General features: G+C 37.5%; 10 protein-coding genes and 1 long non-coding RNA gene across 24 annotated transcripts; 5 read left to right on the forward strand and 6 right to left on the reverse strand.

The window, feature by feature from the left end:
• Positions 1-22,900: 22,900 nt before the first annotated feature.
• On the reverse strand, positions 22,901-94,764 carry atp11a (ATPase phospholipid transporting 11A). Of its 9 annotated transcripts, none has more exons than XM_081361778.1 (32): positions 94,305-94,764; positions 64,815-64,937; positions 63,571-63,660; positions 63,386-63,466; positions 63,184-63,291; positions 60,725-60,853; positions 60,092-60,195; positions 59,789-59,839; positions 58,095-58,159; positions 57,421-57,502; positions 56,811-56,961; positions 56,031-56,228; positions 55,769-55,942; positions 54,099-54,265; positions 52,937-53,008; positions 51,801-51,874; positions 48,754-48,857; positions 45,358-45,539; positions 40,861-41,112; positions 40,604-40,784; positions 37,830-37,932; positions 37,565-37,710; positions 37,170-37,229; positions 35,461-35,588; positions 33,018-33,153; positions 32,410-32,433; positions 29,544-29,609; positions 29,339-29,442; positions 29,077-29,242; positions 25,106-25,227; positions 24,302-24,382; positions 22,901-23,011 (listed from the first exon to the last, which is right to left on the reverse strand). In XM_081361778.1, the coding sequence occupies exons 1-31, from the start codon at positions 94,341-94,343 to the stop codon at positions 24,331-24,333; spliced, it is 3,534 nt and encodes a 1,177-aa protein (XP_081217904.1). In that variant the 5' UTR covers positions 94,344-94,764; the 3' UTR covers positions 22,901-23,011; positions 24,302-24,330. The 9 variants fall into 9 exon arrangements, 8 of the variants coding, with proteins under 8 accessions (XP_081217904.1, XP_081217903.1, XP_081217901.1 ...); XR_014029917.1 differs by lacking the exons at positions 22,901-23,011; positions 24,302-24,382 and adding exons at positions 26,561-26,660; positions 27,038-27,127 and having other exon boundaries at positions 25,195-25,227; XM_081361777.1 differs by lacking the exon at positions 22,901-23,011 and having other exon boundaries at positions 24,184-24,382.
• Positions 94,765-96,515: 1,751 nt separating this feature from the next.
• On the forward strand, positions 96,516-123,027 carry tubgcp3 (tubulin gamma complex component 3). Its single transcript, XM_081362099.1, has 22 exons — positions 96,516-96,787; positions 97,410-97,517; positions 99,093-99,160; positions 99,271-99,354; positions 99,450-99,661; positions 102,803-102,975; positions 103,441-103,553; positions 106,425-106,550; positions 106,734-106,802; positions 109,085-109,217; positions 109,351-109,517; positions 111,027-111,137; positions 111,572-111,680; positions 114,301-114,490; positions 114,622-114,757; positions 114,861-114,929; positions 117,315-117,450; positions 117,558-117,646; positions 117,724-117,855; positions 117,973-118,113; positions 119,693-119,809; positions 121,773-123,027. Exons 1-22 carry the CDS (start codon positions 96,712-96,714, stop codon positions 121,932-121,934), a joined length of 2,721 nt encoding a protein of 906 aa, XP_081218225.1. The 5' UTR covers positions 96,516-96,711; the 3' UTR covers positions 121,935-123,027.
• Positions 123,028-129,487: 6,460 nt separating this feature from the next.
• On the forward strand, positions 129,488-197,152 carry mcf2la (mcf.2 cell line derived transforming sequence-like a). 5 transcript variants are annotated; one of them, XM_081360278.1, is made up of 32 exons: positions 129,488-129,738; positions 157,061-157,144; positions 164,983-165,097; positions 168,336-168,426; positions 177,914-178,033; positions 178,162-178,278; positions 179,680-179,829; positions 180,273-180,397; positions 181,456-181,570; positions 181,813-181,932; positions 183,062-183,253; positions 183,551-183,742; positions 183,880-184,039; positions 184,497-184,549; positions 184,922-185,001; positions 185,091-185,157; positions 185,585-185,700; positions 185,788-185,857; positions 185,943-186,035; positions 186,685-186,777; positions 186,865-186,990; positions 187,079-187,300; positions 187,541-187,633; positions 187,765-187,843; positions 188,321-188,494; positions 189,130-189,222; positions 190,372-190,449; positions 190,761-190,835; positions 193,661-193,770; positions 193,855-193,967; positions 195,612-195,715; positions 195,806-196,017. In XM_081360278.1, exons 1-32 carry the CDS (start codon positions 129,576-129,578, stop codon positions 195,883-195,885), a joined length of 3,663 nt encoding a protein of 1,220 aa, XP_081216404.1. In that variant the 5' UTR covers positions 129,488-129,575; the 3' UTR covers positions 195,886-196,017. The 5 variants fall into 5 exon arrangements, with proteins under 5 accessions (XP_081216404.1, XP_081216405.1, XP_081216408.1 ...); XM_081360280.1 differs by lacking the exon at positions 129,488-129,738 and adding an exon at positions 143,985-144,455; XM_081360279.1 differs by lacking the exon at positions 190,372-190,449 and having other exon boundaries at positions 195,806-197,152.
• Positions 197,153-198,788: 1,636 nt separating this feature from the next.
• Positions 198,789-207,991, forward strand: cab39l (calcium binding protein 39-like). Its single transcript, XM_081360284.1, has 9 exons — positions 198,789-199,133; positions 202,004-202,138; positions 203,775-203,939; positions 204,190-204,308; positions 204,564-204,732; positions 205,335-205,394; positions 205,481-205,546; positions 205,624-205,767; positions 206,413-207,991. Exons 2-9 carry the CDS (start codon positions 202,037-202,039, stop codon positions 206,590-206,592), a joined length of 1,005 nt encoding a protein of 334 aa, XP_081216410.1. The 5' UTR covers positions 198,789-199,133; positions 202,004-202,036; the 3' UTR covers positions 206,593-207,991.
• Positions 207,992-208,118: 127 nt separating this feature from the next.
• On the reverse strand, positions 208,119-221,555 carry cdadc1 (cytidine and dCMP deaminase domain containing 1). The gene is made up of 9 exons (XM_081360283.1): positions 221,316-221,555; positions 217,840-217,940; positions 217,287-217,464; positions 215,829-216,410; positions 213,980-214,029; positions 213,739-213,908; positions 213,176-213,365; positions 212,967-213,021; positions 208,119-208,968 (listed from the first exon to the last, which is right to left on the reverse strand). Exons 1-9 carry the CDS (start codon positions 221,416-221,418, stop codon positions 208,904-208,906), a joined length of 1,494 nt encoding a protein of 497 aa, XP_081216409.1. The 5' UTR covers positions 221,419-221,555; the 3' UTR covers positions 208,119-208,903.
• Positions 221,556-223,790: 2,235 nt separating this feature from the next.
• On the reverse strand, positions 223,791-232,719 carry rcbtb1 (regulator of chromosome condensation (RCC1) and BTB (POZ) domain containing protein 1). Of its 2 annotated transcripts, none has more exons than XM_081362251.1 (12): positions 232,550-232,719; positions 231,356-231,556; positions 231,055-231,205; positions 230,695-230,861; positions 229,139-229,297; positions 228,868-228,975; positions 228,111-228,253; positions 226,777-226,967; positions 226,538-226,664; positions 226,286-226,437; positions 225,153-225,283; positions 223,791-224,919 (listed from the first exon to the last, which is right to left on the reverse strand). In XM_081362251.1, the coding sequence occupies exons 2-12, from the start codon at positions 231,479-231,481 to the stop codon at positions 224,779-224,781; spliced, it is 1,596 nt and encodes a 531-aa protein (XP_081218377.1). In that variant the 5' UTR covers positions 231,482-231,556; positions 232,550-232,719; the 3' UTR covers positions 223,791-224,778. The 2 variants fall into 2 exon arrangements, with proteins under 2 accessions (XP_081218377.1, XP_081218376.1); XM_081362250.1 differs by having other exon boundaries at positions 232,495-232,705.
• Positions 232,720-234,368: 1,649 nt separating this feature from the next.
• arl11 (ADP-ribosylation factor-like 11) lies at positions 234,369-234,890 on the forward strand (the record flags this gene model as incomplete). The annotated part of the gene is made up of 1 exon (XM_081360896.1): positions 234,369-234,890. The coding sequence occupies one exon, from the start codon at positions 234,369-234,371 to the stop codon at positions 234,888-234,890; it is 522 nt and encodes a 173-aa protein (XP_081217022.1).
• A 1,518-nt stretch (positions 234,891-236,408) lies between these two features.
• On the reverse strand, positions 236,409-240,905 carry ebpl (EBP like). The gene is made up of 4 exons (XM_081361350.1): positions 240,654-240,905; positions 240,491-240,560; positions 239,452-239,590; positions 236,409-239,283 (listed from the first exon to the last, which is right to left on the reverse strand). The coding sequence occupies exons 1-4, from the start codon at positions 240,822-240,824 to the stop codon at positions 239,052-239,054; spliced, it is 612 nt and encodes a 203-aa protein (XP_081217476.1). The 5' UTR covers positions 240,825-240,905; the 3' UTR covers positions 236,409-239,051.
• Positions 240,906-243,503: 2,598 nt separating this feature from the next.
• kpna3 (karyopherin alpha 3 (importin alpha 4)) lies at positions 243,504-262,726 on the reverse strand. Its single transcript, XM_081361764.1, has 17 exons — positions 262,283-262,726; positions 254,293-254,337; positions 250,728-250,817; positions 250,606-250,635; positions 250,409-250,461; positions 249,848-249,943; positions 248,488-248,573; positions 248,290-248,376; positions 247,580-247,749; positions 246,767-246,811; positions 246,216-246,347; positions 246,006-246,134; positions 245,728-245,832; positions 245,121-245,192; positions 244,878-245,040; positions 244,628-244,722; positions 243,504-244,313 (listed from the first exon to the last, which is right to left on the reverse strand). Exons 1-17 carry the CDS (start codon positions 262,466-262,468, stop codon positions 244,215-244,217), a joined length of 1,683 nt encoding a protein of 560 aa, XP_081217890.1. The 5' UTR covers positions 262,469-262,726; the 3' UTR covers positions 243,504-244,214.
• A 929-nt stretch (positions 262,727-263,655) lies between these two features.
• On the reverse strand, positions 263,656-267,286 carry spryd7a (SPRY domain containing 7a). Its single transcript, XM_081362026.1, has 5 exons — positions 267,014-267,286; positions 266,509-266,625; positions 266,259-266,425; positions 264,959-265,061; positions 263,656-264,437 (listed from the first exon to the last, which is right to left on the reverse strand). The coding sequence occupies exons 1-5, from the start codon at positions 267,117-267,119 to the stop codon at positions 264,340-264,342; spliced, it is 591 nt and encodes a 196-aa protein (XP_081218152.1). The 5' UTR covers positions 267,120-267,286; the 3' UTR covers positions 263,656-264,339.
• Positions 267,287-268,186: 900 nt separating this feature from the next.
• Positions 268,187-273,732, forward strand: LOC308688724. Its single transcript, XR_014029932.1, has 3 exons — positions 268,187-268,380; positions 271,857-272,032; positions 272,480-273,732. It is a non-coding gene; the product is annotated as an uncharacterized lncRNA (long non-coding RNA).
• Positions 273,733-288,358: the final 14,626 nt, after the last annotated feature.

Raw genomic sequence — 288,358 nt, forward strand, 5'->3', positions numbered from 1 at the left:
TATATTAGCGTCCACACCAGCGGACGATATCCTTCTGTTTATTCTAAGCACATGCTGCAGTTTTATCATCTGCCTCTTTAAATGCTCGAGCTCTTTAAAGCAGGGTGGATTCTGATTGGCTGTCATTGTTTTTGTTGTTTATCATCTGGAAAAAAAATTGTTCTGAAAGTGATTCCAACGATATCGTTTCTCGGTACCGTTATAGTTGTGGTGTGGACTCATTCTTTTATGTTGAGAAAGATTTTTAGAACTATATTTTTACATTTATCTTTATAGTTTTCGTTCTTGGTGTGAACAGTTCTTTATTAGAAGTGAACCTACACCTTGCGTGCGCTCGAGTCCACATTTGTTGCCCATTATCCACCCTTTTCCTACTGCGTTTTAGATAATGGCTGGCACTTCCGGTTTGGGGAAGTTCCACTCAAATGGACTCATAATCATTAGGTTGCGCTACAAATAATCCTTACCTGTCCGTTTGACTGAATGAGCTATATAAAATTTCATGCATGCTGTCATATTCAGACAAGAATAACGTAACTCTTAGTATTTTAATGTAACATGATATGACAAGAATATTTATATGGCAAAAGCACTTTTCATTCGCTGTATTCTTTTCCTCCTGATTATTTTCTTTTAGCTTTGTATTCCACAGTAACAGAATGAAAAAGGACAACATATAGCCTATTGCGCATTTGTAGTCTATTGTCCTGATTTAATTTACTATATATCCCATTATTAACCCTTAAATGCATACCTCGGGTCTTTAGTGACCCAGGACATCATTCACTACCCTCCTCCTCATTCATGTGCACCATGTGCCAGATGTGGCCCGGATCTGGGCCGACACTATGTTGCTGTCTGGGCTATTTTCCTACACATTTTTTGTAAAAATTGTATAGGGTCACAAACAGCCCGGGGTGTTTTACAGTGTAAGTATATTTTTTCTGTACAACAATAATTGAATCTTTGATGACTGAATAAGTGCAATTTTAAATACACTTTTATCCAAAGCGACTTACAAATGAGGAATACAGCAAGCAATTCACCGTGAAGAGGCAAACAAATGCAAGAAGTTCTCAAAATAAAAAGTTTCAGACATTGCTTAGAGTAGCATAAGCTAGAATAGGGAGGGATTAAAGGAAGGTGAAAGCATAGAATTTTTTTTTTATGTTGATGAGGTTAAGTGCCCGCGGAAGAGTGATGTTTCACTCATAGTTACTGCAGGCAGAAAACAAAACAATAGGAAGTATCATCAGCAAAACTTGAAATGGGCTCAGCGATTTACTGCCGAGCAAGTACTGAACACAATCAAATATTAGCGTTACTGTCACTTGATGGCGGATCTGGTGAAGAAGCTGTCAGCGAGCAAAATATAGATTTTTAAGATGCTGAAAATTATAGTTTTGAGAATATGTTTTAGATGGTGATGAATGTACTGGGAAATGAGCTCTGATACGGACAGTGATGATGGTATAAAAGATCTGTTCAAACTGAACCCTTCCAAGCACCAAAAGGAAACAAAATATGCTTTAATTTATACTTCTGTAATTGTCACTCTAATATGAGGAAACTGTTATATTATCGCGACAGGTAGAGATCCATCCATGTTAGATATAGATCCGGGTTGCTAAAGACCCAAATATGTAATAATGATTGGCGAAACATTCATGCATTTAAGGGTTTATAATTCACTGGAATGCACCAAGAATCTCTCGTTTTTCTCTCCAAATTCTTGCGTCTCTTTCCAGGTTTCTTTTCACTTGGATGCTTTAAAATTTAATTGTTTAACCCCAAGTCTAATAGCCTCTAAGCAATGTTAACGGTTTCTAAAACAGATGAAGTGTAGTGTTAGTTCTGGCAGGTCACGTTAGTCAAGCTCGCATCAGCTGACCCTCAGCTGATCCACATCTACCTATAGGAATACGACGCCTATCACCACATACATATATAAGCTCCTTCAGTATTATCAGCAGCTATCGCTTTTCTCAGGAGCGAATTACCCTCCTCCATCCCCAGCTCCTCCTCTCGCCCAGTCAGGATTTGACATTCTGATTCCCCTTGAATCAGAATAATTATCGAATAATGTTGTACTTTAAAATCTTGAATACAATATATTTGCAAATTTTCATGTTGGTTCTGTTCTGTTTACCCCAAGGGGATTATTGCTGCTCTCCCTGCTCTTATCCATGCTAGGCTGCATGGATGCGCAGGGAGTTCTTGCCCAGAATGGAACCATACCGCCAATCCAAACTGTATGCTAATTGTCAATCATATTTGACGGTAGTGGTCCTGACAGAAGTAAATATAGCCTAAAATTTATTGTCTGTAACACCGTGTCCTAACTACACGGGAGGCGACGCGCGATAAAAGGCTTCTTTTTTCGTTGTCCTAACCAGCCGAGACGGCGACACGCGACGATTCTATTTTAGAAACGGTTTCTATTTTTCTGCGACGTCGCGGCTGGAAAGTGTGGCAATGATAATCTCAGGTACTGTTTATGTGCTTTATTTAATGTTAAAAGCATGCAGTGTGACTTTGAATATCATTTAGTGCTCCCAGTTTTGTTGCTGTAAAAGCAACAATGGATAATTCACCACAGATCTTGAAATTAAACAAATGGAAAAGAGAACGTTCAAACTGTGAACAAATAAGTGTATTCTTTGACAAAGATTGTTTTAGTAACTCAGTAACCTATGTATTTTTAATAATGTTTAAATGGTGTAATATTTGTGAATTTGGTCATGTACTTATAGTACTCATAGTAATGGATTGTCGAGTTCACGCGCGTGATGATAGGTAACTAAACCTATGCGTGTGAACTCGATAATCGATTACTATGGACTTCAACCGAAAACACGATGTAAATACAGGTATGTGCGCTGGCTGAAATAACATAATTTTTATTCATATGTTTCACATCTACTGCAGTCAGATTCACCCGTGATCACTCTGAAGGAATCACTCACATTAGCTGGGCACTTGTAATGACACATCAAGGATGTTAAGAGGCTAAAAGCTGGTTTAAAACTTGCCCCATTGAAGTCAACAGGGTGCAAATTTTAAAAAGAGGATAACATGGTGTAGGCAACACCGATTTTTGTCGTTGTTTTCTGTATTAACAGCACTCCAAATTTACAAAAAAATGAGCTCAATGTTAAAATTGACCGGAGTTCTCCTTTAAATAAGGCAAGGTGTTACATAGCAGTGATTTTAGCAGGTTAGGTAGTCATTAATGTACACTTTTAAATGTCCTTTTAATGTTCTATGTTTGAAGGCGAGTAGAATAATGTAATCTCATTGTACCCAGTGTTTGAAAATGCTTTTTTGCTAACTTCATAGAGCGAACATTTCGCTGATTGTTTACAGTTTCACGGTAGTGACTCGCGCAAAGCCTCATGGGGTGTAGGAAAAAGGTGATAAATGGCGTTGAACTCGCGCGCACCGCTGCACCGCGTGCGTCTCGAATCTAAACCATGGCCGCCACTTTAAGCCGCCGACTCCAGACCTCGATAATAACATCTGACTGCCCACCGAAGCCCCAGAAATCAAGCTGGCTAAGGACGCTATAGGGCTGTAACGGTGAGAGCTGTCGGTCACACAGAGGCGCGCTCCCGCCGCGCTCGGACCAGCGCTAATTGATTGACTAATTGAACTCTGCATGCGGCCGCCCTCCGTTCTCAGTAGCCTAATCAACATGTGTTTCAGCCAGTGGAAGATTTCTGAAACATTAGCTATTTTTTATATGGCAGTTTCATATTCTACCCCTTCCTCTTCACATTTAATGTTCCGACTCTAATAAGCTAGGCTATTACTGGCACACTATAAAAATGTCAATAAAATGGAAAGACTTTGACAGCTTGTTGTGTGTTCTTCCCTTGCTTAGTTATTTACTAGTCAGCTCTAATAGCAGCCTACATCAAAACAAAAAGTATCGACTACTGCAAATCCATCACCATCAGTTTTTAACCTGCATGTATGGGCCCTGCAGGACCCCCCAGTCTCTCAGCTAACCCAGGTATAAAAAAAAAGATGTATAGCAACTTTCATTATAAAGAAAAGTTATACCAAAGTCCCTTTAAGGCAAGTCATTTAACACGGCGGCCATCTTTGAAACGCCTCTCGTGCAGCTATTTCAGTCATGCAAACACAGCTCCTATCTCTCTGAATGGGGAAACATCAAATTCTCCATAGCTGTTCACCAAACATATGATGACATTTCATCTTTGAAATCATCAATGAAGTCTGACTGATAACTGATACATTTTGTTTCTAAATACTCAAATCATGACAAAAACCCTGCATTTTTCAGGCTGGACCTGCCAATGCACATGTGCAGTCATAAACATGCTTCTCATAACACTGACTGTTTCAATGGCTGGGTCTGAAAACTCAGGCAGCTGACTTGTTGCCTCAGCGTTTGCCTTTGAAAGTATCTTACGAAAGTATTTTACGGTTTCAGACAGACTTCTGAGGTAGCGTAGCGGTTTAATGACCTACAGCAAAAGAGAGCTTTGGTGATAACTAAGCGAATATTTAATAACTACAATAGTAATTTCTCGCTAGAAATGGCGTTGGTCAAAAATGTACATTTACACACAAACTGGCCACCAACCACAACTTTCAGACGCCATATTTTATTTCTAGCTCAACTGTCACTGAATGGAACACAGGATTGTGGGATATCAATGGCAGCGAAGGATACATCAGATGAAGGTATCTCTAGAGACATGAAATGAAGCTAACGTTGGATTCGGACGTGCCTTGATGCCTTCCTACCTTAAATGCATCCTCCGAAGGCAGCATTTTTAAGATTTTGGATGCAGCCTAGCAAACTATATGAGCCATAAAAAGCCTGATTTGAACACATATGCAAACTTAAAGTACAGGGTGGGCCATTTATATGGATACACCGTAATAACATGGGAATGGTTGGTGATATTAAAGTCCTGTTTGTGGCACATTAGTATATGTGAGGGGGCAAACTCCTCAAGATGGGTGGTGACCATGACATATACTAATGTGCCACAAACAGGACTTTAATATCACCAACCATTCCCATGTTATTACGGTGTATCCATATAAATGGCCCACCCTGTATAAAGGTTCAAAAAACTGCATTTAAAAGAACAGAATTTGTTCTTATATGTCAGGCTTTACAGGGTTAGATTATACAGAGCAAATGGAGACTGGCACCATCTGTCTTTCAGCAATCCCACTTGTCTCGTCTAAATTTTCAGAAGAGCTCTCAAAATCTTTTTTTACTATCTAAATTTAGACAAAAATAATATCTAAAAAGTATAACTGAGAACTCCATTAAGCTTCTTGAGCTTTGAAAGTGAAAAATACAGTAATACAATTTAGAGACCACACACACTCACTCTTCACTCCTCACCTGTCTCTATCTCTCTCTTTCAGCTCTCTCTGTCTCTCTCTCTTCTTCTTGGCTTCCCTTATTCTCTCTTCTGTGGTTTTGGCGTCTCTCCACAGAAGAGGATTCAGGGAGTTTGGCTGGCTGTGAAACCATTTCACATGGCTGTTTTACAGGGAAAGCAGTAGTTGTCTTTGTGTGAGATCCACCACACACATTCCTCTATCTCCATCCGCCCCTGACCTCTCTATCACCCGTATGATTCACCGGGTGCTGTACTGCGTGAGCTGGAGGAATCTAATGTTGTAGTTAGGCTATCATCAACACTTCTATTGCTCAGCTATGTTTAGAAAGGAACAACTTCACTATGTAACTCGTCCTGTACCGTTTGTGGTGTGAAAATGAATGACATCTCACATTGTGTGGCTTGCTGAGGAGAGATACGCTATTACTGTTCCAAGTGACCGGGCCTGGCAATGACTGAAACAAGAGAAAAACTGACTGTAGATTTGCTATGAAGGAAGGATCCATGCCATTTCGAGGGACCAGAGTATCAAACAGGGCTCCACTCCCAAACAACCCCATAGAAACACACAAAAACACTCCAGATACCATAGCAACTCCATAGAAACAGGACCACTTTCTTCAGTTCATGTACATCATTAGCAATGCCAAGGCATGCACCAACTGATTAAATGTATACGCAATGCAAGTCACTTGGGTTTAAAGTGTCTCCAAAATTGCATAGACGTAAAAACCTACAATATTCTCCAATTGAGTTCAGTTTTACTTTTGACATACCAATCAAAAGTTTGAGGTCATTTAAAAAAACAAAATGAATACTCTTATTCAGCAAGGAAACATTCAGTGGCTCAAAAGTAAAGATATTTATAATGATACAAAAGATTTCAATTTTGAAAATATGCAGTTCTTTTGAAAATGTCATCAAAAAATCCAGAACAATAGTTTCTAACATTCATGATAATAAGAAATGTTTCTTGAGCATCAAATCATCATATTAGAATGATTTCTGAAGGATCACGTGACACTGAAGACTGGAGTAATGATGCTGAAAATTCAGATTTAATCACAAGAATAAATTACATAAATGAGGGTACGTTTACACGACAATGATGTACTAAAAACAGAAAAGTTTTTGACATATTTGAGAAGTTTCACGTACAAACGACAACATTGTCAAAGCGATCCTCCTTCACATGGATCCATGGAAACTTAGTAGTTTGCATGGAGACGATAAAAGCATCGTTTTAAAAAACTTGCCCTTTTGTTTTCCAAAGTTTGCATTTTCAGGCCCCCAAAACGCTGTTGTCGTGTAAATGAACAGCCAAAACTCATAAATTGTTTTCCGGTTTTAGTTTTCCGAGTCATGTAAACGCCATTTGCCTTGAAGAATGCTCACCTAAAAACATTTTTGGTCTTAGGTGTGAATGTCCATTAGTATAAAGAAAGCAGGACATTTCCCTATACATTTATTTCTTTCTCTCTCTCTCTTACACACACACACACACACAATGGGTTTTCATGTTATATGGGGACTTTCCAAAAATGTTAAATGGTACAAACTGTATATGCTATCCCCTAACCCTATACCCATCACAGAAAACTTTCTGCAGTTTTACATTTAAAAAAAAAACATCACTATAACTATTTATAACATCACTTTTCCTCATGGGGACCAAAAAATGTCCCTACAAGGACAAGGATTTTGGATATTGCCATCTTAGTGGGGGCATTTTGTCCCCATAACGTAGGGCATACCTGAACCACACACACAAGGTTTTAGACATTGATGGGCTTCTTCTTTTTCCCTTTACTTGTAAGCAGTCAGGTACACTGTAGGACGTAATTACCTCCATAACAATAGAAAACATCTAAATGGACTCATAATGACTTACATTCAAAGTAAAGACAATGGCCTGACCCTCATCATCCAGTCCAACCATATATACTGTACAGTGAGATGAGAGATACCTCAATTCAACCACCCGCCCAATCAGATCAGAGCAATCAGCTTCCTAAATCACCTGCTCTTTACGGCTGAGGCTCATTTCGTACCTTTTAACCTCTTCTTGCTCCCCAGGCTTGGCTTTTAGTATGACAGACAAAGTGTGTATAGGGAGTATCTAATGGAGTGAACCCAGCAGGGTGCAGGCAGCTTTTGGGACTGAGCCGGGGCCTAATGTCAGGTGAACAGGAATATGCAGGAAAGCGCTGATATGCAGGGTGCGGCGACCCAGGATGCACTGCAAGAAACATCAGGAGGAGACTAACAATTGTGCTATAAAGCTGGTTTCTTGGCAGCTTTTTTCCTTTCTCTCTTTCTTATCCCTTTCTTTCATCTTCGTTCATTTCTTCTGTCTGCTCTTGATTGAACATACTGTAAAAACAGTAATATTGTGAAATACACAATAACTTACTGTTTCCTATTGTAATTTATTTTATATGATACAAATCTGAATTTTCAGCATCATTACTCCAGTCTTCAGCGTCACATGATCCTTCAGAAATCATTGTAATATGCTGATTTGCAGGTCAAGAAACATTTCGATGTTGAAAACTGCTGCATAATATTTTTATTTTGACTGTTTAATGAACAGAAAATGACCAAAACAGAATTACTAACAAAATTACAGATTTACTGTCACTTTTAATCAATTCAATGTGTCCTTGCTGAATATAAGTAATCATTTATTTCCAAATAATGCAAAAATTGTTTAATAAATCAAAACTATTTGGTCCAACTCACCAACTGAAAATATCAGTTCTGCTAAGGAAAACATGTGATTTTAAACATTTTCAGTATATAAGCAGCACTATATATTTTAAAGCCAACTTTCATTATGTACTTTTCATTTGTTTTCAGGAGTAGCTTTTATATTCACTTTTTTTTTGTACACTAGCATAGTGCACAGCCTACCTGAGAAGTGCTAAATGAAATATTACTCTCTTCACTTTGTATTTTTCAGCATGGCTAAAATAATAACAGTCTAAAATGGGACTAGCAGCCCTAATGGCTACTGTGGAATCATATTTCATTGGCTAGAGTGATTGGCCTGGTATTAAAAAACATTTGTATTACATGAAAGTGTATAGTAGTGCTGTTCATTTGTGATCTGTAATGCAGTAACAGTGCCCCCTTTTGAGTGGAGAGGCCCTTGATCTGGAACCTAAAAATACACCATGAGTCTGTGTGTGCTCCTATATTTTCTAGAAGGCTTTTTATGAATATCAACCAGCTCAGAAATACTTATTTTCTTGTTTATTTCTAGTAACATAATCGGACCGGTAAGATTTTCAATGTTTTTAAAAGAAGTCTCTTCTGCTCACCAAGGCTTCATTCATTTGATAACCTAATGAATTAAATAAATCAATACAAAAAATCGTACCGATCCAAAACTTTTGACTGGTAGTGTATATATGTGTGTGTGTGTGTATATATATATATATATATATATATATATATATATATATATATATAAATAATCAAGTCAATTGCAATAAAAGTCTTGATTCAAATCCTACAACACATCTGTACTGTAGGACAAGCGCACATTAAAAGCTATACTTTGCAAAACCTGTTAGTCAACTTCCTCGTAATCTATTGTGTTCAGCGGAGCAGCTGAGCGGACCGCAGCTCCACAGGGACAGGTGATACTAACTGTTGGTACAAACAAATAAAAACATCACATATACCAGGGATGTGCGACAAGTCACTAGCCAAAGCATCCCAGAATCCCCAAGATCTTGGGAGCCTGCCAAAAGATGTCAATCATCTGGAAACCAATCCAACATGAGAACAGGAGGGGTTCCAGGGATCATGTTCTGGTTGGTTTGGGATCTACGGATCTGCACGGCACCAAGCGTCCTTCAGCATTTACTGAAGTCAAACATCAACCGTCTCACGTTAACCTGCCTTCTGATGAAACCGATAAAACCTCTACGGGAGGCAATAATGAGAAAATGCAACCAAGAGAGCCACTGTTTTACACTTCTACTGGGTTGACAAATTTAAAATGCTGGATGATTTTTTTGGAGTCTCTAAACGTGTATTTCTTTTTATGAATCCTCAAAAATCACAAAAAATGTAATGATGTTTTACAATGTCACCGACGTCCTGTAATACTCCATAAATCACATAACCACCAGTTTCAATTACGACAGCAATGGGAATGTTCAGTCTGCAGGTCACCTGATTGAAGTCTCTTGAGTCGATGTGTATGATGCGATATGATGTACCTCAGGGAGGGTACTTGACGAGAGAGAGTGTCTCACAGATCAGAGATATCACTGATCCCATAATAATCCCATGATAATCCTACTGTGAGACAGCACTTAATCATCCTGTTTGTAATGTGATATGGATTAGGCCATTAGCAATCAGCATGGGCCCTAGCCTGACACGCCATAGGCAATGACACAACCCAAACAGCCATTTAGACACAAAAATGGGCTCACTTAGGCCACTGGTAACATGTCTCTCAAAAAACAATTCTCCAAATGTTCATACAAATTAAGTAACTAGTGATCAACATCAGAGGAGGTGATCACTGTACCGTACACTATTCAAAAGTTTGGTCGTTAGTTATTGCCACCAAAGTTGCATTTATTTGATCACAAATACGGTAAAATAGTAATATTGTGAAATATTTGTACTACTGTAACTGTTTTCTATTTTAATATATTTTACAATTATTCCTGTGATGGCAAAGATGAGTTTTCAGCATCATTACTCCAGTCTTCAGTGTCACATGATCCTTCAGAAATCATTCTAATATGATGATTTGCTGCTCAAGACACATTTCGGTAATGCTTTAGTTCGGGGACCAATTCTCACTATTAACTAGTTGCTTATTAGCTTCCATATTACTAGCATATTGGCTGTTATTAGTACTTATAAAGCACATATTAATGCCTTATTCTGTATGACCATATTCTATAACTTCTATATTCATAACTTAACAACTTCCTTACTAACTATTAATAGTTAGTAAATTATGAGTTAGTTGAGGCAAAAGTCATAATTAATAGTGAATGTGTTCCCCAAACTAAAGTGGGAGCAATATTTCTTATCATTATCAATGTTGAAAACAGTTGTGCTGCTTATAGTTTATGCAGAAACTGATTTCTGCCAAAGTATTAAGATTTCTGTAATTTTTCAAGGATTCTTTGATGAATAGAATGTTCAAACACTCAGTTTTTATTTGAAATGGAAACCTTTTGTAACATTATAAATGTCTTTAAAGTAATTTCGGATCTATTTAATGCATCCTTGCTGAATAAAAGTATTAACGTACTTAAAAAAAAAAAAACAGTGTCAGGGAACTACACTAACCTTTTCCACTGGTGGCACTTGCGCTACTAACTTTTTCAGTTACTGGCGCAAAACATGATTTGGTCGCACAAATTATTTATAGTAAGCCGCTCTGCATAATAATGAACAATAATGAAACTGTATTGCATACAGATGTGCTTTTTATTTTACTTGCCTACTTTTAAACCACATGCCTTCTTGTTTTTGTTTTCTTTAACATTGGTTGGGATAAATTTTCTCCTAAATGGATTTCAACATGCTATGGTTGGCACAGGGCAGACTCCTGAACTCTTAAGTAGTGATGCACCGATGTGAAATTTGTGGTCGATAACGATAATAACCAATATTAATATTGCTGTTATGGCATAAAACAGTAAAAAAACAAACAAACAAAAAAAAAAACAGGAACATTGTGTACAATTAAGATAGGCTACTTAATTTATTATTCCAATGGCAAAAATATTGTATCATGATTTTTTTTCAGGAAAATCACGCTTTCACGATTTTATCACGATTCTTTATGTTGGTTTTACTATTTTGCGACTGAGCATTACAGCCAAAACGTATGTCCATATTTTAAAAACAAAGCCTTGGGTAACAAAACATATATATAAAAAAATGGCAGACGAAGATAACAAATATTTGTCATTATTTTCTTTGTTATTAAATATTAAGATCAAAGATGCACATTACACATACACAACTTAATACACAAATTAAATAAACAGTGTTTTATGTTTTCAGCTTCAGTATTTAACAGTAGCATTGAAGAAAGTAATTAAATTAACAAATATGAAAATAAAACAAAATAGACTTCACTGTATAAATTATACATTGATACTTATTAAAGCTACTTCAGTCAAGAGCAGTGTGTGATTTTCTCTTTGCATTTTGTTGTTTTATTAACATTAAAGGAATAGTTCTCCTAAAAATTCAAATTGTCATAATTTACTCTCTGAAGTTGTTTTAAACTCGAATGAGTTTCTTTCTTCTGTTGAAAATAAAAGTTATTTGGAAGAATGTGGGTAACCAAACAGTTGATGTACCCCAGTGACTTCCATAGTATATTTTTCTCCTTTGGAAGTCAATGGGGACCAGCTACTGGATAGCCACATTCTTCAAAATATTAATATTAGAAAAATATTAGAAAATATTAGAAGGAAATTAATACAGGTTTGGAACAACATTAGAGTGCGTAAATTATTTTTGGGTGAACTATCCCTTTAAGGACAAGCGGCAGCGTGTTTACTATTGCTACTGTCTCTTTAAGAGTTGCGCGCGACGCGTCTATACACGTATTTGACAAGCAGATTTACTCAATTTTCTCAAGTTTGCTTTCACTTTAGACATAACCGACTTTGTTTATCTAAACCTTGTGTGTATTTAACAGTATAAGCACAATAAGACTCGAAAGATAACTAGTATCCAGGCGCTGGTAGACAGGCTTTTAGTGCATGTGAGCTTCACATGTACGCGCTGAGGAAGGAACGCACACGTTAGAACACGTTAAAATATAAAACGTTAAATATCCGTGTTTGTGTGTGTGAGAGAGAGAGAGAGAGAGAGAGAGAGAGAGAGAGAGAGAGAGAGAGCCGCTCGCGCAGCACTGATACAATGGTAGGCTACGTTTTAATCTAAGTAACGGTCGCGGGGCTGAAGTTAACTTGATGTTTTGAATGCTCGAGGCAGAGCACGTTATAAAACGTATTCTTAAAATACACATTTCAGTTTTAATAAATGCTCATAGTAAATCATAGCATATTGCCTAAAACATAGGTACAAAAATAATCAGTGATACATTTGCGACCCATTAAAAATTAGGGTCGCAATGGCATTTCAAAAGGTCGCATATGCGACCATTTTGGTCGCAGTGTAGTTCCCTGAGTGTACATAATACAATTTAATCCCAGCAAATGGGTCTCAAAAAATCTTTTAAAATTGAAATTACTTAAAATTCAAAGGGAATTATGTATTCACAAGACATAATTTAAATTTAATTGAATGATTTCTTCCAAATCTGTTAATCAAGTGGGTGATAATCTAAAAAAATAATGTCTTATTAATCGGTCTTTCCAATATATCAGTCCATCATTAGTACTCTACTGTATATGATGTAGAAGAAATGCATGCATGCTTTCCCTGTATGTGAACTGATGCAGGTTTGTGTGTATCAGTGACTCCATGCAGTAAAAGCCTTTAATTTGACCTCTATTGTTCAGTTAATTCACTATACCGTAAGACTAGCGTGAGTGTCCCTTTCTTCTTGTCTGTCACACAGCCAAAGGGCAACTTTCATCCCGGATCAGGTGACTGAGTAAAGCTTCATCACGTACGATCGCTGCAGCAGAGGGACTCACAAGATGATCCTGCACACACAAACACACAGTTATACTCAATAACACATGAACTATTTTCCCCTCTTGCACCTATAGAGAAAACGCATGTTACAATCACAATATAATGCAATATAATGAAAATCCTCCAATGTCCCTCATACATTCTTCTCTTGTATTCACTGGACTGCAATACAAAAGACTCTCTCAGGTCCTTCAGAACAGTTCTTATTATGTGGGACAGTGAGATCAGAGAGACGTCGATGAGAAAAGGAGAGGCTTTGACCTATGTGAGATCTCAGGCAGCAGAGCTCAAATACATTAATTCTGCAAATTCTGTTGATAAATTGAGTTTATCTTTGATGAGCGTTTGCTAATTGTATCAGGTCGATACCCAGACAGCAACATAGTGTCAGCCCAGATCCGGACCACATCTGGTACATGCTGTCTGTGTATTGTACCATACCGTACCTTAGTCTGAATGGCGCTCAAGGCTATGCTCCCGCTCTAAATGAGAACAAGAAGTTGATGGGGTCAATACACACACACACACACACTCACATTTCTTTATGTATGTCGTATTAGATATGCGAATGACGGTGTGAGACGGTACAGCCTTGTGCAATCTTCGCTCTTTTGATTCAAAAGCAAGATATTCCTGAACAAAAAAACTGTCACCCATTTTCTCTATTAGAAACTTGCTATGAAAACAAGTCTTTTACTGAGAAGACATCCTTGTGTCATTCAAACAAAAAACAAACGGCAGAATTTGCAAGGTTAACAGACCTGGAAAGGAATAGAGCCGCTTTAAAGCAAAAATCTCAATTTCCTTGGATTGTGCTCATGGCTGTCTTTTTTTCTGAAAAGTTTGCAAGCACCAGTTTGCTTTTCAGTGCAATGACACTAACAATAAGCTCTAGGACAGTAAACAAAAATGAAAAGAACCAAAGGGGTCACGGCCTAAAATGGAACTTTACAGTCCTTATAAATGGGAATTTGTCTCTCAAGTCAACACACACACACACACACACACACACACACACACACACACACACACACACAGCAATGGATGGTCATGTGGGATGTTCAAGGAGCTGTGAGTGCTATCCTGTTTACACTCTCTCAGACGGGACCCCGAGCACCTGGTAATTAAAATTGCTAATCATGGACAATTACCCATCCAAGCTCCCCACTCTGAAAGTGGCCTCTCACGCTCTCTGGAAGTGTGGGGTAAAGGGGGAAGAATGTTAGTCATCTTTTGATTAGCGTTCTGTGGCAGGAGCACCTCTCACCGCAGTTTTGTCTTGTGGAGCAGCCACCGTGAAGTCAGCGACAAAAGAGAGACGAACATCTGCTAGAGGTTGACCGATGTTGCCAAGACCACCAGGCCAGGTGCGGATTTTACCGAGAGGGCTGGTTCCAGGGAAAAGCAGCACGTGGCGGCACCCTCGCAGGGCAAACATCTCTACCCCGTCACCTGTTTCTTTGTGCAGCACCAGCTGAGCGTGCAGGATCCACAGCTGCCTCCAACACAAATCCCCCTCTTGTGTTTGTTTTCCTCGCAAAAACGAGTCACCTGTTTTTAGTTGGTCACCTCAGGGCCTGTTTGTAATGGAAACCTTTATTTGATCAGAAAACAGAAGTAAACATCGCTTCTGCTCATCATATTTTAGTTGATAAAATCAGTCAATACATTTTAATTGAGGAAAAACAGCTAATAAAATTGACTAATCATTGGATAAGAGACATATAATGACAGTGCTTGTGTATTATCATTGTACATCCCTGCATCTATTTTGCAGATCTGAAATTTATGGTTATGTTTTTGCGAATTTACAGATGTGAGATAAAAACACATTGAAAAATAAAGAAAAATACACACACACTTTATTTTTTTTTACAGTTTTTATAAATTAGGACATCCCCAAAAGGAGGATTTCCACAAAATATGGTGGTATTTGCACACACACACACACACACACACACACACACACACACACTTGGGATTCCATGTTTTAAGGGGACTTTCCACAGACATAATGATTTTTATACTGTACAAACTGTATATTCTCCCCTTACACTAACCCTACTCCTAAACCCACCCATCACACAAAACTTTCTGCATTTTTACATTTTCAATACAAACATGATTCTATTTGATTTAAAAAGCTGTTTTTCTCATGATATAATATACCCAAAACACCCACAAGGTAAAAAATTATTAGTATTACTATTTGTGGGGACATTTGGTCCCTATAATGTAGGGTTTACTAGGACCACACACAAACAAACAAAAGATGGCTTATACTATAGGCCTAACTGTAATGTGAAAACAATATAGTTTTAAGACCCCACCAACCTTTCGTTTGAACTTCTTTTAGAGAGGTTGAGGTTATAATTAGGTGGTCAGACCCCTCCTGTGTCCTGGTTAGGTGCAGTCCAGGAGTAATTAGCCAGGCTAGCTGGGGAGGGCTGCGGAAAACAATCGCCCCTGCTGTTTGCTCAAGTTCGAGCCCGTTGAACTGGCTTAATTGGCCGTGTAATAATGTCGACCTGAGGAGGGCTTGCGTGAAAGGGCTGTCCCGGTTCCCACAAACCCCGGGGCCAGCGCCAATCTAGCCCCTCGCTGAAAGACTGACGGGAAGAAAAGCGACACCGTACAATGGCTCGCTCGGGCGGGTGAAGGATTTCTTCTCCGTGTAATTAGGCTCGCCGTGTTTCCCCAGACACACACGGCCCAGCGGGCCTGCTGCGCGCGGACCATGCGGAGCTCCGTGGGTAGTCACATTCAGACCGGTCGCTGATTAGGGTATTGTTCCCGTGTTTATCATCGGGGATGTTAATTAGCCGCTACTTCACCGAATGATCGTTATTAATGAATTTCAATTGGACGTTGTTTCACTCATATTAGGCGTAAATGCTAAAATCGAAGGTGCAACATTTCGGAAGCCCTTTCTATCAGTAATTAGAGGACTGGTTTATGCTCACAACAAACACAACTGTTAATTTGGATGATCTAACAAATTTTTTTGCATTCAATTATTGGTAACACTTACAATAAGGTTCATTAACATTAGTTCATGTATCTACATGAACTAATAATGAGCAATATATTTAGGCCTATAATAGCCTAATCTTTGTTAATAATGTTAGTTTATAAAAATACAGCTGCTCATTGTTTGTTCATGTCAGTTCACAGTGCATTAATGTTAACAAATACAACCTTTGATTTTAATAACATATTAGGAAATGTTGAAATGAATATGAACTATGATTAATAAATGCTGATGAAGTACTGTTCATTCTTAGTTAACTAAGGTAGTTAGTTAACTAAGGTAGTTAACTAATGTTAACTAACAAACCTTATTGTAAAGTGTTGTTACCCAATTATTTTATTACAAGGAATAGGTAAATATCTAGCCTAGAAATCTAGACGCACCCTAGCGGCAGCAAAATGTATTTTGCAGCCAGGGCAGTCTAGCAACTCTCCATAGACTTTCGAGCTGCAAAAACCTAAATTGGGTCAGGCCAATCACGTCGTGTATAGAGTAGGCGGGGCGGGCTTAACATAATGAGGACAGAGTTGCGATGGTTCCCTGCCACTTGAAAACAAAGAATGGCGGCTTCTGCTGGCGAACAGTCTTTCGAATCGGCTTTGTCCGCGACTCTGGAGGACTTGGAGTTAGGTTTTTCTTTGAGAAAAGAGCATAGATTGGCACTTAAGTCATTCTTAAAAAAAGGAAGATGTGTTCGTAGTTTTGCCGGCCAGATATGGCAAAAGTTGAATCTATCAACTAATGTAAGCTCCGCTGTTGGGAAAACGCTGTCCTATTGCGTGCAGAGGGAATTTGAAAGACAGCCGTTTATCCCTCCCCTCGGATTGAGCCGTGTCTATGGTGAGTTGCCAGACCCAACATCTTGATGTAGGTCTGGCTTGCCAGGCTAGTAAATATCCTCTATGCAAGAGAAATGTGTCCATCATCTTCTATGTAATCAATTAAAAAACACACTATAGGCTATTCAGACGTGATGACAGTTAGATAAAAGATTAAAGAGAGAAAAAAACTATAGGCCTGATATTAGTTTCAACAACAGCCTGTCCCTGTGTGCTTGCATTCTAAAAGTGGCAAGCAATACTATGAACAATCAGCATTTATCTTCATTGCAAAATAATCATTTCAAAATCACAACAAACAAAGGTCTCTCATTTTTTGGTTCATATCTAACACATTACATGTCTTACGCTGGTTGTCAGTAGCAGAGCGTCCTCCACTGGCAATGCTTGAAAAGAAATGTTTTGACTGAAAGAGAAACCGCCTGTTAGTTCAATCATTTGTAAGATCAATAATAGGTAATTATGTGTTATAATGCACATATAGCTCATATGTCTCTCACAGGTGCATATTTAGAGACTGTCAGCACAGACTGTTATTGATAAAACCAACTGCTTTAAATTATGCATCTGTCAAAAACAAATCTATTTTATTAATAAAAATTCAATCATATAGTTTGAAAATGTCATACAGCGTCTGTGCCAATTAAAAGAGCCAGAAACCTCCTGTTTTAGCACAGAGACTTGTTCTTTTATTTGTAATATCCTCCGCTGGATGGATTTCATTTTCTATATTGGTCTTTTAAAAACACTTGTTTTGGCCCTTTAATATGATCAATATAATAAAGCATATTCTTCTTTTGATTTTCAATCTTATAAAGTCTGCTTAGGCAAATAGTGGCTTTCAAATCAAGATGGCTTTCAACTTGATCCATCCTTGCTTTTGAAAGTGATGTCTGTAATCCTCTGATATAATTTAGAGCAAAACCTGCATGCCTCTCTTCATCAGAGCAGAACCTCACGGACACTCTTTAGACCAAGGCTCTATAGAGGCCAAGACACACCAAATGATGCTGTATTTAGCATAAATAAATATTGCATGTGATTTCTTTTTCATGTCTTTAGATGACCGAGGTGCAGTTCTAACTGCTTGTCTTTAGAATGACATAGGCTGGATTTAATCATGAATGATCAACATTAAATATATACTGAAAAAAATATCACAAACTTTCCAAAAAATTTTTTTATTACATTTATAAATCATCATGTTTGTACACCCAAAAATTTAGGGAATAAACAATGGCCATTTTCTTGAGCATTAGCATAAATTAGCATAAATATTTACATGTATATGAAATTTAGATGTAGGTCAGAACAGGGTTGGGGAAAGTTACTTTTAAAAGTAATGTGATACAATATTGCATTATACACCCTTAAAAGTAACTAATTGCATTACTTAGTTACTTTTTATGGAAATGTATTGTGATACAATACTTTTGCATTGCTTTTTCTTACCTGGGATGTTTGTTTAATTGTTTTTTCATAACAAAACAATTATATATATATATATTAAGCAAATGTAAAGGCCCTTTCACACCAAAAGTGAAAAGAAAAGGCCTCATGCTGATGGAAGTGCAAATGCATGCCTGTACAGTAGAGGGCGCAGCTCAAACAAACCTTCAGCAGTGCTGCATTTCTGGATTGCAGAAGAATAGGAAAAACAAAAAATTTAACACAAAAAAGTCATACATATTTGTATGGTTGTATTGGATCATTGAATGTCAGCTGCCAACACAATGGTTAAAGTGAGATTAAATACATAAAGTATATTTGTGTTATTTAACATATTTAATTATAATGTTAGGCTATATGTAATAGTCAATGATTAAATGCCTGCTCGCATTTAGTCTAGAACTACAATAAGCATCATGCACTTTTCAAAGTGCCCACAACACTAACTCCCGATTTCTCTCAACATGGGGTTAGGAGAGGTTTCAGTCAATAAATAGGAAAACAAAGCAACTTGCGTTACGTATTTGGAAAAATTAACGCAGATATTTTATTGTAAAAGTAACGCACTACTTTATTAGTTACTTGAAAAAGTAATCTGTTTACGTAACACGTTACTTGTCGTTATTCGTCTCGCAGTGGATTAAAAAAAAAACATTTTTCTCAGTGGGATTTATGTTTTAAACATAATGGGATTTATGTTTTAAACAAAAAAATATGTCAACAACCATCATAAAATAACCCCAAGCATGCAAAATGAAATAGATTTTGTTTTTGTCGAAACTTACTGAACCTTCAAAGTTATCAGCCGTTTCTGTAGATTGCAGAGTTGTGGTTCATGCCATGATTTGTCTCGGTACACTATCAAATGAAATTCCAGCGCAATTTGTTCTTTTATAATAAGAGGTTAAGAGGGGACAGTTTGACGACTCGCTCGCCCTTCCTCTTATTTTTCCTCGCTTTGGCTTCTGCATTCATTGCTCAAGGTCAGTGCTGGAGGCAGTCGTGAGGTTGCGGCGGCGACGGCAAGGTCAGAATCTTCACCGCCGTTTGACATGCGTTCTGCCGTGGAGGTGAAGATGGGGTGAGAGGAACGGGCTTGTAACCTGACATTTTTAATGGGTATGAAGAATAGGCTACACAGTTCTTGGCTTCCTTTGCATTTAAAACATTCTTAGTGTGTAAATTATAACGGCCTTATTCCGCATATGCCACATATTTTGCATATACACACAGTATAAATATGAGGGTGGTTTTGTCCACTCAATGGGGATTGTAAATCAGCCGGGAAAGAGCTTTGTTTAAAATCCATTCACCGATAAAATGGATTTAAAAAGTTTGTAAACGTACCGTGAATCCCTTCCAGGAGCCACAGCGATCCCCACACAAATCAAACAGAAGTGTGTGTCATCCAACTCAAATCAAGTAAGAGGTCTTCAGCAGCACCTCAGTGTGTTCTGGACCATTGAAAGACATTTTAAATCAATAATGAACCAAACCATTGCCAGAGAGATCGCAAAAAGTTCAATGACTCATAAATAATATTAGCAAATAACAGCAATTTCACATCTAATAGAGCGATTTCACAAGTCAGTGAGCATGGCCACACACACACACACACACACACACACACACACACACACACACACACACACACACACACACACTCTTACACATATCTAAGAACACATAAACGTACACTCCAGTAAACATTTTAAATGAAGACTTCGAGGATTACAACTTCAAGACACCTCCAGCAGTGCATGTGCACCACAGTCCTTATTTATCCTGATTCATTTGAATTTAACGAAATGGTCAATTATAATATTTTAACACTGACCTGTTGAGTGTTGACTGGAAATATCAGCATAATACAACAGTTAAAGGGTTAGTTCACCCAAAAAATATTCATTTATTATTCATTAATTACTCACCCTCATGTCTTTCCAAACCTATAAGTCTTTTGTTCATCTTCAGAACACAAATGAAGAGATTTTGATGAAATCTGAGAGCCTTCTGTCCCTCCATTAACATACACAACTGACATTTTGACTCATAAAGAGAATTCATAAAGTCATAAAGACAGTAAGGCTATCATATTCATACTAAAAGCCAAAAGACTTTAAATAGGGCAATATGTGAGGGAACAGCCATTTGGGTGTCCGAAATATTAACATGCCTAAGACTTTTGCACAGCACTGTATATATTGTATATATCTTCAGAGGATTTGTTAGAATGTTACCTTGCCAACAGTAATACTGTCATTGTTTAAAATGCCTATGTAAAAGTTTGTCACGATTCTGCACACTTAATGTGAGGTCATGATTTTGGAAAACAGGCTCTTTATGGCAAAGTTATGTCAAATGATGAATGAAGGGTCTCTCTACAATTTTATTTTTTATTTTATTTTAAGACCTTATAGATTTATAAGACCTTATATAATTCTCTTGGATTTAATAATTACATTTTTTATGTAAACCACGCATCAATCACCGATTATTATAGTTTTCTATGTTATTTTTAGTTCTTATATTTAATAGTAATGTTCAGTAAGGTCCTGTTGTATTTAGAGCAGCAGAGGTGAATTGTTGAAGCAGCCTCAATATGTTATATGCATTTGCTGCCACCTCGTGGTCGTAATATATAACTACACATGGGGTGGGGTTTCACCAGAAGAAATGTGAGGTACAAAACCAGTGATATTTTATTAGCCAACAATCTCTTCTGTCTTAAGGAAATATAAAAGGCACAAGGCTTTCAAACATTTAAATCTCTTTCTTTATTACAAGCAAATGTACATGTTCTTGCTGTTAATAGCTAAAACTGGCAAAAATCCACATATCTACAGATATCAATCTTTTAAAAACTTTATACAAAATGAGCCCAAACTGTACATGAATATTACTACATACTGTATATGCTGTAAAGTGTACAGTAGTATACATATATATATATATATATATATAATAAATTTATGAGCAACATCACGCTTTGTGCAGATAAAACAAAAAGCAATAGATATTTTGTTAATCTGAATAGGCTGGCACAGATGAAGCCCCACTACAGGCAATAGAGCCTTTAGTTATATCATAGACATCTAATCAAATATTTGGTCACACCTGCTTTAAAAACAGTGAGTGTATTTCATCTTCCTATAGTCAGAGTGAGCAATGACCATGCACATAATCTTAAAAACTACCTCAAACAGATTTAAAATCATCTATAAAAAAAACAAGAAAAAAACAACAACGACAAACTGTTAAAGCTATTTTTTCAAACTTTCATCTTTACTGAAGTTGATTTCTCCCATGACCTTACACATTTGGTTTTTTTAAACGGAACAGTAACATTCTAACTCTTAGAACATTCCGAGAAGTTCTCTTCATCCTCTAGATACAAAAGTAGCAAAAGACTGTTTTTTTTTTTCTCACGATATACAAAATACCGATTTCATATAGCCTTTTTTAGACAGACAGAATACAGTGTTCGCCAGTGCCTGAACGCACCCCTGAGGCAGACAGCGTTCAGTGATCAAATTATTCTTATATTACAAGAAATCGTTCTGATTCAAAACAACAGTATGTCAGAAACAAGAAGAAAACACATTTGTGAAGGGACTTTTGTTCTGGAACCATCTGTGGTGGTTTGTAGTCGTCATTCGCGGCTATCGCGATTTTTGTTTAGCGCACGTTAGTGGCTTTTTTCTTACATTCAGGAAGCCAGATAAAGTGTAATAGCGAACAAAATAGGAAATACAGAGAAATGCGAAATAAAAATACAGTTAAAAAAAACATGAAATGCATTAATTTACCCCTATTATATTAGTCTTGGCTACTTCGAATCATAACACATTCTTGTTTAGTTTCAGATTCGCCAGCATTGATTAGCACTTGGTATCATAGATGTGCATCACTTGGACTGGACTGGAGGTTTGAACAGAAGTTATAAAAGTGGCTTATATAAATAAGAATACGACTCATAAATGCTTGATAAAGCTCAGTGGTTGGTCCATCACTTCGGCATGCAAAGTTCAGACTTCGAAGATCAATAAAATAGACAGTGTTTGACTTTAGACAGATTTTACATTCATACAAATTTGGACCAGAAACAAAGTTATTCAGTTGACAAATTATGCACTCATTCATCCACTCAGCCTTTGTAAACCTCGACATCAATATACTCATCAATATACTGTATATAGTCTATATTTAGATATAATGTGTGCGTGAAAAAGGACATTCTGTTACTATTCATCAACATTAACCCATAGAGTTTGTTCAAAAATAACCCTTTAACACACTAGCTATGCCCATAATGCAATTCTTCAATCTGACATTCTCTGTTGCAGGCCAACTGACGGGCAATTAAAACACACGTGTGTGCAACGCATGACTGTACATTGAGGTTAAAAAGCACCAGAAGGCACCTATACTCACAAGAGGCTTGGGGTAACCATCAAAACAGTGACCTTGATGGTCTTTGACATCACTTACTTTTTCTCTCTTTAATGGATGATGGTTAAAATGGTGAAATGGGCGACTGGCCTCATCATGAGAACAGAGCGACAGGGTGAGAGAAGGAAACTCGCGCCAGGAAAGAAGTCGAGATGAAGAGATGATGCTCCGGGAAAGCAAAACTACATTCGAGAATCAACGCAGGCAAAAAAAACAAAACAAGAAAAACAAGCATGGAATGTGAAGGACAGCAGGGAAAGAGGCTTTGATGACCAAATACGGTGATTTTTTAGTTCCATATCCATCTCATTCGTGTTACAATGTAACTGGAATTTAATCCAAATTGCATTCAAACTGAATTCAAATTCAATGTGAATGTGAATCTGAATTCCCCGACTCGACGGAGATGGAACTGAAAGCACTTCACAAGATTTGTATGATAATGTCAGGTGTGAGGCACATTTCCTGGGATTCATTTAAAACGGCTCGTCCTGCACACTAGAAAGGAGCCATTTCTCTGAATATAGTCCCCAAGGTAGGCCATCTGTCATGCTGACCTTGATTGGACTGTTAGTTTAATGAGCTGTTTGTGAACAGTAGCACATGCTAATTACATCTGACTTATTTATATCAGAGAATCATAAATCAGTAATGTGCAACAAAGAAAATGATAGCAACCCAGCACAGGGCTCCAACAGTTCCATTAATACAGACAAAAGGCTTAGGGAACAGTCAAAATGGAGGTTACAATCATAAAAATACAGACAAAAAAGGTCTTTCGCACTTTTTGTGAACGCACAAAGACGTCTACGTCAACAGAAACGTTACATTTCATTGGTTTTTCCCCCTCAGGAGCCCTGGGCTGTGTGTTGGTGGCACTGGAAGATGTCGAATACTACATTTATCGCTCTCCATCCTCAGCTGGTGCAGTGTCAACTTAAGGCAGTGTGGTGGGATTCTTGGGAATGCCATCAAACACCTTCCCTCCTTTTCTCTTTAAGCATAAGGCAACTAACACACATTTATATACTCCGTATTTCACAACCTTTGGTTCCAAACTGTGGTGTAAAAGATGGGAAACATTAACATTAAGGCAGAACAGTTAAGCTAAGATGCCTAGAGTAGCCTTTAGAGTTGTATATCTGGTTCTACTCAAAACAACAACAACGACTAAAGGACTGATTATACGGAACTAGTGAATTTTAAAGCAAATGGTCAAGCATCTAGGACAGAGTAACTGGTTGTCATGATGACACAACATCAATGGTTTTAAAAACTTTGGAAGAGTAGAATGCGAGTGGATTTCCACCTTTTTGAAAGGTAAAGGGTGAAACATAATGACAGTCCAGTTACAATTTGTCTTTTCATGGTTGTTCTAACAAAGGCCTACACACACACACACACACACACACACACACCTAGTTCACTCTAGTACAGTTCAGCAGCAGAAATGGCCAAATTCAGCCACTTACAATTCAATCGGACAAAGACAAATCGCAGCCTACGGAGTGTTCCTCGATAACAGGTTTGCACAAAAGCAACACCAGTTTGTTCTATAAAAAAGTAGGACAAGAAAAGAGAAGGAGCACGGGATAAAAAAAGGGAAGGGGAGACGACAGAGAACAAAGAAAAGAAGAAGAAACAGGACAGTCAGTTTTTAGAGCATCCGAGGCCATTTTAACTGTCATCCACAATCATATTCAGTGGTTGCGTTTTTGATGGAAAGATTTGTGCTACTACTGCCCAGTGTTGTTTTCAAGTAATTTTTCACATGAAGGATTACAAGGGTAGGTGAGCGAACACGTAAACCCACAGTGTAAAGGACACACGCTCTCACGTACACACACAAAAAAATCAAGGTAAATCGGTCCCAAGGCCACAGTGCGCAGTACGCGACACTTGCAGATGGTGCGGCCAATTCTGTTCGGCCTTCCTCCAGCTCCAAATCTAACTCACTTCCGCCCAATAGCGTTCACCGCAAGAGCCAATTTCAGTGCTTTTGCTTCAGATAAAGGGTGACAAGTCAAGGTTGGTCTCCCAATAGCGTCCCAATCTTGACCGTGGGATGAGCGAGGCCGAATTGGATTAGATAACCAGACTATTTCTTTTAGAGAGACTATCATACGGACGTCTCTGGACCCGGTGTGCTGTAGGCGTAAGCTGCCCCAGAGAATCTTGGGTTCTCTCCTATTCGGAGAAAGGAGCTGAAGGTGCGGTAGTCAGGCCTGCCGCCCCAGTAGGTACACATGAGTTTTTTGGGAGGGGAGGAGTCAGACCTGCGGTGGGCGTGGTTCTGGCTTTCGTTGCCCCGTCTGTCGTGTTTCCGCGCAGGTGGAGCATGGAGGGAGGACAGGGGGGTGAACTCGGACAGGTGGCCCTTATACAACTTATCAGCATCCTGGGAGAAAAGAACGAGGGAACAGAGAGAAAGAGAGTGAATTAGCAGATTGCATCATGTACATGCATGTAAATGCAGGCATTGGTCAACATCACAAGCTGAAACAACACAAATCCAAAGCCCCAGCAAGAAGCAGTGCAAAAAAAAGAACAAAATATCATATAAGATCACATTCCGATATGTTTACCACATGCACAAGTCCAGTCCTAGAACATGCAGAACTGATCAATTGAGGGGATGTTGTAAGATAAACTGTTGGGGAAAAAAAGCTAAGGCCAGTGAAAAATGTGTGTTTTTTCTTAAAAGGAGGGTGAAATGTTACAATTCACCCCCAAAATCAAAAGAAAAATAAGTTTTGTTTTAAAATGAAATATATTTAAAGTAACGTTCAAAAGTCTCTTTTGCTCACCGAAGCAGTTATTTGATCAAAAATACTGTAAAAACAGTAATACTATTACGTATTACAATTTAAAATAATTGTTTCTATTTTTTGATACATTTTTTTTTTATAATTACATGTTTTTTGAAGAACAAACCCCCCCAAAAAACAATATATTTAAAATTATTCATTACCGTAATGCATAATTACTGTAATTATTAATTACCGTAATGCATCATGACAGGTCACTTTTGAATTTTTTTTTTTTTTTTTTACCAAGGTCATTCATTACAATTCTCATTACTGTAATACTGTGAAAAATGTACTGTAATAGCTTTTATTTATTTATTTTTGATCATTACCGATTTTTCACAAAATGTTAAAAACCTCAACGGTCCCAAAACAGGCTTTATGTTCTTTAAGCAAAATATTGTTTCACTTAACAGTTTGTGTTTCTACAAAAAAAAAGAAAAAAAAGAAAAAAAAGTGATATTCGCTCAGTAACAGAAATGATCATAAGCATGTTCTAGGAATGGACATTTAGAAATATATGCAAATAATATTTTTAATAGACAAGTAAAAATACACATGCAAGCCAGAGTGTTAGATGTTAAACTGTATGTCAAGTCTGCTGTGTGTATTTGTGTACGTGTCAGAGCCCGTATTGTCCTGTTAGAGGCATATACAGTACCGCACACCCCAAACCACAACCCAATACCTTCACTCTGAAGCTTTAAAACCAAACCAAACCAGTCTGTAGGTTTCACACCAAACAACAGACCCACACAGGTGCAGCAAAGGCGTTTTAATCCGGAGAGCTTTCACCGGAGGATTCTAGAATTCTCAGATTGATTCTAGAACCGCACACTTCATCTGAGAACTCTAGAGCTCCGCTTGAGTCGAGTGTGGATTAGTTCTTTCTGGCTTTAGTCTTCAACTTCACATTCTCTTTACCATAGAGTTGCTAGGCCTCAGTGGTGTTCTGAACCCCATCTAGCAGTGAATCATGAATGTTTGTCTCAACCCTTTCAAAGATCCTGTCAGCCCTCATTCTCTGTGAAACATCACACACACACACACAAACAGACTCAAATGTGGCGTAACAGACCCATGTGCAGAATATTTGTTTTGACACTGAGGTATCTTGCTGGAACTGAAAGTACAGCAGCAGAAAATGCATTTCCATTAAACAACTTCAGATCTGCGACGTAAATTACACATACGCAAACATACACGTGCACGTTTCATGCATGCAAACATGTAGAGTGACGGAATATGAGGCTTGGAACATAAACGGAGACACCACAGGGAACTGCAACTATTGGCATGTTGGGTAGCTTGTGATCCTCAGTAATGTTCAGGAGGTCCTGTCATACTGGTCTTCACTCACTGATACACACACGCACATGCAGAGACGGTGTGTAGGTTCACCTCCGCCTCAGTTCAGAAACTGACACTGCTGGAGGTCTGGGAGAGCATAAAGATGGTGGACTGCTCAGCAGTGAGACACTGACGCTTGGTCTGCCGTTACCACAGGTCACAGGCCAAGGGTTAAACACACAGGGGAGGGGGGAAGGTCAAGCAATCAGAGAGAGAAAGAGAGATGGAAGAGGAATAAAAACAGAAAGGGTTTAGAGAGGTTAACAACCGGAACGATCCTCAGAGATTAATAAAGGAACTTCAGCAACAAGTGCATGTTTCACTTTTCTTTTCTTGCAGAATTATTAGTAAAACTTTACAATAAGGTTCAACTTATTAACCAGTTTTGATATTGTTAACTAAAACTATTAAAAATATATTTTTTTTAATTGAAATGATCCTACAGTCAACATGAAATCAAAATGGACCATATTTACTTTCTCAATACACATTCTTATCAGTGTCACCAACTCTTCTTATTTTTTATATAGCACCTACCTCTCCTGATCATTTCCCGAAGGATAAAATCTTGTTTATATATTATAATGCATTTAATTTTTTTGTTGATTATCCTATTGAACTTAGAAACGTGTCACATTATGAATGGTTCATGTTGACGCTAATGTGGCAGTAACATTAGCGCACTGGAAAATTCTAGAGTTTAATAGGGAAGGTGAGTGAGAGGAAAAACATCACATGGGTTAAACCAGTGGTAAGGCAGTTTATCACACACACACTAAATTTCCTTCTGAAATTTCTCAACATAGTATGCTGACATACTATGTGTGCCAACACAGAAAAATACACAGATAGACCCAATAACAGACCCAATAGCACCATTGAATGGCTTAAAGAGTCATCCAACGTAAAGAAGAGAAACGTGAACTGCATCCAGAATTCACTTACATCAAGCACACTGGGAAGCAGTCCGACGCAAGTGTACATCTGAAGACCAGTTATTAGCCATTATCACAAACTGTAGCACTATTGAGCTGGTTCAGGTCAACAATCATTTGGTTGAAAATAACAAACATTTTTCTTTAATAGCTGTATCATTGCAGAAGAAATGACTCTTAGTTGGGGTAGACATTGTTTTTGGTTGATTTTGAAGTTGATGTGAATGAAAACAAAGCTGTTATGGATAGTGAAATCAGCTTTTTTGAAAAAAGTTGCCAAGCCACCGCCAGCGTTTTTTAATCATTTTCCCAAAAATTTCATGGCCCCCGAAATATTTTGTTGTATGAATATCTGAACATGCAATATAGCAAAAAAGAAAAAGAAAAGAACAGACCCTCAGCTTTAAAAAAAAAAAAAAAAAAATCTATTATTCCATTTTCATACATTCTTTTTTTATTAACACTTGAATGTAAATTCCATAAAAAAGCAACATTTCGAGCAAAAAACTGAGAAAATCGTGTTTTTGACAAAGACTTCGTCTTGATCAGATTCAGAACGATGGAGTAAATCGAGTCCATCAACACCGCTAATGCTTGCACAGTTCTATAGCTATTCCTGGGTTGACATTTCATTCGCTAATTTTACATATGAATATGATTACATATGATATCGCTTGTTTTTGCGTCTTAACCTGTGTTTTGATCCGGAGATTCAGTACTCTTTCAGAAGATGCCTAATAGCGCCCCCTACCATATAACAGTACAAACACGAAAAACACGAACATTTCGTCAATGGCGGGGAAAGAGTTAAAAAAATTAATTCAGCGACAAACTACAAAATTGATTAACTGATGATAATTTCCTATTATCACTGTGAAGCTGCTTTGAAACAATCTGTATTGTATAAAAGCGCTATATAAATAAAGATGGCTTGACTTGACAAACTGGAAATTACAGGACTTTAAACAATAAACAAAAAAAATTATTTCCATCCTTCACAACTTTGTTTTCATTTGCATTCAATTAAACATGGCATCTACCCAAACTAATAATCATGGTATATAATATATATATATAACAGCTGTATATTACTGCAATGAAACAAACTAGCAGTATCCTTGCATCTCTACGCACATGTAGATACTGGTGTCGTACCTGTATTCTCTCTGTGGTGGTGGGCCATAGAGCTCTACACAGCACTTTCTTGACCACATCAGGCAGCAAACTGACAATAATCAGCAGAATTATACTGAGCCATGCAGGACCGCTGGACAACATCTGCATGAACACATAGTACATCCTCTGATAGTTCAGGAAAGGCCTATAAAGAACAGAAAGACAGCAGATGAATCACGTTAGATTGAAATATATTTGATTTTGTGATCGTAAGTGTACGGTATATTTAGGCAGGCCATACCAAATGATGCCTCCCCACAGGAGGGAGAAGATGACATAGAAAAGCAGTGACCCCCATATGACAAAGTGGTTGATCCACGTCCAGTAATGTGTGTCCAGGGCAAGCTAAAGCATGAAGATACAGTGAGAAATGGGAAGATAGAGATGGTTAAGTTGACGGCAATTGGCAACAGCTAAGATCATAACACATGCGTCAGATGCATTACCTTTAGCGTGACCGTGAACACGAGGATAGTGAACACAAGTGTTCCAAAGGTCCAGTTTCCAAACATCTGGAACAGAGAAATATTGAAAAAGGCAAAAAGAGATTGACACTGATGTATAAACGACCACTTGAATGGGTGTTAATGCAGCTCACCCTCTCATCGACACACAAACACACGGCATATGTTGCAGTTACGCATGTTAAAAGCTTATGTGCCTTTATTTGAACAATTAAGCACTCGGGAGAAAAAAAACTTGTTTGAATTATCCCGTATAAATATATTAATAATAAAAACGTTTCTTCAGTTTCTTAATAAGGACATTTTGAATGCAAGTATGCAAGAAATATATAAGAAATATTTTATATAGGAATAGCTGAATAGGGAATATTAGATTTTAATTAGGTTTTAAAATGGCACAAGATATAAAAAAAAAAAAAAAAAAAGAAAGATGCAACATAACAGGAAGAGGCGTTTACCTGAATCATGTTTACAAAGATGTACAATGTACAAAAATAAATATTTTTTTAATTACCAGATTTAATTATTTTATGTAGGAATTTATATTATTAATTGTATATATACTATATATTAGAAGTAGAAAATATTAGTAGTATAATACATATTTATAAATAGTATATATATATATATATATATATATATATATATATATATATATACACAATATATTAGAAGTAGAAAATCTGTAAACCCTATAGAAAGTAATAAATGTACCTAATAAATATATTTATAAATAGTATACATATATATATATATTTATATCAGTTTTTAGTATCTGCCTTTAGTCCATTTTAATTTGATGAATAATACGATACCTATCTGTGCATCTCTAGTTCACAGTTGCACTCAACTTCTGCATCAATACAGTATTCTCAGAAGCATAACATATCAAATCTCATCAAATGTTCCTTTTAAAAAAACCTCTGTGAATAATTTGCAAGAAATAGTAGCATTACATCATTATATTTTAATGGTGCTGTAAATTGAAAGCATTTCGGTGTCATCCTATATTGTTTTACAGAGATTATTAATGATGTCTGGAACTCGCTGAACTCAAATGAATTTTATATTTTAGCTATAAAAGCTTCATAAATAAATAGTGAGCTTAGATAGCCCCTTAAAATGTTATAATGGATTCAGCATTGGCACTTAGGCTCAATAAACATCTGCTCGGGTGCGGAAAGCTTTTCTGTGTGATTTGTGTTTTCTCTTTTTGGGAGGATTTGTTCCCTCATTGTTTACAGTCTTGGCAAATGGTTGAATTTAGACACAATGGATATCTCTTCTAGAACCTTCCCCTGTCTGCGGACCGGCCACGCTGTTGATGACACTATGCAAAGCAACATCGACACTATAATGAAAGCTCTTTATAAAATCACTCGCTGTTAATCACAATCAAAATCAACAAGCCATGGCAAAACACGAGCAGGTCAAAGACTGTACGGCACCAAATGGTTTTAGTGAACAATACAATGTTGATGAGTAACCAGTTAAAACAAAAAAACAAGTACAACGACACACAATAGATGTCGACAAGTTTGAAGAAAATGTATTAACTTACCTTGATGAGCAATCAAAATTAAATGTAGTGTTAAAAAACACTTGTCAAGGGCAAATGATATTTAAGGATGTTGCGAGGTTTTTCAAAAGGATTAATTTTTTTTTTTAAATCTGTTAATAATTCAATCTAATCATGTTAGAGTATCTGCCATTCTCCACGAATAGGGTCAAAAATAGGGCCTGAAGTTCTTTTATTTCTTTCATCTTATTCAACAAATGGTCAGTGAAACCAGGTTGAGCATCAACATCAGGAGGTTGAACTCATTTGTGTCAGAGCTATTTTATTATCTGTTCATTTTATACAAGGTGTGCAATTTTTACAACGCCGTAACCAAAATTTGGGAAGGATTGTAATTAAGTGACGTTTAAAAACACATTTTCTATCAATATATATATATATATATAAAAGATATTTAACTAGTATTATCTTAACAATGAGCAATACACGTCACAATATTGATTAATTTCTGTTAACTTCAGTGTTAGTTAAGTTAGCTCAGGTCAATTAAATAATATTAACAGATACAACTTTTAATAAAAAAAAAATGTATTAGTACAGATTAAGTGCTTTAGAAGTATTTTTTTATCATTAGTTTGTTCATTAATATAGTTATCTAATGTTAACAATTGGAACCTTGTAAAGTATTACCATTTTTTCTTACAGTAAAGACGTTATATGTCAAATGCTTTAAATCTAATAAAAAAAGGTCTTAAAAAGATATTTGAACCTCCGATGGATTTAAAAAAAGCTAACGAGACCCCGAAGCGTACCCTATTTGTGGAAAAACCTTCTGATTAAAAGTTTCTGAATGGTTTCTCTTCCATTCAACATGTGCCAAATGAAACGAAATGCTTAATCCACATTTCCTCTTGCTCATTCATTTGCCCTTGCAGTGAGGCATGAGAGGATGGACATGTATCCTACGGGCCGATGAGGATGAGTGTGACGGCACCCCTCCAACCCGGGTGTTTGCCAAAAAAAAAAAAAACACAGTCGCAACGTGACACACGGGGCGGACACAAACTCCTACTCCATCACACGATGATAGACAGAGGAAGATGGAAAGGAGGGGGGCTCGCTACTCTATACCTACGGTGGCTGGTCCTCGGTTCAGGGGACACTGGGATGTCGTACGGTACTGTTTGAAAGCTACGATGGCAGTGAACGGTTGGTGTTAGTAGACACTATGTGAGTGGGGGTGGCTTTAGGATGAGGGGAGGGGCTGAGGAGGGAAACAGTAAAACTAAAACTAAAAATAGGATGAGAAACAGATAGGGACAGGCTTACCATCTGTGTGTTGGTGGCCATTAGCTGAGGAAAGGAAGAGAAGCAGAAAAGAAAAGAAAGGCAAAAAGGGGGGTAGGTAAAAGGAGGAAAGAGAGAGGGGAGAGATATAGAAAGAGAGATAAAGAAGAAAACGAAAGAAAAGAAGGAGAGGGAGGGGACAGGGAGCAAGAAAGTAAAGAAAAAATTAGGATGTTATAACTTAAAGTAAATCAAACAGGTAAAAAAAAGCAATCCAAAAAGGTTACTATGATTTAACTTAATGGCACAGAGAAAGATGTCTGATCTGACTGATTAACCAGCATGCTTTGTGTCGCATAAATGAATGGAGAAGCACCTGTAATGACTTCAAACATACGCAGAGGAGGACAGACTAAAGTCTGCAAGCTGGATCATCAGTTAAACCACAAATATGTACTTTACAAGCACTGAGTCCACTTTAACTCGCTCGACAAGCATCGGCCACCCATAAAAATCTGTATGCGACTTTTATTTGACTGAGAAAAAAAACGAACTAAAGGAAAAAAAAAACAGCTGGTTAAGTCAATTAAACAAAACACACACAGAAAAACGTAGGCACAAAATCATGGTTTAGACGGTGACTGTGTTACCTGTCCGTTGCTGGTGAAGGTTGTGTTGTCGAAAAGGAAGAAAGCACCAAAAAAGAAGACCATGGCATCAAAAACCCCCAGAAATGTCCAGTAGATGAAGGTGGACCATCTCAGGAGGGAGTTCTTGGCAATATCTCTGTAAAAAGAAATACATATTCAAAGACTATATTAATCGTTAAAAGATCGATGAATCATTAAATGATATGAAACCTAGTATTGTTATTTCTGTTACAAACATTCATATTATTACAGACAAACTTGGATAAAAGTTGGATATAAACACTAATGTAGATGGAAGCGTAAATCACCTTTTGAAAGTAACTTGCGCTTTCGAGTAACGATTGTATCGATTACATCGTTACGCCAATGTGTTTCCATCGTAGTTTATGCGCATGTCTTCTTATCGGATCAAAATGCATCCAACTCAATTGTGCGCTGAAGTTTTATGTGCATTTTTAGAATTTATGTGCATCTTTGCATTTCCATCCAGCGTTTTTATGCGATATCCCAAAATGCACATAAAAATAAGTGGATGGAGACTCCAAATCCAAGATCAAATGATCTGTGCTCTGCTATCAGTTCATTTAATACTGTAAAATGAAATTTATACTAAATGAAGAGCCATTGAAACCAACACGAAGAGCATTTGACTGTTCGCAAAGACCCGCCCCCCATAGTTACTGTCGCTATGTCCGACAAGCTACGCCGTTCTCACGCCACACCATGTTCTCACGCAGTGAAAAATACATCGCGGAGCAGAGAGGAGACTGACAACATGCTGACAGACAGGACAGACCAGGTTACTTTTCGGTTACGTTTGATATTAAACATATTAAACAAAGTCTCACCTTTCAAATTTGGTCATTTTTAAAAAGAAATTTAAACAATAAATACCGTTTTGTGGCTCTTTAATGTGTCGTGACAGATCGCTGTAGAGCATCAGTTAAAGCTACTCGTGAACCGATCATCTCTTCCTTCTAGTTAATTTATAGCCTCAAATAAACATGAACAAACATAAGAAGGAATGTTGTTTTAACCACGGAAAGGCGTCAGTACACTCCGTTTTTCAAGTTCAAATGCTCCCATGTTAATCTACTAACTCTCCTGACTGCTTTGTCGGACAAAATGGCGGATGGCGAAGTATGATTGGTCAGATCACCTGTCAATCAAGCTCCGAGCAATCTAACATTTCACTGCAAGATCATATGTTTTTTTGGGAGCACTCAATAAAATATCAGTTTATATCAATCTCCAACCATACTTGAGATTGGATAGTACATTTCAAATGAAAGTGAAATATTGGTAAGAAAAAACAAACATGACCTCTGCTGCTTGTGTCCATTCTTATTTATTTTAGATTAATAGATCAGCTTTTTCCAATGAAAATGTCCTTGATGGCTACAAGTGCTGCACTGTGTGCCAGTAGCAAACACTGTGAATAATGTACATACTGAATAAGCAATGCAGAGGAATAAGAGGAAAAAAATTGCAGTGTCAGGACATTTGTTGATTAAACGTAGAGTGGTTCTTACAGTATTTCTGCCCAGTGCTGTGTGTAAATTGAGTTTAGTGCCAGCTTCTACGCAAATATGTTTTCCAAAAGCTGATTGAACGGTCCAATTATTGCAGACTTGTATTTGGTGGAAGTGTGTTCATGTGATTAAGTGAGAATACCTGGAGGCTCACAATCAGGAAAAACATTTTATTAAAGAGGAAAATATAGAGAGCGAGATTGAGCTACATCAGGCGGTTCATTAGATCCCGAATGGACCAGTGCTGTGCCGTCACTATGACTTGCATTTGTTTTTATGCCTTGCAAACAAAGTATTATACTTTGTTTAATACTAAGTATTATATATACTTTTTTAATAATAAAAAAGTCCCATGCCTTCATCATTTACTTTTTGCTAATTCAAATGAATGTACTATGTATATGTTCTATTTTATGATTTTGTTTTTTTTCTCTTGTCCTAGACCCAGACTTTGAAATACTGAAAAGCATATAACAATAATGATAATCATATAATTCTAAAACTGAAATAAAATACTGTAATAAAAAATAGTGCAAGTTTGTCGCTGGGGAAAAAGGTGGCAACAAATGTCAGGATATGAAACAGTGTGTGTTATGAGCCAACATTCATGCAAAAAGGAGGCCAAGGTTGATATAAATAGCCTGCATGTAGACAGGGATTTATCAGTAGGTCTCAAAGAGGGAACCAGAAATAGAAGATAGTGAACGCGCTGCTCCAAAATACCTCCCCGTACACGTGATGAGATGCATCACGTTACGGATCATATATCAGACTAAACCCCTGAAAATTCACCACATACTTCTTTTATGATTCTTCTTATTGTTAGAGTTAAATTATAATTATTGCCTGACATTCTGACCACAGGAGTGGGTAATAATGGGGGTTGTTGGGGCAACCAGGATATTCCTCACCTGTATAGAGAGGGGTCCCGTTTGAGGATGTCCATGTTGATGTGCTGCTCCATCAGACTGTAGAGGAGGATGGGTAACGAGGTGAAGCTGATATTGTACAGGGTCAGATATGCCGTGTCGTACAGTGGCTGCAGAGGGAAAAATAATTGTTACTGTAAATGTACAGTGTAAGTGCAAAAGAGAAATTTGTTTTTCTTTTAAAGGGATACTCCACTTTAAAAAAAAACAACAGACAGTTTCTGGTACCATTGACTTCCATAGTATATTTTTTTTCCTACTATGGAAGTCAATGGTACCAGAAACTGTCTGGTTACTGACATTCTTCTAAATATCTTCCTTTCTGTTCAGCAGAAGAAATAAATTCATACAGGTTTGAAACAACATGAGGGTGAGTAAATGATGACAGAATTTTCATTTTAAAGTGGAGTATCCCTTTAACTATATGTGCACTTTCATGTTGCAGGTGTTGATTTACAAACAGATTAATACTTTTCTCTTTTTGTTATATCAAGGTCATTACGTTTTTTCTAGGGCTGTCAAAAGATTAATCGCGATTAATCGCATCCAAAATAAAAGTTTGTGTTTACATAATATATGTGTGTGTACTGTGTATAATTATTTTGTATATATAAATACACACACATGCATGTATATATTTAAGAAATATTTGCATACATATACTGTATATATTTATATATAATTTATATTATATATAAATATAATTTTTGAATATAAAAATTACACATTTTTCTTAAATATATACAAGCATGTGTGTGTATTTATATATACAAATTTAATTATACACAGTACACACACATATATTATTTAAACACAAACTTTTATTTTGGATGCGATTAATCGCGATTAATCTTTTGACAGCCCTAGTTTTTTCCCATGCTTCCATCATTTATTGTTGCTATTTTAAATGCTTTTTACATTGAATATAGTTTTTATTTTATGATTATATTTTATAAAAGCATCATAATATTTTTTAAATTCAAGTTTTTAAATAGAACGTCTGTTCAAAAGTTTGGGGTCAGTAAGATTTTGTAATGTTTTTAAAAGTCTCTTATGTTTATGTTTACCAAGGCTGCATGTATTTGACCAAAAATACATAAAAACAGTAATATTGTAAAAAAGTTATATTTAAATATATCTTAAAATGTAATTTGTTCCTGTAATGCAAAGCTGAATTTTCAGCATCATTACTCCAGTCTTTAGTGTCACAATCCTTCAGAAATCATTCTAATTTGCTGCTCAAGAAACATATCTGATTATTATCAATGTTAAAAATGGTTGTGCTGCTTAATATTTTGTGGAAAATGTTGTACATTTTAGAAAGTTATTTGAAATCGATATTTTTTTATATAAAAGTCTTTACTGTAACTTTTGATCAAATTATTGTATCCTTCCTGAATAAAAGTACTAATTAATATAATAATAATAAAAGTTGTAATCGTTAAATTATAAAAAAGTGTGAAAATATTATTTAATTTTAAGAAATGCTACCTATGAAATAACTCTAAGCAAAACAAAAGATTCTTTTGAAACATTTCCATAAATGTTTCAAATATCATTCCCACCACCAAAATTTCCACCACAGAACGAGAAGTTAATTTTCTAAAGGCGCATAATTGAAGAAAATATAAAGACAGAATGTTTTTTTTTTTAAAAGTGGTCTAATAGTGACCTTTGAGATATGCGTTTACCTGCTGAGAGAAGCCACAGAAGAACTGATAGAGAAACTGAGGGAAGATGAAGCACACATTCTGTGGAGAGAAAACAGACCCTCAGTACCTGATGAACTAAACCCTTTAGGGTGTGTGTGTGTGTGTGTGTGTGTGTGTGTGTGTGTGTGTGTGCGTTTGCTATAAATAGGGCTGCATTGAGTTGCATTTTCAACAAGATTGTTCAGTGGGTTATTCAGAACTCCTGGGAAAAAAGTAGCATCCACACACATCAAGCAACTTTTTTCCGTGTTTACAACTGCAGGCGGTGTGGTTTGTGTTTGTGTTTTGTCAGCAAGTGATCATCAGCTATTTTGCTTGTGATGATCTTACTTCTTTATTTTGTGTGTCTACACATTTTGTTAGTTTGGGTTCACCTTGTAGAAGAAGTACTGGACCAGCTCAGCGATTCTGATGTAGTAGTAGTGCCCGTGAACCAGGAGCATCTTCTTCAGGTGTTTGAACTTGGTAATTGCATAGTCGCTGTTACGGGCCGCCTGACGCCCCTCTTTACCCATGATCCCTAGAGGGAGAACAACCAGTCAATAGGCATGTAACATACTGTTGTCATAGCTGTTGAACACAAGTCTATCAGAGAGGACTGGAGAAGTATTAATATCTAAAACGACTTGATTTTATCACCTATGCCCACGTGAGCTTCCAGAATCATGCTGACATCATTGGCTCCGTCCCCGATGGCCAGCGTAATGGGGTGTTCTTTTGATGCTTTAATCATTTTAACAATCTGAAAGAACAGATTTATTTCCACAGGTTAAATCAGAACAACTGAGAGATTAGATTATTAATCAGGGTTTTTGGCTGAGGAGACGGGATAATATTATACTCATCATCAGCTATCTACCCTTTCTCAGATGAAACGACTAAAATATCAGTCTGGCTTTTAGTACACATTGATTACACAGGATTTTATTGTGTGCTTGAGGTCAGTAATGGTCTTGTAATACTGTGAGTTCTCTCACTTCTTGGCTTTACAGTCTCTGGTTTTCCCAGCAGCCCCAGAGAGTGACTGACAGGTTTAGCGTGCAGTAAATTAGAAAGAGAAATAGACCAGAGTCTCTTTTGATTGCATCGTCTAACTCACAGACTGAGAGATTACAATAAGGGAACAAGGACAACCTTTCTCTGGCAGGTGGCTGTGTATGTGTGTGTGGGTCAGGTTTTATACTCATTGCAGGGACCAAATGTTCCCAAATTGATACCAAGGCCTAAAATCACCCAAAGTCACTGGAACCCATAAGGAAAATGGCTTAATAAACAAACTAAATAACGTTTTAATGAAACTGTCTTTATGAGGGAGTCATTATTCACTGAATCGTTTTGTTTAAAACACTGATTCATTCAGGATTTAATAAGTCGGGGGTTCTCACTCTCAACTTTCCCGCAGAGTTAAGCTCAAACACACATGAACAAGCTAATCAAGGTCTTCAGGATTACTAGAAAGTTGAAGGTGAGTGAGTTTAATCAGGGTTGGAGATAAACTCAGCAAGAAAGTAGATCTCAAGGGCCAGAGTTGACAAACCCTGAAATAGTCACTGGCTATGTTTCGCATTTTGAAGTATCGCATCAGAAACGAGTGATGGAAACGGCAAATTTATGAAAAAAATCCCGTAATTGCCAAGAAAGTTTTTACGCTGGCTTTGACTTGAGCCAAAAAGAGTTAATGCGAATAATGGGAGATGGAAACGTATTTGCCGTGTTTTACTTACTGTTGGTTACTGTGATGGTTCTGTGATGGATTTTTTAATTAATCATAACTAACATTTATTTTTCTTGCAGGAACAACACTCATATGCTTTTGAATCTTAAATGTTTCCCCTTTTAGTCGAAAACTTGTGATTTTGGTTGTGTGAGTGTAAAAATAACAACTAGGGGAAATGAAACTAGACAGATGATTAGGTTTCAAAACTTATGATTATGAAGTAATCATTAAAACAGAGTTTGCTTCTACCTAGTAACAGAAGGGTTTGTCTGTGAAGGACCAATCAAATTGTGGGGAAATTATGTAATGTTTCATGTCCTTTTCACCATGCCCCTATTCAACAAAAACGGTTGTATTCCTGTTTGCTGGTGGGATTCTCTCTGAAATTTGTCTAGAGATCCTCCGGCCGGATTAAAGCTTCTTGGGGGAGATTCTTTGAGAACTACTTGAGAACTCTCCTGGCCGTGATTAAAGGACATTTGCTGAAGTCTGTCTGTTTATTATTGCTGCGCAGCAAGTTAGTTAGGGGAACAAGTTAGGGTAAGGAACTCGAAGCCAGTTGACGACTGTAGACGCAAGAGCTATAAAGAGTATAAAGATTATTGAGTGTCGATTGTAGACGCCCCAGATAAATGTATTTATTAAGTGTCAACTGTAGATGCTTGGGTGTTGGAGACGCCCCAGGTAGTTAGGTTAATGATAAAAATCTACCAGTTCCCAATACCACCGTCATCTGCTCGAACATCTTGATGGAAACGCACCTAATTTGCATTTGTTTGTTTTTTTTGTTAGTTTTGTTTTTGCAAACTTTCGAAAATTCGTTTTACGTTTGGATGGAAACCAAGCTACTGATTCATTTGCTAAACCGATTTATTCAAAAACATGGATTCATTAAGGAACGGCACTACTGTTTGTTGCTTGGAAACGCTAAATCTTTGCATGGACCCGTTTTCATCAGCGAAGCAAAAATAGATAAAGTAACTTCCAATATGTATTGTGTCTAAAATGTAAGTTACTAAGTATTAACTGTTGTTCATGAATATATTCTTACAATTGAAAGACACATAAAAACATTAATTACAACGATTACAGTAATATTAGTAGTTTTTGAAACTACAAAATGGAGATATATATGACAAAGAGTTTCCTGTGATCCTTTACCTAAATTATACTGTGACTTATAAAATGATCTGATACACTACCTACACTACCATTTAAACATGTAGGGTCAGCAAGATTTTGTTTTCTTTTAAATAAACTACATTTTTTTTCCAGCAAGCATACATTAAATTGATCAAAAATGACAGTAAAAACATTTATAATGTTACAAAAGTTTTCCATTTCAAATACATGCTGAACTTTCTTTTGAACTTTCTATTCATCAAAAAATCCCATATCCCAGTTTCCACAAAAATATTAAGCAGCACAACTGTTTTCGACATTGATAATAATAAGAAATGTTTCTTGAACAGCAAATCATCATATTAGAATGATTTCTGAAGGATCATGCGACACTCAAGACTGGAGTAATGATGCTGAAAATTCAGCTCTGCATCACAGGAATAAATTACATTTTTAAATATATTAAGAGTTATTTTAAATTGTAATAATATTTTATAATATTAGTGTTTTTACTGTTTGTTTGATCAAATAAATGCAGCCTTTGTGAGACTTGCCGAACAGAGTGCTGCATTACCTGTGCTTTCTGTAAGGGTGCCATGCGGCAGCAGAGAACAGCACTGCAGTTCCTGCAGATTTCCAGGAAAATTTCCTTGTAGTTCCCTCCGTTGCTGTTTCCTTCCTGTGGTGGCTTCAGTACAGCTGACAGTGTTGCCCCATCGATTATCAGACCATAGTCTTGGCAATCACCTGAGAGCCTGTGTGGACGAAACATACGTGTGAAGGTGTCTGTGTGTAAACACGAGGGCATGTACACATTTCCACTGTACCCACCCTGAGAAAGTGTCCCTGGTCATGCTGCCATGGTGTCTCAGGACAGTCCTGCTCAGATCGAACAGGACGTCATGGAGACTCTGCTCTTCTGTCCGCTTGGTTGTCAGTTCCAGGATCTGTGTATTGCGATGGAACAACTTGCTAGCATAGCATGTGGCTGCTGCCGTCTCCATTTTGTCCCCTGTGAGAACCCAAACCTTCATACCAGCCTTGTGCAGGGACTCGATGGTGTCGGCCGCTTTATCCTGCAGCCTGAAACATAAAATAATAACTTTTTTTAAGCATTTCATGTAAATGATTAGCACATTGCAGGTATAATGAGCAAGTTGAGGTGCCTAAACCTTCGCTAGCTCTGCCTTAAACATGCTAATGACCCTCGCAACTGTTGAAATCCACCGTGTTTCCTTTCTAATGTACGTCTATCTAAGTCCTGAATTTTACAGACAGAATTCGACAGTGGTTCCTGTGTAATTTAATGATTTACACTACCATTCAAATGTTTGGGGGCAGGAAGATTTTATTTTTTTAAGGAAATAAATACTCTTATTTAGCAAGAATGAATTAAATTGATTAAAACAAAACAGTAAAGACTTTTAAACTGTTACAAAAGTATTTCAAATGAATGCTGTTCATTTGTTCTTTCTATTCTTCAAAGAATCCTAGAAAGAATGCATCACTGTTTCCACAGAAATATTAACCATTTTCAACATTGATAAAAACAAGAAATGTTTCTTGAGCAGCAATTCAGCATATTAGAATGATTTCTGAAGGATCATGTGACACTGAAGACTGGAGTAATGATGCTGAAAATTCAGCTTTGATATCACAGGAATTTTGTAACATTTTAAAACACAAAACAGCTATTTTAACAATATTACTTTACAATATTTACAGTTTTTACTGTATTTTAGGTCAAGTAAATGCAGCCTTGGTGAGCATAAGAGACTTCTTTCAAAAACATTACAAAAATCTTATTGATCCTAAACATTTGAACTGTATTGTAGAAACAACCAGCAGATCAAATTCTTCCCAATGTCACTATTACGTCAAGCTCACATAAGAATAATATTCATAAAAAAAATCTCCAATTTAGTTTAGTCAAATAAGTTCACTCTTTAAAAACAAATCTAGTGAACCTGTCACACATTGCCGTAACGTACTGCATAAAAACTGCGTAAAAGTGATAATTATGCAATTGTTGCTTTGACAGCCCAATTGTTTTAACTGTATAGTAGCAGCAGCAGCAACATTTTGGCACAGTATGTACTGTAGCAATCCTGTGTGCTTTATTCTTTGCGCAGTGCTGGAGTGAAAGTTAATGGACAGTGCTCTGCATGGCTCGGTGGCTCGGAGGTCTCATACGGCAGTGTGATGTCTCAGCCCACTTCACTCAGTAATTAAGCAGCCCAGCAGTCAGGATTCACAGTGCCACGCTGCTGCCAGATCATTAAGACTGCACCGCACTCACAGCCCAGCCATGCAGGGACGAGTGACATTCTCACAGAGACTCCCGGGAAGACATTCTATTACACTCCTTATTAAACATTCTAATAACATGAATTGCATTTCACTCAGCAGCATTCTACTGAAGTTAAACAAATTCCAACATTCTATTTTGGCTCCATAACATTCTAAGATTCTAAAACCTTGACTTAAAGTCTACATGAAATCAATTGTTTTTGAAAGAAGTCTTTTATGCTTACCTAGACTGCATTAATTGCAGTTCAGTTGTGCTGCTTTAATATTTTTGAGGAAACTATGATACATTTTTCAGGATTCTTTTATTAACAGAAAGTTCAAACTAACACCATTTATTTGAAATAGAATTCTTTTGTAACATTATTATCATTTTTGATCAATTTAATGGGTCCTTGCTGAATAAAAGTATTAATTTCTATCCCAAAAAAAAAAAAAAACGGGCCATAAACTTTTAAACAGGAGTGTATATTCTTAAACACATTCATGGCCTTAAGCTATGTGACACGCAGCGACATGATCCCATTCCATTGACCATTGGCGACAGGATCTAGGCGTGTCCAGAGAGTTGAGATATGTTTAATTTTATGGAAATGAAGCGCAACTTTTGGGAGTGACAACCAATATGAGTTATTGGGGAAAAGTTATTTACTTTCCTATAATTCATGAATCTGATGTATCTGTGTAAATATTTTGGTCCTCGCTGTGCTGACTGAATGGTTTTGTGAACCTATAGATAGACCAGCGGTTGTACTTTCGCTGCAAATAAAAAGCCATCTTGTTCATCTTTAAATATAATATGAAGTATTCTGTGCACCTATTTCATTTACATTTAGTATTTTCCCTCCAAAATCATTGTTTTTCTGCGGCAAGAAAACTGATTTGGTGGAAAAACATCGGTGAATGTCACGGTAGTGGAAACGCCCACTAGTGACCTCACCCCCAGCCATTGGAAACATACAGCGCCAAAGTCACAGACAGTGTGAAAGCAAAATTATTGAGCATGATCATGCACTTTATTGAAAAAACAAACAATTTGTCTTCAATAATAACCTGCTCCACTTCTGAAATGACTTTCCTTTTCAAATTATGTCACCTATAGGCCAAGTGGGAGGGGAAAATTAGCCATTTAAGACATTGTTTTAGGCCAAGACATTAACTTTTAGCTAATGCAGCCTTTTTTAAATCTTTGCTATAGTTAGCAGTAATTTAATGCTGGTTAAAACTTATGTAACATTAATTATATCCCCTCTACAATCCACTGCATTCTTACATTCAAATCAGGCTCTATTCTCATACTGAACACCCACTTTTCTCTATGAAATCCAATTCTCAACAGATAAAAAGTACCGTCCTTCAATTTTTTTCAATCTTAAATGAGGATTTTGCATGTGGGCGAAAGATTTCCTTGCACAGACTTTGCAACGGGTTCAAGTTGATCACATGTATCCGTTGCATTGAACAACAGAAAGCGACTTTCAGTTCGAAAGTGACTTCTGTGTCAGTTGTGCTTCATATATCGCTACACAATGGAAATTTGGAAAAGGAAAAGGCGTGGTCACTAATGTTTGCATTTGCCGTTTCATTCTGAGTAAGAATATTTCTGGCATATTGTTTTTTCAATCCTGTTACAAACAGTCAGTGATGACTTATCAAATTAGCTTTGTGAATTTTTGACTATAACACATCATCTTGAAGACACACTCGTGACCTCTTGAAGACACAAACAGGCTGGTGCCTACGGGGCAGTGATTGCATCTAATTAACACAGCCTGACAAAATAAGTTCCCGTCCAGTAATCAATATTTGTTTGCTCTGTCATATTCATTAAGGCGGTCGACATGGATTGATGTGTTTATTTATAACGTTGGGTTGGATGGCCTCCATAAGTGCACAAGCCAAAACAGTGGTTCATCAGATCCGCGTCTGCCGGCCCCCGATTGATTCAAGAGGGGGTCTAATTACGTTAGCTGCTCATTATCAGGACACTGGAGCCTAATGGATGGACTCTATTGATTGCCTGTGCAATTAACGTTAACTCACACTGGTTCTGCCAGGACCGCGGGTGCTCACGTGCGCTTCAACTGGACGCCGGACCTGTAACTCTCCCACCCAGTTATTGGGCCAATCGGAACCTTGGCATTCAGCCAGTTAAATTACTGCATTACTGCTAATGCACATCTATGATCAATTTCAGTTCGGGTAAATGTACGACGATTCTTGTTTGCTTAGAGAAATGCATGATGCACTTTATTGAAAACACAAGGTTATTATTAACATGCTGATGTTTTTACTTGGCAACATAAACACTGGAAAGCAATATCGGACTTGCTCAGAAATGCATCAGACGTCATGGTTCCATATACCCCGACACTATGGATTTTTTGATGGTGCAGTGGGTTGGAGCACGAGGGAATGGGAGAGTAATCTGCGTATTTAGATCATATAGATGAATGACTTAAAGCCTGATTCTCCATAGCGACTCCGGTGTAGTTACAAAGTGCTCTCAATTTCTGGGAATGTACACAAGGTTTAAAACTCTTAGACCACAGTGAAAATCTGGGATTCAAAAACTCATTTAAAACTTAAAATAAGTTTGACTATTTTTAGACTGAGATTTTTTTTCCTCCAATTTTCCCTCAAATTATAACGCACACTTGATAATTTGTTCATAAAAGCACATTTTGAAATGATGCTGGATAACAATACTAAGAATTGTTTCAATTAAACATTTCACTCAAACTGTTATGCAAATACCATCAACAAACAATCTATTTAACAACAAAATGCAAAATAAAACCAGTTCCACTGGTGGGTTGACATTTGGACCCCACTGTATCTTAGTGGCAGAGGTATTTGTATATGCATTTTGGATTTGACAAGCGAATACTGAACATGAAATGGTTTGGATTCCAGCCAGTCAGCTTTTGTTAATTTGTGAACTTTGAAATCGAAAGTTCGATTCACTTCAGTACAAGAATTTTTAAACAAGTCAATCAAATTTAGGAGGCAGTGATTCACCTATCTTCCACAGCAGTGGCTCCCAGCAGGATGAAATCCTTTTCGATGACATCATAAGCTTCAGCCAGTTTCTTGTCACGCTCCTGCAGAGCAAGTTTAGCGCTGTTGAGGAGACGGCACGTTTTCTCATACTCCTCATGAGTCAGCTTCTTATAAGCCACACAGAGAGTGCGTAAACCTTCCTACAAGGAAAAGATTTGAAACAAGTTGTCAGCTTAGCCTTCCAGGATTTGAAACAAGTTGTCAGCTTAGCCTACCAGGTCCATTCATTTACAAAAAGAGCCAAAATTCAACACCAGAATTCATTCTTTGTCCCAAAACAGCATTTATCTTAGATATAACTAAATATAGGTTTACACAACATAAAAGGAAAGAACAGTACCAATGCAAAGAGAACTTAAATGTTGACATTATTTATTCACACTTGTATTGTCCCAAATTTGTGACTTTCTTTCTTCTGTGGTAAAACAATATTTTGCTGAGTGCTCACGCTGCTCTTTTCCATAGAATCAATCATATGTTGACCACAAGCTGTCAAGCTCCAAATATTGTGCAATATTCAAAATCAAATTTTACTTTTTATGTTTTTTTTTTTTTTGTCTTTTTTGAAACTTTGTATGTAAAAGAGCAGCATGAACATTCTGAAAAACATTTAATTTTCCATGCAAGAAAGAAAGTCATAAGGGCTTTTCACACTGGACTTAACCCCGGCTTACCATCCATCCTTACACGTTTCACGCTTGTAATTTCGAAGCGGGGTTAGCACCGATTTTTACCCGGGGTTATCAAACCCTGTGGTGCAAAACGTACAGTGTGAAACAATGCGGTGTTAGAATGTTAGAATGTGTGCGTTGTATAAACAGTCGTTTCAGCATTTGATGGGGGAAAAACACATAAGACCGTTTCATTCTTACCTTTATAGGGCCCTATCTTGCACCCAGCGCAATTGACTTTGTACACCGACGCATGTATCATTCCTATTTTGCACTCGCGCAAAGCGGACTTTTCCCTCCACAGATGCACGTCGGTAAGTTAGGAAATACACTTGCGCTCCCCAGGGCGGTTCAGCGCAAAGAGGAGGCGTGTTCCGGCGCAAACGTTCCTTCATGCTATTTTGCAGGTTTAGAAAACAACTGCGGCACTAACCAGGAAAAAATATTTTAAAGTCAGTGGCGCGTTGCGCATGTTACGGTGCGTGTCCACTACAGCGGCAAAATTCCGCTCAGTGCCGCTGGAAACGCTATAACGCCTCCGCTTTGGGGTGTGTCTGTTGCGAGTGTGTTTAATCTCTGTTTTTTACAACACACACACAGTATAATTATTAGAGATGCACGCGATTACATTTAGAAATAGGCAAGCTTTGTTTCCAAATGCACCAAGCAAAGATATCCTTTCAATTTTATAAACTTTTATTAACCCAGCCAATATAATCATAATGAACACATCCAAAATAAAATCTTTAACATATATATGACAACTGCAAAGCGTCTAATTTGTAAACAAATGATTTACACACTAAATCCAGCATAAACTCCGGCACAATTTGCATATTTTTAAACTCTCAAAACAGACGTCACATCCCGAACCTCACAGCAATTGGCTGCCGACCGCGTTTTTCGCTTGATATTTGCATAAAGTCGAGAACTGCCCAACCTTTTGACGCTCTCGGTCGCTCTCAACGCTTTCTCCGGTCCGCTGGCAATCACAAAATGCACTGCGCGAGCGTGAAGCTCAACTTCCATAGGAATGAATTGAAAACGCTCGCTCCGCTCCGCTCGCACCGCGCCAGTGGACACGCACCGTTATTCATATGCTATTTTAAGGGCGCATGCTTGGCCATAATCAATGTAGCGTGTGCACAACGCGCATACACATTGATTCTCTCATCTACACAGAAGCAGCACTTTTCATTTTTGCAAATCATACATTATTACGATACCCAAATTATCATACGCCTGTTTAGCCGAAGTTAATTTGGGTGGGTTTCTCCATTTCAATGTAACTTCTCTCTTTTACGGCCTTGACGAGGCTGTGAACCGCTCCTGGCGTGCGCAATCCGCTATGGAAAAAGCGCGTCTGCTCTGCTCTGATTGGTTTATTTCACGTTACGTCCAAACCACACCTATGAGTAATGAAGCTACTTCAGACCAACCCCTTTTAGATTTGCGCCGGGCGCAAGAGTCATTTATCCCGCCGGGAAAATAGCAACAGCGCCAAGACCCGCCCACAAAGTTATTTGCGCTTTGCGCTTGACACTTGCGTTTCAGATGGTTAAAATAGGGCCCATAGTCCGAAAAGTCCATTCATGACAAACTTGATAGTACAGTCGGCAATGTATAACATGAGGATGTGCAATGCTAAAGCTTTTATATAAACAGGTCGCATGCTGCGTTCTTCCAATCAATGGCAATGACAATGCAAATATGCAAATAGGACGGGTTTAGAAATGTATGGTGTGAAACAGCATCTTATGAATACCCAAGATTAACCCCTGGTAAAGTATGAGCAGTGTGAAACATGAAGATAACTCAGGATAACCCAGGATTCTGTTTACCTACAGTTTAGAATAACCCAGGGTTGGCTATTTCAAGTGTGAAAAGCCCTATACAGGTTTAAAACTACATGATGGTGAGTAAATGACACAAATTTCAATTGTTGAACAAACCCTTTGAAATGTAGATTATTGAATGAAAACATGCTCTAGTTGAAAAGTTCCCATTATGAATGTTAATAAAACACTACTGATAGAACTGTCATGCTGAGCTCCTTCACTTTAGAACAAAGGTTGTGTTTTGTCTGCCTCTACAGAAACATTTTCACTACTGCTACCAAAGTCATGAATCAGCACGGATGCCAGTACAACCAAACCCTTTGTAAAGTGATGCAATTCCCGACACAGGTCTGAATGAAGTAACATAGAGCTGTGTCAATCTATGACATTAGATCCATTCCTTATGCCTGGGACCATAATTATATAATTTTTAATCTCTAAACAGTTTCATATATTTGACATGTTTAAGATAATTATACTCATTAGATTATAAACAGCAAAAAGTACAAATGACTTCTGGTGCTATAGGTACATACAGATATTAAACTAATAACAGTTGTAATAGGAAAGCTAACGAGAACAGAGTTGGGCTGCAGTTTGCACATACATAAACAGAAAGGCAATAAAGACTTTCTGGTTTCTTTCTCATTTTCTGTGATGCTTATACCGTAGGTACTTTTCTCTTTCAGCCTTTATTTTGAGGATGATGCTCATGCTAAACAAGCAAACACATCTGAGAGGAGCTTTTTTTACATCAAGATCTAAAAAGGTGCTTTTGTGGCCTATTAATAGCTCTGCTATTAATAATAAGAAAGAAGATGAAGATATTTCCGATTTCTGCTCACCACAGCGTTGTGCTCTACTCGCGCTCTGACCTGCTCCACCTTCCCAGAAACCACCCGTGGGAAAATAGAGGAATCTGCACCTTTACAGAACAAGTAGTACTCTCCTAGAACAAACAAACAATTATGAACACAAACAACAACTATGAAGAAGAAACTGTATAACCACAGGTATCGCATGCTTTCAATAAATTCATAATAGGTATTAAATGGATAGTTCTGAAAATTCTCTCATCATTTACTCACCCTCATGGCATCCCTTATGTATATGACTTTCCTTCAGATAAACACAAACAAAGATTTTTAAGAAAATAATCCATCTCTGTGAGTTCATATAATGCCATCGAATAGGTGCCGCTCGATTTCAAAAACCACACAAAACGCTTGTGATGGTAATCCATACGCCCCCAGTGGATGAACCAATGTCTTCTGAAGCGAAACAATAGGTGTGCGAAAAAAACAAACAAACTAATATTTAACACTTTTTAATCAATTAAAGCTACACTGTGTAGGATTTTCTCCCATCTAGCGGTGAAATTGTTTATGACTACCAACTGAATATTACTTTCTAGCCTCTGCCTTTCCGAGGGCGTTTTAACTCCTACGTTGACTGTATTATTTCAAATCTAATGGCAGTCGCGAGTAATCTCCCCCTCACATTCGTCACGGTGCCACTGAGTGTAAAAGCGTGAAAGGCGAAGCTTGAATTTCCAGGTATGTCCCTCTTTGTCTAATGTATTTTCAAGATGGAGGCGCAACATGGCTGCCGCCATTCGAGCGACTCGCTGGTATGTATTCTAAATTGCAGATTATACACTTACGACAATACTTAATTAGTTGGTTGAAGTTATTACACATTAATGAGAATGTATAATTTTGAAAGAAGAAAGTGTTTTTTGCTAAAAGTCAACTTAAAATATTACACAGTGTAGCTTTAATCATTGCTTCTGCTTATCATATGAGCGTTCATGAGAGGCTGTTGTGAAGTTAGCGCGAGAAGTGACGGTCCTCTGTGCTTCCATGTTACTTCTCGCGTAAACTTCACAACACATTTACATTTATGTCAAGTTGAACTTGTGAACGCACCAGGACAGTTGGCTGGAAGCGATAGTTAAAATATAGTTAAAAGAGTGTAATATATTAGCATTTTTCTTACACCTATGATTTTGCTTCAGAAGACATTAGCTACGTTTACCTGGACACCTTTTGTTTCAATCTGAATTAATTCATTCCGATTGATTAAACCAAACAAAGTGTTTACATGAACGTTAAATACAGTGATCAGGTTGACGTGCGTGTGAATTATTGTGCCGTTCTACTGCACCAAACAAGCGCCCAAAACAAGGCGTCTGTGGATGAGAGTCCGAAACAAGGGCTCAAGGTATGCACTTCACAAACGACGAGATAAGGAACATTTTAGAACGACACGACAGTCATTTATGATACAAAACTCTAGTTTCGTTTTTCAACCCGATTAAGTGTTTACATGTCCTTTCGATCAGATTAGAAAAGGTGTAAACCACGTCTTACAATTTTAATCGGATTTGGCCAATTGAATTGACATGGTTACATGTGACTTTTTTATTCCAACTGTGCTAGTAGTCCGATTACAATCGGATTATTAGGGTCCATGTAAACGCAGCTATTGATTCATCCACTGGGGTCGTATGGATAACCGTTATGAACACTTTTTGTGTGGTTTTCCAAGGGTCAAATGAACGGCACCCATTCAATGGCATTATATGGACTCGCAGAGATGGATTATTTTCCTAAAAATCTTTGTTAGTGTTTATCTGAAGACAGAAAGTCATTTACATTGGGGATGGCATGAAGGAAAGTAAATAAGAAAATTTACATTTTTCATAATTGTAGCAAAAATAAAGTATGTAATTAATGCTTAAAGTCAACATGAAATAAAAATGTATCCTATTTTATATCCTGTTTGTCTCTGAAAAACTATCATACATCACAATATGGTAGTAAAATTGGTCATGAGCATCATTTCATTGTTTTAAATGAGCACACTAGTTGTGCTGTCAGGTTCTCAGTGTATTCAAGATTATCTTCATTTTTTTAATTAAAAAGAATAGCTATCAGGTCAATTGTATGTGACTGAATGTATTCAGGAATCATACAGATGTTAAATCTAGCTCTCGTTTGTATGCTAGTAGCACACTGACCCACTTGCATTAACTGGCTCCTCAATTTGGGCACACATGGTGACTCAGACACTTTCACTGGAATGTGTAACAGTCACTTGCTGTTCCAGAATGAGTGTGTATGTGTGTGTGTGTGTGTGTGTGTGTGTGTGTGTGTGTGTGTGTGAGTGAGTGTTTACTCAGCAATGATTCGAGTACAAAATTATCCCCAGACGTTAGCTAAATCCCTTTGGGTATGTTCTCAGATGGGAAAATCATTCATAAATTAAGTGAATAATTAGGGCTGCCAATCTCTAAAAATTCTAATAAAATTAATTACATTATTTGCAGAAAAATGTATCAAATTATTCTAATATATACCAAATATATCAATATTTGTAGAGATAATTCAAGACATTACATTATTGTGGCAGAATAAAACATTGAATAGATATGACTAAGTTAATATATTGTTCGTTTTATTTATATTTCATTAAACATAACTGTATAAAAGTATGGGATTAGATTACTGGTCAGGAGGCATGATTAACTTTTCAATTCTGATCACTTTTTAAATAATAAATCACACTAACATTAACATGTTAAACTGACATTATATTTTTTTATATTAGAAAAAAGCATCAAGGTTTCCTATAGTTTATAATAATATATAATAATTACATTTAGCTTTATATAAAAACAACACAAGTGTACAACACGTCCTCATTTAGATTAGTAAATTTGTGTGTGTGTCTGTGTGTACCAACTTAATTTTGGGGACAAATTTGTACCCAGAAGTGAGCTAAATCTTCATGTGTAAAATGTGGTGTAAAAATAGTAAAAGTAAATAAAGTAAATTTATGTAATGTGATTGTGCGTGTGTGCGCGTGTGTGCGTGTGTTTTCATCATACCTGAGCTTGATCTTACGATTACACTCATTCTCCTCCTCACTGAATCAAAGTTCAGTACTTCCAACAGCTCAAATCTGTGAATGCATAAACACAACCAGATAGGAAGTATTTAGATTTAACAGGATACCTATGTACAGATAAATCAGAGGCGCTGACTGGGTCCTTTGGGATGCATCTTTATCACACACAGATAGAGTTTTTATGTGACTGTGCTGACCCTCATGTTCTCAGCAGTAGGACAGTGTGTAGCTGCACTAATTATGGCTGATCCTTGTCCTTCAAGGACATACACACACACACACACACACACACACACACACACACACTGAACAGAGAAACTTCACTGCTTCCCAAAACATACTGTATAACAGTGTTATTTTAATAAACACACAACTATATTAATATGACAACCTGCTGAGTAAATACACAGATGATTACAGATCAAACTGTTCCTTTGCTGAGGTTTCTTTCTCACACAACATGTGGGAAAATTACATAGCATGACTAGAAAATTAAAGCTGCAGTCACCACAGGGGGTGTCAGCAGCACTGCTAGTGCTAGTGGTATGAAGCTAAATGTTTGTTTTTTTAAATTATATGCAAAAATTATTTAAAATGCACAAGTGTGTGTGTGTGTGTGTGTATGTGTATATATATGTATACACACACACACACACACACACACACACACACACACACACAAAAAAGCTATTGTTTTCCTAATTATTAATTTTACTTTCATTTATTTCGTTTTTAAGAAGTATTAATTATGATATTCAAATTTATATTTAAAAAATATATAGATTTGCATGTGACAAATAAAGTATAGATTTGCAGTGTGTGATATGTTTAGAATATAGATTTGCTTAATGTCTGCATACTTATTATTATATTTATAAGTAATTATAAGTATTATATAATATAAGTATTAATATAACAAATTATCATATGCAAATCTATATTTAAACATATATTTTACTTTTATAGTCTTGTATCCATTTGACTATTATTTTAATAACACTATTACAAACTATTTAAAAAAGCCTTCCTCAGACTGGGCTAACTGTCCAAAAGACATCCAAATGCTGCTAGTTTCCTGTTGGTCATTGCGCTCATGCTGTTGTCCAGATGGCTCACCTTTCCATTTCATCATCTCTGTTTAGGATCTCCATGTGACTGTCCTTCAGACGGAGATAGGTGAAGCCCAACCTGAGCAGGAGAGAGAAAGAGAAAGTAAGCTTTGTTTCTTATTGTGATAAAGGGCTCATGTCATAATGAATCAACTTTTCTTTGAAAATCTAATGAAGACATTTACAAATATAACAAACATTTTACAGCATTTATTAATCTTAGTTAATGTCAATCTCAACATTTACTAACACATGTTTTAATATCAAAAGTTATGTCAGTTAACATTAGTTAATGCACTTTTGAACTAACCTACAATTTTTTTTTTTTTTTACATTAACAAAGGTTAAAGGTAGGGTAGGCAATTTTTTTTTTTTGTTCAACTTTATTTCAACTTTTTGTTATACGGGTTATAACTCTCTTCACATCATGATAGCAATTAATAATAGTAAAACATGTACATGTATCTTTGTGGATGTCTCAGGACCAAAAAAATGTCTGTCTGATATTTGCATTCGGTCCGAATGCAATGATAGGATGTCCCATCTGCCTGTCAACATATGTATTTCCATACCTCTGCGACACCCTGCCCACGGAGACATCACACATCATCAGCGGGTTCAGTAAGGATATGCAGAGTGGTAGACAGTCACCGAGCACCATGAACAAACAGCAACCGCATTTTACAGTTCCTCCTGAACCAAAACCACAAGCTTATGCTGGGTTCACCCCATGTCGTAACCGTAATTATGAGATGTCAACCCGTGACGTTCTACCCGGAGCTCTTCACGTCCTCAGACTCGGATTTATGAGTTTCTGTGTCAACACTATCAACGCCAAAATGAATCTGCAGCAGTCAATTGGTACAAATAAAAGCTTGGTGATTATTGTAATGTTACATGGTTTGAGACATGAGGTAATTTAACGCTGTTTCTCGTCTTGTGATGCTTTCAACGCTAGCTTGCTATTGCTAGCCTCTCTGAAATTGCCTACCCTACCTTTAATAAATGCTGTAAGAATGTATTGCTCATTGTTAGTTCATGTTAACTAATGAAGTTAACGTATGTTAACAAACGAGACCTTATTGTAAAGTGTTACCATATAGTTTTATAAAGTGCGTCCGTGTGAGTGCATGTTTATGAGTGTGAGTTTATGCATGCATGTGTCTTGCCTTTTCATGCCCTCCACCAGCGCAACCTCGTCTGGAGAGGAGGAGATGTAGAAGGAGGTGGATTTGCCCTGATGGATTCCTCTCTTAATGCCGTCCACCGTCTCCTCCTCCTTCACCTGGACTGTGTGACACAGGCACAATGCACGGAAAAACAGCTCCTCTCGCTCCTGATGAAACACACACACACACCAAGAGTCAGATATGACGCCACGCTACGAGAGATTAAAAAGACAGTTGGTTCTAAATCCCTGATCATTTCAAGAAGACATAAATGTACGGTGTACAAAACTTTTGCTACAAAGAGTTTCCAATTCCTAAAGCAAAAAGAGTGTTTAAAACAGTAACATACTGTATTAAATGTAATACTAGAAGAAATAAATCACTTCTGCTCACCAAGGCTACATTTATTTGATCAAAAATACAGTAAAAACTGTAAAATTGTGAATCATTGTTTCAATTTAAAATAACTTTTCTGTTTCAATATGTTTTAGAAAGTAATTTATTCCTGTGATGTAAAGCTGAATTTTCAGCATCATTACTCCAGGCCTCAGTGTCACATGATCCTTCAGAAATCATTCTGATATGCTGATTTGGTCAAAAATATAATATTTCACATTACTGTTGTGCTTTTGATCAAATAAATGCAGCCTTGGTGAGCATAATAGACTTCTTTCAAAAACATTAAATATTAATGTCTTTAAATATTACAAACTTTTGACCAGTAGTGTACAGTACACACAGGTTATGTGACACAAGGTCAGCTCAGAAGACCAGAGAGAGAGAGAGAGAGAGAGAGAGAGAGAGAGAGAGAGAGAGAGAGAGAGAGACTGTGTCTAACTCTGAACAAAATGCAGTCAATATACCCATGTATCCAGGACATATGTGGATACATTTGATACAAGCAGGCATTAAATATCTCAACAACACTGAACTCTGATATTTCACTTTATGCACATGCACACAATATTATCTACAGAATCTAATTTGAATGGGCAAACTGAGTTTATCTATTATTCACAAATCACAGTGAAAAATACAACTGACAAGAGATGTGAGGTGAAATTCGAGTTAACAAATTCTTTAATAAATGTTTTAGTTAATCTTCTGCATTAATGTGTCACATCGCTCAAGATAAAATTAGAATACATCCATCACTCCACCCATCCACAGCTAAAATATTCATGCAAAAAGCTTGCCTTGGTGATAACATGATTTATCTGTGCAATGACACATAACTAGCTATTGATAATAACATTCTCTCATCTTGTCCAAACGTTTTTTTAAAGCTTCTTTAGCTTCTTTCATCAAATGTATAAAAATCACATTAAAACCAGATTGCTAAAATGTTTGTAAAAAATAGAACAAATGTACAAATACTTTTTTGGACTACTGCAAGACTTGGTTCAAGTACAATGAAGTTTGGGGTCTTTTTTTTTTTGAAAGATGATTTTATGCTCAGCAAGGCTGCATTTATTCGATTAAACATATACAGTACAAACAGTTAAATTGGGAAATATTATTACGATTTTAACTGACTGTTTTCTATTTGAATCTATTTTAAAATATATTCTGTGATGCTAAGCTGCATTTTCAGCATCATTACTCCAGTCTTCAGTGTCACATGATCCTTCAGAAATCACTGTCCACATGCAAACAAACAACAAGCTCACCTTTCCATCTATCCCCGGAGAGGAGTCGATCATGTCCATTTCTGCAGCTCCAGGTAAGATCTGCCCGTTACAGATGGCATGCGGCACATACACATGCCCATCCACACAACATTCCCTCAACTCCATGTTATTTTCCGTCAAAGTGCCAGTCTTGTCTGTGAAGACATATTCCACCTGTAATGGAGAAGGAAAAAAAAAAGAGAGAGAAAGTGAACAAATATTGACCCGGACAGTTTTGAAATGTACTGAAATGGTTTCGCACCTGTCCAAGCTCCTCGTTAAGATCTGAGGTATTGACGAGCGGCCGCTCTCCGAGCTCCTCGTCAAACATGTCGTCGTCCCACAGGATGAAGTACGAACCCAAGAACTTCTGCATCTCCACGGTAACGTACATGGACACGGGAATGATGTAGTTGAACAGAACCATGTAGGCCAGGAAATCTGTGAATGCCCGGATTAACTGAGGAGACAAATGATGGGAATTAAATAGTTTGAGTTTCATTTCGAGCATTTGCTTTGTGTTAATGATATGAAAGTTTAAAATATAGTGAGTAGTGTATATATATATATATATATATATATATATATATATATATATATATATATATATATATATATATATAGTAGTATTGTTCAAAATTCATGTATAACTCTGATGAAAATTTTTGATCCACTTCAAAAGTTGACTACTGTATATACACACAGTATATATATTATTTATATATTTGTTATGTGTATTGTCTTATTTTAAATTAAAAATGGATATATATATATATATATATATATATATAAACATAGTACAAAATATTTTAAGCTATATTTTATTATAAAGTTCTATATAATATACAAATATTTTATAATAAAATAATATTTTATTTCGACATTTCTATATTAAATTATGAAATATATAACTTTATCTCCATTTTTAATTTGTAAATAAAATAAGACAATACACATTTAACAAATATATAAATAATAATAAAATAAACTATAATAAATTCTAATTAAAAGGAAAAATAATTATTATAATAATAGCACGTACTACATGCCGTTGCCTCTCGGTCTCAGTTTTCTGGTTGTACCAGGGCTCGTCTCGGTTCGGGTCGGCCTGCCAGACGTACTTGAGGAGCGTATTGATCAGAGCTTTACTGATCAGAATGCAGAGGTACACAATCAGGTAGGCATTCATTGACCTGTGAAACAGCGATGAGATGATCTCAGACACATATAGTATACGCATAATCATTTATGGACCTAATGGTACAAACATGTATCATACTACATCAGCGTGACTAAATCCATCCGCAATAACTTTCTCTGAGAGTTTCGTATCCTGTCCGAATGACATCTATAATATTAAATTAATCGACATTGATTTGATTGAAAAAGTCAATGATATCCAAACTTTTGCAAGAAGATCTCTGAAAGTACACCTGCTTATTCAATATAACAGATTTTATGCATTTTCTTAATGGCTGCATCTATCTGTCTGACAGAATAGTCAGCGAGACACATGTGAGCGCAACTTGATACAATTCGTGACAACAAATACAGTGGCTTGCAATTTGCTTTACAAAACGGACACTAAATGCATTACGCTGTACATGCTGACAGCAAGATAAACCGATCGAAAGCCTATCATCGTGTCTTACTTTTCAACAGCGGAGCGTTTCTGAGACTTGGACTGGTAGTTGAGGGCCATCTTGGTTTCCATGCCTGTGTAGATGGCCACAGCTAGAGAAACAAGAAAAGACGAAGAGCGTTTTGAGAACACAATTCTCTTATGAACATCTCAGTACAGCCTCTTTGATGTTCTGACAATGTGAAAGCCGTTGTTACATAACTGAGCTCTTTTTGTCTTACCGTACGCTAAGGCATAATGGCTCCGCTGCAACAAAGTTAAACATTTTTAGAGCTTGCCCTGCACTTAGAATCCTCACGTGTATAATGTGACATTCATCTCCCTCTCTCGCCCTTTCTCTCGCTCTCTCTCTCTAGCAATTAAGAACTTCTCTCTGATCTCACAAGCCTCAGTGACTCATTTAATTACAGTGGGAACAGAGTGACAAAATGACTCAATCAGCAACTCTCCTCTCATTCTCCTACCCTTCCTTTTGCCTAAAAAAACTGATCACGTATGCATTGTACCAGGTTATAGTGATAGATCTCGGCATCATTGACATCAGTAGGTTTAGACTAAATGCAGACAGCGCTCCTAAGGAACACAATGTATACCTTGAATGCGCCGCATGATGTTCAGGATAAAGCGTCTGCCAAATGCATTAATATAAATGAATATGTAAATGTATAGTGTGGATTTTGTTACCATGTATGTATTCAGTGTTTTTCAGCGTGGCTCCACGCAGCAGCAGGTTCTCAGAACCCAGGGGTCTAAAATAATCAAACAAGATCAAATTGAGCATTACAAAGATGAAAAAATTAAGCTCACATCTTTTGACAGTGAACACACTGTAGTGCAGGGCCATTTTAAATAAATATTAAGGTATAAAAAAAGTGAATTAAATGGTAATTGGAAATGGAAAAATATGTACATGTACATTACCTTATACATAGTCTATACATTTAACCTAAAACATTCATGTTATGTGTCAACTAACCTAATATTAATGAACTAAATGCACTAAATATGAAAATAAATATTTGTGAATCTGCCTTAATGCACTATGCTGATATCACTATTACTCTATTTTATTATATATATATTATATTATAATGCAGTCGTTGCAGTAGTATATAAAATGCAATATACAATAATAAATATTTATTTTATATTTTATTTTAAATACTATATATTTATTAACATATTTGCATATTTGAAGTGCACCAAGATACCAATATTTGCATTATTTACAGTACCAGTCAAAAGTTTGGAAACTTTACTATTTTTAATGTTTTTGAAAGAAGTCTCTTATGCTCATCAAGCCTGCAGTTATAAAAAAAAAAAAACAGTAATATTATGAAATATTATTACAATTTAAAATAATGGTCCTCTTTTTTAATATACTTTAAAATGTCATTTATTTTTGTGATGCAAAGCTGAATTTTCATCAGCAAGTACTTCAGTCTTTGGTGTCTTATGATCCTTCAGAAATCATTCTAATATGCTGATTTATGATCAATGTTGGAAACAGTTGTGCTGCTTAATAATTTTTTTATAACCTGAGATACTTTTTTCAGGATTATTTGATGAATAAAAAGAACTGTATTTATTTAGAATAGAAATCTTTTGTAACAATATACACTACCGTTCAAAAGTTTGGGAACAATAACTCTTTTTTTTAAGAAATTAGTACTTAAATTCAACAAGGATGCGTTAAATTGATAAAAGGTGATGGTAACGATTTATATTGTTAGAAATGTTTTTATTTTGAATAAATGTTGTTTTTATGAATAAATGCTGTTAACGTTTTTCTCATCAATGAATCCTGAAAAAAGTATTCCAAAAAAATATATTAAACAGCACAACTGTTTCCATCATTGATAATAACTGAGTATCAAATCATCATATTAGAATGATTTCTGGAGGATCATAAGACACCAAAGACTGGAGTACTTGCTGATGAAAATTCAGCTTTGCATCACAAAAATAAATTACATTTTAAAATATATTAAAAAAGAGGACCATTATTTTAAATTGTAATAATATTTCATAATTTTACTGTTTTTTTTTTAACTGCAGGCTTGATGAGCATAAGAGACTTCTTTCAAAAACATTAAAAATAGTAATGTTTCCAAACTTTTGACTGGTACTGTATATATTATATAACATGAAATATATAATATGACATTACATTTACTTACATATTTGTACCAAAATACAAAATTGTTTATTAAAGTTAGAGTGGACTGCAAGGAAATGTGAATGGGAGCATTTCTTTAGTAAGAATCAGAATTGGCAGAGAGAGCTGTTGTATGAAAATGATAAATTGTCCCTCCTGAATTCAATCTTTCACACACTGGCCCTTTAATTAAGAGTCAATTTCCTGAGTATAGATTTACCTCGCGATAGGTTCGTCCCGATCCAAATAAATATTGATGCGTCCCACAAATCTACAGCGGGAGAGGAAGAAAAGATAGAAATTAATGTCTAGCCTGGGCTTTGTGTTAATGTGTGTGTGTGTGTGTGTGTGTGTGTGTGTGGTTAAGACACCATGTGAGGATATTTGTATGGGGTATCTGGAGTGTGTGGCACGCTGTTGTGTCAGTCCAACAGTAGTCCTATGCATAGTGTGTGTTTGTAAGAGAAAGCAAGGGTTTGTTTATGTGTTTACTGCTGATACAGTATATGTGCGTATTACTCACTTGTAAAGGTCCGGCTGGGGTTGTTCGCATTCTATCGTGGCATGCAGTGTGTCCACCTCCTCTGCTGTGTTGAATGCCTTTGTGTCCTGAACTGCATAATAGGTCTTTGTGTAGAGAGGAGAGAACGAGAGAAACCAGTCGACATTCCAAGGTCAAAAAACTCTCACACATATAACTACAATCTCCTATCTAATGAGAGTAACTGGCAGTGTGCTGTATGGTGCGACCAACACATTTCAGTCACAGTGTAACATTTCAGTCACAATGTATGAGAACAAAACTTGAACTGAACTGAGCTGGAAGATGACACTACTGTTTTCTGCAGAGCTGCTTTATAATTAATGAATTTTGCAACATCTCAACAATGAATCAATTCTAAACTAGCTTGTGCTGAATAATGACACTATTGTCTTTTTTAGAGCTGCTTTCCAGCAGAACTTGAATATCGTCTCATATTTGACAAAGTTTGCATCACTGATTCTATTATTTTCCAGTTTATTACTGAGAAGCTGCTTTCAAACTATCTATATTGCTATATGAATAAATGTGACAGTATGTATATGTATATGTAAATGTAAATGCGAATAATGTTATAATGGAATAATGTTTCCATTCTATAAAATGACCAATCACCTTATGGCTGGACTCTCCATCTAAGCTGGCTGTTGTGACGAAACATGTCCCGTCTTCTCTACTGGTGGAGAGTAGTATGAGGTCACACGGAAACGTCTCATCCTCCTTCACCTGGACAATATCACCCACCTGAAAGGTCAAAGAGCAGGGAAGGGTTCAATTCAATATTTGTGTGGTACAGATAATGTCTACATACCCTTACTGCAGAGCTTTTGAATAAAGTAAGATATACTGTCACACCAATATCAACAAATCAACTATAGACAATGAGTTGCCTATAGTAATGAGTTATAGATAATGGGTTGCGTCACAGTGGAATGAATACAATATATACAGTCAAATTATTCAGACAACAGATTTAATTTTTGATGTTTTTTTTTACTAGTGGGTGCAGGACACTATAGTTTATTTATGTAAGTGAGGATAGCAAAATAAAATAAACTGACATATTATACCTAAACAATTCTTTATACAGTGGACTACAAGTAACATTTATAAAACATATGGGACCAAAACACATTGACCTGACCATGTTTTTCTGAAGTGTTTTTTCTTTAATTGCTAATGCGACCTTTTCACACCACAGACTGAACAAAATTAGGCATTGCCTGGTAATTGGTTGACCTAAATTGGTATTATCTAACTGTGTACTTAAATTTAACAGCTGACAGCTATTTAACCTAATTCATTTATGAGGCAGTCTAACAGAAGGATGGCCAAAACCATTTTCTAAACTATAGTGAATAAACGGTGATAATGTAAGAAATGTCTTAGGTTTGACTGTGTATTCATGAATCTACATAAATGAAAATCCTGATCCTGGTAATTGTTCCCGCTGGCATGTCTGCATGGGTTGCGTAACGGATTACAGATGCTGGCTGGATTATCAGTAGGAAAAGCTGTAATGGTTAGTATTCAAGCACATTCTTTCTTTATCGTCGCAGCTTTCAGTGTTTTTCAATGTGGGATTTTTTACTCACTGTATTGCATGAAATCATGCAGAATGAATTCTGCATAGCAAAAATACCATGGAAAAAATATTATGGGGGGGATTCTAAACTAATAAAAGAATGTTTTTTCTCTAACATTAAAATACTGATTTTTTCATATTGAAAGAGAGTGAGAGAGCAATAGTTTCACAATTAAATAACAAAAGATTCCCAGTGCATTGTGGGTAACGTGGGCACACTGTCATTCTGCTTGTTGGCATGCCAGCATTCTGTTTCCAAACAGCAAGCTGGCTGTGTAAGCAGAATGCTGGTTAGCAGAGCGAAACTTTGTTGATTTATTTCTCTGAGAATAAAACGAAAACTCATTGAGGTGTGTCACTTTTTCAGCATTAAAATATTTTCTCTTATGCCATCGTAATATGCATAGATAGTAAGCCATTTATAGGTTAGTTTTTCAGAAAAATGGAAACACTGCTGTTTATTTAAAGTCCCCATGTAGTCAATAATTGTATCCCTTAAAACTCCTCTTTGATCACCAAAATGACATATTTAAACGTTTTTTCCTTGAAAAAAAATTCTTCATGCCTTAAAGTAGCTTGAATGTAACTCTACACTCGTTCCTCATTTAGTATGCGTGGTTCTATGAATATGCAAATTAGCCCCGCCTCCACTCACTCGCACCAGCTCAGAGATCCACTCGTTGACGATCACACGTTGACGTGTTTGGTTACAAGCTAGTTTGTGACGTCAGAAACACCAGCGATTTTGGTGTTTTTGAGACTTTGTCTTTGGTTCTGTTGTGAACTTAGAATCGAAAGACCCGGAGACTTGGTTGTTTCTTCAGCAGGATTCTTTATTGAGAACACGAGCTGTCGGTAGCTGCAGTCACCAAGTCTCACGTGAATGTTCTCTTACAGTTTATATACATTTAGGGGCAGGAACCGAAAAAGACAGGTTTAGGAACCGGTTTTAGACTGAGAGCATTGCCCACCCTAATCCACTCAGCATATCTATTCAAACACTGAGACCCGAGTACAGGACTGGCTGGACTTTCTTGCTAAAACACAAACTCCAGGAGTTTCAGTAAAACAGGACTGACCAGAGTCTTTTGCTTAGAAAACTCTGATAATCATAATTTATACCTAACCTTAACATGCTAAATTCAATGTAAACCTAAATTAAACATTTTAACAAATTTGCATTCCCACAGTTCACTGCAGTTTTAAGGAGAAAATACTCAGCAATGGTGTTGACTGATGAATTAGCACATGGTTTGTCTTAAAGCATATTAAAAACACCACATATAAACAACATTAAAAACTTGATTTTCACCACAGGGGGACTTTAAATGTCTCAACCAGCCCAACACTGGCTCAACAAATGGGATGAGTTTGGGGCATATGTTTTCTTCACCAATGGAAAAACGAAGAGGACTGTTTGGGAAACCTGTTTGAAAACAGTATTTTTTAACAGTAACAGACAGATTTTACATGTGCTTAGCTTACGCACCCGTAGCTTTTGACTCTGTTTGCGTACGACTTTGCCATGCTGGATGACGTGGACTGGACATTGGTTTATAGCGTTGTCCGCTTTGTGCCTGATCCAGTCCTCATAGCCCTGCAGAGAAGAAGTGTGGCGAGAGAGACGAGTGAAGGAGTGACGTCACAATTCTAACACCAATTAGATAGGAAAGTCAGGGGTCTTTTCTCACCTGTTTAATGGCTGTAACAGTGATGACAAAGAAAAGAGGCAGACCGCTGGTCATAGGACTGGTGGGAGTGTCAATGATCAGCTACAGAGAGAGATGGTGAGAGGGGAAATATCACACATCACGCTGTCACAGAAAGGTCAACTCATGCTAATAGGACAATTTCCATGAGCGACACCATCACACACCTGCACTAGAAAGATGATCAGAAAATAGAAATTGGCGATTCTTCTGAACTGCTCAAAGAGATTCTTCGGTATAAAATTCCAGAAAGTATACTGTGGAGAGAGAGAGAGATGTTTGAAAGCAAAACAGACAGAATTTGAAAAAAAAGCCAAGAATTCACCGCGCCTTGTCCAAATGAGGTGCGTAGACCAAATACACCTATTACGGAAACACTTTAATGAACAAAGGCAAACGTTTCAGTTACACGTGACCTTTATCAATCCCAACCCTAGTGAAAAATAAATATATATTTGAAATACATTTATTTTATGCTAAGTATACTACAAACACATTTACATATTTGTGTACTTAATATGAATAGCCTGCAATTGTACTTTTGGCATACTAAATTCATACACTTAAAAGTCTGCTGTGAATTCATATACTAATTTTGTACTTAATGCACTTTAGTATCCAGAAATAGTGCTGAGGTGCAACTAAAGATATACTTAAGTGTATTTGATTGTGCTAAAGTGGAACTATTGCAAGTATACTTTAGGTGCACTTTAAATATATTGCATTTAAAGACTGATATTATACAGTGCTATGCTTCCTAATAGTGATATGTGATTATTTTAGGCTTAATATTAAGAAATGTGCATTGCGCAAAAAAGAAGTACTCCAAATAAAGTTTAATTATATTTATATCAGTAAGTCTCAAGCGATATGTCAGTAAATACGCTAATAGATTTGTACTATACTTAGTATGAAACAAAACTAAACTAAAAACTAAACTAAACAAAACAGAACAAAACAAGCATTCCAAGTGAAAAGGTCCTGACCTATAATTCAACACTCAAGAATCAAGAACCACTACATATATAAATCAGTATAAAAACAGCATATGACAACTTTATTTTATGTCATTTTTTGTTGTTTATGCTTAAAACAAGCAAAAAACGAGCCAATGTAAGAAAAATAAACTTAATTTAATATATATATTTATTTTCTAATGAAATTATTGTATTTTATATCATAGCAAATATTCAGATTTTATTTAATACATTTTTATACACATCTTGGAAGATAAAACAAAAATAATGATTAAGAAAATGTGTTTTTCCTTCGCCATACAAGACCACCTGATATGTCCTGATCATCCTTTCATTGTTTATTTTGCAATAATGACTGTCGGACCGTACAGTGCATCCTCCCTAACGTATTGTTTTTGGTTCAGATAGCTGTTTGGCCGTGGAGCACATCTGACCTTTGAGGAGACGATTCTGTTGTCAGGAAATCTCTGCGGAATGTACGCTTCTGTTCCTGGCGGAGGCTCTTTTTGTCCGATATAAACCGTCCTGCTGTCCACCCAGTTCTCCTCTCCTGTACACTGAAACAAAGAGACAGAGAGAGTGGACTATTCATTTAGTCATTCATAGATATTCATGCATCATCCATCCATCCATGTGACTACTTCCTGTAAAAGAGCACACTGTTTAATCTGTGTTGACACATTCGGCCGGCCTGACTCGAGTTCACAGGTCAGACGCAACCATTGGAAATAACAGATGCACGAAATGAGGAACCAGCTTTCAGCTAAAACTATAGAGTTTGCTCCGATGAGAAAGAGAACAGATACAGAACTTATGGTCCCTGTCATGCTTGATTTGACTCTCAAAGGCAGAGCGAACATAGTTTCATAACAAAGAGCGAGAGAGACAGAGAGAGAGAGAGACAGAGAGAGGGGGGGGGGTGTAACAGACAGGAGAAAGAACATTATGATACTAGATTTTTACATTTCGCCCTGAAGATGCTTTACAGTGGTTGCCAGTCCATTGCTTTGTGGTTGCTAAGGTGTTCTGAGTGGTTTTAAGTGCAAAGCTGTACATTTGCTAAGGTGTTCTGGTGGTTGCTGGTATTCTGTATTCAGTGTAACCCGTTTTATCATCCATTAGGCGAAAATTGCTAGTCTGATTGCGAACTGCGTGATTATGGTTAAGTAAAACTATTAAAACATTTTGGCTTATTGATATGAAGATAAAATAAAATAAAATAAAATAAAATAAAATAAAATAAAATAAAATAAAATAAAATAAAATAAAATAAAATAAAATAAAATAAAATAAAATTAAATTAAATTAAAGTAAATTAAAGTAAATTAAACTAAATAAAATTAAATAAAATTAAATCTTAAACTAAACAAAATGAGAAATGTTGCCTTGGCAAATAACAGAAATAAGTTTAAGGAAATAAATTAACTAAGACAACAAACTGAAATAAAAAAAAAAAATAAAAAAAATAAAAAGCACATAACAAAATTACTAAAAAATAAACAAAACTTAAACTTAAACATGAAAAGACCATTCTAATAATAATATTATTACTACAAATGAATAATACTAAAATAACACTGTTCAAAATACTAAAATAACACTGTTCGAAATGTATATATATATATATATATATATATATATATATATTTATATATATATATATATCACAGAAGTGTTTCACAGATGAAGGAAAGTGAACAGGTCTGGAACGACATGAGGCTGAGTAAATAAGATAATGTTCATTTTTCTGATAAACAGTAAGAAAGATGCCCACTGCTATGTCTTTTACATTAATTTCTTGTAGTACATTAACTAAAAGCAAAAAGCAGAAAACTATGTGGTAGTAAAACAAACAGCGTGTAATATTCATCCTAGCAGGTTTGCACACATCATAATTTCTCTCTTTTCCTCTTTCATTACTAATACTTCACTCAACATGTGCTATTCTGAAGCATCTGCTCTTGCATCACACTGCTGCTGACTTTGCATAGCTTTAATAGCAGGTTTGGATTATGCAAGGAAATCTGATCTTGGATCAGGGTGAAGGGAGTCACCTAACACCGTGTGTCTTTACATTCCAGCATCATACAACCTGTCTGCAACCGCAGCGAGTGTCAATGGCCGTGATGGGATTGGCTGGCGTGTGGCTCCGCCTTTCCCTGTCCGTCAGGGCGGGATTAAATCCAGTCGAGCCTCTTAAGCTCTTACGTAAGATGAGAAATATGAGCCATTACCACTTCAAACACTGCCTGTATCCGGCACTGCATGCAACAGGGCATGCATGCAGAAATCTGTCACATTACCATTGAGAACATGTCTGATGTTCTTGTGTTTGGCTTTACGTTTTAGGTTTTGGCAGGGATTTAAACACATCCGAGGTCAGCTGTTGACAACATCAATTATACAAATTAAATCCTAAACTACTCAGACTGACGTCATGAACCACAGCAAAGTCAAATTCCTCGCATCACCTTGATCATCATGGAAAATCCTAAGAGACCCACAGGAAGTCAGTCTGAAGTTTCTCTTTGTGACTCATGCATCTCTATGCCTCTGTGTATTTGTGTGTGTGTGTGTGTGTGTGTGTGTGTGTGTCTGGGTGATTTTGACCTTGCAGAGTGAGCTCAGACAGCATCCACACGAACACAAATTACTCAAAATGTCTTTCAGCTCCCCTAAAATGACAACGCACATTCAAAGAAAACCAATTCAAGGATACATGTTCACAATACAAAATCAGAAGAAAACAATATAGTATGCTTATTTTACCACAATTATTTTTATTTAATTGAGACCATTTTTTATAAATTATTAATTTATAAATTAATAAATAAGATAATTTCTTTTCATAGTAATGCAAAAAACTCATTCTTTCTCATTGCTGTATTGTGAAATAAATATTATTATTCATTTATTATTGATATATAATTAGTATAAATGTTCTAACACCATGGGCCCTATCTTGCACCCAGCGCAATTGACTTTGTACACCGACGCATGTATCATTCCTATTTTGCACCCGCGCAAAGCGGACTTTTCCCTCCACAGAAGCACGTCGCTAAACTAGGGAATGATCTTGCGCTCCCTGGGCGGTTCAGCGCAAAAAAAGGAGGCGTTTTCCGGCGCAAATGTTCCTTCATGCTATTTTGCAGGTTTAGAAAACAATTGCGCCACTAACCAGGAAAAAATAGTCTAAAGTCAGTGGCGCGTTGCGCATGTTAGCGTGTGCACAACGCGCATACACTTTGATTCTCTCGTCTACACAGAAGCAGCAGTTTTCATTTTTGCAAATCATACAATATTACGATAGATAGATAGATAGATAGATAGATAGATAGATAGATAGATAGATAGATAGATAGATAGATAGATAGATAGATAGATAGATAGATAGATAGATAGATAGATAGATAGATAGATAGATAGATAATTTATTATAAAAGCATACATCTAGCTTACACATTTACCAAAATTATCATACGCCTGTTTAACCGAAGTTAATTTGGGTGGGTTTCTCCATTTCAATGTAACTTCTCTCTCTTTTACGGCCGTGAAGAGAACGTTGGTCTCCTCGGCTGTGAACCGCTCCTGGCAAATCCGCCGTTACAATAGCAATCCGCTATGCAAAAAGCGCGTCTGCTCTTAAAGGGAATGTGAGATGACGCTCTGATTGGTTTATTTCACGTTACGCCCAAACCACACCTATGAATAATGAAGCTACTTCAGACCAACCCATTTTAGATTTGCGCCGGGCGCAAGAGTCATTTATCCCGCCGGGAAAATAGCAACAGCGCCAAGACCCGCCCACAAAGTTACTTGCGCTTTGCGCTTGACACTTGCGTTTCAGATCGTTAAAATAGGGCCCATATATATAATGAACTAGATTTTCACTATATATGGTATTAGAACATTTATGTAATTATTATTTGCTGTGAGCATGTAAGATACTGTATGCTGCTGCTAAACAAATAGACATCCATAAATCCCACATCAGATCTAGGCAGGTGGAGCTGGGGGAGGTGGAGGGTTTTAGAGGAGTCCGGATTCTGCAGGATCAGCAGAAGCCAATCAGCTTGTGCCAGGCGGTAATGATGTGATTGATTGCAGATTACATGTAAAGGGCCAATCAGCTTGCGCTCCCTCTAGAGTTCCATGACTGAACTAGATATCTATAAAAGATATCTTAAAGAAAACAACTAGAACTAGATTCTCATTACTCACTGACACTGGGAAAAATTGGACTCACAGAAATTGTCCAGATAACTAATCAGTAATGTGAAAACGTGCTGAAATGACATTAAAATAAATGTCACTACTGCAAAAAAAAAAAAAAAAAACTCACTACAACTGCTATATTTTCTTTTAATTGATTAAAAATAAAAAACAATCTAATAATGTATTCATATTTTAATTGAGGGGTAAAATGTGCCCTGGGCTGTTTTTCATGAGATTCACCCTCAAATATAAGGCTGCTTCACAGAATGTACTAGAAAATGATTAAAATGAGTTCCATTAATGTGACTCATTTAATGCGGCAAGAGATAAAATTCAAATACAGTATAAACAGACTGAAATCACATAAACAAGTCTTCTGATTACCTCTTACTCTCTCCATCTTTGTGATGGAGAGGTGGCTTTAAGCAGACGACACTGAGCAGCTGGTCAAAGGCTCAATGCCTACAGATCCCCCATAATCACACCTAATCCACTGCCCTAAAACACAATCACACCCACAACAGCCAGACCAACACTCAGACAACAATCCAGTCTTTCTGTGTTCTTCAAGTCACCTGATGGATCTGGGATGACCCATATAAACCCGACATCCTCAATGGATGGATCATGGTATATTATCTGTTACTTGTTATTTAGTCTTTATTTACTCACCCTCATTTTGTTCTAAGGGTGAGTAAATGATGAGTACATTTATTTTGGGGTGAACTATTAAGCTGAACTGAGACTGATTGAGACTGATTGAAGAAATCACACCAAAATCATTGCATAAGCTCCCGTGAAATCTAACTAAGTACACAACCTCATGAAAAGCAAACAATCACACAGGAATGAGAGGTGGCAGTAGTCTGGTCACTAGTCGAAGGGATTATCTCACAGCCGACTCGTGCCTGAGCTCCCGAGGAATAGCTGAAGTTATCCTACCACACACACACACACACACACGCACACACACACACCATTGCCAACTCTCTGAGCAAACAACGGGTGAAAATTCCTCCAGCCACCGCTGATCCGTGCTGATCCAGGAACAGCTATCCCTGCTAAAATAAACTATTTACTCCAGGATATGAGTGGTGAAAACTGATCATAGATCAGCAATTTCCATGTCACCACAGGTCACACAGACTGAAACATAATGCTCTCCATGACGACATTTTCCAGTCATGACCTTAACAAGCTAATGACAGTTTGATATTTTGCTATCAAACCAAAAACAGCAGGCAGTATGAGAATATGAGAGGAAAATAGATGCAAGTCCTGTATATGCGGTTCAGCGTTTGGTGTTGGAAGTAAATTATGTCATAAATGCGCATTTATATTATTTTTAATTTCTTACACAGACAAATCAGCTATTAAATATTTGCTTCACTTTCATAAAAACATTCTAGATCATCAGATGTGATGTTATGGTACATATAGGGAGTCTAACATTATACTTGGGAGAAAACTTCACAAAAACATCAGTTAAGTAGTGCAAAAAAGAAACTATTATTATTATTATTATTATTTATTATTTCATTTATTATTAAATGAAAAAACACAATATTTAATTTAATTTAATTTTTTTATTAATATATGCTGTCATTTATGCAGATTTAAAAAAAAACTATATTATTTTAATATTTTTATACTATTTATATTACTTGGCATATATTAACAAAGAAATATCAGAGTGAGTTAACTAGTACAAACAAATTCAGAAAAAATTAAATAAAAAATGCGTGTCAACTGGGCACATTTCCCCCAATCCTCATTACCGTAATGCATAATAAATAAAGATTATTTTATTAATAATGATATACATCATGTTATACTGGCTTTCACTTATAAAAAAAAAAATAAAAAAAGATTATTGATATTATTTTGCATATATAAACAAAAATATGCCAGAGGGAGTTACAACTCATTACAAGCTGATCCAGGTAAGAGTGTTTCTGTGAGTATAAATGTGTGAGGAAAAGGGCAGAAGAATAGGGTTTTCTGGAAAATGTGAACTATCATTACAACTACTTTACACACACTCTTAAAGTGCTTCAGGGCATCACTGAAGTTGCATGGGGTAAAAATAGCTCTACTGCATGATTCCTGTAACTTAATGCAGTAAGGCCTGACAGACTGTCGCTTGTGAAACATGATGCAAACAATTAAATACATGACAAGAACTCTTAAAACACTGATGGCTCTCACAAACTGACTTAGGAAATTATTATATTGGCAAAATGCATCTATAAGCAACTTGAGTGGTCATAATTGAATAGAGTCATATACAGTAATAACTCAAGCTGTCGTCAGCTTACATGAACTGTAAGCCAGCATCTAATGACTCTCGTTTAAGCGTGGGACAGTTGGGTCACATTCCTGTGAAGATGTGGAGATAAGATGGAAATGCAGAAATACAGATGGAGGAGTGTAACAAGAGCATGCGTGTACTTGTTTTACTATACGTACAAGGGCAAACTTCAAATTTGTCATCAGATATATTGAAACCTCTAAAAAAGTCAATGTCAAACTGTACACTGTCAGAGTGTCCATGATAAAGAAAGGGAAAAGGTTTTAAAAATTCAGTTTAAAACACACGTGCCAGGTTCTTATTAATGTATTATTTGTATCCATGTTGGTTTTTTATGGTTTTTCGAAAAACTTTTATACCTTTAAGAACAAATTAAATTTGACTTGAAAAAAGTTTTTTTTCTCTCCTTATATAATGAATATATATTTATCATTATTTCCAAATAAGTTTTTAAATGTATATTCTCCAAGGTAAAAAGTATTTTATAAAATATCATGCATTATTAATTTATTTTTAAAAAGGAGTTCAAATTCAATCAAATTTTGAGGAGTCTCAACATTTTACACCCAACCTGAACTAAATGTCATATAAAGGTCAAATTATATTTAACATTGCAAGTGATTTATTGACTTTTACATAGTAACAAAGGTCAGAGGGCTATGATATATTTCCTGTTATATGTAGTTGTTATATGTATTTTTTGCATGATAAAATGAATTTTAATTAAATTAATTTCAATATTAATGTAATTAATTTAATACATTATTTGATTAGGACAAAAAAGTCATGTTATTGACCCCTTATTTTAAGAACAACATTTTAATACTAAGTTTCTACCCATCTAACTGTGGCTAAAAAAGTGAAGTGGAGCTGAATCTGGATCAGTCTGTTCACATCTATCTAAATTGAATCTAAATTGTGTGCTAGAGTGTGAACTGGAACTGGAACTAGATAGTCCTTCTCTCGACCTCTCTCTGACCCCTGCTCAACCTGGCCTCCTGTCCAAGTATCTCTATCTGTGCTATTGTTTGGTCACATGGGTGTCGGTTTCCCATCCAAAAGTCCTGTTGCTCCAGTACAACTCACAAAGAAAAAAAAAAAAAAAAAAAAAGGGGAACAGAGAAGTGGGACTTCCTCCCCTGAGCCAACACAAACTTGAAAATAAACAATTGCTGTTCCCAAGAAGCAGATGTACAGAGAAACAGAGAAAACCATATGTTTTTAAGGACATTTCCTCTTTTTCAGAGATAATTGGAGCCTCGTTTTAAAAGGACAAACATCTACTGATTTTCAACCTCTAAACAAAGTGGGAGAACATTTGTTTGCATTTCAAATATTCTGTGGGAGGACTCTAATTTCGTATCCTTCTCTCTCTCACTTCCTTTCTTACTCATTTTACACGAAGGTAACCTGTTGTTTTAAGTGAATGCCAGAAATAAACACCCACACACACACACACACACACACACACACACACACACACACACACACACACACACACACACACACACACACACACACACACACATTGTGCCTGGTAGGCTGTTCACTCTACACTACACACACTCAGCAACTTTTATCACACAAACAATCTCACACATCCGCTCCACGGGGAAAACCATGGCCTTTCAAAAAAATAACAGCATAAAGACCTTTTCATGGATGTAACTGGCCATTGAGAAGGAGGGAATCGGGTTTAACTTTGAGTGGTAAATGACTATAATTGCATGTTTATTGCTGCGCTGACTTTGAATTCAAAACCTTTTTAATATTAACCAGGCTCAAATATTATGCAACACTACTGGGTTAGACTTGAAACTCTAGTTCATTTTGCATCGTTTTAGATCGCAAACTGACAGGAACGTTAAGTTTAAACGGCCAATAGCGCGACTAACCACAGTCTGTTTGGCTTAGGTGACGTTTAGGGGCGTGTAAATCTGAAATCGATGCCTACTATAAGAGACTTGTGTACCATAAAGTGCTAGCTGGTCCTCCTCAGACTGAAGGAAACACAATTTTTGTACAGTTTACAATATGTATTGGTGTGTGAATGAATGTTTTATGGGTGATCCATCTAGAGCCAAGAGCATTACTGACTTGATCAATAAAGAAAAGAAGGAGAAATGGGCCACCCGCCACTGAGCCTGTGGTACATGTCAAAAGTGTAAAGAACATACTGTGGTAGACATCTATTCTTAAAGTGAATGTATGAATATTCATATACAGGATGCTTCGAGGCCTTGAGAGAGGTGGTTCAGATGTTGTCTTAAGAGTGAAAGACAGCTGGTGAATCATCTTATCTATAACGGATTAACTGTAAAGCTAAGACACATGGCGATGCTAAGGGAGAGCCAATTATAGAAACTACTACAACGACAAAGCCAAGCAGGAAGGAAGGGTGAGACTGGGAAAATGCTTTCTCTGTGGGAAAGTGAAAGAATGAAAGTGCTGCAAAAACAACAAGGCTGAAATAGCAGCATGATTGAACGGTGCTGTTTTCAAGAGAAATCGCTCTGAGAATCAGAAATAGAAAAAATAAATCAGTGAAGAGAAAAGATATGACCATTACCAGAAAACTCTGAACAGTTAGGTTATAATCCTAAATTCAAGTCATTCAAGTTATCTGTTGTGTATTTATTCGATGATGCAACCTGACCATAAAGGGATACTTCACCGATTAGCTTTAAGCTTTGTATCAGTAGAAACTCGGTAGTATTTTCGAATGACCGTGCTTCCCTCCCTCATGTCCCCCTGAGACGAGAGATTTCTGTATTCTGTAAATCGCAATTTTGTGTCATCTGAGGCTTTTTTGGCCAGAGGCGAGAGACTACAGCCAGTAGTACGAGCTCGTTCTGCATGTTTTCAACCCGCCCATAGGGGGATCTCACGATAAAACGGCGTCTTTTCAGTTTCGAGTCGACTAGTAGCCTAGTTGTATCATTTCTTCCGATACTGCCCTCTGTAACAGGTAGGCGTGACTTGGGAGTGGCCTCGTAGGGCAGCGAAGCAAGTGCATTCTGGGAGTTGTTGTCTTTCATCCACATGAGCCAAAAATACATTTTCTGGCTTTTCTCAGTCTAGAAGGCACCAACTTCTAAAATAATTTCACATTTCTACTACATAAATGACCCAATATAAATACATATTCATCTTTCCAGCGGTGAAATGTCCCTTTAACATCAGCTATATTAAAACTAGAGACAAAACAAAATTTCTCCATGGTAAAATGTTACAAGTTAGAATCTCAAAAGCTGTACTTGTCATCAAACATCTCAAAAACCTTTGAAAGAAACCTCTTGTTCAGTCTGCATTTATTTGATTCAGCATCATTACTCCAGTCTTCAGTCACATGATCCTTCAGAACGTCTATTGATGGTCAAGAAACATTTCTTATTAATATCAATGTTGCAAACAGTTGTGCTGCTTAATACTTTCATTGTATGCACGTTAGCAACACATCTTTTCTTTGTGCTCCACAGAAGAACACGAGAACATTTGGGTGAACTGTCACTTTAAGTGGGAAAAGAATATTATTTGTCTACTCAGGCTATGAAACAAAAGAAAGAAAAAGAAAATCATAATACATAACTGCAATGTAAATTCAATCACGCTGATCTGTTGCAGCGCAGTAATGGTTAAAATGTAACTGCTTAAAAGAGAGCAGTTACTGTCATTTTATTTTATGTGGTATGGCAACAATATTTTATGACTGGAATAAAAGCAGACAGCAGGTATCCACAGTGCAGCATGAGTGTGTGGATTTTAATAACATGATTGAACAATCCATTATATGCTACACTGACCAATGGAGCGCACTGCAAGTTATATAACCTAGAAAATCTTTTAGATTACATTTCTACAAACTTTTCAATTAATCTGAAAGCCACTACTCTGATACAGTGTGTTTTATCAATGCTTAAAACACTAATAAAATACCGGAAAAATATGATTGCCTTCTATGTCTGATGAATGTGCATTCATGGATCTTTATTCAAGTAAATGCATGTGTATTAAAGACATTCTGCTATACAGAAAGCAAGTCAGCATGTGTTTCCATAAGCAACAATGCTGCAAAATATCCATACCTTATAAAATTAGCAAGGCAAGCCTTACGTGAGACTAAAAGCTCAATAATCCTCATGCATTTAAGGACAATAAAAGCACAGTAGTTAATTTCATAGCTGCTAATACTGCTAAAGTGGAGATCACTGAATGTGGTTTTGCTATTGATCTGGTTTTAGCTTTTAAATATGTCTGGGTTGAAGAGTGCATTACAGAGATGTCCGTCACATTAAAGCTGTTTCTAATTCTGATCGGTTTGATAAAAATCTGCTATTGGATTACACAACAAGGATGTGTGGCATAGTGGTAAAAGCTCAGGGTTAGGCTCCAGGGGGAGTTTGGATCGAATCCCGTAAGGATTGAACACTTAACCCCAGGTTGCAGTGGGACTGTCACTTAATACTGCTGTAAATTGCTTTGGAAAAAAGTGTGTCTTCTAAATTAAAGGTATAGCGGAGGATTTTTTACTTCCGGGTGGATCACCTATACTATTGGTCCTCCTAATTGTCAATCATTCTGGTGAATCAATCAAACATTTCAAAAAGTGGAGAGGGCGGGTCTTATCTAAAATTCAGAAAGATCCTCCGCTATACCTTTAATACTAACTGGAAAGTATTTCTAGATGAAAAGAAAAGCACAGAAAAGAAGGATCAATGGTATGTTTGTGCAGGGTTTTTGTTTTTCCTGTCCACTGGGATCATTATTAGTATGGTCTGATATTTATGCCTGAATTACTTTATTATTGGAAATGATTATATTGCTGTATATGTGGAAAAATCACACATCCATATAATAATTGTGTCCATACAAATATCTGTCCAATACATTGCATTTAATTTTGCTATTAATAAGACCTGTGTGACTACTGCCTATGTGAGTGGGGCAAGAAGTCAATATTTGTATCTTGTACAAGATATGAACTGAGAGAACCAGGAATATAGTGTGTTTGTATCCATCTGTCTACTTGTGTAAATTTCTCTGCATGCAAGAATGCACAGGGACTCAGATAGCTTTGGCAATTATATAATAAAGAGTAATAAATGCTTTTAGGCTCTCTAAAGTAAAGTAATACAAAGATAGAAGGAGGATAGATGACAAATACATTATTTAATAATTGATATGAGAGTCATTGGAAACATTGAATTGCATTATGGCAGACGTTCTCCACCTCTATCACCAGAGACAGAAGATTTCTATGAATTTTACCTTAGTTATGGCATTTGTTTTAATTGGTGACACATTCTGGCTAATATTGATAAGATAATATTGATAATTAGTTTCATATTATGACTGATAACTGATAAATGGCTGATATTTAAATTTTGTTCTATTTTGTCTAAATGAAACACTAAAAAATAAAATCCATAATTTGAAATGCTATCATCACAATATTATATGCATTATATGTTTGATAAAGATTACAATTAATCAACTTATTCATTATTAGTGTTTTTTTAACCATCAACTTCAAGTGAGCAAAAATGTAAAAACATAAAAAGGAGAAATACTTAATAAAAATGTGAATAAAATAAAAAATAAAGTAAAAATAAAATAAAAATCCAATTTCATCTGATAATTATATTGTGCATCCCTAGACCAAACAGAAAAATTTACAAGAAATCAACAACATTCAAATGAAAGTCTTTCGTTACATTCGGAGAATCACAAAGCCCTTCAAATAAGTGAATTTCAACATTTTCAGACATAAAATGAAATTGAAATGCTTTTGTTGTGGCTCTGTTGATGTCATATGTAAAACTCAGGCTGTTCTTGAGTCAGCTGTTGTACAAAACACAAAACAGCAGACCTTTATGTGTTTTATCTCACCCACTGATAAGCACAGCGTGGACGACAGAAATATAGCCGTTCTCACACAACCCACACACATCCTGGCCATTGATTCAGTGGTAGCTCTGGTAACGTTTGCTAAACACTTGTGTATAATTCATGGATTGTCCACAAAAGTAGCTAGCGATAAGAGCTATCATGCTTGTCCAGTCAGCTCATCTTTAAGGTTAACAACATTTTACCTCACAAAAGGCGTTTTAAATATAGTTTGTTGGGGGAGGCAGACAGGCCCGTACAGGACTGAGATTAATAGGGTTGTCAACAGGCCAAACAATCAGTCTTCAGGCAAAAACAGGCCAACAGAGAGCGAGAGAGAGAGAGAATGTGTGAGGTAAACAACTCCAGGACGCTAGTAAGATGCTAGCGAGAAATGCTAACCAAAGTATTACACCATCTGTTGCTGATGTATAAAGTACTATTCTGCTTTTCTTTTTTTAATCATTTTTTACATCAAGATCCACTGATTATATTAGTCAATGTTTCAGTCACCTAAAACATTAATTTAGTTTTATATGACCATTTTCTCTGACCCTTAAAATTAGACAGTTTAATGCTGTAATATAATTTTGACTGATTCATTAAAGAAAAGCTGACAAAAAAAAACCACTCACAAATCAAACATCACTAAAGAAACGTGCAAGTATACATAAAAGAAAGTACAAAATTTCATTTTTTTAGGAAATATAAAAGACAGGCTTGCAAGCAAATGTATAAAACTCTGCAAAACCAACAATACTGGCCATCTGTGGAGATCATGCTATGTTCGCTCGCTGACCGAGGTTCATGCTGTTGCTGGTGGAGGTGTATCTATGGTAAACGCTACACTTGCTCTCAAATGCGCTCCATCTGTTACTGTAGCTACTTCCGCCCCAGGAAGAGAGCAGAGAGGTCTGGAAGCTTCTAGATTTGAATGTCATAATGTTCTTCTCTCACCAAGCTTAATCTCAACGGTCTGTCTCTACCGAACCCCATTGCCATTTACACGGTAAGACTCTCTCACTGGTATGTGCTATCTCATGGGGAACGCCGAGCCAATGTGCTACATGTGCACATTAAATATTTAGGGGCCTGGAGTTAGTATCCATTAGCGTAAGTGTACCTGTCCTTGTGTATCAGCATATTAAGCAGTTAATGGAAAGGACAAAAATACATGAAGGGATAAATGAGGTTGGCAAGTTCAAGGTATAGCCTAGCCTATTATTATTTAAGCTAGAACATAAAGACAAATCATACATGGAATGTAATAATATACCATACATAATATCGCACCATCATAATAATTTTAGGTGGAAACTTTTGGCAGTTGTTGTAATTCCATGAACACTGTATTGTTCAGATACAAAAAGGAAGGTAGGTAAATGAATAAATAAATATTTTATTATTAATGAAAAAATAATATATGTATATATATTATTATTATTAATAATAATAATAATAAATTATTATCAAGAATTTCCCATCATTAAACATCCTTTCATCAATTATTCCTTACAAATGAACTAGATACAAGCCGTTGTACCCTAAAGGTACAATTTTTGCACATTATTTCTGGGAGTGTGTGTACGGATCAAACAGACGATTACAGCGACCGTCTGATCAGTCCAGATGTGCAACACACACGAGCAGTCAGCAATATAAGAGTCTGTGAAAGAATAAATGGCTAGTGCCTTCCAGAATGATAGAAGAATAATCACTCTCCCCACACAATAATCAATCTGTGCCAGCATGTGAACAGCCTCAGGACTTGAGCCACGTGGACTCAAACTCACTCCAATCTGTCCTGTCCAATGTGACCAGGAGAGGTGTGGCTGAAACACACACACACACATGTATATGCTCACATGATGGTTGTTGGTACTCAATAGAAGGACTGATGTAATAGTATACAGTAGTACCTTACAAAATAGTCCAAAATAAATAAATATATTATATAATATATATATATATTCCACTTCTCAACTTTTTGTTGAACCATTAAAATAGATATCGTAGCCTATATATATGTATGATTTTTCAGACATCTGACTGGACATTTAATGTAAAGGATACAGTCTCTCAGAGTATTCACCAGCTCTCAGTGGTCCTGACCTGCAGTAAGCACTTTTATCATTAACCTCATATTAAAACACATGTATGCTCCTCTTTAGTGGGTCACTCGAATTAACCTACTTACCAAATGAGTCATATAGAAGCTCTGCTAGGCTTCACTTGTCTGTAGTGCAATGTTTTGACATGAACAAATTCACATTAGTGGTGTGTGATATTGACAAAAAAAAATGTTTGGGGGCATTTTTGCAATAACGATAATTAGATAATGCTGAGTTTGTTTTTGTGCTGGTAACTTGGCTGGTCTAGACCTGTCATGGATACATATATGAAACTAAGGGGCCGCACACACGACACCATTTTCAACTAAAAACAGTAAACATTTTATGCATTTTGGCCATTCATTTGTACGACAATGGCATTTTGAGGGACTGAAAAAGAAAATATTTTTCACCTCGCATATCGTTAAAAAGACATTTTACGATATTATCGTAGACGACAAATACCGCACTCCCCTATAATCCATTCATATACATAAATGTGTGCAAGTTCTACAGACAGAGCCAAAGGAGTGCAATCACAGTGTGTATTTTATGTATACTGTATATCAGGACTTTAATGGACTCTGTTGGAAGAGTGATGACGGGAAATTAACAGAATATGACTATCCATTTTATAAGTTAGTTTCATGAAGTACAGTCATTCATACTGACTGCAACATACAACTGTCCTTGTTCTAGCCTCTTCACATTATAACATGAACCTAACACACAGCTGTAGGAAGAACTTCTCAAAAATTTCTAAATTCCCAACTAACTAACTAACTAACAAACTAACTAACATAGAGATATATAGAGATGAATAGATATATAGAGATATATAGAGTGGTGCAGGCATGACGTCAGAACCCGGAAGACTAATTCGTCACTGGTTCCTTCGAGATTCTCCTATGGGGTTTTATAATATAATTTCAATTTATTTGTAAAATGATGGATGGATGGATGGAATGGAGGATGGATGGATGGATGGATGGAATGGAGGATGGATGGATGGATGGATGGATGGATGGATGGATGGATGGATGGATGGATGGATGGATGGAATGGAGGATGGATGGATGGATGGATGGATGGATGGATGGATGGATGGATGGATGGATGGATGGATGGAGATGGATGGATGGATGGATGGATGGATGGATGGATGGATGGATGGAATGGAGGATGGATGGATGGAATGGATGGATGGATGGATGGATGGATGGATGGATGGATGGATGGATGGATGGAATGGAGGATGGATTGATGGATGGATGGATGGATGGATGGATGGATGGATGGATGGATGGATGGAATGGAGGATGGATGGATAGATGGATGGATGGATGGATGGATGGATGGATGGATGGATGGATGGATGGATGGAATGGAGGATGGATGGATGGATGGATGGAATGGAGGATGGATGGATGGAATGGAGGATGGATGGATGGATGGATGGATGGATGGATGGAATGGAGGATGGATGGCAAATGTGATTCAGACAAGGATCAAATGTTCAGCTCATCTCAGCCAGAGATCCTGCATTCCCGCTAATTGAAAAATGGAGCCATAGGTTAGTAATTGACAGCACACTGCAGTGGAATAATTCACTCTTGCCCCCGCTGTGAACCCAGAAGAAGAATAGATAAACTTAACATGAGAGAGTAAACCTGATTTGTCGATTTACTGGTGGAGAAATCTCTCAATGGATAGCAATGGATCCCGAAAACATTCTAAAGATTTAAATCGATCTATTTATAGCCCCTTTCACACAGCGCGTTAATCCCGGGAAATTACCGTAAAATTGTGTGCCTTCGAAGAGGAGTTGTCAGCAGAACTGACATCTGACAGGAGTTATCACACCCTGACGTCACGTGTCTTTACGGGATCTTTACAGGATGTGTGTGAACGCACTCACAGATTCCGGAAAATCACTGGCAGTGTGAATGAAACAAAATCAAACGATCCCGGGACACATTATCCGTGTATTTTCCGGGTCTGTCTGTCTGTCTATTTATCTATCTATCTATTAATATATGATAGTTGAGACAATGTATTATTAAAATGACTAAAAGTTGTGTAACAAGGTTGTGTACCTTTTTTTTATAATTAAATAAACAAAACAAATAAAAGTCCCCTTATCAAACTGGAAAAGGCACAATAATTACCCCCTTACATTATTCAGAACAGAACAGTATAAGATCTACGACCTCAACACAAATCTGGTCGTCCTTTCTTCGTGTTTATTCACACTTTCTGCACTTTAAGAGCGTTTCAAAAATGTGTGATGAAGATGCTCCCTAATGCCTCAGAAAGTGTATAAATATGAAACTGAGCTGTGGCATGAAGTTTCATCTTCACATCACTGGCTGTAAATTCTAAAACTCAGGCAACATCAAAAAATGGTGACGAACCTTAGAAGCTTAACCGAATTGATTCGAGCTTGCTCAGCCCCCATCCCATTCAATTCCCATGCAATCAGTGATATAGCTTCAGCTTTTATCTTTCAGCAAAAAATGGGTGTTACATAATCTGTCTGCTTCTTCCACCTGCCAGTGACATCCAGTAAGCCCAGGGTATGGCAGAAATCTACCATTAGCGATGTTTAGATGACATCTGACTTACAGAATGTGAGAATGTATCCGCACCAGACTCTTGAATAAAACATAAGATGTCCAATTTAAGACTCTGGAAAAATAAAACATTTCTGAAAGTCATCGGCAAACATTACATAAGCAGAACATGCACCTTCAAGAGAAGCAAGAAAAGAAAGTCTGAGAGGACTTTCAGTTATCGGTTATACAGCCTCAAGCCATCTGACTCCAAGTCAAAGCTCCATTAGAATCCCACTTTGACTGCCAAATGTCTACACATGCAAGGACATTTCAAAAAGAGAGTATTGCTATGGGTGGTATGGCCAAAGTCTTATATTGATAATAGTAATTTTAAGTGGAAGATTAATTAATTAGTTAGGCTAAATATTGTTTGTTGAAATTATAGTCAAATTTGGTAAATTAAAAACTCACGACTTGATCATTTATTAATTTAAATTGGATCTTTACAAAGACTAAATGTTATAATTCAATTCAAATGAATATCACTGAATCATTCACTCAACCAAATCAATTCAATCAAAACACTAATTCATTCAGGAACTAAATGTCACTGCTTTGTCATTTCTGCTGAGGGAGGAAAAATGCACCAAGAAACTGGCAATTGTGTATAAAATGTACGTTTATTCAATATTTAGCCTACTTATAGTTTGTATATTACAGTTCCATAAACAGGATCACGCTAGCAATCGTGCTGATGATCAGCAGTCTTGCTCATGAGATATTGCTTAATGGTTTTCATTGTGGATAAGTGTTCCAGTGGTTATTAATGAATATAAATATGTTAATGTGGAACTGTGAACAACTAAATGTCTTGATTATTTCAGGAACACATCCTGCCCTGTTTCCTATTTTCTGATCTTTTGCATCAATGCTTCTTTGTCACTCACATATGAATTATGTAAACCAGTTCTTCTCAATGACAGCTACACAAATACTGTAGGGGTATCGCAGAATCTTTAGCGTTATTATGTGGACTTTATACTGTTATATCCCATTATTGTCATTATACTATTGAGTCCTCTACAGAATACGCACTCTTACGGTGTAACACAAGGAAGGGCAATTTCTACTCCCAGACTAACATTACTAAAGTAGCTTAATCCTCCACTTCACAATGAAATCACTATGAACTCTCTCAACCTGTTCCTCGGTTCAAAGAAACGTCTTCATTCACACGCTTTATCATCCAGAGACTCAAAGGATTGTGGGGTCTTATGAGGTCCCTGGCTCTATGTTGTGCCCATTAACGGCTTTTCCCTGTGTGATTTTAATGTTACACAACGCTTGATCCGACTTTCGCTTCAACCAACCTCTTTGCTTGTCTTCAGCTCGCACAGTAAAGTAAGTGAAAGTGGAGACATTCCTGTGTGAGACATAAGAATGCTTGATTATCCACAAGAAGATACGCAAGCAAATATCCAAGAGTGTTAACCACACTATCTATCTTTGGGCCCTCATATTCCCCTGGAGAAGATAAAATAGGTCAATAGAACAAGATTCTGCAGAGCCTTAAACGTACAGGATACCCGTTCAAACGAATATTTTCAAAATAAAGGTGCAAAAAAGGGTTTTTAGAAGAACTAATATGGATCTGGATCCAGAATCTTTATTCAAACAAGCTAAAAATGAACAAAACATGAGTGCCGACAATCAGAAAACTAGTTAAAGTAACTACTGTAAAAACCCTAAGATGTTGCTTTAGGCTTTTAGGGCGCTTTCACACTAGCACTTTTGGTGCGCACCCGGGTTCGAATGACGTCAGAGTTCGGTTCGTTTGGATGATGTGAACACTGTCTTCCGAACTCAGGTGCGCACCCGCGAACCGTACTCGAGTCCGATTAAAAAGGTGGTCTGGGGTACGGTTCGCTGCTGATATGAACGCAATCGAACCAAACCGCGGAAGTGAACCGCTATTGATGACGTATAATGTGTCTTCGGTGGACAGCCCGCTGTCTTTGAAACGTTTTCAGAATTTTTGCGGCAGACAGACGCAAGCGTGTTTCTGTATGTCTATGTTGAAAACAAAACCAAAGCTTAAAAAAAAAGAAGAACAAATGTCAACCGAGCAAGTCTATCCATTTGGGCGCCTTTTCATTTGCGGTTACCAAGCAACACCATTAAGCCAGCTGCAGCCTGATGACGCAAGCGTACCGCGGTTAGGATAGAAAAAATATAATGTGAACACAGTTCATCGGGGGCAGGGGGAGGGGGGAGCAATCGAACTTGGGTTTGGAACAGGCAATCGAACCAAGTGTGAAAGCTTCCAAGTCTTAAAGTGGGTCAGATGGGTCCAGGATATTAAATGTGATGATCCTGACCCAGTATGTCCGCCTACCTACATTAGTAATCAGCAACAGAAGAAAGCAGCTTCCCATTTAAACTGACTACAGGCAATTTCTAGTAATAATACTCTCATCCATTACAACTTATCATTGTCAAAACAAGAAATGGACACTCAAAAGAATGGATTGTGTTCTTAAGGAACTGCATCATGGGGGAAAAAAAGTTAATTTTCAAATATCCCATGGAGGAAGATGACAAATGCCATAATCACAAGCAATACCACTAGTTAATTATGAGTGATTCCAGAGTCTAAAAAACACATTCTCTTGGGGACAAATAGAGTCACAGACGGTGGCGACTATTATCCCTCCATTCATTAATGAGCCATGCTGGCAAATGGAGCTGCCGAAAAAGCCAGGTGCTCTCGTAAGGTTTGATTCAATTTGCCAACTCTTAATAAATCAATGCTTCTACTTCCTGTGCTCCTGTGAGCTCCTGTGCATAAATGGGCCATGGTCACAGCATGAGGAGAGTTCAAAGTAAATGTTTGAAAAAGATGTCAGCTTTTTCTTTCTTCACACCTTCTTATCCAGCCAGCTTTATCATTTCCATCCGAGTAGTGCTCCTACAAGTGTAATTACGGCCAATTGCATTGGCCATATGCCTTTACAAGACATAAAATAAGGGAAGATCTGGCAACAGTGGATGCCTCCAATAGTAAATTATTCTTCTCCCTAAGCTTGGGTAAAACAGACAAAAAAGTACATTTCATTTTCTATTTTTACATTAACCACGTCACCTTTCTTATTCTGTTCTCATTCTTCAAAAACAAACGTTACATATCCATAATCTGATGCACTATGCAAATTGCAAGAAGTCAGGCTCTGTGATCACTAAATCAACTTTTCTTGGCTGTTGAGATCTCTAATAGGCAGTGTGGCGCCTGGCTAATTAGCCTTTTCTCATTAAGTAGCCTCCTCACAGGGAGTACTAATCTTGTAATCATCACGAGTCCTGGGCATGTTAATAACATGACTTCATCAGCAACTTTGATCTCATACATAATTAAGCAAACCAGCAGGAAGTCAGACAAACATGTTAGTCTTCATAATCCACCCTGATGGGCACAGAAATTTGGAATCAGGCAGTAATTGCCATGTTTACATTTAACGGTGCTTCTAAAACAACAAATGTAGTGGGATGTGCAAACCCATGACCTTGACATTGCTCTACTGTTTGGCTATTTATAAAAAAATCGTATAATAAAATGATGGATGGATGGATGGATGGATGGATGGATGGATGGATGGATGGATGGATGGATGGATGGATGGATGGACGGATGGATGGACGGATGGATGATGGATGGATGGATGGATGGATGGATGGATGGATGGATGGATTGGATGGATTGGATGGATGGATGGATGGATGGATGGATGGACGGATGGATGGACGGATGGATGATGGATGGATGGATGGATGGATGGATGGATGGATGGATGGATGGATGGATGGATTGGATGGATTGGATGGATTGGATGTAACTCTGACCTGATAACACAGCATTTTGTTATTATAACTTTATACAAATCCAGTGTGTGTGTGTTGATTTGTGATAGTGCTGTAGCTATATCTGCATGAATAAGCACAGTCTAACGTTGGCAGTGGTGTTACTGTTATCTACAATACTTTCCTATTTTTCTTGCACCTGCACAAAGCAGTTCATCATCCGAACGTGTGGAGTCTCTTAGGAATATTGTGATACAAAATGTGACGTTTTGTTTCCTTTCTCTCATTATAAGATATAGCACAGGTCTATGGGGAACTGGAAGTCACTGGGTCACACTGTTAATGGCCGTCCATTTTGTGCTGTCAGTTTCCATTCCTGTTTAGTTGTGTAAATCCCCAACACAGTACGTCACATGCTCCGTTTGTGAGTCGCTCAGACAAGGACTGCTTGTGTCGGACTGACGCACACACACATACACACACAATTCCTGAAGGCCAGTGAGATGATAGCAGCTTTCTTGATTGACAGTCTTATAAGTCTGTTGTCTATTTCGACCCCTATTCTATTCAAATAGCTTCCCTGTTGGACAGACAAAAATATATTCTAATATGCTGATTTGCTGTTCAAATAACATTTCTTATTATTATTATCAATGTTGAAAACAGTTGCTGCTTAATATTTTTGTGAAAACGGTGATAGAAAATGTTTCAGGCTTCTTTGATGAATAGAAAGAACAGCATTTATTTGAAATAAAATCTTTTGTAACAATATAAAATGTATTTACTCTCATTTCTGATCAATTTAATGCATCCTTGCTGAATAAAAGCATTAATTTCTTAATTTCCCAAACATTTGAATGGTAGAGTATATATTTTTGAGTATTGATCACAATATTAATTTAACCCTTTGGTCTAGAAAAAGCGTCTTATTGTTCCACTGCGACAGATGCTAAAAATTCAGATATGTGATATAAATATATCAAAATATATTTTCCAATAAATCTCTCTTTTGCCTTCCTGGCCGGGCTCTTACCACCTGGGGCATTATGGGATCAGACAGGAGTGAGGTCACATGACCAGAACTTTTGGCAGCTTGATCTGCTGAACTCTCCTGTCAGGTTAATCTCCTTTAGAGCATTCAGTGTTTCTAGTGATGGTGGGATGGGATGAAAAGACAAAAGCGAATGAGGACAAGTGAAGGTTAGATTATGGTGTTTGATAAATCAAGGGCTATATTAAAACACTTTTATGTTTCACATTAATGAAACTTCCATCTGGACACCTGCGAAAAGCCAAATGACTGTTACAGTATGCTAAATATAGCCTAGCTCTTTCAATCTAACTACTCATTTCAGCAAAAACATTTTTTTATTTATTAATTCCAGGCTATTTATCTAAAAATGGGACTTTCAAGATTGCAAGAAATGCAAAGTCGGTTCTAAAATTAAATAATTACTTCCATGTCAAAAAAGTGCCCAAGAAAAGCTGTAATCAGGTCTATATGTATATATATATGTACAATAACCAAACACCTCACTAAATGCATACTCAAGAGGATGTCCCTCAGTCTTTTAGCATGGACAAAAAAGGACAATACTTAATCTATCTCCTATAGAAGGCTTAGAACTTGTGAAAACATTCCCTTTCACAATGATCCGGGACTAGCTTGTCCATTCTCTACCTAAGGCCCTGTTTACACCTGGTATTAAGATGCTTTTGGTCGATCTGATCACAAGTGGACAACGCTAAATACAGGTGTAAACGGTATCTAAAATGTTTTGAGCTTGTCCACTTTCGGCCACTTCCAGAGGTAGTCGAAAACGCATTTGACTGGATTTCCTTTCATAGTGTAGACGCTCATTTGGTCAAATGCATTTGAATAGCCACAAAATACCACCTATTCTCCACCTACTGACCTAGTAATGCGTAAACAGAATGGAAAATGCACTAGCCAGGTGGGATTTAAACTTTGTCGGCTGAAGACCCAACTTTTGGGTTGAAGACGAAATACGCACACAGCGTTCGCTGAGCTTATGGACCATGCCCTCGAAGAAATCAGGACAGAAGTGATTGTGCAGGTGTTGGATATGAATTTCCCCATTCTCACTAGCTGTTGCCTATCTATCAGAAAACTGGTGATACAAATAGAGCTAGGAACAGAGAGCTGGGTTAACTTAGTCTGGAGGAGTCGGCCGAGCGGAAGTCCACAAACAGGATCCTCGCATAAGTCCCTGGTTTGTTGCAGGATATTATGCAGTCCAATGTTGACTTCATCATCCACTGACCTGTTTGCTAGATCAGATACTTGTGATCCGATCGACCAAACGAGTCTTAATAACAGGTGTAAACAGGGCCTACAATGTTCATCAGACAGAGTGTTAAACTGATCTCAGGTCAGCAAAGAAACAAATGCAGCGTGAATGTCCATTCCCAGCAGGCAGGGACACCTGGATCTAAGCAGCTGAGCCCTTGTAAATGCTTCTATCGATCTGTGGGTGCACTGCATAAACTCAACAACACTTTCATATAAAGACAGTCTGACTCAGCAAAGAATGTCTGTTGAATTACTCAAAACAAAAATCATTTTATTACTATACACATCTTCTGCAGGGATCTCTTGAGAAGGGCAGGCAGTTCTTTTATGTCATGATGACAGATTCATTTTTCATTTCTATACATAAATTTAGTATACAGGATAACATTCTCCAAGATTAAGAGAAATAAGGGGGGGGGAGGGTTTGGTCACTGTGCATATTCATCAGTCAAAAAATGTACTTTTAGGCCCACTGAAGGTCATGATCCGTTTCAAAATAATCCCTCCACATCTTAAAGCTAAATGTAATGCCCAAAAAATCCTATTTCAAATAAATACCTGCCCATTCAATGGCATTCAGACTTCTCTATTGCTATTGAGTGGAGGGTCATGTGTTCTTTTAACAAGCACAATTCAATTTCACAGCCATCAATAGGCCATTATTCCAGTGGCTTTTTCCTCTGACTGTTGCATTAAGAGTGCAGTAAGCCCTCAAGAGCTACAGTACTTTATATGGGAGCAGAAGTTCTACAACAACTGAGTTATCGTCAAGGCTTTGAGCAGTCTGAAGTGTGATTTAGCCCTTCCTTATCCTGATTAAGTGGTAGGCTAACACACATCGTTGATTTATGAATCTGAGTGGACATTAATGCAAAGTTTTTACTAGTGCGTTTTCATTTTAAAACGCTTAACTTGCTACGGGTACGGCTGTTGTCCACACTACTTCTGGAGACTTTTGGAAACGCTGCAGACCCAGTTTTGGTTTGAATACTCCGGGGTTGCGTTTCAGTGTAAATGGACCAAAACGAAGACTTTTGAAAACTAAAGGCGTGGCTTCCCACATTCACTCAGATTGGGTCTTCTAGATCAACGAGTATCCTTATCTGATTTGTCACACCCCTATCATATGACCATTAAACGACCGGAACACGACAATAACAGACCAGCCGTATAATCAATATCATGGAGATGGAACTGCAAGATTTGCTGACTTTGTTGTCCTTTTTAGCAGCCATTGTGCAGTTAAACTGCATTTTAGACTCTACCTACATATGCAAGAGGCCATCTATTAGAGCAATCGGCAACAGTTTACATTACTATGCTACATGAATGGTCAAGTGACGTGTTTTCGGATCTTTTCTGAAACGCAGTAGAAGCACCAGTATGGACGAGAAACGCTGTGTTAAAATTAAAACACAATAGTGTGGACATAGCCTAAAATAACTTCTACGTCTTTGAAAATTCTAAATCATCATTTTAACATAAATCTAATAACACTTAAGAAAATAATTTTAACCCCCCCCCTGGAAAAAAAAGAAAAATCGTAATGAATGAACAACACTCCCTGCTTGTTGCAGCATGTTGGTTTTTTCTTAGGACAGTTGAAGTGAGTCTATACAGGGTTACACCCAAGAACTCAAGGTCTTTTGCTGGTTTCTATCTTAAGCCTCCCTTTCAAATGTAATTGTCTCTACACTCTTGTCTTCTGCTGTAAAGTTTAAGACTAAAGGGTTTGGTATTTCTATAGACCATTAACCTACAACTTAGTTCCAAGACTTCAGATTTACTTGCTTTCTGAAAGTACAGAAAACCCAATACAAATACCACAGACTCTCAAGAGTCATGGTCATATGATTGTCAAATGACTATTTAATATTTTCTTGAGAGAGAGAGAGAGAGAGAGAGAGAGAGAGAGAGAGAGAGAGAGAGAGAGAGAGAGAGAGAGAGAGAGAGAGAGAGAGAGAGAGAGAGACTGTTATGTTGTGCTAAATGCATCAATTTTGTTGGATCATGCTATTATCTGCTTGAGAGAAGAAATGACCGTCTGATACTTTTATATTTTTATGGAAGGTGACAATTCTGTCAAAACATAGCCTAAGCATATCTTTCTGACCTTTATTAAGTTTTCTTCAAGCATTTTTCTCTGTCACTCTCACACACAGCCATGTTTCCACCCAGGGTTCGGCTGACAGTTTGCTGTCACTTATCAGTTGCTCAGAATGGAATGCAGCCGTCCACTCAAATTGGAAGAGTCTAAGTAAGAGTTTGAGAGAACACATTTAGCCATTTTACTGCAAAAATCTTATAGTGGTTTTCTCACAGAGCACCCATCTCTGTAATTAAGGGCGCAGACCGTGAACTCCAGTTGAACTATGATGGGCACGTCAAGCGTGAAGATAATGATTATCATTTCATCACCCATATTGATTACCAACAATTCATTTATCATTCCAGGATACGGTTCACGGGTCAGCATCCGTTGTCAGCGGGATGAATGGCGAACAACCGCGTGTGCCTGCATGTGTACGTTTTCTTCAGCAGTCTAAACCAGCAGTGCCAAAAATGTCAATTCAGTATGATATGAGAGGGAAGTAAATGATGACAGAATTTCATTTGTGTTAACTTTGACAACGGCATCACTCAGACCTACTGCTGTTAGCTTTATTAAACCAACCTGATCCATCATAAGAAACTCACATACGGTAAATACCCACATCTGGTTTGTTCAATTTTGTTGGAAAGTTTTTGCCAAGGACATCAGCCAAGTGACGGCTGGATATTTTAAATGTATCCCAAATAATTCTTCTACTCTCATTCTAAATGGATTTTATGAAATACAGTAAAATCATCATGTTCAAAGTTGTAAAGAGGAACATTGAAGTAGGAACTTGCTTGTGATGACTTTGCATGTTGTTTCACTGTCTAGGATGATTTCCTGCTGGCCCGCAGACGATGAGATTACCTCTGTACAAAGAGCTCAGATTTCCTCGAAGCCTCCTGAGATGGGATATGGGCAGTCATGCTACTTCCTGTCTAAGGATGGAAATTATTCAGAAGCCAGTGATGGCTCGAAGTTGCCGTAATAACGTGCTGGAAACCAGTTCTGTCATGTAAATAATTGTGCGTAAGACAATTATTCTGTATTATTAAATCAAAGGGATTGTTAAACAAAAAACAGCTAAGAAACAGTTAATTCGCTACGTTCCGGGAAAGGGCAGTATGCAATATTGCAGCAATAAGATTTTTTTTTTTTATGTAGAATACTACATTTCTCAGAAATAGCAGTATACAAGAGAACCATGATTTTTAACATTTCTCTCTTAATAACTACCAAAAGATAAGGCATTTTTACACAAAATGCGTTGATAACGTAAGATTTGAAAGTACCATTTCACTTGTATACAGCATTATATTCAGTAAGTAGAAAGACACGACTCAATTCAATGACTGATTTTAAAACAGTCTCCAAAACACGACCTCCATCTGCCATTGGTCAATCAAAAAGATAGCCCAACCCCAAACTTCCACCACTGGTTGAAAACGGGCCAGAGTTTTACTTTGTGCTAGGGAGAATCAATCTACAACTGACTACTTTTATTTTAATACTGAAAAGTATTCAAAATATTTGAACGCTGAAAAAACACACACACTGCACACATTCTAATCTAATCTGGAAACATTCCACTGGACATTAAAGAAGACCACACAATTGCCATTTATCTAACCTACTATTCTAGCTGAACAGAAATGACGAGCTTTACATATTAAAACAGGTTTCACATTTCCATTTCATATTTATCTTCCTACATTGAAAATGCCCATTCAGCAGACAGACTCTGAAGTGAGCGCTACTACAGGTGAAAGCAAATCATTCCGCTGTCACTTCCTTTGTCGTCTGAGCCAGTCAAATCCACACAGGGACTTATTTCTCATCTTCTCTGACCCATCTCATTCTCCATCATCCTTTTCTCGCTCCATCTCTCTTCAGCCCGGTACTCTCATTTGCCTTTCTCCTCTCACTCTGCCAACCTGCATTACCGTGCATTAGATCAAAGAGCAATGGGGTGGACTGTGCTTTTCACAGGAAAACTCATGTGACTAACACACTCCGTCCGATCTCATGACACAGCTCTGTCTAAATGATTGGTTAGGCTGGGATAAATGAACTGCTTGTTTTCTAGCAAAATTTACTTGTACTTACCTTTCATAAATATTTAAACTTTTCCTCAGGATAAGTTTAGAAAGAAAGACTTGCATTTTATTGCTTTGCATTTCAAACAAAGCATTTTTCTCAAACCTTACTGATGCAAATATTAATGTCTGACATAACCTCACCAATAAATTTTTTGAATAACCTTGTCAAGATTTTTAAACTGGTCAAATTCCTAATATGATTAACAAATCTAATATTTAATGACACAAGCAGCGCAGGGCACTTATAGAAAACTAAAACTGAAATAAACTAGACAAGAAATTAAACTTCTTTTAGTTTAGTTGCCAAGGCAACATTTCTCAATTCCACTTAGTTTAACTGTCTAAACTGAAATAGAAATGAATAACAATCTATAATGATAAGAATTTAGATATTTATGGGGTGAATTCAAGTTGATTGGGACACTTTTTGCCATTTAAATGAATGAGGACACAACAAAACTACTGAAACTTTAACTATTAAAATGAAAACAGAAACTATAGAAATAAAAAGTATATAAAATCTATAATATCTCAATGATACTAAAATAAAACTGAAGCGATCATTCCGTCACAAAACTCGCTCACTCTGGCCTTATTGTTGAGCCCTATGTGATATATGATTTACCGTAAAAACCTGAGCAAACAAAACACAAACATATAAACAGACAGATGAGAGGTGTTTGTGACATGACCATTATTTCTCACGTCATGTTTATCGCACACTCTTCATCTTTTCATCGGGTTTTTTTCACAGACTGTCTAGACAGCGCAAGAGATTTTGCTCATCTGTTCACATGTCAGTTTGCTTACAGTGACAGAGTACAGAATAACAGATTAATATGGCCTTCAGTGATGGGGGAACTAAATACTCATGCAATTTGCACAGGCTTTTTCACCATTTCAGCCACCAACCAATATTCTTAAAGCCCGTTCACACCAAGAACGATAACTATAAATATGACTAGACATATGTATCGTTATCGTCCTTGATATGAACGGGCCTTTAGTCAGAATATAAACGACTTAAGTGTTGTTCCATTGCATCTAACATAATTAATTCAACATTCAAGATCAGAAACTGTCCTAGCTCTCAGCACACATAGATTTTACATAATATCCTCAAGTTATTGTATTTACATTTAGTATAGATTTATACTAGTCTTTAAATTAGAAAACGAACAAGTTGCCACTCTACTCAAAGTGAACGTTGTCTATAGTAAAATGTCCTTAACCTTACATGCTGACACATGTAACTTGCACATATTTGATTCTGTTACTGAGCAAATCTCTTTCTCTAACCCCGAACAGCTTGGACAGTGGTTTAGCGTGTACTCTTGCCTATACTGAGTGCTAAGTGGCTTAAAAGCAGGTCTAATCTGTGTAGGAATGGCATGCAGTAAGCTATCGATTGAACCCGTGACCCGTCTATGAAAACGATTTGATTATATAATAAAACAATGTAGAGCAACAATGTCACTTTTTTTCTCATTTTTCACTGATGCACAAAATAACATGAAATTCAGCCTTTATAGCACTTCTTATTAACAGGGTACAAATTAATGTTTTATATATTTTTAATGATTTTTCCCCTTATAAACAAATAATAAAAGATGTCAAACTAAATGCGATATGTATCAAAAATGAAATAAACCAGAATTAAACAAACAAAATTAGCAAATTCAGTCCAAATTAAGTGGTATCTATAGATAGTTTGGAGCAAAAGTTGGTTTAGTCATTGATAAACTTTTATTTCCATTAAATTAAAGAAAAATAGGTATTTGATTACTGTTCTTACAGTAACTAGCAAGGATGTATGAGTATTGAGCTTGACTAAAACACTATAGTTTGGCCAAAATGGCCATTTTAATTGAGGAAATTTAGACATTTGATGTGTTAAAACTAGATTATTATTATTATTTTTCGATAGTCTGTTAGATTTTAGTTTAGTCAAACATGTTCTTACAACCTTCCTACGTTAATGGTTAAAAAAATAACTCGTGTTACACTAACGTCATATAATGACAAATACACTAAACGACTCGCATTCTTTCTCAGTGACCAACACCTGTCCGTCCACGCCTGTTTTAATTTATTGAGGCCAATTTCCATTTTTGATATTTCATAACTCACAAGCTGTGATTTCTCAGTCATGAGCTCAGCGCGTGTCTTCACGAGGCTTTAAAATACAACATAAGTGACTTCGCTTGGGAATTCAGGTCACAGTCAATCAATCGGGATCAGAATTGAACCGCAGTGAAAACTTCATTACAAACGCCTGAGATTAGTAACTGTAAATACCGGTTGCGTCCATCACAGACAGGCTCAAAAGTGATGCACACGCGCCTTGTAAACGGACAAATTAAGACACAACGTCTCATTTGCGGATTTAAAGTACATGTGTATGTATCACGAGCACTGATACTCCTTCGAAATGGAGCAAACCAAACCAACAAGTTGTCGAGAGTGATCGCGTGTCTACTCACGTATCTGGTGATGAGGTTCCGGATGGTGCTGAAATCCATTCTGCTCGAGCCGCTCCAGGTGTGCTGCTGTCTTCGGTTTCTCCTCTAATCTTCTAGATTGGGCACATAAGACGCTAGCTGATCATTGTAACGTTACCAAGTCTCTGTTCCATGTCTTCTGCGATCTTCTTCTAGGATTGACAACTGACAGTCCTTAACGACTCGTGCGGTTATTATGTATCTACTGAGCGCCTACTGAGATGATGATGAAGGCTACTATGTAAAGTCCGAACGTTGTCATAGTGACATGCTCCGGTGTCACCTATACATGCACTGACTGGGGAAAAAACAACAAGCTCTCGTTTTCCAAGGTTTTTGTCTTGATATTTTAAGGGACTGGCCACTTCTTCCTTCTCGAGCGTCCCTTCGGGCTGTTCACTGATGTACTGACGTCCTCACTCACTCTCCTTCTCGGTGTAGTAGAGCCCTCCCGATCGACCAGTCTGGCGCGTCATGAGCGCATGCGCACTCCGCAGTTACACCCTCCCGCCCACAGCCTGTCCTCCGGCTACTACTCCCCCCATCCAGTCACTGGCAATAAGAGAGAGTTCTCTCAAAAATGATTTTACTCAGCCTCAAGTTGTTCCAAACCTGAATGAAGTTTTTTTCTTCCGTTGAACACAAAAGATATCCTGAAGTATGTTTGGTAATCAAACAGTTGACGGCACCCATTGACTTCCATAGTAGGAAAAAACAATAACAACATGGAAGTCAATGGGTGCTATCAGCTGTGTGGTTACCAACATTCAGACTCAACATTCATTCCAGAATCATACAGGTTTAGAACAACATTAGGGAGAGTAAATGATGACAACGTTTTCATTTTTGGGTGAAATATCCCTTTATCAAAGAAACTCAAGCATTTTAAATGTAGCCTATCTAGGCTACTTTATGTGTGCTGACTGACTGAAATACATTTTATATATATATTGTTGTTATGTTGTTGTTAATAATTCCCAATCATTTAGCAGACGATTTTATCCAAAGCGACTTTCAAATGAGGAGGGTAATAGAAGCAAACAATTATCATATAATTTACAAATTATAAGATCATTATAATTCAATTATTAAAATGTGTTGTTTTAATACAATAGCCATATTTTTATAATGTTTCTATAAATAATAAAACAAGAACAATTAATAATAATTTATAATATTATATAATAATTCTTGACCTAAATTATTGGGCTGTTATTATGAGTTCATAGAAATATGTATTTATTCAAATCAATTCAATTATTATAATTTATAAGTGTTATAATAATAAACAATATTACATTTATATTCATATAAATTATCATGAGTTTTTTTTTCTTTTTTTTATCGTCCTGTGCACAGTTCATATGTTTATCAAAACTAGTAATTTATCTCTTTACATCTTTTGATAAAATACAACTTTTTGTTATTAATGGAGTCAAATATATTAGTTAAATCAATTCAGGTAAAATATTTCTTCTTTTCTTTTTACTCTATACATTTCTTCATCATGTTCTTTTTCTTCTTCATTAAATTGAATAAGCATAATAATAATAAATAATATTACATCATTCATAATTATTAGTGCTGTCAAATCGATCAATTGTGATTAATCAAATCTAACATAAACATTTGTGTGTGTGTGTGTGTGTGTGTGTGTGTGTGTGTGTGTGTGTGTGTGTGTGTGTGTGTGTGTGTGTGTGTGTGTGTGTGTGTGTGTGTGTGTGTGTGTGTGTGTGTGTGTGTGTGTGTGTGTGTGTGAATATATTTACAACCTTTTATGTTAGATACGATTAATCGCGTTTGATCGATTTGAAAGCACTAAAATTATTCATATAATTTATGTGTGAATGCACTGCAGAGTTATGTATTCAGAGTTACTTTTTTAAGTTTATAGTCCTGTGCACCATTCATACATTTATAAAAAAATAGTAATTTACCCCATTTCTGCGTTTAGTAAAATACAACAACAACAACAACAACAACAACAACAACAACAACAACAACAACAACAACAATATACTACTACTACTACTACTACTACTACTACTACTACTAATAATAATAATAATAATAATAATAATAATAATAATATAAAAATTACTTTTTTGAATTTAGAATTTAGAATTTTTAATGAAATGGATTTTGCGTTTAGGTAACGTTTGTAGAGAGGAACGCTTTCCGGAGTCTCGCTTTACAGCCGGATGTTTTTCCGCTGCGCACCGTTGCCGTGTTTTCCGTTTACTGTCCGATGTGGGCGCTTTTCGGCGGGTTCCGTTAAAATGGCGCTGCTGTTGCTCCCAGCTGAAACCCACCGTATTAAAAGCGACAGCGGTTAAAAGCACGCCGCGGATCGCTTCTGCTCGCACGGGAGGGGATATATAAGTGCACAATGGCGGCTCTTGATCAGAAATCACCCAACGTGCTTCTGCAGAGTCTGTGCTGTAAGATCACGGGCAAGAGTGAAGGTAAAGAAACAGATCTCAACCGTTTACATCTCTGTCACACAGCTGCTTAGTCACATGATCAGTATGTGTAGCGATGAGTTTATGGGGTGTTTCGTTGAAAACAGACAATTTGATGGAGGGTCTCCTCCACCGATGAGATGCTGTAAGCGGACAGGTTGGCAAAACATCAGGGAGATGCTGGTTAATACAGGGCCCCTGTTTCAAATGGCCCTTTAGATCAATAAATACCCTGATGATTCAAACCTGTTCACACCCAACGCCATTGTTTATTTAATATGTTATCAGCTCACTGATGCTGTCATATTACAGTAGTATGTGTGAATCAAACCCTGATCTGCAGTAACACATCTCACAACAGACACAAACAGGACATGAGCAGCTCATCAGTGGATCTAGTAGAAGTAGAGACAGCAGACCTACAGGAATATGATCCCTGCTATCAGCTAATGCCTTTCTGTATACCAGACACCCATTTCATGCTTGATATGCGGTAGATTTTGACATAGATCCTCATTTAGATCCTGTTCTTAAACATAAATGTGTCTTGTGAATATGTATGAAAACCTTTTTTTAAAAGTCTTCTTAAGTTATGAATGCACCTGTTGTTTGTGTATCTTCTCAGCTGACGTAGCTCATCAGTTCCAGTACGCCGTGAGGGTCATCGGAAGTAATTATGCACCCACAATTGAACGGGATGAGTTTCTGGTGTCTGAGAAAATTAAAAAAGAATGTGAGTAATCCGAAACCCTGTTTTTACTTATTCAAGAGCAATTATTATCATTTCAGGTGGCGTTCATAGATCATTCTGTGCAGGGCTTAACAATAAAGATAAAAAAAAAATGTTTATCATTAAACATTATTGTTTCTGTACAAAAATGAACAGCTATACATTCATACGCACTTTTTGACAGGAAAATTATGTTATATGGTGATTTGTTTATAATTTTCAACCCATTGTAATTGATGTTTCCAAACCAAACAATTCTTAAAATTTATAAAAAATAATTCTACAGAATTTTCAGTACATCATAGAAAGCAAGAGGTTTGCATGGCATAAAATGATGCAATCATCAAGCAATAAACATGTTTAAAAATGTGTTTAAAATGTTTAAAAAGCATGTCATATTGACCACAGATGCGCTACTCACGGTAAAACCCTAAAAATAGTGCTGTCGGCAGTTATTTCATAATCTAGAGACTGATAAAAACATTAATAATTATGATGATAACACCAATTAAAGTGGACTCTGATGTAATGACAGTTTTGTTTGTTTCTTTCCTAACACTGTTAACCCTCAGACGGTCCTCTGTCATTTCTAACCGAAGAATTTTCTGTTTTGAATTTCTAAAAATCACAGCTTTGTCGGAATGTTATGAAACTTGGTGACTTTTATGGCATTAGGTATGTGAACACATAAAAAAAATTGAGGTCATGATCCGAGCATGCTAAGTGGTCGTTAAAAAATAGTAACGATTTTGGTCTTTGGTCAAAAATGTCCGACCCATAGGAAATGAATGGGAAATTGACAAAAAAAAATATATATATTTAATATTATTTTACATAAAGTGTTATAATTGAATGAATTGCATTTTTTGTTACAAATTCTGTAAAAAAAAAAAAAAAGTAAATGTGTCCATAAACAGCTGGGGAATTCACATGCATCTCCGTAGATAGAGAACTGTATATGCCATCTAGTGGTTACACCATGGTTCTACGCTTTCTCTCCATACTCTCACCAGATGGTGCTAATCTGCTTCAAACATTTTTTTTTGAAGGCCTAGACTCTATTTTAAACTAAAATACTGCATTAAAAAAATATATATTTAAATATTTTTTTTTTTATTAATTTCAATGGCAAAAATAGACCATAAATATTGCATAAATATTAATAAATTCAATCAAAATACAAAATTAAAAAGAATAAATATTATAGAACAAAAATAAATTGCATTGGTTTTACTGGGATGGAGGAAGTTTCATTTTTAGGTCTCAGGTCACTTCTGACCGGGAAGGCCCAGGATGTGACTCCGAAACGAAGACCGTCTGAGGGTTAAATGATTCCAGTGAACTTGTTGTCTTTACTCCTTAGCCATTCATTTTTTTTTAAGCTGTAGTTTAAACCAATGATTATATTTATGCAAAGATGATAGACTTCTTTGTCATTTATTTATGTTCCCTATTGGAAAACATTAGACTATGTCAGTTTAGTTTGCCTGTTATTTAATTTAATTTATTACGGTATTTAATATATTGTGCTGCTGTTGTTATATGAAGATGAAATAATTTTTTGCCTATTTATTGTAGTGTTGAAACAAAGACGGGAAGCAGATGCTGCCCTGTTCTCTGAGTTGCACAGAAAGCTTCAGACCCAGGTCAGTATCCACAATGTATTGAGAATATTTCCATACATGATGCATAGATTAGATATACATGGACTGCGTATTGTTTTGTGCACATGTTGATTTTGTTGTCTGGTGAACAGGGCATATTGAAACATAGATGGTCCATCTTATACCTCCTGCTCAGCCTCTGTGAAGACCCAAGGAAGCCGTCCAACCGGGTTCCTGTATGAAATCTTTCTCCAGTTATTCTGCAGATACTGCACAATAACATAATGAAAATCATTTGACATTTATGTATAATGTTCTTTCCTGTCCACAGGTGTGTAGTTATGGAGCTCTGCTGGCCCAGGCTTTGCCCCGTGACGTCCACTCCACCCCGTTCTACTACGCCCGTCCCCAGAGCCTCCCGCTCAGCTACCCAGAGCGCTCTGCCACCGCCCATAACTCCAGCATGGCCACCAGTGGCATCAGCAGTATGGGAGTGTTCTCCATCAACGGGCCTGGACCGACCCCTCCGTCTCTGCTTACCGGGTGAGTGGCAGCGATGGACTTGCAATTTAAGAGTTAAATGCAGAAATACAGTGACAATGAGCTGTCAAGCTCCAAAAAGGACAAAAATCAGCATATAATTTGCTCATGCCACATGTTGCATCTGCTTTGAAGCCAGTTATTCCACATGGGAAATGACAAAATGAATGCAGAATGGCTGCAACACCCATTGTGAATTAAATACACCAATGCACACGCTACTGTCTCACCTCAGCAGAATCGACAAGTCGTATGTGACGACACATTGATGTATCGAACACAGCCCTATAAAGTATTATTACAATTTAAAATTAAAACTCTTTCAATTTGAATATATTTTAAAGGGGTATCTATTATGCTTTTCTAACTTATTTTCAACTTTCTTTGGTGTGTAATGTTGCTGTTTGAGCATGAAAAAGCTCTGCAAAGTCATATTTCAAATGGAGTTATTCTCTATATAAGTAAACACTGTTTCTGAATCCCTCAAACTCCTTGATTGTAGTCTTGATTTCTCTTTCTGGAACATGCACATCACAATATCCCTCATAATTCCAATCCAAGACATATGGGAAAAAAGGTTGTGTTGTCGCCATGTCGAAGAGAGGCTGTTTTTTTTTTTCACTCCTTTCACTTGACTGTCATTATTGAACTCTGGCTCGAACTGATATGGCAAAACATATGCCATATAGTGTTTACAGTGCCTCATGAAGCCTCCGGAGCTGATACTCACGGGTTATGGTTAGGGTTAGCGTTACATTTCCGACACATGCGCTAAGCACAAAGACTGGGGCCGACTGACCAATCAGAGCAGATTGTGCTTTTCGTAAAGCGGGTTTTAAAGTCAAGTTCAAGCGGGTTTTATTTTATATAAATAAAATAAAAATAGCTGCGAGAGGCAATTATCAGGGTTCAAGCGCTTTAAGGCCTTAAAGCCAGCGCTTAAAAAGGTATTATGTTTTATTTAGCGAGCATGTAACCACTTAGATTATTGATAGAAAAGGAAATATACAGCCAATTCAGGTAATTTACCATATTATTACTTTATCAAGCCGGTAAACGCATACATCAGAGAGGGAAAAGACCACATTTTGCACTCTCAGGCCATTTATCACTGAAATATAATGTTTTTTATGTTTTTTTTTACTTTGTAAACGCTCTACTTATGGTCCAACAGGATGGCGATCAAATCCGAGGCATGCATTTGTCCGTCTTGAGCCAAGGATCACAACCATCTAAGACAATTGAATTGAGCCTATGCCTAACTGTTTAGGAGTTATGAGCGATTTCGCGCTTGAACACCTAATAAACATTGCAACATTCTGTAAAAAAAAGGAATTGTCCATTTTTGATTTCATGGTGACTTTAAAGAAACCGAAAGTAAAACAGAGTATTCAGGCAGAGGATGAAAACAGGTGCTGCAACAATGTAAATTATAAGAAAAATTTAACATTAAATGATGTAAATGTATTCTAGTAGACTCCATAAGCAAAATGATGAACCTGTAAATGACCCATTTAAAATGTAATTAATTCCTGTGATGTACTGGATCATTACTCCAGTATTCAGTGTCACATGATCATTCAGAAATCATTCTAATATGCTGAATTGCAGCTCAATAAATATTTATTTTTATTATCAACGATGAAAACACTTGTGGAAACCCTGATTTTTTTTTCAGGGCTTATATGATGTGAAGTATCAAGTCGGATATCTTTTGCAAATGCATTTAGAGATCATTGTCTGTTTATGGGTAGAATTTTATTACAATCCATTAAGAAATGTTTCATTTCTTTGTTTTTGTTTTTTCAACACCCATATTTATTCTTTTTTTCAGTAATTGCCTTTGTCTACAGGGGAAATTATCGTGCTCATGTAAAGTGGTTTTCACTTCATGCTTCATACTATTCTATACATTTGCAAAAAGGTTTCTAAAAAGTGAAGCTATTTCTAAGAAAAGATCTAGCAAAATTTGTTTGCAGCCACTACTTGGTTTGATATTTTGTTTAAGCTCAGTGTCTGTATACACACTAGTCATAAGCAAATAATATTGCTCCCATTATATTCACTGAAACTATTTTTTTACATTAAGTGGCTGTTGTGTCATGTAGCAATGGACCTTCGGTTGATGCATGCTATGTTTCATAAAATTGAATTTGAAGTGCTTTATTTTGCTTCATGTTGTCCTTTAGCCGAGTGACAGTCAAATGGGTTTTTTCTCTCTCTCCTTTTAATAGTATATATTTTTTTTTTTCAGTAATACAGCTATTGTATTTGTAGCATGTTTAATTGAATTGCCACACGCTCATCTATTATTAACACCGCTGTCTAGCGCCTGCAGCACTTAAGATATTTTAAAGATGACCATGTACTCCAAGCCCTGAATTAATTGACTGCTGGATCCATTTGACAGTAAAGCTGTCGAACCCACATCATCATTAAAGTGTCTGTACTTCAGTGTCATTATTTGTTAAAGCTGACCATTACGAGGTAATTAGTGAATTCCCTCAGATATTGCTAATGGGCAGCAAGGATGCGTCTCAAGACAATGACGTTTGGGATAAATTTATGTAGAGGTAAAATTACATACATTTTGAGGTTACATTTATGTAGCGAAAAAGGCACAAAAAATACCGACCACTTTCCTAGAGTTTGACCTTCTAGTTTAGCCGTTAAAGGTGCAGTCTGTAAGAATGGCAACTAGTGGTGGAAATAGGTACTGCAGTCCAAATTCAAGATATCGGAGATCATGGTTTCTCCCGCCTCCTGCTCCTCAGACTCCACGCTCACACGGGTTGCCAGTTTGAGCACACGCAACAGGAACGAGCGCAATGGACAATGAAAATCGTAAATTGGCAACTTACAGTATCACAGACCAAAACAATAACAAACATTCCAGCCTGGAAACGCACATTTCAAAGTGGAAACGCACATTTCAAAGTAAAATAACTGGCTGTAGAAGTGTTTTTCAGAGAAACGTGTATGTGAACTTAGCATGTTTCCTCAATATTTGCAAATATATTATGTTTTTTTTATGCTTTAGTATAGTAAAAAAGTTACGTATAGCACCTTTAAATGAAGTGCAGAGGTTTTCAGGTAAACATGAGTGTATTTTGCCACGCATGTCATTTTCTGCTTGTTTTTCAGACCTGGACCCCAGCCCGTCGGTGAGTCTATGAGAGGGTCTCGTCTAGCCTGGACTCTCCCAGTGTCCAGTTCACCCTCTGGGGCAGGTGCCGCCCCTCGTCCCACCAGCGGACCCTCTTCCAGTCCGGCACCCAGACCCCTACAAAGACAGAGACGGGATGGAGACGGCAGCGGTGAGTGTCTGCAGCAACACTGTTTTGTTAAAGGAAATGAACAGTCCTGGAAACAATTGAATGAGTAATACTATATAATAAGGTAATATGGTATTTATTAATAATAAATCATTAATAGAAGTGGTTGTTTAAAAATGTGCTAAACACCAGTTACAGGTGCCTGTGAGTTTTATGCAATAGATGGCATAAATGTTTCTCTTTGTGAACAAGCCCTTTACAGTTTTTCTTTTTTGTTTTAGAATGCTTAAGACTAGTTAGAATAGCTAATTGCCTTTTGTAATAAATTTTTCTCCGTTCTTGTAGAGAGAAAAAAATCTCTCCACTATTTCAGAGGTGTTTAAGATGCAGTCGGCCACATAGCACCTTTTTCTGTGACAGATTTATGAGTGTGACCTTTACAGCTCTTTCATTTAAATTCTCTTTTTTTTTGCCCCACAATTCTTTCTATCTCTTCTTCTGGCCCAGCTGAGATCGGGGAGGCTGCTCTCGTCCGAGACATTCTTTATGTTTTCCAGGGAATAGATGGAAAGTTCATCAAGATGTGCAGCCCAGAAAACTGCTACAAAATTGATTCAAAGGTGATGCTTTATTAGCTGTGTCTTTCTTTTATTATGGTTCTGTCTTTATTTTTCTTTCTCTCTCTTTGATTTTTGTTGCTCACTCGCTCACATGCAGGCAGTGAACTACAGTAACTACATAGCAACCTTAAACAATCAAAGGACAATTTGTGAACGGTACTTGGCACATTGAGAGCTCCTGGCAATTTTACAGCTTCAAGTCGTGCTAGTTTAATGTTACAAATTATCAAATATTTCTATTACACATAATGTTGCTCTTTTGGAATTTCTCTTCGTCAAAGAATCCTGAAAAAGAATGTGTAATGATTTTCACAAAATAACATAAGAAATGTTTCTTGAGCAGCAAATTATCATATTAGAATGATTTCTGAAGGGACATGTGACACTGAAGACTGGAGTAATGATGCTGAAAATTCAGCTTTACCATCAGGAATACATTAGTTTAAAATATATTCAAATAGAAAACAGTTATTATGAATTGCAATAATATTTCACAATATTACTGTTTTTATGGTATTTTTTGGTCAAATCAATGCAGCCTTGGTGAAAAATTTTACCGACCCCAAACTTTTGAATGGTAGCATATATTAGCAAAAAATGATAAATGAAGAAATACTGTAGCAAGGTCATTGTCATTGTAAAATTGTTATGAACATTCTCATAATATTCGCTTGCTGTGTTCTTATTAAGCAATTGTTTTAATTACCACTCATTTAAATGCCACTACAAATAAAAAGCTTTTTTTTAATCACAATAAACAGCTAATCAAATCACTCAGTCATTCATAACGACTGTGTATTTTTAACAAAGCAAGTGTAAGTTTCAGATTTTATTGGCTAGTACTTTTTTTTCTTGCTTTTTAAGTTCTTCATTTCTTTATTTCCCCACTTAGAAACACTTTACATGTCAGACTGAGATGCTGGAAAGTCATTATGAGCAGAATGTTCTAGCATAGCGCTTCTTATAAAAGTACTTGTGATGTGTATGTGAGTTCTTATTAAACAAACTTAAGTAGGGTCACCTGTTATCACTTTTGTAAGTGCATAATGGGAAATGTAGACGCATTGATCCCATCATCAGCCGTCTGGCTATAACTAACGTGGCCCGTCCATTTGAGCCAAGAGGCTCACCAGGCTTTTTTTTTTTACATTCCTGGCAGACGTTGACCAGGAATCATCGATCAGGTGTCCTTTTTAAGTGACACTTTTAAAATGGTGCATCAATTTGTTTGGAGAAGAACAATGTGCTTTTTATATCCAGTGAGGTATGCTGGATAAATAAGCACTCTAATGGGCCAGACCTGTTCGTTTTTGTTTTGGATGTGACATGTTCAAAACGTTAGACCTCAGATGGAGATAAATGCCTTTATTTCATAGAATAATATGAAATATCCATGTCAATGTTTATGTATTACATGATTATATGAAGCATAGAATCAATCTTAATATGAGGACATTTACCCAGATAGCACGAGTTTAGCAAATCTATGGATTAGGGCTGCACGATATTGGAAAAACTGGTTGCAACATTTTGTTTTTCTGTGATATACATTGCAATATGAAAACAGTTTCACCGGATGACTGAATAGCTCTATTTGGGAAGAATTAATCATTCTAGAATGATTGAGATGATTTTGTTGGGGAGTGAATCTGCGTAGATAATATACAAATTACAAGAATTAGATGAACACAATAGAACAAAGATACAAATAAAATAAACAGTGATTTGTTTTTCAGGTAAGTCTAATAGTAATATAAACACTTCAATAGTAAATAACACCGCATAGTCTTCACTGTATAAATTAAATATAATTAATCTTTGTTAATACTACAAAAGTGATTTTCTCTTTGTATTTTGTTGTTTGATTAACATTAATGACTGACAGCAGAAGGTATATTAGGCTGCTGTCACTTTAAGAACTAATGCACTGATCCAATATAATGATATGCATCATTTTCTTTCGTTCACGTAAGCCATATGTGACTGTGTTTACGAGGATACTCACCGAGACGGGTGTTTTAACATTATTTTGCGTCCATTCAAGCACGAAAACAGCGCGCAAGTTCCGTAATGAGCTCTCTTTCGTGAATAAACTTGAATGTTTAAACTGACAGGACCTTAAACGTGTGCAAATGATAACTTTTACTCTATGATGGTTCAACTTCGCAATTAATCTGATAATCACGTACATTTCAAACCGCGGTGCCTGGTCCGTACGAATCACAAATCAACTACGAGTAGTAGTATTCTGCGGTGTGACTGCGATGTCCTGTGAAATCTATGCTAAAACTATTTATCTTGCAGCCCGACTGAATCATTGTTTGTGGGACTCATATTTTACATTTCCCTTGGAATATAGAATTAAAGGAATCATTTCTTCCTAATTGTATTCAGTCTGAGGTTTGTTGCAGCTTCTTTGTCTTCATCTGTCTTTGATGAAGAAATATAAAAGAACTGGTTGTCTGTTTAGTAAGCGTTTGCTTTGAAGGAGTCTTGGTCACCTTTCCAATTGAACATTTGATCAAAGGCTTAAATGGGCCTTTTATTAAACACTATTAAAGAGTTTTTGTGTTGAATGGAACAGATGTAGCCCACAAAGGACCAAAATAAGTAACAGTCGAGATTAGCTAAAGCCATTTCTTCAAACTGATAGAAATGTCTTTGCCACGGTGTCACATGGGCAGATTACAGTCTGGCCGGTTCACAGGCAGAATACATTAAAACAGACTTCGATTTCACACACATTCCTACAGCAGATATTTAACTTACGTTTAAAAGACAAATACAATCAGTTGTTTTTCTTGTAGTCCATTATTATGTGATCTTGGTCCAACATGGTTCTGCATGTTGACTGTATTTTTTGCTTTGTAGGTGCCGCTGTGTAAGTCTCTGAGAGACACTAGCAGCAGGCTGGCAGAGCTCGGCTGGCTCCACAATAAAATAAGAAAATACACAGATTCCCACAGCTTGGATCGAGCCTTTGGCCTTGTCGGACAGGTAGGAAATGTGACGTGACTGACAGTGAACACATCCTTAACTGCTACACAGATCTTATAATGCTAGATTATATTCTTTATTTGAAAGAAGTTAATACTTTTGTTTAGCAAGTATGCATTAAAATGATCAAAAGTAAAGACTATTGCATTTATTTAGTTCTCTCCTCTCACCCTTTGTTCTCAGAGTTTTTGTGCTGCGCTGCATCAAGAGCTGAAGGAGTACTACAGATTGCTGTCTGTACTTCATGCACAGGTGAGTCCGGGATAAATGCGCAGAGGAGAATGTGTGTGTTTGACCATGGAACATTTATTTGATTAAGCCTCTTTTCTGCTGCTGCTTCTTTGTTGGAGAAATCTGCTGGATAATATAGTTGGCATGAAACGGAAGTTGCGATAGTCTTTTCTTCCCTGTTGTAACGTATATCAGAGTGAAACTGCAAGAAAAATGTAATTTTGTCCATCGTGAATTGATTGGATGGTTGTGGTTTGCTATTGCTGTGATGTCATGTGAGTGACAGGTCGTCCCGCCCTCACACCAGTAAACGTCATCAGAGAAGAGATGAAATGTCACAGCAAGAGGCAGGGGAAGTTATTTTGCTGAAAGATTATGAGGGCACATGAATTAAAAAAAATAATGATTTAAATTAGTGCTGGGCGGTTTACCGGTTCAAACCGAATACCGGTGTTTATTTTTGTTACGATATGAATTTTTAATATACCGCAATACCGGTGTATGTCGCTTTAATCGGAACGCGGCGCTGCGCGCAGCGCGACACAGTCTCTCCCCTCATTTTACAACACACGTCTGCGGCGCATTACAGCTGCGACAAGGTTTTATTCCGTCCTCCACGCGGTGCGTCAAAATAGACTAGGCGCCTATATTTAGCGAAGCGGCGCGGATCTGAAACACAAGCATTGACTAGAATGGGCACGAGACGTGTGGGGGTGAGAGTCTTTTTTTCTTGCGGCGCGCGTGTTTTTATACTGTATTAACGTATCTGAAGTGAACTGACGGTCTTTAGAAAAGTTTCTTTAGTATTACGATTGAATCTTTCTTTATCTTTCCTGATAAAGCAGTGTTTATGAGCGTTGCTGCTTTATGTACAGCCGTTACCGGGGAAACCACTGTTTCTGCCGCTCTTAAAGCGCGTCCTGCTGGCACCTCTTTGTAAACAGCCTTGCAAACCTGTATTATTAATATTAGTGTGGATTTTTTCTATAATATTCACTCATCACAATAAAATAGGGCATTATAAGTAAATCTACTCCAGTATTTCCTCTCTCACTCAGTAGAAAATGTGGTTAACACCCATCATGCTTAAAAAAAAAAAAAAAACCGGTAAAGACCGTGAAACCGGTATAATTTAGAAAAAAACCGTGATGTTGATTTTTGGTCAAACCGCCCAGCACTAATTTAAATAATGATAAATCGTTTAAAATAAATACTGCAATATTCCGTTAAAAAATAAGTATTGTCAGTTTTGATTCATGGTGAGCTCCAGCCAATATATACATACCCAATTTGAAATAAAAATTAATTGTGCTTAAAGCTGCAGTCCGTAGTTTTTCCTCTTTGTCGCCATCTCTGTTCGAATTCTGCAATTGCAGTTATTCACGGAATTATCCACTTTACGTGGGTTGTGCCTCGGCACGGCACAGCACGGATGAATCCAATGTTTTGAGGAGAATGTGCGGCTGTCAGTCACTGCGTCAGTGAGGATATTGTCATTCGCAAACACAGATTCTACTTTTTGGAAGTATGAACAAAAGAATTTTCCGCGAAAAATGTCATCCGAACAAGTAAAATTCACTTTTGTTCTGACCAACTAAGGGGAAAAAAGCATTGCAGTAAATTGCGCTGATTAAATCTAACGATCACGTCAAACCGTGCAAATTATACTTTGTTCTCAAATTGTTAATGTTAACAACAGTAGCATTGCGTGACTACATTTAATGCCCTTCCGATATTATCCTTGTTTTCGCATGGGCCCTGTTGCGCGCCCTCTTTATCTGTAGCCACTCCGAAATCCAAAGTCTTTCGCATTTTACAACGAGTGAATCTCCAGTTGTCACTGATTGTCGTTTGAACCTTTCTGGATTCGCCATCAAATTGATATGTTTAATTATATCAAGTGCTGTGAGAAAAGGATATAAATCTCCACCTCCAACATCCTCACACACAACATAGCCTACTAGCCGAGACTCTTCTTTATGTTGACAGATGTGACGTAATGGTGCAAAGACATGCTCGAATTTCCTGTGGAAATCCACCAGTACCACTGGAATTAAAAACAATATTATAAGCTGTTATATCGTTTTGAATCGAGCTAAGGCAAGCAGATAGTTTTGAACACTGGCTGGTTATGTACTTGCTAAATTATTTAGGATAATTTTAACCCAAAAAAGTTACGGACTGCAGCTTTAATACGCTTTCTGACTTGCATTAAAAGCAGCTTAATATATATGTCAGTAATAAGTATGAGAACCAGCACTATTTCATTGAAAAAGAGGTAACGGTAAAGTGTGTGTGTTTAGCTCCAGGTGGAAGATGATCAGGGTGTAAACGTGAGCGTGGACAGCACTCTGACTCTGAGGAGACTGCTGGTGTGGACCTACGACCCCAAGGTTCGGCTGAAAACACTGGCCGCCCTGGTGGATTACTGCCAAGGTTAGTGATGATGATAGAGCTCATTCAAAAGTTACACAATACACTTAAAATATATTCAGCATTAACATCATATTTCATTGTAAAAGATCCATTTAGCACAAAGATATCAGCCTCAGCCTGGTTTCTCTCACAGGGCGTAAAGGAGGAGAGCTGGCCTCAGCTGTACATGCGTATGGAAAGACGGGTGACCCCCACATGAGAGCGTTGATCCAGCACATCCTTGGTCTGGTGTCACACCCTATTCTCAACTTCCTGTATCGCTGGATCTATGACGGGGAGCTGGAGGATACGTACCATGAGGTCAGGACACTGCTTTTCTTTGCAGAGTCACTCCCAGATACCCTTGCTAGAACTTTCTGTCTGTGTTCAGACTGCAATTAAATACTTGAGTAGTTACTTCAACACTGCAAACCTATGTACTCTAGTCTTTACTCTGTGCCTTTCACCTAAATATACACAATATATGCTCTATGATTTTGCTAGCAGAATAGAATTAAATGATGCAATGATCGCAACGATTTTAATTAACTTTTAATTTAGTCATTGAGTGTCCTGAAGAGTGTATCATTAGCTTATCATCATTAGCCTCGTGTCTCAAGTAGGAGAGTGTTAAAACAGATTTTAAATAACTTCATTAGCGATGTAAGAGTTTGCCTCTCTTTTTCAGCTTTATTTCAATTACTAAAAATACAGAGGGTCTGATTTAACGAATTGATTTAAAAGTGGTTGAACGATTCGTTACACAAAAATGTTTATAGAATTCTCTTTATGGCATATCTAAATAGGCTAATTACATTTTTTTATAATCATATATTGTTCTTTGAGTTCATTTAGTGAAGAACATTGTTGAAAACATGCCTTAATTATTTTCAGCTAGATAGTTTTTGTTCTTACTTAAGGGACTTTGTGTCTGCTTGGTGGGGGTGTGAAAAATACCACTTAATTGATACAAAGTTAATAATTAAATACAATTTTCCACCACATAATGGAAGCTGATCTCAGGCCAGTGTCTGAGAAAACCGCTTCACTTGAGTGTGATTTAAGTTTTGCAGACACAATGAACCACAGTCTCCTACACCCAGACACCCAGATGAGGACAGATGAGGCTGCGCTAATGGGCCCTTCTCCTTCCTTCCACTTCCTCTGCGGCCTTCTGTCTCTCTCTTTCTCCCACTATCACTCTCACATCTACTTCTCCTTGTCCTCCGCCATTACCAAATAGTGTCAATGAATCTTTCTTTACTTAGCCTATGCCCACTTGACTAAGTCTGAAGTCGCCGGGCATAGAAGAGTTATCGCCCAATCAACTCCCAGCTTCCCCTCCGCATGGGCACCAATCAGACGCTCTTGCCTGTAATCACAGGATTTAATCTCGCCCTTGCTGAAGTGTAACAGGCTTTTTCACAGTGTAAGCAGTGTTGATGGTGGAGGTGACAGAGAGGGTTATATCACTAATGTACCCATCGAAAACACTCTCTTCCTGGTCCAAGGGTTTACGAGCTCCTCGTTTCGCTCGGCATCGTTATTCTCTGCAATAGTCGTTTTAATAGTTGCCGTGTTGAAAGCACTGATGTACTCTTCTACTTTTATTCCCTCCGTCTGTGTAATTATTACCACAGAAAGGTCATTGCATTACAGCGACCAGTTGAACAGTCGATGGAGGTCATTTATTTGTCTTGGAGCTGATGTTTCATCAGTGTAAACATTATGAGACTGTATGCGTGGGACAGGCCGTAGCTAAAGAACTTTCTTAAATCAAACAAAATAAAAGTTAAAAAAATCCTTCTGACAATCAAAATGTGTGTTCAGTTCTTTGTAGCCTCTGACCCAACAGTGAAGACGGACAGACTGTGGCATGACAAGTACTCTCTGAGGAAGAGTATGATCCCGTCCTTCATCACAATGGACCAAGCCAGGAAGGTACAGCACTTATATCATGGTAGTACATCATGTACTTTACACATGATGGCATAGCATCAGTGTTATTGATCGAGGAATGAGACATGCACGAACAAGGTGTTTATGTTTTCTAAAGAAAATGTGAGTGGCGTTTACCCGTGCAGAACTGCAGAACCGCAGTGCTAGGGGGGTTTGAAAATATTACAGATAATTTTACACTTGTGAAAAATATGATGTACAATATTTTGTATTTTATTTATATAAAATATACAATATGTATTTTACATGTATTATATACATATATACATATGTATATATATATTTGTTATAACATTAGCTCAACAAATAATTCATTTGTAGAACTTGTCTAGTTTTGTTAGTGATTCATCTTAAGATTGAAATGAGCATATAATGATGCCATCTGATGTGTTTTCTTCCTTTCTGCCCTTCTCCAGGTGCTACTCATTGGCAAATCCATCAACTTCCTGCATCAGGTTTGCCACGACAGGACGCCGCCGGGAAAGATCATGCCCGCCTCCAAATCCACCGACTCTCCCAAAGATGGTGAGCTAGCGCTAATGTAGTTGCTTAAAATAGCTGCGTTTATGCTTGCTAATGCGATTATTTGTGGCCATAATGGCAGCTAACAGTTAAATAACCTACTGAAAGTGAGGGATGGAGAAAGAGGAGGGAGAAGGATTGATTTGTTGTGGAGGAAAGTGCAGTTTTTGACCGCCTGTCTGTGGTGTATTTGTCCATATCGACGCTGGCTGTTTTTAACGTCTTTGCTAGCATGGCTAATCAATGCTCTTAGCCTCCAATGTACTCTGTCCTTCAGTGTGATTCTAGAAGGTTCTTTGTTTTCTGGTGTTCTGTCCTTCTCTTTCTTACTCCGCATTGACTTTGTCTGGTTTATTTGTTTCTTTCATCAAAAGTGGTTTGCTCTTTACATGTATAACCTTGCAAAGGTTATTTTTTTGTATTATTTATTGGCACAAATCTGGCAAACAATGCAGTCACGTTCACCATTATTTTGTAAACCTTTTATAAACAGTTAGTCACAACCAAGGTTTTATAGTTTCTATTTTCCAGGTATAAAAACATATTTATTGTAATACCATTATGAAATTTGATTTTAATCAAGACTCAAAACTTGCATTTTAGTCTGGGACTACACTTAAGCCTTGTCTGTGAAATCAGGGGATAAAATTCTGTCAAAATGTCCATTATGTCTTAAGTGAATGTAAACGGTTGAGAAATAAAACGCGTGTGTATTAGGGGTTTAACGGTTCTCGGTAAAAAAAACAACTGTACCGTTCTCCACCCACGGTTAGGCACACACTTGCACTGCGGTTGATCTCAAATCTGATGACGTTTCTGTAATATGGTTTGTGTGTGACTGTGTGTGTGTTCTCATCCGAAGCGCGCACACTCTCAGACAGCGCTCAGATATTGAGTTCTCTTTCAAGTCTTGCGCTTGAATGGACAAATTTACACAAAAATTGTCAACATGCCCGTCTTGCGTATCCTAGTTATGCCTAAGGTGAACTTATACAGTCGAGAAAGACAATGCGTGTGTGACTGACAACAGTATCAGTATTTTGGATCTGGGCATTGTCTTAAAAGCGACAGCAGCCCGAATATTCCTCCTGTCTGTGTTTTTAATGTTAATCGAACAACAAAAGACAAGGAAAACACTCACTGCTCTAGATTGAAGTGTTGTTGTTATTTTACATTGATTACATTATTCTAAGTCTGTACCTGAAAACTAATGTTAGACCTACCTGAAAATCTTTGCTATATTGGATTTATTTGTGCTGTTGCTTGTAGTTAGTACTTATTTTCTTTATTTTTATTTGACAGTAGTCCTTTTTTCCCTGAACATAACACAAGCCGTATCAAAACCGTTACACCCCTAGTGTGTAACAGTATTTTGGAATCTGTCCATTCACTCATTCAAAGTGACAGCTCATGAACATTAATGACACAGACAACAGCAGGTTTATTAATGTTCATCAGACAACAAAAGATGAAGAGAAAATCACCCACTGTTCTGGACTGAATAACTTTGATAACTTTATTTGCAAGGATTAACCTGTATTTAATTTTTACAATGAAGACCAGAATGCTACTGTTAGACCTACCTGAAAAACTTAAAGCACTGTTTTTATTTGTGCTATCATTTGTAATTTATTTTATTACTGACTGTTTACTTTTTTTGTAATTTTTTTTTTGTAAAAATCCTTGTGTTGTGTGTAACGGTATTGCAACAAAATTACCCCATTGTAAAAACACTAATACATAGAGTGAGCAAACATTTAGGGGTGAGATTATTGTAATGCTAATTGATCAATGTTTATATGTGAATAAAAGCCTAAATTAAAATCTGTTCATCGTATAAAGCAAAAAGTACTTTTTGAAGCTTGAAAATATTGATTACTTGGAAAAATATTGAAAAAATCTTTATAATATTGAACATGTATATTGGTGCGTTCAAGTCCTCCTGGGAAGTTCGTACGTACGAGGTGGAAAGTCGTGTTTACGACGGTACTAAGGTGGCGGACTGCTTTCTCTTAATTAATTACACAAAAATACAGTAAGGTTCTTAAGTTCTTCGTTCTAGAAAATGAAGAACAAAGAAATGTGCGTTAGGTGTACTTTGTTTTTTAACGTTTTTAATTAATTTATGAAGCCACTGCCAACTTTATCGTTACATGTTGCATTGTTATGTAATAATGCCATCATATTCTGTGCAGGCAATTAGCTTACTGCGCTGTAAATAGAAAAGCCTGACAATATCACTGCTAAATACCTTTAAGTGTTGTGGTATTCCGCCATGTTTCTCAGTGACACGCCCACAACTTGTAAAGATCGGGGGTTAGAGAAAATCCCGAGCTCCCCACTGGTATTTATGGCATTGTGGTGGCGTTCAACTCGTAAATACGATCTATACGAGATGACTTGAACACACCATATGACCGTTTTTCCCTGTGGTATCGAATATTTTGCATGGGAAATATAAGCTTGTAATAAATATCTGGCAATGTTTGCCGCAAGGATTTGCCAGAATACTATATTTTCATAAGGATCTTTCTTTCTTGTTCTGCCTCATTTTTCCTCCTTCTTCTTTTTTTCTCTCTCTCATGCTCTTGCTTTCATTTAAAACCCTGTATATCTTTCTCAGCGACAGAATTGTTCACTGATCTGGAAGGGGCCTTTCAGAGTAAGATTGATGCTGCATATTTTGAGACCAGTAAGTATCTTTTGGATGTGCTGAATAAGAACTACCAACTGCTGGAACATCTTCAGGCCATGAGGAGATACCTTCTGCTGGGCCAGGGAGACTTCATCCGACACCTCATGGACCTTCTCAAGTAAGTTTGTTTGTGTAGCTTGACATGAATGTGCTTGATTTCATCGTTGATTTATAACCGTTCTTTCTCCTCTAGTAAGGACATTTATTCTTGGAGTCATCCATCTCTCTTTATCTCTCGCTTTCTCTCAGGCCAGAGTTGGTGAGGGCTGCCACCACTCTTTACCAACACAATCTAACCGGTATCCTGGAGACCGCTGTCAGGGCAACCAATGCCCAGTTTGACAGTCCTGAGATACTAAAGAGGCTTGATGTCCGGCTACTGGAGGTACTTATATAAATAAACAGCCAAATAAACAAATATCTGATGGCAAATATCACTACATAATCGTGTATCACTGAATGTGGGTCTGGTGTCCTGTTTTGTCTAGGTTTCTCCTGGGGACACTGGTTGGGACGTCTTCAGTTTGGATTATCATGTAGAGGGGCCCATTGCCACGGTAAGTTTGTGGCTTAATTTTCATCATCAACACCGGCAGCTGAAGTCCGCGCACACCGTATGCACCCAGCAAGATTGTTCTAGCCCATTGAGATGCATTTTGACATAATCTACTGCTCACATAATATAACACTAATATTTTAATTACTGTTACCCTATAACTAATTCGAATCATTTTTGTTCTGGAAGAGATATTGCTTAGTTTTTAGCAGAGGTGAAGTCATGACTCATGACCCTGACCAAGGCCAATTCAAGAATCGGGCAATCAATTTCAGTGAGCCAAGATGATAATTTTATTGCAGCATTGATTTATTAGATTCAGCATCCATTAAGTAAGGGAAAATCCACGGCTAGCTGTGCATTAAATGATTTTAATGCACGGTGTGGAGGCAAAGAACCGCTTGTGCGAAGCGGAGTGCATTAAAATCGTTTAATTATTAATCGCTTAATAATTTCAGCTAGCTGTGGATTATCCTGCTTATACCATGGTCATTTGCCAAATGGGTTAAATTTACGGTTATTTTCTTCAGAGACTGATAAAGTAGTACGGTAAGATTATGAATGAATGAATTATAGCATTTATTTGAATTAATTATTGAGAGAGATGAGAGATGCTTACCTGCTTCTGTTCAGTGTCTCTCTCTCTCTCTCTCTCTCTCTCTCTCTCTCTCTCTCTCTCTCTCTCTCCATTAACAATGAAGCTGAGAGTTTACTTGCTTAAAAGTAGCGATGTAACCCCCTAGTTGCTGTGAAATTTAATACAGTGATTCAGTAGCGAAGCTATTTTATTACTAAAAGTCACAGGGCAGCATTGATAAGTTTCTGTGCTCCTGAATATATGTGCGTGTGCAGCACGATTTCAGTGTGTACCAGTGATGTGTGTGTGATTCAATGAAAACAGCGCTTTAATATAGAATGTTGATTAAACTGACTTGGAACTACCTGTGCATTAAACAGTTTTATTACATGGCTTGGTTGAATTCTAATGTAGAATGCGGTCTGTTATTTCTTTCTATGGACGCAGGATTCTAACCGTAGAGAAGGAACGGACTATTTTCTAGTTTTTAAATCAATAAACTCCTTTTTAAATCATTATTTTGTCAAATTATTGATTTATTTGGTAGGTAGCCATGTAATAAGCGGGATAATGTATAGCGAGGCGGTTGTTATAGCGAATACAACCCCTTCAGGCTGATCAGGACTTGTCTGGGTTGTATTCGCTATAACAACTGCCTCGCTCTACATTATCCCTTACTTATTGCACACCTTCCAGCCAATCAGAATCAAGTATTTAGACAGACCATAGTATAAGAAGTTATAAATATCAAGGAGTAAATCAATGAAAATTTCTTTATTGGTAAAAAAAAAAAAAAAAATGCAACTGGTCGACCAATGAGAATGTCAGTCGACCAAGATGGCATCGACCGATTAACGACTAAAGTTGACAGCCCTAATGTATTTGCAGCTGTTTCTATAGAAAAATGCTGTGTCACTCGGACGCCAAAATATTTACTCGCATGTGCGAGTGAAATGGGCGCACTGTAGAGCCCTGCCTAAAATGCTTCAAAGTTTTCATAAAATAAATCCATAGTGGTTTGAGTGGTTTAATCAAAGTCTTCTGAAGAGACACGATCCACTTTATATGATGAACAGATTTAATATAGGCTTTTATTCAAATATAAACATTGATCAGCAAACATCCATAGAGCACTCAAATATGTTAAACGGAAGCTTGACCGTTCATACTTGACGCGTGAGAACAAACATCATTCGTTTTTGCGGAAGCTCAAACACGCTGGTGTGACACAATAATGAATTTCAGTGGTTCTTACGGGTCAAGCAATCGTGCTTGAGCTCCCGATTACCGTATTTGAGTGCTCCATGTATGTTTGCTGAGCAATTATTTATATGTGAATAAAAGCCTAAATTAAAATCTGTTCTATTAAGTGATCATGTCTTTTCACAAATGTGAATTTAATCGCTCTATTTATATGTATTTATTTTACGATGGAACATTTTGAAGCATTAGAATTTTGGGTGAGACTTTAAATGGAGGAACAGAAATCTGATATTTCATTAAAAATATCTTCATTTGTGTTCCAAATATGATCAAAAGTCTTATGAGTTTGGAATGACATGAGGGCTTAGGGCTATGTTCATTTTTGGGTGAACTAACCCTTTAAATGTAAATTATACATTTCTCATACCGTCCATTATGTTTTGATGCCTAAATTCACTTGTAGCATTTAAAATGCGTTTTTATTTATTTAGACAAAATGGTACAGAATTTTAATATCAGACTTAGTTTAATTGGTTAAATCGTTATGGGCAAGATTTGTTTATAACAGTGCATCCCTAACCACAATGTGTGTCATACCTGCGTCAGGTGTTCACCCGTGAGTGTATGAGCCACTACCTGCGTGTGTTCAACTTCCTGTGGAGGGCTAAAAGAATGGAGTACATCCTCACCGACATCTGGAAGGGGCAAATGTGTAACGCCAAACTGCTGAAGAGCATGCCGGGTGAGTGCGGTTTTCATTCTGTTAGATGTTTTTGAACCAACCTACATTTTTTGTGAGATCTACCTTTCTCAGCAGACAGTTGAGATGTCCGTTGTGTATTTGCACAGAGCTCTCTGGCGTACTGCACCAATGTCATGTTCTCGCTTCCGAGATGGTTCACTTCATCCATCAGATGCAGTATTATATCACATTTGAGGTACGTCCCTCTGTATGTTTGTCTTTTTCAAACAGTGGAGCTGTATTATTAATTGTATTGTGCATGGGTCACTGTAGGTGTTGGAATGCTCTTGGGATGAGTTGTGGAATAAGGTCCAGCAGGCTCAGGATCTGGATCACATTATAGCGGCTCATGATGTTTTTCTGGACACCATCATTTCTCGCTGCCTACTGGATGTGAACAACAGGGTACGATGCACTTACACAGGGTGATTGCGTACCAATGATGATCCCTCGTACTTGTGCTCGTTTCCGTAACTCTGTTGTCCTTTGTGTGTGTGTGTGTGTGTGTGTGTGTGCGCGCAGTCTCTGTTGAATCAGTTGCGCGCGGTGTTTGATCAGATCATTGAGTTCCAGAACGCTCAGGACACACTGTACCGCTCCGCTCTTGAAGAGCTGCAGCTGCGCGTCCAGTTTGAGGACAAGAAGAGACAGAGAGTAGAGATGGTATGTACAGAGAGAAAGAAAAAACACTTTTTTACACATTAAATGCAAGTTAAAATGATGATGATATTGCTATCATTGCTTTTCGCTGTATGCAGAATTCGAAATTCATGGTCAAGGTGAAATGAGTACATTATCAGCCAGAAATATTTCTTATTAGCTATGAAACTGGCCTCACAGCTCAAATAATGCACATTTTTGTGCATTATTTGTCTATGATCTATTATCATTAGCTCTTTCATAGATAAAGTACAAAAATATGAACTTCCCATTACTATTTTTAAACCTTTAGAAGGCCTTGCACCAAAGATTTCTATTGGAAGTGCAATACTGTAAACAAACATACACTGTATAGAGAATTATACAAAAAAGTAAGAAATTGCAGGCAATTTTTTAATTTGTGCTTTTAAGAAACTAATACTTTTTCCCCAGCAAGGACACATTAAAGTGACCAAAGGTGCCTAATTTCAAATGAACACTTTTCTCCTGAACTTTCTATTCATCAAAGAATCTGGAATAAATGTATCAGTTTCCACAATTTCTTTTTCAACATTTATAATAATAAGAAATGTCTTTTGAGCAGCAAATCATCATATTAGAATGATTTCTGAAGGATCATGTGACACTGATGACTGGAGTAATAATGATGCTGAAAATTGAGCTTTGATATCACAGGAAAAAATTGCATTTTACAATACATTACAATCAGGGTTTGAATTTAACTTTTTCACCCACCGGCCAATTTGCCTGCAAAATTTTTAAGCTACCGGCCATTCAGGACTTCTACTAGCCAACAAAAAAGAACAACAAATTAACTAGAGTTACTACGTCACAGCTTATATATATGTATGTATGTATGAATGAATGAACCAAACGCTTTTTAATCTTTGCATTGTTATATATATATATATATATATATATATATATATATATATATATATATATATATATATATATAATTTATTTATTTATATTTAATAGATCACAATGACTGACGAGTTGAGTATTTGCGCTAAATTTGTGCAGATTTGGCTTACACGAACTTCCCCAGCAAAGTGAATAAACATAGTAACACGCCAAATTGGCTAGTGATTTGACAGTGTTACCCGCCACAGTTGATTTTTACCCGCATTTGCCGTTAATTTCAAACCCTGATTACAATAGAAAACAGTTATTTTTAGTTCTAATAAAATTGTCTCAAAATTACTTTATTTTTGGTCAAATAAATGATGTTAAACATTATACAGATCCCAAATGCTCAAAAACAGGTGACCATTGCTAAAAAAAAAAAAAAAGCAAGGCTTCTTATAGGCCAGAGCATTCCTAATGGTTAAGTCACATGTTCAGAGTGTCCAGCACTCAAAATAAGAATTATAATCCACTCTTTTAATTGACTCTGGAAAGTGGCCATTAGCAAATGTGTAGGTCAACAGCAGAGTGGAGTGGACGGTGTTTATTTTTTATTGCCATTGATTTTTTATTTTTTTTTTTCTTCTGGTGTCAGCTAAATTACTGTGAAAGTAAACAAAGGTGAAAAGAGTGCCAGAGTGTTTGTTTCTAGCTCTGTTTCTGTGTGTTTCAGGGCGAGTGGGGTGTAACAGCTGAGCAGGAGGCAGAGGAGAACAGACGTGTGCAGGAGTTTAAAGACACCATACCAAAAATGTGCTCTCAGCTCAGATTACTCACACACTTCTATCAGGTACTCCACACAGCCTTTCATACACTTTAATGTGCTCGCCCAATAAACCCATAGCATCTCATGCATGCGTGGAAAAAGTGCTGAACCTGCAGGTATGAGCGAGCGAACATTCTTAATGGTGTTTAGTAGAGCATTTTATGCTGATCCACACTACATATGCAATGCTCAAACACTAAATGGTCTGTACTCGCCACATTTCATGCTAGATATTAATGTAATGTGGACATTGATCACATGATTTTCTTATTAAAGCCCATATTCTGGTTGAGTCTTGATTTTCGAAAATATATTTGCTTTAGGGCTATTGGAATATTCTTGTAATGTAAATGTCATCAGAATACATTAATTATTTTTCTCATTGTAATCTTGTTGAAATATTAGACATATGAAACGGACATCTTTGGAATATGCCCAGATTTCATTATTAATCAGAGTTTTCATGTAAATGTGTGGATGTAACATCTCTTTGCACAGTACACCATTATGTTTTTATAATTACTGATTTTTTTTTATTATTTTGTAGTATTATAAAAATATATATATTTAAAAATATGCCTTTTTTAAAAAAAAAAAAATTGATATTAAAAAAGATAAATATTTTTGAAAACCTTTTGAAACCTGACATAAAAAATGGTTTATTATTTGAAATGGAGGCAGATTAGTCCTGAAAGGTTTACTTTAATGAAAAGTTTGTGATTGTAAATTGATCCCTGATGTAAATTCTATTATATAGTAATTTGCATATATTACAGTGGAGTCCATATGAGTTTAAAAATGTTAATGAATATTAAAATAGAAGAATGTGTAAAACCTGACAAAAATAAGCTGTGATATTATCTGTTTTCAATGCAAACCAATACCGATAATTTCAAAACTGCTAATGTTGATTAATAACGATCATATCATACACTGCTGAATTAATTACAATTATTTATTCGTTCAGGGACAATTCACAGTATATTTAGTGTAACATTATTAGCTTACAGATACATTTCATCCGTTGTCCTTGGGTGGCTGGTAAGATACCAAGAGATGGAAATGATCACTTTATCAAGTCACATGAGTTTTTATACTTAAAGGGATAGTTCACTTTGAAATAAAATTTTGGTATGTTTTAGCTTACCTCAAGGGCATCCACGATGTAGGTGTCTTTTTTTCCGCAGTAGTTTCAATTTTGATATTTTTAGGTCAAACCGTTCTTGTCTGACAGTCATATAATGCAGGTCTATGGTTACTGTCTCGAAGAGCATGCACAGAGTCCAAATTAAAACAATTCCCCATCGTCCAAATTAAACAATTCCCCATCGTAAGTACACATTGATGGCCTAAGACACGAAACGAGTGGTTTGTGTGAGAAAACTAACAGTATTTATATTGTTTTTAGCTCTTATACACAGCACACGTCCAAGTGATCTGAGGGCGCGCGCGCATCCTGTTGTGTGATGTGTACGCAGACTAGTGCATAGATATATACACTAGATGTCGCCTTGTCTACGGCAGTTCATTGGAACGAATGTCTTTAGGGCGACATCTAGTGTATATATATCTATACTGCGCCCTCAGATCAGATCACTTGGACGTGGCTGTGTATAAAAGGTCAAAATGATATAAATACTGTTCGTTTTCTCACACAAACCGCTCGGTTCGTGTCTTAGGCCATCAATGTGTCCTTACGATGGGGAATTGTTTAATTTGGACGATGGGGAATTGTTTTAATTTGGACTCTGTGCATGCTCTTTGAGACAGTGACCATAGACCTGCATTATATGACTGACAGACAAGAACGGTTTGACCTAAAAATATCAAAATTGAAACTACTGCGGAAAAAAAGACACCTACATCTTGGATGCCCTTGAGGTAAGCTAAAACATACCAAAATTTTATTTCAAAGTGAACTATCCCTTTAAGTGTCTGAAGCTCCAGCCCTGGATGTAACGCCTTATTTCTTCCTGTTGTCCTTTAGGGCATAGTACAGGAGTTCCTGCGGCTGCTAATGACCTGCTCTGATGAGAGTCTTCAGTTCCTCAGTTTCCGCCTGGACTTCAACGAGCATTATAAGGCCCGTGACCCACGCCTGAGGCCTTCGCTAGGGGCCACAAGAGGGAGACGAAGCTCCAACATCTGACCTTGCAGACTTTGGGAAAGTTCATGTTATTTGGTTGCTGCGTCAAGAGACAGTTTATTAATAGGGCTACTCAGAACTCTTCTGGCGCTCTGTAAGAAACTCATTTAACAGGGAAATTGTTTATAGAATAACCTATTTCAGTGTCATGGCCAAATGATTTCAGTCACACGCAATCGACTGTCTAGTGGTTTTACAGTGTAACTGTCAGTAGCACAAGGTCGCAGGTCTGTTGTGCTTCCTTTTCAGTTGTTAATGTGTGAATACTAGTTTGTTTTTTGTAAAGATTTGTTTGTGTTTACGTTTTTGGTAATATTTAAGTCCATTGAGATTTTTTTTTTTCCTTCTAGTGCCCTTTCTTTTTCACTTCAAAGTCTCCAGATTTCAAGAAAATAGACACATTTGGTTCATTTTTCATTATTATATATATTTTTGTTGTTGTTAAGTTTGTAATTATACAGGCTGTGACCTTTGTACTGGATGTAAAAAAAAAAATAGAGGAACCTTAAATGTCGACCAGTTCTTTAATTTATGAATGGACCTGTTAAATTACATGCACTTAAATGAACTACATGACCTCTGTAAGATCCTGTAAACTCGCCTCATTTCGTACATGTAAAATCAATTACCCACAATGCTGTGTGATCTTAAGCCTCAGGTTGATACTGTGAGGATAAAAAGTTACTATTCTGAAGTTTCAGATCATTATGGGCAAGATTATAGATTACTGTTGTAGTGTTTTTCCTTGTCTTTCCCATGTTCATGAAATGTTTTGATGGAAGTGGCTTGGTAAAGCTGGGGAAAATCGCTCTCGCCCTCCTCCCCTGTAGCGCGCTTATACACGGTGAAGATGAAAATGGACTGAATTCATTTTGTCTGTGGATTCAGTGGAAAAGATAGGTGTCACTGGAACTGTTTTATTTGTATTTTAATGCGTCACTGGGAATCGAGGGTGAATGAGTCAAATGATTGTCCGTTAAAGGGTTTCAAACTCTTTCTGCATTGTATAGCACATGTGTACAAAGCAGAACTCAAACTGAACAAACATCCTGTCATTCTTTTCTTGAACTAATAAACCTTTTTTATAATAAAAAAATCTTGTTGCTTTCCATTTCCTGTCCAATTCAAAGTGCCGAAAAAGTTGTTTCATTATGAAACCATGTAAGCAAGATATTTTTAAAACTTAAATGTCATATTGAAGATATCCTAGTATCAACAAAACACCACTTTGTATGTCTTTGTGACAACATCTGCAAAGTTACAATGCTCAAAGCAAAAGGAGATATTTAATTTTACAGAAATCACTTTTTAAGGACTACAACAAACGGCTGGTATGGACTACAATGAGGAAGGGTGACCGCTAAGGCGAGCTTTTGAAGCTCCGCCCTCTGTCCCCGGGAGCAGCAGCTCATTTGCATTTAAAGGGACAAACAAAACTGTTTTTGCTCACCCTCAAAAAGTGACAATTTTAACATGCTATAAAAAATATCTGTGGGGTATTTTAAGCTAAAACTTCACATACACACTCTGGGGACATCAAAGACTTATTTTACATCTTGTGAAAGGGGCATTATAGGACCCCTTTAAGACAAACCATGTTCAAATTCATCAACACCATTGCTGAGTATTTTCTCCTTAAAACTACAGTGAAAAAAAGATTGCAGTTTGAAATTACCCTAACTCTCTACGTCATAAACATGTTGTAACCAATCAAGTCACCGTACGTGCGGGCGGGAAGCAGGGGTGTTTTAAGAGAAGCCAGGTATCTCGCTATATTTTTCTTTTGATATGAAAAATCGGGTACATTTAGCAATATAGCGGGTGAATTATGTATGTGATGTATATTACTATGTTATGATGAATGCCTTTCTCCAGTTCTGAGTTGTTAAGTGTTTCTAAGGATGCTGATTGTTAGAAGGCTGTCTGACTCTAAGGTGGCGAACGGTTCTAATTTGCATATTTCTACAGGGGACTTTAAAATCCGAGTTGCGCCATTTTGTTAGTGTATAGATATTAGACACATTTTGTTGCTAAATATAGGCTACTAACTAGTTCATATATAAACTAACTTGGATTGCAGATTAATAATAGTTAATGTTCATCTTGTTGTTAGACCGATTGGAAAGCTGTAACTGATTTTTTCTTCATTTTATCGTAAGGCTAACTACAAGTAAGATTAAACAATTTCAAAACAAGTTAATAATTATTTTATATGCATGTATTTAATTGGTAAGTGGTCGCATCATAAGCGGTGGATCTATCGTGGTTTATTTTGCAATAATGACCCTCTCCACGTAAACGCCAAAGTCGTGCGTCTTGTAACTCTGCTTCTCGAGCACAAGATGGCGATGTCGCCATGTTCCTAAACTACAGATGGGCTCTTCTCGAGGTAGACCTACGATACGATACAGGTAATGCAGCATTAAACTCATCCATGGTTCTTTGTGCAGATATTTGCTTTAAACAGTAGGAAATAATGTGAGCCATTTAATATTCATGAAGATATGCTCACAACATAACAGAATCAAAATTAACTGAATTAACCCAGAATAAACCCAAATGTCCTTTCATGACCTTAATGATGATTTATAAAGCACTGCCCTCAGGTGTCTGCAGTCTTTCACTTGTGATTTGTTATTATCTCAGACTCTGTTCTAGCTGTTAGAGGATAAGAAATGAATATGACATTTCACACACACAGTTATGCATAATTGCTTATGACCACATGCATGTTCACAGTCTATGCATGCATTGCTGCCATAGAATCATGTAGTGACCTTAAAATCACTCTTATTCGCTTACCTGTGTGTGTGTGTGTGTGTGTGTGTGTGTGTGTGTGTGTGTGTGTGTGTGTGTGTGTGTGTGTGTGTGTGTGTGTGTGTGTGTGTGTGTGTGTGTGTGTGTTGACTCAGCATGGCTGATGCAGAGCGTGAGTGTGTATGTGTGTCAGTGTGTTGCTGTCTCATCCTTGTCGCTTTGCTGAGGCACCTCTCTCTCTCTCTCTCTCTCTCTCTCTCTCTCTCTCTCTCTCTCTCTCTCTCTCTCTCTCTCTCTCTCTCTACCTCCCCAGCATCTCCAGTAGCAGCAGCAGGGCTGGTTTAAGCAGCAAGACGGCTTCCTCTCTCCCCTCTTCAGAATCCTTCTCTCCTGAACAGCAGTGCTGCGTGCCTCCGCTGCTCCTGATTCTCTGTGTCCTGCTCATCATGATCCTATGGGTGAAGATGGGAGAGGACTCTCTGGAGGAGCTCATCAGACGTCTCACTGTTATCGTACAGAAAATCGGTAGGAGGAGCTGTGTGTGTGTGTGTGTGTGTGTGTGTGTGTGTGTGTGTGAATCAGTGGTATTGGGAGAAAGATAAATTGTAGCTCAAGGTTGTTTGCAGCTTCAGTTTGCCTTTGCTTTAGTAAATATTTGCTGAGAACGAGTTGTATTGATTTTACCTCTGAATGAATCCTTCCAACGTTTGAAACTACAACAGCTGTAATGTTTAGATCTCTATTATGTTTCGTTGCTCAAAATTGTTGCTGTGGATTGGCATCACTTATATGCCTTTTTGAAGTCTGAATGAACTTTTCAACATTTCTAATTAGATTTTTGACATCTGAACTTCAATTAGAATATGAAATTGGTATTCGGGATTGTTTTAAAATAAGAATTAAATTCTGAATTAGATTTTTTGACATTTGAACTAGACATTTTGTATGTTGCATTCATTTGTTTTTTTTATATATATATACTGATAGCAGAACAATGAGAAAATGGTGCCTTTTTTATTTTCTAAAAAGCATGAATTCAGCTAGATTTTTATTTAATTTTTTTACGTTCAGGGATAGAAAGTGGATAAACAGCTTGAATATTCTATTTCCACATGTAGGACAGGCATGAAATGCCCCTTTCCACTGATTGGTCGACCAGCGATCAAACCGTGCCTTCATCAGTTCCATGTAAAAGAATAATAGTCATCCTCTGCTATAGTTGCACCGGATATTTAAAGCATAAAAACTACACATTCTTGTTTTTGAAAACGGCATGGTATTCTCATATTTCTGCTTTCAGTATTAAATAAAAAACTGATGAATGCAACATACACGGACTGACCAGGAGTGATGCGCAAATTGAATTGAAATTGAAAACTGAATTAGAACTATGCTGTTGTTTTTTTAATTGGAATTTCGAATTGTAGATTCTCTCTTGCGCTTTCTCATTTATGTCTGTGATGAGTAACCCTATCAGTGTTTTTATGATGTCTTCTTCCTCTCATTCTCTGAGGAATTCGGTTAGTCCTATTTCCCTAAATCTGAGCAGTCTGCCACTGGCAGTGAGCTGAAAACACACACCGGCACAATGAAGCAGCAAACACACAAAGCGTAGTAACACCCTTTCTCACATTCATGGTGTTTCAAAAATATTATATGTCTATAAATGGGTCATCCTTTAGTCAAGAGGTTTTGGCCTTTAGTGTTCTGGTGTATAAAGATACATGTTACTGTTTACACAGTGGTGAACTCACACTCACACTCAACCTGCGCATGTTCCCACACTCACTTATTTGCTGAAGCTCTACAAAATGGGTTATCGTTAGTTAAGTTTCTTCCCAGTTATAATATCACCAGCAGAGGTAGCATTAATTTATTAGACTTTTATTTACTTTTAAATGAATTGGAGTGAGTATATGATTCCAGCTATTGTGTGGACCAAACAGCTGTAAACATTTTTGTACAACATTTTTGTGTCTTCATGGAAATCTAAAAATACAGAAAGATTATTGTGAAGTCATAGGTTTAGCGCTAAGGGATAGAAAACATCATTAGCTCAGTATAAAAACAATAGAAGTAAATGGAAAGCCCCCACCAATCCAATGTTGCGATACATCAACCATTGATTCAATTTGCAAAACCGAGTTGATTCACCCATGAACAAATGTTGAAATGCCGACTTGGAATATGCTTGTGTTTGTGTGTGACCACGCTAGCAGTTTAGTCCGCTATGTTGACCCATGTTTCTCGGCTGCGCCATTTTGTGCCTTAAAAAACTTCAAGAGGAACTGGCTAGTGTTTATTAGGTGTTTAAAACTTGGCCAAGCCAAAGAGCTAATGCTGGCCCACAGCTGTCTGCTCATATTCACAATTTCTCTGTCACACACTCACACATGACATAACGTCTGCACTCTAAATGTCACCCATAGTGCAAATCTAGCTTATCGCATCTCCCCGCACAGTGACACTTAGATTAGGAAGTGATCACAGATCTGAATTGTAATTACTGTCTAAATGTATTTTCATTTTTGAGTGAATGCTACACACAGCTATACACAATTCAGTGACACAACTGAAGCAAATCCATCTTTCTCTATTGAAAGCAACATATATTGCGAATAATTATGTTGGCTTGACAAATCTCATCTATTTAGCCGTATTACATTTCTAACAGTTATTCGTCCTAGAGCTCCTCCAAACTCGGCACAGACCTTCAGGATGATCTGACTCGGTATGCTATACACATGCAAAAATATGTTATAAACATGCTAGCAACGTCCAAGCAATGTACTAAATTATGCTAGCAACACATTAAAACATACTAGCAACATGCTAGGAATAGCTGGTTCTCATTTTGAAAGCTGCGTCCTTCTGAGTTCAAATTTGTCGGCGACATGCGTCATCGAGGATGTCTAATTTCAGAAAAGTAACCATTATAAATTGACTGTTATTCCTGAGGTATAAAATACTGTAATTTATTTCATACTGTGGAATATAATGGTTCTGAAATGAGGCGGCCTCTGGAGGGCGCAGCTTTTGAAATGAGAAACAGCATATGTGTTAAAACATGCTAGCAACATGCTAAAACATGCTAGCAGTGTGTTAACATGCTAGCATTGTAATAGGGATAGGATAAAGCATGCTAGCATCATACTAACATCATGCTAAAGCATCCTAACAACATGTTAAGAAAATGCTAAAGAATGCTAGAAACAGGTTAGCAACAATAAAACATGTTAGCTACATCTGGCAATGCCTAGAAACATGTAATTTAACCATGGCTTTACTACAAATAAAACATGGTTGATATAGTTAAACCATGGTAACCACAAATTAACCATGGTATTTGTAGTAAAACTGGTTATACAAATGATATTCAATCTGCCAAAAAAAACATGGTTACTTCACTTTTACCATAATAAAACCATGGTTCATTTTCATAATGGGTGGTCTGATGTGGTTTCTTAGTGACCTTATGAGGTCTAATTGGGTCTCAAAAGGATTTCAGTGACAGAACTGGTTTTTATATGGCTTTCTTGGAAGTCTAATGGTCTGTTTGAGATTTTATTTTGTTTTCCTTAATTCATCTGACAGTACAACCTTCAAATCTCAAGCTTTTAAAACTATTCTTTCAGACCATGCTTTGTCAAGCCAACATCAAATCATCGATCTAGTTTTTGTTTTATAGTACAGTAGATGTTTTACCAGTGACATTATTTTTGAAAGGCTCTAAAAAGCGTTGATGTTCCAGCTCAGGTTAGCCACAAGCGGAAGCGTAAAATACAATACTATCAGCCTTTAATCTGCAATGTGTTTTATGATATTACATCATCATTTATACACTTTTACCTCTATTATCTCTGTATTTATTGGCTCTAAATACTGTAGAGTGTCTGAGGGTTGCTGTGGTAACGGGTTCTGTTGTCTTTCAAGAGGAGGCTGTTTTCTTCTGTAGGGTTACTTCCACCGTGGTAATAGGATGAAAACTAGAGGCCTAAATTACATGCTGTGGAGGCCTTTGCCCAAACCTTGGCAGGCGGGTTCTCCCTCTCTCTTCTTTTCTCTGTGTTCTCTGAAGACAGTGACAAGGGTGAAAGAGGGAGAGAATCAGAGCAAAGAGAGAAAGAGAGAGAGAGAGGGAGAGAGAGAACTATCTATCTATCTATCTATCTATCTATCTATCTATCTATCTATCTATCTATCTTTTGTCAGGTTTAGCTTACTTCTGGTCAGATTTGTTCTTAGAAGTAAACACACACTCACCTATACATCTTACTGTATCATAAGCTGATAAGTCAACTACTCTCTCATTCCTAGTATCACAATTAACTCTCAGATTTGGTATTTAAGAATGATTTGTTTGTAGAGCATATGTTTTGAAAAGGTTCAAATCCATTTAGAGGTTTTGTTTCTGTTTAGAAAAAGTTAGTCAATTTGTCCCCTAAGTGGCGCACAAGAATGCTGGAGATTAGAGTCTACGTATGCTTGTGTGTGTGTCCGAGTGTAATTAGCAGAGCAGAAGGGGATTTGTGCTAAAACTCTCCCTCCCCTCTCTTCCACTCTTCTTCTCTCCTCTGCAAGAATACGTGTGTTTATTGCGACAGCCTGCATGAATGCCGGGGTTGTTTCCTTACAAACAGGAGGTCTGAAATGTGTCTCTCTGCGGTTCCCATCTGACAGAGGAAGCCCTTTGAGACCAGGGCTGCTGTAGTCTTCCCGGCATTCTCTTGGATCAGATCGTCCTGGCTTGGGATTTTATTGGTCTTGCTTAGTTCAGATTGCAGGACTGTTTTTAGCATTGGACCGAATGTGGATCAATCTGAATTGGTTTTGGGCTGGTTCAGGCCGAGCCGAGACCTGTTGAGACTGGTTTAGGGACCAGTTTAAATGTCTCTGAACGAGTTTCTTCAGGAGGGCCAGGACGCCCCACAGCGGATCCTGTCCCGACTGACCCAGCTCCTCTACAACCTATCGGCTACAGTCTTACAGGGAGTCCCCTTCTCTCCTTTCACAACCTTCAGCCGCAAGAGTTCCTGGAGGGACTGGAACGGTGAGAGAACTGAATATTAGTGTGTGCATGTGTGGCGTAGCTGCTTTCAGATGGTTTTTCTGAGGAAACAGGATGGAAATTGCTGACTGAGTCTGTTAGTTTATGAATCATTCAGTTTTAGGACTATTCTTTATGACATTTATAGGAATAGTTCAAGCAAAAATTCAACTTCTGCCATCATTTACTCACCCTCATATCATTCCCAACTCATATGACTTTCTTCTGTGCAACTGCAGAATTTTTGAAGAATGTACCAGAACTTTTTCATGCAGTTTCAATGAATGAGAACGGAAACTTTCAGACTTAAAAAATGAAGCATTTAGGTTTTTTAAATTTAAGGCATTGAAGCCTGAAAGCTCCAGTCCGCCTCAGGCGCTGTCAAGCCAGATGGCAAGCACAAACGACCCTGAGACGGGCCTCCCAGGGATGGAGGAACGAGCTCTTCGGGAGATGGTGACCGAACCACTCCCTCCCCCGGAGGAGGGCCGGGTGGAGAATTTTTGTTTTGTGTCTGTTTCTGTTCCCAAATTTTCAAAGAAAGAGCAAATTCCTCTGTTCCTGGGTCCCAAGAGGGCCAGACTGGCGGTGTGCGACCCTGTAAAGCCTTGCCACCCCCAGCCCCCTCTTGTGTCGCCAGCCGGCAGCCAGGTGCGGTTCGAGGACCCCGATTACGCCTTCTCACACACCCCCTGCCGACATGTGGAGACGGGCAAGTGTTGAACCTCACACTCCACTTCGGACCGCCCTCGGGCCTTCCGAGCCGGGTCCCTGTCATCCACTTCGCTGCCCCACCCCGGGTACGTCTGTGGTGCCTCTGGTCCCCCCGGCCCGGTTCGTGGAAACCTGGAGAGTGCTTCCCAACCGGTCCAGCTGGCTCCTCCACACCATCAGACCCGGCTATATGTTTTTATTGATTACAGTTGCATGGAAATGATCTACATGCACATTTTTTCAAATATCTCCTTTTAAAAAGAAAGCCACACAGGTATGGAATGCCATGAGGATGAGTAAATGATGAACAGAATGGATTAACTATTTCTTGAACATACTGTGACCCCAAAAAGTCTGATGAAAGGAAATGTATACATTTGAATTTTTGTCAAGTCAATTTAAGTGAATATTTGTCCATTTATTTGTGTGTGTGTGAAGTTGAAAGGTGGTTTCCTTGTGGGATTTCTCTCTCATCATTGAGATGCATGTGGATGGCCCATTGCCCAGATCACATTGACACACATCCTCTCTCTCTCTCTCTCTCTCTCTCTCTCTCTCTCTCTCTCTCTCTCTCTCTCTCTCTCGCTCAGACACTTTGTGCTTAAAGTTTTGTTTTCACAGTAAACTAATGTGCGTCTCAGCACAGAGCTGAACTGGCATATTTAGGGAACACGCATGGCACAAGAGACGTATAAATATTGTCAAATAGCATATGATCTCAACTTCTCAAAAAAATAATCACACACATACCAACTCGTAACAAACTGAAGAAGTGCATTGCAGTGCTTTGCATACAGAATACAGTGGACAGACTAGGGAATACACACTCAAAAACAAGGCATTGACAAGGACAGTTTAACTGCACTGGGGAACAGATGTCTGACATCCTGAAATGTGAGTAAATCTGATCTTAAGCTTCTCTGTGTCTGCTTCTTGCTCTTAATAGGATGCCGCTTAAGTCTCAGTGTGTCTGTGTGTATTTGCTCTTTGATGTTTGACTTTCTGTGTGTTTAATATGAAACGACTCCTAGCATCCTTGTGATGTTGTCACACTCTTTTGTTCTGTATCAGCGCTATGCAGATGAGTTTATTTTGAACTTCATTATTTGTCATATTCAGACTCCACATCTTTTTAGACTGATCTAAGACCAGCTTTAGCATATAGTCTTCAAAGTCTTTTATAATTAGAATATGAAGTTTATTCACCCCATCTAGCTCCAGTTGTCCATTTTTCCAGTGATTGCCTGTGTGTATTGTTCTTTTAAGACAAGCGTCACTGTAACAATGGCTTATCCGTGTTATTTTAGTAAAATTTTTCAGACAGTGTTAACATTTTTAGTAATATTTTGAATTGGAATGATTAGTTTTTATATTTATATTTCCCATTTTAATTTTAGCAATCTTGTGTTTTTTTATAGTTACTGTCTATATTGTTTCTATATAGTTTAATTTTTATTTCAGTTTAAGTTAAAGTAAATGAAATGAGAAATGCTGCCCTGGCAACTAGCTAAAATAAAATAATTCTAAGATTTTTATATTTTATTTTATTTCAGTTAACATTTATTTTCTATTTCAAGTAATTAAAATGTTTTTTATTTTTTTTATGGTTTTGGTTTTTGTTAACTATATAACCCTGTTGCTCATTCTTAGAGTTTGAGGTATATTTGATGATCTGACATATTTTGCTCTACTTTTCTTTGTATAAATCATAGCCACGTGGAGTTCTGCAACCTGCTGTTTGTTGTAATGGTGTCTGGTAATGGTTAACTTCAGCTTCAGGTTTGAGCGGTTTGCGTGAGGTCAAAGTATAATGGACAGCGGTTAGAGTTGTGAAGTGGTGCTGGGTCCATTTACGTGTGTGTTTGTGTTTGCTGTGAGAAGTAAATCCTTATAGCCAGAAATGGAAACGGTGTGCTGTTTCCTTCACAGACCTGGGAGGACACGAACCAGGTACACGCAGAGCCCGCGATCAGGTACATGTGTTTGGTTCACCTCTGAGACCTTGAATGACTTCTGAGGCTATGAGAAGTATTCTGACATGCTGACAAGTATGACAAGAATACTGACAAGTATTCTGACATGCTGACACGCTGTCCATACAAAACTCTACATACAAAACAACTAATAACTTAAATAACAAAATAACTTTAAAAATGGGACCTGTGGTTAAAAAATATGTAAGCAACATTTCTGGTTTTAAATTATTTACTGTGAATTATTTTCACTTCAAAAAACTGTACATTTTTAACAGTATTTGACTTTAAAATGACATGGAATGTCCCATTAGATCTGATATAGTTTCTCACCTTATAGAGTAAGGGAACCTAACCAATTTTACTGTTTTATTTACTGTATGATTTTTTAAACAGATTTTTACTGTATGATTTTTAGAGAAAAAAAACTGATACTATATTTCAAATGAAGGGCGGCACGAATGACGCGAATTGGGCGACGCATTTGCCGTGAAAGCTCGATATTCGCCTCAATCGCGTCTTCCGCGCAAGTTGACAAACTTCAACGTTTTTAATCACGCATGCGGATGGTGCGAAAAACAAGAAACATTCCGCGAGTAATCTAGAGCGAGTAACGCGATGCGAATATACACTTCGCGTTTGCTGTGAACACACCATTAGAAGAGATCTCAAACTATCAAATCTATCCACATCTTAATTTGATTATTTGTCCATTTAAACACTGCGCGCCTATAGACTGAACACGTAATAGCCATGCGCATGACGTCACTGTTTTCGCAAATTATTTTTTGTAGTTTACACGGAGACGATAACGGTAACGTTTTCAAAAGCTTGCACTTTGAAACCCCGTTTTCAAAAGTTTGCGTTTTCAGGCCCCCAAAATGGCATTGTTGTGTAAAGGAATTACCCTGGAAATCCAGAGTTCTCGCGAGCGCACGTTGAATTTTCTCAGCGAGTTAACTCTGGCGTCGAGTAATTGTGCTCATTAACTATGCCCTTGTAACCGAGCTGCACCAATCACATCGGGTTATCTGATATAGGCGGGCCAGAGGCGAGCTAAACAGATGACGACAGCGCTGTGACGTCGAAGTCATTAGTAAACATTGCAAGATGGCTATGGATGAACACCAGTTGTTTAAAACGGCTTTGGCCGATACAATGAACGAGTTAGACTTGGCTTTTTACCTAAAAGAGGAATAGAGGACGGCGCTCGAATCGTTCCTTTGCAAGAAGGGCATTTTTGCTGTTTTGCTGACCGGATACGGCAAGAGTCTAATCTACCAGTTATCTCCGCTGGTAGCTAAGCGTATGGGGCTTGTTGTGATTGGTCGTAGTGTTATCCAATTGCGTGCAGTGAGATTTTCAAATGCATGCTTGGTGCCGCCCCTCGAGCTGGCCGATTTTCATTACTCAATGCCAGACCATTAATCTTTCGGATTTGGGTCTGGATTTCCAGGCTATAAAGGAATGGCCTAAACGTATAAAAAGTTTTTAGTTATAAACAGTGTATTGTAAACTGCACCCAAAGTATTCTTTTGTGTTCTATTGAAAGTCTGATGATAATGCAAATGGATATGACATTGCCTCTCAAGTCACAGATAAGAGACAGATGTGTAGTGTGTTTGTGATCAAGTGAGTAACTGCATGCGTGTGCAGAATGGCTTTGTTGTGGGGCGTTACCTGTGTTTTACATGGGCGTGATTATAAAACAGTGTCACGTTCCTGACTGCAGCACTCACACCTGAGAGAGAAAGACACAGCGTCTCAGAGGGAGAGACAGACTGAGATATTTCAGGGAGGGAATATTTGCAATGTGAGGACAGACGGGATGTGACAGTAAAAGAGAGAATGACTGAGGAAGGTAAGAACAGCAGGGCAGATTGAGACTAAGTGAAGGAGGTGAAATGATACTGATGGAGGAGACTGGGACGCAGCTCCGGCCCCCGGAGAACTGCAGGAGCTTGGTGAAGATCCCTTTAGAGGAAATGGAAAGTTTTTACAGGTTCATTGTTTCCTGCGATGAGCTGATCTGTAAGTTCCTCTTATGTCATGTGCTGAGAATATGAGAAGTGTTTGTGTGGCACTTTGTTGATTTTCCCAGAACTTGTATTATGATGCATGATGTTGTTGGTAGTGATGTATCATGGGATGTTTTTAGTGTGATAATGCATCTGTCATCTGAATATGTGCTAGTATCCGCATGGTTGTGTGATGATACGCTGTCAGGTTTAACAAGCTGAATGTATTTCACCTACAGGAATAGTTACCTAAAAAGAAAAAATAATAATTTATTTACTAATCCTCATGTTGTTCCAATCCAGTATGCTGCTATAATATGCTACAAGTTTAAATCATTATTTTATAGCTTTTACCACAATGCTCCATATTAAGCAACAGTGTTATTTTAGTATTAATGATATAGTTATTTTTTTTACTATTTTGAATTAGCTTTTATTCTTATATTTTATTTTATTGTAGCTTTATTTCGATTAACAAGAAATGAATAGTTTTAGATTTAGTGTTAGTTAACAATAGCATGGTAACCTTGGTCTGTCAAGCTCCAAAAAAGGACAAAATAAACACAAAATTACATCACTTATTCCAAGTCACTGCCCCTGTTGACCCTCCCCTAAAGCTCTCATTTGTTTCCAGAATTTTAAAATGAAACGTCACACGGTTACCACACATGTGACAACCAGTGTCTTTTTGATGGCAATGATGTTAACGCACCATTTTACATTTTTGATAGTCGATTTATGACCTTCTTTGGAGCTTGACAGCCCCTTGTGACGCAATTCTTCCAGTGTTTTCAGTGCTCCAACAGCATATGGACTTGGAATAACATGTAGCCTAAATGACAAAAATGTTGGGTCAACTGTTCCTTTAAAACGTTCAACCAGAATTTATAAGAAATATCATTTTTAGTTTGGTTAACTAGCGAAGTTGTCCTTATCCATTGAAACATCTGACATTCCACTTGTCATGCGATTCCAAACGTTTGTAGACAGGATATTGTAATGAGATGCACCTGCTGGCATGTTCCTCTGTGGGTGTGGTTCTTCTTCCAGCATGGGCTTCTCTCTGACTGTCTGTCTCTGTGCTGCTTAAGTGTTTTACATAGCCTTTGCTTTGAGATAACACCACGACCACGAACATCAAACAAGGAAAGACTGAGCTCTACTCTAACACACATGAACCACTGAAGCGGTAAGAGGATACAAGTCAAGAGCATGTCTTTATTTGCCAATGGGGTTGGTGAAGTTTGCTTATAGTGTTATGAGGACACAGTTCAGAAGGGAGGGCTGATCTTAAACTACTCTAGGTTTGGTCTACACTGTTTATTTTGGATCAGCTCACCTGGTTTATGAAGCCTCTGATAATCAACCTTGGTGAAACAGAGTCGGCCATTTTGGCTCTGAGCATCCAGCATGTGGCTGTATAGGTTTCTGTTGTTTATGCCATTCAGGCTTGGGTGAGCTGTGTGCAAGTGCATTCATTTCTAGTGCTGATCACCAGAGACTGAAGCTATGGAGTCATCTCTCATGGGAGCACAGGCAGTGCAGTAACAAACTGCCTAGAAACACACTTTGTAGAGAGCTGCAGCTATGCTTAAACAACTCCATAAATCCCTGAGTGAAAATTGTGTTCAAGGTGGTTTTGTACCATTTTTAGACATGTATCTGTGATACAGATCAGTACTAATCCACTATACACTATAGTAAACAATGCATTGTAGTCTTGTGACCTTCTCTCTTTGATTTAGCTGTCAGCGTTTGAGCCATCAGCCTTTTCCTCATATTTGTTTGCTCTGAGTAAACGTCTGCCCTCTCTGAGTTCATACTCCGCAATACTTGTTTTATCGAAACAGCCAATGTTGTAGTGTACTGTACTCAAGCAAATATCATATTGCATGGGCTTTACTCTTTTCAGACACCAGCACTGACAGATCAAAAGCTGACTCAAATATGAGCATTAGAGCTATGAACTATTTCGAGAATTAAGAGATTGAAGCATTCACTATATAGCGTTTTTCTATTTTTCCATCCATCCGTAGTTCTCTCATATCACTCATCATTATCATTATTATATACATTATAACTTATATACACACACGCACATATATATGTATGTGTGTGTGTTTATCTATATCATTCAATCTATACAGGCTATAGCTGAAAGCATTATTAAATTGGCAAAATATTTTTAAAAAACAAACATTGAATTGCATGTTTTTGAGTTCTGCAGAGATCTACCGACCACTGCCCCCATTATCTCCTCTCGTCATCATTATTCATTGACTTTATGACCATCTCCCCTTTGGCTTTACTGTCAGTGTGTATTAGAGCCACTGGCCTCCGTATGGTTGCTACTCTTGCAGAATTCATACTTGTTTTGGAAGCCCATGAAATGGTGTGTGTGTACTTAGGATTTTCAGAGACAGACATTGACTGTTTGCATGAATGTGTTTAGAGGCATGAATGTTATTCAGTCATTTTAGAGGAAACCATTGAAAGATTTTTTTTTAAAGAGTTGCATGTATCCAACATTTTGCCCAGATCAGCTGCTAATTATTTCTGCATTTGCTCTGGGGTTTTCCTCATAAGTGTGGAGTGTTGAATCATTTCCTCTTAGTATACCTATTATCAGTTTGGAACAAGAAGTTGGTCTGAAATTATAACTATTACAGTTGAATGGTATTAAGTTTTAAAAATAAATACCTTGGTTTTATTGTACTTTACTGATCAATATATATCTGTATTTCTTTTATTTTTTCTGTTTAACAACCCAGTCTTTTTACATACCTAAACACCCTATAAATATTATTAATTGTAGGGCAATTTTTACCCATTTCTTTCCTGTCTTTTCTGTGGAGATCTCTATGTGAAGAGTTCAGATGCAAAAGCCTCTAAGTGCCATCTGAAATTTTCTTCTAGAATGATCATTTTTATCAAGCTTGTTTATTTAAGTTCAGTAATTTCACTTAAATGACAATTCATAGGTAATTTTCATTGCCATTTAAGTGAAATTACTGAACTTAAATATACGAGCTTGATAAAAATGATCATTCTAGAAGAAAATTTCAGATACATGCATTTGCATCTGAACTCTTCATGTGTGGACTTCTGTATTGTTATTCTTAAATTAATTTAATTGTGCACATTTTTACATGTGAAATAAGAAATGTATTTATTATTAAAAGGGATTGTTCACCCAAACAAATTGTCATCATTTACTGACTTTCTTCTGCGAACCAAAAGAAGATATTTTGGACCCCATTGACTTTGATTAGAGACTAAAACACTGAGATTCTCTTCATAATATCTTCTTTTCTGTTCCGCAGAAGAAAGCAAGTCATAAAGGCATGAGAGTAAGTAAATGATGACAATTAAAATTTGTCTTTGATTTCTAAAGGTTTCCAGGTTTAGAAAAATTAGACATATAAACACACACAGTATTTGATAAAGTCTTCCTGTTTGGTAAAACTGTGTAAATTTAAACAGCCAACAGTAAGCATGGATAATTCGGACAGGGAATGGAGGATGAAGCAGAGGCCTAAACTGACTGTGATTCGGTTACAGTGTCTGTGCTGATTAAATCTGGACGATAAGGGGGTGTGGTGACATGGATGTCCCCCGAGTATAGCTAACCGCTACAGCTAACGGTCGTCCAGACGTCAGAGAACGTGACGACTGCCGACACTGATGTAGGTTAATGATGAGAGATTGTCCCACAGGCATGACAGAATGTCCGGAGATAGAATGAATCAAGAAAAACAAGTGAGACATTTAGACGAAATGAGAGACAGCATAATCTCATTTGTAAACTATACTTAGTATGTTATTCAAAGGAAATGCCTGATCTCATGACAGCTTTTCATTGCTTTTCTCCTCATCTTTGGGATTTTACTTTAATTATAAAAAGGAAATTCCACTCTCTCCTTGTAGCTTCAGAGCCTGAAGAGGAAGTTCTTGCATCCTTCTTGTTGTTGTTTGTTGTTTTGTTATAAACCAGACATGTTGTCATAGTAATATCCTGTGGAGCCGTGGACGGCGTTGTATTCTTGTCTCTGTGTGTTCCTGGGACTTACAACATGGTGGTTGTCTTTTTGCAGGTGCTTGACAGAAAACTACCTTTTGTCTTTTGGGCTTATTTAAGCTTGTTTCCTGTTTCATTATAGGCTTGGTGATCAAAAGAGCAAGCACAAAATAAAACTGGTTCATCAGGGTTTTTCGGACCATTTTGGCAATAAAAAGAATGGTAACACTTTACAATAAGGTTTCATTTGTTAAAGGGGACCTATTATGCCCCTTTGCTTTTTTTTGGGGGGGGGGGGGTCTACTAGAATAGTTTGAAGCGCTTCAAGTCTTTCATGCTTATTTTTCACGTATTTGCAGCTGTTGCAGCACCTCTTTTCCCAGTCTGTCAGTAACGCTCTGTTTTGTTCCTGTCTGAAGCCGCATCTTCTAAAAAGCTCAATGTGCTCTGATTGGTCGGCTGGACCAGTGTGTTCTGATTGGATAATTGCTTCGAATGCGCTGTTAACATTTTTATTAACAATGGTTAATAAATGCTTTAAAAATGAATTGCTCATTGTTAGGTTATGTTTAAGGTTAAGTTTTTGCATTAACTAATGTTAACAAATGGGAGCTTATTGTTAAGTGTTACCAAAAGTATCTATAATTACACATCTGTGTAAGAGTGTGCATTTCTTTTTCAATTGTTCTGCACATTTTATTTACTTACTATCCCCAAACTAACATCTACTGTATGTGTGTCAACAGACACGTGATTCCAGGAGCTGTTTGGGATTTGAAACTTGTTTATCTCATGAATCTGATCTTTGTTGTATTCTCAGTGAACTGAGGATTTGATTGGTTGCTGTCTGATCTTTAGATGTGCTGCTGTGACCAAACCCATGCAAATAGCCACCACAGACTGCATGAGACTGATCACATGACTAGCCGTGTGTGTGTGTGTGTGTGTGTGTGTGTGTGTGTGTGTGTGTGTGTGTCTGACGTTTGCCAGCGACATCATCGGATGTTTTAATGTGTCGGATGATCATTGTGTTGAGCTGACATGAGTTGCTCTCTCATTCTCATTGAAAATTCCCGCTTTCTGGTAAATTTGCAGTCATATGCTCACACCAGCATTCGTTTCCCTCAAATCTGCTGATTGACTGTAATTAAGGATTGTTCCCTAAAGCTGCTAAGGAAATTTAGTGTTTTTTTTAAAGCCTTCTGCCTTGAACTGCTTTAGATTCAGGTCGAGTTGAGCAATCTGGCTGTGGATAAATGGGGGGAAAATATATATATTTCCACAGCAATACAAGAATTACAGGAAAACATCTATTATGAAAGACGATTTCCTCCTAAGATACAAAGAATCATGTGCTTTCCTAAAAGTGTCTCTCAGTAAAAAAATGCATCCCTCCCTCCCTTGTGACTCAAATGAACACAAGAGTTCGTTTAAAAGAAGTTCTTAAACATGCACCTGAAATGCCACAATAAAGACTAATAAACTACGAGTCAGGAATCAGGTTACATGTAGAAATTGTAATAATAATATATTTATAATAAACAATAAAACCAATAGTTATAATAAATAACAAAAATGCTAATAAATAGTAAGGTTAAAACTAATGATTTAAATGCTTTTAAAAGCCTAACCAAAAATGTTATGGATATTAATATTGTTTTCATTGATTGATTTAATGTTTACGTCAATCAGTTCAGAACTATTTACAGCCAGTTTTTCACTGAATAAAGTGACTAATTTTTTGTATAATTAATTTAAAAAAAATACTTAATGTTGATGAAATATAGTATTTTACTTTAATATAGATACTTTAAGATGTGTCATACTAATACAAATAGTTATAAAAACTACTGTATTGTATGTTTTAATGATATTAAGGTTAAAGGTTAAGCTTGTAGATTCTTTTTTTTTCTTCTTTTTTTGCATTTTTAACACTTTTATCCATTTAAAATGCCCTTTTTTAAAGTGAATTTGGCACTTGACAATCCTTTTCACATTCTTCATGTTTGCTATAGAGGCTTCTGATTGTTTTCCTGTAATGTAATGTAGGATTAATGTTTATTAAAAGGGCTGGTCACCTTCACGAGGGCAAATATAATGTCAGTTAATCCATCATCAGACGCTTCCCTCCCTCTGATCACTGGATTTGTTGGATACAGTGTGTAACATAATTTACACACAATCTATCTAATCTTAGCCAATAGCATATTTGAAGTATCGGTTTCATTTTCTGCTGAATTGCTCAGGGAAACCAGTCTGCCAGAAACAGGATGCCTGACCAAAGTTGCAGAAACTCTGTTTTTCTCATTATAACTTCTGCAGTGCTGTAGAATTATGAAGGACGGCCATATGTATCCTGTCCTGCTAGACTCTACATTTATCTGAATCAATAGGCCTTGAGTGTATTTTTCCTCCCGTCCCACTGTATGTTCAGCAGACTGTTACTGTAGATATGAGATCAGACTCAATTTCAACTGGTTGCAGATTATTCCTTGTTAAGAATAAGTTCTGCCAGGCAAGCAACAGAAATTGCAGTTATTGCTAATATTACTGCGTATAATGCAGTTTGGGAAGCTGATATCATATGATGCCATCTCGGTTGTGACTCTGATTGGCTAGTAATTTTGCTGTAGTAATTCCTAACCGCATTAGAAAAAGGCTCATGTCATTCACCATCGTTTTGAGGCTCTCTTTTTTTTAAAGTATCGGTTCAGGCACCAGTACCGTTTTAAAAGTATCGATTTGGCACCGGTATAAAAAAAAAGCCAAACGATAACCAACCCTGCTTATTTGTATCGCTCTCACATTCAATCGACTCATTAAATTGTTTGGAAAGATATGAGGTGCAGAATTTTAATGAGTCATGAACAGTTCAATGAATTATTGGGTCACATGATCGAACAAATCCAAACTCGTGCCATTTACTCTTTCGGTAATGTTTTTCTGGGGTATGGCAGAAGTAGTCTGAGAAGTTACTTGATTAAAAGTGATGGGTGTGTGAAGGGCAGTAAATTTCTCATTTCTCCTTTTATTTATACCCTCACTTCCACATAAAACATGGAAATCCCACTGTGCTTATCAACTAAATGTCTACACTGAAGTGTAAATTTAAAAAAAAAATTATTATTATATTTTAAATTAGCTTATATTTTTATATGATCAGGTTTCTTTTGAATTATTTTTTTTGTAATTTTGTCATGCGCTTTTTTTTTCTTTTCTTTTTTTTTTTACTATTCAGGTTTAATTGATTAGTTTTATTTTGTTTACCAGTTAGATATTTGAGTGCTTCAACATTTCAACTTTTTTTCAGTTAGTTACCGAGCAAATCAAATTTTCTGATCTTTGTTTAATTTAAGTTTTGTTTATTTCAGCCTAATTTCAATTAACAAAAGTTTTTAAAAGTATGTTTTAGTTAATTACTGCTACATAATTATCAGACCCTCTTTAGTTTATGCAAGTTTAGAGTTCATTTATGAATAATTTATTTAGAAATATACAAAATTAATGTTATAATATATAATCTATTATTAATTAATTATAATAATTAATAAGATATCTTTATTTAAATGATTCTTCATAGTGTAAATTCGACTACACTATGCAGCCACTTGAGCAACAAAACAATGCCCTTTTTCACTTCCACTTCCCTCTACAATTATTTTATACTCTGTTATTTAACGTCGCTGTTTATAAGTAGATTTACACTGAAGCCCAGAGGGTCTAGCTCACTGGCATAGTGTTACTGATAAGGCACAGAAAGGGACATTGTGTTTGTCTTTCTAAAAGTGAAAGCCAGCCTCTCTTAAATAATCTGTAGAGTGTGAGTGTCTCAGACGAGCATGGAGCGTGTATATATAGACGGACACAAGATCTAAGAGGAGAGAGCCAGGGGATTTCCAGCGAGAGTGCCTGAACTTGACCTACAATTTTAAGGTCCTCCTGTTGTATGTGGCCTATGACCTTCAGGCAGCGAGAGAGCCTCAAGGTGAAGATCGCATATCACAAAAGTTACAGTGAAAGTATACCTTCCCAGATACACCTTTCTGTAAACTTGTGTGACATTGTCTGAAAATAGCATGTAGCGCATTAAAATGCATGACATGGTGTCGTTGTTTAAGGAACTACAACGCTCTAAGAATAGAGTACTTACAAAAAACTCACACTTGAATATATTTAGTGAAGCTTTACCTTTTTAACATTGGCAGTCTTTGCTATTGTTCGGCTAATTTATAAAAAGCTTGTTTTGATGTCTCTCTCTCTCTCTCTCTCTCTCTCTCTCTCTCTCTCTCTCTCTCTCTCTCTCTCTCTCTCTCTCTCTCTCTCTCTCTCTCTCTCTCTCTCTCTCTCTCTCTCTCTCTCTCTCTCTCTCTCTCTCTCTCTCTCTCGCTCTCGCTCTCTCTCTGTGTGTGTGTGAAGGGTTTTGAGTTCTATCAAAGGCTTTGCAGAACTATAGAGCTGTTTAATTCACAGCAGCAGACTCTCTCTGCACAGACTCCAGCCACAAACGTGTGTGTGTGTGTCTCTCTCTCTCTTTCCCAGGCTATTTGTGAATACAGACTTACAGGGCCATTCACTGTGCTCTTATGGATTGCTTGCCGATCTCCCTGACACTACGCTATAAAGGTTTCTCATATAAAAGATGTTGAACTGTGTGTGTGGCACCCCTGCATCTCCATATGTGAGAACAGTGCAGAGTAAAAAAAATATATTTTTTTAAAAATGCACATTTATCAAAAATAACTAATTAAAATCAGTTATATCTGTTAATGTTATTTAATGGACCTGAGCTAACATGAACTAAGTTGTATTTGTATTTACTAATGTTAACAAATATTAATTAATACTATATCAAATGCGTTGCTCATTTATAGTTACATTAACATTAGGACCATACCAATATATTATGGTAACATATTTGATAAATAACAAGATAACATTAATTAACCGAGAGTTATTAAAAAGGGTTCATGTTGAATTGTAATAGTGAACTAAAAGTTTACTATTTGAAAACTATTAAAAAGTGATAAATTCAAGATGAAAAATAAGACTAACTACTTCAATCATTCTAGCAATTAACTTTCATGTATTCATTTTCTATTTCAATTTTATTATAATAATAATTTCCTTCTTTATTTATGTGGATGGCATGCAAAAACAAAATTAAACAAAAGTAAACAAAATACAACAAATAAAATAAATATATTACATAAAAACAATTGCAACATTAAAAGGGATGGAGTAAAGCTGACTAAATATGCCAATTACTGTAATGGCGATATGAACATATTGAATGTATAGTAACGTTCTCTCTCATTCACTTGAATGGAGTACACTAGAGTATCATCATAGATGATGAAGAAATGTTGACCGCTGTGATTTGTGTGCTCCGCCCCTCCGTCCAGCCCCAGTATTTTGATTGGCTGTCTATTATTAATCCACAGGTCCCTGGCAGCGTAACAAACAGAGAAAACTGCTCCCGCTCCCCCATCGCTCTCTCTCCCTCTCTCCCTCAAACCTGTTAGCGGCAGGACGATTAGAGAGTGTGTGTGCGTATGTAAGAGCTTATCCTCTCCCCCCCAACCAAACACACTCTCTCACACACACACACACACACACACACACAGGTCTCTACAGAATTGCGTTCTGGTTTGTTTAAGCGGCTGCCCTGGGGCTTTTTCTCCTTTTATCTCCACCGTCTGTTGCTTCCACCTGCACATTGTGTGTGTGTGTGTGAGGGGTGTAACCTGATGCCGGTGGAGTTCGTGTGTCTGCCTGTCCGTGTCTGTTGGGAGATGAGGATATGTGAAGTGCGTTGACGGACAGTTTAGCCTGGGTAATGCGCGGCTGCTTGCGTGAGGATGAAGCCCCAGAGATAGAGGCACCTGAGGCAGGAGGGTGACCGGGAAAGGTGCACTCTGAGCGGGATGGAACTCAACCGAGTGTCCCTGCTCTGTCAGGACATTACCAGACTATGGCTGCAACTGAAAGTGATGACAGGTAGGGGACTGAACTGGTCATTTTATCTGTATAAATTGGGTAAATATATTGAAGCTGGTCAGACGTGTCCTGTGTGAAGTGCTCTTTTGTTTTCGGGTTTGTCTGGTGTTTTTATTTTCGTGTGGAATTTATTCAGCTTTACAGACTTCAGTATGGTTGAGATATTAACTTTAAGATGGAGTTTAGGAATCTTTTGGGTTAAAACATCCCTGCATTGTTTATGTTTACACTTGTACACTGTAAAAAATAAGTTGCTGCCTTAATTTTAAGTTCAACCAACTTGGATGTCTAAGTCATTTCAACTTAAATTACATTAAACTGACTTAAAAAAAGTTGAATCTTGTATAACTTCTAAAAAAAGTGAATTCTTAACTTATTTTGATGAGTTAAAGCAATGTAAAAACATATGTCGTCATAACTTGTTGATCATATAATTTTTTACCGTATATCAGAAGTCTTTTATTATGCTCACCAAAGCTGCTTTTATTTGTGAACCATTCAAATTTTTACAATTCAACATGACAGTTTTCTATTGAGTAGACTTATATTTATCACACTCTTCTTGTTCTCTTTGTAGACAGTGCCTTGATCTGAAGGTTATTTGTTCAACTTTCCCACAATTCATTGACTGGCAAGTTAAATTGCGACCCTGAATTTGAACGTAAACTCCCCCTCCCTCGCTCTGTTTTTTTGCTCTCAGATCGTGAGAAGCATATTGTTTGTTGGTCAACGGTTTGTAACAGTTTCACCCGTGCTCATTGGCTCTGGCCATCTGGGTAACTTTTGGCACTGGTCTGGGTTTTTGCCAACTTTCAGAACCCACTTGGTCTGGCACCAGTGTTGTTTTACATTCAAAGCTTTGCTTCAAGCCTGTCAATATGCACAGTGGTGATACTGGTTTTGTATTACTTTAGCTCTGAATGCTCACCATGGACAAAATTTTACTGTGTATGCAAGTAATGGAAAATATTTGCTTGTTGAATCTAGACTGGCATGCTTTCAGTGTAACCATGGCCTCAGGCTATATAAGACATGTAAGCGAATGGAAATGTTGTGGCATATCAAGTCATGTTAGATGCTGAATCAAATGCTGAAATAGGTTTTATTTAGCTGAGTTGTTGAAGAAAATAAGAGCGGTTTTAATAAGGGAAATGTCAGAACACAGATACCTGAGTGGTGCAGAATTTTTTACCATTATAGGGCGGCGTCCAAGAGTATGTGGGGTGTGACTGTCTCTATTATATTTGAGTCGTTTCTGTTCTTTCTAGAGAGTGTGTATTTGATCCACTATAAGATAATATGTGCTCTTTCATGATTTTAACTGGGTTTTACATTTTCTGGATGATATTTGAATTGTGTTTGCCTAGGCAAAAGTCATGGGTGTTGTGGATAAATGCCAAGGCATTCCTGAGCAGTTGCTAAGGTGAAAGGTTTTCAGTATGTTGCTCTGCAGTTGCTCCTTCAATGTGTATATGTATATTTTATAATCCACCAGACGAAAAGTCACTTTCTAAGTAATAGCGCTTGTCTTTTCAACAAGTCCGACAATTTGAGAATTCCATAACTCGAATGGATGGGATGGGTTGCACGCCAAAGTTTAATGCGCTACCATTCAAAAATATATTTAAATATATAAAGTCTCTTTTTTCACCAAGACTGCATAAACTACAATAAAACAGTAATATTGTGAAATATTGTTACAGATTAAAATAACTGTTTTCTATTTTAATATATTTTAATGCAAAGCTGAATTTTCAGCATCATTACTCCAGTCTTCAGTGTCACATGATCCTTCAGAAATCATTCTAATATGCTGATTTATTGCTCAAGAAACGTTTCCTATTATAATCAATGTTGAAAAAGCTTTGCTGCTTCATATTTTTAGGGAAACTGTCTGTGATAAAAAAAATTTGTTCACGATTTTTTACTGTCACTTTTGATCAATATTAATTAAATAACTTTTAAATGGTAGTGTCTTACAGTAGACTTAATAGTATGAGCGAGCAACCATAATAGTGATGCTTGCAAACATGTCTGAATTCTCATTTTTACATCTTTACAGATGATTATATTTTCTCACTGTTCTGGTTGACTGCACAGGGTTTGTCAAGACAATTTTTCTCAGTATGATTACTTAGTAACCATCTGTCTATGTACGTCCAGTATGGTTGTTATGTGTGTGGCCAACTACAGTGGTTTTGCTGGGTCCAAGTCTAGAAACTTTTAACTCTCCAATATCATAACTGAGAGAGAAAATAGAACATTGTAAAATCATACCCCGTAATCAGTAACATTCTGCATTTATTTACTGCTGAGATTTTTTTAAAGACTCTTTTACAGACAGTGTGACCGTATTTTATTTTTGTTCAGATAGGACCACAAAGATCTGATATACATTCAATTACATTGTTAAAGGGATGAGCATTGGAATGTAGAGAATTTGACCCATTTGCTGCCCATTTGTTGTGTGTGTGTGTGCGTGTGTGTGTGTGCGTGTGTGTGTGTGCGTGTGTGTGTGTGTGTGTGTGTGTTCTGATTCTTATCCTTCCAGCCTGGCAGATGGAGACTCTGTAAAGTGCAGCAATAATGCCAAATGTTAGTGCATGAATTCTTCTGTCTGCTGTCTTGAACACATATCTGACAGCACAGACGCAGCTGCCCTTTTTGTTAGCAGTTGGTGTGACTGTATAATGATACGGCATTGTTCACATTTGTCCATGCAGCTGGAGTCAGACCACATGTCTGCATACTGTACATCATTACACACTCACACATGGTTACAGCGCCCTCATGACACTCAACCATGTGCAATGTTAATGGCTTATGTGGGACCTCATTCGTTAAGTTGTTTGTGTATGTTATGAAATAATGAGCTGGTTTGTAGTTTTGCGTGCTGAAGATCAGAAATGCATTCGGTGTATGTGCGTAATGATACTGCTGTCCTCTTTAGAGCTGCTTTATAGCTGAATTGTAAATTGAATTTGTTTCATAATTGAACAACTGTAACATTGTAATACTTTTATTGAAGTAATTAAATCAACATTGAACTGAATTGAGCTGAATAACGACAATTGTCTTCTGCAGAGCAGCTGAAATTGAAGTAATTTCACGGTGTAATTGATAAATTTGCAACAAAATTATTTTGCTGTTTATTTCTGTAAAGCTGCTTTGAAACTATTTGTATTGTATAAAGGTCTATATATGTGGTTAAGGATCTGAACTGTGCAAATACAAATTGATGTTTGATCCCAAAATCTGAATTAATTATATCAAAGCGATAGTTCTAAACCTGTATGACTGACTTTATTCTGTGGGGCTCCACAGAAGATAGAAGTGTATTTGTCCACATAATGAAAGTTAATGCATGAGGTTGAAAACAACATTGGACCACATTAGTGCTTTTCACACTGCGCTTGACCCCGGGTTATCACCGATTTTAACCCCGGGTAAAGGAACGTTTCACACTTGTACTTTAGAAGCAGGATTAGCACCGCTTTTTACCCAGGGTTATGAAACCATGCCATACTTGTTAAAATGTTAAAGCTAGACGCTTAGTTACAGTCAACCAATTACGGACATATATGCATGCTTTGTACAAGTCACGGAAACACTGCGCATTGTATAATTACAGTAAATTCAGCGTTTGAAAGGAAAAATGTCAAATGCTGACAGAAAATGCAATATGTGTTTCATTCTTACCTTTATAGTCCGAAATGTCCATTCAGTAAACTCGATACTGTCGACAATGCTAGTGCTTTTATGTAAACAGGTTGCGTGCTGCGTTCATCCAATCAATGACACTAACCCCGCAAATATGCAAATAAGAACGTTAATCCAGGGTTTAGGAATGTACATTACTTATGAATACCCAGGATTAATTGTTAACCCCGGGTAAATTATGACCAGTGTGAAACGTGAAGCAAGATAACTCAGGATTCCGTTTAGCAGGGGTTTAGAATGACCCTGGGTTAACTATTTCAAAAAGCCCTATTGACTTATGGACAAAAGAAAACACTGATTCCTTATTTTCAAAATGTGTTTTTTTTTGTGTGTTCCACAGAATAAAGTTAGTTCTATTTCAAAGTTATAAGTTTTAAATAATATTAGGGACTAAATTATGACAGAAGTTTTCTTTTTATAATCCCTTTGTAAGATGGCGCTCGATCGGCCCAAAACCGGCATCCGACCAGCGCGGAAGGTCTTTACGTGTTACTGTCCTTTTCTCGAGGCAAAGTGTTTTTTGATTATATGCAATACATTTGAATATGTTTTCTCTTGTTATTTCATCTGACTCCATAAATGAAAAGGTTTTAAGATATCTTTGGATCATTAATTGTGAGCGAATGTTTGACTATTCCTTTTAACTCTTTAATGAAAATAATGTCAAAGTCAGTTAGAATAATCAAATGTAACAATTTATTATGTCAGGTAAATGTATCATGCCAATTTCATAATCAATTCAAAGATAATCGATACAAAACATCAAATGCTCTGGAAGAAAGAGAAAAGATCTCTCTCTCAGCCTCACGGGCGAATCTGAGTTACAGAAAAGGCCCGAATTCCCTGCTGCATTTCATTAAATAGCCAGGACCTCTTTCAATTGGAAATATCTTTTAACAATGGAAATTTGCATTCAGAGGTTACACCTTTGGGTGTAGGGAGACCAATTTGTCTAGAGGCCAACCCCTCCTTGTGTGCCAGTTATCCATAAACTCTCAAAAACCTTATTACCTTTTGTTTTACTTATTTGGAAATGAGACATTTGTACCAGTCGCACTGAGACATTTTAAATGATACCAAACATGAAAAATACTCTGTGATAATCATTCACATTAAACTATACATTTTCTTGGGTGATTTACATGTGGTCTGGGCATGTGAGAGGGGGAGTGAGGAAGATGGGGAGAGATATGTTCTGAGGTGAGACTTTGCTTCACAAATGGTAATTTCCAGAGAGGTCCTTTGTCCTCTCAGGGTCTGGGTGCTCCCCAACCAGACTGTCCGGCATTTCCTAATTTCGCAATTCTTACACCTTTGTCGTATGGCTTACAAGAAGACTTACCCAAAGATGATATAGACCATGGATGAACTACTCCTTTAAGTGATTAATATCATGTAATGTGGTTCAGTATGTTGACTGTTTTATTAGCCACCGTGATGTGTTCAATGAGCTTTGCTTTGTTTAGACTAGAGCACATGAAACGTATAGTTATTGTGGAAATCACAATGAGATGTGGGTGTGATGTCATGTCATGCTTACTATGTGTGAGTGTGTGTGTGCAACCCTCTCTTTGCTGTATTACCTGGTCTTCACTGTCTAGTGTAGCTGTAATGGTTTCTGTATTGCACTCCCGTGTATTTTACCTAGGCCTGGTTTCTTTATAGTTCAGACAGGCTCGGACAAGACACTGCCAAAGAGGTCTTTAACAAAAACTGCAATATGCATTTAACCTGGGCTGCTTGCACAGACATGAAGAACAAAGAGGATGTTTGCCTTGCATGTTAACATTAAGGTTGCGTGTGTGTGTTTGTCAGTATTTCCATCTGAGCTCTTAGTGTAATACTTAGGTTTTTAAGCCACTATACCCAACACTTGCCTGTAAATAATGCAGAGAGTGAACACAACCTCAGAGACACGGAAAACATGCTGTCCTTGTTCTCCTGCACCAGGAAACAGAGTTCCAAGAGAGGTGAGATCTTGAGGTTCACGAATGTGAATAATTTGGAGGACTTAATAATAATTAGGAGGAGAGCATCAGGATGTTTGACAGATAATAAGACCTGTGTCGTGTTTAATATATTACAATTTGTTTAAATAATCAAATTAAGGCTCCATATCAAATTATTAAATTATATTATAAATTTTTATTTTATTGTTATTATTATTATTATTTTAGTGGTTGTGCACATTTTGCAAATTGTCAAAATGCAACACTTTACCTTCAATTGTGATGCCTGTATAAATAATCTTTTTACCAATAAAAGTTATAGTATAGCTTGTATGTCATTGCATGCACACTATGTCAGAAGATAAAGACTTAAAAATAAAGATAAAGACAAAAAATAGACATAAAGACATAAAAAAAAATCCTTTACAAAATGAAGAAAGGGTGTAGAGTTACATTCAAGCTATTTTTAGGCATGAATAAAAAGAAATTCACAGGAAAACATGTTTAAATATGTCATTTTGGTGATTTAAATATGAGTTTTAAGGGATAAAATTGTAACGCAGTACTTTAAATGTAATGCATAACATTGAACAATGCTTTCTGTGGTTCTACTTTTGTCAACTAACACAATCGTTTAACAAAAGACATCTATCAGTTTCCTGAGATGAATATGGGTCTTTCATAACTGGGATCTTTTAGGTTACAGTCCAAACCCAGATCTTCAATCACATTGAAGTAGCGGTCACGGCTCAACCCATCCGAGTGGCATTAAATATGTAAGGCCTTGTAAAGAATACTCGTCTATCCGTTGAATGGTATTAAAACGAGAGCGTCTGCCCTTCCCCCGGTTCTTGTGAATCCCAGCACCCTGTGCTCCGGCGTTGAATCGCTTTGTCAATGTGCGGTTGGCGTTCTTGGCGACGGCGCAGGGCCCTGGGCTGTTTCTATAGCCTGGTATTGCTGCTTTGGTTTTTGCGGATATGTGAGAGGATGTTTTGTATTGAGCAGAGGCTCTGTGCCGTATCTTTGTTGATTAAACACCAAGAGATGAGATGGTGAATGAAACGCTGGACTTTGCTCAAGCTTCTTTCTCATGAGCCCGTCTGAGGCGACAGCAAGACTGAACGTGCCCCCCTCTATCTCAGCGGCTATTGTTTAACAGGAGCAATGGGGTAAATGTAAATGAAAGACCACATCCGGTTATTGGATTGAGAATAAAATCACAAACTGACTTCTTTATTAGAAGTTCTCTTTGTCATATAGACTGTCTTGATGAGATCATTTTGAATTTGGCCCAAATATTTACGGTAATATTTTTTTCTTTCAAATCTGTCATTTAATTTTTATGAATTCCAACAATGCAATGTTGTGAGAACATGAATAGAGAATTGTGAATTTTGACTGGTATCTAAAATGTTGGTGTCATAAATGCCTGTTTTTGCAAAAAACTGTTTCATGCCCAGTAAAAAATAGGTAGCAGTCTTTACTGCCACTTTAGATCAATTTAATGCATCCTTGCTGAATAAAAGTATTAATTTCTTCAAAATCTTACTGACCCCAAACTTTTGAATGATTGTGTGTGTGTATATATAAAATATATATTATATGATTTATATAATTCCACATGAATATTTATATATTCTGTTTGCTGTTTTAAAACGTTAAAAAAAAGCCTTTGAGTTTGTGCTGTAATGTGAATATTTTCGCAGATGAAGGAGTTGCTTGCATTCCTCTGTGTCTATGTCATGTGTCCCGTAGCCGTGACTACATTCACAATGTAACAGCCTCTTATACCTAATTGCTTAAATGTATAATAGTGTTTGGAATACAATCCAATTTGGAGAACAGAGGAACTTGTCATGGAGTACTTGGCCATAAAATCCCTTGAGCTGTTATTTTTAAGCAAGTCTATTTTTATATGTTCTCTCCCATCAGATTTTGTCTTTGTGATGTTGCACAACCTGTAGAATGAACCTTAATAGCCTGAAGCAACAAGTGATGAATCTATGAGATGATGTACTGACACAAAGGCTTGCACTGAATTACGACCAGGTCAAAGAAAAGCAAAGCATTAGGGGCTTTTGCACATTTTTTTCATAGTTGCTCTGACTTACTGATGTACCCGCTTTTTGATGTTCGCACCGCAGGAACTGGAAATGATTTTGGTCATAGTAACACCTTTTGGGGGAGGGCCTAAATAAGCTCCTCCTGAGTAGGATCTAACTCAGCACAATAGGAACTACCAGTGACACAAGTGTACTGTATGATGATTGGCCAAACACATGCCATATGAAACACTGGCACCCAACATTTTTTAAAAAAGCCGTGTAAACACAGTTTACATACATATTCCAGGAACTAACTCCACAAACATGGAAAACCATGATAGATGGACAGAGGCCAAAGTCCAGGCACTTCAGTTGTTGACATTGTTGAATGCCATGTTTAGATGTCTATGTGGTGTTTTTAATATGCTTTAAGACAAACCATGTGCAAATTAATAAGTCAACACCATTGCTGAGTATTTTCTCCTTAAAACTGCTGTGAACCAAAGACAGACTCAAAAACGCGGTTTGAAATCGCTGGTGTTTCTGACGTCACAAACTAGCTTGTAACCAATCACGACAACGTGTGATCGTTAACAAGTGGATCTCTGAGCTGGTGGGAGTGAGTGGAGGCAGGGCTAATTAGCATATTCATAGAACCGCGTATACTAAATGAGGCAAGAGTGTAGAGTTACATTCAAGCTACTTTAAGGCATGAAGAATTTTTTTAAAGGAAAAAACTTTTAAATATGTCATTTTGGTGATCAAAGATGAGTTTTAATGGATACAATTATTGACTGGGACTTTAAATTACCTATTTAAAGTCCCAATAATAAATACAAATATGGCTGAAAAGCCCCTATTAGGGTTGTGCCGATAGACGATAGTATCGTGTATCGACGATAGACAGAGATATCCCCGATGGCAGATGCCTTTGACGATATCAATACGATAATTGGCTCGTTTTCCCATTAATGTATTAAATCATTATTATTAATTTTTATTATTATTATTATTATTATTATGAAGCTAGTATAGTTATTAAATTAATTAGGAACTACAATTATATTTGCCTTGCCTAAATTCATAACGACATCACCACATAACCACACTTGCAACATCACCGACTTGTTGCGCGTATGAGGACTAACGAAATTATTAACGATTAACGAAATTTAATTGCAAGGTGATCCATTCACAAATTGTCAAGAGTGCTTGTTTTAACAGACGCATCATTCTTATACAGAGCCAAGATGAAGACACGGCATCGTTGTTCGTCAGTATTTTGTTTCCAATGGCACATTAACAAAATATTTAATGACACTAATAACACTAAAAACAATACAATTACAAAATATGAATTATAATAATATCAATAAAATTATATAGGCTGCCTAGGCCTAATAAAGTATTTAGTTCACAAAGCATATCTGTGAAACTTTGCCATCTGTGAAAATCACAAGCAACTTCAAACTTGTTTAACAAGAAATATTCTTAAAAAAATTTCACTGTCAATAATGTAAGTCCACAAGAGAAATATTAAGCCAGTAAATTGATAGTTGCTGTACCGTTATATCCACCGTGTCTCTGAGAGAACGCGCCGTTAATGCAGTGAAAGCTCAGTCGTTTCTGCTTTCGTTTTCAGGGAATGAGTGCGTTTACATGCACGTTATTAACTCGATTATGCTGAATAAACAGACAATGCATGTGGTCATGTAAACACATTGACCCGTTTTCCTTTATCAGAGTCAAGTCATAGGTTTAAGTATAACCGATCGACTTTTAGATTTTTGCCTCTGATTTCTCCCGGCATTTAAAACCCGCGTTATTTGGGCTTATTGAAGTGCGGTGCGCATAAGTGAAGTGCTTCCAGACAGAGAGAGCACATATATCGCAGACTCCCACACTTTTTTTTGACCCAAGAAATTAAAACGTGTTCTCATCTCGTGCAGAAGTAGGCTAGCCTACAGGCAAAATGCTGCATCTGTAACGGCATGAGAGGATAATGTGTGTCCGTAAATTTCCCGCTGACATGTTGAAATACTCAATCAAATAAGTAAGCCCCGCCCCCCTCACGATAATATCGTGTATCGCCGATCTCACAGGCTGACGATAAGACGATATGAAAATGGAGCATATCGCCCAAGCCTAGCCCCTATTGTTAACTTTGTTGGTCATGACTTCTCTTCTGCTCAACTGTGCCTGTCGTTCAGTGCCAGAATCTTCTTGTAACCTCAATAGCTCAGGTTGAACCTGGGTTTTGGCGGCTGATCTGAGACTAGCAATCCCTGTAACATCTTAATCTGAATGTGGTCTGCAATCTGTGCAACAAGCCAGACTTTCGGCATCTACAGTTACTATCCTCAAGTGTGAGCCCCGTCTGTTACACCAGGGTAGATCCCATTAAGGATTGACAGCTTTCTCTTTATCCTCAAGCATCTTTCCATTGCTCATCATGGCTGTATGAGTGGAGCGGTGGGAAAGGAAAGGGGAGATAGTTCAGTTTGAGTAGAGCATGTTATTATTGACACTGAGGGGGCTGAACTTTGGAGTTCAAGGGACTGTACTTATATAGGGCAACAAATGATGACTTTGAGGAATGCTGAACCTTTTAAAGAACAGGCACAATGTCATTGAACTTTACAGAATTTTAATAACAGGATGAATAGCTAGATTGTTTTTCTATAATGGTGTAATGTGCTTGACATCACTGTCTTTCAGGCTTCAAAGAGGCCTTATCTTCTCCTGACGGCTTCTCTAATGTACTCCAGTTTCCAAACTAGGGCATTTCCTGTGTGAGGAGATTATATTAACATGCCACTTTATCAGATGATGTGAAGGTTGTGCTTGTTTTTTTTTGTTGTTTTTTTTTTGCTGCAGACAATATATTATATCTCACAGAATAATCAAAAGTAACATATAAATCACGGCTTGTTTGTTGAGCGCATCACAGTCAGGGTCAATTTGAGTAAAAATGGGATTGAGGAAGTAAAAAACTGTGGCTGTTGAATTTTAGATTAATTGAAGATAGCCTAGATAATTTTGTTGTCATGGGAATTTATTATTGATAGTTTAATGATATTATGATTTAAAAAGAATTAAATATCTTTTAGATATTTCTTTAAATCTTTAATATATTTTTTATTAGTTACCAACCAAATGTTTGGGGTCAGTAAGATTTTGTATTTTTTTTCTCATCTGCTCACCAAGAATGAATTTATTTGATCACAATTTCAGTAAAAGGTGTGAAATATTAATATAATTTAATGAATTTGTTTCCCCTATATTACATTTTAATTGATTTCTGTAATGGCTGTCATTGTCTTTACTCCAGTCCCCACAACTGAAAACAGTTGTCCTGTTTAATTTTTTTTTTTTTTGTAAACCATGGTACATTTTTTCAGGACTCTTTTATCAAAGTTATTCTGTTTTATTTTATTTCTTTTCATTTCATTTTTATTTATTTTTAGATATAGTTTAGTTTTATTATATTATATTTTATCTCTTTTATTTTACTTTTATTTATCTTTTTTTCTCTTTTATTCACTTTACAGTTTCTTGGTCAGTAAGACATTCACTGCATGTAAATTGTCTGAGAATGGCAGTCATGGCAAAAATTAAATTCTGGACTCTGATCAACTTCACAGAACACATACAACTATTAATGTTTTACTTGTTGCTAATTTAAAGCAGCAAAAGCCATCCTATCTGTTTCTTACAACCTCTGTGTTGTCGACCCAGATGGTCTGTTGCACAGATGGATGTGGTCTGCTGTTGTTGGCTGGACACAGGGATGTTATCTGTATTTGTCTTGAGTGAACATTCTAACATTTATGCAGCGTAAACTACAGTGATTTGTTGTGAAGACTAATAGAAAGAGAGTTAATGATGAAATCAGTAAGCCCACTTACAGTACTGTTTATCTGTGACCTACTTGCATACCCATATGCTGAGTTCAAGATCCCTAACTGAGATTCCTTAAGGTCCCAAGCACCTGACAGCAGGAAAGACAGATGTGTGTGTGTGTGTTTCCGACTGCTGTCCAGTGACTTATCCTTGCTGATAGGCACTGTGCCAGTGGTTAGTCAGGATGGATCATTTTGTTTTGTTTCAGATTCATGTTCACACCGGCCTAAATTCATATCCGATATGAACTCAATACAGTATATACTCAATATCCGATATAAACTCTTAAAGTCATAGAGTCTGAGCCTGAGAGAGATGCGGTGCACCACAGCAGTGACTCGCACACACACCGCAGCGGCTCAAGACTCTCAAAAGCTGCTTACAATAATCCATCATCTCCTGATGCACATGAAAATGCTCTCCTTTTTCTCTGTTTTCACCTTCTCATCTCCATCTTTCCATCCATTCAACTGCTCTTCCATCCAAACTCACCTCCATCCATTCATACAGCTGCTCTTCTCAAACTCTGATCAAGAGCATGCCATCTTCACTATAACCCACATCTGGATTCAGAGTGTTAAGTCAGATTTCTGTGTCTATGATATTGTGTGATGGTTTTTGGATAAATCAATTTTTTTCATTTTAAAGTGCCGCTATTATGCTATTTTTGTTTTGGAGGTCTCCTGCAATAGGTTTACATGCATCCAAGTCAAAAACAGTTTAATTTTATCATAATATACATTGCAGCATCACTTCTTTTCTCACAGTATCGGTTTGATCAAGGATTCAGAATCGGTTCTTTCTTTGTGGAGACAATAAATAGTGCACTTTAATCTAGAAAAGTTTGCAGACCAAACAACTCTATTACACATTGCATGAAAGGTAATATCTGAAAAAGCATAATAAGGGCACTTTAAAAGTGTAGTAACAACTTTTTTTTTTTATGACTCTGCGGACTAACTGAATCTCTTTATTCTTCCTCCAGATGAGATTATGCAGCAGGAGAGCAGTCCTCTGTGTGCCGCAGACATCAGCCCAGACCTCAGGAAACAGTTTGCCTTCCTGTCAGGTGAGTCTCCTACACAATCAGTCCCAGAATGCATTGCCAACAAAGACCATTGTGTGCTGACTGTCAGAGATCCTGAAAGCTTTATTAAAATGATCACATGTACAACAAAACACTGATAACGTTAAAAAGAAAGAACTGATTTTAAAAGAACCTTTCAAAACAAGAATCTTCTGGGTTTGACATCAAGTAGCGCAAATAGATATGTACATTGTATAAGCAAAATTAGAGGCCTTTTGCATGAAGCAAAATGAACAAACTTTCAAAGTTTCAGTGTAGGTTTAGAGTTGACAAAACCACACAAAATCAGCCTGGTTTAGATCAGGTTCAGCGGGCTCAAAATGCTCTGTATAAACAGTCTCTGTCAGAGCATGGACCTAAGAGTGAGTCATGTGCTGCGAACAGCCAATCACACGCAGCATGGAGAGTGTCAATTTAATTCACTTCTTGCTAGAGAGCCATGCAATTCACTTAACTTTTGAAGATGAGATAACGTGAAATATCATGAATTTAATTGCATTCACAAGGCAGAAATAAACAGTGCTGCTGCAGCCAAAGCTTGAGACGGCAGCTGAAAGAAAATATCAGACTATATCAATGCAAGTGTATCAACTGAATTTAAATAATAACTTATATAGGTTCACAAAGACCTCAAAAGTATACATGTAAGCTTAATCTGTCTAAAAGCTTGTATTTATATTAATTTAAATGCAAAGTTTAATATTATTTGTCAGTTAATAATTATATCTATTAAAATAATTAAACATAATTAAATGATAGGCAATTTGTCTCTAAAATGTTATGACCATAAACTACTTTAATCTGGAGCGAGAGATACAGGGGGAGTGGCTTTACTGCGTCATATATGTCACTTTGCTCACAGCTGATTGGTCCAGTTTTGGTTTGCGATTCTCTAACCCAGAATAAAACCTGCTCCGGAGCAAGTTAGTCATGTAGCGCAAGTTACTGAAACTGACTTTGTACAGCAGACCCCGTGTAATAGGCACAAATCTGTGTGCGGATTGTTTTTTGCTTTAAACATGAACCTTAACCTGAGGAAAGAACACAATTTAAGGTGTTTTAGATCACCTTATATTACTATTCAGAAGTTTGGGGTTCATGTTTCTTATGCACACCAAGGCTGCATTTATTTGATCTAAAATACAGTAAAAACTTTTTTTTCAATATGTTTTAAAATGTAACTCATTCCTGTGGAGGCAAAGCTGATTTTCAGCATCATTACTCCAGTCTTCAGTGTCACATGATCCTTCAGAAATCAATGCTGACATTCTCATTGTTTCTGCAGTGTCTGCTGCATGAAGTAAATAACTCACTTAAAGGGTTAGTTCAACCAAAAAATTTAAATTCTGTCATTATTTACTCACACTCATGTCGTTCCAAACCCATTAGACTTTTGTTCATCTTCAGAAGACAAATGAAGATCTTTTTAATGAAATCTGAGAGCCTTCTGTCCCTCCATTGACAGCTACACAACTACCACTTTGATGCTTCAAAAAGTTCATAAAGACATCATAAAACTAATCCATATGACTCGAGCGGTTTAGTCCAAAATTTTTAAAAGACACTCGATCACTTTATATGATGAACAGATCGAATTTAGGCTTTTATTCACATATAAACATTCATCAATGCACACATCAGTTGTAGTAAACGGAAGCTCAAGGATGTTTGCTTGATGTGCGAGAACCAATGAGGTTCATTCTTGTGTTATGCTGCACGTTTGAGCTTCAGCAAGAACCAATGAGGTCCATTCTCGTGTTACGCAGCACGTTTGAGCTTCAGCAAGAACCAATGAGGTTTATTCTCGTGTGTTACGCAGCACGTTTGAGCTTCAGCAAGAACCAATGAGGTTCATTCTCGTGTTACGCAGCACGTTTGAGCTTCAGCAAGAACCAATGAGGTCCATTCTCGTGTTACGCAGCACGTTTGAGCTTCAGCAAGAACCAATGAGGTTTATTCTCGTGTGTTACGCAGCACGTTTGAGCTTCAGCAAGAACCAATGAGGTTCATTCTCGTGTTACGCAGCACGTTTGAGCTTCAGCAAGAACCAATGAGGTCCATTCTTGTGTTACGCAGCACGTTTGAGCTTCAGCAAGAACCAATGAGGTTCATTCTCGTGTGTTACGCAGCACGTTTGAGCTTCTGCAAGAACCAATGAGGTTCATTATTGTGTTACGCAGCACGTTTGAGCTTCAGCAGGAACCAATGAGGTCCATTCTTGTGTTACGCAGCACGTTTGAGCTTCTGCAAGAACCAATGAGGTCCATTATTGTGTTACGCAGCACGTTTGAGCTTCAGCAGGAACCAATGAGGTTCATTATTGTGTTACGCAGCACGTTTGAGCTTCAGCAAGAACCAATGAGGTTCATTCTCGTGTTACGCAGCACGTTTGAGCTTCAGCAAGAACCAATGAGGTTCATTCTCGTGTTTTACGCAGCACGTTTGAGCTTCAGCAAGAACCAATGAGGTCCATTCTCGTGTTACGCAGCACGTTTGAGCTTCAGCAAGAACCAATGAGGTTCATTCTCGTGTTACGCAGCACGTTTGAGCTTCAGCAGGAACCAATGAGGTTCATTATTGTGTTACGCAGCACGTTTGAGCTTCAGCAAGAACCAATGAGGTCCATTCTCGTGTTACGCAGCACGTTTGAGCTTCAGTAAGAACCAATGAGGTCCATTCTTGTGTTACGCAGCACGTTTGAGCTTCTGCAAGAACCAATGAGGTTCATTCTTGTGTGTTACGCAGCACGTTTGAGCTTCAGCAGGAACCAATGAGGTTCATTCTCCTGTTACGCAGCACGTTTGAGCTTCAGCAAGAACCAATGAGGTTCATTCTTGTGTTACGCAGCACGTTTGAGCTTCTGCAAGAACCGATGAGGTTCATTCTCGTGTTACGCAGCACGTTTGAGCTTCTGCAAGAACCGATGAGGTTCATTCTCGTGTGTTACGCAGCACGTTTGAGCTTCAGCAGGAACCAATGAGGTCCATTCTCGTGTTACGCAGCACGTTTGAGCTTCAGTAAGAACCAATGAGGTCCATTCTTGTGTTACGCAGCACGTTTGAGCTTCTGCAAGAACCAATGAGGTTCATTCTTGTGTGTTACGCAGCACGTTTGAGCTTCAGCAGGAACCAATGAGGTTCATTCTCCTGTTACGCAGCACGTTTGAGCTTCAGCAAGAACCAATGAGGTTCATTCTTGTGTTACGCAGCACGTTTGAGCTTCAGCAAGAACCAATGAGGTTCATTATTGTTACGCAGCACGTTTGAGCTTCAGCAAGAACCAATGAGGTTCATTCTCGTGTTACGCAGCACGTTTGAGCTTTAGTAAGAACCAATGAGGTCCATTCTTGTGTTACGCAGCACGTTTGAGCTTCAGCAGGAACCAATGAGGTTCATTCTTGTGTTACGCAGCACGTTTGAGCTTCAGTAAGAACCAATGAGGTTCATTCTCGTGTTACGCAGCACGTTTGAGCTTCAGCAAGAACCAATGAGGTCCATTCTTGTGTTACGCAGCACGTTTGAGCTTCAGCAAGAACCAAAGAGGCTCATTCTCGAGTTACGCAGCGCGTTTGAGCTTCAGCAAGAACCAATGAGGCTCATTCTCGATTTACGCAGCACGTTTGAGCTTCTGCAAGAACCAATGAGGTTCATTCTCGAGTTACGCAGCACTTTGAGCTTCAGCAAGAACCAATGAGGCTCATTCTCGAGTTACGCAGCACGTTTGAGCTTCTATTTATGTTCGCTGATCAATGTTTATTATGTGATCTTATGAGCTATATTTATAGTGCTTTGACAGTATCCTGATGTGTTCGGTTTCACATGTGCCATATGAGTCAGAAGTGAATACGCAACAGAGATTATTTATAAATGTCTGCTTTCACGGTGTCAACGGCAGATTCATTCAGAACATGCACAGATTCCACATAAACACACGCAGTCACTTAATAACACTCCAGAAACTCTCTCCAGTCTCCGTAAATAACCCAGTTAGGGCCCGGCTCAGGTTGCCCAGCATAACGCCCCTTAATTATTCAGTGTTGCCTTGACGATGCGCTTGACAACACTGTTCTGATGTGCTTTGCGAGGATATTTGAATGACAGTTAGGCTGTGTGTCAGTCCTATAGGAGAGTTTTATGGTGAATAAGAGGATTAGATTGGGATTCAGGGTTTTCTATAAAACCCCTCATGCTTTTATTGCATCAAATCTACGAGAGAGTCTCTGAATATTTACAAACCTGACTCTGAACTCATGCATTATACATGCCATGAAACATTTACCATGATAGTGCCAGAAGAGTGAACAACAACCAAGTTGCATCGTTAAAGAAGCAAGGATATTCCATGCAAAAGTATTTACAAAAACAAATAGGACTTTCATAATACTAAATGTACTTTTGTAACCATTTGAGAGAGAGTTCAGGGCATAATGGTTCATTTTTAATGCGTTGTTTATGGCAGTACTATATTTAAAGACACTGGTTTCTATGATTACCAGAGTCAGTGTTCATTGCACCTCTGGCTTCTGTTAACTGGTGGCCTTTTGCCTTAAGAAAGCATTATCAGTTGTAAGGGGTATCCTCCATTTTATACTGTTGCCTGAATTCTTAGTGGAAAGTTTGTTTCCATCTAGATTGCACAACTGATGTGCTCTAGCCAACACTACATTGCCTACATCTGGAGAGGACTGCTGAGAAATGCTGTACAAATAATTTTTTTGTTTGTTTTTAGATTGCTCACTCATTTTTACCAACCTCCCATTAGTGCACTATATGGAGCATTGATTACTTAGTGACTTGTGAATGCAGGAAAGAGCGAGCGATTTAAATGTAGTGTGTGTTTATGTTCCTGTGGTGAACATGTTCCTCTGGTCTCTGCTGGTCTCATGCCTCAGTTCTCCACCTAGATTTAATGACAGACCTCAACTGCTAGACTCTCCCTCTGTTTATTTCCTTTTTGCTCTTTTCATCTTTTACTGACCAACTTTTTTCCTCCAGACTGTTGCAGCGGCCCGTGTCTGATATTATCATTATCATAGAGTGTGTGTGTGTGTGTGTGTGTGTGTGTGTGTGTGTGTGTGTGTGTGTGTGTGTGTGTGTGTGTGTGTGTGTGTGTGTGTGTGTGTGTGATGGAGTCACAGGAAACTAAAGTCACCCAGTATGTGAAGTTTTGATTAAATCTTTGTATGGAGTGTTTTGTCTTTTTTTCCTGTTAATGTTGTCCGTGTTCCTTACTTCTTGGGAAGGTTTTTTTTTTTTTTTTTGTGTGTGTGTGTGTGTGTGTGTGTGTGTGTGTGTTCTGATTATTTACTGTTTTCTACTTCATTCTACTCTACTCTGTTATACACTAATTTAATTTACACCATTCTGCTCTATTCTTCTATTTTACATTGCTCTGCTTCTACTATTTTTTTTTATTATACTCCATTGTACTAAATTCTACTCCATTCTATTGTTGTACCATATATATTCCATTCCACTCTATTCAACTCCTATTTACTGTTTTTCTACATTCTGCTCCATTCTACTCTATACTCCATTCTATTGTAATATACTCCATTCGTCTACTCTAATATACTCCATTCTACTATATTCTACTGTTTTATACTCCATTCTACTATATTCTACTTTTTCTATTATACTCCATTCTACTATATTCTACTCCATTTGTCTACTCTAATATACTCCATTCTACTAAATTCTACTGTTTTATACTCCATTCTATGCTAATATACTCCATTCTACTAAATTCTACTTTTTCTATTATACTCCATTATACTATATTCTACTCCGTCTACTCTAATATACTCCATTCTACTATATTCTACTGTTTTATACTCCATTCTACTCTAATATACTCCATTCTACTATATTCTACTGTTTTATACTCCATTCTACTATATTCGACTGTTTTATACTCCATTCTACTATATTCTACTGTTTTATACTCCATTCGACTATATTCGACTGTTTTATACTCCATTCTACTCTAAGATACTCCATTCTACTATATTCTACTGTTGTATACTCCATTCTACTCTAATATACTCCATTCTACTAAATTCTACTTTTCTATTATACTCCATTATACTATATTCTACTCCATTCTGTTGTTCTGCTGTTATACCATCTCTATTAAACTCTAATATACTTTTTTCCTGCATTCTACTCTATTCTACCTTATTAATCTCCATTCTACTCTAATATACTCCATTCTTCTATAGTCTACTGTTTTATACTCCATTCTACTCTAATATACTCCATTCTACTGTTTTATACTCCATTCTACTCTAATATACTCCATTCTTCTATAGTCTACTGTTTTATACTCCATTCTACTCTAATATACTCCATTCTTCTATAGTCTACTGTTTTATACTCCATTCTTCTCAACTTTATACTATATTCTATTCTATTCTACCTTATTATTCTCCAATTTCCATTATACTCTAATATACTGCATTCTACTATTTTGTACTGATTTATTCTCCATTTTGCTAGACATACTACTCTCCATCTTCATACATTATTCTACTCTATTCTTCTCTGTTCTTCTGTTTTACACTAAATTCTACTCTATTCTATTATTTTATACATAATTCTACTCTGTTCTACTTTTGTCTTCAGTTCTAGTATACTCTAATTTTCTATGTTCTATTTGACCCTTTATGCTCCAGTCTACTCCATTTTCTCTTTTCTTCCCTTTTTTACTCAATTCTACGCAATTTCATTGCAATTTTTTCATTGTTCAATACTGTGTGTATTACCCCCCACCCCCCTAGGTTGTGTGTGTTGAGTATGATTAAATCCTCTTTGTCTTTTTGTATAGCATGTTTTAATATAATGGAATGACCCCCCTCTCCCTCTTTCTCTCTCACCTGGTCCAGATGGACTGAAGCACTTTAGTTTTGCTCTACTTATGATTACAAATGCGACAGCAGTGTCCTCTCACCTTGTGTGTTCACCTGTGTGTCTGTGTGTGACTGTCATAGAGGTGTTAATATGTGTGAGCTCTGCAGTGGATCCATCCTGCTCTATTAATCTCAGAGTGTAGCAGCCAAACACACACACACACCATCACATGACCTCTGTCACTGCACATAATGCACCAAACATGTCCTTCTTCCTCTTTCCCTTTCTGTTTCTCTCTCTCTCTTTCTCTCTCTCCCAAACACACACACACACACACACACACACACACACACACACACACACACACACACACACACACACACACAGAGAGAGAGAGAGAGAGAGAGACTGACACAATTAAAGCCTCAGTAATGATGTGGATGATGTTTATCATCTGTATTTCAAAGCTCAGTGACCGGAAAAGAGGAGATTTGAAGGTTTTGTCCTCATGGCGTTGCGTTGTGCCCTTGACATTGCCTCATGTCCTTGATGCATCTATGCAGTTCATAATAGCTGAGATCTTCTGTGAATGTACACAGTCTCTGTCTTCCTCTGTGTGAGCTGTACATGGGAAGATGTGGAAGTGCCCCCTTGTGGGTAGAAGACTTTTTTAAAAATGCATATGTGTTGATACTTCAAATGCCTCAGATCTAAGGTCAATCATGGCTATAAATGAGTTCAGATGATTTCAAGAGGTTAACACTGCTTGCAGGTCACTGGTTATAGACAATGTCCAATCTGAAGGGTTTCATATATTATAACAGTGTGTATGTGTATATATATAATTTATTATTATTATTATTATTATTATTATTATTACAAGGCAAAATGAAACAAAAAGATGTTTAATATTCATGCTGTGTCTTAAACAGAATTGCTAACAGCTGCATTCTTCCAAATCTGCGTTTCCAGGTGGCCGAGGACAAAATGGCAGCCCCATCATTATTTTCCCAGAGTACCCGGCGTTTGGTGAGCTGGAGGAACAGGAGTTTCACAATGTGCTGACGTACCTGACCAGCATTCCCAGGTGAGAAAACAGGAGGTGGAGGGATCAGTTATTTCCAGCACAAAAATAGCCAGGGTTCCTAGATTCACAGGAATCTCTGAAATATCAGGGAATGTGAAAATAATTTTTTTTCTTAAAACCTATAAAAGTCATTATTTAAGAAGTGCTTGTAGATAGTGTAGATTTGCATGCAAACCAGTGTGATAACCTCAGTCATCATTGAGGGTTTTGTTGGAGACATGTGTTTAATGTATTCTAATACTATAATCTAATTCCAAAAATGTCTACCTGACATGGCCCAATCGAACATGATTTAAAATCCTGTGATGATCAGCGATCGGAAGTGTCATTGAAGTTCGTTGGTGAAAAAGTGTGGGAGCAATAAATTACCCAGTGAATCCTGTTAGAATTATTAAAACTCTAGAAAACTTGAAACCTATTACAATCTAGAATAAAAAGTCTATCTTAAAAACTAAATTTTATATTTATTTAATATATGATTATTATTTTATTTATTCAAATCACTGGACTGTATATGAGAGACTGGAGGAGAAATATTTTGGTGTTTTGTTTTAGTTCTTGAAATGGACAGAAGGGGGCAAACTAATGCTTTCCCATTGTAACATCATGCTTTATGCAATTCAATGAATATGTGACAAGACTGCCTGCTTGTTTGTGTGTGTGTGTGTGTGTGTGTGTGTGTGTGTGTGTGTGTGTGTGTGTGTGTGTGTGTGTGTGTGTGTGTGTGTGTGTGTGTGTGTGTGTGTGTGTGTGTGTGTGTGTGTGTGTGTGTGTGAGTGTGTGTGTGTGACTGGTGTCTCATTAATATTCATCATGCATATTAAATTAGAATGTGTGATTATGTACATGGTTAACAAGGTGATCTTGATGCCCCTTGTTTTACATATGCATTCTTAGTTTGTGAATAATCTGAATACATGAGATTCTCAGGGAAATACATTTATTGTTATTATTGACTTGGAAATGCCATCATATCATTAAGTAGCCAAGAGGTGTTGAATTAATTAGCATGTGTATATCTTTTTTTTTTTAAATATTAATCCTTGTGAAAGTTCAGTAGTGCATTGGTCTATTTGCTGATGCTGTGAAATCCTCTTTAATTTAACACCCCTTGTTAATATTCTAATGAAAGAGTGGTTCGCTCTCTCTGCATCTCTTGTTTCCCCATGATTCCCATGAGAAACATAGAGAGGGGGGGTGATTGAGTAATTAGATGGATTTCTTCATGCTGAAAATGGCTGATGGGGTTTTAATTTGGTTCTGATTTGGTGAATGAGAGGAGTTCAGGAGAAAATACAGCAGCTCATGAAATAAAGGGGTGAATGTCATGAAACCCATCAAGAATGTGCACTAGTCATATTTCAACACAAAAGAAAGAAATAGGAAATTGTTTTACTTGAAGAAAACCAGAAAACCTTTAATTGCATCATGACATTATTTTCACAACAGTTAAGTACATTTAGCCCCAAAGGATTGTAATGCAATAAAAAAGAAATAATTATTACCTTGAATAATTGCTAATTTAAATCAATTTAAACATCATTATGCTACTGTCTGGACACATAATGCAAACTTTATTTTTTATTTTATTTTTCTTTCTTTTCATTTTATTTTATGAAATATAACCAAAACTATTTTTTGAAATATAACCAAAACAATTTATTTGTAAAATTCATCCAAAGATTTGTAAGACATTGCCCTGATTTTGCTCTGTGGTTTCTGGCAAAACATCTACAATATTAAATTTTAATATTTTAATTAATTTAACAATTTACAGTCAAACCCAAATATCTTGTGGTTATATATTTTTTGTGTTAACAATGAAAATGCAAATGCTCTCTATTGAATATATCTTCATCCCATTGTTCACTCAAAGCATCCAGCTATCTAGAATTTAAAAAAATATTACATGTCACGCTTAATACAATGCACTAACAACACAGAACAATAATTAAAAACAGTAATAGACTAAGCACCAGTATGACAATAAATCAAGTGCGATGAAGCACCCGATGGCTTTAGACCCCCCCCCCCCCCCCCCCCCAGAAGCCTTTGAATGGAAGGTTATAATTACAGTGATGTTTGTAATCAGATTTCTGATCTTTATTACTGACAGACACTCAAGGTCATTAGTCAATGTCAGTGCAGCTCTACACAGAGACTTTTTCAGCTGATACGACCCCTACGTCTCTCTCCTTTCCTTCTTAATCTCACCCTCCGATATGAAAGGAGTGGAGAACAAACGTTCCTGAGAAAAACAGCCAGAGGCTGAGAGGGGGGGACAGGGGAGGTGGGATTGAGAGGAGAGAAAAGGGATGGGAGTGTGAAATTTGGTGGAGAAGGCGGGAGCGGGAGCCAGAAGAAGACACACAATCTGTATGTCAGTGTAATGGCGGCAGATTTGATACACGAGTATCTGCAGTGCCAGTTTCTATTGGGAGGAGCTTTCATTATCAATCCGCACCTATCTCACACCCACATTCTGCATTCGCAATTCAAGCTGGTCTCTGGGTCTCTGTCCATAAGCGCTCTCCTGAGCTCTGATAGGTTGAGAGGGAGCACCTGATGCTGCACGATTGGTTGCTGTAGAGGGGGAGGCAAAGTGTAGCTGTTCTCCCGGTCTGTGCCTACGGTGGCACTCATTCAAATGGAACCATAAACAGAGGGGCTAAAAGCAAAGGTGCACTGAAGGGAAGAAAGAAACCTTCTGACGACATCGAAATCTGCTGAAGGACACTTGGAATATCAGCATTGGGGGTTGTTGCTGTACATTCAAGCTGCTTTTTTTAATATCAGGAGTGTGCAATTGGATTTTTCCGCTGCCTCGGTCACTAAAAAGCAGCTTGATTCTGCTGGCGTTCTCCATGGTGATGGACGTAGCAACCAGCTCAGCATCTCTGCGCTACGCTTGCATTCTGGGCTAGGGCATTTCAACGTACGTCTCTGTGTACTAATACGCTTTTGGCTACATTTTTGCATTCATCTTGAGTGTGTGGGGGCAAATGCAGATGTGTTCTCATAAATGAAATATGTTTGCAGTATACAGAGTGCTGGTTAATTTGCCAGTCTGATGTGTAAGGATGACTGCAGTGTGTTTGTTAGTTAGTAGAGACCTGTTTAATGATGGCTTTTAAGGCATCTGACATCTTCAGTATGTCAATGTTTATGATTTTTGGAAGTGTGTGTATGTGTGTGAACACCCTTGCTGCCATGGTGATGGTGTCTCTCTGATTTTCAGTCTCAGCTCGACGGGGGTCGGCTTCATCCTGGTCATTGACCGCCGCCAAGACAGATGGGCATCAGTGAAGGGGACACTGCTGCGGATCGCGGTGAGCCCTCAGTGTGTGTGTGAGAGAGAACAAAAATGGGATGTGCATGTGCTTAAATGTGTTTATTGCGATAGAGAACATCATACTTTCATATTTAAAGGGATAGTTTACCCAAAAAATGACCATTTTGTCATTATTTACTCACCCAAACCTGGGTTTCCCAAGTGGTACACAAAAACTTAATGTCTCAATGTTTTGTTTTTTCTGTACAATAAAAGTCAGTGGGGTCCAATATTGTTTTGATCCTGACTGACTGACAAAAAACTGTTCTTCAGAATATGTTATTTAGTTTTCCACAGAAGATAGACATTAGTCATAAGTTTTGGAAATTACATAAAAACAGAATTTTCATTTTTGGGTGAACTTTCCCTTTTGTCTTGTTTTCCAGTACAAATATCATTAGCAAAGTTACTTAAAGGAATAGTTTACTTCAAAATTAAAATTCTGTCATCATTTACTCACCCTCAAGTTGTTTCAAACCTGTATGAATTTCTTTCTTCTGCTGAACACAAAACAAGATATTTTAAAAAGTAACCAAACAGTTAATGGACCCCATTGACTTCCATAGTATTTTTTTGTCATACTAGGAAGTGCACCACAACTGTTTGGTTACCCATATTCTTCAAAATATCTTCTTTAGTGTTCAGCAGAACTCATACACAACTTGAGGATGAGTAAAAGATGACAGATTGTCTTTTTTGGGCGAGCTATCCCTTTAAATGTAAAGTCACTTAAGTTTTGAAAAACTAAATTCGTAAAACATTTTGCATTTTGCTTTTAAAGTAATCACTTGTACTTGGGGAAAAAATACTGAAGAAAAAAATGCAGTGCATGCGTTTCAACACTCCAAGATGAAATCTCTTTGCGTGTCCATATGGATGAGGAAACTTTTGCGTGTGCATGTGTGTGTTGTTTTTTCCATGCTGTATGAAGAATAGGAGCTGACAGGCAGGTGCCTCAAGGCTGTATGAGTGGATTAGTCAGAATTTCAGCGTTATTCCAAATCAGAGGGCATCTAAACAAGGCCCTCGGTTCTTTTCATAGAAACAGTAAATATTTAATCCACCACAGAGACGTCTAGCGCACCACAGCACCGCATGCTGCAGACGACGTCCACAAGAGTATAAACACAGCACACTGAAAGCACAAGTTATGTTCAATCAACAATCGCAGCTGTTCTTTATTAGCTGGTTCTGAGTGTGGATTGCAGTGATCATCAGTGCTATTATGTTCCTGGTAAACTCTTCAGGCTGTCAACAAGTGTGTGTATGATGGTCAGTAGGGGAGAGGTCAGTGGGCTAATCAGATTAACTGTGTTTAATTGGGTCAGCACTCAAAAACGCTACTGGAATCAAATAGGTGATCAAGAAGATTTCGCAACTGAAATTTTTATTGTATTTTTTGGCCTTGACTGTTTAGTTGTCTTTGATTTGCAGTGCAGGCAAGGCAGAAATTGTAAAAACAACTTTCTATGGTGGTTGTTTTATTGCTGTTACTGTTAGTATTGGCATTATTAATGAACTTCATTGCAGTAGGGCGGTTATAATACAGCAGTGGGAAACGAGCGCTAGTGTTTTGTTAGGATTGCAGGTCAAGTATGAATTTTCAGCATCATTACTCCAGTCTTGAGTGTCACATGATCCTTCAGAAATCATTCTGATATGCTGATTTGCTGCTCAAGAAACATTTCTTATTATGATCAATGTAGAAAATAGTTGTGCATTTTTGCAAGTTCAAAAGAACAGCATTTAATTGAAAGAAATCTTCAGCAACATTATAAATGTCTTTACTGTCACTTTTGATCAATTTAATGCATCCTTGTTGCATAAAAGTATTAATTATCTTATCTTATAATCTTACTGACCCCAAACTTTTAAACGACAGTGACACTTGAAACTTGGTTTGGTAAACAAGGCCCAGTTTAACTGGTAACTTGGGTTGCAGTAGTTGGACAGATTGTTTATTATCCCATGTAATGAATGACTGATTTTTATTTGTCTAAAGCGACTCAATTAATTTTTCACGTATTTCACATGACTCTTTACATTAGTGTCCATTTAATAGTGTGAATGGATAGTGTTACGAAGTGATAGTAATGAGCAACATGCTCTTAATATTTAATTGTGTCGTTGAAAAGTCTACAGATGCTCATTGAAACATGATCACTGTACACTCTTAGGGGGAAAAAAGGTTAATTGGGGTTCTGTTTAGATCCTGACTGAGTTTTAAAGGACCCTTTATGCCCAAAAGGTTAGGAGAAATTCCTTAAAGGGGGGGTACAATGGTGTTTCATGTATTCAGAGTTGTTTACAGTGTTAAAGAGATGGATTCTCATGCTTAACATGGCCAAAGTTTTTAAAAATATTTTGGACGAATAACGGAGAATTTCTGTGCCGAAAATCTTACTTCCGGGTTGGTACAAGTTTCGGCTGTTTTTTTTTTACCGTGGATCTAATGACGTAGACCAGAGTGGAACTCCTTATATGAGCATTTCTCCCGTAAAAGCGCGACCGCGCACCTCAACGCGCTTCAACAGGAAATCATCGGCAGCGCTGCATAGTGTCTCCAAAGTGTTTTTGGTGAGGGAAAGCTTACCAAAGAACCCAGCGTTAGGAACAGTGGATGCAGAAATGAGTTGTGTAGACTGTTTGTTCCCTGCATTTCGACGATGAATGTTTTATAAACAAAGCCCAGATCGACGGATTCTCTCTATGGCTCTGGCTTCGCCCACACGGCCCGCCTCCAGACACTCGTTTTTTTTCCGGAAAGACTCGGTACAGCCTATTTTCTCTTATAAATATAATAAAACTAAAGACTTTTTGGAGATATGAAGGATTCAATACTACTCTATAGGTACTCAAGATTAACAGGAGATTGAGTGAAAATGAGCATTTCACCCCCCCTTTAAATGACTGCATAAAACTTTCATGTTAACCAGGTTATGTTAAGTGATGAATTGTTTAATTCATAAAATTTACTCAAAATAATAACTGAATTAAAACACAATTAATTAACTAAATCCTCAAACTGATCCCATGATGGGAACCACTAAAGGGTTCTAAATATGAAGCGCCTGACTGAACCTTTTTCTTATAAGAGTGTATGTTGAAGTACTCTAATGTCAGACAGTTATTGTGAGTCAAACTTTTGTCTTTTAACAGGCTTTAATGTATTTGTGACATCGGAGTATGAATCTCGTGTTCAGATTGTTATTACTGTGCGGTTGTGCTGATGATAGAGAGGTTTATTTTATACTCCCCCACAAACCCCTTTAGTTTAGAGAAATGATGACACACTCCAGGATTGTCTTGTTTTATCTCTTCATAGCCATAATGCATTTTGCTGCAGTGGTTGATGTCAGAGGTTTGACAGTAATGAAATAACAGGATTATCATTCTTCCTTTGTCTCATGTCCCTCTCTCTTTCTCTTTATTTAACTTTCAACCTTCCTGTCAGTTGCACTTCAGATCTTCATATTGGTTGCAGGTTTACAGTTTTTAACCCGGTGAGAGGCCTCCTGGGAAAAAATGTTACATAGAACATCTTACTGTATCTACAGTATTTTGCGTATGATGACAAAAAGGGCATTATGTTCAAAAGTTTGGGGTCAGTAAGTTTTTTGTTTTAAGAATATTCCGTAAGGATGCATGAAATTGATTAAAAGTGGCAGTAAAGACATTTAAATGTTACAAAAGATTTTTGTCTCAAATAAATGCTGTTCTGTTGAAAAGTTTCCACAAAAATATTAAGCAGAAAATAACTTTTCAATATTAATAATAATAAAAAATGTTTCTTGAGCAGCAAATCATAATATAAGAATGATTTCTGAAGGATCATGTGACACTGAAGACTGGAGTAATGATGCTGAAAAGGAATAAATTACATTTTAAAATATATTAAAATAACAAACACTTAATTTAAATTGTAATAATATTTCACAATATTACTGTTTGTACTGTATTTACAGCCATGGTGAGCATAACAGACTTCTTTCAAAAACATAAAAAAAATCTTACTGACCCAAACTATTGAATTTGGTTCAATTGGTAGTTATTTACTTAATTTTGTGACTAGCTTTAAACGAATTTGGTTGCTCCATCAATATAGTCAATAAACATTTAAATAATTCTTCAATTGACAAAGTTTTGACCAGGAAAAAAAAAAAAGCATTTTTTTAAGGGGAGCTTTTACCCTGCTGTACCAACATACAGTACTCTCTCCCTCCCCTTTTTCCTTTCTTCTCATTCCCTCCCTCTCTCTCTCTCTCTCTCTCTCTCTCTCTCTCCTCACACACACAAGCACTTAATCTACTCCTTTCTTTCTCTAACCTCCGTCACAGCACATATGGCTGATTGGTAATGGTTATCAGCAGTGCAGCTGGTGTGGAACGGCCAGAGGAGATTTTCCTACACGTGTCTGGAATCCTAGTAACATTATACATAATAATTTGAAATGAAGCCCATTGTGTGCAATAATGATACTTCAACAGTCCCATTGTGTGCAATATAGTCCTTATAGGTAATATTTACTCAAATACAAATTATGTTGCTTCATAAATGAACAAATTCGACGGTATATCATGGAAGAAATGTTGATGTTCGGGTTTGCTTGTGCTATGTGTTACATTGGTTAATGATGTTCTTAATGCGTTTCATTTTCGGCCTAATTGAAAGTGTGTTCATCACTTTCTTCATTTCTTTTAACATGGGACAAAATCCCTTGTGCACACTCTCATTAATGTATTTTGTGTTATTAGAATTGGTGCTATTAATCGATTTGCATTTAGATTTGTGCAATTTTGTGCGTTCTACAACATGCACCAATGAACAAAGAAGTCTGGCGGAACTAGTCCCCGTATGGCCCAATCTAATTCACTTTAGGAAATTTTAATGTGTGCTAATGCATGCTAATGTATGATAATTGGGCAGAGATAAACATCTTCCCCAATGTAGCTAAATTGAAATATTGTACTATCCTTGTAATATTTGCAATGGATGACCAATGATCCTCCCCCCACACATACACACAAACACATTTTTTTATCTAAATCCCATATTAACATCTCAAGATCATTATTTGTCATAAACTTTCTAAAACTCACATGTATTTCTTATTAAAATGTACATTTTATTTTATTTATTTTTATTAAGGGGTGTATGTACAGCATGAACTGTTGTTTCCACAAGGACTGAGACTCTAAACTGAGTCAGCCTCCAGGCTAGCTGTGTTTGGAGGTCTTTTATTATGGTGAACATTTCCTTTCTTTGACCTGAAAGCGTGGATGGGCATCTCCTTCAGTGCTCTCTCCGGCGTCTCAAGGGAGGTTGTTAAGAGGCTTGTGTGTTGAAAGACAGGAGAGCGTCCACCCAATGACATCTGCAGTAAAAGGGAAAAAAAAGCATCCACATCCATTTTTACCCTACGGTTAGAGTCTTTGAAGAAGCCAATTCCCAGACTTTATTATATATATATGGATCAGGCAATGGTTTTTGTAGTGGATAATCAGAAGCTGTAAGAGTGTATGTCAGCTCAACCTGTCCCTACAAAGGTGATAAGTTCAACCATTTATGATGCTAAAACATTTTCAGTCATAAGAACTGCTTTATGCCATCTGTGTGTTCTCCCGGCGCTCAGTGACTTCATCAGCCTGTGTGACTCAACACACACCTCATTGGGTTCCTCACGTCCATCCACGGTTATTAAGAGTGAAACGCGCTGATGAGGAGGCGTTTCACCTGTGACGTTGAGCTGTACATAACCGTGATTTCCGCACAGGGTATATGAGGTTAGCCCTGAGGTGAAAGGTCACGGAGGTGAGCATTAGGGTCACTGGGATTTAGATTCCTTGCTATTTATTGGAATGTTTCTGGTTTTGTGTTGCTCATTTTACTATCCAATTTAATCCAAATAGTAAGTGAATTAGAATTGTGTATTGAATTAGGAAATGCAGTCGGTTTGTGGACTAGAGGGTGTGTGTGTGTGTACGGTAATTGAATTCCACGTGCCACGTGTCTGATTAGTCTGTGGTGTATCAGTGTCGTGGCAGCTGCTCCCTGGAGACACGGTTTCTCCATCTCCACACACACACACATGGCTTTCCCAGGAGAACATTGAGTTACACCCCCATAAATGCACATAGTAATTCCTTTCTCTGTCTCACACTTGTTCTCACTCTCAATATCCTGTTATTTTCCTGTTTAATTTGTGGAAAGTGTGGCGTGTGTGTGAGTTAGTGATGTTTGTCCTATATATCTATCTCTATATATACACACAAATAGATGTGTGACCCATTAGCATCCTTGCTCTCTAGGTATCATTATCAGCATCGACAATGTGTTTTGACAAACACTACTGCAGTCCTTACACACAAGCACACATACACACCCATAATAATAATGCCGTGAGTGAGCGGTTATGGGGGAAGGGAGAGTGACCACATTTTCACTGCAACATGGAGAAACAACATGGAGTTGTTAATTTGGGAAAACATAGGGTGTGTGTTTGCACTGTGTATGTAACCATATTCAATTCATTTTCTGAACGCAATGAGACCAATGGTACGTTATCTTGTAATTGCAGTCTTTATGACCCAAGGCAATCGTGTTATACATTCACAGACACACAGCGGTTTTCTAAAGCTTCCTAAAGAGGAGCTGTGTTGGTCACATCTGCTTGAATGAGCTTTAATGGAGGACTCAATAATGGGGCGTTTCTCTCCGACTTCCTGTTGTGCTCACAGCCGACCCCTGTGACTCTTCGGTTATTGCCAGCGTGTTTGGGACAAGCATGGCCAATCTGCCTCATAGGAACAGGATATTGTCATGGTAATATAAAGGCGGGGTTCAATTTGAGGAGACTCCTTTGTCAGCAATCAAACATGAGGTTTGTAATGGAACTGAGTGAGTCTTTATGGGCATTATGAATGGGAAATCTTTTGCTCATTTGGATGTGACAATTGCTTTGGACATTGTATACAAAGAGTACAATGATGATATAATAAATGATATTTTTTCAGTTGTTAGTGTTTTTTGGCGGTTGCTAAGTAGTTGCTTTCTGGCTCAACAAGCCAGATGCTTTGATATCCATTCAAATCATGACGAGCTATGTGCCGAATATGTAAAATTTCAGCTGTGAGGTTAACAAATCAGCGTGTTGAGGTCCACTCTGCAAACAAACGTCCAATTGCCACTCTAATGATTCTCATTAGCCCTTGAATCTCACTCCTTCCTAATTGTTAAATGCGAATACAAACAAACAACAGCACTGTCCAAGAATAAAAGGGGGGGTGGGCACGATAAACAAATTTCCCTCGAAACCCAGAGCTGGAGGCATTTCAGCGTGGCAGACTGTGAGATCAGCCCTCTGTAGGATTATCGCATGTTTGGCAGATTCCCGCTGAGCTGCACGGACTTGACTGTGATTCTTGGGATGGCTCAAGTGTTTGATTGTACATCTCGCCACCCCCTTTAAGTCTGTGGACAGAGTGACTGGGCAGTTGGGTGCATTTGAATGCAGTGATGGTGCAGAATGACCATGCTAATGAAATTTGACTTGAATTTTAATTTATATTAATAGCCTATATCATATGCTTGGGGTTTTGTTTTAAACCAGCACTATTTGTGCTACAAACAAAATGCCCCTGTGTGACCTTTTGTCTCATTTTTATATCATATCATTTAGCAATATTACACATGTAACGAGCGCAATATCACACAAGTGCTGTTTTTGTCCCGAATAGTGCAAATGTGATATTGATTTTATACAACAGGTCAATAATTTTTTTTTTTTTAATTTTAGACACAATATTGTCTATTTTTGTTAAATTTTGCCATTTGAAATTATTACCAATAAAGCCAGAGCAGAACTGCTGTCGGCTCTGAGCAACACAGTGTTGTTTCATTACCAGTTACCGAATGAATCCGTGTTTTGAGCGAATCAATCGGGTGATTCATGAAGAGAGTCATTTACTTGATTCCTGAATGAATCAACCATATGAACGAATCGAATGAATGAATGACTCAATGACTTACACATTTACCGCCACCTACTGGCAGTTTTAGTTTCTTATTTAGTGAAAATTCTTTGAAAAAATAACATCAATAAATCATATTTTTGGGATAGTTTGGCCAAAAAATGAAAATGGTTTATTTACATTTTGAAAAAATGATGCAAAAGCCTCCAAGTCCGTCTAACGTTTTTCTTTAATGTTAACATTTTTATCAGGCTCCTATTTATAGCTTTCTACCCAAGTACCGACATTTCTGAATGGGCTGAGGCTGGGATTTAGTGAGTTTGAAGTGAAAGTATTTGATGAAATTATACTATGTGCGGAGAGCATTCACTCAATATTATTATCAAATTTTTTGACATAGGTGGCTTTTAGAGGCTTTTGCATCGGAGCTCTTAATTTACTCACCCATGTGTCGTTTCAGACCTGTATGACTTTCTTTCTCTTGCGGAACATAAAAAAAGATATTTTGAAGAATGTTTGTAACAAAACGCTTTTGGTCTGTAAATGCAGCTTCTGAAAAAAAAAAAAAAAAATCATGGCCACTGTAGCCTAACAGGTTACAGTATGTGTAAATTTTGTCTAATCAAATAAAATATTTCATTCTAAAACTACTTTTTGTAATGTCTATTTAATGCTTTTCTCATTTAACACAATAATGACTTTAAATAATCTTTTGGGGTATGATTTGCGATTCATTAGATTAATTAATTAATAGGCACATTGTGTTATTAATTAGATTAAAATGTTAAATGTTTATATTTATTAGTTAATACTAGACTGTATTAACTGAATTAATATTTTATTCCATTCTTATCAAGGAAATAATTTATTGTGACTGAATAAACGTATAATTATTATAATTTTTAGTGGTCAGATATATTCATAATACAGGACCAACGTTTTTTTAAATCAGTTCTCAGTGTCACATTGTAAAGCCTCTTCTTTCTGCTTCACTGCTTACTGACCAACACACACACACACACACACACACACACACACACAGAGTCAGTTACACAGCCTTCAGCTGTCAGGAGACCCACTCCACAGTCCACGCAAACATCACAGCTCTGTATTGATCTGCGGACATATTTTTGATTTGATGCGGTGCCCAGTAGGGAGGCATTTTAATGAACAGACTGTAAACATAAGAACTCTGTGAGGGGTGTGTGTGTTCATGAATTCACTAAGAAATAGAGGGTGCGAGAGAGAGAGAGAGGGAGAGAGCTCAGGGAGGGAAGCATATGTGAGACCATTGTTAGCCTTTCTAGTCTCTCAAGAAACTGAGTTGTCATGGCAACAGAATATAGATGGTGTGTGTGTGTGTGTGTGTGTGTGTGTGTCAATGCAGACAGTGGGAGGGAGGCTGTACCAGTCAAATGTAATGGCTCACTAACATTAGCTTTGGTATTAATATTTATTTTTCTTGCCTGTTTTAGATGTTTTTCTTAGTTTTCTATGTGTTTGTGTGTTTTGTAGGGCTCTTTCCCAGGCAACCTGCAGCTGGTGCTGGTACTGAGACCCACAACACTCTTACAGCGGACTCTCTCAGACATCTTATTTAAGTTTAACAAGGATGAGTTTAAAATGAAGGTGCCGGTAAGTACGTGCGCACACACAGCCTCATGTGTGGGACGTGTGGTTAATGAAGAGCGTAATGAATTGGATTATACGCTGATATGAGAGAAGTGGCCTATATTATGAAGTGTGTGTTTGTGTGTGTGTAGGTGATCATGCTCAGCTCTGTGACTGAGCTCCACAGTTACATCGACCGCACGCAGCTCACGCAGGAACTGGGCGGCACGCAGGAGTACTGCCACGAGAAATGGATTTCACACCGCACCGTGAGTACAGATCCAGTTTCACTACAGTACTGACGGGTGGAACGCAGAAATGAAGAGTGGGGACGGGATTGGTTAGATGTATAAGCCACCCAATGAATGAACGACTGAACGAAAAACTAATTATTTAATGAGTAAATGACAAGATTACAAAAAATAGCATGAAAGGAAGGAAATGCTATAGCATATATAGTATACTATCATACAATAAACTATAGTATGCTATTTGTCACATGATCTCTTATGTAACATGGGTACTGTATGTCAGTGAGCATTGATAATTGCAGAATACCCCTTTACGTACCCCAAACTTTGAACGGTAGTGTAAATAGGGTAATATGTCATTGATTTACACATGGAATTATCAATAGATATTAAAAATCATGGTTAAAAATAAGATTACACTATGAACCAGTATGAACTGGAGAACTTGGCTTCTGTTCAGGTGTGTGTGTGTGTGTGTGTGTGTGTGTGTGTGTGTGTGTGTGTGTGTGTGTGTGTGTGTGTGTGTGTGTGTGTGTGTGTGTGTGTGTGTGTGTGTGTGTGTGTGTGTGTGTGTGTGTGTGTGTGTGTGTGTGTGTGTGTGTGTGTGTGTGTGTGTGTGTGTGTGTGTGTGTGTGTGTGTGTGTGTGTGTGTGTGTGTGTCCGGCCAAACCCTATATTATATGGGGACAAAATGTCCCCACAAAGATGGCAATATCCAAAATCCTTGTCCTTGTGGGACTTTTTTTTTTTTTTTTTGGTCCCCAAGAGGAACTCGGCTTATAAATCATACAAGTGATGTTTTTGTTTTGTTTTGTTTTTATGTAAAAATGCAGAAAGTGTTCTCTGATAGGTAGGGTTAGTGTAAGGGGATATAATATACAGTGTGTACAGTATAAAAACCATTATGTCTATGGAAAGTCCCCATAAAACATGAAAAAACAATGTGTGTGTGTCCTAGTGTATTTATTACTCATGAGATTGAAGGACAAGTTGCATTATGTGATACAGTTTTATGCAGTGTTCATCTTCATACTATGCATATTTAGTAGTAGGATGATAAAATGCAATAGTATTCTTACACACCTTTAGTCTTGGTTCTTCATCATTATAATGAGGGATTTAAAAAACGAGTCCTCCAGGAGGATGTCGGCCTTCATCTCGAGCAAATGAATTGCAGTTCTTCTCGTTCCGTTTGCGGACTTGCTTTTAAGTAATCAGTAATTGATTTTCAGCACATGCGTATTGATCTGTGGCTGCTGTGTTTAAGTACTGTGCACTTGTTTGTAGTGGATGTTTTGTATTTGTTGCGCACTCAGCCGTTAGTGATAGTGTGTTTGGGTGTCTTGCTGTTATGTGACTGGTGTAGTTTTGCACTGATCCAGCATATGTGACTCTTGGTTTGTGTTGTTGTGCCTGTAGGCCATTGAAGGTTTTGCTCTGATGGTGAAGAAAACAGCACAGACTCTCCAGTCTTTCGGGACAGAGCTGGCAGAGACAGAACTGCCCAATGATGTCGAGGCCACGTCCAACCTTCTAACCATCCACACAGAGAAAAAGGACAAGATGAAGGTCAGAAAACATCTAAACATCAGGGTTTATTTATAATGGACAGCTTATTGTACATTATCCTGCTTCAACACAGCTTCTTACAAATATGTAAATAAATGGACATCATTTTTTATTGTTGTATTTATTTTAGTATTTTTTATTATTCATTATGTAAAAAGAAAGCAAAAAGACACTTGAAGGAGATTGATTGCATTTTGCGTGTCATTTATTTTATGTTTTGTCCTATATAATATATTCAGTATTGGGCATAGTCTTTGACAAGGGGTCCAGTAAGATCATTAATAATTTAACATGGCTTATTCATATGGCCATAAGCTATAAACAAACCTTAAGTTTACATAAATAATTCATGTTCATCATTCGGACTGAATAGCATGTTTATTTTGCGTGTGTGTGTGTGTGTGTGTGTGTGTGTGTGTGTGTGTGTGTGTGTGTGTGTGCAGGATGACTTGAGGATCGCTCTCTGTCAGGGAGGACGTTTGCTGGAGAGCATCAATGAGCCGCTGGTGAAAGATCCAGATTACACCATGAACCAGGATGAACTGGAGAATCTGGCTACTGTTCAGAGGTGTGTGTGTGTGTGTGAGTGAGAGAGATACCATCTACCGTGCTGGAATGCAAAAAGGAGAGACCAGAAGGTTACAATCCAGAAGAAGACTGTTGCGTGTCCTTGGGTCAGTTTTCGTCCTTATTAAGCTGTTCTGGTCAGCTGTGCTTTTGCATACACAACAAGACAAGCCACCTGGTGAAGATTATACAGCAAATCTACAGACACGCATGCAAAAAGAGCATTAACTTACTGGAAGTCCAGCTCTACTCACATGACCTTTCAATGAAGCAGTGTTCTGGGATCTGTGTGTGTGTGTGTGTGTTAATATCCACAGGCATCTGCTGTCAGCCTGTATTATCTTGATGTGGCTATATTTGTTTAAAGGGGTCATCGGGTGCCCATTTTCCACAAGTTGGTATGATTCTTTAGGTCTTCATGTAAAGTTTGTTACAAATTTGGTTGTGTAAAGCAACACCGTTTTTACCTCCTCAAAAACAGCTCTGTTCACAGCGACCCGTTTCGGTGCGTGTCTCTTTAAATGATAATGAGCAACTGCTCACCCCACCCCTCTCTTCCATGGGGGGTGTCGACACAAGACACTAAAGTGCTGCCTTGGCAGACAGTATACAAATGGCTGAGGGCGGAAATATGCTAAACGGGTAATATGCTAATACGGGACAGTCCGTCAGTGGTCGTGGGCGGCGCATGAGCAATATGTCATCATATTGCTCAGAAAATCCAAACGGCTTGATTATTGAGACCGTTTAGGCTTTTTGAGGATTAAAAGGATTTGAGTGAATGGATTTTTTTCAGAGACACATTTATATGCAAACACCATATAAAAGTGAATTTTGCATCCGATGACCCCTTTAAGGTTTTTATCATACAGAATAAGATTTCAGAGCTATGATAGTGGGCATGATTTTTCTGACTTTGGAAGCTACTGTCTCTTTTGGTTTCAGAACAGTTTGCCTACTGTTCACTGTATGTTTTTAATGTATGGTAAAAAGCAGCTTGGAAGACAGTGAATGGTGACAGTTTGGTGAAAGTATTCTTCTCTTTCTTTCTTTCTATAGGTTGCTTGGTCAGTTAGATGAGACTGAAACAGCATTTGATGATTTTTGGGACAAACATCAGACCAAGCTAGAGCAATGTCTGCAACTGCGGCATTTTGAGCAGGACTTCAGGGAGGTGAGCTACACAGACTGGTTCATCTGTATCACTTAAACATGTTTTCAGTAAAGATGCATTGTTTTTTTTTTTTTTATGATTTATTTACTTGCAAAATTTCAGATTTATAGGTTTTTCATCTAATATTTAGATGTGGATAGAGTAAGGGGATAGAATATACAGTTTGTACAGTATAAAAACCATTACGCCTATGGACTGTGTGTGTGTGAGCAGTAGTTGTAATGTATTCATCTGTGTTGTAGGTTAGAGCTCATTTAGACCTGGTGTATGAAAGACTATCAGGCTTCTCGGAAGTAGGAATAAGCCCCGCCCACGCTGAACATATCCTGAAAGAGCTGACCAATCATGAAGAAAGAGCTTGTGTAAGTATTAACCTGCTCTCAAATTCATGTCTTTTTTTTCCCGATGATATGACACTATTATTCAGATACAACATAGTACTGCAAAAAATCTATTACAGATCAAATAAATTCTTCCCTTCATTTCTATCCAGACCCAACGCACATTCATTTGTCCTTATAATGTTCTAGTGTGTGTAGATACGGGCATATGGTCTTATAAAGCATGTAAATTTCACCTTCCTTAATGAAATCGCTGAGCGCGGCAGTTTGAGACCCTTTCAGAAATCACCCACATGTCCTCATCCTGTGGAGAGAAGGGGGTGGTGTTCTACCCAATGTGATAAATCACCCATCACTACGCTGGAATTATTCTGCTGACACAGGGGCATTGTGGGAGTTCTGGGTGGCCACAAAGAAAACTTTATTATTATTTTTTTTTTTAAGTAAAAAAAAAATAATGTTCACCCATAGATTGACTGACTAATAAAATGTCAAAAAAAAAAGTCACCTTCGTCAACAGCAGAATTTTAAAGATTACAACATTATTTAACATAATTTGTTTTTCATTGCTGCCATGGTTACTTTATTAAAATAAAAATATTTACATGCCATTCAAAAGGTTGGGTCTGTAAGATTTGTTTTATTGTTTTAGAAAGGTGTATCTTATGCTCACCAAGGCTGCATTTTGTTTAATCACAAATTTAGTAAAAACACTGTAAAATATTAATAGAATATTAACAGCTTTTTTCTATTTTAATATATTTTAAACTGTAATTTATTCCTGTGATGCAAAGCTGAATTGTCAGCATCATTACTCCATTCTTCAGTGTCACGTGATCCTTCAGAACTCATTCTAATATGCGGATTTACTGCTCAAGAAACATTTCTTATTATCAGTGTTGAAAACTATTTAATGTTTATGCCTAATATTTTTGTGGAAACCATTTTTTCAGGGTTCTTTATTGAATAGAACAGCATTTGTATGAAATTTAAATCATCATAATCTTTTGTTACATTATATAACTATACTGTCATTAGAAATTTACTATTTACTCTTATATTTGACCAATTTCATGTGTTCTGCTATTATTATTATTATTATTTTTAAATTGTATTATTATAAAAAATAAATGTTTCTCTCCGTCTGTAGGAGGTGTTGGACCGGGCTCTGTCTCTAGCGTGTGATGCAGATGTGCTGATCGAAGCGTCTCATTACGCTGTGGATTCCATCCTGCCCAAATGCTCTGAGCTGCGGGTTGTGTGTGAGGAGATCAGCGGTGTGCTGAACGACAAGAAAGCTCATCTGCTCAAAGCCATGGAGCTACACCAGTCTCTGGAGAAGGTACTAGGCCCACCTGATGATTCCTTCATCAGAGCTGTGCAAGACCCCTCTAAAATAGTCAACGAGAGAACTTTATTCCTCTGCTGACTTATTTCCATTTGAAACTAGAAGTTGGAGCAGGACAGACATATCAAATGGACATTGCTAAATAGCTAATAGCCTTTAGTTTAGGTCACAGTCTCTATTTATAATTTAGGCTGTCAACTTTTAGGAATAGATTACAAATGGTCTCAGAGCTAACAGACATGGACTAAAAGCCACAAAAACTGACTCTTTTTCTTCTCCCGTCACTCTCAGGCCTCTAAATGGTGTGATGATGGGATCTACCTGCTGGCGTCTCAGCCTGTGGATAAGTGTCAATCACAGGATGGGGCGGAGTCAGCGCTGCAGGAGATTGAGCGTTACCTGGATACAGCCAATCAGCACAAGCTGACAGATTTGAGTGCGATTTGGAGGGACTATGAGTCAGTGCTCACTCAAGACTTCAGGGTAAAAGACAAAAAACAGAACTGAGCCATAATACGTGTGGATAGATTTTTATTTATACATGTATTGGTTATTTAAGTGTTATGGTAAATGTCTTGTCAAGTTTAAGTTGAATGAATATTTTCTCTGTGCTCAAACAGGATCAGGTGGACAAAGTGTTTCAGAAGCAGCTGTCCATGCAGGAAGTTTTCGAGAAGAGGAGGGTCAGTCTTAAGAAGTTAGCAGCCAAACTGACACGACCCGTGCAGCCCGTCGCCCCGCGTCCTGAGGCCATCATCAAATCACCCATCTTGTCTCCAGGTTAATCCCCTAAACGTGACTTTTTGTGTGTTGGGTTGGGTTTCCCAGAAACGTGTCACTGTTTCTAGGTCCAAATGCTCCCATCAGATGCCAAAAGCAAACAACACGCGTCGCTAATATACATTCACGGTGTGCTGTAATACAATAAAAAAACAGGTTCCTAACCTTAATCTCCATACTCTTTTAAAAAAGAAATAAAGGTTCTTTAAAAGGATTTTAAAGAGAAAAAAAAAAAAAAGCCATTTGGTTTATGAGGACACAGGAAGACATGTTTACGTTGTAATAATACTCATAATAAACCATATATACAAGAACACACACACATACACACACACACATTCCCTGTCACTTATTTTACTCTTCTGCCATCTACTGTTCATAATAGAAAACTGCAAGGATCATTGACACAAAAAAATAATATTATTAAATTTAATGCATGTGTTTTTTTTTACCCCAGCACATAGGGAGAAGACTATAGAGGGTGATATCATCAATGGAAACTGCAGAAAAGTAGGTATCTTATCTCTAGAAAAGTGCTTTATTTAATTGAAGCAGTAATATTTATAATACTGCTTTGATATTGATAAATGAAGCAACAGTGGCTGCACTGCTCACTTATGCATTTGTTGCACTTCAGCTTTTTGTTAATTGAATATTAAGTGAACAGATTTTTTATTTTTATTTTAATTGTATACATTTTTAATTGTTTATTCTTAGCAGTTTAAAAATGAACAAATGTCGAGTTAGTTTGAGTGGATTTGAACGTTGAGCTAAAAATATTTGTGATTTAATAAAATGACAGAATTGGTTTGAACACATTTCCAAGACACTGTATGCGTGTTATATACGTAGAAATCAATGCGTGGTTGTTTATGTTTGCAGGGAGAGATGCTCTTACAGAATGACGGCAGCAGACACCCGTCCGTCTCTGATGAAGAGGAGAACTTTGCTGTGCTTAGACGGTCAGTCAGGGGCGACCTAAAAGGAAAGTGAGCTATTGTGTGTCATTTTCTATTTGACTGATTATGTGTTGAATGTCCGTCCACTACAGGCATGTGATGAACGAGCTGTTGGAGACGGAGAGAGCGTATGTGGAGGAGCTGCTGTGTGTGCTGGAGGTGAGTTACACTGACACCTTTCACTACTAGAGGTCAGATCAATGTATGTTTTAAAGTCGGCATCAAACAGAAGTTGCAATCGTCTTTTTTTTCCTATTGTGACGTATATCCAAGTAAAACAGCTTCTCGAACGAGAAAAAAAATTAGTTTGTCCATGGGGAATTGATTGGCTTGGAGTGGTTAGCTATTGGTGGATCTCATTTGAGTGACAGGTTGCCCCACCCTCGTGCCAGTAAACGCATCATCAGAGAAGAGAAGATGCTGCAATAGGCAGGGGAAGCTATTTTGATGAAAGATTACAAGGGCACATGAATAATAATTAAAAAAAAGCAATATTCCATGAAAAAATAAGAATAGTCAATTTTGATTTCATGGTGACTTTAATACCTTTTAGCGCATTTGACTTGACCAATGATTTTGTGTTTAGGGTTATGCAGCAGAAATGGACAATCCAGCCATGGCTCATCTCATCCCCAACACGCTGCTTCACAAGAAGGACATCCTCTTTGGCAACATGCCTGAGATATACCAGTTCCACAAGAAGTGAGTTGAACCCGCTCTGTCTCCGTTTGAGCTTCCACTGTGTGGTGTTATAAAGCTAAAGTGCCTCTTATCCTCTATATATTTTAGGACTTTTCTTCGTGAACTGGAGACGTACACAGTCTATCCTGAGCTTGTGGGCCGGTGTTTCTTGGAGAGAGTGAGTCTGATGTCACATCTTGTGCTGTTCTGATTTATTACATGATTAAATGGATTTTTCAAATGTCTTATTCATGTTTTGTTAGATGATGGATCTGCAGATATATGAGAAGTACTGCCAGAACAAGCCTCGCTCCGAGTCTCTGTGGAGACAGTGCTCTGACTGCGCTTTCTTCCAGGTCATCTTACATTGCAAGAAACTACAGACACCATTAAGCCACGTTACATAAAAGCACATCTTTTTTTCTATAATCTAAAGGGTCATATTATAGAGCGTCATATCTAATATTTTAGGAATACAATATATAGGACCTTATATACACTAATGTTAAATGGTTTTGGATTTTTTCAGTGTTTTGAAAGAGGTCTCTTATGCTCACCAAGGCTACATTTATTTGATCAAAAATACAGTGTAGACAGTAATATTGTAAAATATTATTACGATTTAAAATAACTGTTTTCCATTGTAATATATTTTAAAATGTAATTTATTCCTGTGATGTAAAGCTGGATTTCTTCAGTATATATATATATATATATATATATATATATATATATATATATATATATATATATATATATATATATATATGTATATTTATTTATACATACACACACACATATTGGCGGGGCAACCTGTCACTCAAATGAGATCCACCAATAGCTAACCACTCCAAGCCAATTATATATATATATATATATATATATATAATATAATATAATATATATATATAATATAATATAATAGTTTAATAGTAATATTTATACAATAATCATCATCATAAACTATAGAAAGAAAAATAAAGAATTTGTGTATGCTATTTTCAGGAGTGTCAAAAGAAACTGGAGCATAAGCTTGGTTTGGACTCGTACCTGCTCAAGCCTGTGCAGAGAATAACCAAATACCAGCTTTTACTCAAGGTAAACTAGGCCCAGACCCAAATATAGAATTCCTACATTTGCACCTCTGTCTGGTAACCTCATGTGGTTCATGTGTGTTTATATCAGGAACTGTTGAAGTACAGTAAAGGCTGTGACGGTGAGGAAGACCTGCAGGAGGCGCTCTCGTCTATTCTAGGCATCCTCAAAGCTGTGAATGACTCCATGCACCTTATCGCCATCACTGGATTTGAAGTAAGGACGCATTTTATTTAATGTGCAGATTGAATGAAAAAGGTCATCACCTTTGGAGTCGTTGTTGACCCTTGACCTGTGTTTCTAGGGCAACCTCAGCGATCTGGGCCGCTTGATGATGCAGGGGTCGTTCAGCGTGTGGACGGAGCATAAGAAGGGTCACGCGAAAGTGAAAGACCTGGCACGCTTCAAGCCCATGCAGAGACACCTCTTCCTGCACGAGAAATCTCTGCTCTTCTGTAAGAAACGAGAGGAGAACGGAGAAGGCTATGAGAAAGCCCCGTCATACAGCTTCAAACACTCACTCAACGTAAGTCCCGAATGCCAAAGGAGTTTAAGACAGAATATTAAAGTAGTTCGCTTTCATTTATTACTTCTCTGACATGGAAATCAGCAAATCAAGGGAATATTTATCATTTTTAGTGTAATCTAACCAAGAATAAGAAGAAATGCTCTTGTGTAAATAAAGGCTAATGAAGATAAGCACATTTACGGGGAATATCAGGTTTCTGTACGAGACTGATTATGTTCATATCTTGTCCTCTGTTAGATGAGTGCTGTAGGCATTACTGAAAATGCAAAAGGAGACAACAAAAAGTTTGAGATCTGGTGTAATTCTCGAGAGGAGGTGTATATCGTACAGGTAAACTCTTATACGTTTTACAATTGTCCTTGTAAAAATATCCTATGTCTATTTAAATAGCATTGAATGTATATAATCTAATCTATAATCCTGTCACTCACCTTTCCGGTCATTTTATTGTTTATTTTCAGGCGCCGACACCAGAAATCAAAACGGCATGGGTGAATGAGATCCGGAAGGTTCTAACAGGGCAACTAAAGGCTTGCAGAGGTGAGAGACGCCGTGCCTTACTCTTTCTTTTTATTATTCAGCAAGGACACATTAATTTGATCAAAAGTGACAGTTAAGACAATTATAATATTACAAAAATTTCTATAAACCCTCTTCATCAACAAATCCTGAAAAATATAAAGAGGCACAACTGTTAGAATATCAACACAAGAATAATTATAAGAATTAAGGATCATGTGACACTGAAGTCTGAAAATTCAGCTTTGCATCACAGGAATAAATTACGCTTTAAAATATATTCACATAGAAAACAATTATTTTAAATTGTAATAATATTTCACAATTTTACTGTTTTTACTGTATTTTTGATCAAATAAATGCAGCTTTGGTGAGCATAAGAGAACATCATACCGACCCCAAGATTTTGAACGGTAGAGTATATAGAAATGGCACACTTCACGTTATCAGCACGTTATGTTTGTAGTTGTCTAATACTGTTGTGATGTTGTGTTTCAGAGGCGAGGCAGCAGAAGAGCTCAGATCAGCTAACTCCCACCAGCAGCAGTCTAACCCTGAGCCCCTTCAAGACCAACCCAAAGACCCTCAAGAAGGGAGAAGAGAAGAAAACTGAGCCCACAGCAGCAGATCCCAGTACGCCTGCCTTACTCAAAAATAACGACAAGGTCAAAGGTCAGTCAGCCCTTCACAACATGCACAACATAAACAAGAAAATCGAAATCACGTACTGTCTGAGTAGGCACTACATTTGAATTTACTCCGCGACCATTAAAAAAGTACGCTCTATATATATATGGGTCTACATCCGCCATGTTGTTACTGTCACATGACCTACCGGCGTCAGTCGCGTCATTTCACTTCCAATTATAAATCCCTCACGGGATAGTAATGTGTCCATCAAACACACACTTCAGAATATTGGCGGAAGTAGTACGGTAGATCATCTGTGGACTTTTCAGCTACTGTTTTATACTCTGTATTCGGACATACTACTTTTTTAGCGGACTGTTTTTCACATTCTATATAGTAGGGAAGTTTTCAATTTCGGACACGGCGTCTGTGTGTACGCGTTTTCAGAAGTCCGTGAAACTAACCCCAGACTGACGTTTCCCTAAATCTATCCCACAATTCAGAATTGCTGCTGTCTTTCCTCTTGCTGCTTAGACTGTGAATTTCTGTGATAAATTTCTTTGTGACCCCCTGGTGTTTCTTTTTTCCCAGTTTTTTATTTTCTGACTAAACCTGTAACGGCCTTGATTATTTCCCCCTCCTCTTTCTTTCTTTCTCTCTGTCTCTGTGGAGAATAGATGAGACTGTCACCAGTCCCAACTCTGAGAGAGCTGCAGTGGCTAAAAAACGTTTTACACTGCAGGGCTTCAGTAACCTCAAGAGCCAAAAAGGTACACGGTCACGGGCAATACATTTACAACAGGGTCACTGCATATTGATAAAACATTTCTGAAAATCATTGACAAAAGCATGTTTAGCAGAAATTTCTTAGTTAAAATGTTGAGTATATATATATATTATTCTAACTACGATACATTTGAAAACAACTAGTTTAGTAACATTGGATAAATGGAAAATATTTAACCTGGAATAAGTACTAAGCTTTGGCTTGAACCTCACTGCAGAGTTTATAGCAGCCTCTGGTGGCAAAAGCCTCACACTACCAATGGTCATCTCTCTCTGCCCTCCAGGTACACTGCAGTCTCAGGAGACACTAGTGTAGAGACCAGAGTCTAGATTAGCAGCAGTTTAACGTCAGAGTTCAAGCTTGATAACATTAGAATTTAGAACCATCATTACTTAAATGCTCTTTACTGTGCCTTAACCAGGTGTGACACAACTTGTTTCCAGGAAAAATAATTTGTCCACACCAAAACCGACCTATTTTATTTTATTTTATTTTATTTTATTTATTTTTTGGACCAGTTCCATTTCCCTGGGTTCACTGGTAGGGCCTAAACCCTACCCTAGGCATGATACAACTTTATTCCCAGGAAAAATAATTTGTCCACAACAAAACAATTTAATTTATTTTTTATTTAATTTAATTTATTTTTCCACTGGTTTCACTGTGGTAGGGCATCAAACCATGTGCGACAACTTTATTTCCAGGAACAAGAATTTGTCCACACCTAAACTGAAAATTCTTTGCGATTTTTAAATGTTTTAATTCATTTATAAGAATTTGTCCACACTGAAACTGAAAATGCTATATGAATTTTATGTATTTATTTTATTTTATGGGAGTGGGATTTTGAACCGATTCAATTTTCCTGGGTTCACTGTAACAGGGCTGGGGGAAAAAAGCATCTTTTATCAGATGTTGTTTTGTCACATCGCAAATGGTTAGGGCACAGTGTAAGACTTAAGTGTACATACTACTTTAGAGGCTTTCACCCTGTAGAAAAGCCACACTTTTCTTCATAATATATAAGAGTCTTTCCTTTAACCCTGTTATAGGCTTTCTCTTTCTTCTTTCCTGATTATTTGTCCTCTTATCCTTTTCTTTCTCCTTTCTCGCTCCTTGCTTTGGCTGCCAGGATCATCCCCCCCTAGTCCTGATCACAAAACTAAAAGACATGAGATTAAGAGTGATCCTACACCGTTTGGCTTCAGAGGTACTCTGTCCCATAAAAACTCCCAGCATTCCCTCGTCCAACATCAGCCATGACCAGTGTCCTGTGCTCCCAAGTCTTTGTTTTATCATATTATGTGGTTTCCACATTTTATTCCACCTTCATATATTAGGTTTCACCATCTTTCATACATCAGCCTGAAGTAATAGTAAACTAAAATGCTTCAATATTAGGTGTTAAGCATTCAAAATCCAAACTGACTTTATTTCTGCATACCTCACCGACAAAAGCGATCTGTGGTGTTTGGTAAACGGATGGAGTCTTTGAAATCTTATCGGCTGCCTCTCCCTTAGACGCAGGTCCCCACATCTCTCTTACCCGAGTGAGATGGATGAGCACTTCTAGTCTGTTGCAGACTAAAAGGAGAGGTAACTGGATGCCTGGTGTGGGAATGAACTTTATCGTCTTTATTGCTCTCACAGCGAACTTCCAAACAGACAAACACTAACCACAGGGTGTGATATTATTGCACTGTAATTGGTGGTTTGCAGGATAAATCACAGTGATAAATGGCATCTCTGATATAACTGCTCAATAAATTACTACTGTAAATCTAAAATGCTCTTTACCGTGGGAGAATGTGAATCCAGCCCAGTTCATATTGTATAACAGCAGAGAGAAAAATGATCCGATAATCGCTTTCTATTTACCCTACTCTCTTTTAAAAAAAATTAATCCACTGAAATTGAATCATCATCATTATTTATTTACACTCATGTCATTTCAAACCTGTATAAAGAAGAATTATTTCACAATTTACTGGTTTGTGTTTTCCATGCATTTACATTGAAAGAGGACTAAAGGGTTCAAGCTTCAAAAACAAAGCATAAGCACCATAAAAGTATTATAGACGTGGGTGTTATCCACTGACAGTCTTTTCCTCCGGTGAGATTTTAACTTGAAAATCATTGCAATCAGATCTTTGATTCAGTGAACTGAACTTGAGAACCAGTTCAGTCCGATTCACGAATGAATCATTCAGACTGGTTTGTGAACCAAATCAATTACAAGATCCAACTTAAAAGAATGATTCATTCACAAATTAGACTGATAACTACAGTATTTCTCTCATGAATAAGTAGTTTTCGACTTGTTCTTCAGGCAAAGCTGTCATGTGATTTCGTAAGATTTTAGCATATGACTATATTTATACTTTTGCCCACCTTTTGAAGTTTGAAAACTTTAGTTTCCGTTTGTTGTAATTGCACAAAAAGTCAAACAGGTTTGGAACGACATGAGGGTGAGTAAATGATGACAGAATTTTCATTTCTGGTTGAACTATTGCTTTAAATACAGTGTTTATTCTGTCAATTTACAGGTATCCTTTAAAATAGCACATTTATAACCCAAAAGATGTCAGTTTTTGCAAGAAAATCAAGTTGCACTTCCCTTGGTGTGGAAACAACGCTGCATGAGTGTCTGGTTTGGGTTCCTGTCTGCTGGTTTGCGGTGCTAGTTCTGGATTCACTTTTACAATTCTGAAACCACAGATCCGTTTCTACCAAACACTCTTCCGGGCTCCATGATTATCCACTGATTCAGATCTAAAAATGTTTATGTATCTCTCCATAAACATGTTTTGAATGATTTGCGAATGTGTCATATGCCGCCCTCACAGTCATAAAACACAAACAGCTGTTAGCTCAGTTCCTGGACCTGTTCCTCTTTTTAAATGGATTATGAGATAAAGAGGCTCTGGCTCCGTTTCAGAACCCAGTGTGCTGCCTACATAGGCGTCACATGCACACTCCCAATGCAAAATCTGTTCTGAAACTTAGGAAGTGTGATTACTTCATATATATTGTTCACATCAATTCCATAATACATTGTGACAAGCTCAGTGAAAACATCCATCCAAGATGGTGAATTTGGTTAAAGAAATGACAACTATATGATTAAACAAATTTACAATTAGTGTAATAACTGTTTTGTTGTTAGCTTAGCAAAATGCTAATGCCAAACTCTATAGAGGTTATGCGCTGACGTCACTTCCTCGCCAGAAACCGCCCCTCAGCCGGACTGAGTGGCAAAAGAGCCCCTTGCGTGACAGGAATCAATAGGGGAAGCTGCGAAAACGGGAGTGAAACAAACAATTATCGGTTTGACTCGATTTAGTGTTCCTTACAACTTACCAAAGATCCAGTGATCCATGAATATTGACATGCTGCCAGTAATCGTGTTTTCTGACATTTATATGTGCCTGATTTATACATAATACATAAAGCATATTGAACGCTTTATATAAATACAATATAAGTAGGCCTAAATCCGGATGATCACTTACTGTATATCAATGTTATATGTATCGTCATATCATCCAGCCTTAAAACTTGTACAGTATGTTATTGTTTATTTAAGAACGTGTGATTATGCAGAATATACAATGGTAAATATTTAATTAATGTTGTCATTACAATATATAGGTATGATTGGCACAATCATACCTATCATATTTACACACAATGATAACTGCAAATCCACCTTTCGCTGCCTGGAGTCCAGTTGTTTCCATGAATCGCAGCCATCCATTTGCTTCTCTGTTCTGTAGCTTTCGGCAGTCTGTAAAAATATACCTCAGATTTCTTGTCAAATCTAGTTGTCCAGTCAATCGCAAAGCTCTTTCCCGTTTTATACGTGCTTTTCTCAGCATTCACTCTGAAAGCAAATGCTACCGCTCAGTCTTTTTGCCACTCAGTGGGCGTAACCGCAGAGTCACTCCGGCCGACGTGACGTCACGCGCATAGTATACCCTCTGCTTATGTAGAGCGTTTCAAATCACTCTTAGAAAAAAGTTTCAATTGGGTTCTTAAACTCAATTTTAAAGAATGCTTTATGCCAAAAATATTCTATTTCAGGAGAAATCCCTTAAATTTTTGCATAATAGAAATGATTGCATAAGTCTTAAATGATTGCAATAATAAATGTTGATGTTCATTTTTAATGGGATATTTCAATGTTTTTATACTGATAAAGTATTTTTACGAGCTGTTTAATTCATAAAATGTCATTAAAATAAATAAAAACATATATATTTTTTATAAATGAGTGGACAGCAAACTACGTTTTGAAACCGAGCCAGTCTCTTCTTCATCTTCCACTCACCATCTATGTGGAGCACCATTTATCCCTTTCTTTCGATGTCTTAACATGATCCAAATGTCACATTGGTTTCACCCGTCCTCTCTTCCTCAAGGCTTCACCAAGGCGTCGCTGTCTATGGACGCGTCGGAGGAGAACGACGGTTACTCGAGCGCCGAGGACCCCATGAACTCTGATCCTGAGGATGAGGGAGGGAAGAAGCTGGTGAGTCTCTTGAGGAACTCTTCGCTGCATGATTCCTTGTGTTTGTTTGAGCGCTGATGGTGTCGTGTTTGTTTATTGCATTAGTCTCCAGGCAAGTACGTGGTAGTAGCTGACCATGAGAAAAGCGGACCACAGGAGCTGACGGTCAAGAGTGGAGACACGGTGGAGCTGGTGAGAGAGGGAGACGACGGACGCTGGTAAGATTCACACATTCAGGATTATGGCAATACTGTCATCATTTACTCATCCTCGTGTTTCACGTTATGACCCATAAATGAATCGTTTGTTTGTGGTTTTTAATAAATCAATTTATTCTGTTGAATCAACCAATTGAAATAAATTCCAAATCTAAACAATCATGACTGTTATGTATCAGTGTTATTTTAGGATTATCTATATACTAATATAGCTTGTATTAAAGTTATAGCGGAGGATTTTTTACTTCCGGGTGGATCACCTATACTATTGGTCCTCCTAATTGTCAATCATTCTAGTGAATCAATCAAACTTTTCAAAAAAGTGGAGAGGGCGGGTCTTATCTAAAATTCGGAAAGATCCTCCGCTATACCTTTAATATTTTAAAGGTGCACTATGTAATATTTAAGAGGATCTGTAGACAGAAATGCAATATAATATACATAACTATTACCTTTTCGAATAATAACTATAGCCATTTCGATCTACATACACCGTGGGTCCCCTTACATTGAAATAGCCATTTTGCGCAGACATGTTTCTACAGTAGCCCTAAACGGACAAACTACTATAGAGCGCGTTTCGTCACTGTTGTTCTTCGTGCAAAGATGTTAGCTAAAGTCAGCAAATAAAACACTGACACAATGATGAACAAGTAACAATAATATTCGCAATAACATATCATATTACTGAATAATAAAGTAAACCCAATTTCTTCATTTATCTTTGTAAAGAAACCTCAGACGATGACATCTTTTCCTGTGGCCCACCGTAACTTTGGTTGGTTGCAATTGGTAACCTCACCACTAGATGCCGCTTAAAATGACACACTGCACCTTTAAGTTAGCTTTTATTTTTAATATTTTCACTTACTTATTAGGTTTAATTTATTTTTATTTCAGTTTTGTGCTTCAACTTAAACTTATTTCAGTTTTCAATTTCAAGTTTTCGTTTAGTTCATCAAATGTTTATGGAAGCTTGTTTCCGCCACAGAATAAAACATTTTAAAAGATAATTGCAACTTTGTATCTCACAATTGCGAGTTTACATCTCGCAATTCTGACTTTATTTCTCAAAATTGCGAGATATAAAGTCAGAATTACGTGATATAAAGTCGCCATTGCGTTATAAAGTCAGAATTGCAAGTTTAATTTTGACTTTATATCACGCAGTTGTGAGATAAAGTCGAAGTTGTCTATCACTAGATATTTCTGGTATTTCTGCTGTAATTATGACAAAGCTGCTTGTTTTCAAACATTTTATTGATATATTAACATGGTTAATTATTTGAACATACAAACAATAATTATTGAGGGAAAATAAAAATATGATTTCATTTCGTATTTTGTTTGTTTTTAGCATTGTATTTAGGTTATACTTGTATTATTAATTTAAATACTTTTAAGTCATCCTGCGGCACCCTTGAAAGTTTAACCGAGGCCCCCTAGTGGGCTCCGGTTGAGAAGCACTGCTATGAATGCAGTCTTCTCTAGAATGCAACTAATCTAGTTCCATTTTGGCATTTTGAGTGTTGGATTATTATCTGGACACATTTTGATGTTTCTAAAGATGACCAAATTAGAATCGCAAAATGTTTTCTCTAAACAGAGGCTGGGTGTGATGTTGATTTTTGATTTTTCTTTCAGGTTTGTGCGTAATCTGCGGACCAATAAGGAGGGCTGGGTCCCTGCTGCAAACTTGCTCACTCTCATCAGAGAATCCAAATCTTCTCAATCTCTCTCCAGCTCAGGTAACACAGCTTCCTGCTTTCCATCCACCACACAACAAATCCCCATCATATTTTCTGAATTTAGCCAATGTATGCATGTTTTCCCCACAGAAGGCAGTGGGTCTGGAAACCTCAGCACGTCGTCCAGCTGCAGCGAAACCTACACGAGCTTCTCTGACATCAAAACCTGAAGCCCGCTGCTCCAGCGCCTTGTGGCAGCTCCTACACAGTGCACTTTCTACTGAAGCTCCTCGAGCCTTTGTACTGTATTTAACCTCCTCAGCCGAGAAAGGAATCGACCTCTGCGGGCAATGTGCGCCATTCAGGATATTTTATATAGAGCGTCACCCTTTCTCAACCTTCATAAGAGAGAGGAAAAAATGTCTGCTGTTCCCATTCACATTCTCATTGACTTTGAAAATATGGTGTGATGCCGTTCATTTCGCATCTGCATGCATTTCCTCAAAGAGAAAAGGGGTTTTTGGTCGAGTCGGCGTTAACATCAAAGTAGCCTGCGGTCTGAAAGTCTTTAAATATACATAACAAGGACTCTCTCACGAGCTTCCACTGGTTTTATTGATCTTGCGTTGAGAATGTCTGACTCTGTTGGCGTCTAAAGCTCCTGTCTGATTTGCTGTAGCAGCAAGACAATGAAATGTTGTTTTATACGATAAAGATTCTTGAGGTTATGCCTGGTGAAAAGTCCTGTTCACTGTATGTATTAATCTAAAACAGCTGTATAGTTTAAATTATTTCCTGTAAAAGAAGATTTGTACAGATATTAACTTTTATCTCATGTTTTTCATTAAAACAGTATATATATATATATATATATATCTATCTATACATATTGTATATTATGACCACTATGTTGTGTGTCAATGAATTGTATTTTGTTGTATTTGTCACTTTATTCTACAATTTCCCAGTAACAACATACCAATTGTGTTCACATTTTATGCAATTTATTTTCCTGTACATCACCACAGATTGTTTGATTTGGATGGTTCGAAATGTAGTCTGGAAAGTGATAATTGGCGTGTCACTCAACTTTTGTAAGACTTGATTTTAAAGGTCAGAACCTTTTGTCAAAAAGTATTACTTAAAACTTGTCATCTATAAGTTCATCTATAATCCTAGACGGCTGATTCAGTCAAAGATGAATACCACAGCGTTTCTGTGCTCAAGTGTTCACGTCCCCAGAACTGCACACTGTCGTTTGTTTTAACGTGTTCAGCAATACAGAAATCATTGTTAATATCTATTTAAATTTTATGTGGCACATTGCTGCATGTTAGTTTTATCTCATGCTAGTTTTATCGTGTTCTCATTTGACATAAAATATTTTCCTCTATTAGACTCGTATCTATGTACATGTGTAAATATGTATCTAAGAGGTTGTATGAGATGAATGAATTTAAAGTGCTTAGGCAGAAATAAACTTCACTGAAACATTCTATCCTCTTCTGCTGGCTCAGATTTGTCAAGGAAATATCGAGTGTGTTTTCCACATTGCTCTCATTTCTGCGTTGAAGATGACCTTTTAATTAAGTCAAAGTCTTAAATGCATCAGCTTTTTCATTGTGCACCACAAACAAATAAATGTTACTTAATGATTTATTATTGTTAGACATTTTTGACATTCGTTTAAATCTGTTTCATGACAGTGAATGCTGAAACTTTTGTGATTGAAACTCGATTCATAAATATTAAGAGCTATCAAGACCAAAATAAACATTTCTCTTGATAATAGAAATACCATATTATCAGAGTTTATTAAAATATTTTATGATGATAAAAAATGAGTAAACTTTTATGATAGAATTTTCATTTTGAAACTTGATTTTAAATATTAAGACCATAAAATAAAATAAAAATCCTTAATTTACCATACACTATAAAAAAAAAAAAAAGACATGATCAATAAGTTATGACAGCATAGATTTTGCATTGCTTTAACTCATTAAAATAAGTTTAAGCAATTGTCAACTTTTTACGTTATACAAGCTTCAACTAATATTTTTAAGTTGAAATTACTTAGATATCCAAGTTGATTGTACTTCAAATTTAAGGCAGCAACTTTGTTTTACATTATAAAAGATGAATGATTATGCTTTTAGTGATATAATTTCATTTTTAAAATGGATTTATAAACAATAACAGCTAATATTAAGACTATAAAATAAAACAATTTCCCTTAATAATAATCATTTATCAGAATTTTTATAAACATGAAAATCTGGTTTCTGATAATAAAAGACAATGGTGGGAACTTTTATGGTAGAATTTTGATTTTATTTTGACAAATTTGATTTATAAATATTAAAGTGATGCAAATTCTGTCATCATTTACGGTTCACCCTCAAGTTGTTCCAAACCTGTATATGTTTCTTTCTTCTGCTGAACACAAAATCAGATATTTTGAATAATGTTAGTAACCAGACAGACCTTATTTTGCATACAGCAGAAGAAAGAAACTCATACAGGTCAAAAAGAGCATACAAGGGTGAGTAAATTATGACAGAATTTTCATTTTTGGGTGAGCCTATTCCTTTAAGTAAAATATGTAATAGTGCCAAACCTTTCCATTTAACAGTCTATTGTAGGATTTTTATCTAAATGCAAGAAAACCAAAAGTTAAACAATTCAAGAAAAAACATTAAAGTCCAACAAACATTGCAATTAGAAAATATGATTCAAATCTGAGGAAAATTAATTTTATCCAAGCGGATTTGAAACCCACCCTATTGTATATTGTTAGTATAACCTTCTCTTTTTTTTCCTCAGAAAAAATAGATTTAGTTTCAATTTAACCTTCAAGAATTGCACAGATATTTTTATGAACCAGCCACAGATCGTGTAAGAGCAGGTCTGTGACTCAGAGTCTCTGCTTCAGTAACACACTGCGCACACACACCCAGACTTTGGCTATGACGGTGTCGTTCAATAGTTCATGCAGGTATATGACGCGATACTAGTATAAAAAACGTCGTGATTCAAAATCATGAGTCATGCACTTATTCTAGTCAGAATATCTCTCCATAATACAGTCTGAACACATCCACATCCGGGTAACACGACGCCTCGCCTCAGTGCGGGAGGAAGGCTTTCAGCTACTGATCTGAGATCAGCTCGAACGTCACAGGCTTAACCGCCACGGACGGCCACAGAACCGATCCCAGATCATTCTCCAACCACAGAAAGGCACCAGACAGGGAGTTTGTTACAAACCCATCATGTCTTCTGCAGATATACGCGTTTGAGTCAGTCAGTGTTTAATTCGCTCATACACACTTTCCTCTGACGTTTAGCCCAGCGCGCGCGCGCGCGCGCTCACACACACAACACACAGTCTGCTGGCGTGATCAAGACGGCTGCTCGCGAACACACACAGAAACCACAGCAGCCGCAGAAGAAGAAACAATTACATCAAAGCACTGTAAGTATTCAACATTTCAGACATTACATACGCGATATCGAAACAATAGCTAGATATTATATAACGTCGAACACCGACATAAGCTCACAGGCTAGCGTTACTGCTGTGTGCCTTTATTTTGGTGTCGCAAGAGAATAAGCTAAACGTACGCCCAGTTTTCCGCATGTCGGGCTTGTTTTTGGTAACAGGGTTGACAAACTGAGAGTGTATATGAGTGTGTGAGCTCGAGCGTCTGATCTGCTTCATTGTTGCCGTTACAGTCTGTCGTTCTGTTCGGTTGTAACGTTCCGTTCGCGTGTTGCATTGTAACGAGCAGCTCGCTCAGTGTCACGCTGTAATTCTGCTGCTGTTTGTGTTGAATTCAGTGAACAGGCCTGAAACAACAGATCACACCACTGCAAGGCCTTCTCTCTTACACACACACACACACACACACACACACACACACACACACACACACACACACACAAGCAGATCATGCACTGGAGGGCCTGCTCACTCAGTTCAACATGCATTTCAGCACGATCCACACAATACCAGTCTCAAATCCGTCAGATGCGTCCCTACAGTCCCTACAGAACTTCTGTCACACACATCTGACGCCTGACGTTGAAATGACACACATTTAGCCTTGTTGTTTTTTTTGGGAATGTGATCTGCAGTCCAATGATAATGTATATTTTTAAATCATTTTATTTTGGAGAACTGTTACAACAATGCCAAAAAGAATGACATAATTTATTAATAATATGTTGGTTAAAAGATATTCAACTCATTGTAAATTCAGTTTATTATTTTTATTATATTTTTATTATCATTATAATCTGAATGACCAAAATGTTTAGCTGTGTCCCACATTTTTTGAACAACCTGATACTGCATAATGTTTTTTTTATTATGATTTGGTGACATCATTTGAATATTTTCTTCATCATATCGGGAAGTCATTTTTTTATCTTGACTTTAGTGTTAAAACTCAACCCTGTTACCAAATATTTTTCTGTCATTTATGGAAATATAAGTTAATCAGTAAGCACAATTTTCAGTTTTTGGTCAGGAACGAGCTAGCTGACTGACAGCTTATTTAGGCTGAATTTGCAACCCAAAATGGCTATCCATTCTGTCACACATTATATATTTTTTTAAGAATTACGTTCTTGTTTTGTATCCAATTCCTTGGTAATAAAACTGGTTTCTCATCTCTTATTTATCTAGGCTATGTCCAGTGCTTCAGACTAAATGCTTCCATTTCATATTTTATTTTCTAATATTGCGGCGCTAGGGTGTCGGAGGTGGTATTTACAGATAGTAAACAAAGGTGGCGCTTAATTTTTTTCTTTGCCGAGGACTATATAAAATTCCTAAAACTGTCACACAGCAAACAGAGGATCTGTTCACTCACTGTTAAATAAATGTGGTCATGTGACATTCCTCAGCGACGGGGCTTTTGATGGTTAAGGTGATATTGTGATAGTAAACACGGGCGAGGTGAGGGTGGTATGTGTTTCTGGAGATCGGGCATGACTTCATGACTGTCGTGAGTCAGGTCTTGGTTTTATTGCTGTCAGCGTTTACATAAGTGAATTATTAAGTTATTCCCACAGATAGCAGAGCGGACAAAGACTAGTATGATCAGTATTCAAAAAACTTTTTGAATATTTTCTTTAAAGGATCCTCTACAGGAGGTACTATCAAACTATATACACTTTGTGTAATCATTAATCTGTCAGAAGGTCTGGTGGTAATATTGTAAGATGTGCTGAATGAACGCAGCAGTAATATGAAGAGAATCTGTTCAAAGATCAGCTGCTGACAGGTGGAGGAACAGGAAATTTCTAACTCTTGGACTCTATCTCTCTCTCTCTCTCCCACTCACGCACACACACACACACCTTAGGTTCTTAGATCACAGGATTACCAGTCACAAGTTTCACTTAGTTCTCTCGGAAAACAGTGAATATTCCCCTCATTATAATTGTGTGCTGAAAAGTTCCTCTCACATCACATTTCCGTCAACCCTGTCAAAATGGTTTTGTTTCTACTGTGAAGAGATTCACTGAATCAAATTAAGAATAGTCATTTAGTTTCATTTAAAGTACATGTTAGTTCAAGGCTGGAACAATGAATGGAGTTTTTGTCTTTAATTTACATAATAATTAAAGCTACTTACAGCCTGAAGTGGAGTTTCAGATCATAACTGTTCTTAATTATTTCGATTTTTGGTGAAATGTAAATATTTTTTAAATCGAATCTTTTTAAATCGAATCTTTTTTAGTCTTTTTTCATTTTTATTGATTGAAATAAAGATTAAAAAAGAAAATGTAAATATTAGATGAAAAACTTGCAGCTTGAATGGAAAGATCTGTTCTTCAGACTAAAGTGTCTGTTGTACTGATATCTTACTACCAAATAAATATAATGTTTGAAAATGTATTTATTTTTTTACAAAAGCTCAACAAAATGACAAAAACTAAAATTAAAAGAACTAAATAGTTATATATATATAAATATAAAATATACTATTTACAATAATAATATATAAATAATACTAATTTTAATGGAAGATTTGCACTACTAGGAACACACCTACTCGTTCAAGTCATCAAAAGTTCAAAGTATAACAGCAATCATTTTTATTTTTAAAAGAAATTCATGAAGCGGCATTTTTTGTACTTGCATTCACACAAACATTAGATCCATCTTATTAGAAACATACATTCAGTCAAGTGCAGTATGCATGTGTGCTGCTTTTGATCAATGCAAAATATCCCGTTTAAATAATTTCAGGCTATTATCTCCTTTTAAACTTTAGTGTTGGATTTAAGAGGGCCATCAAAGCCATTGACTCCTTTTATTTTTTTCTATTCCAGCCGTTCTACAGCTAGAAGTCTACGGCCGCTACCATGCCACTATTTGGTAAATCTCACAAGAACCCCACAGAAATTGTGAAGACCCTGAAGGACAACCTCTCCATCCTGGTCAAACAGGACAAGAAGACAGAAAAGGTATGAGTCTGAAGTTGATGTTCATGTTACAGCATTTGCTGGCAGTTTCTGGGTTTTTTTATCACCTGACTATAGGAAATATATCAGGTAACAGTGCAGACATGGCAAAAAAAGAAGCGCTGATCACTATTGGTAAAGAGCATCTTGCTAGCTGTGGTGTCTGTCAGGAGTTATTCATCCATCTTGTTTCTCCACACATTACGTCACATTACACAACAACGCTTAAAAATAGTAGTCAACGATACAATGTTACTCGTGAACACAAATCAATAGATCGCTGCAATATGGCATACTTTACTGGGACTGTACAGCATCACTTTAATAAGCCTAATTTGATTTAAATGTGGTGTGTTTACACTAAAAAGAATGTTCCAGTGCCTGTTTAAGATGGCACAAAAGCGACTGTAAGGTTTAATGAATTTGCCACTCTGTGTTTACCTTGGTCCACCGGTCAGAATTTTTTTCTCCCTTATTTTTCCACTCTTTTCCCAAGATTTTATTCCATTCCATTATCTAGTCCAGTTGTTCCAGATCTCTCAGATGATTGCATAATGAACTTGACTATTGAGTGATGATGCTGAAGTTTTCCTAGGTCTCTTCAGCTTTAACCTCAGACACATGTTTTCTACCAGAATATCAGTGGTTATATCCTCTAAATCAGGCTTCTTTCCACTGCTGATTTTTTTTTCCATTGTGTTTTTGCATTTTTCATTTGCTTTTTCAGAGAGACGGGCCTGTCCTCAGGCAAATAAGAGTTTTAAGTCAGTGCACTAGATTAGCAGTGAATAATCTGATCCTATCTTAGAATGTGGATATGCATTTTGATAACTATGACTGTGTTTAGCCACACTTTTGAATATTAGCATAAAGTCTACTCAACTTTTTTTATTATCTGCTGTTAAAGGGAAGTGTAACATGGAAATGTCTATGAATGGCCTTTGCCAGTTTTGTGAGCAATATGCACCAGACTAATGTGGACATGCAGTCTGAAACTGGGATTTGCACTTAGCTTTTTAAAGACATTGCTTTACATTTTTTCTTCCAAAAGAGCTTTTCATTTGAATCGCAGTTGTTTGTTGAATTAGGCTAGTTCAGATAATTTAGCCGGCCCATCTCAATGTAAATAAGATGCCCAATTTACTCGTTCTGAACCCCATTTTCAAAGCGTCCAAATGAGCGAGAGGCTGGATTCCTTCCTGCAGGCTCTCATATTGGTGCTGAGAGTAGAAAGATGTCGCAGAGGTGGGAATATCGCTCCACTGCCCGACCTCTTGCTCATTTTCACCCGCCTGCTAAGGCCCTTTTCAGCAGCCTCACGCTAAAGTCAAGCGTTTGAAGCGCTGGGAACCTGCTGATTGTTATTCCGAGGGCCTGGGGCTCTTCCAGCTGGAGGAAAATCCATATGCTTCACGATGCCTCCACACTGTCAAACTGAGCTGTTTCAGCAGCTGATAAATAGCTAATGATGGTCTTTGTAAAATGAGCTTACATGTGAAATTACCCAGAATCCTTTAGGTGTTCAGAGCAATATGTGGCATTGATGTGCTCTGCATACACATATCCAGGAACGCCGTATTGAATTGGCAGCATACTTTGCATCGGTACTCAAGTGATTTTTTTTTTTGGTGTTTGTCAGGCTTCAGAGGAGGTGTCGAAATGTCTGGTGGCGATGAAGGAGATCCTGTACGGCACGAACGATAAGGAGCCGCACACAGAGACGGTGGCCCAACTGGCCCAAGAGCTCTACAACAGCGGCCTGCTCATCTCACTGGTGGAAAACCTCCAGGTCATCGACTTTGAGGTGAGGATCCTTTAAGACAATAACCTACCTACCCGCCCAACATAGTGTCGGCCCAGATCCGGCCCACATCTGGTACGTGTGGAATCCACATGTACCAGATGTGGGCCTGATCTGGGCCGACTGTATGTTGCTTTCTGTCTCTCCATCCATACATTTGGCTCCTTTTGTTTGAACGTGAATTTTTTGCTCTTTTCTTTTTATTCATGATTCTAATAATTGGTATATTGTGGGTGTCTATGTGTGTGCGCAGGGTAAAAAGGACGTTTGCCAGATCTTCAACAACATCCTGCGCAGGCAGATCGGAACCCGCAGCCCAACGGTGGAATACTTCTGCTCTCATCAGGAAGTTCTCTTCATCTTACTCAAAGGGTGAGAAGTGATGGGTATTTTTGAAATGCAGCATGTGAGCATGTTACTTACATACTTCCTGCATGGAAAGGCTTCCAGATGTTGCAGTTTTCCTTCCATCACTCCAGCAATAAATGGATGCATGCAGCATCAATATCAGAACAGCAAACATGCAATAGATCTAAAATCATCAAGCTCCATTCACCTGAACATGGCCCCTGTTGAGCATTAATTTGTGTGTGTGAACTTAACATTTCTACTGTGATGTCGTGGCAGGTATGAGACCCCTCAGGTGGCATTGAATTGTGGGATTATGCTGCGCGAGTGCATCCGGCATGAACCTCTCGCCAAAATCGTCCTCCACTCTGAACACTTTAAAGATTTCTTCAGCTACGTGGAGATGTCCACATTTGACATCGCTTCTGATGCATTTGCCACCTTTAAGGTGAGCGCTTTATTTGATTAAATATCACATTATTAATTTATACTAGAGCTGCATGATTCTGGATAAATTGAGGATCACGTTGTTAACAAAATAACATGTAATTTACTTGAGGTTCTGACTAATTTTAATTGCCATTTAAAATGTTTAATGAATCTTAAATTATTATTTTTTTTAAATTGGTTTGGATGAATGATTCAATGACTCGCTCATAAATTCTTCACTTGTTTCAATAATAGATGTTTTTTGAACGAATTTCTACATGTTACATGAATGAATACATGTTTTAAGTCACTTGTCGCCACCTACTGGTGTAACTATGTAATCGATGCAATCGTTATGTGACATTACTTGAAGGGTGATTTATTCTATTTTGATCTCTTCCTTTATATCCGAACTATAAACTTTTATCCCAGTACTTCTGTGATAATATGAATATTTGTTATAGAGAAATAACAAGACTGAGTGGTTGAAAATCGATTGAATTGAATCGAGATTGCGATCTTTTAACGATTAATCGTGCAGCTCTAATTGATACATAAATGATTTGATAATTGGGAAATTACACTAAATATATTGTTTTTTTGTTGTTGTTTTTTTTACAGGACCTGCTCACAAGACACAAGGTTCTGGTGTCGGAATTTTTAGAACAGAACTATGACGCGGTAAATACTTTTTTTTTGGTTTGTTAATTTTTTCATAGAATTGTGAAAAGCTGAGATTTTTTTAATGAGACTCTCTGATCTTCCAGGTTTTTGATAACTACGAGAAACTGCTTCACTCTGAGAACTACGTGACCAAGAGACAGTCGTTGAAGGTGTGTGTTCTGACATCTGATTTCTGTCGTCGGGAGCCTGTCCTGTCATTAACGACATGTGTTTGTGTGTGTGACAGCTGCTGGGTGAACTGCTCCTCGACAGACACAATTTCACAGTCATGACACGGTACATCAGTAAACCAGAGAACCTGAAGCTCATGATGAATCTCCTGAGGGACAAGAGCCCCAACATTCAGTTTGAGGCTTTCCATGTCTTTAAGGTACAAAAACTTGAGACACTACTTGAATTTACCCCTTCTTTTCCTTGCATGGAAAATACAATGTCAGGATTGAGGCTGTCAAACTTAAAAATGACAAAAAAGCACCATAAAAGTATCAAAAAGTAGTTAATGTGACATTAATATCCTTATGTTAAGTGTCTACTATGTAATAACATTTTTAGATTAATAATTTGATACGGTGAACTTAGTGTACGTACATGTTTTTACTTTGTACTGAAAAAAAAATACCTGCATGTAGTTACTTTATCTCTATAATATCTCTATAATTACACAAATCTTCCCTTCCCTTTTAACCCACCCTTAAACCTCACTAAACCTGTCCTAATCTTACCCGTAGTCAATAGCAGCACAAGTGTTTTGCAATACAACACAATAAGTACATTGTACTTACAATTCATTTAGATGGAAGTACATAGTAGTTAAAGACACCTAATAGAAAGTGGGACCCTTATAGTCATCAAAAGGGGTTCATATGAAATATATATTACATATTATAGCTTTGTGTGAGGGACAGACTGAAATATAAGGGGAAAAAAATCACACTGAAAAGTAAACTTATTGTATGCCTCCTAGTTGTATATCATTTTAAGAATCTTTTTTTTTTTTTTTTTTGTATTTCCTCAGGTGTTTGTGGCCAATCCAAATAAAACGCAGCCCATCGTAGACATTCTTTTGAAGAACCAAACGAAACTCATCGACTTCCTTAGCAACTTTCAGAAGGATCGCACGGACGACGAGCAGTTTAACGACGAAAAGACGTACCTCGTCAAACAAATACGAGACCTAAAGAAGCCAGCCTCCTAAACTTTAGCTATTGCAGTATTAGGGGAAAAAAAAAGCGACAAAAAACCCACAAAAAAAAAAAAATATTAACAATAATAATTCTATTTAAAATCTTGAAAAATGTGTCTCCTCTTAGTTCTGAGGCTTACAAAAGAAGGTTCCTGATCATTGATGTTCTCTGTTCTTATTTGCTTTTCTTTTTCCTCCTTTCTTTTCTTTTATCGCAAACTCTCGTGCCATGATAGGACGTTTTAAAAGTAGGAAGCAGCCAGGTTGAGTCACAGGACGAACACATCAAGACACACGCTGCGGATGAGGAAGTACAGGTAAACTTTAATTTTTCCGTTTCTGGACACTCCACACTCTCCCTGGCATCAGCAGCGCCACAATCAGAAGAGATTGTGTTGTTTGGATGTTGCCGGAAAAGAGCTGAGATTCCCAAACGATCAGTTACGAGCTCTCTTGATATCTTGTAACTGCACTAATCTTCATTCTTGCATTCCTCCTTTCTGTCGTCTTTTGTTGGGCATCGGTTTGACTTGCATTCGCTTTTATTTGATTAGCCTGTGCTTTGTTCCGAACACTACAAACCTGATCATTTCCTCCCTGTTCTCTTTATTCTGTTTGTGTTTTATAAGAATTATCTAGAAGGATGAATTCATTTATCAGTATTTTAATTATTGTTCATCTGAGCTGAAACAGGAAGAGCGCGTGTGTGGGTCTTCATGTACATTTTGAGTTGCTGCCAGGCCGTTTTTTTTTTTTTTTTTTTTTTCTGATCGGAAAGCATCGCTGTTTTGTTTTATATATTTTTATTTGATGTTTACCTAAAGCTGATTTTGCTCTGAAGGTGGTTGCCATTTTAGAAGAATCTTGGAAAATCAACTTTGGCACTAAGTGTATATTCCAACTCGTAGATTTCATGTAGATCAGTGAGGTAAATCTATAGTGCTTCGGCATTACTATCGTATGCTCTATACTATAGTGTCCTTAGTGCTATTGAATTTGTTAACTTTAGTACATCATACTAAAGTACTTCTTATACTGTCGTGCAGCTGTAGTGTAATATTCATTTCTATACTATAGTATTCCTTTTACTGTAGTATGTATTTTGTGCTATAACCCATAATTCAGCTGTCTTTGATGATTTTGACAGAAGTAGATTGTTGCATAGCTGAAAAACAAGATGAAATGAGGACGCAAATGTACAAAACAGGTGCCTTTTGTTCTTAAGTTGTTAATTTACTTCTTTTTTTGTTTGAGAAGAAATTTTAGAAGGGGGAGCTTAATTTCTTTTTGTTTTTAATATGTTCTCATTGAGCATATTTAGCTTGATTAAGCAATGAACCTCTTTAACTCACTATATTTGAGTTATGCTGTTGAAGAAAATTGATTAAATTTCATTCTTTTTTTTTCTCTACAGTTGATTTCAGTATTTTTTTTTACAGTCATCTTTAGTTTTATGTGATGAATAAAGTATGTTTAGGTGGTTTGGACCATCAATCAAAGCGTGAAGCAAATTCATTTGGACTCCAGGCAACAAGTTTCAAATTTGAAATATCCATCTGAGCCAAATTTAATGAATATATTTATCAGAAATTACATTGACAGTTCAAAATTTGAATTATTTTTTCCTACTACACATACATTTGCAGTTTCCATCTGAATAGTACCATATCAATAAAGAACAACTGAAGCACTGGCAGTATCACTGACTCCTTTTTAAAAGAAAAAAAACCCTCATAGGGCACTGTAGATAGTGTAAATCTGTACACTAGAAATTAAGAACAAATCTTGATTTTTAATCTTGTCCTTTCAATTGAACAAATTTAAAAACCAGTGTTGTGTGCAATTTTAAAACCATGCAACCCAGTTTCTAAAATGCATATAATAAAAATGGTTCTTTAACGGGCTGTCCTATTAAACTAATAAAACTGTTTGCATCATTCAGCATGAGTATGGCAGGTTAAATGTTCATTATCACCAGGAACTGAAAGAGTTTGTGATGTATTAATGACATTTTAAAGGACTGGTTCACTTGAAATGAAAAGTCGGTAACCAGACAGTTGATGGACCCCAATGACTTCCATAGTATTTATTTATTTTTCCTACTGAAAGTCAATGGGGTCCATCAACTGTCTGGTTACAGACATTCTTCAAATAGATTGTGTTCAGCAGAAGAAAGAAATTCATACAGGTTTCATACTTGATGTATTCATACTTCATACTTGAGGGTGAGTAAATGACAGAATTTTCATTTTTAAGTGAACTATTCCTTTAACATCATCTGTTGCTGCCATAAAGACAAGAGAGCAGCTTTCCCAAATGTCTTCTATGATCGCAGTCTCTTATTGCACTGAAAATGGGTTTCATTGTCTCTTCGTTTCATGCAGCCATCTGCAAAAAAATTAAAACACACGTTCAGGGTATATTCCATGGAAAGGGGTGTATTAAGCATGCAGCTTTTAAGAACTTATTTCAGAAACTACATTGAATATTATACAAAATTTGAATATGAGGTACTTCAAAGTTAATTTAAAGCAGCACTAGGTAGGAATTCCGTTTTGGTCAAACAACGGCCCCTAGAGTCGCTGTGGACTACTTGTATTTAACGTTACTGTCGTTAATACCACTCACGCAGAGCAGTCTCTTCACTCACGGCCTGATCCCCTCCCCCCTGTATACCGGTCCCTGTTCAGTCCAATGGAAGCTGTAACGAGTGGAAATAAGGTGTATCCCCTTTAAGAGCTGCGCGCGCCGTTTAACTGTCGGCAGTCTGTATATGTGCGCCTCGAACACCCAGTAAGCGGGTTGTTTCTGTTTGATGCTCATTCTTGTCCTATTTTTGACTATCAAGTAATGCTGTGGACGGTAGAACGTGTGACAGACAGTTACACGAGTTCGATTGGGGAATAAACACAACGCGTTACAAATCGTCGGACATCAAACAAGCACAACTAGCCTCCGAAGATGTCTAAGTTACTAATCCATCAACAAGAACGCCAGGTGCTTTTTAGCTCACACCAACGAGTGAAAGCTTGTCCGAGTGATATACAGTATAAGCAATATACTTACAAGTCCAACAGCATGTGAGGACGTGTTGGGGGAAGTGAGGTAGCCTATGCCGTAAAGCAGTCGAATTTTGTAGTTCTTTTTGTGCTCGGGTGTTACTACCCGAACCCCGAAGTTTAAAAGTACGATTAAAAACGATACAAACCCCGTCAGGCTATGGCAGACGTGCCATTCAACCTATTGTAAGTCGATGTACCATCACTAGAGTATTGGAAATATATTATGAAGGTTGAAAAGTTACCTAGTGCTGCTTTAATAAACTACCGTTAAGAAAAAAAGGTGTTCAAAATGGTGAAAATGTGGTGACCAGTCACCGGGGCTAAAAAACACTTTTACTAGCCTAAATTGTTGATCTTGGTTAAAAAAGTACACAGACATGTGACAATTACCAACAATACTGAACTGCATTTGGTAAAGTAGCTGCCATATCACCTTTTGCCTATCCATTTAGCGAGACAATTTGATAACTAGATGTACCGCATCGCGGTACAAAATATGACCGCCGCTCAGGCCTGCACTGGCTTTCCACAAAAATAAATGACGTGGAGTAATTTGGCTGTATTGCGTGTTTATGTATATACCTAAAAAAAGTAATAGTATGTGCATGTCTGTCTGTGTGTGTGTGTGTGTGTGTGTGTGTGTGTGTGTGTGTTTGTGTATGTGTGTTTGTGTATGTGTGTGTGTGTGTGTGTGTGTGTCTGTGCGTGTATGTATGTGTGCGTACATGTGTGCGCGTGTGTGTTTGTGTGTGTGTGTCTGTGCATGTGGATTTGTATGTGTGTGTATGGGTGTGTGCATGCTTGCATTTGTTTGTATTCCTGCATGTGTGTGTGTGACAGTATCATCCTAAACCAGCAACCCTTCGCTCAACAGCACCATCTACAGGCCGATGAGTGTACAGTCACTAAATGTGCACATAAATGAATTTATTTTATACCCCCCCATGGATGAAATTCTACAAAACTTAGCAGAGGATACCCCCAGAGGATGTCAAGTTAATCATACACATGAAATATGGTGCAGTTCTGAACATCTCCACTGAAGATAGGGGCGATTAAAGCAGAATAATATTGCATTTTAATTTTTTATGGGAGGGGCGCAAATCACAAATGAGTGATTATGGGCTAGATTGATGTGGGCCCTTAAGAGCAACATACCATAAAAATTTCTTCATCCTCGGTGCCACGGTTCAGGTAGTTATTTAGGAAAAACTGCATTTTTTGGGTTTGGGGGGGCCCAGCGTGGGGGGGGGAGTGGCCCCCGTGGACCAAACGAAATTTTTCCGTAGAAGTCTAGTGGGGCTACATGCCCACCAAATTTCATGTTCCCCGGTGCTTCGGTGTCCCTGGTATCGTTGACGAAAAATTTAAGGGGGCCCCAGTGCGGGGGGGGAAGTGGCCCCCGGGGACCAAACGAAATTTTTCCGTAAAGGCCCTTTCACACTGGACGCGATTTTGACGCACGAATAATTCGCGCGATGGGTTTATTTTTTGATCAGCTGTTTGTGTAATGAGCGCTTCCACACCGAACGCGAATGTGCTGAGGCGAAAAAACGACTTTTATTTTTTTCGCTTCGATGTCGATTTTTTTTTTTTACTTTTGCGGCGACAGAATAGGCTTCAGCCAATTCACATACTACAAGGACAACGATTTGAAAGACAATGTGTGGCGTAGCATTGCCAACCAACCGGTTATCACGACTGTGAGTGTGTTGTGTGATAGTCCTGTGCTGTGTAGGCTAGCAGGCCAAACTACATTTGGGATAGAAAGCTAACACTATTAAGATAGAGACAGAGACCGTGTTTACTTTGAACACGTAACAAAATGCAGTGAGACTATTTAGGGCTGCTTTTAGTAGGCTATACTATACATTCTTTGTGTGATATTTCTAGTCGAATGATTTTTAACTTACTTCGTGTGTTACATGTAATGTGTAGTTACATTACAAAACGCACTGTTGAAGACGCAAAAAAAAAAAAAAAACTGCACATAAGCATACTCCCCTTCAGACTTTCTGTTCTGTAAGATTGGGTGCACCCAAAACCTTCTTTTCTGTCTTTTAAATAAAATGAAAAGCTCGTCTTCACTGGATGCTATGACTATGACTGGATGATGATGATGATGATGATGATGATGAAGTGTCCATGTTTTCTCAGCTGTCGGCGCGATTCGCGCGAAAGTTTTGGAATGTTGAAGCTCTCTGAACGTCACAGACGTCGCAAATTCGCGTCGCGGCTGATGTGAATGGTTTTGATGCGAACTATTCGCACACGAACTATTCGCTTTTTCGTTTCGCTTTTTCGTTACGCATCCGGTGTGAAAGGGCCTTAAAAGTCTAGTAGACCAACATACCATAAAAATTTCTTCATCCTCGGTGCCACGGTTCAGGTAGTTATTTAGGAAAAACTGCATTTTTTTGGGTTTGGGGGGGCCCAGCGCGGGGGGGGAGTGGCCCCCGGGGACCAAAAGAAATTTTTCCTTAGAAGTCTAGTGGGGCTACATGCCCACCAAATTTCATGTTCCCCGGTGTTTCGGTGTCCCTGGTATCGTTGACGAAAATTTTAAGGGGGCCCCAGCGCGGGGGGGGGGGGGGGGAGTGGCCCCCGGGGACCAAACAAAATTTTTCCGTAAAAGTCTAGTAGACCAACATACCACAAAAATTTCTTCATCCTCGGTGCCACGGTTCAGGTAGTTATTTAGGAAAAACTGCATTTTTTGGGGTTTGGGGGGGCCCAGCGCGGGGGGGGAGTGGCCCCCGGGGACCAAACGAAATTTTTCCTTAGAAGTCTAGTGGGGCTACATGCCCACCAAATTTCATGTTCCCCGGTGCTTCGGTGTCCCTGGTATCGTTGACGAAAAATTCAGTAAGGTGACGGGAAAAAAAAAAAAAAAAAACTTTGACAATCCCTATATGACCGCTTTCGCTTTAGCGGCGGTCATAATAAGTGGGCATGAATTTAAAGATACATTTTAGAATTGAGGGAACGTTTACACGACAATGATGTACTAAAAACGGAAACGTTTTTCCTTCGTGTTTTGCAAAGTTTCGCGTACAGAGGACAACGTTGTCAAAAAGATCCCCGTTCACACGGATCCTAATCGATGTATTCTGCTTCGAGGCCAGTAGTTGGCGATGTCACTTTAAGAAACACTAACGTTACGTGCCTGAAGCGCATGATGTCTCCTTTTTCACAAATTCTTCAAACGTTTTTGTAGTTAACACAGACGATAACGGTATCTTTTTCAAAAGTTTGTGTTTTCAGGCCACCAAAACTCAGTTTCTAGTTGAAAACGGTGTCGTGTAAACGGCCCAAAACACTTACTTGCTGTAGGCGGAGAAGCTTGTTCTGAAGTATGTCTTGCAGATTTCTGTTGCCACTGAAAAAATATATTAAGTTAAAAAAGAGCCAATTTTTTAGTGCATTTTCAAGTATAATAGTTATTATTTATCCATAAAAATAAAAAAGGAGGAAAAAGACCACACCACAGTGCTATATTTATGTATATTCATTGATTTATCATCAGCACTTACAATGAACTTCTGGACGCCGCTGAGTTTGTCGAACCTGAGGTAGGAGATGTCGTGTTTGACTTTGTTGCTGTCCAGGTCTGTAGTGTAGACCTGCTTTATTCCAGCGCAGCCAATCAGAGGAACACACTCATCACACGGGCATTTGGTCACAAACATCATTGTGTTCTCCTCTTCTTTTATCTCTGCGCTCCTGCAGATTGGAGGGAAATGAAAGGGAAAGGTGGGAGGCTGATGAAATGAACGAATCATGAATGAGTTCGAACATTTGAATGGCTTAATGCATTAAAAATTATCAAAGCACATCTCAACAAAGTTGAAAAACAATTTAGGTGCATTGAGATTAGTGAAATTTCCTGTGCAAAAAAGAAACACAAGTTTATAAATATAAATCAAGCAGCTTTCTGATGAAATTTGAAAATGAGCGAAATCTGTGTGGGGAACTTTTTCGCCTTCACGCAAAACTCCTGAATTCCTCTTGGAATGAGTGGATTACGTAAAAGTGACTGCACCTCTTTTTCTTGCTGCCAACATTTCTTCTGACAGCTTCTTCCCATGAGCCTCACCTGAATGTGAGCGCGTTCTGCTCCGCGTGGAGGATGTATCGGTACTTCCTGTTCTGTCTCTCTTTCTGCTTGTGATCCATCTGAGGGTACTCTGCGTATTGTGAGCCCACTGGATAGGCGTTGTATCCGCAGCCCACAAGGTAAAGCCGACCCGTGCCATCACATTGTGACTGCGAGCAGAGAGGTGTTCTTAAATACATACAATCATAAAGTCAAGTTTTCAGTGCAGTTTTTGGCTCACCTGTTTTCCCTCTGCCCAGATAACTGCACCAACTCCCACTTTAGGATCCTCTACACAAAAATAAATAAAGGTGAAACAGTTTAACCACGTCCTCAATTCAACTTTGCATCCTTGAAATCCTCCTCCAGGAAATGGCATCATTTCAGCAGGAAATCAACAGTATTACTAATAAATCCAGTAATGTTTTATTAGTTGGTCTGTATCACTTTAAGTCCTGGAACACACCAAGCCGACGGTCGGCCGTCGGGCAGTTTCCGTGCGTCGGCCGACTAAATCTTCTCAGTGTATTCCACACCATCGGCTGAAATTGGTCCTCGTCGGCTTTGTAACGGCCGATTCGACATGTTGAATCGGCGTCGGGCCGTCGGCGAAAGAGGGAACTCTGATTGGCTGTTCAGCTTAGTGAACGAGGCAGTGCACGAGAATAATAGCAAAACAGCGAGCAAAGTCCAAACGGTCCAGATAGACGCTGTTCTAATGTTACGTCATCTTACCTGAGTGTTCGTTGGCGAATATTTCAATATTAACACGAGAGGAGTGGAATAAAGAAAGTGATTAGCAGGATTGATATTCAAAACGGTCAGCATGCACTGCTTTGTTTACGGTTTGTGTATCTACAGCCGGCAGCGTCGGTTTCCCTTTTTGAATGACGAATATAGACGATTATATCTGCAGAAATAGACAGTTGTCTCATTTACACGCAGGCGCAGAACGCGCATTCTAGCTAACAGTCGGCAGCTGCAGTTCCTCTCGGTGTGTTCATTTGCCGCTTTTAACCCCGACGCGAGGCGACAACACAGTCGGCTTTCATCAGCGCTAGTTCGTCGGCGTCGGCTTGGTGTGTTCCAGGCTTAAAACATTCCATTCTGTTTGATGAAGAACTTATTTTATCAACATTTCAAAATATGGTTAAAAATATGAATATTAGCTGTCACCCTCAATCCTTCACAGAGCAATGGCTGACTTCAGCACTATTTACAACTTGTTGGTAACTGTCTTGGCATTTTGTAAATTCCTAAATCATAATTAAGTTCAGACAAAGTCATCCTACAACTGGCTTAAAGTCAGCATGAAATGGAAATTCATGCTATGTATTTTGCAACTAATTCATATTATAAATCTCATTGTGAATGATTCATCCATGCATGCTTAATTATCTGGATCTTCCAGTGAAACGACAGACTTCTCTGGTGACGTATGCCGGACTCCTAAACATTCAGATCTGCCTCCATCCATTCAACAGCAGCCATATTGCTCCAGAACACACACCACACACACCAGCTTATTGGCGGAGAGGAGACCGAGTGATGAAGCCAATCAGTATATATGGGGATGATTAGGAGGCCATGATGGACAGAAGCCAATGGGCAAATTTGGCCAGGATGCCGGGGTTACACCCCTACTCTTTTCCGAAGGATTTTTTTTCCCCTGGGATTTTTTTTCTTTAGGTATTGGCAACAACTAGGAAAGGGTGGTGATACTCATAATTTCAAGGTAATGTCATCTCTAAACTGGACTCATTTGGGGAGTCACACTAAAAGTATACTGTTTTAATAAAGGCAGTTTAAGGTTTAGTGTCGGGAAAAAAAAGAAAAGTGTGTAATAATGACGGCAATCTTATATTCTTATTGCTGACCCTGTTTTGAAATGGAGCAAATGGAGTCGATTCTGGGAGGCGATCCGATTGACTCCTACGGAGGGAATCAAGAGTCAACTCAGAAAAATCACGTTGGCACTTTTTGCCATCACTTCTGGTCTTGATTTGTGTATTTTTGATAACAGCTGAACATTTTGTTGTCAAACAGTCAAGCACGTTACCAATAAGTAAATGTAATCAAGCAGAGTTCACCTGTTCTACACGCCAATAATCGTGCTTGTATGACACAGTGCCGTATCACATCCTGAGGTAAAGCTGGAGAACCCGTCCCTAAAGGCTCTCTCGTGAAGAAACCATATTCGTCGTGTAGAACCGGAACACTAGCGGCCACAGACGCGAGAATCCTAATGAGATTCCTCATATGCTGCCTTAAGTTGCTAAAATTTGGTTCCACACAAAAGTTCTCCAGTCCCATCTTGTTCAGCACATACATATGCTCTCCTTCATCATTTATAAAGAACTTTTCCAAGAAATCATCCGAGTTGTTCCACCATTCCTTTCTAAAGACATCCGCAACATCCAGAGTCGGATTGTCCGCCGCAATCTTCCCGAGGAAGTCGCAGTTTTGGGAGGTTTGGTCCACGAACTGCAGCATGGTGCCGTCCAGAGGTTGCAGGAGCACACAGATGTGCGGCCTGCTGTTGGACTTCAGTCGCTCTGCAGCCGTGGCGTCCAGGATGGCTTCCTGGTGACCGGAGTCTGCAGGATCACGTCTACCCGACAGCAAGCCCATCTCAGCGTCACCGGGCCAGTAAGATATCCTGTTCACACCAGCTGGACAAAGGACATGAAAGGCAAGACAATGAGGGTTGAGATGGGCAATCAAATATAAAACTATAGAAAATGTATAAATAAAATATTATTCGCTGGTGGTGGTCTAAAGTTTGGAATAATTACGTTTTTCATGTTTTTGAAAAGGCTCGGAAAGGCTGAATTTATTTGATGACAAATACAGTTAAACCAGTAATATTATGAAATGTCATTATTATTAGTATCATTTGGATGCATTTTTAAGATGTAATTTATTCCTGTGATGCAAAGCTGAATTTTCAGCATCATTACTCCAGTATTCAGAGTCACATGATCCTTCAGAAATCATTCTAATATGCTGAATTGTGTTCAAGAGACATTTATTACTATTATTAATGTTGAAAACCGTTAATATTTTTGTGGAAACCATGATGAGCTACTATTAAAAGTTTGTGGTAAGTGAGATCTTTTTTGAATGATAAATTAATAATTTTATTCAACAAGGATACATTAAATTGATTGAAGTAAGACATTTATGTTACAGAAGATTAATATTTCAAATAAATGTTGTTCTTTTGAACCTTCTATTCATCAAAGAATCTTGAAAAAATGTATCAGTTTCCACAAAAAATATGAAGCAGCACAACTGCTTTCAACACTGATAATAAGAAATGTTTACTAAGCATCAAATCAGCATATTAGAATAATTTCTGAAGGATCATGTGACTGAAGACTGGAGTAAAGATGCAATTGTAATAATATTTTACAGCTTTTACTGTATTTTTGATCAAATAAATGCAGCCTGTGTGAGCAAAAAACATTAAAAAAATCGAAATGAATCCAAACTTTTGACCGTCAATGTGTTCGTATATTAGAGAGAGAGAGCAGGTCTAATGTTACCATTGATGAGCATCTTGAGGCAGGTTGAACAGGGTTTTCTGGAGAAGTAGAGATCACATCCCTTCAGTCGGGGTCCATGTTTGACCACAGCCACCTGTCCTGCGTGCAGATGCACACTGGAGCAATGCAGACCCAGAACCCTGCGCTCATGGACCACCACAAGCCCGCTGTCTCCAGCCTGGACGCAAATACAGCACCGTGCTTTTTAATAAAAGAAACAAATAAATAAAACAAGTAGATACTGAAGCAGCTTGTAAGTGTTTTCCTCTCATATCCATACAGCTCATGAATAAGAGGATGAAGCAGCCTTTCGAATTTATGCACACTGTAAGTTCATTAGCATCTCCTTTAGAGCGCACGAGTCATTGTATGTACAGCAGGGACTCGGTCCTGTGGGAATCAGCTTTCCAATAATAATTCATAGAGCTGTATAGAAATACCTGTAACACATTCTTTTTAATTCCTTCCTAAATGCATTTTAAATGGCTTTAAAAGTAAGCCCTCTGTCTTTGAAACACACTGCATCACTTTAGAGGAAATTAAATATGCCTACAGGATCATTTTCTCGCTGACATGCTTCTTTCTTGGGGAAAAGTTCCATCCATAGACTCAACAATGTGAAGAGGTTGGCTTTGGACAGTCGAGGTTCCTGACCTGAAACAGAAGAGGAGTCATGTGACCAGACCAGTGACAAATCTAACATTTGCTAACTACTAAAATAATTACTTCAGTGTTATGAGAGGGATGTGTAAATAGAGATAGATTGATTATCGTTTAGAACACAGTGTACATTTTAAACTTAACTAAAAAAAAAAAATTATATATATATATATATATATATATATATATATACATGTGTGACTTTAGAAGGCAAAACAACTGCATGAGTAAACTGGCATAATATGAGCTCAGACAATATTGTTTCATACAATCAATATTTATAATTTTTATGTTTATGTCGGATAACCAAAATGTGGAACTACACAATAAGCACAAAATCATTAGACGAGCAATAAAATCATATGTATTTTGAACATTTTAATATTATTGTTTTTATCATCATTATTATTAGTAGTAGCAGTAGTAATGCCATTATATTTATACGAAACTGATTAAGGTTAGGGTTCAGGGGAAAAGTATAGTCAAATGGATTATAATTTTATCTTTAATAAGAAATATTTTTATTGTATACTATATTATTATTATTATTAAAACATTCTCAATGCATATTTATTATTGATGTAGTGTTTTTTTGTTTTTGTTTTTTGTCAAAATGAGGAAAAGTACGGAGCCCCTGAAGGGACCTTTGCAAAAATAAAAAATATACAGACTTTCGCGTGGTCACGAGAAACTATCGCGTGCTCACGCGTTACAATTTCCAGTTTGCGTTACAGTAGGCTTGTTTGAGATGAGCAAAATCTGCGCAGAATCGATCACCGGTGATCAGCGCGAGATGCATGCCGGTTAGAAATGTGTCCGAGTGCGGTCCGCCTTGCTCTGATGTCATGCTGACGTATGTCAAAAATCTCTCGCGAGCGCAAGGCACACCTGTCGGATTCTGCAGTCGAGCGCAGTTGCTCTCCACTGACTGCGCTGATCAAAAGCATGATGGGAAACGACTTGCTGACGACACAGCTTAATGTTCATTGGTTTAAACAACCGTGATGTATTGTTCTCTTTTAAAATGTTTGATTTTAAAACTCTGATATCATGTTTTATGTATGTGTGAATATTCCCAAACTATCTAACAGTGCGATGTGGATTATGCAATGTATTTTTTATAAAAAAAAACAAAAAACACATGTCTGTATTAAAGAAAAAAATATTGATAAACATGTATTTGGAATGGAATTAAATAAGTATTCTACTTTGGGTGTCTTGGTCATTATATTTATTTTCATATAAAAGCAACAGAACTTAAATTCCATCCAGTTTATTAGCAACACTGGGCACGAGCGTGAATCCCGCGAATCCCGCGATATCCGTCTTTGATCTCGCAGGTGTCAGATCCACTGCGAGAAGAGAGAACTGTCCGGCTTTCCTGCGCTTTTTTCACTCCTCCTCTCACTGCAGTCGCCTACTCTCGACTACATTTCAGGCGAGGCGAGGCGCATCTCAAACAAGCCTATTGTCTTTACTACAAATGTGGGAAAATGGAAGACAGAGCGCAACGCGTCATAATCTGAAGACCACGCCCACCAAGGGGGAAAATTGTGGGATCCTGACACTCAGTATGCACTAAAAATACACTACGTGTGCAGTAAGTTAAACATTTGGTCACTGGTGAGTCAAATATCCAAATGTCAGTTTTATATATTATATTTCTGTAGGATAAACTATCCTGTGTTGCCGATTACGGTCTCCTCCAGCATGCGTACGTTAGTTGTCAGAGTAAGTAGACACGTGACGCTCTGTCTCAACTGCCTGTATCCACTTTTATGTCCTAAACACTCGTTTTTTGGGGTCGAGAGCTAATAAAAACTTATTTCTGGTTTTTTTAGCTTGTTTGCTGTACGCCTTGTCACACAGCAGCTTTTAGGCATTTTTCTGTCTTTTGTTAGAAGCAACAAATGACAAGGAGGCAGCCTCTCGCAATGTGTGGGCGTGGCCTAAATGCGCTCTGTCTCTATGTTGGATGCATAAAAGCCACTAGAAGACAAGCCTGCAACCCTCAGCCAAAAAAGGAAAGGAGACCAGAGTCTGTTTTCTTTTTTAATGGATATCAATGGAGATGGAGAAGAGTCTTCACACACAGAGCCGTTTTGTGTGGAAATAGCTTATTTAATGAGTCGACTGCCTGTCCACTAATCTTCAACACGTTTTGCGCTAAACAATACTTTTGTTGGGAATGATAGGCTATGTAGATTTTACTATGATAAAAAAGATTATTTTATGTGAGAATGCAAAGAAGGAAACAGGTAGGATCCATTTGCGGCATTACCATAGTATTTAAATGTAATATTGAGTGATATTGTATATGGTCTAAAGAAAGTAGGCTATAAAATACAGTCAGGTGTTTTCTTTCTTTGACTTTCAGGTTTTACCAGTTATGATAAGACTTGAATTGTAACTGATGTATGCATATCATGAATGATGGTATAAAACTATTTTTTTATGAATTAAATATGTATTAAATTACAATTAAGTTTTTAGTGCAATCTTGCTGTCTGCAATGACTAACTTTACTTTGCAGCTAATAGAGATATTCATGCTTTTTTTTCCCCTACAGTAAAGCACAGTCCACAAACAATGCAGTCCTACTGTACCTTTACTAGCAATATAACACCAAATGTATTCACAAGACCAACGCACTAATATTCCACAAGAAACCGTTTATACACTGTCTATGCAAGAACTGACTGTCATAAATTTGAACTTTGAACTGTGTGCACTGACTCACTGGCTGAGGTGATCCATGTAAGTTAAGCAGAACGCTTTCTCCGATCGTAAGAGACACCCTCTCATCTCCCTATAACAAGACAAATCTCTGGAGGCATCCTCCAAGCACACTCTCATCTCATCCCTTTTCCCACATTTGTAGTAATGACAGACACTATAACGCAAACCGGAAATTGTAACGCGTAAGTTAAGCACGCGGTAGTTTCTAGTGAGAACGCGAAAGTCTGTATATATTTTTTATTTTTGCAAAGGTCCCTTCAGGGGCTCCGTAGTAAAGAAACATAATCGGTTCTGCACTGGAACACAAACACAATAATCTGCTTTGTATTTATCGAAAATTGTTAGTATAGAATCTGATTCAGAATTGGAATTAGGCCAGGTTTTATGTTATCAGACTGCTCGTAAAATGAAGTTGCTGACATAGACATTAAACCAGGAAATATTAAATAGATAATAGCCTACCAGTTGGGGCAAGGACAAAATGCAAATGTCTCAATGGCTAAAATTAAAGAACATAGCCTATTGAAAGAAGAAATGAAACAGCATTGGCAACACGCTGCAATTTAAAGTTATATAGGCTATCCACTGGGATCTGGTTAGCACGAGAAGACATTGACAGGTTAATCTAACCTTGTACTTTGGCATCCGTCTGTACTCCGGTCTCCCTCACATTTGGAATAGATCTGTTCCCCTCGCCATCCCGACAAGACCCCCGACTGTCCAATGCTGCCATTCAATCGCGATCAACATTGACCTGTCATTGACTAAACTGTCCCAAACAACAACAGCCCGTCCGCCGCCTTCATGCTGTCATCTTCCTATTTGCTCTGACGTCACTAGTGGGCGGGGCATTTTCTCTTCAAGGCTCTCCTGTTTCTATTCCTCAGAAATCTGCTTTATAACATGACCAGCAGTGTGTGTGTGGAGACTCAAACACCACACCCAGTGTGCCCGATGGACATATAGTTTCACGACCATTGACATTGATAGAAAGTTCGGCTTAGCTTTTCTAACAGCTTGCACGACATTACAATTTTCCCTATCAGGGATTTTCTCCAATTCAGTCACCTCCCAAAAGTCTTCAATGGGGTTCAGGTCTGGACCTGACTCAATAATCTGTCACTGATGACATCCCGAAAGAGTGGCACGGAGTCACTCTATCTTTCTATTGAAATGATTATTATAAGAAGATTGCATGACTGTATGTTGGATTACACACACCTGCTAATTTGTGTATCTGAACTAGTCAAACCTGTTAATTAGGTGTGTGCGTTTAAAACATTTCTGAACATTTAATCATTTCATAGAATGAGTATCAGTCACTAATTTTTTTTTCCCAAACCAGAATTTAACTATTCTGGTAATTAACATTTTGTTTAATTTAATGAGAAATTAAACTACAGGATGCCTTTCAGGAACTATAATTAGTAGCATTTATATCAGATTTGTAAAATAAAAATACAATTAAAATATGTAAAATGTATTCTAAAAAATAAATAAATGTACAAGTAAGGGTTAATGCCCGACGAGTTAATGCTACATTGTCAGGTATTAATGGACGACGGCGAGGCGTGAACCGTCCGACGCGCAGCGAAGTCCATTAATACCTGACAATGGACACCTCGAAGGGCATTAACCCGCTTATACCATGGTCACTTGCCAAATACCACATTTTTAAAACATTAGTTTATATTTTAATTAGTTTTACAATCGAAATCTAAAGTTTTTACAAACAATAACTTGGTTTCCCTGGTTACGCCTGACGGTTTATTTACTAGGTGTCCTCTATCACTTTTTAATGGACACCCTGCAGCCAATCAGAATCGAGTATTCACCCAGACCATGGTATAATTCTAATTATACCATGGTCTGGGTGAATACTCGATTCTGATTGGCTGCAGGGTGTCCATTAAAAAGTGATAATGTACACCTAGGAAGGCGTCCCGTCAATTTGCCTGATGACAGTTCTAAATGATTGCGCTGGCTCAAACTCACTGATCAACTGCTGCGGTCAGGTCGCTGTGGCCACGTTGCTTTGCAACGCCTGTATACGGGAGATATTAAAGGTGCATTATGCAACTTTTCATGTTAAAAATACCCGTTTTTCTAACCCATACATGCTTAAACAATTGCCTGATGGGCTGAATGAGCCCTTCTCTGATCACTGCGATTGCCTCTATAATCCTGTACAGTAAAATAAATAAGAAGGATTCGGGCCGAATTTGAGACTGGGCGTGACGTCATGCGCGTTCAGTTGCAGTGTTGCAGTTTTATTTGTCGCCAGAGGGGGGCATAGTTCTGCAAAAACTCAGAGACTTGCGTTATGCACCTTTAAATAGTGCGCTCGACTTAATAAATAAAAACCCTCACGATTTTTACTCTAAAATACATTAAAGTATTATTAATTGATTAAATATTTCTTTCTTTCGTAAGTGACCATGGTATAATGCCCGGATTTCATTGTTTTTAATTGTTTAAGTAAAGCCCAATTTATACTTCTGCGTCGAACTTACGCCGTAGCTACGTCGTAGGCTGTGTGTAGTGCGCGTACCCTTAAGCCTGTTTTATACTTCTGCGTCGAACTGCCGCCGTAGCTACGTCGTAGGCTGTGTGTAGCGCGCGTACCCTACGGCGTACCCTGACGTGCACCTCTCCAAAAATGTAACAACGCGTCAACTCTACGCGGACGCAAGCGCTGTGATTGGTCTGCTAGGACCGCTCCCTCGGGTTTCACATGCTCCCTCTGCGCGCGTCAACGCGGACAACGACGCAGAAGTATAAATGAAAACCAACGCGTTGCCTAGAGGCTCCGGCGTAGGTCCGACGCAGAAGTATAAATCAGCCTTAAGGGTTAATGCCCTTCGAGGTGTCCATTGTCAGGTATTAATGGACTTCGGCGGAGGCAACCCTCGCCGTCGTCCATTAATACCTGATAATGGGACACCTCGTCGGGCATTAACCCTTACTTAAACAATTAAAAACAATGAAATCTGATTCATGTTAGTAAGTAAAAACTACTGTTTTCATATTTAAAGGTCTTAACAGATATATCTACAATAAATAAATATGCTGCCATACATTTAAACATACAATAAAAAACAAATGCAACTTATAAGAAAAGCTTTATTTTACTTTAAAGGTTCAGGTTTTATAACTTACAAGAGATACTGTGGCGCACGTGATGCGCACAGATTTATTTACAAAACTAATGCAAAAAACTGTACAGTATGTACATTTGAAAAACAAAAATACAATTGGTTAATATGTAACAAACAAAATTACCACAGGCATTAGTATTATGTCATATAAGTGTTTCACACCTATAAAAAAAATGGATACAAACCCTCTAGTGATCCTATATGAGCAGCTCCTGTATAGGAAACTACTAGTGCAACTATGTATAATACTCTTTATATTTTTAGCAAATCTTAAACATCAGACTGGTTAAGTGCAACAGTCATTGTTGTAAATGCTGCTTCTGTAATTCACAGCACCAACAGTTTCTAAACTAAGCGATAGCAAACGGTTTCTAAAAGGTTAGACGAGAAATACTATGCCCACGTTTTAAGACTCAAATCAAGCAAAACAAAATTAATCTAGCAGAAATTATTTTGGTCAAATAACTTTTACACAAAAATAAGTGAGTGTGCAACATCAATAAGGTCTGCTGACTGTAGGACAATATAATGCACATTTACAGATCCCAGCCAGTACAATAAAAAAATAAGCAAACTGTAATGCACTGCATCACAGCAAGTAAACAAAAACTAATTGTTGACCTCAATTTAATATTTTCTGTTAAAGTAGAAGGTCTGTTGGCCCAAACTCACCCTGACTTTATTATGCAAACGCTATTCTCATGAGAGGCACTAGAATTTGTTCCTAGTAGCAGGCAAAACCTAAATGTGAAATGGTTGTACATGAGAATGAGATTAACAGGCATTGACAATTATGAAAGAGTTTCCCTCGTGCTCAACAGAGGGCGCTGTGTCAGTGACCGTCTGCTGTAACAGCGCCCACTAGCTGTGAAGAGGACTGACTGCAGTAACAGATGGGTTGTATGTGCGCGCGTGCGTGTGTGTGAACGTCAGAGTCAGTTTTTGAAGGCTCCACAGTGGCTGGCTCTGCAGATAAACTCCTTCAGCATGTTGCCGTCGATCTGCCAGAACGCAGCTGTCTGCGTGACCTCAGTCAAGTGGTTCACACAGAATTTAAAACAGAACTCCTCTAGATCCTTCATATGAAAGAAAGCATGAATGTGTAATTATGAGGGACTGAACAAGCGAGCAAGAACAATCAATATCACCATCTATGATTATCATTAGCTTACAGTATTGATGCTCTTAAAAATATTTTATTTTTTGATTCATTGCAAAAACTAGCAAACAGAATGAGACCGAGAAGAGCTAATAGTCTAGTAAACCGGGTGCTCTAGTGAGCCAGGCCTCCAGGATGGTTTTGTTTTACCTCAGCATCATATCTGATGGCAGCAGACAGCAGAGAGAAGGCGTTCTCCACCGTGATGCCTCTCTTTATGATATGCTGGCACAACTTCTTCAGCCTGTTTTCACAGTATGAGGTTGCCAGATCCAGTAACCCTGTGACAGACAGCCAAATCCATTCATTTTTTTTTTAATGGCTACAACAAATTTTCCTTTCTGAATTCTGCATTGTTTTATAACATGCATTGAGAATGCAAGGTTGACTTACAATTGTGAAATTCCTAATACTTTTGGTTGTTACAAGTTACAGTGCATACAAAATATACAGAAGCATACAGTACTAGATTACTAATACTTAAAGTTGGCATGAAACGGCGATAGTCTTTTCCTCACTATTGCGATATGTAGCCGAGTGAAATGGCTTCAGGAACGACACAAATTTAGGGCGGGACTTGTAGAAATCAAACTGCCAGTTAGCAGTCAGGACAAATGAATTTCAAATAAATAATTTGCATGGATAAATCTTATTGAATAAACACTGGAACATTCTGTGAAGAAAAAATGTATTTGTCAATTTTGATTTAATGGTGACTTTAATATTTTATTAAGGTTTTATTATTTTTAATAATAAAGAACATAACCAGTTATAATTATTATCATTATTATTTACAAAAATAATGTTAAAATAATAGCTAATCATCATTTATGCATTATTGTAAAAATCATTTTAAATAATAACACATAATTAGTTAATATGATTATTATTATGTACAATAGTGCATAATTAGCAGTTATTATTAGTGTATTATTGTAAATAATAATTATATTATAAAAAAATACTACTACTACTAAAGTATTATTATTATTATTTTTATTACTACTACTACTACAAGAATCATTAATGTCATCATTAATTTACCGGTATATACAATTCTAGTGATTTATATTACAAAAAACAAGTGTGAACGGAAAGTGGACAGCAAAAATGGACCAAAATGAGATGAGTCCATAGTAAGGCCATGTTTTTTCCACCTGGTTTAGTTTTGGTCCATTTAAAGGGGTGTTAAAAAAATCCCCAAAAAGAGTGGTTATTGGTTTCTTTTCCTCATCTATGAGTATTTCTCTGTAAACCAGGTGTGAAAATGGAGCAGAACCCACCGATGGCATCCTCAGGAGGAAGATCCACACTGTCAGTGTAGAGGAACTCCAGGAAAGAGCGGTACACTGGGTACGAGAACTGGTCGATCTCGATCACCTCCTTCATATCCTCATTCCAGTGTGACTGAAACATTGATCTGAAGTGCTCACACCTGAAAGGAGTCAGACATTAAAGGATTAAAGAGGAGGAAGTGATCATTAAGCTCTTGAATATACCAATTATTAGTCGTGACACTGAAGTGAGGTGATCACCTGATTTTGAGAACAGCTTTATGGACATGGATGTACTTCCCGTCGATGCTGAATTTGAGGTCAGAGGTCTCTGGATTGTCAAACTCTTTTTTAAGAGACTCGGCCACAGTCAGGCAATCATCATGCTCTGATAGCAAACACAGCACAGTTATGTAACAGCAGAGACATCAGTATGAATGCATTAAGCAGACAAAGTGAACTAAACATCAGAACAATGGTGGACGCTGACACAAACTCACCCATGGCAAGCAGCCGCCACATGACAGAGGGCGTGGCGAAGCAGGCGAAGACGTCGTCCGTGCTGGTGAAGTGTGTGAGGTGTGGCAGCACGATGGGCTGTCCGCGGCACTGCCCCCACATGTACACCTGACCGCTCTGGGTCTTTGCTGCAGAGGTGTGTGTGGAGTGACAGGCGGCGATCTCCACAATCCTGGCGCGGGGAGGAGGCGGAGTCAAAAAGCAGGAAGCGATGGAGAAGGCCAACGTGGAGGAGGAGAGCAGGGGCAGGAGGAAGGATGCATGCAGGAGGAGAGGGCACAAAGGGGAAAGAACCGAGAGAAGGGGAGGGAGACATCAGCCAGATTCTTATACGAGTCTCATTCTCCCAACATTAGAGATTACTGGGTCGTTAGTTCCATTAGTATGCATATTCTGCAAAGTAATATTAGCAGAGATAACTGCAGTGACCCCACAGTGAGGGTACTGCTATTCATACTACACTCAAAACAGGATGACTTTCAGGAAGTTCCCACCAGACCAACAGGAAATCTCCCTGGGATGCAACAATTCAGACCAACAATGGCACTGACTTGATGCAAATGTCAACATCATGCAGCTTTCACCAACATGAGCTCTTCACTGTCGACTTGAGCGAGTCATCTGCCGGAAGCTAGTTATTTTAGTTTATTAAGGTTTAAATATGGAGTCGTATGGATTACTTTTATGATGGATGGATGCACTTTTTTTGGACTTCAAAAACAGAAGAGCCATTCACTCCCATTATAAAGATATTATTTAATAACTCTGATTGAGTATCACATTGCTCGCTTAGCAACATGCTAGAGCCAAACTCTTCTGAAATCAAATGGAAGCATGCGTGTGATGTGCAGGAGAAACTATTAGGAGAGAGTTGCTGTTCCAAAATCAGTCATAGGATCAATGTAGGTTAGGATTCTACACTATATAATACAGGCAGTTCATTGGATTTAAGAAGTGCTATTTTAAATATACTTTTATATTATTTATTAATAATTTAAATGAGTTTTTATTTTAGTTGTACTAATTTTATGATGTGCTTTTGTCTTAGTTTTTTCCATACTATGGAAGTCCATAGGGTCCATCAACTGTCTGGCTACAAACATTCTTCAAAATATCTTCTTTTGTGTTCAACAGAAGAAAGAAACTCATACAGGTTTGGAACAACTTGAGGGCGAGTAAATAATGACAGAATTTTTTTATTTATGGGTGAACTATCCCTTTAAAAATAGTGATACTGTTTTGAGAGTCAGTGAGTGACCAAGTAGGTGGTAATACAAAAAAAAAAAAAAAAAGATTTATTCCCAAACTCCATTACCTTTCTTTCTCAGTCATGACCTGAACAGGGCTGAGCTGGTTGCTCTTGTTGCCGGTGCCCAGCTGGCCGTAAGTGTTTGCACCCCATGCATACAGCAGGCCCTCATCAGTCAGTGCTAGAGAATGAGCGTAACCTGAGGCAATCTGTCGAAGTGACACAAGCACATATTTTACACCCACTTACATTTTTAAAAATCTGTATAGTCTCATGGGTTGTGCAGAATAACAAAATGCTTGCTTTGTTGCCAATTCTTAGAAAAATCCGGTCAGATTTTTTTTTATGTTTTTGAAAGAAGTCTCTTATGCTCTATGAAGTCAAATAATATTGTGAAATAATATTACAAATTAAAAAAGCCGTTTTCTATTTTAATATGAATTTTCACCATTATTACTCCAATCTTCAGTGTCACATGATCCTTCATAAATCAGTCTAATATGCTGTTATAGTGCTCAAGATACATTTCTTATGCTCAATGTTGAAAACAGTTGTGCTGCTTAATATTTTTGTGGATTTTTTTTTTTTTTTAATGAATAGAAAGTTTGAAGAAAAGGATTTTTTTTAAAGAAATCTTTTGTAACATTATAAATGTCTTCACTGACACTTTTGATCAAATTGATGCATCATTGTTCAATAAAAGTATTAATTTCATTAAAAAAACTCTTACTAAACCCAAACCTTTGAACAGTAGTGTATATTAGTATGTTGCATGTACAGCTGACAATCTGTTTAAGAAGACAGCAGATGTTCTGGTCCGTACCTGCAGCACACAGAGGCCTTGTAGTGCAATCAGACGACAGGGAGTCAGCTGGTTCCCATTGTTCCCCAACCCCAGCTGGCCATTACCATTGTAACCCCAGCCATAAACCTGAAACACCAACACACGTTTCACTACTAACAAGCAAGCGACACAGCTACAGTGAGACGACACACATGCATACTAAATAGTAAATAATCAACAAAATGTTTTAAGCATCAGGTTGGGTCCTTACAAAAACAATGCGGTATGAATGGTTAATTTCATCCCTTACCTCACCATTATCCGCCACAGCCATGGATGAAGTCTGTCCACAGGCTATACTAACCATCACTTTGTTCTGCAGGCAGTTGGACACCTTACGAGGCGTTGGCTGGTTGGCAGTGGACCCTGAACCCACCTGACCACAGTTGTTGTAGCCCCATGCAAACACCTAGGAAGACTTATAATTAGCAGGGATATTGAGTTACAAACATTAATTCATAAAAACGCCAGCCTGGCGTTTTAAATGAGCTATACGAAATACTATTTCTCTGTACATCTAGAAGATTTAATGAAGCGGAATATGAATTACTTCTTCAGACAAACACACACTGTTACACCCAAGCTGATCTTGGTAGTTCCACTGACAACAAAAGCCCTCTAAGCTTAGTGAAAAAGGTCACATGCTCGTCATTACAGCGAGCACGACGAGGTCAAGCGGCTAACTCTACGTGCTAAACAGATGGGGTGAGAGAAGAGGGTTTTGTCAAACCTAAATCCATCTAATACCCTTTAATATGTAACCTACATTTTTAACCCACTGCTGGAGTGTTTCTAAAGAGACTGATAAAAGGGAAATTGTTATATACAAAATAAACAGGAAGGAATTTGCTTGGATTATGGGATTAGCATGTGACACAGAGCAAAGTTAAGATATTCTGAAACTATTTTGGTCAATGCTACTAGATTCACAGCATGCCACCAGTTTAACCCTAATTATTCGATATGGCTGTGCTTCAATAAGTTGGGCAATAAATCTGGGCATTTCGTGTGTATAATGTTTGTAAACATTACATTTTATTTACTGGTATTTCACATTATTCTAAATGAGCTGGTGCAACTTATTTTCCAGAAAGCACGGTAGATAAAACGGGTCAACCAACATATACTCATCTTGTGCCACGGATGGGTCACGATGGCTGACTAATCGACATTAGGTTAAATCTGTAGTCTCTTATGGATAGAAAACCCATTTCTGACACATAAAAATGAATGATTTACCAAAGCATTATTTGACATAAAAAGTAATAACTATGATTACTTTTAAATTATAAGAGATCCTTTGTCATAATTATGGAATAAAAAGTTGCAATTGAGATAAAAAGTCTAACTTATGAGATAAGTCATAATTATGGCATGTTGAAATTATGAGATAAGTCAATTAAGACAAAAAGTCATAAGTATGAGATAAAAAAAATTATTATTATTAAATTATTAAAAAACAAATGTAAAAATTTAGACTTTTTATCTCATAATTGACTTAGAAGCTCAATTTCGACCTGTAAAGTCATACTTATTTTTATCTTATAATTTCGACACTTTATCAAACTAACTGCAATGTTTTATGTCATAATTTTCTACTTTTCTCTCAGAATTATGCCTTAGTATCTTATAATTTAAAATTATGTCAAATTATACTTTGGTAAATCTTTAATCACTTATCTCAATTTCCACTTTTGATGTCATTATGATTTAACAAAGCACTTTTTTCCCCTTATGTGGCAGAAATGGGCTTCCATACTCATGCGGTTCCCAAGCCATTTCGCAAAAACGGTTCCAGAGCCTCACCTCACCCTCATGGGTCAGAGCCAAAGAGTGGTGAGAACCACAGGCCACCTCTGTCACCCTCTTGTTCTGCAGGTTAGCAGACACCAGAACGGGAGACACACCTTGATTGGTCGTCCCATTGCCCAGCTGACTGTATCCATTATGCCCCCATGCATACAACTCCCCCTCTGTAAGGAGAAAAAAGGACTTTGAATAAGACAAAAGTGTAAAATACATACCCATTTCTGTGGTTGAATATTTAGATAGAACTCTAATGCAACCATGTTACTTAACAACTTTATTTGGATAAGTAATTTCACATTACGCCTTCACTATAACTAGATTTAGACATTGAACAGAAGAATTTACACTTGCACTCACCGTCTGTGGCCAGCAGAACATGAGGACCACTGCCATAGCTCAAACTGACCAGCTTCTTTCCACTCAGACATTCCAGTTTTTTAGGAACAATGGTGCTCTGACTGTCTCCAGTGCCCAGACAGTTACTGCAGTTCACACCTAACACATACACCTGTGCCAGGACATTCAGATTAGTTTTCATATAAAGGTACAGAAGCCTTTTGTGAACCTTTATTCCATTACTACAAACTACTGAAACGGGTCATGTAAGCTTACACCACAAAGACCCACACAGATACTATCGGTTTCTTCATCAGCTTACTTCGTCATTCTGGGTGATGTAGATGGCCTCGTTAGCAGCTACTCCAAAGATGCACGCCTGTCGAATGGAGGCGAGCTCCTGTGCACTCAAGAGGGTGAAGAGAGGCCACTTACTCACATCCACCATGGCCAAGTGCAGGGGACAGGCTTTGGAGACGAGAAGACACCTGAAGATACCCGGCAGCTGTGCGTGCCTTTGAAACTGGACACACATGTTAAATGATGTCAGGGATTCGTAGGGATATGACTGCATCAGAACAAAATTTGAGCTGGATGACGACACTACTGTCGTCTGCACAGCTGCTTTTTAGCTGAATCAACTTTGTTTAGCCTAATAATTGCTGAATTTTGCAACATCATCAGCAATGTTAGTGAATCAAAACTGAACCGAATCTGCTGAATAATGATACTATTGTCTTCTGTAAAGCTGCTTATAGCTGAATTAAACTAATTTCATAATTGATGAACTTAACAGCTATTGAACTGAATAAAAAATTAACTGACTTGAACTGAATAATGATGACACAGCAAAATTTTAAGTTTGATGAAGCCTGCATCATTGATTCTGTTATTTTCCTATTTATTTGAAACAATCTGTATTGTATAAGGTGCTATATAATAAAGGTGGGTAGACTTAGGGAAGTGTACAGCTTCCCACTGCACTAGTAACGTTAGTCTAGGTCTTTTATCACTGCAACTGCAACACCACAGTTTTCACACATTTACACAATTTAAGCAAGTACAAAAAGGCGTTTGTGTGTGATACAGTACAGAACTGATGATTCATAAAGCCTATTTGCAGTTCGATACAGTAGTTTATCACGACAAAACAGCTGCAAAACTCACTAACTTAGCTACAGTTTGTATTGTCACTTCTACAGCTGATGAGGGATCAGTCACTAGCTACCTTGTAGCAAATTGCATTAAAACAAAACAGCGGACAGAACTATCTGCCTGTGTTTAATGTCCATGTGAAAGCAATCGCTAAATCAGCAGTGTTGGTTTAAACATTATCTTCTTGCAGGCTCGCGTTACTAAAGCTCGGTTAGCCTGACAGCTACGGCATCGCTCCATCAGGGCACGAGGTGGATTCAGGCTACAGAAAAACGGTTATCATCAAGCCAACGCAGCAAAACCTACCTAATTTCTACGGGACGTCGAGACCATGTAATTAGCGAGTTGCCCAGTCCAGTACCTCTTGAAATGCTGTCGGGCTGCAACGCCAGCAGGATATGCCCACGGAAGCGCGTTCACGTCAGCGAGGAAACAAAACGTACTTGTTTCCTGATCACTGTTGCTACGGATGCGTGAGCGACGGCTCAACTGTCCAATCACAGACTTCTTTCAAATCACTCCCACTCCACTGATTGGCTAGTAAGAGTAGGCGGGAGATAAAGTGGAATAAGGATTAATTAAAGGGGTGGCATAATGCCCCTTTCACAAGATGTAAAATATGTCAAGTTTTAGCTCAAAATACCCCACAGATATTTTTATATAGCATGTTAAAATTGTCTCTTTTTGAGGGTGAGCAAAAACGTCAAAGAAGTCAAAAACTTTTAACCTTTTATGTTCAAACTGAAGTCAGATGATGTCAACTTGGAGTCAATGATGGAGAGATTCAAGAAGTGACAACATGTAGAATGCAACAGGACCTTTCTGAATGGTTAGTTGACGAATTTATGTAGCTGATGTGTAGTAATCTTCTAGTCATTGATTAGCATATTCTGTCTTGATAATTATAAATCGCGTTCCCGGGGGCGGGGTTTATGTAAATTCTAGGGTTGGTGATGTCACTAACCCGGGAGGAATGTCCAGGTCGTGTAGTCCCTAGCAGCCATTTGTTGTAGTCTTTAAAAAACAATTTCTTTAAAAGCAAATATCTCTATTTGCTTTGAACTTTGAGTGTCGTAACTTTTTGCAGATGTTGTTTATGCTCAAACAGAAACATTACACACTAACTAAAGTTAGAAAAGTGAAATCATAATCAACCAAAATGAACGCTGGGACGTAATGAAATAATGAAACTGGGGCATAACGTTGACTATAAAATAAGCCACATACATGTTAATAGTAATAGTAATAATAATATCAATAAGAAGAAGAAAGGGGATGGAGGCGGGATTTGGGTTGTAAAAATGTATGCAAAAAAAAAAAAATCAAAATATATTTACTATTACTATTGTTGTTATATTTTAGTTCATATTTTACTGGTATTTTAGTAGTACCACTGGTAGCAGCAGAAGACTATTACTGTTAAGGTAAAAGCTTATAAACATACATTTTAGTACATATTCATTACATGTACTGATAGGATATATATATATATGAATGTATGTACAGTATGTATGTAAGTCAGCTAGTAGACTATGGTCTTTATCCTCCTTGTTAAAACGCCCGCCTCCCACAATGGAGACCAAGGTTCGAGGCCACAAAGAGAGGGGTGAGTATTACCTGAGGGTTACATTGGTGCCTCACTCCCCTTCCCCTGATCTTAAGAGGTGCTCTAGAGACTGCAATATTAAGCCTCCTTGTTAGAGTGTCCGACTCCCACACCGGGGACCGGCGTTTGAGGCCCACACAGAGCGGAGTGAGTAGGACCTAAGGGGTTACATATGTGTGTGTGTGTGTGTTTGTGTGTGTGTATACAGTATATACACACTTTTTAGGTTAAGAGTAGACTTTGCCCTGCCCATTCATTCATTGACTCTACATCAAGCATAGCGACAGGATCATTCATATTATTTACAGTACAGTTTAGTTTCTGGGATTCCTGAGCAGGTTGGCCCGCATGTAAAGTTGACAAACCTGTTTAAAAAACTCGTCCGGCAGTATCACACGCTCAGTCCTGAGCTATAATTTCAGCTGCATACAGTTCACAGTGTCGCTTCTACTTTGCATACACTATCACAGGAAACCAGAACTAGAAGAGAGAAATCGAGGATCTTGGTGCCAGATGCCGTTTCGAAGGTACCGAGATAAGCAAGTTTAAACAGGAACGCGTCTTTCAGACCAGGATGGGTGCCATTAAGTCTAAACAGTTTAAAAAGACTCCTCAGGTTCTCCTCATGGGTCTCGATTCAGCTGGAAAATCCACTTTGTTGTACAGACAGCAGCGGGGAGTGGTGATGGACACCTCTCCTACCGTGGGCTTTAATGTCGCAACTGTAGAGTTGGGCAAGAAGACCTCACTGACCGTGTGGGATGTTGGGGGACAGGGGACTATGAGGCCCAATTGGAGATACTACCTGGAGGGATGTAAAGTGCTGGTGTTTGTGGTGGACAGCAGTGATCGTGCCAGGATTGATGAAGCCAAGAAAGCCCTGAAGAAGATTCTGAGTGATGAGCATTTGAAAGGAGTTCCCCTGATGGTGCTGGCCAACAAAAAAGATCTGCCAAACTCTATGACTATTAGAGAGGTGTCTACACTGCTGGATCTGGATAGTTACACAGATCGGGTTTGGGAGATCCAAGCTTGCAGCGCCATGAAGGGACTGGGTCTCCAACAAGCCTTTCTCTCTATAGCTAAACTACTATAAAGCGTAAGGAAGGTACTATCTCACTATCTAGGGAATACAAAGAATGCAGTTCAAACTTATTTAGTATCTTGACAGTCTCCTTTTATTTAATTGAAACCTCAGAATGCAAAGTGAAGAGGTTTGATCATGGTACTATCATACTAAAACTACACAAAGAATGGAAAGGAGGAAAGATGACTGATTTAACGAATGTACTTGTTCACGGTTTTTGTATATCCTGTAAATATTATGTTTTTTTTACTTGTCTTCATGTTCTACACTGCATCTATATATATATATATATATGTAATTGAATGCCCTGTTCCTGTGTCTCCTGTAGTGCAAAAGTGATTTTGATGACAATCCTGTGATACTGTACATAATTTTGAAATAATAATTAAAACTTGAGCGCAATTCAAAGAAACGAGGTGCTTTTTAAATGCAATTTCATTCTAAAAAGGGGAACCCTTTACAAAAATGTCCAATTAGTGAACATTAAATAATGCATTAACTAACATTAACTACAATAAGCACTGTATTTGTTACAGTATTTTTTTTTACTTTTGTTTACACTAGTTAATAAAAATTAAACATTCATGCCAATTCAATTAAATATTAACAGGTACAACATTTGATTTTATTAATGTAATTAGTAAATGTTTAATTAACATTAAATCAGATTAATATGTGTTAGGCATGTTAACTGAATTTTAACAAATGGAACTTTATAGTACACTATTATCTATAAAAGAATGAAATTATTCATTATTATTTACACATGAAGCTGTAGTGAAATTGCAATGCCTAAATTGTGTAGCAATTTAGTATCTGAAATTACAATGATGAAGTAATTCCTTAAACATATTTCTTGTCAGACCTGCATTTGGCTGACTATGACATAAATACAGCAGGAAAATAATTATGCTGTCACAACTTGGCAAGAAATACAGCCAACTCAATACTACAGTCTGTGTAAAAAGAAACATGAGTCATCCTTATATTAAGGAGAAGCAAACAAGTGTGATGAAACAAACTGACTTATACTCATTTGGAATAAATTTGTGGTTTCTATCATACTGGATAAGGTAGTTTGGTAAGGAGGATTAGCAGGGAAACGTGGCCGTAGAACGGTGTAAAAGAGCTACTAGCGACATAAGGGATTCATGTTAGGTGTCAAAGGCAGGAATGCAGATAGTACAAGGAAAAGTATGTTGCTATGAGTCAGTAGTTTGTGTGAGCTTCCTTTGTGTCTTTACCACTGCAATTATGCAAAGATAACGAGCGTTCCTCTGTGTACCCAATAAATGTGTATAATACTTCAACTGCATCACACCCAGTCTCTACATCTCATTCTATTGAGTTTAAGAGGCTGATTATAACTGCAATAATAAATATTGCTGCAAGCAGTAATTATCCGGTGCCAAGCACAAGGAACACAGTAAGTCATGCCAACATGGCTGGGAGCATCAGACAAACAATGAGCAATTAAAGACATTTAAAGATGATTTTAGGCAAAATTGCTAAAAAATAATCAAGACAGTCACTAATAATTTGATTTAATGTTTATCACTTATCACAAAATTGATGCGTTGTGGACAGAGTGAGGTGACAATGTCACATGCAAAGTTTGGTGTCAATATGCCAAAGCTTTGCAGAGATATAGCCTAAGAGTAGTTTTAGCATCATGCCATCAACTTTGTCGATGCGGTAAACAAAAACAGTTTCGTCTATCGACATGAAATCCATAACTTTTTCAGTCTGAAGATTATCTGACTCGAATTTGGCAAAAATCGGACAAATGGTCTAGGAGGAGTTCGAAAAAGTACGTTTTTAAAGAAAATCAAAATGGTGGACAGGAAGTTTGGCTGACAATGGCAAGATTGACTTTGTTCTCAGCATGACCCAAGGGATCCATTAAAGCCACACTAGGTAGGAATTCCATTTTGGTCAAACAGCGACCCCTAGAGTCGCTGTGGACTACTTGTATTTAACGTTACTGTCGTACATACCACTCACGCAGAGCAGTCTCTTCACTCACGGCCTGATCCCCTCCCCCCTGTATACCGGTCCCTGTTCAGTCCAATGGAAGCTGTAACGAGTGGCAATAAGGTGTGTCCCCTTTAAGAGCTGCGCGCGCCCTGTTTAACTGTCGGCAGTCTGTATATGTGCGCCTCGAACACCCCGTAAGCGGGTTGTTTCTGTTTGATGCTCATTCTTGTCCTACTTTTGTCTATCAAGTAATGCTGTGGACGGTAAAACGTGTGACAGTTACACAAGTTCGATTGGGGAATAAACACAACGCATTTCAAATCGTCGGACATCGAACATCGAGCTATAGCCTCCGAAGATGTCTAAGTTACTAATCCATCAACAAGGACGCCAGGTGCTTTTTAGCTCACACCAACGAGTGAAAGCTTGTCCGAGTGATATACAATATAAGCAATATACTTACAAGTCCAACAGCATGCGAGGACGTGTTGGGGGAAGTGAGGTAGCCTATGCCGTAAAGCAGTCGAATTTTGTAGTTCTTTTTGTGCGCGGGTGTTACTGCCCGAACCCCGAAGTTTAAAAGTACGATTAAAAACTATACAGACCCCGTCAGGCTATGGCAGACGTGTCATTCAACCTATTGTAAGTCGATGTACCATCACAAGAGTCTTGGAAATATATTATGAAGGTTGAAAAGTTACCTAGTGCTGCTTTAAGACCAGATTCACACCAATAATCTAATTTATTCAAAGGTTATTATCCTTTTAGGAAATTTCATTGTATCTTTTGACCACAAGGTGCCGCTGGCCAGAAACTTTTTGAGTACTGTCAATGGTATGGTACCGAAGACACATACCGAGTTTCGTAACGATATGCCAATGCGTTCGTAAAACATAGAATTTTACGACAAATTTCAAGATGGCCGATATGGGAAAACTGGGTATCATATGACTCGACATGCTGCTCCGAATCTAAATAGAACTTTCTTGAATTTTGGGCACACTGTTCAGAAGTTATAAGCAAAAAAACTATTTTTCGTAACTCCTGACCACTAGATGGCACTGCACCGAAACTGTGCAGGTAGCCTCAGGTCATGGTTGTCATCAGAGAATGTCTAATAGGAAGAGAATTGGCACTCTCTGGTTACTTCCGGTTTCTGGACTGGCTGCAGTAACACGTCTCTGTCCATGCGGGGGCGCTCGCAGGCGAGTGCAGAATGAATGGAAGTCTATGGCGAAATACCCCTCAAAATCCACTTTTCTCAGGATATAATTTTTTGTCTAGTAATTTGAATGTTGTATTCGAAAGGAGATGCAAAGAAATTACACATTGCTGGGTGTTAGATTTTTTAGAGTCACTTTTGCTTTAAAAAGTCTTTTAAAGTGTCAATGACGTCATACACATCGTACGACCAGAGATACTGTTTTACGGCAATCCTTCACTCACTTTGGTGCTTTCGCGCTCTGCACTTTCTTTTCTCTCGAGGCATCGACAACACAGCTGACACAGGTAAACACACGTGCTAGGCCTTGATTTCGCGGCTTTACTTCCTGCTCAATACTGAGCAGGTCTGGTCCCGAGATCGCTACTGCGCAGACTCAGGTCCCAAGATGTCAGCGCCATATCGGGACACTGGCGGCTTCACTTCTCACCAATGGAAGAGAGCGAAGGGGCGCTGTCCATCTTTTTTTTACAGTCTATGGTTGTCATAACACACCAAGTTTGGTCAGAATAAGCTAAAGTGTCAAGTTCATTTTTCCGGGCACTTCACCGAATTTGTTCACGCACTATTCAAGAACGTCATATCAACTTGAATTCCATAACTTTTTGTTGGCTTTGTCTGAAGATGATCTGGATAAATTTGTAAAAAGCAATGGCCTAGGAGGAAAAGTAGGCTTTTCGGAAAATTCTAAACGACGGAAAAAATTTCATGATGGAAAATTACGTCACAGGGTGCAATCGAATCGTCTTGAGATTCCAAATTTGCTATGGTGACACTGCAGACTGTCCTTTATCTGTGTGCCAAATTTCATAACTTTCCCACAATCGTTTGTATGGGCTGCCATAGACTTCCAGAGCAGAAGAAAAGGAAGAAGAATAAGATTACATTAAAGATTACAATAGGTTCCTAGCATATGCCTTGGCCCCTAATAATTATATGGTTAATTTCTAATTATCAGGCTTGCTCTGATTTTATCTGTTCTTCTTCTTTGGATACTGATGCATTCTTCTTAAATCCCTCCATGACTGCCAGAGGAGGAGTCCAGGCACCAGCACCCAGATCCCATTGAAGAACACCAGGTAGACCCACAGGTACAGCCAGTTGCTGGTGTTCAGGTTAGGGCTTCCGATTATCCAATCTGGACAGAAGGTCATCCAGCCCCCGTACAACTCACACACACACAGCGTGATCTGAACAAAGTGCCTCAAAAAGAAACATATACATACATACATATAAATGGATATTTTGAGTTTAAAGTAGGTAATTAATTTAAGACAAAACATTGCACGATAACAATTAGGTAAATTCTTATTTAGACTTAATGGATCTCACATGGATTGGATTTACATTAAAACAAATGACTGTCCTTACCTGTAGTGTTTGTCTTTAATGATGGCATAGACCAGAAGCAGGGCCAAAGAACCATCTAAAACCACTGTCAGAAGTTCTAGAGATACTATTGTCGGGTCTGAGTATAACCAGCGTTCGTCTGCCTTGCCATATTCTTTCCCTGTTGAGTATTTTAAAGGGTTAGCATAGTGAAAATTCTGTCAGTAATTACCCCCATGTTGTTATGAAGGAGTGAGCCAGCTCTCAGACTTCATCAAAAATATCTTAATTTGTGTTTCGAAGATGAACGAAAGTCTTACGGGCTTGGAACAACATGAAAGCTAATAATTACTGACAGAATTTTCATTTTTGGGTGAACTAACCCTTAAACAGTAACATGCATTATATTTATAAGACAATGCAAAGTAGAAGTTAAATTTCCATGGTTAATAGACAAAGTTATGGAACTACATTCAAGAAACATAAATGGCCTCAGGAAGAAACACATTCTGAAACTATTTGACAGTAAAAACATTTAATTACGTGAGAGTGGCAACGTATCCTAATTTTTAACCTAGTTATAAAATTATTTAAAGGAATAGAGCAATTAAAAATAAAAATGGCCATTTACTGTCTGTCTCAATAGTTAACAAGACACGAACTATTGCTTAGTCTTGAAACAAAGCACAAAAGTAGTAGACCAATTACGGTGCCTTTTTGTCCTTTTAGAGTAGGCCTACATCTCTTTTTGTGTGGGGTGGGGAATGATACCAGTGCGAGTACATAACTACTTTTTAAACTAAAGTCAAAATAGTTTCACAATTTCTGAATTGATTTATTTGATAGAATCTCTTATGTTCAGTCAGTGAATGAATGGACTTCGAACATTGCACTAATGTTGCTAAACATAATTTCACAAACACCACTAGATGTCGTCGTACTATATTCGTCTAAAATCAAATTCTTCTTCCACCTGACTAAACCCAAATCAACGTCTCTACACTCGAGCAAGCAGTTTAATCAGCGCGAATCACCTGTTATTTTCCTTTAGGCGAGGAGTGTTGCAACACAGCATACTCACATAGTTCTGCCAACAGATTGTCAGAAGTTGCTACATTTCCAACAAGTGACATGTAGACGAAGGGTCCCTCCTGCACGGTGAAACACACAAGGGGCGAGCACGAGCAGGTAGTTACCACAGGCAGGTATAACGAAAGCGTTCTTGTATGCACCTTTATACTTACCAGAGTAAAATGAACTATTGCGTCGTAAAATAACCACACGAGGACCCACCGATCAACAGCTGAGCATTTATTCCCCCATTTTTGCGCGAAAGCAAACCCTACAGCAAATTGAGCCACACACGCGAGTAGAGAATAAACCGTTACTTTAGTGAAAAGTACGGGTTCTGCCATTATATACACTTGACTAATACAGTAAGACTCGGTGCACGTTTGGATGAGTGGTTGAATGACATCTCCAGACTCCGCCCATCGTTCTATGATAGGCTCGCGCAGAACTCTCTCCACTTCATTCCGTCCACGTCACCGAACAGAACATGTTTTGGCGCCAATTTATCATGTTTATTTCACCGAGTAATCTTTTCACCATTACTTATTAATTATATTCAACGCCATAATATATTTATGTAGCCACCAATCGTACAAATATTTGTAAAATATTCCACTTAAAACAGCTGGAACCGCATGAAAATGTCTATAAACAGAGTTATGGCGTCAGTTTGTAGGCCAACGCAGAAATTTAATTTGCCATGAATGCCATTTGGAATATCACAGGGACACATTTTCAACTTATGATTAAAATTACACATTTTGTTCTACAATTTAAATATGCATTTTTAAACCAACTTAAAAGAAAAAAATGTAGGTTGTAGTCCATAAGGACTACAACGCTTGTCTGATCCATCATGGATATAAACTATCATACTTGTAATTGTAGTTCTTAAATAGCACTATGCTAGAAACTTACATATTTCTCATCACCAATGTAATAATTCTACCCTATAATGGATTTCCGCATGGTGCGGCCACAGGTGACTGGTGCGATTCTCATTTAGCACTAATCTCTCCCTTAAAACTCTCATGATAAATAACACTGAGCTATTGCACATTAGAAAGAGAGAAAGCGAATCATGAATAGAAAGACAAATTAAATACACAGAACAGGGACAAGGAGGAAAGGTAGCTAACGGGTAAAAGAGAAGAGACACAAAAGCATCAAAAGGTCAATCATAAGAGAGCAATAAAAAGGATGGCTAACAGCAAGTTTATTTTGGTTAGGTTCATTGATACATAAGCACGTCCTGAGGGAGTGATGAGTGAAAGATGTGTTGCCATAGAAAGGTGGGTTATGTTGGGGTTATGTTGAAGGGGTTTAGAATTGTGATCCATATGAAAAGAATGAAAAGGGAGCAGAATGCAAGTTAGGGGGATCAATTACAAGTCAGCCAGCAGACTAGAAGAGAATTTAATTAGAGTTATACTCTACTCCAGAGAACATCTCATCGTAAAGTCCAGAGATAGGCAGATATAACACCCAAAAGACCCCATATTATAAGCAGCTCCAATGCAACGTGGTAGGCATTATGAACCTTTTTTAGTTGCTTTGAAATGAAAAACAAAGGCACAATGAATTTCAACTCATTCTTTATCTTTAATATGCACAAGAGTTGAAAAAAAAATACTGATGAGCCACCTTAAAGAGAAATTCAGTTCTAAAATTTATAAAAACATACAAACAATCAGAGGCCAAAATGCGCAGTCTGTCGCTTTTTTTAGATTAATTTTTTTCTTCAGCAAGTAAAAATCTTGCAACAAGCAATAAGCTTGTATCCATTTCTGATACAAGACAAAACTTCTTTAAAGTGGCTCGTTTTCTAGTTGTCTAGATAAGTCCATGAATTTCAAACCAGTTTTTTTTTCTTTTTGTTCAACAATAAATGGCTAATTCAAAAATCATCAGGGCTGCCTTTAGCTTCCTTACTGTCTTTTCAGCAGTTTGCGGCCCAAACACAACTACTTTAGTCCAACGGCAATTTTTCCCCATACATCCCTTTACAAGTTAATGCACAGGGAAAAAAAAAAAAAAAAAAAAAGTCCAGTCACAACAGTAAGAAAGCCCATTTTCCAAATAATGGCAATCATTTGCCATTACAAAACAAAAGTTAAAACAAAAAGAACAAAACAACAAAAAAAGATACCCCTAATGGCTGTAAATCAATAATCACAAAGTTATTATTGTTCTGTAGCGTCCCAACAACGTCTAGTGGACCTAAGTGTGGTAGCTTCTCATTATATACCTAAACAAGAAATATAATTTTATTTTTAGTTGGTACGATTAGGTTTTGTAGCAAGTGAAATAAGATTAAAAACCAACTTAAAAAAAAAAAAAAAAAAAAAGACCCACAATGTCATGGATCTCCTTTTCCCATTGCTTGTATAGTCAAAATTAAGCGAACATCGCTCTCTACTTACATTAAGCAATAAAACGGGAATAACCCAAAAGTGTGCGCGTAAGACTGGAAAAACTGCAAAAGCGGAAGCTCCACTGATCAAAACAAAAAAAGAATTCACAATCCAATCACTGTTGCAAAGTTTCTTGTGGTTTTGACTACCGAGTGCTGAAATGTACTGATTTAGTGAAAATATCCTCCAACCGGTTACAATTGGGCTTGTCCCAAAGAACTTATTACTATGGTTACAGACAGGAAGTAGAGAAAATGAATCCAGGAAATAAGGAGCGCTGCCAGAGCACTCTTGTTGAGCAGAAAGACCTGTTAAGGTGATCTCAATGAACTTCCAAAGGTTGGGGCGGCCCTTTAAAAGTCCTGGCCAAATTGACCCGACTGATGATCATCTCAATTAGGATCCTCCTTTGACACATCCGACAGTCCAATTGCAAACCAAAAAGATCGGCACAATGAATGTCCACTACACTATCGCTGCAGAACTTGATAACTCAAAATGAGGGTGCTTGACCGTCTCAGATGAGATTTTCTCCATTTAAGTTTGTGTGATCTGCTGACAATTTTTTTTCTTCATTATCTTCAGTGTTTTTTTGTTTTGTTTGTTTTTAAATATCCATAATTTCAGGATGAAGAAAATGCAAGAATTTGTGGTGATAATTTAAGTTCTGTTTGCACACCACATATTTAGAGACACTCCCTTCCCCCATTTGAATTATATTCCATGGAATAACCCATTATAGGCTAGGTCACAGATTCAGATGAATTAGGGAGGGGGTCCAAATGGCTTAACACAGTAGAGGCTGGACGTCTGTCTGAGACTCGAAGATCATCACCAGAAATGCAATGTTTTGAGGGAAGGAATTTCTTGGAAACAAAAGAAAAATCCCTGCTTTTCTATTTCAGGAACATCTCTTTCTTTCATCTTCCTTGGCTGATATGATGGCTGGTACAACAACAGAAGTTCCTTTTATTGTTCATGCTCACCTATGTGTGTGAGTGAGTGAAAGAAAGAGCAAAATATATATCTTTTTTTTTTTTTCCTTTTTTTTTTTTGGCAACTGCAGTATAATCTTGTTCTTGTACTTTTTCTCTTCCATGTCTTGAAGTTGTTGAGATCCATCCATGTTTTGAGTGGCGTTGAGACAGGTACTCAGAACCTTCAGTGCTATTTTCTTCTGTGTGAGCGAGTGTCATTTGAGCGTGGTGATTGGTTTGTTTTTCTGGTTAGTGAGTGGTTGGTAGATGATGGGTCAGTAGGTGGCAGGGGTTGAGGAGCAGCTGGGAAACCCACCGTTCCTGAGTTCGAAGCTCTGGTTGTCTAGAACTTGAACTCCTTGGTTTGTAGGTTGGAGGCTGGATCGAAATTAAATGTGCCTCCCTGGGTGGCCTCAGGAATCAGGCTGGGGTCCTCATCAATCTACAAGCAGAGCCAAAAAGAATTAAGGCCAGTTTAGGGCAGTTTAGGACAAATACTATAATGATAACTACAACTGTAAAGTTGCAATAGTCGCTCTAATTCTATGAAAATAGGGAAGTCCAAACCCGATAACCACAGAGGAAAGAAATCGCTTTCAGAATGATTTTTTTCTCAGCTGATGAATCAAAATCCACTCGACATTAATGAGCTCAAGCATTTAAAGTGGCAGACGACAAAACTGCAGTCCGTGCTTAGAATAAACCGAAAGTCATTGTCAAGCACTATACAGAGACATGCCAAGAAACAAGACTCACATCGTCTCCTGAAAAGTACTGATCGATGATTTCAAATGCAAGTTTATAGATGTCCTCATTTTCGTGCTGCTGTAGGTTCTCGATTTTTTCCAATCCTGAAAGTCAGAAGCAAGACTATTACTGACCATCTTTTTTTTCTACAAAATAAGTAAAAACATCAGTGAATGTACAGGTGTGATCATTTCTGACTACTGGTCATCTTTTAGAATACAACCAGTCGAAATATGAAGGAACCATGACAACCCATTACCTCCACACTCTTCAATGATCTCAGCAATTGTGCTGGCTTCCTCCCCAGCCATGATGAGGATGTTTTTCAGTCCATCAAGAACCACCTGGACCACCTGAGAGTCTTTCACTGACAGCAGGTTGCAGAAGGGCGGGATCACGTTTTGTTGCACTAAGTACTCCACCTGCCGATTACAGCAAAATAACCAATGAAATGAAGGGGAAAATGACTCTGAATCCAAGATTCATTGCAAATGGTTCAAACCTGATCTTTTCTTCCACTTATTGTCAAGTTGCTGATGGCCCATGCAGCTTCCTTCTGTGTTCCAAAATCACCCTGTTTGGAAAAACCAAGATACATGTATTAGACTTGATAAATCAAGGTAAATCACTGTTTAGTTAGGGGAGTGTCTAAACTGGACTCTTCTGAGAGTCAAGATTCAGGCTTTAAATTTTACTTCAGATGCCGTGTTCATGTCAATTATAAGGTGTTTTGAGTGGTTGCTTATTGGCCCAAGCCAAATAAGACCCAATCCCAAGTCTTTAGGATATTGTACTCCCTAGATATTGCTTGGATTTAAAAGATAATTTTAACTTGAAAAATAACATTTTAGGACTTCAAAGAAACAGCATTATGACATAAAATTAATCAGAAATACTCGGCAGTGTTAAGATATTTAATTTGTACATAATTTGTAATAAAAATAAAATAGGAAAAAGCAAAATATAAGCATTTTTACATGTGGTCTCAGACTTTTAGATTCACAGTATAAATCCTATGGCAGAATTGCAAATCTGAAGCAAGGTGGTGTTAATGCTAAAATGAATCTGCAAAAGTGGACGTATAGCAGGCTACGCAGATAAAGTCTTACCTTGGCAAGCTGGTGAATGATCATGGGTATGAGACCAGCATCTATTACAGCCTGCACCTGCTGCTGGTTACCTGCTGTTATATTGGACAGGAACCACACTGCCTCCTGCAGGGAAGAACAGACACATCACAGATGTACTCTAAACATGCACCACAGCGCTTACACTGGGAATGGGGAGATTTCTGGAGTCATTTAGGCAATCAAGCAAGTAAATGATTGGGTTTCACCATTGCATTTCACACAAATGGGATCCGATGGGGTGTGTGTGTTTGTCTCACCTTGTTGATCTTCTCTTTGGGGTGTGTGAGCAGGTTGGGAAAGTGAGAGAGGACGTCACAGTTGAGCACCACCTGAGTCTGCTCATCCGTCCCGGTTACAATGTTCCCCACCGCTCTCAGCGCTGCGGTCTGAGCAGAGGACACACAAACACTATCAGAAACCGGATTCGGGTTTCAGCGGAAACTAAAAAAATCTGCATTTTTTTTTACCTGAACTTTGACCTCTTGGTGGCTGAGCAGTGGGACAAGGAAGGGGACGACACCTGAGTCTATTACCATCTGAATCTGCTCATTACCTCCATCTGTCAGATACGACAGAGCCCACACAGTGTCTACCAGAATCTAGAGAAAGAAAAAGATTTTAGTATTCTAAATTCAGTCTCAGTCAAGACTCGGTTTCTATCATTTACTACACAGCTCTCAGATTGGTCAGCTGTTGTACTGAGAGGTCAAATGGACTATTTTTCTTTCTTTTTGAATACATTAACAAAATATTGCTTTTAGTTTAAATGTATATTTATTTGATAAGTAGCCACACAATAACTGGGATAAATGTACAGTCAGCCAATCATTATTGCAAAATAAAGTCCTTCAAGACAATACAATAACCCTTCGCGTCACATCGAGGTTCAGATAAACTCAGTGTTTCCTGTGCGATAATAACCAAACGTTATCACTTAGTAAAGAGACTAAAAACAGATTTACTACACTCATTATTCAACTAAGAGCAACACTTCTGCTTTTTTACATCTTGTACTTACATTTATATCTGTATGATATATGAGTACACAGAGGGCAGGAAGAATCTGTGAAAGAAAAACTGATATTTTAGAAGCTGATATTTCACCAGATTTTTGAGAATAAGCACACAGCATGCAAACATGAAATCAGCTGTAGGACAACAGAATATTCATTAGATCTGCCATCAATGAAACAGTTGTTATATTACACACACACACAGTGAAAACACCAGTCTAATTATTTCCAAGCAGCAGGAGGTACAATATGTTCCCTTCAGCTCAAAGCTATACCTCCAGATTACAGACAGGAGAAGAAAACAAAAGAGAGAATGATAAAATATTGGCATGTAGATTATACAGCATAATAACTGCAAACCATGACTGAATAGATAGTAGCTAAATAGAAAGGAGACAGACTTCAGATTATTAAGAAGGGTTTCGTCTGAAACGCAATAATGGAAATACACATATCCTGCACACTAAGATTGTGGCACAGTGGTGCTTCACTGGATTAAATGCCAGTTTATAAAGTGCTTCGTGCATATCAATCAGTCAAACAGCCAGCTAAGTGGATCAATTTATCCAATCAAATCGCTGCATTTCTATGCACTTCAGCAGTCAGGCTTGAACCGACTTAATGAGAGCAGATAGATTACTAATGTGTTTTTACCACATCACACTATTTCTGTTAACATTGATCAAGTGTTATTTTAGATGATTTAAAAACACAGTTTATGTTTACTAGACAATATTCAACTAAACAATTTATAGATCATTTTTACCAACTAAAAGAAACGAGTAGTAAAAGTACATATGATCACATACACTCCTCACCTCTTGCACTGTTTCCATGGGTGGGGGTGGGTCTTTGTTTCGGCACAGATTGACAATGACCCAGGTTACGTTTCTCAAGAAGGTTATGGGGATGGAAGGATTAATAAACGACAAGAGAGGTTTGACCACACCGAGCGAGATGACGTAATCTCGACACTGAGGTCCATCACCTGCAAAGGCCCATAAATCACAAGAGCGAGTTAAAAAGTGTAAATAACACTACTGATGAGTATCACAGCTGTTACAACTCTCCCGATTTTTGGGGATACATTTGCAAGTTTAAATTGTCAATGCACTACTTAAGAAATGCAACAGCAGTAATTATATGAGAAAAAAACAAAACAATGCTAATTAAACAAAGCATTTTTTGGAAATATACTCCAGTACTATAGGTTGCGCAACAGAAGAAAAGCTTTAAAGGTTTGTGAGAGGTATGTCAACTATAACTGAATCTAAAATTATGTCTGTGGTGTTTAATTTTGGTTGAACCAACAGCTTTCAATGCGTTAATGCCACTAATACGCATGTAGCCGCTCTTCTGGACATGACATCCAAAAGTTCACATCTCATTGGTTGGTTAGTATTTGCTGCCAGGAGGATGAAAAAAAGAACTTGCGCTCTCCTTGGTTTCGATATAAATTCTTGTTTTTGATCTTTTCAGTTACAAAATTCAGTGGCAAAAACAGTGTGAGGACATTTCAATCACTCACCAATGATGTTTCCCAGCGCCCACACGGCCTGCTCACACACATTCTGATGAGGAGAGTGGAGAAGTCTCAAAAACAATGGGACAGCATCTAGACAGACAGGGACAGAGAATGAGAGGAGGACAGAGCCTTCAAATACAGAGAGCTGACATAGTCAAAACCGGTTGATTCAGTAGACAAAGGCCTGTCCAAACAACTTACTGGATTTGACCACTGCCTGTGTCTGTGCAGACGTCCCTGATGCAATGTTGGTCAAAGCCCAGGCAGCTTCAAACTGCAATGAAGGACTGATGAAGAAAAAGAGAGAGAAATGGAAGTTCAGATTTTTTTTTTTTTGCACTGGTGGTAAACAACACTTCACCTCGGACCACTCTGAATACAAAATGACCTTCTGAGATGCTCTGAAAAAGGCTCAGCAGGACTTTCCCACAGGATTCTGTGTTTGTAGCCAGAACTGACCTTTATAAAAACTTTAAAAAGTACATAAACACACTAACAGTTCTTGGCTCATTTAGAGTCAGACATGAAGACAAAAGCAATGATTTCAGTTTGAGTCAGATCACTGTAACACACAGTATTGTCAGATGCATTTTTATGATTTTTCAAGTCAAGTATGATAAAATAGAAAAAAGATCTTAAAAATGATTTTATAGGTATTGCTGGAGTGGTTTTCCATTTGTGTATCGGGTAACAATCCTTATGTCTCCTCATAAATATGCATTTAAAAGATTCTGTAACTTCCACTTCATTTTGCTAACTTTGACCATATGGCTCCCAAACAAGTCAGCAAATCTGAACATGCTTGTTAATTCACAGGATGAAAGCATGGGCCGGTCATGGAGAAAGGCGTGACACCCGCCTAAGGACACTCATTTCTGTGCAACCTCACCAGTTGACTAAAATTTGTAATTGTTTTGCTGTTGCTGAATAAGGCTGTAGAAATCCGGGCATGTTGTGTCTGATTTAGCACGTCTTTATGAATAACACTTTGGTGGAACTATAAGGCCACGACTGAACGCACCTTAAAAATCAGTGAAGCATTACTGTCTGTGTTTCAGCATCATTACTCCAGTCTTCAGTGTCACATGATCCTTCAGAAATCATTCTAATATTCTGATTTGATGCTCAACAAACATTTCTTATTATTATCAATGTTGAAAACCGTTGTGCTTTTTAATACTTTTGCGGAAACCAACCGTAATACATTTTTTTCAGGATTCTTTGATGAAAAGAAACTTCAAAAGAACATTTATCTGAAATAGAAATATTTTGTAACATTATAAATGTCTTTACATTCACTTTTAGTCAATTTCATGCATCTTGAATCTTACTGACCCCAAATTTTTGAACGGCAGTGTTCTCACTTGAGGATCTCCATCTAACATCCACCTTCTGCCTCATCCCTTATTCTTTTATCTCATTCACTTTCTCTACCATCATTCAAGATTGACATTGAAAACTTCATTAACTCTGATGCATGTTTGTACACAAACAGCACAATTAAAAAGGTTTCATTAAGTTTTGAATCATTTCATTTGGTGCAATGTATAGTCACACTCACTTGTCATCCCTCTCCAGGCATTTGACTAAGATTGGAAGGATTCCACATTTTATCAAGTCGTCTATGGGAGGATTTCTGTCACTTGAGAGCAATTTTCTGCGATTACGGAAAAGAGAAAAATAGTCAGGCACTCTTTCATTCATTATCCGGCACGCCAAATACATGTAAGCAGTGTTAATGCAATCCATTTCAAAGAGACAAATCCAGCAAAACATATTTAATTACAAGCATAATTGACAGAGTACGTCATTGTTTTGTGTTATGCTTTTCACATTCAGCTGATTTAACATTAATCAGACTACTTCAGAAAAAAATAGAAACATCAACAAAATGTGATGCATTTTTAATTATATTCAACAAGGAATATAAATTAGTTTAGGACTTATATTTGTCTTTAGACTCGCACGGATGATGAATCATGTGCATAATGACCAGGCATGTGTATCAAAGCAAAAACAGTCTGATTTGTTGACTTGAGGTAATTAAAGGCATGAGATTATGTTTTTAAAAGACATTCATGTGTAACAAATTCAAATCTTTTCATACATCACAACACTTTACCTGGCTGCTTGCACTGCGCTGAGCTGAACAACTGCATTGTCACTGGTGGCATTCTGTAGGAAAAAAAAGAAAAAGGAGTAATGGCGAATGAGAGGAAGGAGTCGTCGTTCACACCCACACTTTGTGAAATGAAGTGCTGCTGTGCGCTGACCCTCCGAATCAGTTATTTATCAGACATTTACCACGTTAAACCTTACCTGTAAGATGGCATCTAGCGTTACGTTTTGCTGAGGAGAAAAAGAAGAGAAAAATTCAGACCAACTATGTAAAGGAAAACGGAAGATATGGAGGGAGATGAAATGAGTAGAAAGCCTCTTACCCCTTTGAAGTCAGAGTCCACATCGGAATCTTCCAGACTCTCTTCCTGTGGAACATTTCGTTTCTTCAGGAGATGCTCGTCTCTTTTGTTCTGTGCGGATTGAGAAATTAAGTAAATATTAGGTCCTCTGTGAATACTTGCACTTCACAAACCAAAACTAATAAAAAATGAATCTGTGATTTTACAGACTTGAGGAAATCATAGAATACACTCTTAAGTGTGAATTAATGTCATGTATATTTAATAAAAGTGTTTTTATTTTTAATAAACTATTATTTTAAAGAGGTTATATCATACATCTTCCCTTAAAATCAAATGGCTGTTTTTTTTCTGCTGTAACTTTAATACAACAATCCTCTGCTTAAATACAGGGGTTCAATGTGCTGCCCAAATTAAGAGTTCAGAATGAAATGACTTCATTTTTATATTTTGTTAAATACAAACATTAGCTGCTTGTTTCTAACACTGGAATCCTTCAGAAGGAACTGCAGAGCGGAAGGTGCTACATACAGCCAGAAAAAAAAAAAACTTTTTGACAGACTTTATCACATTTTGCTAGTTGGTCTGGCATTTAGCAAGCATCTGGAGTACTTCATCCTTATTACCTCAAACTGAAGAGGCGTGGGAAATTCAAAACACCAAATAAGTTGGTATACAGGCAGTTATGTGCAAATGTTTCAGGTTTTTAAAAAAATAATTCCCACACTGCAACAAAATCTTATTTTTTCCCACAGGTTAATCAGTTTTAAATAGTAGTGTCTCTTCTTTAACTGAACTAAATGATTTTTATTACTATGAAACATTTTTTTTTACAAACGTGCAGCGGTGGACAAGTGATGTAATCTGTGTGCGACTGTGTAACACCTGTAACACCGACTATCGCAGCATTCCTAATGGAATTTTAGACCTAAAATGGATTTTCTCCCGAAACCCTTAAAAAGAATATTTTGCTGCTAATGTTAATGAAATAAAATTTAACAGCACAATATCGAACCCTTAAAAAAAGGCAAATAACTGAAAAAAAAATGGCACACAGAAAGTCCCTTCTGGTTCTAGGCTGTGTGAGAAACTAATGTGAGGGTGAGCGGTCTGTGACGCTAATGTTAGAGCAAACTGGAATGCAAAGAGGAATGTCTCGCACACAGAGCACAGCAGCATTCTGTCCGATTCCTCTGGGCTGACAGTATCAGCGCCTAATATGGACAGGACATGCTGCGTCACCCAATCCAGCACCAAATGCATCAAGATCAAGGCTGTGGGACTAAACTTCTGCTTCACATAAACTCTGGCCTACCAGATCAACAACAGGGGATTTCAACGCACTCAGACTGCGCCATTTGTCATAATGGACTTTGTCAGAGGCTGAAGGCAGCTTGGCTTCTGGTGATGACATGCTACTTTATCAAGTAGGGACCTGTTACAGTTTTCATTAGATGTAAAACCCATAAAAATACACAAGTAGTTCTAGCGAGGTTCGGAGTTCTGTGCCAAAAGAAAGGGAGGAGGGGAGGGGAGAAGTGTGTGACGAGGGAAGCCCCTCATGACAACCTCCCTCTTGGGGTGCAGCCAACCAGGGGCCCCGTGACCATGGATAGCATGACCCAAATACTGCAAGCGCAAACCAGATTTCCAAAAGAAACAGCTCACCAGCTGAGAGAACAAAGCCATGTGACTTGTTTTTTTAAACAAGGACTAATATCAATAGTCGTGTTTTTCTGCTAAATTAAAAAAAGAAACAAGTTATGACACATGATAACACATGAAACCAGTTATGACTGGTGGTAACAAAAGCGAGTATCTCAAGCATGTGAAATCGTGGATTTAATGTCTGCTACAGTGTGATTCTCAATCCTTTAAGATCATTACAAATCACACAGTACGACATGGATCTAATAAACTTGGGTACGACATTGTACGATGATGACACACTGAATTCAACATGCGCTAGTGGTAAACAAAAAGAGCAAGATGCACTTTGGCAATTGTGTTTTTTATGTGCACTGAAAAAGAGTAAGCGAAAGAGGAGAATATGGACTAGGGAAAAGAGGCCTACTTGGCATGCCATTTTTGCAAATGGAGCTCAAGGCACATAGTTTTAAGTTTTAGCGCCATGTTCATGTTGCATTTTTATTGGCTGGTCAGTAGACGTAGGTCTACACACTATGAGATGATCATTCTACATTTCTGACACTGTCAGAAAATGATCGCAGGGTATCTTTGGTCACACGACCGTGACAACGGCCATCTTTGAACCTCTCTCACTGTAAGACATAAGACCACCGTTTAGCAGCCACGACCACAGAAATCACCACGATTGGTCAGCTTTCATCTGGGACAGACCAAAAACGTACAATGCATACCGAGCATAAGACTTATCTGCTCAGTTGCTCAGATTGTGTGTTTGACACAGCAGCAGGATCCTTCAGTCTCTGGTATCTGATTCATTATGTTACATGTTTGGTCAACATTTGGTTACGCTATCAGATGTGTCACTATACACTATATTTAGAGTGAGAGCCTTGCTTCCTGTGCTCATGTCTTACAGAAAAGATAGAACAGAAAAATCCTAAATGCAACGTCCTGAAGCAAGAAAAAAAGCATCTGTGCAATCACCACCTGCTTAAGTTGACTGTAATGCAAGAAGAGACTCCACGCTGAGGCCACATTCAAGCAACAGATGCTCCTCTATTTCCTGCAACGATGTACCCGCACAATCACATCATCTCACACAACGCTGCCGCTACACTTTAGGGGCTTTGGTAGCGGAGGAACGTTTTCATAGTTCCTACAACTATTGGTGGAAGCAATAAAGGGGCAAAAGGTGGTGGCGATTCTTTAAAAGTCATAATTTACCCTATTAACTTTGTTAGCGCACATACTAGTCTTGTGGTGAACAATTAATCCATGCAAGTTAATACACAGAAAACAATGTGTTTGTCGTGGTTATCTTTAATCAGTCTGCTATGAGCGAGGGATGAGAGGAGGTGCGCTGAAGTAAAACCCCACCCTCAATTCAATATTTTGGCTCACAGCAGTTGAAACGTATGTTTTAATGCCATCTCTATCAGTAGCAAAATATTGCATTATTGTGAATCAGTTCAAACTCCATTTCAGTGAATCAATTCAAAGTCAGCCACTAAAAGTTAACAAGCTCAATAAATACATAAATTCCAGATCATTTCTGAGCAAATGCATAAATACTGCAAGTGAAGACATTTGTTTTTAGCTTTATAGCCCAGCCCTAAACGAGACTGAGGAACTATTCAGAGCTCTTACATGCAGCGCTAAATACAAACCTCAAGTGCCCGCTGAATCACCACAATCAACAGCTTAATGTTGTTGGTAAGAGTGCACGTAGTTATTTAGGAATAAAAAAAACTAAAGAGGGGTGAGAATCAATTTTGTAAGTCTGGTTTATTTCAACCAACATTCTCTGATGAGTCACATGTATTGCATCAGAATGCAATGTTCAGTTACACATGTAGCTTAAATACTTCCATCCAGAGGAAACTTGCAAATGATCAGTGACTGTGCAAATAATCCTGAAACATAATTGTGAACTTACCTTTCTCAGTTCTACCGTCACTTCATTACGATGTCTTCGCATCGTCTGAAAAAGAAGAGAAATAGGTTGGTTAAGTACAGTATAACATATCTGAGGTATGAAGAAATTCTAAGACTCAGAGTTTTGTTACGCCAGAGCATTGTGGGTGGTTGCTTTAAGTTTAATACTAGGGTTTAGCAACTTGTTCAAATCCACAAGTGATTCACACACTGCCACAGTGACACCCTCTAATGGGCTGTAATGATGCAAACAAAATGCCAACCAAAGTCTTGCCACTCCAACAGAACAAAGAGGCAACCAACCGTGGTAACCATGGTGACGGCAGAACCCCGCTGTCACTCAGTCCTCTGTTTAGACAATCACATTTTTTGGCCATTCTATTAGAACTGTTCCATAAAACCCAACGGAACAAACATCTGCACAAGACAGAGCGGCAGGAATATATCTGGAGCAACAAAACACATTCAGGCCGCAATGAAATGGAAGTAGAGATGGATATTTTATTCCGTATTGTGATGTAGATTCAGATGAACGTGAGATTTCAGGGAGAGGATATAAGCGGACTAAATTGTTCACAGTAAGATCTACAACATGCACTTATTAAATATATAAGAATTTTTCATTTCATTCCGACTTTGACAAGATGGACAGGTCACTTGTCGCAAATGGTTCTTCTCCCTAATTTATTTATTTTCTTTAATATACAACTTCAATAGGATATAGCCCTGGGAGGAAAAGTAAAAACATCAGCAGCCAAGCCAACAATGCAAAGACTTCACATGCTGTGTGGTGGGGATGGTGGGACGGATCGGATTTGATCTTGTGACTGGGCATACTAGTTCATGTTACAGCAAACCCACACTGTGCCTTATGCAATCCAAAAGTCATGATGGGGAAAAGAGAGAGGATGTAGAAGCAAAACCGACAAACAAGAAAGGGAAACAGAAAAGGACAAAATACCAGCAATTATTTCTAAATGACTAATTAAACATATCAGGAAGTTCAATTATTCAATACTCAAAGTAAGAGTTCAAATTATGCATTTTTACAAGTAAATTATTCAAAGTGACTTGCAGTGCATTGAGTGCATATTTATCAATTTGTGTTCCCTTAGTAGGAAATGAACCCATGACATTGGTGTTAGCATTCTGCACTTTATGCCCTGTTTACACCTGGTATTAAGATGCGTTTTGGTCAATCGGATGACAAGTAGACGAGGGTAGACACATAGCCGACCCGTTTACACCTGGTATTTTAATTCTTCTCTTTTGTAAACTTTCAACCACTTCTGTCCCGATTTCTTCGAGTGGAGGGTATATGGGCTGGTAAATTAATGTTTTTTTTTTTTAGATCCTTCGATCTAACGGACAAAATAAGCAATTTACATATGAACGTGCCGGGGAACAAGAAAAAACATACGGAGAGCATCAGCTTTCGTTTCTGCTCTGACAGCCGCAAGACCATGGCGAACGTGTGTTAGAAATCAGGAATGGTAACAGAACATTGTGCTTGGTACGTTTTTCATCTTCAAACCAAACTTGGGTAGCTACCATAATGTTTACACATTAGGTCAGTAGGAGGAGAGTAGGAGGTCTTTTGTGGCTGTTTGAACACAATCGACCAAATGAGCGTCTACACTACGAAAGCAATCCGGTCAAATGCGTTTTCGACTACCTCTGGAAGTGGTCGAAAGTGGACAAGCTCAAAACGTTTTAGCGTCACCCACTTGTGATCTGATCGACCAAAATGCATCTTAATACCAGGTGTAAACAGAGCTGTGGTTGAACTAGAGGAGCCCCATAAAACATCTTAAACAAAATGCTCATCGTTCCTGTTAGAATTCAATTTATGTAACATGATGTCTAAAGCTGTATTTCAATTGATGGCAGATTTGAACTGGTTTCACCTGCAAAAGCACCATGGCTCAATGTTGAACTAACACTAGGCCACATTTACACCTTCAAGGATTCAACTTAAAAAAAAAAAAAAAAAAGAATTTCTTTCCTGAATTCGCAACATGAGCAGTATTTTAGTGACACATGCGTTATGCATGAGTCACAGCAGAATGACAGGAGGGCAGAGCCGAGAGGAAGCACTCCAGGAGTCAGTGGACAGAGGCTTCGCCGGCGACATGACAGCTTGACACTCTTGAGACCAGCATAATGACACAGTATGTGTGCATGTGCTTGTCTGGTTGCCAGCATGGTCTGAGGGCATGCTGTCTCACTCCTGTTAGGTCCACGACATGCTAATAAATAGGTTGACTGCACAATAGCTACAAACATCAGGCTTGACTCATTTTTAGCCTGTGATGCTTGCTACACAAAAGTCAGGGGTTCAATTCCTAGGGAAAACGCATTCTGATTAAATTAATTTCTTAAATGCAACTAAGCTGGCAAATTGTGTAATTATAATATGTTACCAGCACATATTTTGGCTAAAGCATCTGGCACATGCAAAATAGCAGGATGTAGGCTACCTGAGGAAATTTCTTCGTGTTATTCAACTGGGCTGGGTTGACTATTTCAATTGTACACTGTTTAATGATCTCCATAGTGATTCTTAAATCCCAAGAACGATCTCTTAGGGGGGCACCATTTATTTACACGACACCATTTTTTATGCGTTTTGGCCGTTCATTTACACGACAACTGAGTTTCGGGGCCTAAAAACGCAAACTTCTGAAAATGGGTTTCAAAGTGAGTTTTTGAAAACGATACCGTTGTCTCCATGTAAAAAACGGTGACGTCATGCTTGTGTGTATTGTGTGTTCAGTCTACAGGCGCAAAGAAAACGAAATACAATTATATAAATACAATTATAAAAATATAATAAGCTATAACTGTGTTAAAAAACAGTCAGCTTAAGGTAGCTAGAACTAATGTTGTCAAAAATATTGATATTTCGATATGTATCGATACTGAAATATCTGAAACTATTTCAATACTCCTTTCGGCAGTATCGATACACCGATACTAGCTGCTCTTTCTTGCTCTCCTCTCTTACAGCGAGTTGACACACCCCCGCCTCTTCTCATTCAGAGATCTCATTCACTCCGGTTAAATAGTGTTGGTGTGACCGGGTCTGAATTTCAGGGCGGGATTGCGCATAATTTCACTAATTCCCACAGATTCCGTGCTCGCATCCGAACCGCACACACATAATAAAGCCGCCTCTGACATACAAGTGCCAAAATTAGCTCTTTGATTGCCTAGACTTTCAACAGATGGACAAAAAAAGAAATATTAAAAATATCTATATGACAGTATATGCAGCGTTATCCATGTGGTATCGAAAATGAAATCAAATATCAATACTTTTCAATGTATTGTATCGAAGTTAGAAATTCCATTATCGTGACAACGCTAGCTAGAACAAGTATTAAATGAGGTTAAATGTCAAATTAACGGCAATATCATACACTAGCCTGGGGGGTGGAAGTAAATTAATGGCGATCTGATGTGAAGTCACAAACATGGTGCATTTTAGTCTATAGATCTGCCTGAAGTGTACATGTAGAGTAGACTCGCTCAATCTGTCAAAATTGAGGGGTGGAGGGTCTGTCCTCATGACGAAGTTGAACGCACTTCAAAATGGCGTTGGGGATTCCACAGAGGGGAAGTGCTTAGGGAAGTTCGCGAGTACATCTCCAAAAGTGGAGTTAAACACGGCCCAGATTGTCTCTTTCTCTTTACTCTTAGTTGTAGCGTTAAATAAATATGAACATCAGAAGGCATGATGAAAGATACAGTACAACTTACTGAAACGTATCACGTCTCATGTAATCACTTAATCAGTGTTTCAACTGAGGAGAGATGTCAATAAAAAAGCTTGTAAACAATGTTACAGTTACCTCAAAAAAGCCATTCAATTTTAGAGTATTTTACTGAATTTATGCACTATATTACATATTAACTATATTTAACCTGTTAGTGATGTCTATTTAATGAATGTTTGAATAAATCTTTCATTACAAGTTATGACAGCAACCATTTAAATGTTTATATTTCAACAACACATTGCAGGAAGTAACGATTAAATCATTAAATACAAAAACTGCCTTGTGCAAATAAATGTTTGCATACAACTCAGATTTTGATCATCTTTAAAAATAAATAGCAATTGAATGAATAGTTTGTTGTAAATTTAAACCTTTAAAATTATATTAACTGTACCAATACACAGGGTTCCCAGCCTGCATAGTTTACAGCATTGGTTGAGATTTTTTAGTTTTTTTTAAGAATATATATCCAAATTAATCTAATCTAGATCACTAGATCAGAAATGAATCAAGAACAAATTCAAATCAATACCCAGCCCCATAATCCAATCACAAATGCTCTGATTATAAGGTGCAAATTTTAACAAACTCTTCAGACCCTCTTTTGACCATTTTTGAGGTTGGTATCAAGTGAGTATGTGACATAGCAGACGAATCAAATGGCTTCGTTTCTTTTTCCACAGCCACTTAGCAATGCAAAACACAGCACGACAGCAGCACTCGTCATTCCCTCAGTTAGCTACAAGTACATCCTTGTTATTGGCTAAATCTAGCAGGCTAATGAGCCGAAGTATCCCACAGTTCCACAGTCCGTTGCTGGCCACATCAAATGGATCATGCACGAGCCCTTCGCTCTTAGGAACACAAGATGAGAAATCTGAATCTACTTTACAAATTCCCGGAATAGCTGCAGAGGGGCGACAGCTTTGCTGGCTTCATCCAAAGCCATGTGTGTCTGACGGCTGAGTCACACCAGCGGCCTATAGTCAGTTGCAGTCAATTCGCACCATTAATCTTGAAGGAGGCCTCAGGGGTTCCTCGGATGAGCTTACGGCAGAAGATGATAATGATGTCTAGTATCAACAGGGTATGCAAGTAAATGAGTTCTTCATAAATGTGATTGCTGCACCTTTAATGTTATACTGTTCATTTGAAAGTGACTTTGAACACTCATTATGCTGGTCCTCTGGGTTAGATGTGACGTAAGCCATGTTTCTTAGTTTAGGCTAACTGATTGTGTTTGGTTATAGATGTCAAATCAACTTTATACAGCACTATTCACAATAGACATTGTTTCAAATCAGCTTTACAGAAAATCATGATGTTAAAGTCAAGCATATTTTAACATCATCTTGCCTTAAGGCCTGTTCGCACCAAGAACGATAGCTATAAGATAACTATATTAGCATCCACACCAGCAGACGATTTTGTTTCGTTTATTCCAAGCACACACTGCAGTTTTGTCGTCTACTACTTTATATCGAGCTCTTTAAAGTCTGGTGGGTTCTGATTGGCTGTCATTGTTTTTAATCGCTCATCGGCTGGGAAAAATTGTTCTGAAAGAGATTCCATATTGTTTATTTGTGCTGTTATTATTATAGCTCTGGTGTGGACTCTAATCATTAATATTTAGATGGATTTTTAGAACTATATCTAGATTAGAGTTGGGCGATAATATAGTTTACGTTTTGCGACAACATAAATCAAGCATATAATATATATCGCTTTACTAAAAGGGATGGTTCGGGGCCAAACACCCCCCCAGAAGCTTTTTTTCCCTTGGTTGAACATTATTAAAGTTAGAGCTTATTTAGAGAAATCAGCCGGATGGCTTAGTGCAGGCGCTAATGGATCCAAGGTTGTATCTCGTAAATTACCCCACTAATAATGCCCAGAATGGAACCAAACTTCTACAGTAGTACAAATAGGTTCTGTACTCATAAAACGAGGCATTGGAAAGTTTGTAAGTACGTCAGGAGTTTATTTAAATAACAATGGCCTGATGGCTAATGCTACCGTTAACCCGGACGCCGAGGTCACTTCCGTGATTTGGGAAAAGCACGTAAAAGTCCTGGCAGAAAGCGATACATAAGGATGTAGTGTAACGACGAATTAGTGTTGACAACTTAGTGTTAACTAATAATTGTTGAAAACTGGTACTATCAACAAAATATTAGTGCATTCCTGGAACTGGGCGTCGTTACACTACATCCTTATGCATCGCTTCTGCCAGGATTTTTACGTGCTTTTCCCAAATCACGGAAGTGACCTCGGCGTCCGGGTTAGCGGTAGCATTAGCCATCAGGCAAGTGTTATTTAAATAAACTCCTGATGTACTTACAAACTTTCCAATGCCTCGTTTTATGAGTACAGAACCTATTTGTACTACTGTAGAAGTTTGGTACCATTCTGGGCATTATTAGTGGGGTAATTTACGAGATACAACCTTGGATCCATTAGCGCCTGCACTAAGCCATCCGGCTGATTTCTCTAAATAAGCTCTAAGTTTAATAATGTTCTACCAAGGGAAAAAAGGCTTCTGGGGGGGTGTTTGGCTCGAGGTCATGGTGCAAAGGACCCTAGGTTGATTTTACTCCAAAGCATCCCTTTAAGTGTACCGTTTGTATACGGGTGTGCTACATATTCAACAATAAATATATTTCCGGCAAATAAAATAAAAAGTTTACATTTTGCAATGATAAGTGATCAAGAAGTTGAGATTTGCTTAATAATAATAATAATAAATATATATATATATATATATATATATATATATATATATATATATATATATATCAAAGGATATACTTGTAGTTATAGGTTAAAGATTTTGCTCAATTTACAACTATTTGGTGTAGAGACAAACGCAATTATTATTTGTTGATGTGCATCACTGCCATGGGTTTGTTTGTTTCTTTTTAACGCCATGCCAGCTTCTATGGCTATTTTCTGGGTGAGAAAAATTTATGGAAAAACAATTTCAGGTGTTTACCATTTATTTTAGCTGAAAACTCAAACTATATTTGGGTTAACTTTGTTAAAAACTTCTTCAGAAAAGATAACAGAACATAAAATGTTTCTCACAGGGTTAAAACCAGCACAATCTTATAAAACATACTCCATCACCAGACAGCTTAATTGAAAGTCATGACATACTTAAACATAACATACTGTAAATAGTACATAATAAATGTAGTCCCCTAGTGTGCATGCCAAAGGCAACTATGGCAAAGAACGAAAAATTCCATTGCTGTGTTATATAATCCTTCATCTTACTGCACAACCTGGCTTACTAGTATTTCTAGGTCGCCTCTATGCAGCCTGCATCGGGGTATGAATTCAGGAGCACTACCATCTGGAGGTTTTCATTCCAGTTTGAAGGTAATAAAATCAGGCTTATGTAGCTCTGGTTTACCTACAGGTGATGCTTAGATGCTAACTACCACACCAAAGGACAATCTGATTGAAGAGGAAAAGATGTTAACCAACTGACATTTCACAATGACATCTTTATTAAACCACCATAATCAACTCTAATCAATGGACAAGTACATTAAGATCAACTACAGCAGGGCTTATAGACTGGCGTGACTAAACAATTAATAAAGAGGTCAGATGTTGAGGTATTCCTGGTCACTGGTTCAGTTTAGGAGAGCTAGCTAAAGCCGGTATTAAAACACCTGTCTCTGTCGCATATATCTGGTTCGCAAGTTACATTTAAGATTATTTGCTAATGTTTAGGGAGTTTATCTTCTATACATGAATGTTAAAAAGTATGGTTACGAAAACACACGAATAAACGGACTAGTAGACGATTAATCTGCCGCTTGCTAACCACTTAGCAGCTAGCACACATGCTAACACGATAAATCTGCATGTTTTTGGCCCAGCGCAATTTAAAACAGAAAATTAACAGCCGTGCCACCCTACCGACCTAATAAATAAACCTGTCTTAATATTACACGACTAAATAATGCGCTATAACAGCTCAAGTCCGAGTATAAGTCGCGATTAACTCGTGAATATTGAAGGGAAATGTGTGTTTAAAGAGGCCTCTATGTAGGCCGCGCCCGCTCCGCATGATGCTCTTGCTGGGTCCACAAACACCCGCTCCGATCCGACACCATAATACCAGAACCACAGACACTCAGGAGAAGGAAAACGACCTGGGGGGAAAAGCCCGGAGTCCAAAGTATCCGGTGGACTTACCTCCACATCTCGCCCCTTGTTTTTGAAGCTCTTGATGCGATGGTTTTCCAAGCCGGCGTTTTCGGCCATGGCTCTGTGTGTATGTGTGTGTCTGTAGCGACTCCCGACCGACGCGCAGAGGAGCTCCGCTAGGGAGGAAGAGGAGGAGGAGGAGGGCGGGGGGTGTATCGATGTCCGATGAATCATTCACTTGAATCGGATCGTCTTTTTTTTAATGAACTGGTTCACAAAATTAGCGGTTCTCGCCGACTCATTGAACCGCACCTTCTTTTTCCGAAATGTTACAAATAGCCTATAATGTCCTCGAAGTGAAAATATGTTTATAATCCACTTAAAAGCCTTAAGATTTATCAACACGTTTTATTTTAATGTTAGTTATTTTTTATTAAAACTCAAATCTGTTGTATCAAACAATCTGGCGAGCTATTTTTTTATTGTATATGCAAATAATAGGTTCTATGTAAATTTATGAACTTTATGAGCCGAATCATGCATGCAGAATTGAATTGGAACACATGAAATTGCGTGTGCTTTATTTTAACATTTTAGAGCAGATACCATAGCGGGATGTTAGTGACCATGATGAGTTCAAATAATTGTTATATATATAAAAAAAATCTAATATTATATATATATATATATATTTTAAATAAATAAATAAACAAATACACACATATATACATACATACACACTATATATATATATATATATATATATATATATATATAATTTTTTTAATTATTACATTTTTTAATTATATATATATATATATATATATATATATATATATATATATATAAATTAAATTATATATATATATATATATATATATATATATATATAAAATATTTTGTTTTATATTGTAAAAAAAATATTATTTTTATTTTTAACTCCATAATGGGAAAGAACCGAATCGCGAAAATGAGTCGGACCTCCCATCACTACGGGGGAGTAGATGACGGTGTATTTACGTAGAACCAGAGTGATGCGGGGAAGTTGGGACACAGGGTCCTGTCTGGTAAAGTTTTTTTAGAAAAATGAATACAGACTAGTGTTTTACCCCACTTCATTAAGGTGTTCAGGGTAAAGTGTGCTTTGATTCGATAGTGAAACAGTATTGGAGTTAAGGCGATGTGTTTCATTGGACCCGTAGGCTGGCTACAGTGGATTTGCGTCAGCGTGCGTAGATTGCGCAAGTTCACTCCGCTGCCATGAGCAGTAACGCGCCAAAAACGTACGTAAAGATGCGTCACTAGACAAGCCAGTGAGATGACGGTAGTTCAGTAGAAATTTGCATTTTGATAATAAACAGGAACATTTGTGTCTCAAATTAAGGTATATACAACAGATAACGTCTATATGCAGTCAGGTGACAAAAGCAAAACATTTATTACTAAATGACAAGACACAAACAAGACCTGTCAGATTAGAACATACAAAAAAACCCTCACATTCAATATTCATTGGTTTGAGACAATTTTGTAATTAATTAGAACAAACCACAATTAAGTAACACAGACAATCAGATATCATTTGACTCTTGGTAAAAATCTGAATTCTTGAATTCTAAATGTATATTTTTGTACAGCTTGAATGAACCAAAATCGTTATGTATATGTTATGTGGGCTGCATATCAAACATCAGACAGACAAAAACAATATGAAATCAAATAAAAACAATGAAAAGAGCTTTTAACCGTATTTTGAGTCAGTATAAGAGTCAGCATCACTTTGTTCTCTTGAAATGTAGAAAGTATAAAGCTTTGATTGTCATCTGTAATTTGTGCACTGTTAATACATCGGTAAACGTACAGTGTTTGACGACGTGCAAATTAAATATGTGTGCACAGATAAGTGTGCAGATGATATCGCTCACTGAGTTCATCTTAAAAACATGGGATGACTTAGAAGTGGCCAGATTTACACAAGTCAAAATCACAGATGACATTAGTTCAATTGAGCCACACAATATTTAGAAATCATTCATAACCATAGCACTTCAGATCCCGGCTGTGGAGTACATATCTTTAGTGTAATATACAATATGTCATGAACTTTAGAAGATCTGTTGTTCAAAAAGAATCTTCTGGTAGCCTTGTGGAGGAGTATGGTAGAAGTCACTAAACTGACAATCCAATATTGCACTATCATCCACTGTGAGGGACAAGACAAAGACATACATGTTTAGATGTGTTATTAAACAAAAACATATACTTAACAATATTGCATTACCAAAAAATGACCAAAAGGCTGACAATTGGTGAACAAACAATGTTGTCTATTTGAACTCTTCGTTTAAACAAACTCAACCGTTTCATTGTATATACACAAAATCATTTTTTCCTACAATTTACTTTCAAAAAAAGCTGCAACTATAGATTTTGCAGAACTTTACCAATTCAGACAATGTTGCAAGGTTGTCTTTAAAGTTTAAAATACATATTTAAAGCAGAGTAGAAAAGAGATTCATCAAAGAACTTCATTTAAAGCAATTCATGACTGACATTTCTGTGCAATTCATCACAAACTGCAGGGTAACAGAATAAAAATCAAGGCAAACATGTAATTGTGTTACTTGAGTAACAGAACAAGTCTTCTCTCAAAACTACACTGACAACCAAACAAAAATGTTAGCGTTTAGTAATAGTTATTAATCAATTTTATATAATACTCACCATAAACTACAGGATAAACGGTTCCTCTGATGCCTGATGCCGGACAGTTCATATTCTTTCCGTTTAGGTACAAATTCAGCTCCACATGGTCATACGAAACACCCTACATTCACACACACAAAACAGATACATAAAGTTATTACACACAAAATGAACAATCAGCACAGGAATTGTGCGTCATTTACATGCCTTTGCTTTCAAGCAGGAAGTTGGCATCACCCTGGTTCCCCAATAGGATTTTTCTATTGGCTTTTGGATAACTGCTGAAAATATGCTCTGACACCAACTAATGTTTATGATTCTTACACATTTTGTTTATCATGATAATTTTCACAAATAAACACAGCATTTATGAATGTTGCTGTTCGGTAACGGCCGTACGCAAGTCTAGTGACCTCTGTGACCCGACGCGTAACGTATCAATTGACGAAAATGGAAGCGCAGTGGATAGAGCGAAACAAAACATCGGTGACTAATCAGAAGTCTAAAACTATATTTTTTTAAGAGAACTGTCTTTAAAAACTATTTGTTTGAACCACGAGAGGCGTGTACTCTCTCACCTAAGCTTACGCTATTCCTACGTCGGGTCAGAGGTCACTCTTCTGCCGGAACTGGAGCCAGAGATTTTAGTTTATAAAGTTATAAAAATGTATATTTTTCTTACAAAACCGCATCACTTCGCTTCAGAATGCCTTTATTAACCATTGGAGCAGTATGGATTACTTTTAAGATGGATGGATGCACTTTATTGAGCATCAAAATCTATGGCACCATTCACTCGCATGATAAAGCTTGGAAGAGCCAGGATATTTTTAGCGCAATTTTCCACCAGACAAAATTGCGATTGTTAACTCATGATTTCTGTTCTGTCTGTGCGCACCAATCTTGCACTTCTATCTACTCCTCAACCAGACCACCTAGAGACTTCGGGTTTTCGGCATTATGTTAAGGAAGGTCTAATCTCGGGAACGCACAAAAAAAATCCAGGAAAAGATTTACTATCTCTTAGTGTTGTGATCCCATGACGTGAGAAAATTGCGCTAAAACACTCACTGAGTTTTTATTACTTGTTTTTAATATAACTCTGACTGTGTTTGGCTGAAAGAAGAAAGTCATTTACACCTAGGATGGCTTAAGGGTGAGTAAATTATGGGATAATTTCCATTTTTGAGTGAACAAACCCTTTAAGAACCCTTATTATTATTATAGGCAGCAAATCCTAAATTCAGTACACACAAATAGATTTATTTACCAATAACAAATCCCATATTAATTTGACATTAACATGACTGATAATCACCACAATATCTCCTTCCTGCGGTAAGCTGTTAGCAGGTAATCGGTTCTTTTCTTCGTTGTTGTGGTACACTGTGCCATCTTGCCTGAGCACAAGGCTGTGTGGGTCTCTACCCATTGGGATCTGGTTTAGATTTGCTTTCTTAGTTGCCACTCCTAATCCCCACACACCTGCAAGGGGCAAAGTTCACTGCAGTCACACCTAATGACTAAAATTAACTATTGATTAGTCTAACATACAGCACACATCTTACCTGTGGACTGAATCTTGAATTCAAAGTAGCTTTTGTTTTGATGGAGAGGGGCGTTTGCAATGCACCCACCAGTTCCACATATACGTCTTCCACTCTTTACAATGACAACGTCAGTGCCTGAAATATCATGAAAATAATTATTTACCGAGGCAAGTAATTGCATAACAGACCAAAATTATTACTACCGTTAATGCGCGTGCTCTTCTTCATCCTTTTTCACGCTATAGATTTTGTTTCATACTAACTTACTACTGCTGGTGATTTATTATTTTTCATGGTAGTGAAAAATAGCATTTTTTTTCTCCTTATCTCCACGCATATTGACATTACAGATGCCAAACTCAAAGATCATACTGTTATCTATCGAGTCTGACAGCACTGACACGATCGCAACACTTTAGTTTAATGTATGGAGACAGGCGCTTTTCTGAAGGACAACCTTGTGCATCGTACTGTGATACTTGAACTCTTTTCCGTCGATATAAAGTCATATCGCATCACTCACCCATGTGATGAGTGTCCAGCTGAACCGTGGGCATTTCCTTCAGTGTTACGTGGCCATTGTTATTGTCTCCGCAACAGGCAAAACAGCACGAAAATAAAGCCGCCATAATGGTATTTCTCTCGCAACAATACCCTTAGTTAAATAATGTGGTTAAGCTCTATTTAACTCTTTTATGGGGGTTATTCATGCTATAAATCGAAGGAGGTCATTTTTATTCTCCCTAGGTGCTAAGCTAACAGGATATGACGTGTGTCTACCGGTCCGTGGAAGGTTTTTTTTTTTTTCTCACACTTAAAAAAATAATAATAATAATTTCCATGATAGTTCAACGGCGACCTCTAGTGACCAACCGACGGGCCAACTTTTTGAGGAGATAAAACTCGGCCAAAAATCCTGTTATCGTTTACTTCTCACCCGTATGACTCTTCTTTCTTCCACGTGGAACACAAATCGAGTTGTTAGGCAGAATGTTATGGGCTGACTCGCCTCAGGCACGATGCACTTTTATGGCATAATTGTCATAGGCTACTATGAAAAAGAGCCAAAACTGTGATTTACTTTTGAGTGAAAGAAAGTCATACGAGTTGGGAATGAGAGTGAGTAAAAGATGACAGCGGTGAAAGTATACCTTTATGGGAAATTGTTACCAAACGAAGTTATTTTGACATTGTTTTCTTTGGGAGACAACATGTTTGCTGTAATTTGTCAACTACCAGACCAGGTAATAGGAATAAAGTTTGATACAAAAGACTGCTGTTTCTACTTATTGCATTATGTGTGCAAGTGTGGATATGTGTGTGCGAGACAGAGCGCGCAAATATGAAGGATCGGGATCGATGTGACCTTAAAAGCTTTTAACCTGCTCTCTGCCACTCAGTTACAGCTGTGAAGTTTTGCATAGCAACAACCTTACCGCTCGAAAGTAAGGGGGTATCTGTATCTGACCAACTTCTTTCAAAAACGAAAATATATATTTACTTGTGTTCATATATTATTTGCTCTCACATCAAAGACAGGTTTAATTATAATTTTTGAATTAAAAAAAATGCTTGTTACTTGTGTAATACTTAACGTATATATTAACTTTTGCTTGTTGTTTTTTTAAGTTCGCTAGTGTTGAAATCTGCACAGCAACAAGCGCCATGATTGCGTTTGCAGAGTACCCTGGTAACTGGCGCGCGCGGTTTCTATCCAATAAAAGAGCGCGTGATGTGTTCGCAGTTATGCGGTGGAACTGTTTTACCCAACAATCCTACTTTTCATGGGATTATTGCATTAATGTAGAAACTAATTATTGTGACTAACATCACGGTCTTGTCCTTTGGGGTGACTAGTAAGCAGATGTCGAGGTAAATGGACCAAAAAAGGTAAAGTAGTCACATATTTTTTTTTTATCATGGTCTCCCTGTCGACCTTTCTTTAAAAAAAAATAATAATTTCTGATTTAGCTTACGCTATTTTTATAATTAATAAATACCATCGTGTTATACGAGAGAACATTTGAATTTATAACTTTTTTAGTAGGTAGACTTCTAATAACTTTACCGAAATCGACATGTTGTGAATATGAGGTGCAGGTGATGACATATATGAGGTAATATTATGAGGTCTGTATGCTTTTGCATAAACAATATGGCATAAACTAGTTAGAAACAGCAACGAGATGCTGAACATGAGCGCACCTATATCTGCATGCCTTTGCTTTTTGAATGACAACAAACCCGTTATTTTCAGAACTGCCCAATCAGATTTCACCATAAACCTGCGCGTTGCTCAGCTGTGACTCTCCAAATGAGGTTTCTGTGGAAATTACCGGGGAGGATCTTTCCTTACCTGCCAAGAATAGCTTATTCAGGAAAAAAAAAAAAAAAGTTGTGCAGCCCTTTTTGGTGCACTATAAATTTCCGCTTCAGAAATTGTTCAGTGCGTATTGTAAAGTACAGTGTTCAAGCGCTAGTTCAGCCTAGGGAAGAAATGACCTCAGTGACATGAGAAGGGAGTGACGTAAAAGCAGAAGAAAGTGACGTGGTTTCTGCCCTATTTTTTTTTTCGTCTCCTTTTTATCGGTTCACATTATAATGTCTGTGATGTATTACATTCGACGATTTCATTGATTTTACTCGTACCTGCTTTTATGTAACCCGATGTACAATATAAATGGACGTACACGTAATGTGTCAAATAACGGCATCTCGTTTCAACTCTCGATTTACGAATCCATTTCAGATGATGTTGAAGGCATCAATCATATTTAACACCAGTGACACCAAACCAAAGTTTCTCGGTATTAAACAATTCGGTTATATTCGGTGACCAATCACAATGAGAATGAAATGGTTTTATAGATTTGTTTTAATTTGTTTATCAGTGATGTTTAGGCTGCGGCTTCACACAAGTAAGTTAACTGGAACCTTATTCAGGCAAATACCATTCATTTTTACGAACTAAATTAGTATTTATTGTGCGACTTTAATACACAAAAACATTAAGGACAATCAGAGCAGCTGTTTTAGAGCAGTTTTTGTAATGATACAATGATAGTAGCCTACAAGTAGATAAATACTAGTATAAGGTCTGTTTAAACTTTCTATTCACTAAAGTCTTAACCAAATATTCAGTGCTATAGCCTAGGACGCCACTGACGATTTTAAATTAGTTGATGGCCAGTTGCTCATAGCTAGAGAAATTTCCTTTTTGTGTGTTACTTTGATGCTGGGTTTAACACATTTATTGTCATGTTCGTTTTTATTATTATTATTAAGCAGGAAAAACTCATCGTCAAAAATGTAAGGACCCTGCGCTTCGTCGTTCAACATAATCTGGGTTTCTTTTAAGAAATGTATCAACTGAACAACTCAAATAGCGGAGCCCTGCCTGGTTCGGGTAACAAGCGAGTGTTAATGTGGCCAGACATTAGAGTTAACAGTGTTCCTAACTCACTTCTAAATAAAGTTAATTGAATGTAGGGCTACATTTTATTAAGGGAAACAGGAGCGTCTCTGCGGTTTTGTCCTGTCGTCTACCTCAAGGCAACTATAGGTCAACTTTGAGTTTCGACTCAAAAGTTTTAGATGCATAAGCATTTCTTACAACGCATTGTCATCTATCATTTGCTTATTTGACCGATTTTTATGCAATTGGTCCGGATGAACAGAACCTTTTCTTAATCTTGGCCTGATGGTGGACACGATTTGAAGGATGTCGCCTGAGGAGAAAACCAAGCGTTTTAACGGAGAGGGAGTGTAAACATATACCTTATTATAACGACCCTTACAGAGGGAAAGAAACACGGGAATAAAAACCAGCTAAAAGTGCCAAAGAAGGACGGTCTAGGAACTGGTGATTCTGTCAGTACCCCTTCTCTAAATCTCCTAACTCAACAGAAACAGGGGCGATCTGAAAGCCTCACGCCGTTTAAAGTTCCCAGAAGATGGCGATGCTGCGTTACTCAAAATGTGGGAAAGATGGAAGGTACATTTACTGACGAGATGATGTTAACACTGTATACCACACATTTTATAACTGTCTTCAGCAATGTGCCTCGTCCGAAACAGTCATCGGTAACTTATTAACACAGTCTATGTATTGTTTGTTAAAATGTGTTGAGAAATGCTGTAGATTTATACCGTTTTGAACAACTGCACAATTTGCGCGCAGCGCGGCTCTGTGCAATTAATCTGACTTGATGCAATTGTTGTGATTTTAATGCTTTTAATTGTATTTTCCCATGTACATAAATTATCAACGAGCTCAAATCACTTTTACAGAAGCATCTGACCAGTTAAAAAAAATTTACATTAACAAGTATACAGCATTATTATACATTTGGACAGCATGTTATTAGTCAGGCGTTAGTCTTCTCGTGCTTTCCTGAGGAGATGGGGGGGATCCCGAAGCACAGACGGTAAACGGCCCGCCTAACTCCAGCAGCACGGTCAATACTGGAGGATTCGCTAGTGCTTTGACTCCAATATTTACGTGCTGCTACAGCCAGGCAGCCAGTCAGTCACACGGCCAAGTTCAGGAGACTCACTGGCACACACGTGGTGTTGCTGCTGCTGCTGTTGTTCTTGCCTTCTTCACCTTCCTTCTGTCCTTTTCACCCGTTTGTGTGCGTCTGTCCTGTTGTTCTTGCCGCAGCACAGTACGGCCTGCACCCCCGTTATAACTCACAAACCATTCTGTGCTGCTACAGTACCGACAGGCCCCGCACAGAGCGCGCGCTCACGCACTCACGCGAGGCGCGCCCACACAGCCGCACATACACGGCCCTCGTTTCGCAATCTGAAAACACAGGACCAACAAAATACGAGTCATAAGTGTCAATATGGCTACATTTTGTCATTCAATGATCCCAAAATGATATTGACACACAAAAAAAGGCTTCATGCTTGCTCAGAACAGTATAATCTAAAATCAAAGATAGGAATAAAATGACAAGATGATTAAACCCTGAGACTTCTTCGGGCTTTTATGTGGGCTGTTGTTTCTCACGTTTGGGTTTTTGCAATGCACATGCAGCAGGACATAGGTGGTCGTTGAGATAGTCATGTATGGAAAAAGTGTACGAGTGTAATCTATTTTAAAACGTTTTAGGGGTCAAGTAAAGATATATATTTTGCTTTTGTTTTAAATGGCAACCTAAAAATATGCAGCTGTCTAATTTCAAGGTCGAATGCATTGTTTTCCAGGTTTAAAAGTGTTAGATCATGAAAAGCTTCGAGTTTGACAAATGCACAAATTAAATGAGCATCTGTTTTTAAAAACTTTTTATTTTCACAAATGTAACATTCCTGCTCAATATAAGTATATATTTTTTTAACTTTCTTCTTTTTTTTAACAGCACGTTTCTATTCTATGGTGATGAGTGGATATTTCTGGAGAAGTACCCAGCACAAAATCTATTTGCATAATTTTGATCAGATGTGATAATACGGTACCTGTTCTGAGAAAAACATGATATTCACACCATTCTTACACAACCTGCCTGCCTCTCACTGATGAAATAACAATTGCCAGGTAAGTGATTAAAAAAGTTCACTGTATCCAAACCTTTAATGACTGTTAAAACATATAAACTGAGTGTATTAATACAAGAAAGCAATTTACTGAAGCTGTCTAATCGAGTTGGATTTTTTTCTACAATTATTTTCATATTCAAAATAAGATTTGCAAGCATATTCATAGATGTAATTCAAATCAGTCAAGACAAGCATTTTAAGAACCATATGAGTAAGCTAAACAAGGTTTCATTGTGTTGTTTTGTCAAACTATATTTGACATGACTCTTATGCGATGAGATGAGTGTAAGAAATAATTTACATGTCTTGTGTGCAAAATAACTGGACTAATAATAACAATAATTTCAGGCATGACTAACTTACAATATTTATCATGTTCTGTTTCTGATGTTGGCTGTTTTTGTAAACCCCCCCCCCCCCCCCTCCCTCCCTCCCTCCCTCCCAGGTTTCTGTTCCATTCAGTATACGCTCATGTGCTTTTGTACCAGGTGAGCCAATACTGACAAAAACTTTTGGTGTAACAAGCAAGAGGACAATGGAGCATCTGCTGTCTATAAGGCTAAAATTACAGGTTATGAAAAGAGCCCCATGGACTTTTCAGGGTGGGGGGGAATAAAAGCATTCCCTGACAAAGCCTGTAATTATAATATTTACTTGTGTTGTTTGTTCCGTCTGTATGCCTTTCGCTTTATTGTTGCTTTTTCTTTGTTAGACAATCCATGAGGATATAGAAAAATGAGTTTTTCTATATATTTTCTTTTATGCATATCAGAAATCCGCCTGTTTCTTACACTGTGTCCTAACCAGACGCGATAAGATTCCAGCGACAATAAATTGTCTGTCCACACTAGACGCGACGCACCTGCGAGATGCGTCAAAATCAATCAAAACCCACAGCCAATCAGAACAGCGTGTGGGCGGAGTCTCGCAGCAAGTGCACAGCACCAGAGAGTAATCTTGACAGCAATCGCAAGAAAATGGATAAGTAGCTACATAATCAAATTCACAAATATTACACCATTTAAACATTATTCAAATACATAGGCAACTGAGTTACTAAAACAATCTTTGCCAAATAATACACTTGTTTGTTCACAGTTTGAACGTTCTTGTTTCCATTTGTTTAATTTCCAAATATCCATTGGTGAATTTATCCATTGTTGTTTTTACAGCTACAAAGCTGGGAGCACTAAATGATATTCAAAGTCACATTACACACTTTTAACATTAAATAAAGCACATAAACAGTACTTGAGATTATCATTGCCACACTTTGTGTTTGTTGTTCCAGCGCGACGTCGCGGCTGGTTAGGACAAAAACTCTGATTAACATGGAAAAGATACCTTTTAACATCATGTCGCGTGTAGTTAGGACACGGTGTTACACTGTATTTTTACACCCAATAATATAGTTAAAACTTCAGTCAGTTGGTGTACTTACAGTTACTTGACTTTGTCACAGCTCACTGTCATGCCGTGTGCTCTACATTCCTTTCCTGGAGAAAACAAAAATAAAGGGATATTTATGTAGCACAAATTCTGGCTCTTATGTTTCTTAAAATACAATTACAGGTAAAAAATACAAAAGTGTACCATCTGTATAGCATGCAGTGTATTATTTTACTGGACTGGTGTGATTATGTGCTTATATATTATACAAAATATTTAAATGAATGCAGCATAATCTAGTTTGAAGATAAATTCTTACGTGTCATGGTTTGTGACTCTCTGTGTGTGTGTGTGTGTGTGTGTGTGTGTGTGTGTGTGTGTGTGTGTGTGTGTGTGTGTGTGTGTGTGTGTGTGTGTAATTTCTACCATCCCCAACAAATAACATCAGAACACCACCAAGGCTATGAAGCACAAAATCTGTGGTTTAATTATATATATGTGTATGTATATATATATATATATATATATACACACACACATATATATAGTGTGTGTGTGTAAACAACACGCGTCTCCATTAAAAATACAAAGGATATCTAAACTAAAAGACAAAAGTCACAAAGTAAGTTTTAATAATGCACACAAAAAATATCAATGTAAAACTTTTTTCTAATACTGGCACACTTTTTGAAAAACTAACTTTTACAGGACATCTTGAAAGCACACAGATGTTCCAGCAATGTAACAAACAAAAAAAGAGTCATCATTTCGGCCTAATTACTGAGAAGCATCAACAACTAAAAAATATTTTACACTAACAAATAATTATAAATTCATTATTTTTTAAAACAGTAACTTAGTAATGAGAACTATACCAATAGCATAAAGCTTAATGATGGTTTTCATGTCTCAATATTAACTGACTCACAGTGACTGAGTATGTATGATAATAAAACCTAGAAGCCAATCCGAATAAAGTTCATTTATTCATTCAAGTAATTTATACTGACCGTTACATTACAATGTACATGTGTACCTAGATTAAACAAAATAAAGCAGACTCAACCAATAAACGAAATACTTTATTTGATAACCAAAACGACATACCCTGGTGAAGGGGTTAGTCTGATTAGTGTATTTTTACGAGGCTGCAGCTAGATGCGTTGTTCCCTGTAACTTCGTATGCCAGAAGTTAGCAGAGAAACATTCACTTCCTACCACAGAAAGGGGAAGCTGCTCCCATAATTTAATTTGCTTTTACAAGAGTAACAGGCAAAGGGGGCAAAGCAGCACATAAGTGTGTGTGAAAGCACACTTCTACACACAAGATCCGCACAATGGGATAGAAGAAAACAATCTGACATTTAGTTTTCATCTTTGTGCACTGAGTGTACTCCTGAAATCATCTATGCTCATTATACTACAAAATACAATATTTCAAGAAAATTAATTCAAAATAGTGTAAATAATTGTACTTGTCACTATATTTCAAAATAAAGAACAGGACGCTTGAATATACAACCAATATACAATATTAACTAAACTACTTATTCTTTATTGCACAATTTATACAATTTATACTTAAGTATACAATTCATAAGATGTTACTATTTTATTATTTGGTCAGTCTTAAAGGCGCTGAATGTTTGACTCTTAATTGCATTTTTTAAAACAAATTTTTAATTTTCTTCTTTACAGAGTGTGCTTAGACGTGCAGTACAGCTTTAGATTATTATAGTGCATTTGTACATGAAACATTACAGCACAAAAGCAGTATGCAAGTCATCTCATATAGCATATGAATTTAGTAAAAATGCATCAAGCACTTTAAATGGTGCTATACAGTGCCAGTCCCCATAACAAGTGCATTTGCCCTGGTAACGTCAGATAGGAGCAGGCCTGGCAGCACATGTATTACTAAGAAGAGCTTACAATGAAGAGCTCTGGCTGTTTGGCATCAGAAAGCTCGGCTGGCGCTGTGTTCCTCTTAGCAGATAGCTTTGTAATTGACACTCAGATCAAGATTTTCATTTCTGTGTTTCGCATCTAAATGATCGTTTACAAAAGGACACACACAGATACACACCCACCAAGAATCGAGAGTCCTCTGCCTCTGATCTCGCTGAGCAAACAAACACACAAACTGAGGCCTGAGTTAGGCCCGAAAATCTTTTTTCATACCCATCGGTTTACCAGCAAGTGAAGCTATATGAAATCAAAAGCAAACGCCCCAACATTCAGGTTTCTTGATAATAAAACAGCCAAGTGACTCGTCTTGTTTTCCCTTCAAGCTACTACTTGAAAGTAACAACATCAACCAACTTCTTTGAATCTTAGAGGCCCTTCGATAACTTTGTGGGCACATTGAAATGAGCTAACAACACAAAGAGTGTGAGTGTGTGTGTGTGTGTGTGTGGGGGGGGGGTGAACTGAAACCTCAAACTCATTTTGGGACCAGTTCTGCTATTGCATTTACAGTGCTTCAAAGAGTCACTATACAATGTGAGCAAAGGGACATCGATAATATAAAAAAAAAAAAAAAACAGAAAAATAGGTTATATTATTGACGGTAATACTGCTGCTACTAAAAAAATTAAAACATGATCTTGCTTTGAAATAAATACATCACTTAAAAACCAAAGGACTACACAATGTGAAAACTATTATAATCAACATGAGTAATATAACCGGTGATGATGCCTCAAATAGCACAAAAAAATATCATACAGTATACTAAATGCTATGGGCATAACCTACTGTAATATGGCTAACTGGGGGAAATATTTACCTCCATTTTAGTTGAGGCCATTGGACAAAGCTGTTCTATTTTCAAGGCCTACAAATTAAAAGAAACAAATAAAAATTAGAGAAAAAGCATGAAGACAACTCACATGCCCTGCACCTACTAGTTTTCAATATGGTGTGGGATGGGTCTGAGTCAAATGCAATATTACATAACCATTAATATAAGGCAAAAAAGGACCAATATGTGACACACTGCTACCACCAAATACACAAGGATTTCCATTTGGACTTGGGCCAAGAGGTTATGAGTCTAAAATCCTGTTTTAATTGTGAGAAAGAAACATCATAATGAACTAGTACAAGTCATAATCAACTATCATGGTTGTGACTAATATGTCACGGTCACAGAGACACAAGAGGGAACAAGCTAACGCCCACTAAGATCAAAGTTTATCACAGCAAAAAGTTGGAGAATTTCTACTTTGTGACAAATTTGTTGCAACTGGGTGAAAATGCTGCAAATGGACCTTGAAGGGACAGATAAGCGTTTTACAAAATATAACACTGTTAATAATTCATAGCCTGCCCTTAATAAAAATGACTTACAGGCTTGACTAATAATATCAAATACAATCTTTGGCCTTGATGAATTTTTTTCTACTAGAAAATACAAAATTCTAATCAAAAACTGGATTTAAAGGTGCTAAAGAGATTGTTGTTTTTTTTAAAGTCCCCTCTAATTATTGTATACTTTATTTTCTAATAATGTCAAACACCTATAACTGTGCCTATAATGTCATTTTAATGTCATTATCCAAGGTAGTTTAACAGCCAACATCTTGAGTCTATAACAGGCTGGCTGATATCAAAGAAATGCAAGCCCTGTATGTAACCTTTAGTCCTAAACTGAAGACAAACTCAATGTAAAGTGGTCTAAGTGGGTCAGCGTCGTAATGTCCAGCCTCTGCTCGTTCACAATAGACCACTGAGGGATCACCTCATGACCACAATTGCACACTGACATGAAATTATAAACACACACAAAGGATTTTCAATCCTCACACGAAAAGGTTACTAGTGTGACATTCAAATATCTGTGGAAAATGTATTCAAATGTAAGTTATTGTTTTGTTTGTTTGCATTTATAAATAATTGGTTGCATTTATTTGTTTGTACAGGGCGTGAATAAAGAGACTGGGAGGGTTCATACAGGCGCAGTATTCAGTCGTGAAAGAATAGTTGTTGTTGTTGTGGCTGGGCAAGCAGTAACTGAGACATGCCGCTATGACAATATCTGTTTTATACATTCCTCATATTCTTTATCTAGTTCACTGGAAGCCATATTACAACATAAAGATTTTACTGTCACTTGTTATAAAAAAAAAATACTTAACTGTCTTATTTTGGGTTCATGTTTTACTGAATTTAAGTTTCAAGTGAATGTGTGTACAGTGTGTGTAGAATAGGTAGCCTAAGTAGTTAACTTTAATAATGAACTATTATCAATTTTACAATAAATCCACTACAGAAACATACTATAATTATGAAGTATTGTACAGTAATCATATAGTTATATAATTAAGTAGATATTGACAGATATAAGTAATTCCTCTTTTTTTGGCAAAAACAAAAAACAAAAAAACATTGGTGACCGAGCTATTGCACTGCAACATGCAATGACTAGGCCTACATTAAACCATGGATTTTTTTTTGTTGCAATAAAAACACTACTGTTAACGCTACTGCTCAAGCTCAATATATATATAATTGTTTATGCTTATGATATAAAGTGATCGATGTTTCTCCTTAAAACTATTAGAAATATGAATGTCTTTCAATAATTCATATGAACAGCAATACAATGCAGCGAGTGAAGAAAAATCCACTCAAAAGTTATTCAAGTCAACTATATTGTCACTCTGACACAATGTAAAACAGTCAATAACCGAAGAAAAATCAATTCTGACTCTGAATAAAGTCAAACTTGGCCTCAAAAATATTGTTACAGTGGGTAGACAACTTACACTGTATTTAAGTCAGACATAACAAAAAGTCTTACTCATAATAACACTTTTGACAAAGTCTATAGGAGCTGGAAAAAATAATGGCACGCTTTATTTAGTTTTTTTGGTCTGTTTGACTTAAAAATATATATTCAAAACAATTATCTCTTGTATGAAGTACAGTTTAATGGCTTGTTTGCCTATATGGCATGACTGTATCAAAAATTACCAATATTATAAACCATGCGTGAAAAAAGTCTGATAATTTTGGCTCATTTGAATCTCCAGGTGCGGCACACCCTCCAAGAGACACCCAATACACACACACACACAGAATGAATGTGAGGAGAGGAACACACACCTCAGCAATTCTGCAACTGACATAGGCTTTTTCTCAACAGGCCTGCATTTTCAATTCCACCCCCACAGTAGTTCAATGCTTCCTTTTCCATCCAGTTCAGTAAAAAACTGCACAAAAAGTTACTTATTGTTTCAAAAATGGAAACAAATACCCTGCCACTCATTACAGAAATATTTTTACAAAAGTGGTGCTACTAAAACCTGACAATAAACATAGCAATGCAGATTTCTGTTGTAGGTCAGGAAAGAATAAACGTGGGTAATAATAATTATAAGCTAAAGCCGTGCGTAATTCTACCAACTTACATAAGGTGAAATTGCCGTGCTTGCAACCACACTGCTGAACTCCAATTCACATTTCAGAAAAAAAGAGAGGAAAAAAAGCTGAAAAGCAAGAATCTATTTCTCTTGCAGACAAATCGCGTCCTTTGCTCTCCTAGCTCCTTAACCAAATGCACACAACACACCAAAATGCCCTATTAACACAACGACACTTGACGTTTTATAATATCCACGTAGTAACGCAAGTCAGCACGAGACTCTACATCATAAGTCATGTAATCTTTTAATAAAAGTCACATAGTTGTCCATTAAGTCTAGATGTAACATTAATTCCACTGCGACGTCTCAATCGAGCGTTACATTATGACAGCGTCTGGTCACGATAAAAAAAAAACAACTCAAGAGTAACTTTTTTTTTTTTATCAACACGGGCTTTTCGTGTCTTGACGTATAAAATGGCGCAAAGTATTCCCCCCTAAAACAACATGCATCGAGATAGTTTCACAACAATTCTAAAAAAAAACAAAAAAAAACACGAAATTATAATCAAAGTTTTTTATGGCAAGCTCGATGAATAACCCGTTTCAAACATCTTACCGGATCAGATGGCTGATGTCTCTTCTCTATAATCTGAGTTGAGTGTCTGATGCATCATCATCAGACTCGGACACACTGTATCTGCGCAAGCAGCAGCTCGTCCGTTACTCCCGCTCAAAAAGCGTCATGAAAAAACACCAAAATGACACAATCTTCATCACCACCGCGCTGAATCCCAATCCTAAGACCCTCTGGTATTTTCCAGAATTTTTCTATATTTTTCCCCGCATCCAGCGTTATTTTTATGCATTATTTTTTAAAAAATCGCAGGTTTTCCATATACGCAGCTGAAATGTAGCCCCCCTTTTTCTCCTTCGGCTCCTTCACAATCGGTTCGTATTGGTCACTTCTGTGATCGTCGGCATCAGATCGCAGGCGATTTTGCTCTCTAAACGTGGTCCGATCGTGCTGTTTTCCTACATTCAGATAACAATTCTTAATTTTAAGACGAATCGTCTCGCGCTGCCTCTCTATGCGCGCGCTCAGTGTTGATGTTATCGCCGCTCACTCGAAAATGGCGCCGAAAGTGACTCTCCTCATTCAAATCGGTAAGAGCCGCCCCCAGCTCGCATGTGCATGCCGGGAACATGGGCTTGGAGAGCGGTTTTGAAGGTGGGAGATAGAGAGATTTTACTGGAAGAAACATTTTTTCATCCCCCATCAACGACAACAATCTTATAGCTATTCTCTGTAACTGCACGATAAAAGACGTGCATGCATTTAGAGGATAGAAACCCCGTGTGCCTCTGCCAACTGAAGGGAAGCACCCAAATCTGGACAGATAAGAACATCAGAAGCCTCGAAAAATAAAAAAGTAGCCCTTGGCTATCTAATGCATGTCATTTAAGCTATTTCATCCAGTACTTCCCTGCCAGCTCCCTATAGAGAAACTTATGTAAGGTGTTCTTCTGTATACGCCCTATGCAAACTGATAGTTCAGTCTCAGTGGTGTTGTAAAATATCCATTCTACTCAGAAAGAGAGGGAGATATGACCTGGTTTTTCCTCAGCAACTGCTTTGTGACACACTTGAACGCCCAAATCGTAATGCTGCCCACTTAAATCCACACATAGTTGGAGATACCAACACAAAAGTTACCCCATTTCTTGTAGCTTGTGTGATTTATAACTAACATTCAAGTCTCATATAAGCTGACTGAATCTACATTACCCCCATGTCATCCTGCTGCCAAAAAATGTGTACTACTGATCATTTTCCCCTCAAAGTTTCACAAAGTCTTGTTTTATAGCTTGAACATATATTAATAATCCACTTTTTAAATAATAGGTCTCAAAAATCAGGTTTATCATGCACCTCAACTTTTTTAATAGATTGTATATAAATATCACAGGGCTGTTTAATTAGCTATGTTAAAAGACATTGGGCTAATACAGCATGGATTACAGCCAAATACAGCAAATGCTTTTGGAAGTTTAAGGCCCTGTCTCACCGCACATTTTATACAGCTACAGTCTGGTATCATATTGTGATTTTTTTCATAATGCAAGTACATTTTGACAACAAGAGATTGCTACTGAAGTTTAACACACACTCTATTCATTGTTTGAAACTCTGAAACCCTCTGCCTTCACATTTCACCCCTAACAACTCTTGAAATATAGACACACAATACAGGGCTACAAATTACACTCTACTTTTAATGAAAAGATGCAGAATTTTAATTTGATGAACTCATTCTGTAAGTTACCTTTTTGGTGTGAGGAGCATTTGTTTGTATTGTCTTTAACAGGAACATATGTATTACAGATTAGAATTAGAATAGATTTATTTTTCAGTTTGATGGCAATTAATGTTACAAGTCGAAGAGGAAATAAGTGTAAAAGAAGAAATTGTATTTTTTTTATTATTTTTTTTGTATGCAATATCTGATTATACAGTCTCGACATTAAATCATTGACCTGGTGGGTTAATCATTCATGTGTAATATTTGGATAATCTCTGACTGTTAAGAAATTAATCCCAAATAAAGCTGATGCAGTAAAATTCAGAAAGGCAAGAAAACTTGCCTCTCGGTTTATTCATGATCCTAACATTTCGGTAATTAGCAGTGTATAAGTACGTCTGCTGTGGACCCAGTGCACTCCTGCACCCTCCACTTGTCAAACTTTTTTTTTGCAGGGGGTGTGAAAATAGGGGCAGTTGTAAGGGGTGAACTTGAGTGTGTGTGTTTATGAAAGGGTTTTGTTCTCTCATTGAAGGGTCTCAGACCCCCACCCCACCCCAAAGCTGTCTGAAGCAGCTGCACCCCTGTGATCTCTTTAGTATGAGGGAGGGGGTGGGAGCATGTGAGGGGACAGCCCCCCTTTTACAGAGGCCAGAGACTACACACTTAAGTAACAACATCCATCAAAAGTCAATAGATGCCTACAAGTCAAGTCTGAGAATACAACATGCAACCTTCGACCCCTGTTAAGTGGGCCGGCCTAACAAGACACAGCCACTGACTCATGCTGGTTTGTTTGGTTTAACTTCATTTATTAGAGACCCAAACTGGAAGATTTCTTACCAAATTGAATGGCCTCTGATCACATGGCTTTGCAATACAATACAAAAATAAACTCTGTAATTAAAGGCTTTATACATGCACACCAAATAGGTCAGGTATATTCCTCACAACCTGTTAACAGAGCAAACTATTCATTCCGCACATACACACTTTATCTTAATTTTTGTTTTTGGCATTATAGCCTTTTGTATTTGGAAAATTTCGTATCAGTCATTAAATAAAAATGTATGCTTTTTATATAGCCTATGTAGTTGTGTGCACTGGCAACACAATTTCAGTAAATTTAACATGTTGTTTATCATGTCTATTTAATGTCGTATGACATAAGATTGATTTGCATTCAGTGATCTTATAGTTTTGTGTTAGTGAACTGTCTTCACTTTGTAGCAAGTCATTACATGGTATTTCATCAACCCTGTCTAATGCATGCCACTATCTATCATTATGAGGTTTTATGAAGAGTACCGGCAAAAATACTAAACATTTTGACAGAGATCATGCACAGATCAATGCAACAAAACAAAAAATCCTACTGAACTCGTTTATATGAGTTCGTTAGTTCTCCTAAGTAAGTTAGCTTAAAGGCTGCGGTAACGTAGCCTATTGATCATTTGAATGTGGTGAGTTTGGTCCACACAATACATACAAGACAATATTATTATAAGCCATTAACAAGCATCTCGAAACATTCTTGTACACTCGTCAGCAGAGCAACTGGACTAAATTTTAACCATTACTCTGCTTGTGGCAGTGAAAGCGAGGCGATTGTGCAGACATCGACAGATATACAAAGACGCAACAGAAACAGCAGCCACTTCAGCGGTACGAACTCAAACCCTACCGGAAGTCCCGCCCCCCAGCAGCTTTAACTTCGATGATGTAACCCCTGTCCAAATTTAGAATGTTGTTGATGCCTCAGAAGTTTTTTCTCTGGCTGAGAGCGCTGTCTATCACTCGACGTCACGGCTATCCTGTTATTATTGTAAACAGTCTACCCGTTCTTCTACTGTCGTCCTCCACCTCACGAAATTCTCCCCCGGTCCTTTGTTCGCAAAGTATCGGATCGGCATTACACCAATAGCACAGGCATCGTTTGGCCGCTGAAATAAAGCGCGCCTGTTCATACTCAGCTGTACGAATGAGCAACATGTGAGAATATATTGGTTTTGAGACACACAACACATCCTCGTATGATTTTGTAGCGGCGGAATGGAAGAGGAATGCAGCTTCAGTGTAGTTGCATATAATAACCCGGCACTTCACAGCTTGCCTTTCACTACAGCTTTTTGTGTTCGATGATGTATGCATAGGCTATACGCGCTCCAATCGCTCTTTTGATGTGCTATTCGACCATTGCGATTCCGCGAAATTAATCGTGGAAAGTGTCATTGACATTAGCGAGTTACTTCAACCCCCCCTCCCTCACCCCCCAACGAGAGCGCATCCAACGCCTTTTGTTGAAACCCTTCGCGAAACACAAATAAACATTCATTCAAAAAACTAGCGCCTTTCTTTTCAGACCTAATAATAACTATGCGTCCCGCGCTTTGGTTGTTTAGGCTACTATACCTCCGCTTATTACATACATGAATTTTAGATAAGCCCGATAATGAATCGTAAACAACACGGCAACTTTCGTCCTCAAACATTTAAATCGCACAGCCAACACGAGAGAAAACACACTGTGAATGGCAACTCAACAACAAAGCTTCGGTCCGTCGTATTTCCTCTTATGAAGCAGGGCAGCGCGAGCGGAGCTGGGGAGATTGGGTATGGAAAAGAAAAGGCTTGTTTGTGATACTTACTTCAGGCTTGGAGGAATAACCTGGAAAGTGCAATTCCATTTTAACGTGTACGTCGAGTCAAAGAAGCCGCGGTAAAGATATTCCGGTAGAACGCCGGACTCCCATCACTGTCACTGAAGCCATTCTCTATCTCTATTATTGCAATTACGCCAAGCTTCAAGGAAGTTGTCCTTTTGTTCCAGCATTTATACATTGCGTCAATGTTGCGAAAAGAGGAGGCGGAGCGGTGGCACTTGGAGTAAGAGAGAGAGAGAGAGAGAGAGAGAAAGAAGCGAGCAGCACACGACCTTATGTACACAAAACCCAGACCCTCCACCCTATAACAAAATCGACGGGATCAGATGAGATCACGTGTCCCCACTCACTGTACAGCTCAACTCATACGGGGCAAGATATGCGCGCGCTGGAGTCGGAAGCGCGAAGTGCCAGGCAAGTCTTCATCAAAGCGCTGTGATGACAAAGCTCGAGTAGCAGTGACAGAGAACACGGATATCTTTGTTATGTGTGTATATGTGCATCTTTTTACAATATATGTATTCATGTTTTGGTAACGTAAATCTTTTTTTTACCATGTCTTTGCAGTTTTTTTTATTTTATTTGTATATTTAGGCTAATCATAGCCTACTGTCAGTGCACGGTGACCATCCAGTTCTAGGTGACAAAGTTCTGGTGGAACGCCTTCATCTTGTCATGGTGTATTCGCAAAGATAGGCTTTTCAAAGATAGCTTCAATATGTATGTATACAGTAGCCTATAGTTTGCTGTAAATTTAATTACTTTATGTAGTGATGCATGTGTGTCCAACTGAATCAACCGGACCATTGCTCCAGTTACAACAGAGTTGCATCACGGAGTTTGCTTGTCGCTTTTCTGCTTCGCTCCGCGACCAATAAAGAGTCCGGTAGATACTCAATTAGATAGCAAATTTGTTGCATGCATGTATGTTATTAAACCCAACAAAGCCTTAATTCAGATTAGCTATTTGAAATCCGTGTATGAGTGTTGGCTCATAGGCTATTGCACAAAGACAAATGTCCTCGTGACAGTTTCATTGTGAGGAGTTGTTGATAGTTAAACAAAGCATTTTGCTGATGGATCAAATGTATTTTACAAATAGCCTATATTTTGTCCGCCATTGTTATTTTTTTAAGAGTGATTAAAACACACACACACACACACACATTTAAGGAGGGGCCATCAGCCGTGACAGTGTACCAGGGCCTGTTGAGTTTAGCTGAGTTGACCTTGGCCCAAAACTTATGCGCCATCGGGTCTTCTTAAGAAATGTTACAACTCAAGAAGTAAGCTCATAAACATAAATCTGCAACTGAACAGCGACTCAACTTTTTTTTTTACCCAGAGATCAACATTTAAGATGTCTATCATGTTAGAAAACTACAGTTAGAAACGTGAAAAGGTCGGGTATTTATAACCTATTACAATGTCCATGTTTAACAACAATTTATTTGTATAGGCCTATACATATATTACAATAATGAGGTATAATTTACGCCGCAAGTTAATTTCACAGCTTTTAATGGAGATCATGTAGGCTAAGCTAGCTGTATTAGCCTACTTTCGAAAACAATAACAAACGCACTTTGAAATGAAGTGTGAAAGTTTTCATACTGGAGTGCAACAATTAAATGTATTTCATTTAATAAAGATTGTTTTCTGATAAATTACGGATGTATTGGCCAACTTTTTAGAAAGCTGTCTCGATATGGACGCAAATATCCATCTGGGCACAACCATGGACCAAACGTGTTCCTTTATGCGGATTATACTTTTAACAATATTTTTGGTGGTAAAGACCTAAAGACAACAAATTGATGCGACCGCTGGAAAACCTATTGAGGAGAACCGAAGAAGCTGACATAAAACTGACTGTATTTTTATTTGCCTCACAACAGGATCGAGGATCCCATGCAGAAGAATGTTTATGTGCTATTCAGTAATAGCTGGTCGTTTACATTCTAGTGCAACAGGTTAAAAAAAATTGAAAATGCAATATTATTTGCGATCATCCAATGTTTTAAGAGGATAATTTAGATTGTATGTTCTTCCAGCTGTTTACGAAATCTGTAATCTCTAAAGTTTAACATGAGTTGAACATAACTAATATGTGATCATTTCCACCCTATGTTTTGGAATAAATAAAAATGTTGAAAACGTGTTTGCCCGTAAACTAAACACATCGGATCTTAAAAATGCGCCTCAATCTAAAATATGAAATCTTAGAAATGACAAACATCGATGTAGAGAATTCAGCATTTGTTTTGGAAGAGATCAAAGCGGTGAATGAATTGGACAGATGTGAGAAATCCGCGTGTGAAAAATACCAACAGTAATTTCAGGCACATAAGATAATTTTTCTTGTCATTATTGAACGAACTAAAGTGAATTCGTTTTGCGGAAGGACACTGTGACGTCAAAATTCTTTGTATTTCTATAAAACAGAAACATTTCTCTACTACACGAACACCATGTTGCAACAATAACGGTTACTCACAACGGACTTTTCAGTGGATTCAAGCAATAACATGATTTTAAGAGAATGTTTTTTAACAAAATGAAAGGCTTTTTGGAACTAATTTAAAAATGAATAGTTTTCACTTGGTTATTAGTTATAATTGAACTTAGGTGATTGAGTTTTGCCCGCTAAAATAAATATGAGTTTTAGTTTAGCAGGGAATTGTATTAATGAGAATACCATGAATATGATGTTATGTCTGTCCCTGTGCTATTGCATTATTTGACGCTGAATCATGAAGACACTGTTAGCTACGTTTGAGGGTATTTAAGGCAGGTATTTTTGAAGTGTCGTAAAGATTTGGATGTGACATACGAGCAATCGAAAGATATTAAGCTTGTTTATATCCTACTTTTTCGTCTCCGGCGATTTAACAGTGACTGAAATTAATACAAAGGGGGGAAAAAAGTGTAAACACACCTATAGACAACTCGTCTCTTCGTGTAATGTAAAATCCGTGTGATTTTTTACGCTATATTATGTTGTTATATTCGTTATGAGCACGAAACATCCTTGAGGCAGTGGCATCGAGAAGCATTTACATTTTGAGCCAAACATAAAATATCAATTAAATAATTTCTGGCATAGTATATGGATCAGTGTAATTATATGAAGGCTAATTATATGTCCTCAAATCGAGTCAAAATTGATTTATGGGCTGGACAGTTAAATAAACTTATGCAGATGTGGCTTTAAATAAAAAGCAGTGCTGAAACAAAATATTTTTTACCGCTTGTTAAAATGGAAGACCCTGAAATTACAAAAAGCTTAAAACATTGACTGTTTTGTGTCCACACTGTCATATTTGCAGTGTCATGCGAACTATATATATATAAAAAAAACGTTGCGCAATATGCATCTTAAGGTCATTTATCCAAAGGGATTCACGCTTTGAAGTTGGATCGATGAAACTGTGATTAATTTCTGTACTGGTCTAGACCTATCTGCTTTTAGGTCCTTTATTCACCCTTTAAGTTCAAACTATACTTATTAAAGTACAATCTTGACATACCTTTTCAATGTGATAATCTAATCCAAAAAGTTTTGCACCACCCTCTTTTTTCAGTGTCTCACACCTGTCAAAGAAGAACATTTAAAAGAAGTGAGGCTGTCCCTCACCCACAGATTGTCTATCTATAACCTCATATCCATCCCTCATGCTCCCTGTCTCTCTCTTACCATCAAGCAAAACGGTTGTCTGCACCTCTCTGGGTTCATCCTGGGTGTGCCCGTCTTCATGAAAGTCATGGGCAAACTGATCTAGGATCAGATTCCTCCTCACTTTACAATGATAGTGACCCAAGCCTATTTATAAAGAGTTGCTGCCCTCTTCGATTACATATCCCTCTGCCTCTTCTCACAGATCCTCACTGTATCCAGGCTCTCTCGACTGCCCTGTGAAACCAAACAAGAAAATGGCCACAGAGGGGAATTCAGAAGGGTGTGTGTGTGTGTGTGTGTGTGTGTGTGTGTGTGTGCATGTACTAAATACTATGGCCAAAAATATATTCTGACTCAATTGGCTGAATACTCCTCACTTTTACTTTTAAATTTACATGCATAAACAAAAATGAAAAAAAGTAAAAAATGTAAATGCTAACACACTGCAAATGTACTGACCAATCCTGCATTCATTGACCATGCCTTTAATTGGATTTAATCCTTAATTTACCTAGTTTCCTGGCTTCTCTCAGAGCAGACGGGTCAGGAGAGGCCTTGAGGAGTCAGCAGGTCCTGAGTTTGAAGGCCCATGAAAGTATTCATCTTGAGTTTGTGAATTTGCCATTATGTAAATTTAATTTAATGAGTATAGGCTATTACCCCATAAATCCAAATCTGCCTCCTGTTTTCTGGGCCTGAAATAGAAATGAATAATTATATTTAATAATATTAAACTGGTAAATGGTCACTGATAACTTTTCAATGAACAGAGCTTATTCAAGTAAATAAATAAATAAATGTAAACAGTTTAAAAATATAAAATATCTGAATCATTTTAATGGTCAGATAACGTAGAAATGTCAAACGGCAGGAAACAGTGGAACAATTTCGTGTTTTTTTTACAGTGCAGTGCATAACCTCT

This window comes from Scardinius erythrophthalmus, assembly GCF_964197995.2.
Source record: "Scardinius erythrophthalmus genome assembly, chromosome: 3".
NCBI classification, from domain to species: Eukaryota; Metazoa; Chordata; class Actinopteri; order Cypriniformes; family Leuciscidae; genus Scardinius; species Scardinius erythrophthalmus.

Excerpts from the sequence above, each read along its gene's own strand:
- atp11a (XM_081361775.1), bottom strand. The coding sequence starts at position 94,343 with ATGGATTTCAGCACCATCCGGAACCTCATCACCAGATAC. Across the intron at positions 59,840-60,091 it reads CCCCAGCCGGACCTTTACAA|ATTTGTGGGACGCATCAATA; the intron begins GTGAGTAATACG and ends CTCCCGCTGTAG. Across the intron at positions 32,434-33,017 it reads CCTTCACCAGCAACGGACAG|CTAATGGCCACCAACACACA; the intron begins GTAACACAGTCA and ends TCCTTTCCTCAG.
- tubgcp3 (XM_081362099.1), top strand. The coding sequence starts at position 96,712 with ATGGCGGCTCTTGATCAGAAATCACCCAACGTGCTTCTGCAGAGTCTG. Across the intron at positions 117,451-117,557 it reads ACTGCTGAAGAGCATGCCGG|AGCTCTCTGGCGTACTGCAC; the intron begins GTGAGTGCGGTT and ends GTATTTGCACAG. Across the intron at positions 119,810-121,772 it reads TACTCACACACTTCTATCAG|GGCATAGTACAGGAGTTCCT; the intron begins GTACTCCACACA and ends GTTGTCCTTTAG.
- mcf2la (XM_081360278.1), top strand. The coding sequence starts at position 129,576 with ATGTCTCTGAACGAGTTTCTTCAGGAGGGCCAGGACGCCCCACAGCGG. Across the intron at positions 184,040-184,496 it reads ATCACCCATCTTGTCTCCAG|CACATAGGGAGAAGACTATA; the intron begins GTTAATCCCCTA and ends TTTTTACCCCAG. Across the intron at positions 184,550-184,921 it reads TCAATGGAAACTGCAGAAAA|GGAGAGATGCTCTTACAGAA; the intron begins GTAGGTATCTTA and ends TTATGTTTGCAG.
- cab39l (XM_081360284.1), top strand. The coding sequence starts at position 202,037 with ATGCCACTATTTGGTAAATCTCACAAGAACCCCACAGAAATTGTGAAG. Across the intron at positions 204,309-204,563 it reads CTCTTCATCTTACTCAAAGG|GTATGAGACCCCTCAGGTGG; the intron begins GTGAGAAGTGAT and ends ATGTCGTGGCAG. Across the intron at positions 204,733-205,334 it reads ATGCATTTGCCACCTTTAAG|GACCTGCTCACAAGACACAA; the intron begins GTGAGCGCTTTA and ends TTTTTTTTACAG.
- cdadc1 (XM_081360283.1), bottom strand. The coding sequence starts at position 221,418 with ATGGCAGCATTGGACAGTCGGGGGTCTTGTCGGGATGGCGAGGGGAAC. Across the intron at positions 213,366-213,738 it reads CAGAACGCGCTCACATTCAG|GAGCGCAGAGATAAAAGAAG; the intron begins GTGAGGCTCATG and ends TCCAATCTGCAG. Across the intron at positions 213,022-213,175 it reads GCGGCGTCCAGAAGTTCATT|TGGCAACAGAAATCTGCAAG; the intron begins GTAAGTGCTGAT and ends ATATTTTTTCAG.
- rcbtb1 (XM_081362251.1), bottom strand. The coding sequence starts at position 231,481 with ATGGTGGATGTGAGTAAGTGGCCTCTCTTCACCCTCTTGAGTGCACAG. Across the intron at positions 229,298-230,694 it reads CTCTGACCCATGAGGGTGAG|GTGTTTGCATGGGGCTACAA; the intron begins GTGAGGCTCTGG and ends AAGTCTTCCTAG. Across the intron at positions 226,665-226,776 it reads GTGGCGGCTGCTTGCCATGG|AGCATGATGATTGCCTGACT; the intron begins GTGAGTTTGTGT and ends GTTTGCTATCAG.
- ebpl (XM_081361350.1), bottom strand. The coding sequence starts at position 240,824 with ATGGCAGAACCCGTACTTTTCACTAAAGTAACGGTTTATTCTCTACTC. Across the intron at positions 239,591-240,490 it reads CAATCTGTTGGCAGAACTAT|GGAAAGAATATGGCAAGGCA; the intron begins GTGAGTATGCTG and ends AATACTCAACAG. Across the intron at positions 239,284-239,451 it reads ATTAAAGACAAACACTACAG|GCACTTTGTTCAGATCACGC; the intron begins GTAAGGACAGTC and ends TTTCTTTTTGAG.
- kpna3 (XM_081361764.1), bottom strand. The coding sequence starts at position 262,468 with ATGATTCATCGGACATCGATACACCCCCCGCCCTCCTCCTCCTCCTCT. Across the intron at positions 254,338-262,282 it reads ACAAGGGGCGAGATGTGGAG|ACGATGCGAAGACATCGTAA; the intron begins GTAAGTCCACCG and ends CTTCTTTTTCAG. Across the intron at positions 246,135-246,215 it reads ACCAAGAGGTCAAAGTTCAG|ACCGCAGCGCTGAGAGCGGT; the intron begins GTAAAAAAAAAT and ends TCCTCTGCTCAG.
- spryd7a (XM_081362026.1), bottom strand. The coding sequence starts at position 267,119 with ATGGCGGCTTTATTTTCGTGCTGTTTTGCCTGTTGCGGAGACAATAAC. Across the intron at positions 266,426-266,508 it reads ATTCAAGATTCAGTCCACAG|GTGTGTGGGGATTAGGAGTG; the intron begins GTAAGATGTGTG and ends TGCCCCTTGCAG. Across the intron at positions 265,062-266,258 it reads CGCAGGAAGGAGATATTGTG|GGTGTTTCGTATGACCATGT; the intron begins GTGATTATCAGT and ends GTGTGAATGTAG.